This window comes from Helicoverpa zea, chromosome 26 (genome assembly GCF_022581195.2).
Source record: "Helicoverpa zea isolate HzStark_Cry1AcR chromosome 26, ilHelZeax1.1, whole genome shotgun sequence".
In the NCBI taxonomy this organism is placed as follows: Eukaryota; Metazoa; Arthropoda; class Insecta; order Lepidoptera; family Noctuidae; genus Helicoverpa; species Helicoverpa zea.
In genome coordinates, this window is record NC_061477.1 from 4,729,687 (window position 1) to 4,959,006 (window position 229,320).

The 229,320-nt window shown below is 36.2% G+C and overlaps 8 protein-coding genes and 1 long non-coding RNA gene across 12 annotated transcripts; 7 read left to right on the forward strand and 2 right to left on the reverse strand.

Annotated features, from left to right (window-relative positions):
* Positions 1–62,912: 62,912 nt before the first annotated feature.
* LOC124642988 lies at positions 62,913–68,307 on the forward strand. The gene is made up of 2 exons (XM_047181817.1): positions 62,913–64,478; positions 68,112–68,307. Exons 1-2 carry the CDS (start codon positions 63,704–63,706, stop codon positions 68,300–68,302), a joined length of 966 nt encoding a protein of 321 aa, XP_047037773.1. The 5' UTR covers positions 62,913–63,703; the 3' UTR covers positions 68,303–68,307.
* Positions 68,308–78,162: 9,855 nt separating this feature from the next.
* LOC124643000 lies at positions 78,163–89,427 on the forward strand. 2 transcript variants are annotated; one of them, XM_047181834.1, is made up of 3 exons: positions 78,163–78,418; positions 87,783–88,675; positions 89,310–89,427. In XM_047181834.1, the coding sequence occupies exons 2-3, from the start codon at positions 87,783–87,785 to the stop codon at positions 89,404–89,406; spliced, it is 990 nt and encodes a 329-aa protein (XP_047037790.1). In that variant the 5' UTR covers positions 78,163–78,418; the 3' UTR covers positions 89,407–89,427. The 2 variants fall into 2 exon arrangements, with proteins under 2 accessions (XP_047037790.1, XP_047037789.1); XM_047181833.1 differs by lacking the exon at positions 78,163–78,418 and adding an exon at positions 85,747–85,845.
* Positions 89,428–90,410: 983 nt separating this feature from the next.
* Positions 90,411–175,517, forward strand: LOC124643061 (E3 ubiquitin-protein ligase CBL). 3 transcript variants are annotated; one of them, XM_047181899.1, is made up of 13 exons: positions 90,411–91,178; positions 151,181–151,327; positions 152,233–152,376; positions 153,577–153,702; positions 154,352–154,485; positions 154,866–154,972; positions 155,451–155,560; positions 155,907–155,983; positions 156,312–156,403; positions 168,854–169,097; positions 169,576–169,694; positions 169,953–170,739; positions 171,090–175,517. In XM_047181899.1, the coding sequence occupies exons 1-13, from the start codon at positions 90,637–90,639 to the stop codon at positions 171,305–171,307; spliced, it is 2,847 nt and encodes a 948-aa protein (XP_047037855.1). In that variant the 5' UTR covers positions 90,411–90,636; the 3' UTR covers positions 171,308–175,517. The 3 variants fall into 3 exon arrangements, with proteins under 3 accessions (XP_047037855.1, XP_047037856.1, XP_047037857.1); XM_047181900.1 differs by having other exon boundaries at positions 90,412–91,178; positions 154,370–154,485; XM_047181901.1 differs by lacking the exons at positions 168,854–169,097; positions 169,576–169,694; positions 169,953–170,739; positions 171,090–175,517 and adding an exon at positions 157,747–158,613 and having other exon boundaries at positions 90,418–91,178; positions 154,370–154,485.
* On the forward strand, positions 160,588–162,262 carry LOC124643062. Its single transcript, XM_047181903.1, has one exon. The coding sequence runs from the start codon at positions 160,966–160,968 to the stop codon at positions 162,082–162,084; it is 1,119 nt and encodes a 372-aa protein (XP_047037859.1). The 5' UTR covers positions 160,588–160,965; the 3' UTR covers positions 162,085–162,262.
* A 2,001-nt stretch (positions 175,518–177,518) lies between the features above and the next one.
* On the reverse strand, positions 177,519–178,656 carry LOC124643155. Its single transcript, XM_047182028.1, has 2 exons — positions 178,578–178,656; positions 177,519–178,118 (listed from the first exon to the last, which is right to left on the reverse strand). The coding sequence occupies exons 1-2, from the start codon at positions 178,632–178,634 to the stop codon at positions 177,519–177,521; spliced, it is 657 nt and encodes a 218-aa protein (XP_047037984.1). The 5' UTR covers positions 178,635–178,656.
* A 7,270-nt stretch (positions 178,657–185,926) lies between these two features.
* On the reverse strand, positions 185,927–216,288 carry LOC124642881. Its single transcript, XM_047181631.1, has 28 exons — positions 216,085–216,288; positions 214,092–214,234; positions 213,596–213,757; positions 213,135–213,333; positions 210,255–212,435; positions 209,716–209,856; positions 208,648–208,788; positions 198,806–198,939; positions 198,343–198,413; positions 197,084–197,175; positions 196,689–196,949; positions 196,087–196,275; positions 195,656–195,780; positions 195,240–195,401; positions 195,012–195,098; positions 194,731–194,929; positions 194,462–194,587; positions 192,104–192,232; positions 191,647–191,856; positions 191,266–191,472; positions 190,466–190,556; positions 189,192–189,284; positions 188,522–188,670; positions 187,880–188,120; positions 187,401–187,568; positions 187,185–187,272; positions 186,335–186,440; positions 185,927–186,052 (listed from the first exon to the last, which is right to left on the reverse strand). Exons 1-28 carry the CDS (start codon positions 216,286–216,288, stop codon positions 185,927–185,929), a joined length of 6,225 nt encoding a protein of 2,074 aa, XP_047037587.1.
* On the forward strand, positions 207,304–207,624 carry LOC124643010. The gene is made up of 2 exons (XR_006985856.1): positions 207,304–207,368; positions 207,486–207,624. It is a non-coding gene; the product is annotated as an uncharacterized LOC124643010 (long non-coding RNA).
* Positions 216,289–222,015: 5,727 nt separating the features above from the next.
* LOC124642882 lies at positions 222,016–225,821 on the forward strand. Its single transcript, XM_047181632.1, has 3 exons — positions 222,016–222,225; positions 222,328–223,264; positions 223,494–225,821. Exon 3 carries the CDS (start codon positions 223,509–223,511, stop codon positions 225,819–225,821), a length of 2,313 nt encoding a protein of 770 aa, XP_047037588.1. The 5' UTR covers positions 222,016–222,225; positions 222,328–223,264; positions 223,494–223,508.
* Positions 225,822–227,081: 1,260 nt separating this feature from the next.
* Positions 227,082–228,935, forward strand: LOC124642971. Its single transcript, XM_047181796.1, has one exon. It carries the CDS (start codon positions 227,119–227,121, stop codon positions 228,643–228,645), a length of 1,527 nt encoding a protein of 508 aa, XP_047037752.1. The 5' UTR covers positions 227,082–227,118; the 3' UTR covers positions 228,646–228,935.
* The last annotated feature ends 385 nt before the right edge of the window (positions 228,936–229,320 follow it).

The window sequence follows — 229,320 nt, forward strand, 5'->3', positions numbered from 1 at the left end:
AACTATACAAGTTGGCAGCTATTAAGTTTTTTCCGTTAATGTTTTATTAATTTTACAACTTTATCCTCCAAAAAAAGCAACTCAGAATAATTTTTGTTTGCATTTTAAAGCAACGAATAAAAACGTTAACATTTTTCTTTCCATTAATAAAAGTTGATTTAAATAACATTTTTCTAAAAAATAAAACAAAATTCAAAAATATACTCCCACCTTCTCCTCTCCCCTGAAAATCGGTTCAGTCAAACATGACATAATCGTGCACATACATACACACAGTCCAAACTGAGAACCTCACTTTTCTGAAGTCGGTTGAAAAGGTTTTAATTCCCTGAACATTGTAACCATTTTGCCTCATCAACCCTACGGTCAGTTCACTACAATAACTACATAGACTACATACGTACAGCTACACAGGGCTATTCCACATACAAATCACGTGAACAAACACACAGACAGACAAATATCTGTAGCCTGAACAAATGTTTGGTTTCATTCATGGATTTCGTGTGCATGGCAGACAACGGTGACTGGGTGTGTAGTTGAATTTAAAGGGTTATATGGGTAGTCGTAGCGTGATAGAATTTTGGGATTTATTCTTGCCATGATATTATAAATGCAACTTACCTAATATTAATTATAAATGATACTAGGTACTAGTATTATAAAGTAACTAAGAATATAAAGTTTTATTTAAGTTATATTATAAAGTTTGTCTGTTTGCCGTGCTTTCACGTGAAAACTACAGAAAAGATTAAAATAAAATTTGGTTCACAGATAGTCCAAAGCTTGAAAAAGGATACTGGTCACTTTTTAACCTGTTGTGGGAATTTGGGTTTCTCAGAAAATAGACGAAAGTGACGGTAACAGCTTGTAGAGGTAATATTATAGGTATAAGAGGAGATTCTAGAGGTAGAGTCCAGAGAGTCTTTTTTGGCTTTCCCGTAGAAACTATGTACCGGTCTGATTTGTTTTTCTTAGTTTTAGGGAGGCTATTTATCGAGGAAGGCTATTGGTAACTTTTATCTGGATACGCAAAAAAGTCCCCAATATCAACAAACAGAAGCTAGTATTTGCATATTCTTGCAGCATAAATTAACTCGTAAAATAACTAGAACACCATAGTATGACCTTGGTGAACTATTAGCGGTATACAACTTCCATACCGCGGGTTTTCTCGCGATGCTATTGTTTTGTTTTATTCATCGCAATAACAAAGGTGATTCTCAGAGGTTTTTCTCATCGTTTTGAGAGCATAACACATTTATGTGACCCTTTTTTTTAGAGTTCAGTAAAGGCAGGCAGGCTTGTTAAATGATTGTGGTTTGAGTGAAGATATGGTTAAAATTATTTATAGTTGCGTAAAGACCTTATGCCATTTCTTGGTGTCCATTTAATAATAAATTATGTAAATACTTTTTAAACAAAAAAACATTCAAAAGGTACGTTTAAATGCTAGCTGCCAACTACAACTGCAAACCGCACACGCCTTTTCTAATTATTGTCCGCAGTTTCAGCCACGTCCCTAGGGAACATTCTTTTTGCATCCGGATAAAAGGAAGCTAAGATGTTATGATGTATATTATGGACATGTTTCATCAAAATCTGTTCTACAGTTTTAACGTGATACGTATCTAAATCTTGAAATGAAATGAAATCGTTTATTTTGCAAGTTGGACATTTTATCACTTTTACACGTCATTTTAAGAACGCTGGGGGTCGGCATTTAATGACCGACTGATCCCTGAGAAGAAACGCCGGAACAAACTCAAGCGTCATAGTCTCTTTTACATAACATACAAAGAAATGCATTATTTATTATTAGTTATAGATAGTAGATAAATAGATAGATTTTAGTATAAATAATTTATATGTAATTAAGGCGCATTTATCGCATTGGGGTAACCTGTAATGGTAAATGTATGTAGATAAATAAATAAATAAATAAGATAAAGCTACAAATAACATACCCACATAGATATCTAAACAGCTGTGTATTTAAAGTACCTAAATTCAGCATCAAAAACCTGAACTTTAAATTAAATCTTGACCTTTTATTACCACAAATGGAATAATATTACAGTATAGAAAATTAAATGGTTTTGCTCCCGGCCGTTACCTATTATTTCTCAAACAAATTAGCTGTCTCTATCTTATTAGAGTGACCTCATCATCCTCCGAGCCTTTTTCCCAATCATGTTGGGGTCGGCTTCCAGTCTAACCGGATTCAGCTGAGTACCAGTGCTTTACAAGAAGCGACTGCCTATCTGACCTCCTCAACCCAGTTACCCGGGCAACCCGATACCCCTTGGTTAGACTGGTGTCAGACTTACTGGCTTCTGACTACCCGTAACGACTGCCAAGGTTGTTCAATGACAGCCGGGACCTACAGACCATTAGAGATAGATTATTAGAGTGACCTAGTATTCTGATATTATTTATTATAAATTACATTTTGTTGGAACAACGACGATATATTATATTATACTACTAATTTTAGCCGGCGGCGTTGCTTGACTTTTATTTGACTATCGAGTTCGTTTCGAGGGGTAATATATTGTCAATAATAGCAAATACGCATTAAAAAGTAAAATATCTAAGTATTATGTTCATCTCAGCTCATAAAATAGTATGTTGAAATTTAGGACGAATTTGTATTATGTTTCATGTATATGAAAATATGCAACAATGTTTTGAAACTAGTAGTAAAATTTTCAATGAGTGTCTTAATTTTGCTGCTTTTTAAACAAAATTGTATAATATTTCGATTAACTTAATTTCTAAACTACTCAAATAACACGAACCTATTTTTTGTAATTAGATTCTCAATTAAAAAAAAAATAATGGATGATGAAAAAATACTAAGCTTTTTCAAATACCTACGGAACATCTTAAAATTATCAGAAGTTCCGTATTAAAACTATTTATATTAACGTTTCAGATATTGCTACTGCTATCGCCATCGCACAATCTCTATGGCTATCGAATGCCTATAAACTTTTATTGACTTCTTCCCGTTAATCTGATAAAGAGACATTATGTTCGTAAGTTTGTGTTCGAGTCGATCTCAGGAATTAATGCACCAATTCAGATGTTGTTTAAATGTCATGGTGTTTTGTGGTATTTGTGTTTTATATGCATGTTCTGAGATTGTATCTTCTTGTGGTTAACTGGAATTAGAGTGGACTTACGCTTAACTATCGTTTGTATGTTATGTGTAAAATGTGATACAACCTGTGAAATTGTGTACGTCAAAAACTTGATGGCCTTTTTACTATTTTACTTCGGCCCAAGTTAACCGATAACAGTCATGTTTCTCAAAACAACTGTTTACTTTAAATTATCAAGCCTTAAACAATAAAAAATAGGAAGGCGGATTTAGGTATATCAATCAGTATATGTATATGTATACATTAAATTAAATAGCTTTATATCTTCAACTACAATATAAGTACAAGTTAACCTAATAACCAGCCAGTCCCACAAATAAAAACGAGCACAATAATAAACTATTTAAGCACATGAAGTTACGAAGTAAATACATCAACTTGATTTAATTCTAATTAATCCGCTTTTAATGTAGTTTCTAGTAATTAATATGTTGTTTATCATTTTGTGCGGATTCCGACTAATCTTGAGAGTAAAGGCTTGGATAGACAATAGGAGGATGATTAAAAGTTATGTTCCTGTTACAGCCTTTTTATCGTCCCACTGCTGGGCACAGACCTCTCACACGGAGAAGGATTGAGCATTAATCACCACGCTTACTCAATGCGGGTTGGTGATTTCAGACTATATAGTCCAGGTTTCCTCAAGATGATTCCTTTTTATTGGCCATTGGTGTCCAAGATATACTTAGAAAGTACATACAAACTTAGAAAATTTGCATTGGTACTTGCCTGACCTGGAATCGAACACCCTCATACTCGAGAGGTTGGTTCTTTACCCACTAGGCCACCACGACTTTTTACGATGATTAAAAGTAATTGATACAAAGTAATTTATTCTTAAACATTATAAATAATATATTCTTAAATATTCGTATGAGAATAAACCTTTTAACAACATACTTTAAGTCTATCTTTTCCAAGAAATAATTATTATCTTTCTGATTGTACAGTGCAACAAGTTATTTGCTTTGAGGATATATCAAAAATTTGATGTGTGGATAACGTTAAAATTAATCTTCTAGCCATTTCTCTTTCTATCCGTTTCAGTATGAAATAACAATGATGTCTCGGGAACTCTATGGGTGGTTTAGCTAAAGCAGCTGTCAATTGTTTTTTGTCGCCAATATACTTTTGACGTCGCCCGTTAGAATCAAGCGGAAAATCCGCTAACATTGAAAATAATAAATTGAATTGATTAAAAACATATTTCAACATGTACGAATACTCAGCTCAGTTAATTAGTAGTAAAAAATAAAAATATTTTGTCACCAGTCCATTAAAGTTGTCTCAAAAAGGGCTTCGGCGTGTTGGCTTCGACCCCACTTTCGCTTCCGATAAATCCGGGACTCCTATAGCCCCGTGATCAGTTACAGACATATGTACATATATATATAGGTAATAATCATAGGAGTTAACTTAATCTAGACTAATACATACGAGAAAGACGTTCTAAGTCTGATATAGGGACCACCCGGACTAGGTTTATTTGAAACCAGTGAAAATGCTGCAAACCGCTAGAAAAATTATCAGCTAAGTACTTATAATTTTAGCACAAAAACGTACAACGACATCCGTACTTCTGAGCACGAACAAAAATTAATATTTCAACTGTTATAGCGGATTTGGGGCATCATCATCTGATGTGCCCATCTCCTAAGTTTACTATTTTATATTTCGGTGGAGCCTGAGCTCCAAACTATGGTTAATTACTTGTGTAATTAGAGTTCGTGCATACATCTTCACGCCACATCCATTATAGGGTAGGCAGGTAAAGTATTGCTTAATATCTTTTAAGGTGTTATAATGTACTTAGTTTTGATAATGTACTTGTGTATCTACTTCTACATAATTATCTTTAATAGCTAAAGTTTGTGAAACAGTAAGTTTATGAGAATCTAATTTCCTAAGTACTGAAATAATGCATACTAAATGTTTCTCCACGGTTTCACCCGCGTTCCGTGAGAACTTTTTCCGTACCCGAACAAAATATGCCTGTGTTACTCGGGGATACGTTCGCTTGCCAACTGTGAAAGAGTTTTTTAAATCGGTTCAGTTTCGGAGCCTTTAGGGAACAAACAAACAAATATGTTTTTTTTTTAATATATTAGTAGACTACAGAACATATATATACTCATGAGACAAATAAAGCTACATACTTGTATATCAGTCGACCGCAACAAAATAAATACAAAACATGTAGGATGAGATCGTTCACCTAACTTCAGCTATTCCTGTGTTTATTAAGACAGTTATTTTCAGGCAGACTCCCCGACTGGCTAGAATTCAGTCTGGATTGTATAGCTATAAATCTGTTAGTGTATTTGTGTAGGTTTTTTTGGAAATTATTTCTATAGTTGAGACTGTTGAGACGATAAACTCTAAATTGACTTAATATTGCAAAAAGGTAGGTCCCCAGTAGTAGGACAGTTTATTGCATACCAATTGTTTCCCTAGGAACTACTCCCTGCACCCGGTTAAAAAGCCGAGAAATACAAGCAAAGTCTTTTCTCAGGTTCTATACAGAGACTTTGTGTACAACATTTCATTGAAATCGATTCAGTAATGTCGATCTGGCTGGAAAGAACCTATGTTATTGTGATGACTTCAGATGGATAGATGTATAGAAGGATGGAAGATGAAGATATGTTTGGGCAACCAGAAATAAAAAGCAGTGGGCCAGTTAAATCACCTTTCTGTCTACGCCTTGAATAGCTCGAATCCTGAAAATGAACTCCCAAAAATATTTTCCCCCAGAAAACACGAAAAAGAGGAACGAGCAAGCACACGATAAAAAAACAAGCGCTCAACTTAGCTGGTCGTATTATAAAGGCAGGTATTTCTAGCCAGACTGTTTGGCTATAACTCAGCCTGCATCCAGAGTATTTTTGTCTGTAATGCCCATTTGTTATTCTCTGTTATCCTAGTCCTGTTTTACAGTACTGAAATAGGCAGCACTTTGTGATAGATTGCTTGTAAATTTGGAACTTATGTAGTGTTTGAATGATTGATAAATAGACCTAGAGCTTTGGACCCTACTAACACTACTCCCTGTCTGTCCGTCAATCAGTCATCATCAGCCTTTGTATCGTCCGAAGGGTTGTGCATTTATCACCACGCTTATTCAATGGTTATTGATTTCAGACCTGATGCAGGTTTCCTTGAGATGTTTTTCTTCACTTTTAATCAGCTATAGATGCCTAAAATATACATAAAAAGTACATACAAGCTTAGAAAACTGACTGAAAACATTGGTACCTACTTGCCTGACTTGGAATTGATCCCTCACACTCATACTTGAGAGGTTGTATTTTACCTACTAGGCCTCAGGTCACCAAGCTTTTTCTCATAAAGCGTATATATAAAATAGGTAAATATTTTAACTTCAGCTTTATCAAGTAGGTATGTGCCTTGCTTCTCATCTTGTACTAGTTTGAGTACCTATTAAATAATTCCACTAAACACTAGTTGCTTCCTAGAAATTTAACTCAGTTACGATGACATTGCAAATATACTTACTTCCCTTTCAATAAGTTCCTGCATAAGTGGAAACTCTTAAATCTTTACTCAGAATTTGTTTGTAAGGCTTGAGTTGAACTCATGAACTTTGATCCAATTTGTAACGTTACTCGGAATATTTTTAAAACAAAATCGGCTTTAGGTTCTCAGAATTTTAATCATGTTATGACAGATTATCGATTTCTTAGTAGTATCAACGTGATTAGGGATGCCGGTTGTGAATTATCTCTTTTTAAGTCGGTTAATCATCTGCCTAGCGTTTTCCTTCTGGTAGCGATTTCTAGTCTAAATTGATGCAGCTAGAGTATCCATGTCTTGCAGGGGGCGACAGCCTATCGTATAACATAACTCGACCTAGTCACCTGGGCCATCCTAAAATTGCTTTTGAGTACCCGTAACGACTGCCAAAAATATTCAAATGACTAATATTCGAATGAATTTTTGTTTTTTTTTAACGACGTCAAAAATCATCAAATGACCCCTTCCGCTGTGGGTTAGCAGCGGAGAGGGAGTGTCAGACTCTTACTGACTAAAAACCGTCGTGTTCCGTCATGGGCCTTTTATGTACCAGGGCCGCGGTATCTCTTTCGAACAACCCGCAGCCCCGGCAGGCCTTGGCCCTGCTGGGCCCCGCTGGGGATCGGAACCCATCAAGTAAACGTCCCACCCGAAACAGCGACCATTCAATGTATTGAGCATAAAAGATAAGTTACTGTACTTGAAAAAAATATAAAAGCGATCTTCAAAAAACCCATTCAATTTGCCCATTCATTCAAGCCCAACACATTAGTGTCAAACTTAACACAAAAGATCACTGGCTACCGTTTAACAACACCAAAAACGTAACACAATGGGCGATGAATCGCTCCAAAGATGCAACAACACAAAGTTGCAAGTAACCCTTTAAAATCGTTGCACCTTCGGAAGCCTTACAGTCTTTCTTATTATAACTGGATTATTAAATAAAACAAGCACGGTAGGGTTAGCTTGCCGTCTTATTCTCGCGCCACGCGACTGTGCAACTCTCTCTTTCTAACTACAGTAATACTCAATATGCTGTCCCGTTCACACGGCACGCTTATGTACCTGTCTCTTTTTCTCTGGGTGAATGCTCTATACATCCGTTGAAACTGGTCCAGACTGTGACAGGTGTAAAAACAAGCTGATGCGGAGACTGGGAGAATTCTTTGACCAGTCGAACGACAGATGGTCAGTAACTTACCTATATATAGGTAGATATTGTTCACGTTTTTTTGTGAAGACTATTTTTATTTGCATGCGTTTTTTGCGTGGTAGGTTTTGTGTCCATAAAGATCGGTTGGTGGACCTCTGTGGAATCTTTGTTTTTTAATAGTTACACATAAGATATACACTAACAAAAGTATTATGGTTCTTGTACAATTATGATTCTCAAGTTATAGAGAAAATGCACAAGCTGTATTTTTGAAATTGCTTTATAGAAGCAGGTTCTAAAAAGCAATTCCAGTAATGTGATTTTACGAGTATAATGAATAAAAAAATAGCTACATTATTTATTTGCATGAATGCATACCACAAGTAACAATACATCTTATAACCGTCGGATAATTTATTCAGTTAAAATATAAATACATAATAATAGTATATGTAGTTTGAGAAATAACATAATATTTTTTTTACATTCACGTTTTTAACCGACTTCCCAAAAGGGAGGAGGTTCTCAATTCATCGGGATCATTTCTTAAAATATTTTATAATACGCAAGAAACTCTTCAAAGCCCTCAAATGTCTTTAAATAATTACAAAATTGACAAGTACTTTAACACCACAAGTATCAAGATTAACAGTACATAAATAACTTACTACCTGGATATGACATTATGACATTATGACACCCTAGCGGAGAACGCAAGAACTAATTGAACTAAGAGGCCTCTTTAATTAAGTTAATTTATAAATTCATCTTTAGTTAAGTTACTAACAATAGTGTTTAAGTGAAAACTTGTTTTACTAACAATTTATGGATCTTTTAGTTGTCCGAAATAAATGATTATTATTATTATTTTGTATGTCTCTACCAGACCTCGGGACTATAGAGTCCCGGATTTTTGGGAGGCGAACGTGGGGCCGAAGCCAACACGCTGAAGCCCTTTTGAGACAACTTTAATGAAATTTATTATTATTATTATTAATTGCAGTATATTTACATTCTCTCCTTATTAAGAAGAACATCCTTAGTTACTAGAGTCGAATGATAAAAAACATAGCCCTATATGGCATTCAAGTTAACATAGGCATTTCACTCTTAGAATACCTGTAGTTTTTGCAGTTTCGTAAATAAGTGTGTATTATCAATAACTTATAAAATAAAGCTAAACAGATTTGCTAGAATTTTTCAATTCCCTAATTTCAGGATTTACTGGTCTGATTTGGAAAATTCTCACATTATTAGATAGGCTATTTTTCAAAGAAGGTTATGGGATACTTTTGCAGGCTATGGGTTACTATCTACATAAGTGCGCGAAGTAGTTCTCACGGCATACGGGTGAAACCGCTGGTGGAAGCTAGTTTCACATGTTTTACTACCTACTGCCATATATACTTGTACATACGTTGCACAAGCAGTCAGGTTACCTGAAATATTAACCCTAGTCTAGACTGGATGCCCCAAAACATGTCTCACAGTGAAAATATGTAAGTACTGCAAAAGATTCAGCTAGTTATAAAACAAAGAAAATACACTAGAAGATCAAACTGACAGACTTAGTTAAGAAAATAACAAACTACATTTAAGTACTACATTTATTTCGAAGTAACTTTTAATAATTGTCTGTAAGAAACAGAAGCACAAGTATTATTAAATTTTAATAGAAAATTCTTGACTTAACTGCCCTGAAGTTGGATGAAAATTAAAGTTTAACTTACATCCCTACTATCCCTACTAATATTATAAATGCGAAAATAACTCTGTCTGTCTGTCTGTTACGTTTTCACGTCTAAACCGCTGAACTGATTTTAATAAAATTTGTTACAGACATAGAGTTGACCTTGATAAAGAACATAGGATAGCTTTTATCCCGGACTTTTGAAGAATTCTCTTGGAAACGCGATATACCCGAACTCTACGCGGACGAAGCCGCGGGCGGAAGCTAGTACTAGATAAACTATAGTTAGTAGCACTTAACTTGATATCTGACTTGACAAGATTATATGATTTAAAGATGGTGTATATTTTTACCTTACTAGATGTTATTTCAAGGTTTCACACAGATTCCTTTAATCTTGAGAAAATGGCTTAATGTGCCAGGATTATTATGACATAATAAAGTCTCGAAGATTTAAGTATGGATCAAATAACCTTCATTTCATCATCTTTTCTTTATTATTTAGACGCTCTACCATTACTATAATCCCATTAATGTACTTTATTTATTTTACAACATATTTTTAATAATTAAATACAAAAATTTGAAAGACATCCCTTTGTTGTTATTAAATAAAATTTTCCGTCACAATTGTCTGTGTTTTTTGTTCGCGTTGAACACAAAAATTAAATGAAATAAAGAATTTCATGCTGTTTTCACTATTGCATAAAACTAATCAAAACGGAGGTTTTAGAACGTGAATATATCCCGGGCACCCAAGATGAGATCTGTCAGTAATACTACGATTATTGATTAGTCACTAGATCAATATATTGAGTTTCCAAGCGGATAAATGTAATAAATGGCAATGTTATCCATTATATGAACTTGCTATTAATATTATAACAAGATTTAAAGTTAAACATAAACTGAAGTGTCAAGGCTGGACTTTCAAGCATAAATTCAAGTCAAATTATGTAAATTCTTCTACTAGTGTTAATTATCACACATAAATGGACTAGATTGCCCATCCGATGTCACCTGAAATAACGGAGGAAGGAAAGATAGCGGAGATGCCAGAAGGAACGCAGGTCAGACGCCTTCTTGTAGGTCAAGTAACGTACGGCAGGCAGAATCAGTTACTAGAAATAATGAGACTTTCGGGGTCCTTGTCAAATGAAGAGATATCTGTCAAAAATTGGTGAATTCATTTGGAAAATAATGGGTCGGTTCCTCGTCTTCCAAACACCCGCATTTAGGCGCGCTACTTTCTTAGAAGATATTGCGTTATGACATCTCCGCTAGTCATTTTGTTCTCCATGCTCACATCAGATTACAAACCCAATGTCACTTTAAATCGATTAAAATCCCGATACACGACACTATCTCGATTAAACGTAAGCTATGATCGCACTTTCTAATCGATACTGTACTGATTTATTCGATACTGCCTCTCGACTCGATAAATGTCAGCAGACAGATGTATCAATTATCGCGAAGATTGCAAAGATAAACGTCATTCTATTTAAATCCTATTAGCAAGTTAATGTAATCCAATAAACGGTTTTGCATATATTTAACGGATATTAGAAATGAGTTTTATTAAGCATTTCTCATAAATCATAATGAAGTATCTTTCATTAAAATTATAACTGCGTTGTCTTCTATTACTTTACTAGCTTCCACAAGCGGTTTCACCCGCGTCTTTCAAGAACTGTTTCATGCATCCTATAAAAAACAGCCCATGGGCAATCTAAGACTGAAATAATTTTTCAAATTGGTCCAGTAGTTTCTGAGAAAACAAATGTTCTTGTAATACACAACAAACAAACGGACTCTTTATAAATATTACCTAATGTAGATTAGGATATGTTGTAGGATATCACCATATTCTGGAGAACGTATAATTAGGAAAAGTTTTGCAGTTTTTGAGGCAGGCGGCTTTTGGAACCAAATATTTGCCAGTAGACCAGTTTACGAGACTAGCAAATTAATATCAACCAATTTCCTATAAATTCTCATGATTTTTAGTCGCACTTATGTTCCGTTGTTGAAAAATAATAAATTACAATAATTAATGTGTAATACGATATTTTTGCTGTGACAAGTTGTCAGTCTTTCTGGCTTCTGAATGTTAATGTTAATTATCTTCAAATGACAGCCAGGACCACTTTTGTGACCCAAACTGGTTTCTGCAAGGAATCACACATCAAAAAGGTCACCATCCAAGGACCGTAAGTAGTATTGCTTAACTGCCATTGGAACTTTTATTGAAAAGAACTTAAAAAAATTAAGAAGTTTAAAAAAAAATATTCTTAAATAACTCAAGTCAATATAAAATAATAACTTTTTATACACGGTAGATTAGGAGGTAGTGGCTAAGCCACATCTGGGTCGGTTGATCACAAGGTAAATAAATGCCTGTCGGGTTTACCTGGGTAACTGGGTTGACTAGGTCAGATAGGCACTCGTGAGATTGGAAGCAGATCCCATTATAGTTAGGAAAAGAGTAGGCTAGATAATAGAAGAAGACCATAATGCTACATCAAAATATATTTTTGATCAACCTTATCAAGTATTGGGTGAAATATCGTGGGAAGAGAGTACACGCCAATATTACCCACATAGGAACGTATAGAAACCTCATCAAACCCATAACGTCCAATAAAAATACATGGTACCTTTATATAGCTACATAATACAAAAAAAAAATCTTCCCGAAAGGTAACGAGTAATTACGTCCCTTGTCCAACACAAACGCGTACTTCCCACGCCTGTGGTATACGTTCCTATGTTGTTTGTACTTAATATCTGCTTATTTGTGATGATCAGGTATCTATAGGTCCCACTGATTAATATTATGAAGGTGAAGAGTTTATTTGTTTGCGTACGCAATAATCTTATCTTATATCTTATATTTAAAAATCAGGTATGTAAGATTTGCGTATAAGGGTCTAGTTTAGTGTTCTGATTATCACAATCTACATATTTATATTGTACTTGAACTTTTCATAAGCCGACACACAATTTACCGAATAGCAATCACTTACAAACACACAAATGACTCGGAACTCTCCCACATTTGGAAATGAAACCCTGATACAAGTAATCATTAGTACCACCTAGCTCTTGAAGCTACTAGGGTAGTGAATCAATTAAAACCTCCACTATTTATACATCATACACCAACTATTCTAGTCCGATGTCACCACCAATTTGGACTCAGTTTAACGTCACTCAATATAACAGTTCATGAACTATGACAATAACTACCTTCTATACCAAAGGATGGCTCCCCAAACTTGGTTATAAATATATTTAAGCCGCCCCAGCGCTCGGCTTAGCTGAAATTATTATGGAGCCGGGGCACACCGAGCAATGTCGGTATACTTATATATAGCTGCTCTTACATAGCGGCTACGTATCGGAAACCGATTTTTTGTAGGAGAAAAATAGAACATACTGATAGCAAGGGCGCATCTTTGGCTAGTTGTTACGGGTAGTCAGAAGCCAGAACATCTGACAACCAGTCTTACCAAGGAGTTTACCAAGGAGGAAAGTTGCCCGGGTAACTGGGCTTAACAGTTCAGATAGGCTTCGCTCGTCGCTTCTTGTAAAATACTGATGCTCAGCTGCATTGGGTTAGTCTGGAAGCCGACCGAAACATAGTTGGGAAAAAGCTAGGCAGATGATGATGATGATGATGATAGCAATGGCGCAATCAGTCCGATTATCTGTCCAACAAAAAGTCCGAGGTGGGCGGGCAGCCTTAAACAATGAACGTGGAAATATTTTTCAAAAGGCTTATAAATATTGCAAGGGAAGAAGAATAAATAAGATGTGGAGTTGCGACTTTTACCTACCTTTATTTCTCGGATGCAAGATATAGCTTGCTTTTGCTGGTGGACTTTTGTAATGTCTTTGTAAAGTTTTTTTAGATGAAGTAACATGTAGTTCAAATAAGCAGCCTAAAGGCATAGTATTTATACACAGGATAGTTTTTGCTAGAAAGAATGCCACTTGTGAGATGACGTTAGACGGAAAATTATGGAAAAGAAAGACATGTTACACCGACTCCAAAAAATTAAGATAAGCACAGAAGGATGAAAATTGTAAAGTGTCCAATAAACACCATATTATTCAAAATTACGATTGCTGTTGTCCCAAGTTATTTTCAAACATCATTAATTCAAAATTAATTCAATTGCACCAAAATCCGGACATCATTATCCTCCTGCCCTTATCCCAATTTTATTTGGGGTCGGCGGACCATGTTTTCTTTTTCCATACTGATTTGTTGTTCTCAAATAATATTCTGTCAAACCATATCATTCTTCATTCTTTAATATAATCTTTCCATCCTTATTTTACCTAAATCCATGCATATTTAAATAGAACCAAAATGGCGTACATTTGAATCCCTCCTGTTACACCCAAAGCCCAACTATCGACCAGCTTACATCCACTAAATACGACATAACCAACAAATGTATGGAAATTATTCTGTACCGAAACCCATTCAGTTTGCATTTAATCCCAGATTATGAAGGGATTAAGCTAACCCTTGAAAGTTCTTACCTACGTCTTTACGTGGTTTGGTGCGTGTAGGATATACAGAACAAAATTACTAGCGGAGGTGCCATAACGGAAAATCGCCTAAGAAAGTAGCGCGCCAAAATGCGGGTGAACGGGGGACGAGGAACGTTACTGTTTTCGCTCTTATACGCCTTCTTTAAACCCAACCATTTTTGTAATACCAAAAATCGTTGACAGATGTCTCAAAGAACCCGAACGCCTCGTTAGTTCACTCGTAACTGATCGTTTTGGACGTGCATACAGTACGTAATTGACATAGTAGAAGGCGCCTGACCTACCGGCATTATGGCATCTCCGCTCATTTTTCTTTACTCCCTGGTGTAGGATAATTATTATTTTAATCCCGGTTTGTGTGGTGTGGGCCGTTTATTGTTAAGCTATTAGATAGTGCAAAATTGTTGTTTTGGACTTATTTGTAATGTTCAGTTTTTGTTTGTATGTTAAGCTATGGAAATATTAAGTGGGAGTTAAAAGGAAAGTACGTGTAGGTTCTGAAGCGATTCCGGGAAGGACCGAAAATCAGAATTTTACAATTTTCCGCTACTACATTTTGCTGAACACTAACTTTTCTCTTATTTAGATTTTGATAGACCTAATTAAATTCACTATTTATCAATAGCTGGATTATGATTATTACTGTTTTCCTTATATTATCTATTCATATTTAAAGGATTTATAGATAGACGAATTGCAGAGAAAAGAACCCAGACAGACATAAGTTTAGTTGTAAGAAATGAACAGTGAACACATACCTACTGTTTACACATAAAAATATTTCCATTGTTAAAAAAACGACCACACTAGTTGTCGACAAAAACCATAAATTGTACGCAATTACAGGCATATTATACAGTACATACATACGGTACTACAAACCGGATAAAAGTAATTTAGTTAACAGGCAAAGTCGGGCGATTGTAAGGATGCATCTACACGGTAGAATTAGCTTGGGCATATTGAGGCACTTGCGCAGGTTACATGCATTTTAAAAACGTGCGGCTCCCGCGGCTCGCGCATGTACCAAGGCGAAATACCCACCCGCGTGCTCTTGTCACTTGTCACTTGCGCATGTTAGCTTGCTCCAGCTACATGCACCGTGTCGACTCACCCTTACCGGCAAAGTCGGGTGATGGCAAAGTTTCTTCCAACGCCCATCGCTGTTGCGTGCGCTAATTACTACATGATGTGTATGGATTGCGAAGGCTTAGATAGCTTTGGTTTTCTTTTGTTTTATAAACCATACAAGCGTAGTAAAGGCAGGGCTTGGCTGATTTAAGAGAAATTTAGGTAGTAGGCAGATAGATAATACAAATATACGTAGGTCAGTTGGAAGAGATTTCATTAGAAATAAGCGGTACTTTTGTAATATTTTATGTCATTACTTCTTCTGTTATGGGTTTACTGTGTACATAAATGGTTATTAAATAAATGAAAAAAAAAGGAATCCTGAAGATGTTATAGGCTACCCTTAATTCGAATATGTGAAGTAGTATCCTTAAAATGTGTTCAAACTATGGAAACCAGCAAAATATGTTTTCTTTTGTCACATTTTTATTCTGACAGGATCTCTGTTTTTGCTCTCGGTCCCGTTCATGAATCGTATATTTTTTCCCATTCTCTTTTACTATTGTCTTTTGCATAATCTATGGCATATTTCAATTCCACAGTTTAAGTACTTAAAAGTCACTACTTAAGTAACAATTATCTATAAAAAAAATATTTGTTTTAATTATACAACAAGTACCTAATCTGATCAAAAACCTGTTAATTCAATAGAACCACATCTCTGTCTACCCACCTTATAAATCTCTGCCCGTAAAGTAGGATTATTTTTATCGATAAAACGTGGGATTATCGATAATTATTAGGAGGGTGGCGCTAAATTTAGATTTTAATGGAAACAGGAGTATCACAGGTATGTTTTTTTCTGACTGACATGAAAATGAGGCGAAGGAAATTGCTTTCGTCCTACATTGATGTGAATGGATTATAACTTTATGGTTTACTTCAAACTGAGCTTTAATTGAAGGCAATTAAAGTTGAAAGTTGAGTTATAATCGACGTTGTGGTATGATAAATAAATCGAGATAAATATATATCTTTACCTAGAGACATTAATATAAAAGAGCGTGGCCAACAGCCGCGTGGTCTTAAGGTTAAGCAAGACTTAGAGCGATCGGTTCATAGATGGGTGAACATCTTGTCATGACTCATTTCTCCATATTTTGGAAGGCATGTTCAAATTGGTGATTCAAGTGATAAGTCCTGGATGTCAATTAAACGTTTTCACTAGTCGTTACAGCCAGCCTGAAGCTTTAATGTTTGATAACCGAAAAAATAAAAGGGAAAAGGCTAAGCAGATGATGGCAGGTTTGATTTTAAGTAGATGATGCACTGTATTAGTTTTAAGTTGTATATATATATATATAAGTTTATTTTATTTTATTTTCAATTAATGTAAATATATTGTGAATAAATAAAAATTATTGAGTCAATAATTTCCACAGTAGATAATTATGCTTATGATTAGTGCCCGTGTCTCCCAGTATTGTTCCATATCACAACGATCGCTCATATCCTAATTATACCTTTCCATAACCACAGGCTCCAAAAACAAACTTGTTCAAACTAAAAAAGCTCTTACAAGTATTACAACTCACTCATCTTAAAACACTCACTTGCAAAAAAAAAAAGGAATCACAAATACTTTCCCAAGTTTCTCCAATATTCTTCTCCAGTGTTCATTTTCACCGCATAACCGTGTTTAAGTTCACACACGTACCGCCGGCGGCGAATCGTAAAATTTAACCGGCGCTCCTGTGATAACGCCCGATAAGTTAATTTGAATTTAAAAATGAATCCGGTGGGAGACACCTCCGCATGATTCTTTGTGGGGCCAGGAAAATGGAGAATTCGGGTATAATACTTTATCGATCAGCGTCCTTTGTTCTAGGAGTTCTTTTTCTTACCGATGGCAATCGATCTGAATAGAGTCCTAGTAGTTCGCCACGCACACGGCAGTATATGCGCTGTGCAAGTGCTGGCGCACATAAGGTTATGTGGATGTTTTTAAGTTCACATTAAACAGGCAATTGAAAATGTTTTCTTTCTGAGGAGGTTTTAAGAATGAACAGAGATAAAAACCTTTTATTTTACCACCAACATATTTATGTATATGCGGTACAGATGTTCTAACGGTTCATCAACATTAGGCAATCAATGAAAACATTTTAAAGGAAGCCTTTGGGATATCTTACTTCTAAGTCAACTTTTAATGTTACATCTTTTTTTGCAGAACGAAAGAACTTGCCAATTTTTGCAACTTTAGTCACTTACTCCATAGCCCCAATCTCAAGAATAACCATTTGAATTGATACGCGCGCCAGCACTTATTAGAGCAAGGAAAGTATTCTGAAGTGCAATCCTATTATGTGTTATATGTGGAATCTTACTCCAGATGCCTGTGAACATGTTAATTATGCTTATTAGCTTTTATAAGGACAAACATTATAATCATCGGTGGAAATTGTTGGTGAAATTTTACATGTTCTTTGTTCATAAAGACATTTAGGGTAAAAAGCCACAATTTATTTTATGGAATAAAATTAAATCTACATTGAGACTCACAGGCCCAGATAAGAACTAATGTTTCGTATGCAGCAACTGCCTAGTTTTTATTAATTTTCTTAAACTCACCAGCACGCATGCTCAGCGCCAGAAGTACGGTTGAGTAATGTAATGGGGATTTTAGGGGGTGACAGTAGTCCAACGGTCTGCGTCTTTCGGCTGTAATTACTACTGCCTAGAAGTTTATTACGACTCATAAACTACTGAGCTAATTTCAAGCGGTTTCCACCACTAGATAGAGTGATCTGCAATGTTTATGTGCCTATATAATTCTGTTATATACAGCGGAGATAGATCGATTTTTTAATAACAAAACATAACTACTAAAAAATAAAATACTTCCACAAGGGCATACAACATAGTTATTAAGACGTCGGCACATGAAAAATCGCGCTCACATCCGGAGGTGTAGCATCCAGGAAATTATGTTGACGTGAATCGGCAAGTTTGGGTAGCGCGCACATTTGCGACGCGACTGAAAGTGACGTGTTAAATTAATCTTTACTAATATACATTACGGGTTTACTTACATAGAAATTAGAAGTAAATATCCTAGTAAAAGTACTTTAGACGAACTAAAGTCACCGATATAGCCCACCGGATTAGCAAGTTGAAGTGGCAATGGGCTGGCCATATTGCTCGCAAAGCGGATGGCCGATGGGGCCGGAAAGTGCTGGAGTGGAGACCACGGACTAGCAAGCGCAGCGTAGGACATCCACAAACAAGGTGGACAGAAAGGTCGCAAGGTAAAGGTCGGTTTAAAGGTCACAGATACCTGTTGGAGATCTAAGGGGGAGGCTTATGTTCAGCAGTGGACGTCCTATGGCTGAGATGATGATGATCCTAGTAAAAAATGAAAACTAAAAAGCATTAAAAAATTCACACCCATCCGACATACTAATATGCTAATATCTATAACTGGCCATTTTACTCGCGTTCCGTTCGAACTAATGCCTGTATCAGGATAAAATATAGATTTTGTTACCCGGGGAAACTTCTTTGTACCCTGAAGGCTCCAAATTACTGAACTGATTTCAAAAATTCTTCCACTGTTGGGAAGCTACCGAGTGACAAAGTTTAGGTATATTTTATCCGGGTACGGGCAAAAGTTCCCCTGAGATGCGAGTGAAACCGTGGGAGAATAGCAAGTTTAATATATATTTTTATATCTTTGTACTTACTGGAAAATTTTATTGAATTTGGTATTTCCACAAGAGGTTTACTTTAGAGTTCTAAACAAAGCTTACATTTTCAAAAACTTTTCTCGACTTTGTGTAAACATTCACTAAGTAATATAATCAAGCAAGAGGAGTTTTACTCTTATCTAAGTATTTTCTAGTTGATATAAAAAACTAACTCGAATATTGGTACAGTAAGAAAACCCTAAAATGTTAATACCACCGTCAACTTCGACAAATCTTGCATTAACGACTGCGACTATTAATCGCAACTATACCATTATGACGCACCGTGAATATTCCAACCAACCATTGGAAGTTCTGTTTGCTAATTACTCAAACTTCGCTATTGTTGCCCATTCACTAGCTTACAGTTTCATCGATGGGGCAAATAATGGCCACCCACGGAGGGAGGAAAGATAACGGAGATGCCATAAGGAAGGTAGGTAGGTCAGGCGCCTTCTTGTAGGTCAAGCAACGTACGGGGGGCGTGATCAGTTAGTAGAAATAGCAATACGTTCGGGTTCCTTGTCAAATCAAAACGAATCTGTCAAGGATTGGTCTTGATTGCTTGGTGATTTTATTTTTAAAATAATTGGCCGGTTCCATAAAAGGTGTGTAAAGGTGGAGTTAGTAACGTTCCTCGTCCCCCGAACACCCGCAAGTTGTCGCGCTACGTTCTTAGGAGATTTTGCGTTATGACATCTCCGGTGGTCATTTGGTTCTCTATGTAGCTTCCATACTAGATTTAGACAGCTGACTTAATTAGAAGCTGGCTTTAGTGTACATTTTGACGGTGAATATCATCACGCTTGTTTTGTTTGAAGGGTAGGCAGAGTGTAAAGTACACTCGCGGTTTGGGAGAGATGATTAGGCATGTGTTTAAATTTTATGTAAAGCGGTGGGATAGTATTTTGAAAGGATTTATGAACCTACTATTAGTGTTGAACTTTTTAACATTCCTTATAATGTAATTGTCATTGAAATTACAGTACGTCCTATATCCTCCTGATTGGGTGATCTGTGAAAGCTACGTGCCGCGACGCGAAAATAGCAAACAGTTCATGAAGCGTCTAACAACACATTTCTCCCGGATGTAATAATATTAAATTTATATATGCATTAAAAGCATATTAGAATATGCGATCATCAAAACATTCTATCGTCAATTTCGTAAGCTCACCTGTACATTATAGATTGTGGTAGCTTAAGAACATACAAAAAGTTACAGCGATCCAAAGAAATTACAATTTTACATGCACACAAAAAGGATCATAACCTACTCTCATTTCTTTACGGACCTCTAAAAGTCCAGCACAAATAAAAAATACACAAACGCACTAAAGGAACATCGTTTATTTTTACTCCGTTCATAAAGAGACAAAATTACATGGCCTTCTTAAATAAAACTATAAAATGGGCATCAAATGTTACGGTCTTTTAGATAATCTAAAAATGCCTTAAACCATGATTATCTTTGCGATATGTATATGTTGCTGTAAAAACTCGAACTATGGTAAATCCTAAGATTTCCAGTAAAACCTAAGATTTACCGACATGAGTTGGTAAATATACTATACTAATACATCTATACTAATATTATAAAGAGGAAAACTTTGTTTGTTAGTTTGTTTGGTTGTAATGAATAGGCTCAAAAACTACTGGACAGTTTTTAAAAATTCTTTCACCATTCGAAAGCTACATTATCCACGAGTAACATAGGCTATATTTTATCCCGGTACGGGCAGTAGTTACCACCGGACGCGGGTGAAACCGCGGGAAAACGGCTATTAATTATAAAGTTACGATTTTTTCGGACTTCTACCATTTCAATTAAATACAAGCTAGGTTTTACCTCCACATCTGCATCCCTAATACTTTTATTAATACAACTTCGAAATAAAAATTACTTAAATAGTTAGAATTTTGCGTAAGTATTTAACTAATGGTTACTTAAAACAAATGACGATAAATTGATTTATCATTGTTTTATTCCTAAAACCAATATTTACCAGTCCACATTGGTAAAACCTAGCATGTACTGAATTCGAATAGTCCGAAAAAATCCTACCTTCATAATAAATACTTACATATACCAACTCATGTCGGTAAATCTTAGGTTTTACTGGAAAAACTTAGGATTTACCATAGTTCGGGTTTTTACAGTAACATATAAACCTTTGGGGGACCAAGCTCTGGGGATGTTCCCATTTTCCTCCAAAGATCGAACCTCCCAAACGTTCCCCTAAGGAAAATTGAATTTATACTTCATTCCCCCATAAAATGCCTATGCCAAATTTATTTAGACCATTAGCATATTAAAACGACTCTTACCTGTGTAGCGTTAGCAAAACAAGTTAGTAATTGAGTTCTTGTGTTATAAGTTGTTTTCTTTGAGTTTCGGTGTCTGAAAGTACCCTAATGCCCGTTTTCACCAACAACCTCTTACCGTTTCCCTATCTAAATGCTACTTTTAATAAGGACCCCTCCCAATTTGACACCTACCTAAATTCATTTTCACCACACTTGTACATGGATCCCTTAAGTAAGTGACAGATTACTAGTTCTACAAACGATAATGCAAAGTCGATATTTTATCGATAAAATGATTTTTCTGTACTTCTTAAGAAATAAACGTCTATCGAGTATATATTACTAAAGCCTGTGAGTTTTTTTTCTTGTGATGTTATTTTAATTTAACTTAAACTACATTACGCTATGTTTTATGCAATAAAACAATAAAGAGGTTTTCTATAGGTGAATTTTTACCTATGTCATTCGCGCGTTTGTCAAATTGACTGATGTGTATGTGTACATAGAGTGAGGTTAATTTTGGGTTTATTATTGTTGAATAGATATGTTTATTTTGGCAGAGAAGAGAAAACGAGGATAAACCTTTCTTACAGAAGAAAAAGACAAGCTAGGGAAATTGCTGACGTCTCATAGAGACACAATATTAAACAAAAAACGGATGGGACCACGAACGAAGCCAAAAACAAAGCTTGGATCCAGTCACAAATAGTTTTAATGCGACAGGAACCCTTTACAGGTAAATGTGAATAATATCTGTGTATAATAATATAGTGTATTAAGATATTGCCGTACAACTGTGTTCCTTGTTTTACTGTCGGCTTCATTGTATTTTTGTTCTCCATGAGTTGATGTATTTAAGTATGGGGTTAAAATTATATATTTATTTAGTTTCAGGTGGTGCGAGAAATTGGAAAGACGTGTAAAAACATGCTGCGCCCAGTCCACCTCAAATTGAATTGGTGCAGGAGGATGATGATAATGTTTGGTACATCATATGAGGACTAATATTAAAATATTTGTTTACTATCTTTGTTTTATTATGTTCAATGTTAGCCTACTTCTTACCTCCAGAGGGTATCCCCTATCACCTAGGAGATAGGCTCCTCCATATTCACCATTTTCGAATCATTGGTATCTACTGCAGTTTTGGTATTTAAGGCCTATTCAAACCTGAGCGATATTCGCTGCCGCTGTGGGTAGAGGTAGATACCGCGCCGGTTTCGCTCAGGTATTTAGTATCAAGTATAGTTACCGGCACGGATATTGAGCTCTCGGCGGAAGAGTGGGGATCGCTTTGCGCACTGTACACAAGGCAATAAACCAATAAATGGCTTCTGCGCAGGTGAAGGTCAGGGCTCAATATCCGTGCCGATAACTATACCGCGGCTAGAGCGACCTGAGCGCAATCCACTGCCACTGTGGGTAGAAGTACATACCGCGCGGCAGCAGCGGCATGCATCCCGGCCACCGCGAAACTACATCAGTGATTACCAGATTTGCATCTGTTATGGTCTGTATATTTATGGACATGCAGGACTTCCTATTTTTGAATAATTCAGCGACATCACGACCTAGCAAGTGCATTCATAGCAAGTGATAACCTATAATCTTATAAAAAAGTCATGATCATCGTACTTTTTTCTCAGACATCTGCTCTTTCACGTAAGATAGGTACGTGGTCTTCTAATGATTATTATTTTACATATCCACAACCTCCACAGCTTCTAAACTTTCTAAAAGTTTACGTTTCATTTTTTTTTTGCTTTTTAAACATGGTATTTTTGGTGTTACATAACATATAAAGGTACATTTCACTATCCATCGCCAGAAACGGTTCAAAATATGTTTGTATTCTGTAATGATAATGATAGGGGTTGTTTAAGCAGGAATCAATCGGGCTCCCAAGTTTAAGTGAAATTTTTAGGTTAAAATTGACACCTAGGCTTTGGTGAAAATGAAATTCTTATTAAGTGTTCCGTAAATGCTCCCTAAATTTAGGTATTCGTTGGTGAAAACGGGCATAAGTGTTTTATTCAAGTACTTAGGTATTTTAGCTTTTTTGCTGTAATAGGAGATTCTAGACTGTAAAAATGTCATTATACAGCATAGGTACAGTTTTTTATTGTTATTGAGATATACCTAATGTAAAATTACTATGTAAAATCTTATGAAGAAAATAAATATTCCGTTAAGTATATAAAAACCCCAACGGTCATCCTATGTTTTAACAAGAACACTTCTCAATCCCAAGGGAAAAAAATACAAAAAATGCGAAAAACTCACACTAACATACTTTCTCTGCCAACCCTACCAAGGAGGTACTTTAAATAATAAGATCAGTACTTTTATACGGGGAATAAAATCTAGATATGTGTGCTTAAAGATCGCAGTCGTCATGTCTCCCGTTCTGTAAGACTGATAGCCAATCGAAACTCTTTCTAGAAAGAAATTGTCTTTACAATGCTATTGGTTTGTGTGAATAAAATTAGGTTTTATATGGTTCCGATACGTGGAAATTGGGTCATCTGTCTAGCCCTTTCCCAAGTATGTTGGGGTCGGCTTCTAGTTTAACTGCATGCAGCTGAGTACCAGTGCTTTACTAGGAGCGACTGCCCTATCTGACCTCCTCAACACCGTTACCCGGGCAACGCAATACCCGTTGGTAAGACTGGTTGTCAGACTGTCTGGCTTTTGACAACCCATAACGACTGCCAAAGATGTTCAAAACTGCAAACCTTATTACCATTACCTGGTAACACACCTTGAACTTCCATAAAAAACAGTCATAAATAAAATCCATTGTAACTTTTACAATATAAACAACGACACGACGTTCAAGATATTTGTTTTAACGATATAAATTTATTTTTTATTTTTATTTTATTTTCTTCAGGAAACAAACAGTCACGTACAAAAAACTTACAAAAAAAAAAAAACAATAGATTCAAAAAGACTTTGAGTTCCATACAAATTTAAATAGTGTAGTAAAATGTAGTAAAGTAAAATAAGTACCTACCCACAATTTATTCTAAACATGCAGTCAAATATACATTACATTATTTTACGTGATATTTAAGAGTTGATTGCGCAATTTCATTTTATAAGATGCTAAACTGTGATTAAAAATATCAATTCCATTAAATTTATCATTATAAGTGTTTGTGCTACGTCTGAAGAAGTTATTACTGGTGTAAACTGTTTTATAAAAATGAACTGAAAATAATTTTTGTGAACGGGAACCAGGCCTGGGTACTTTTAAGGCAATTTCTTCCAAAATGTCAGGGGCGTTAATGAGATTATTCAATATTTTATAAAGAAACACTTGGTCAAACATCATGCGTCGGTCGGCAAGAGTAGTAAGAGAGTGACGTATGAGACATATTCATGATTTCCACGGTAATCTAATGATTTAATAAACTTCTTTTGCACTTTTTCAATGCGGTCAATATGACAAGCATAGTATGGACTCCAAACAGTACAAGCAAAATCTAGCAGTGATCGGACGAAGCTAAAATATAAAACTTTTAGAGTATGTGGATGTTTAAATGGTTTTGAGATCCTTAATATAAAGCCAAGTTGACGGAAGGCTCTGCTTACTATGTTGTCTATGTGTAAATTAAAAGATAATTTTGAATCCATAATTATACCTAAGTCGCGCACATCTGTTACCCTACTTATAGATTTATTATTGATCTTGTAATCAAAATTTAGAGGATTATGTTTACGGGTATAGGATATAACAGAACACTTGTCAAGGTTTAAATACAGTTGATTAGATGAGCAATATTCAGATATATAATCTAGGTCATGCTGCAGTTCCAAAAAATCGTCATAACATGTAACTGTCTTAAAAATTTTCGCATCATCCGCATACAACAGAATTTCTGAATAATTTATGACTTTGTCAATGTCGTTAATATATAAAATAAAAAATAATGGTCCTGCATTCTTGAGGAATTCCTGAAGGAATTTCTAGGAATCTAGACACATATCCCTCTATAGAAACTGCTTGAGATCGGTTCTTGATGTACGAGTTTATCCAGCGGAGTAGATCGCCATGTATACCGATACTCCATAGCTTTTCTATAAGCAAATCATGATTAATTTTATCAAATGCTTTGGAAAAATCTGTATACACAACGTCCACCTGTGACTTCCTGTCCATGGCGTTCATTAAATAATTTATAAAAATAAGCATGTTAGATTCAAAAGTCGTGGTGGCCTAGTGGGTAAAGGACCAACCTCTCAAGTATGAGGGCGCGGGTTCGATCCCAGGTCAGGCAAGTACCAATGCAACTTTTCTAAGTTTGTATGTACTTTCTAAGTATGTCTTAGACACCATTGACTGTGTTTCGGATGGCACGTTAAACTGTAGGTCCCGGTGTCATTGAACATCCTTGGCAGTCGTTACGGGTAGTCAGAAGCCAGTAAGTCTGACACCAGTCTAACCAAGGGGTATCGGGTTGCCCGGGTAACTGGGTTGAGGAGGTCAGATAGGCAGTCGCTTCTTGTAAAGCACTGGTACTCAGCTGAATCCGGTTAGACTGGAAGCCGACCCCAACATGATTGGGAAAAGGCTCAGAGGATGATGGAAGCATGTTAGATTCAACAGAGCGACCTCTGCAGAAACCATGCTGATTGCTAGAGATATGACACTTCAGTGAGCCTACAAGAGAGGAAGTAACAATTTTTTCAAAAATTTTACCAAATAAATTAGTTTTAGAAATAGGTCGATATTGAGATACGTCATTTCTTTTATCATTTTTAGGGATGGGGGTTATAAGGGCCTGTTTCCATACTGATGGAAATATTCCCACTTCCAAAGACTTAGTAAATATAAAATGCAAAGGTAATGTTAATTGATCCGCACAGTTACGAATAAATAAGGGATGTATTCCATCATGTCCGGGATTAATAAAGGAACGATGACGAAAGATCATCTGCCTAAGTCAAATCCAATACCCAGAATAGAAAGTTTCTTAATATGTTGAAAAATACCCATAATATTGAGATATTTATAGGTATAAAAGGCACAAAATTTTCCAGTCAAAGCTCAAGAAATCTTATAAGTAATCGGTTATTTACGAAATAAACAGAAAGTTAAATTATTTCTATGGGAAATATCTTAATGCCTTTCATGTTGAAGTTGAAACTCGTGTAAGTAAAAGATATTTATAATAGGTAAGTGTTTGAAATGTGATTTATTTTTGAAAATGACCTATCAGAATAAAAGATACAATCATAGCAGAAATTTCTATTGGAACATAACAAAAGCCATGATGTTCGCTTTGAAAATGAGTGTTTTTACTCACACATAGGTACACATATTCAGACTGGAACTTCTTTCGTCGATAGGAACAAAGATAAAGGTGTTGTAGATGCGATTTATTTTTATGTCAGAGTATTAAAAATCTAGCCGGTAAATATAAAATTATGTTTATTCGTATCGTCAGTACTGCGACTGTTTTGATGTTTGCTTGCCGTTAGTAAACTTATCACAAATCAGTAGGTGTGCACTCACCATATTTATCGATGCTACAATAATAAACATGCCAGTAATTAAAAAAATAGCGCCTTTATTTAAATCTGAAAAACATATTATTTCAATGAAATAGGTAAAAATGTAACGCAACTTTTGAACTCCCAAATCAAAATCGAATCTGCAAATAACATAATCTTTGTACTAAGCCCGGTTACTATTTTGCGCACAGTTTTAGTCTTGTTTGTGAACAGAAGTCTTTTGTGAAGCACAATCAAGTTAGCACGTCTAGTAAACAAAATGCATTTTACACTACGCTTCCATTTTTGTCCTGTCTGTTTCGTTAAATATTCTTTGGATTTTCACACTTTTTTGTATGTTGATTGTAAAATTTTATTATAAATTCAACTTATTATATTCTCTGTTCTTAAAATACATACATTATTATATATTTTTCAGATATTTCAAAATACAAAAAATGGAGAAGGTAATCTTTTTTTTAAATACGAACTTTTTATAACTAATTCATATTTATTTACATTCCAACAATAGGAGTTGAAAAAACATGTACTTAAAGCCAGGTACAATTATGGACCCAGGTAGCGCACATCAAAACAAGTCATTACGAAATTAATACAGCATATTATAATAACCACGAAACTCTTAGTCTATTATTCAATTTTCCCATAAAAATCCTTGATCAGATAAAAACGTAATCTTAATAGGGATCGCAAGCAATTGGTCGGGCGTCACATGAAACGCCCACTGTGCCATCAATTCTCTTAAACGCTGCGATTTAAATTTCAAATTTGTCCTCATTCAAATCGTGAGAGGAACAAATGCCAACTCCTGGGTTTCAGGATTCTATTTCAATGTTTTCTAGATAGAATTGTTCTTATAATGGCCACTTTAGGTAGGCTCGGTTCTGAGAAATTCACCTTAGAAAGGATTTTGGTAGAAATGGCGAGGCAGTGGTACACCTTTTGTTGGAGAAATGTGACGCTTCTCCCACTTGGGATTAGGTATTCTTTGAGTTATTTCAACGAAGTCCATCCCATCAGGAGGATAATTACATAATTAAGTTTCAAAATCACCAGAATCGTGCTTTTATATGCTCGTTAAACCAAAAAGTTTCAGTTCATACCTTCCGGCTTTATGATCAGATCAGTTTGACTGTACCATATTATTGTATTGTCATCTGGACTACATACAGCTGCCAATGTTCATAATGCTACGATGTCAAAGTCAAAAACGTTTATTGAAACCAGGCTAGTTTTTAGCACTTTTTCACGTCTTTACAAAAGGACAGCAGACACTTCCTAGTGTTATAGCTGCTTTAAGCAAGATGTTTTGCAAGATGGTTAAATTAAATTAGTTAGGTACCTTTTTTTTTTTTTTTTAGCGACGTAAAATCATCAAATGACCCCTCCCGCTGTGGGTTAGCAGCGGTGAGGGAGTGTCAGACTCTTACTGACTAAAATCGTCGTGTTCCGTCATAGGCCTTTTATGTACCAGGGCCGCGGTATCTCTTTCGAACAACCCGCAGCCCATTAGTTAGGTACCTTAGATTCCATTACTTATTACATACAGGTTGATTTAATAAAAGCGTGTTAAAATATAACTGAAAACATGAACACAATGACCGCTAAACTTCATTCAGAACTGAATAAAATCAATTACCAACAATAACCACATAAGAACTTCTAAATACACACAATTAACATAAAAAAAGCATTTTCCAATTACTCTCGAAAGTAAATCCGGCAAATAAAAGCCGGTATAGTAAGAAACCTTATAAGGAGCTTCGGTCCAATAGATTAATACCCCGTCGGACCCTTGCGAAGATTAAGTAGAAAAACTTTAGGGTTAAGTTCTCGGGTTACGGGTTAACTAGTGCCACCCGAAGTTAGGGTGTAAATTTTAAGCATCGTTAGCTTACATAAGTGCTGGGTTGTAGCCACGAAGGAGAAAAGACTAGCGGAGATGCCCTAACGCAGGTAGGTCACGCGCCTTCAGGTAGGTCAAATACGTCACGACTACGTCACGGCAGGCGTGGCTGGACACCGCCCATATATCGTCCTTTACATCAAACTGACATCTTGTCATGGTTGTATTTTTACCACAATTTCAACAGATTTTATTTGTTACTCGATTAAAACGATGAAATGCGCTATCATTAATTGTAGAAATTGCTCAGGATCCAAACTCAAACATACCATAGGATAACATTTCACGTGTAAGTAATATTTTAGCTTTAAAACATATTTTTTGCTAGAGACATCTGTCGTCGAATAGCTGCATTTCTTCACCTCTAAGTGAATTTGCATTATTTTCGTATCAATCTTGTATCAATGTATATTATTGGTACCAATTTTTGCCTTAAAAAGCAGCTTCATTTTCCCTTGCATCCTACAAGTTTTTTTATAGATTATTTACAAACCAAAACATATGATATATTATCATGAAAATTTAATATTATAAAAACACCATCTTTCGGTAAGTAGTCGACTTACGTATATTTGAAGTAAAATTGTGTTCATCAAGACAGAGAGACCCGTTACAAAATTAAGTGCTACCAGACATCGAAAATGCAATCACCCATTCTTAAAAAAGGTCTTATTTAAAAAAGCTGCAATTATCTTAAAATTAATCATAACTCTAACTATGTAGATTTATTTATATTCATCACTAGCCGTTTTCCCGCGGTTTCACCCGCGTACCGTGGGAGCTACTGCCCGCACCGGGATAAAATATAGCCTATGTTACTTGCAGATAATATAGCTTTCTAATGGTGAAAGAATATTTAAAATCGGTCTAGTAGTTTTTGAGTTTATCCATTACAACCAAACAAACAAAGTTTTCCTCTTTATAATATTAGAATAGATCAGCAATGTTTTACATAGGTATATCTCTCTTGCCGTACATACTTTTTGAATGTACCTTTACTCAGAGCAACATCGGACACACATAATGTCAGCCACTTAGTGGATGCGCCGTTATGATATAGTTGTGAAAACTCTAATTTGATAAACACTGTCCCTATAATTTTAATTCCCATTTTTCTTGGTGAATTTCGTAATGTGGCAACATCGAAAATAACAACAGTCATCGCAGCACGGTTTTAGACATGTTCTAGAACAAATAGAACGAATTTTCGTGCTTGTGATGCCATAGTGGCTAGTAGACGAACTAACACAATGCCATAAGTTGATACTTAAATTACACCATGGGGGTATTTTAGACCCGTGGTGAATAAAAATGATTTTTCATCGAGTCTCCGTTTAATGGTTCCTAGATACCTATTTCATTTCTGGAGGAGTAAATAAATTGTTGTGGGGCAAGTTCTCTGCACAAAATAATACTTATATAACAATTAATTTTCTAACTTTTTTATCTCTCTCTTTTTCTTCGTTCATTTCAAATGAATGCTTCTTTAAACTTTCTAATTGAATTACTATTTTAAAAGAATTATTAATTTTGAGTATTTACTTTACTTTTGAGTATGTCACTAGTGGTCGATGTTAGTTTAGGGTTAGATTTTAATCATCCTATTCCACGCTAGATGGATTTACAAAAAATGGGTGGCTTCCCATAAAAGGCGTATAAGGGTGGAGCACGGGTGGAGACAGTAACGTTCCTCGTCCCCCGCTCACCCGAATTTTGGCGCGCTGCTTTGTTAGGAGATTTTTCGTTAGGGCATCTCCGCTAGTCTTTTCTCCTCCGTGGTTGTAGCTGTGTGCGTGTCATTTTGGTGGGTTATAATTTAGGTATTTTAAGATTTGAATAATCGATAAAGTATTTAAACTGACAATAAATACATTACAATTCAATTATACTTTGGTGGAGCATTGATTTTCTTCAAGAAGATTTCAAAGAATTCAAGTAAATACTATGCTATTTACATAAACTTATTCATGTTTTTTTTGAAGAATGTAGGATGACACATATGCACTCATAACATGCTATGTTATATCGCACTGTACCTTTGTTTCAGCATCAATTCCTGAAAATCCAGCTCATCTTCAACTGAACCCAAAATATTAGGCTATTAGTTTAAAATCCTACATAGGAAAATATGGAATCTTTGGTGGACCCAAGAATCGGAGAAATCTGCTAAGCTTAGCAAAGACCTTGCAATTTCTTAAAAGCACTAAAATTACTACCTACTATTCTACTAAAACACATCAGAATTTAATTACACCGAAGTACTAAAATAGCAAACTAAAACGCAATTACCTAATTAGTAATGAAACCAGCAGCAATAATTAGCACCTGGGTAAGGAGAACTTAGATTTATAGTCCCTAGTGCGAATCCTGTTGCCCCACTAGAAATTGCACTGAGAACCAATTTATGCGCAACTTAAGATGCATTTACATTGTTAATTTTAAGTAAAGCGCATTTTCGAATAAATGGAAGAACAATGAATTTCTAGCAGATCCTCTTTGCGACAAAAAAATGTTTCAAATATTGAAAATACTGAAAATTCTTTAGTGAAGTTCAGTGCAAAGGGTAGGTATAAATATCTGATAAACTTATACTCGGCTGAAATAACTTAAATAAGGTACAGTTTAGAAAAGTGGTAACTCGCAATTGGTCAACTCTTAGTATCATCTTTCACACGTTTGATTCATATTCAAAATTTCCTTGTCTTTTAAATATTATTTTACACTCTAGCTATTCGCCGTGGTCCCAGGTCCCGTCCCGATTAAAAATGTCCTTCCTCAGGCTATGGACTATCTATGTATGTAAGTACCTTTTAATAAAAAATCGGTTCAATAGTTTTGGCGTGAACTTTCACCAAGACGTTACTTCGGCATTTATAATATTAAGTCTCTAGCCAAACATTGCAAGTGTTTAATCACCCTTAAATAGCAAGGCGCGTTGCACATAGCACGCTCAAGTTCTGCACTGCGACATAATAATGTTATACGACGATTTAGCGACGTACTGTGAAACAGCCGGACCTCGGAAATTAGAGAGTAAACAGATTTACAAGCCGTTTTGAGGGCTGAAACGGGAGTTATCGGCAAAATTACAGTTCCTCTAGTAGCTTCTTTGATAGGTTTGATTTTTTATCAAACAACATGGTTTCATTGAAACGCTGAAAAAGCTTTTTGTCACTAGATTCGCATTTTGTGATAAGCATTAAAAAATTCAACTGTATTTATTTACCATGAAAATATAACGTGAAAAAATACATGATCACAATTTATTTGTATGTAAATAACTTAAAGAATATTTTGCAAAAGATCAAAGTGGCATCCACTTGAAGTGATGTCATAAAGCTTTTCAAAGCTTTAATAACATCTAAGTAGTTCCTTGCATTGAGACCCTTTTAGAGTCTACATAGGTAGATAAGGCGTATGTAAGGCACAGTAAGCCTCATTCATACGCACTGAGTGAGTTAATTTGTTGATGCAACGCTTCGTATGCTAGAATTAACGTTTAATGATAACTCAGGACTATGCGTCTGGCCGTCTGGCTGTCGCCTAATAAGAAACTTAACTACAGTTGCATTTGCAACAAAATGTGTTCGAAAAATACTGAAAGGGTGCTTTACTATAATGGATATTCAAGATTTTTAAGAGTTCTGGAAAATATACAAAAGGATGGAAAAAAAATAATACAAATTGTGGTGATTAATCTTGTTTTATTTTATTGTTTTACTCATCAAGGAACGGCCAGTAATGACACAAAGACAATGTAGACACACAGGTATGGCTCACCCACTTTTGTGAGAATAAAACATCTATAATTTGTTACGTTTTGAAGGAAAACCACAATGAAGCATAGATTATATTTAGCCTATGAAGCCATTTTCATAAAACCTTATTATGGTATACCCTCAAAGCAGAAACTGACAATATCATCGCATCAAACCAGCGGCATCCTGGTTAACCAGGTCAAAGAGGTGTTTTCAACTAATAAAATATAATAATGTCGACAGGACTGCGTACCGGGGACAGAAGCCACACAAAACGCAAGTCGCGCCGACCAAACATTCATGTGTGAATGTATGATATTGTGGAATGAAGGAGGTAGATTGTCGACAGCAAAATCAAAATCAATTAATCAAACTAAGCTGAAAATCAGCACTTTGAATGTACGAAACACTCGATGACAGTCCCCAAAACTCACCCTTCACCACTTTCTATGTGTTATTACTAGGAAGGAACAGTGGCGCATCAAACTCCTCAGCTACACATGTCTGTCTGTTTGGTTTGCAGCACGTTAGTTGACTGGTTACAGTCTTGAACCAACGAGAGGTAGCAGTTGGATAAGCAGACGAGTATTTGTGAAAGTCTGAAAGGGCTAGTTGTTTGAGTATTGAACAGCTATTTCAATCAGTTGGCTGCGACATACACAATAACACACATTTAGAAGGCACACACATATTTCACAAGTAGGTATTGAATTATATCGTTCGCCTTTTATGCATAAGTCACGCCCTTGCCCAATATTCTATCTATCTGATATTTTATTATTATATTCTGCTTACAATTCTATCTCTAGTAATCAAATAAACAGATAGATAACTAATTGGAAGCGGCCCTAAAGGGCTTGCAAATATAAAGCTGCATATTCCATGAATCCCCACTGATAATGATGAGCTGTCATGATAGATTAGCTTATAGATCGGGGGATTTAGACAGCAAACTAATAACTCAAACATTATTATACGTTGACAAATCACCGGATTACAATTTATGAACAGCGTAATTGACCGTATAGCAGAATTGATTTGTGCAGTATAACTATACTGTCGATACAATATAGAGTACCCAGCTACTATGGTGGTAAAAAATTTGAATTGACAGTTCTCATACTTTCCAATCAAAGGCATGCATAGTGTTAATATGTAGATGCTCAAATGGGTTCCGGGCAGTTGCGAAATTACGAAAATGCGAAAATAAGTACTCAAAATTAGAAGTAAAACGGTATATTTTGGGTATTTCGTAGTCCTGGGCCGAATAACTGGCTGTTATGGACACCAACAACGGTGGATTGTACTTTATGTAGACAAAGTTTCAACTACATAAAAGACATAATTATGATAGGTACCCAATACAGAAAAAATAGTTCAACTTTCGCTTTTTGAGTCTGTGAAAGTTTTTTTTCTTGCTAACATATCGTTTTTAAATTCCAAAATTGCCTCCTCCAAATATCCTTTCCCCTACACGCTCCTCAACAAAATTTTCCATTAAAGCAAAAATATGAGAGGTATTTACACTGTATGGTAGCCTGAAGCCGGACAAATTAACCTCTGCAGCGTTGACCACCGGAATTTCATAGTTGCCCCGTACTCTCGGATTTAATAATAAAAATGGTGACACGCGATTCAGGAATCGGTCTTAGTGTTCCGTATGTCTGGGTAAAAATAAATATATTTTATTTGTATTTTATTGTAAAATGTCGTTGAATTTTTCTGAACTTTCTGTTAGAGAGATGATGATGATAAAAAACGTTGTAGAAAATAAAATATTTCTGTTTATATTTTTATTGTAAAACGCTGTAAAATTATTATATACTCTAAGTTTCAGTAATTTCTTTATAATGAGCAAGATTCTTTCAAAAAGTTGTGAAAAGTTTAATAGTTTCATAACAATAAGTCTTCAAGGTTAAATATAAGTGATTCCAATTAGTCGGTCGTTGAGTTTGACAGAAAATATTGGGAAAACTATTTTTTTTTTTTAATAAAGTAATTTCTCCGAATCATAAAACTTTAAGAGTCGAGCTTGTTATGTCTCTCCTTAGTAAAAGAATTTACCTGCCTATCCAAAATTGACGTCACACGAAAGTTATATACGTTGTATCTTCGTTGTACTTAGATTACAGAGAAAATAAGGAGACGAGTCCAATATTTTGAGATAATCTAAAACATTAAAAATGAGTTGGATCCAGGCTTCTTACAAAGTCACTCTAAACCCACAAATTATAGACATTTCACATTATCAAAGTATTAGCAGGACTTTAAAATAAAATATTTCATTATTCTCTTAGGGAACCCTAAAAATAATTGTAACTTACACCATGACATGAGACAAAGGCTTTGAAATTCACTATTATTTGTACTCGGTTTCATAATTTCGACATGGCCGACATATTTGTACTGAAAGTTAATTTGTTATGTAACCGTAATATGTATAACTGTATTTTCATTTGAATTGTGTGGTACTTTGTAAAAGGTACATAATTTTTGAATGTAATCAAATTTTTAAAGTTTAATTTTTTAATTTAAAATAAGTACTTTTTTGAAACTTGCTTGCTGTTGGTCAAATAGGCTCTTCTTAAACAGAGAACTCGCGTGGTGAACTAGTATTTACTTTATAAGGAACTTTATAAAGCCGAGGTTCCCCGCGATGTTTTCTGTACAGATCTTGTGTCCAACTAAATAGATTTCAACCCGCTTACTGATACAGATGCTGGGAGATACCATAGCAAAACATGATTTTGTTTGGTGACGATGACAATTTTTGACCTAATTTGATTTGATTCTGACCCCCGAAACTGCGGATCTCGAGCTCTTTCTGTTTATTACAAACCTCCTAAAACTAGTTCATACTTTACGCTTAAAATCCCCACTAATGCCAGTGATCGACACACAGAGCATCTCATTGCTAATGTATCAACCGCAAGCTTTGTTCTAGATACACGCGCGTGCAGAATTAATGACCACCTCTATTTATGTAGTTGAACCTTCGCTTCGTCATGGTTCAAAACTTAGTTTGATATGACATCAAAATAAGCTGACTTTTACCTATCTACTTCTAACTTTTAGCTTTCTGAGTTATTTACACCTACAAACAAATATAATATATGACCCACCTATTGCAATGTGTAAGTGGTCACTTAAAAATTAATAAGTAATTCGCAAATTATCTCCTCCACGTCTCTTGATTCAGTTAATATTAAGCAGAAAACGAATAGTGGTCAGTACAGATAATAATATTCAAACCTTATGTATACAGTACTATTAAAATTAAAGACCTCCCAACTGTCACATTTATTAAACAAAAAATTAAAACAATAAGCCACGTAAATGACCACATCGAAATTAACTCACCTTTTCACAAAAAGGCGAAAATGACCTCGAATTAATTTCGCCAAACAAGACCTCCGCGTATAATTGACACAAAGCAAATAACAATACGTCCCGAATTCGGGATATTCGGGGTAAATACCTCGAAAAGCAAACAAAATATCCCGAAACTGACCCCGAAAGTTTGACAAACTGTCCCAAAATGTTTTATTATTCAGCGATGGTGTAATAAATTATTGAGTTGGTTTTAGTTGTTTTATGGCTTAATCAGTTTATTAGGTTAGTCAGTTGTTAGTAAAGGGTTATTCGAGGTTAGTTAAGGCCACCTGATATGATAATGTTACTCTAGGTTTAGTGGTGGGGTTGAAGTCGATAAAAATGGTGTCGATACATATATTTTTTTCAGAGTACCTATAGTTCGGCCATTCAGAGAATGCGTTCCTGACACGTCGCGATTGAACTGACGACGTAATAACATTCATTGATTATTGATATAATAATGTTGTTTTAATGCTCCTCAATTGTTAAAACGGTAAACAACCAGCAAAAATATTTTTATCGTAACTGCAACGCCATTGCAAAGTTACGTCGTCAGTTCAATCGCGACGTGTCAGGAACGCATTCTCTGAATGGCCGAACTATAGTACCTATATCACAATTTTAAAACATGTGTATTCAATGTCTTGCACCAAGAGTTCCATTAAATTATTGTTAATTAGTTCACCAATTGTTCCGTTCTCCTTGAAGAAATCACAAACATTGAGAATTTAAAACATAACCACGTACGCAAGAATATAAATTATGAAAAATTCTGATTTTACAATAATAGCATTTCTCCCTTCTATATAACATAAACAGGTAACCTAACATCAAACAAAAACAACAAAATTATTAACTAAACTAAACCACACATTTTCCCATGCAACATTATAGTGGGCAATTAATTATGTCCGCCAGTGTACTGCAGTCAATTTGTCGAGATTAGTACCCGAGTACACTCGCTGTCAATAGAACATAGCATACTATAGTATGAAGTGACATCATTTGTAAGCACTGAGGAAGAAAGATGAGTAGATGTCATAAGGAAGGTAGGTCAGACGCCATCGTGTAGGTCAAGTAATGTACGGTAGTCATGATCAAAACGATCAGTTATTAGGCTGTGTTCAAACCAAACGGACAGAGGTCAAAGAATGTGAGAAGACATTACGCAGTTTATTGTATGTCCATGCACATTTACTTTTTAGTTCACATCTAACCGACGTTACGTTATGCGTAATGTGCATAAACGATGACATTCGGCGGCTAACAGGCAGTTTGGTTTGAACGCAGCAAGAGAACTAACGAGTTGTTAGACCAGTCTGTCAAAGATTCGTCTTCATTGATTGGTGATTTATTTTGAAAAGAAAAATGGGCCGGTACCAAAGAAGGTGTATAAAGGCGGAGCTAGTAACATTCCTCGTCCCCCGAACACCTGCATTTTGTCGCGCTACTTTCTTAGGAGATTTTGCGTTATGACATCTCCGCTAGTTATATTGCTCTCTGACATCATTTGTAACCGTTATGACGTCATAGCTAGCTATTAAAGTGATTGATACGGGTATTGCTAATTGATTAATGTAGGGTTGGTATGGAATTTGAATATTCATATAGTGTTTGGTTCTGAGCATAAGGTAATTGTTGCTAGGGCAATTGTTTTTCCAGTAGTTCCAGTAGAAAGACAAAAAAGAATTGCAAAAAAATACTGCCAAAAGTTAAATGTCTTTTGGGTAATATTAAAGGAGATTGAGGGTTATTTCGGTACTCGTCATGTATTACATATTTCGGTATTTTTTCCACTGCTAAAAGTCCCATTTTAATTTTTACATCACCTTTTCCAAATATTAATTCAAAAGTTACACCATGTAGCTTTTCTACAAAGAAAATACGCAAAATATCTAAGCCATCAAGTGGTTATTTTTTCTAAATCCCTCGTTTTCTACACCTCTGTATGTATGTACGTATGTAGATAAACTTAGTCCTAACAAGCTCGTGACGATCGCGCTTGGCCGCTTGACCCGGGTCGACTTAGTTTCGCAGTTCGATCTTAGATAATACAAAATGTGGATACGAAAAATTGCCGGAAATGGCTCGCAATATTTTTGTTTACCCCATTGGCTTGCGGGTTGATAGCCACGATAGCGTTTACGGTAAGATAAGCCGGTCGATCCTGCGCCTGATCTCTCTCCGGTCGTGTCGGATTGCCGTCCCATCGGGCTATGAGAGTGAAGGAATAGTGAGTGCACCTGTGTCTGCGCAAATGCTCTCAATGAATCTCCTTTTTACTGTATGAAGTTCTTTGCTATGAATTTTTGCTTTACCAAATAGATCTGCCATAATTATAGTAATGAAATAAGCTGTACTTGTTACTTTTACATTGTAATTCTTATCCAAGATTCCATGATCGTCGTAATGCGTTCATGAAAGTTGGTCCAACACTACATTCGCGTCGTTTGCCTGTCCACTAGTTACAAGTGTTGCAGTTTTCAGCTACACAACTACATATGTTCTGCATGTTAAGCAGATGGTTCTATATTCATGATATTATTGTTGTACGTGCATTTGAGGAGCTCGTGGCTAAGTATTAGCCACACGCGTTGAGCATAAGGTTTATAAGTGCTTGACAGGGTCGGTCCGTGGATGGCCATCATCATACTCCTGCCTTTATCCCAATTTTATTTGGGGTCGGCTCAGCAAGTTTTCTCCTTCCATACTCTTCTATCTATCTCCACCTTTCAAGTAACTTCTTTCGTGTCATATCCAATTTCTCACAATCTATCCATCGTTTCTTTGGACGTTGGATGACCATCTATGCTATAACATCTTTCATTCTCGACTGTTTTGTTTCATTATGAATTTTGATCATCGTGGGCCAGAAAAATAGGCTGGAAGTTGGAGATGCCTCAATATTTGGTTATAAAAAGGCTCAAATAAGTAGTGATAATCAATATGTTATCTTATGCATACACTGCATACTCATATTTAACAACCAGACCAAGCTGTAGCGGTTCAATTGTATTTTAATATTCTAGGTAGGTATAGTTGATTCACACACAGCAACACTGCTCTATGTACTCCCTTATGTACTGCCCCTATGTAGAAAGAAGAAAGAAAGAATTTTATTTCGCAAAGAAAGACGCATACACACATTTAAAATTAAACATATACAGAAATAATAATAGAAGGGGAAAATATGCCTCTTATAGCACGCAATACGGCCCTCGCTTAGCATAATGCTGCGGCCCGAAACAAGACAGAGTCCCTATAGGCATTGGCCTCTCCATCTATACGTTAAAACGTTCAGCAAATTAAACACAGCTACTAAAAACAGTGCGATCTAAGTGTTAGAGTGAACCGTCACAAAGTCACAGCTGAAACATTCACATTTACAATTCAAAGAGTTCTGAACTACAATGGAGTTGTCTGATATTTCTGTCTGAAATAAAACTCGCTGCATAGAGCCCTTGTGTGAATAGTTCAACGGCTTATAAAACCGCCTTTTCTGCTGAAAAACTATTTGCTTCTATCTAAACTCTAAGGTCTTTAAAGTCTAAAATATATAACTTTTTGTACATAACATATTCAACCGACTTCCCAAAAAGGAGTAGGTTTCCAAATCGGATGAATGTTGGAAAAATAAACATAGTCAACCAACCTACGCATTCTAAAGCCATGAGTAAAGTTTTTTCGTTGTGTTTTGTGAAGTCAGTTGAGGAGGTCAGACAGGCAGTGGCTCCTTGTAAAACACTGGTACTCAGCTGCATTCAGCGAGACTGGAAGCTGACCCCAACACAGTTGGGCAAAGGTTCGGGAGATAATGATGTTTTGTGAAGTCGGTTACAATTTTTTTGTAAGAAGTTTTGTTTACAGATTTAAACTGAATCTTTTATTAACCCGGGGCATATTTGCTAAGATAATAATGCAATTCAAACATCCATATCTAAAAATAACTAAACCGCAACAAGTCAATCAGGCATCAAGTGCAAAATAATTGAAAACTGTGACAGTGATTATCATTAACAATTTTATGAAGCACCGACAGCCGTAAATCAATTTAGATCGAACGCGGAATCTTAAAGAACTCTATTTCAAGGCAATAAGGGCTAAATTCCTTTGACAGCAGTCTAAGAATTTGATCTACGCACAATGTTACTTTGTTGTTGAAAATGTAGTTGTTTTGATAAAATAAGCTTTATTGTGTAAGCATTAAAGACTATACCCAATTTAGTGAACTCTTAAGTTTTTTTTTGTTAAATTGTTTAACTATAGAAGCATTGCTAATTAGAAAAGCAACGGTTAGAACTATTTAGTCAGCCTTTTGCAACGCGAAATTTTATACAAATTTTGTAAGTAAATAGTAGATTTAAACTGGTAGGCAGTCACTGAATCGGGTCGAGTTCGGCTTAAATAAGTGTAACTGTCTGTTACAATTAATCAATGAACCATTAGAAGAACTGCAAATGTTAATCACGAAATCTACTTTTCAAAATACCACCTATTCGTATATAAATAAAGTCCATTATTTAAATATCACATTTTCATCATTCATTTCTGCTGTTGGCTGTCATTGAACATCCTTGGCAGTCGTTACTTGTAATCAGAGGCCAGTAAGTCTGACACCAGTCTAACCAAGGGGTATTGGGTTGTCCGGGTGACTGGGTTGAGGAGGTCAGATAGGCAGTCGCTTCTTGTAAAGCACTGGTACTGAGCTGAATCCGGTTACACTGGAAGCCGACTCCAACATAGTTGGGAAAAGGCTCCTTTTTTTCTCCTAAGAATTCAATTTTGTCACCATCAGCTTCCTGGCCTTTTCTTTTTAACTACATAGGTATATTGGGGTCGGCTTCCAGTCAAGTCAGGCAGTCAATCCAGACGCAGCTGAGTACTAGTGCTTTACAAGGAGCGATTACCTACATGAGTTCCTCAACCCAGTTACTCAGCAACCCTATACCCCTTGGTGTGACTGGCAAAATGAACAAATGTTCAGGGGTCTACACACCAAAGCCGCTGACCCGGCGGCACAGCCCGGCGGCTTAGTGCCGGCGGGTTAACCCGGCGGCTTCAGAATGTCCAAGCCGAACGACTTTGCCGGCGGCAATGCCGGCGGCACGACTGCCGCGGCATGTAGTGTTCTAGTAATTGTCAAATACTCTATGAAAGCCGGCGGGCAACTGACTGAGTGAGTGGAGAGGGATGCCGTCGGCATCGGCATGCTGCCCCGCCGGCTTGCCCGCGCGGGCGCAAGCCGGCGGCATGATTGTACAAAATACGGCCGGCGGGTTGGGCCGCCGGGCTGTGCCGCCGGCGTCAGCGGCTTTGGTGTGTAGACACCTTTCAATTGTGTCATAAGCTAAAAACATCAGACAAAAGAAACCTACTGATATACCAACATGGACAATAGGCATGATGACAGTAATCAAAAATCATTAAAATAATATATTTATTAAATTAAACTTGAAGCTTGGAATATAAAACGCGCATTGTTTTCTTTATTAATAATGTGATTAATATGTATTTTTATAAAATAAAATTACGAAATAAGGCAATCCGCCATGATATCTTGAACACCAATCAGAGCTCGTGACGTCATTTCTCAAAACAACTCGCGCGAAAGCGCGCGAACGTCACATTTCGTTATTGTGAACTTCCACTGCGATCTTTGTTTTTAATTAATTAATTGTTTATAACACGAGTTATGGAGCCCGGATTTATCAAGGCAAACAGCGCTAATTTGCCTAGAATTGATATCATAATGCTGGGAAAGTTTTTGGCATCAAATAAAGATTTTTGTTCAGCTGAATTTAGAAATGTTAAAACTTCCATGTAAGTATACTAGTTTAATTAAAAAACAATGAGAGATGAAACCTAACCTCGAAATAGTTATTTACATTATAAACTATGCTAGAATCTAGAGAACTATGTAATAACTTACATCAAGGTGATCTTCACAAAAATAAAGTTGTACCCTGGGCAATATTGCTTTTGAATCTCGCCTTGCAAGTTTAAGCCACTTGTTTCGTATTTTTTTATTGTGAGGAACGTACACAAATAACTTATCCGGAGTTGTTTTGGATGTGTTCTTACACTGGGGGACCCCACAACACCTATGCCCTTTCGAATTCATATTTAATAACACAAAAAACTTAATTATTGCACGAGCGTTGTTTACTTGCGTCTTGTAATTTCAGTCGTGACGTCACAAGTGACGACATGACACTGACAAGCGTTTTCGCGCCGGATTCAAAGTGGACAGAGAAAAATGCAATTATTTGATAAAAAAACTTCGCATTTTCTTAAAATTAATAATTTTTCATATAAAATAGACGTATACCTACATCATACAAAGGAATTTAAAAATTTGTCATCATGCCTATTACGATTCTTTTATAAGTATCTTACAAAAAGTCAATATTTGTAGAAAGAAAACATGCTGCACTGACCTCAAATAAAATTGGGATAAGAGGAGAATGATGATAGTACAAAAACAAATGAAGCGTTGGTACTTGCTTAACACGTGTACCTACTTACTAAATAATTACCACAACTCCGCATTTGGTTCAAAACGAGCCTCGTTGCATGTATTTCCACTATGGAGAACAAAATGACTAGCGGAGATGTCATAACGGAAAATCTCCTAAAAAAGTAGCTCCAAAATGCGAGCATTCGGGGGGCGAGGAACGTTACTGGCTACGCCCTCATAGGTACTTCTTTGGTACCCCCGCCCCTTAATTGTAAAACCTAAAATCTTTTACAGATATGTTAAGGAACCCGATCGCCTCGTTTGTTTCCTCGTAACTGAGCACTGCTCTCACGCCCTTCTTAGGTACATATTTGACCGACAAGTGCCTTGAGCCTACCTGACTTACCTGCCTTATAGTATCTCTGCATATCTTTCCTTCCTCCCTGTTTTCCACGCACATATTCCGAACTCCATCTAACTCGGGCAAGCAAAACACATAATAAGCAAGTTCATACATATAAAATGAATGTTCCCGACTCGCGTTGCAATGTAGCATTTCTAAAATTCCCACTTGTTTCATTATGTACTAATTACTTTTTAACCAACTTCAAAAAAGAAGGTGTCAGTTTGACCTGTACGGTATGTACCTGTATGTGTATGTTTGTGAGCGATTATCTTAATTTCGGCTGAACCGATTGCATGCATTGATGTGGTTTTCAATGTCAGATTAAGGACAAAGTTTTAGGTAAATTATTGAAATGGGTTAATTTTTTTGTAAAAAATGTTTTTGATATGTACATAAATTGTGTACAACAATGGCCTAAGGTATAGCTGACACCAAAAAAAAAACAGTTGATATAGAATTAATTCTAAAGTTCATGTATGGTTAATGGTTATGGACACTGAGCAGCTACCTGATAGATAGTAATTGATAAGTTAAGCAATCTTGGAGATTAACCTAACGGCTTCTTTTAATTTATTCAAGTAAGAAGATTTGTGAAAGAATTTTTCTAATCGGGTCAGTGGTTCCTGAGATTAGCGCCTAGTCAAGCAAACTATTCAACTTTATGAGATCAGTATGGACTTCTACGATTTTTATCTACTGGCGGTTTTCCCGTGGTTTCTCCCGCGTCCCTTGGAAACTACTGCCTGAACCGGAATAAAATGTAACTTATATTACTCGGGAACAGTGTATCTTTTTAACAGTAAAAGAATTGTCTAAATCGGTAAAGTAGTTTTTGAGTTTATCCATTACAAACAAACAAAAATACCTATTTTTTAAATATTAAGTATACCTTTCATAAACATAGCTTATAGACTTTTATAGGTATTATCAACCAATCACATTTTTATTAAGAAACTAGCCGTTTTACCGCGGTTCCACACGCGTCCCGTGGGAGCTACTGCCCGCATCGGGATAAAATATAGCCTTTGTTACTCGCAGATAATATAGCTTTCTAATGGTGAAATAATATTTAAAATCGGTCCAGTAGTTTTTGAGTTTATCCATTACAACCAAACAAACAAAGTTTTCCTCTTTGTGATATTAGTATAGATTTTTCATCTACAATCAAATACGATTAAGCGACATTAGGTCTACATTATCTTGATAATTTCAAACAAATTTTTAGACAAACTAGATCATGTAGGTAATACATTGGTCGATAGCACTCTAACCAAAAGCTAAGTTGATATAGATATACTACGACGGTGGACTGGTCGTAGAGACGCGAGTGGTTTGCGGTATCCAGCTCTATGCTAAGTCTACATTCATTCCAAAATTACGTACATTTAAGGAGAACACTCGACGGGAATAGGAGATATGGGTGTGGCTGTTAAACTAGCGGGAATTCCTTTATGAATAGAAAAGCTTTTTTATGAAATGGCGATCCGATGGTACGACACTGTGACTCAGACAAATGTTTCTTCTGGGGCCCGATTCTCCTAAGTTAATAATGTCAAAAAAATTGAATAGAAATTGAATCGCAATAGCAGTTTTAACCATATCGGGCATTCTGCTACTAATATAAGACCAATCGTATTCCAACGACATTCGACTGGTTAGCGATTGGTCTGCCATTTTAGTGATTTTGGTCTATACAGTAGTTTGCTTTACAATCATATTACAGTCGTAAATCATTTTCAGACAAAATTATTCATTATTAAATTACAGAAAAGGATAAAAACGTTTATTTCAAAGAAAAAAATAGCGGAATGCCACATACGCTTCAATCGTAATTGAGTCGGGATTGGATTTCAGTCGAATGTGAATCGTATGGTGCTTAAGTAAAATTAGGAGAATCGGGCCCCTGGTCTACTCCCTTTAGCAAACAGTAACACATTGCATGTGAACATTTCTATATCATTATCGATATTTCTATCATCCCACTGCTGAGCACAGGCTTCCTCTCGTACATCAGAATGATCGACTTTTAATCACCATGCTTGCTCAATGGATCGGTGATTACAAACTTTATAGTCCAGGTATCCTCGATCTGTTTCCGTCATCCTCATCATCATCCTCCGAGCTTTTTCCCAATCATGTTGGGGTCGGCTTCCAGTCCAACCGGTTCAGCTGAGTACCAGTACCAGTGCTTACAAGAAGCGACTGCCTATCTGACCTCCTCAACCCAGTTACCCGGGCAACCCGATACCCCTTGATTAGACTGGTGTCAGACTTACTGGCTTCTGACTACACTACACTATCTACTCCTCTTATGTACTATCTTGTGTACTCTCTTATGTACTCCTCTTATATACTCTATTATTACTCTCTTATATACTATCTTATGTACTCCTCTTATGTACTTTCTTATGTACTCTCTTATATACCCTCTTATGTACTCTCTTATGTACTCCTCTTATGTACTCTCTTATGTACTCTCTTATGTACTCTCTTATGTACTCTCTTATGTACTCTCTTATGTACTCTCTTATGTACTCTCTTATGTACTCTCTTATGTGCTCTCTTATATAGTCTCTTATGTACTCTCTCTTATGTACTCTCTTATATACTCCTCTTATGTACTCTCTTATGTACTCTCTTATGTACTCTCTTATTACTCTCTTATATACTCTCTTATATACTCTCTTATGTACTCTCTTATATACTCCTCTTATGTACTCTCTTATATACTCTCTTATGTACTCCTCTTATGTACTATCTTGTGTACTCTCTTATTACTCTCTTATGTACTCTCTTATGTACTCCTCTTATGTACTATCTTGTGTACTCCTCTTATGTACTTTCTTATGTACTCTCTTATTACTCTCTTATGTACTCTCTTATGTACTCTCTTATCTCTCTTATTACTCTCTTATGTACTCTCTTGTATACTCCTCTTATGTACTCTCTTGTATACTCCTCTTATGTACTCTCTTATATACTCCTCTTATATACTCTCTTATGTACTCTCTTATATTCTCTCTTATATACTCTCTTATGTACTCTCTTATGTACTCTTTTATGTACTCCTCTTATATACTCTCTTATATACTCCTCTTATGTACTCTCTTATATACTCTCTTATATACTCTCTTATATACTCTCTTATGTACTCTTTTATGTACTCTCTCTTATGTACTTTCTTATGTACTCTCTTATTACTCTCTTATATACTCTCTTATGAACTCTCTTATGTACTCTCTCTTATGTACTCTCTTATATACTCCTCTTATGTACTCCTCTTATATACTCTCATATGTACTCCTCTTATGTACTCTCTTATTACTCTCTTATATACTCACTTATGTACTCTCTTATGTACTCCTCTTATGTACTATCTTGTGTACTCCTCTTATGTACTATCTTGTGTTCTCCTCTTATGTACTTTCTTATGTACTCTCTTATTACTCTCTTATATACTCTCTTATGTACTCTCTTATGTACTCCTCTTATGTACTATCTTGTGTACTCCTCTTATGTACTTTCTTATGTACTCTCTTATTACTCTCTTATATACTCTCTTATGTACTCTCTTATGTACTCCTCTTATGTACTCTCTTATGTACTCTCTTATGTACTCTCTTATGTGCTCTCTCATATACTCTCTTATATACTCTCTTATGTACTCTCTTATATACTCTCTTATATACTCCTCTTATGTACTCTCTTATATACTCTCTTATATACTCCTCTTATGTACTCTCTTATATACTCTCTTATATACTCCTCTTATGTACTCTCTTATATACTATCTTATGTGCTCTCTTATATAGTCTCTTATGTACTCTCTCTTATGTACTCTCTTATCTACTCCTCTTATGTACTCTCTTATGTACTCTCTTATGTACTCTCTTATTACTCTCTTATATACTCTCTTATATACTCTCTTATGTACTCTCTTATATACTCCTCTTATGTACTCTCTTATTACTCTCTTATATACTCTCTTATATACTCTCTTATGTACTCTCTTATATACTCCTCTTATGTACTCTCTTATATACTCTCTTATGTACTCCTCTTATGTACTATCTTGTGTACTCTCTTATTACTCTCTTATGTACTCTCTTATGTACTCCTCTTATGTACTATCTTGTGTACTCCTCTTATGTACTTTCTTATGTACTCTCTTATTACTCTCTTATGTACTCTCTTATGTACTCTCTTATCTCTCTTATTACTCTCTTATGTACTCTCTTGTATACTCCTCTTATGTACTCTCTTGTATACTCCTCTTATGTACTCTCTTATATACTCCTCTTATATACTCTCTTATGTACTCTCTTATATTCTCTCTTATATACTCTCTTATGTACTCTCTTATGTACTCTTTTATGTACTCCTCTTATATACTCTCTTATATACTCCTCTTATGTACTCTCTTATACAAGCTGTTGATTTGCATTTGTGCCATAGTTCAGGAGGAGGACATACAATACGTATATAATCGATTGGAATTACAGTAGATGGGAAATAGCTAATATGCACTGCTTTTTTTGTCATTGTAATGTCGTGGTATTTCAGAAGTAATCCAATTTTATGAATGAAATTTATGAGTGATCGTTGCGTATGCTTTGTGTTTGCGTTTGTGTGAGGGCGCAGCGCGGTTTTAAGGCCATTAACACACGCGCCAAGTTTAAATAAGGCTAGATGACATTTACGGAATTCCGAAAAAAAATTAAAGAAAAAAAATTACGTACCAATTTTTTTATTGATTTGGGTCGAGAATCATTAGCATAATTACCTCCTTGAATATGGCACGGATGCAAATCAACAGCTTGTATACTCTCTTATATACTCTCTTATATACTCTCTTATGTACTCTTTTATGTACTCTCTCTTATGTACTTTCTTATGTACTCTCTTATTACTCTCTTATATACTCTCTTATGAACTCTCTTATGTACTCTCTCTTATGTACTCTCTTATATACTCCTCTTATGTACTTCTCTTATATACTCTCATATGTACTCCTCTTATGTACTCTCTTATTACTCTCTTATATACTCACTTATGTACTCTCTTATGTACTCCTCTTATGTACTATCTTGTGTACTCCTCTTATGTACTATCTTGTGTTCTCCTCTTATGTACTTTCTTATGTACTCTCTTATTACTCTCTTATATACTCTCTTATGTACTCTCTTATGTACTCCTCTTATGTACTATCTTGTGTACTCCTCTTATGTACTTTCTTATGTACTCTCTTATTACTCTCTTATATACTCTCTTATGTACTCTCTTATGTACTCCTCTTATGTACTCTCTTATGTACTCTCTTATGTACTCTCTTATGTGCTCTCTCATATACTCTCTTATATACTCTCTTATGTACTCTCTTATGTACTCCTCTTATGTACTTTCTTATGTACTCTCTTATGTACTTTCTTATGTACTCTCTTATATACTCTCTTATGTTCTCCTCTTATATACTCTCTTATGTACTCTCTTATGTACTCCTCTTATGTACTCTCTTATGTACTCTCTTATATACTCCTCTTATGTACTTTCTTATGTACTCTCTTATGTACTCCTCTTATGTACTCTCTTATGTACTCCTCTTATGTACTCTCTTATATACTCCTCTTATGTACTCTCTTATGTACTCTCTTATGTACTCTCTTATTACTCTCTTATATTCTCTCTTATATACTCTCTTATGTACTCTCTTATGTACTCTCTTATGTACTCCTCTTATGTACTCTCTTATGTACTCTCTTATGTGCTCTCTTATATACTCTCTTATGTACTCTCTTATGTACTCTCTTATATACTCCTCTTATTTACTCTCTTATATACTCCTCTTATGTACTCTCTTATATACTCTCTTATGTACTCTCTTATATACTCCTCTTATATACTCTCTTATATACTCTCTTATGTACTCTCTTATATACTCCTCTTATATACTCTCTTATATACTCCTCTTATGTACTCCTCTTATATACTCTCATATGTACTCCTCTTATGTACTCTCTTATTACTCTCTTATATACTCACTTATGTACTCTCTTATGTACTCCTCTTATGTACTATCTTGTGTACTCCTCTTATGTACTATCTTGTGTTCTCCTCTTATGTACTTTCTTATGAACTCTCTTATTACTCTCTTATATACTCTCTTATGTACTCTCTTATGTACTCCTCTTATGTACTATCTTGTGTACTCCTCTTATGTACTTTCTTATGTACTCTCTTATTACTCTCTTATATACTCTCTTATGTACTCTCTTATGTACTCCTCTTATGTACTCTCTTATGTACTCTCTTATGTACTCTCTTATGTGCTCTCTCATATACTCTCTTATATACTCTCTTATGTACTCTCTTATGTACTCTCTTATTACTCTCTTATATACTCTCTTATGTACTCTCTTATGTACTCCTCTTATGTACTATCTTGTGTACTCCTCTTATGTACTTTCTTATGTACTCTCTTATTACTCTCTTATATACTCTCTTATGTGCTCTCTTATGTACTCCTCTTATGTACTCTCTTATGTACTACTCTTATGTACTCTCTTATGTACTCTCTTATATACTCTCTTATATACTCCTCTTATGTACTCTCTTATATACTCTCTTATATACTCCTCTTATGTACTCTCTTATATACTCTCTTATATACTCCTCTTATGTACTCTCTTATATACTATCTTATGTACTCCTCTTATGTACTTTCTTACTCTCTTATGTACTTTCTTATGTACTCTCTTATATACTCTCTTATGTACTCCTCTTATGTACTTTCTTATGTACTCTCTTATTACTCTCTTATATACTCTCTTATGTACTCTCTTATGTACTCCTCTTATGTACTCTCTTATGTACTCTCTTATGTACTCTCTTATGTACTCTCTTATTACTCTCTTATATACTCTCTTATGTACTCTCTTATATACTCTCTTATATACTCCTCTTATATACTCTCTTATATACTCTCTTATGTACTCTCTTATGTACTCTCTTATATACTCCTCTTATATACTCTCTTATATACTCCTCTTATGTACTCTCTTATAAACTCTCTTATGTACTCTCTTATGTACTCTCTTATGTACTCTCTTATGTACTCTCTTATATACTCTCTTACGTACTCTCTTACGTACTCTTTTATATACTCTCTTATGTACTCTCTTATGTACTCTCTCTTATGTACTCTCTTATATACTCCTCTTATGTACTCTCTTATGTACTCCTCTTATGTGCTCGTCTTATGTACTCCTCGTATGTTCTCTCATATGTACTCTCTTTTATACTCTCTTATGTACTCTCTTATGTACTCTCTCTTATGTACTCTCTTATATACTCCTCTTATGTACTCTCTTATGTACTCCTCTTATGTGCTCGTCTTATGTACTCCTCGTATGTTCTCTCATATGTACTCCCTTATGCACTCTCTTATGTACTCCCTTATGTACTCTCTTATGTACTCCATGGTCCATTATGGTATCTCACCATTTAGTGAGCCCCCATTATATCGTTGTTTTAGTGGCCACGCACAAAGTTTACTCAGTCACTATGTTAGTCTGATTACGTTATCGAAGTCGGTAGATTCACACTGGCAAATATTATTTGGACTAAATGTGTATGTTAGAAAGGATATTATTCACTGCTTTATTCTATTACTAGGTGTGTCACGTGGTTCCAACCGTGTCATGAAGGAACTATTACCTCACCCGGATAAAGAGCGGTTCAAAAGTCTTGGTATCAAAGTACATACAAACATACCTACTGCAGCTAATAAAATTGGGAACAGTGCAAAAACAAAGAAGAAGAATCCTAAATCTTGCACGACAGTCAAAAAAATTTTACCATTTAGTTTTTTTTTTCTTTTGTGTATTACGTTATTTAAAAATGATAATAAAATTTCCTAAAAGCTACTAAAGTATTGGACCTATCGGGGTGCTATATACAAGGTGTTGATTTGCATTTGTGCCATACGTCAGGAGGAGGACATAAAATACGTAAATAATCGATTGGAATTACAGTAGACGGGAAATAGCTAATATCCACTGCTTTTTTTGTCATTGTAATGTCGTAGTATTTCAGAAGTAATCCAATTTTATGAATGAAATTTATGAATAATCGTTGCGTATGCTTTGTGTTTGCGTTTGTGAGAGGGCGCAGCACGGTTTTAAGGCCAGTAACACACGCACCAAGTTTAAATACGGCTAGATGACATTGAAGAAATTCCGAAAAAATATTTAAAAAAAAATTACATGCCAATTTTTTTGTTGATTTAGGTCGAGAATCATTAGCATAATTACGTCCTTGACTATGGCACGGATGCAAATCAACAGCTTGTATACAATACACGAGGCAGTCGATTTTCCAAGAAATAATGGCAAAGACGAAATCCCGTTAAGATCTAATGATGAACGTAGTGAAAACTTTAAGACCCAGCCTGATGCTTCGACAAATTAAACTGCATAGTTAACATAAACTACAGACATTTACTACACTAGAAGTCGCCACAAACATGGCACGACCTAAAAACATAGATGGCGACACTTTCAACCAGTTAGACCGTTAAACTCAATTACAGCGTGGCTGAACACTTCAAAATTTGTGTCGGCTTTGTCTAATTTTATCACGCAGTTGTAAACTATGGAAAAGTAAGAACAGCGTTAAATATAACTTCATCACCTACGGATAAGTAGTGGTTAACTTATTTTGCAAATGTTTTTGTGCAAAGTATTTTGTAATTGAATTCGATCAATGTAGGTGAGGCCATGTCAGAAAAGTCTTCCTAAGTATTTATATATTGGTTTTCCTAAGTGATACGTAAATCACTGCCTTTTTAAGGTAGGAAATCACCAGACTATGATGCCACCCGCTCCCGCGGGAGTTTCAAGCTTTTACTGACTAAAACTCACCTTTATGCCTTCTGAAACCCTTTGTGTATCAGTAGGGGAGCAGTTTGTGCAGTTTGTGAATAACAAAACACATAAAATTAATGAATTCATTTTGATTTACTCAAGAAAATAATATTAAAAATGGTATACAATACTCGGTATATATGAAATCATATATTGAACAAAATAGTTCAAAATTCACGCGCCATTCTCTGTAAAGCTTAGCCTGTAACAGGGCATAAAGCTTAACACTGTAGATTTAAACTAAAACTTACTTAAACTTCGCTATAATACCAGGAATTGTATTGACTAACTGCTGATCTGAGTGAGTTTCCAGAATTTGAGTTCAAGCCCAACTTGTTCTACTGATTGATTGAAAGGCAGCTGACATATAGTGATTTAGTTAACTTGACTTGTTCTAGAAACTGGTTCTTAGTACTTGTAGTTGGGTTATCTGTGAGCTAGAATTTATTAAATTTAATAGTTAAGTTACTACTTCTGTGTGTTTTATTTGTCACAAGCTGTTTCCCTGCTGTTTCACCCGCGTAGTGGAACTTTATTTCCATACTGGGACAAAATATGGCCGATGTTACCAGCGGCTAGTGTAGCATCCTAACAGGAAAATATTTTTTCGAATTGGTTCTGTACTTTCGAAGTCTTTAGGGTACAAACAAGCAAACGAAAAAAGGTTTCCTCTTCATTATATTGCTATAATATAGTATAAACATATAGATTGATATATTTACTCTCAAAGGGATAACTTTTGATGCAGTCTATTGTGGAGCTCTACTTCTTTCTCAAGGACAACTAAGTTCTCGATACCCTTAAAAAAAACATATTTTTCATAGCGCAAATAAATATTTTGGTTCTGCTTTTCTATAATAATGAGTGATACAATAAAAACCAATGCTAGCACCTTCAAACTTGTTTGGTTAAGATGACAGATCAATAAGACCGAAGCTTGGTAGTGTGATAGTTAAATCAATTGAACGCATTACAGTAATGGCGTCGTATTCCGATGCTCGTAATACCCACCAGATTAGTACTTTAGATTTTGTGGAATAAGTGTTGAGCTGAAGCGAGAAACAGACAAGAGTATAATAGAGCAGCCCCATAGATTTAGGCAGAAGTAGATAGGCATTGAGCATAATATCTATGTAAGCCTGAATCAGACCGCTTATTTGGACCGCTATCGCTAGGCCAATTTTGACGGGACTTTCACTGGCAGATAGCTGATGGTTTAAGGGGTAACTTTGGCAGCTATTTAGCCGGGTCCAAGAAGTATGTAGTTCCTCCTGGGCACTTTTGGAAACACGGGGAACAGTTGGTCTTTCATAAAATGGGATCAACAAACTATGTGCTTTCGCAGAAAGTAGAAAAATAATGAAAACTTTGGGCATCAACAATACGTTGTTAAGTTAAGTATATGTTAAAAAAATGATGATATTGATCACAAATACACTGTACAAATATACTGTCCAAAGCGGCCTACCCAATACTTTAGAAAAAAAAGCTTCTTTTTCAGTCAAAAATAACTAAAAATCGCTTGTACCTCTAACTTGTACCACACAAACTCTGATTACCCGCCGCAGGTACAACTGACGCTAAATATTATCTATACCACTATACTATACATTGCTCTTCCCACATACCACTTTTCCATTACGACCCGTTGCTACAACGCAATGTAATACAAAATTATTATCGATCAATGTTTATAAGTCGTGCCTATATTTTCTTATTTTTTTGAAGGTAAAATTGTTAGTGTGTTGTGTTCGCATTTTTGCACGTTTCTGGGTAAATAAGGTGGAATTATTTTTATCTGGTTTTTGGTTTTTTGATTGGTTTTGTTTGTATGTTGTGAGGAGAACTGAGAGGGAATGATTAACCAATTAATTTCTTTGAGGTATCAGATTAAACTTACTGAAGTCCTAGGTTTTATGTTTGTTCTGCATACATGTAATGGTTGTTATGATTTTTATTATCTTTTATATGTTTCTAAAAGTAACATTAAAGTATTTCCTAACTAGCTATTCTCTGCAGTTTCACCCGCTTACCGAGGGAGCTACATTCCGTGCCAGGATAAAAAGTAGCCTGCCTACGTTCTTTTCTCTGGCTCTAGACTATTTTTTTATTATTATTTATTCTTTTATATCAGGCAACTAAGGCCCATAGAATTGTGTATTGTGTACCTACCAAACATTTGTAATTGTTAAGTAGTTTTGGTGGGAAAACGCGGCAGACAGACAAATATAGTAACTTTCTTCTTAAAATATGAATAAGGAAAATCTGTGAATAGAGGTAAATTAATATCAGACCTTCTCTAAGATAAAAACTAATTTTATTTTACAAGATCATTTCTTATTAGGTAGGTAATATTCTTTTTCTTTTTTATCATTTATTTTGAGAAATCGGAAATTACTATAGACATTGACATTTACAAGTTACATAAGATCAATTGATCTCATCCCGTTAGATATCCACTTCATTTTCTCGAGAGAGAAAAAATATACTTAATTTGAAATTTCAATCAAATCGGTTCATTGCTCCATGAGAAAATTGCTTTTACAAATATACCTTACTTATAATTATAGTGATTTCCTTTAAGATATACAAGTAGCCAGGCTGAGTAGCTAGGTATATTAAAAACTACCTGTTCCCCACGGTTTCACCTGCGATCTGAGGAAATTACTTCCAACACCAAGATAAAATGTAGCCTATGTTCTTTTTCAGGTGCTAGACTATCCGTGTTCTACGATTTCCGGTTCAGTAGCTTTGGTATGAAAGCGCTAGCGAAAATAAACACAGATTTCAGCGGATTAGCCACCGTGTCTTAATAAATAAATGAAAAAATACTGTTTCCCTCCCCGGCCGATAGATAATGACGAAAATGGGTAATCCTAGGCCCAGTTTTTACTTAGCACGAACTTTAGTGCAAATAATGTAAGTAAGTATAATTATACAGCAGGCTTGTCAGGCCAGCTAAACAATACCACTATGTAATAGTATGCCGGCTACAGCGAGACGAGACGCGGTGAAATGTACGAGATGCAGAAAAGTTTGGGACATGAATTAAAACTTATTCAAATCATTACTTAGGTACTTAGTTTAGTAAGGAGATTGTTGGTTTTGGTATAAAATTAGTTAGGTTTATGCAATAGTAATCTGAGAGCGGCAAGTAGTTACCACCAGAAGGAGAACCTTTCTTCATAAAAAGGTTATTTTAACTGAAAGACTTTTTAAATCAGACTAATAGTTTTCGTATTATCTTGACCTGAGAATAATTGGTATTTCTTTTATTTACTTCTAAACACAAAGGTACATCTGTCACAAAAATTCTAAACAATAAAAAGTACCTATGTGCTTCAAAAACTAATTGAAATATTGAATACAAAACAGCTTTGCTATCGTTACTTCTTACAGAATAAAAAAAACTAGTGCAAGGAAGAAAAGTTCCCGGTTTTTCTGTATTTTGTGCAAGAAGCCTGCGAGCTTAATCATGCACAAGATAAGCAGGTCGTTCCAGGGTTGTCGCTAGATATTTTCAAATAATGAGAACTTTAAAGAAACATATAGGATAATAGAACTGACTAAATAATAGTGCCTCATATGGCGTCCCGTTGTGCTATATAAGCAATAATATTGCTTTTAAGTTTATCAAATCAATTCAGTGGCTTTTGCTTAAAAGAATAACAAACTTACTTACACACTGCCCTATACATTTTCGTGTTTAGAATATTAGCACTATTTTTAGTCTTTGGCAATATTAAATAAACCATTTATGCGCAGTGTATGCCAATGCGCAGTGTAGGTACTCATCTTTATAATAATTTCATTTAAATTGAATAAATGAAGTGTAGTGACGCATTCAAGAAAATCTCTCGAATAGTTACCTAAGTTTCATTACATGTAGTATTTAAATGCTTATGTTTATAATCATTACAATCAAGTCTTTTTTCATTCAACATTTTACGCCTACAAAAAAACAGCCAACCCTACCGAAAAAATTTCGGACGCTACTTACGAAACCGGAGCGAACCTTTTGTGAGAACCAATTCAATTTAGTGATAAGGGGGCAGAAATACTTTCGATAAACACTAAGACAAATAAAGTGACTATCGATTGAAACAAGAGGTCAGGGCGTTAAGGAAAAATGGTGCTCGTGAGCCGAATAGAAAGTGCTTCATCTAATACTGAGAATTAATGACTGCTAGGCGTTTGGGATTGGGTAGATACAAATCTAGATAGTATTGATTAAGGTTGTGTAACCAATATTGAAAAGTACTGCTAGTTACCTATAAGCTAACTTTACTTATGACTAGCTCGTAGTCTTTCTATTAAAGTTTAAGCAATGCTTGGTGCGGTTGGTCCATGGATGGGTGAATAACGAGTTCTTCAGTTCTTTAGAAGTACCAGCTATCATTTGTTAATCTGTGGCATCCGAATTGAGTATTCGGAAGCTAGAAAGTTTGACAACCGGTGTTACTAGGGATATCATGTGACTGTGTTTAGAAGATTCGATAGACAGTCTCTCCATGTAAAGCACTGATACCCAGCTGCATTCTATTTAACTGAAAACCGATCCGAACATAGTAACACTGAAAGATTTGCAGACATAAAGGTTACAAACCAACAAACCCTTCTTACAGTTACAGCCTTTTATCGTCCCACTGCTGGGCTGTGGCCTCCTCTCAGAGACGGAGAAGGATTGCGCATTAATTACCCGACTGTTCAATGCGGGTTGGTGATTTCAGACTTTGCAGTCCAGGTTTCCTCAAGATGTTTTCCTTCACCTTTTTATCAGCCGTTGGTGTCTAAGATATACTTAGAAAGTAATACAAACTTAGAAAAGTTACATTGGTACTTGCCTGACCTGGAATCGAACCCACGCCCTCATACTTGAAAGGTTGGTTCTTTACCCACTAGGCCACCACGACTTTTTTTAAAAACAATATTAATATACGAGTTGCTACAGGGATTTCCAAAATCACACATAAATCTACACTTAGATGAAAAAATATTTGTTACACTAAACGAAAACACACGATTATACGAATGTACAACAAAGAAGAAAAATAAATAAAATACATTTCGATTGAAATAAAAGAAAGGTCAGTATTATATAACGGATCGTGCTTAGAATGGCAACACTGCTTATTAATGTTCCAGTGTTGCTATATCTTTGCGCATAACTTATTGGCTTTACGATTGTTCTTTTATCTTTACGCCTACCCTCTTTTTGGGTTCGCAGGATTCTCAAAGAAATTGTTATCCGTCCCATCGTGCAATATTTTGAGGAAAATTCAGTTATTTCTTGTCCTTGTAACACGGAGTAAGGAAATATGAGCGGAGATGCCTTAATATGATATGATATAAATATGATAATATGATGCGTATTGTACTTTCTATGGGCCCTAGTTGCCTGAGGTAAACAAATAAAAAAAAAAAAAAAAATAAAAAAAAAAAAAAATAAAAAAAAAAATTAATGCAGGTAGATCAGGCGCCTTCTTCTGGGTCAAATAAATATGGTGGGTTTTAGCACAACGAGCAGATATGAGTGAACTGGCGAGGCGTTTGGGTTCTTTGAGATATCTGTCAACGATTTTTGGTATTCTTATAAGAAACGGTCGGGCCCACAGAAGGCGTAGAAGGGCGAAGACAGCACAGCATCCTCAACCATCCCATTTTGGCGCGCTACTTTCTTGAGAGATTTTCCGTTATGATATCTTGGATGGTCATTTTGTTCTCTATGCCTTGTAACACCTCCACGTAGTACATTATATGGTCTGGGTCAAGAAGGCAGAAAATAATTTAAATCTTAAGAAATGCTACTAGGGCAATGCATTCGTTTAAATTATTATATGGCCAAATAGGTCTCGATAAACTCAGAATCAACACAACAAAATATCACATATCCTTAATTATTCACTGCAAAACTGCCGCTAATATTCAAATAAAATAATTGATGAATGTCATTATTTTATTACGTACAAAATAACCAACAAACAATAGAAATCAGTGACCAACATTTTGCGAAACTCATTAATTAAACAAAATTCGGATGCGACTAAACGTATCCGATTAAAATCGAGTTATCAGGACAAATGTGCGACAATCGAAATGATCGAATGACCCATTTGAATCGACTAAATACCGATTCGATATCATTGAATAGTATCGAGTTTAATACCGATTGTTTATCGTGAACATGGATCGGTATTGTAGGCCAGTCGTCGATGAATAATGGGATTCGAGTACAACTGATAGTCTAAAATCGAATTATGATATTATCGCGGTAATATGCGTGGTACGGGAAATGTGTTTGGTTACAAGTGCTATATTTGTTTTCGGATTTTTGAAGAGACGGCTTGATTGGATAACTTTTCAGTTGTATTTAAAGTATTTTTTTACTTCTTGTTCTATGGGTCAGAAAAACTTCTTTCAAATTGGCTTAAAATATACTTGTAATGTTTAAATTATAATCTTATTCAAACAAAGTTTATTTTTCAATTTCATTTATTCGCGTTAATGCAAGTAGGTAAAAGGCGTGTTAAAAAAAATACGATCAAGGAATTTTGATAATTAACTCATTTCATCATTGAGGGATTCAGATGTCTATAGGAATGTTGTGCATAAAAATCTACAATTAAAAAAGAAAGGCTAGTCTATTTTAACAACAGATCTTTCACCAAAAAACACACAGTCACAGAACAAAGTCGCGTTTCAAAACTAGTGTAAGTTATTTACGTCCGGGACAGACTTACGTTTTTTACCGTCTCGTAACTGATAGTTAAGATCCGTAGCCGCCGGATAATCGCCGGATGTTCGACCGAAAATCGCGTCGTTAGTGTGCGCCTGGTCTTAAGAAGGGATATGGTAGTGTGGAGAAGCATATAGGGTAATTTTGTCTACTTTTATATGACATAAAAAACATAGGGGGACATTTTTATTCAATAGGTAGCTAAAAAAATCATAACGAGCAACGTAATGCAACGTCAATAATGAACATAGCAATTAAAATTAATATTTAATTATTTATTTAAAATCTTGCAGCTGATATACCAACTTAATCAATTTATTTACCACTAGCTTTCGCCCGCGGTTTCACCCGCGTCCCGTAGCCGGATGGTGACAAAAACTCAAATCCTAAAACCTTCTCCCGGGTCTAAGTTACCCCCCCCTCTAATTTTCAGCCTAATCGGTCAAGCCGTTTTCATGTTATGTCGTGACAACGGAAAGCGGGTTTCATTTTTATTTATATGGATAAGAAGATTTGGCCACTTACAATCATATTATAGTTCAATAGTTTGCTTTTTACATTTTTATTTCGCCCATCACCAACTACTATTTGGAAGTATATTTTGATTTTTTTTTTTCGAATATATTACCTAATAATTTGATTTGGAATCTAAATCAACCGAAAAATTTAAATAATATTTAAACCTTTTCCATACAATAGAACCATAATTTACTTACACGAAGCTACCATACGCATCTAAAACAGTGATAGCACAAAAAAAAAAACGAAAAAAAGGTGACTACAATTTGTAATGAAAGCCCTCGTTTTTGATACACAGACGAACAAACGGACGTACGTAGTTACTAGACAATGTTCCACCAAATTTGAGGAGCGTGAGGGATCGAAAATTTTTGGACTACGTAATAAGTATATTTGTTTTCTTTTACTCTCAAATATCTAATTATGAATTGTTTCGTTTAATTGTGTTGTGTTAGTGTATGTAAAGTTTTGTGTTTTCCCACGGTACGTTCGTATTTTGTTTGCTGATGTAGTTAATCATCAAAAATTGATCCAAAGAGATCAGTCGTGGTGCAACGAACGGGAGTGTGAAAAGGAACAAAAAATTAAAAACAGAGCAAAAATCAAGTCTTTAGACCAAATCCAAAGCTGAACCTAAAAAATAATTTTAAATCATAATTATAAATATTGAAAACTTTTATGCTTGATATAAACTTAAAGAAAACTGCAAAATATTTTTCAGAAACAAGTTATCATTTTTTGGTTTACTATATCATAACTTTCTAGACAGTTTTTCTACTACGAAACTTTAAAAACAAAGAACCAAATAATGAATAACAAAATAGAATAAAAAATAATTGTACAGCAGTTTTGTAATGCTAACAAAGTATTGAGCTCGATTCTCTATTCGGTACAGTACACTGAACTCACCCCAAATGGAACACTTTTTAACCCCCGACGCAAAAACGACGGGGTGTTATAAGTTTGACGTGTCTGTGTGTGTGTGTGTGTGTGTATGTGGCATCGTAGCTCCCAAACGGATGATCCGATTGTAATGCGTTTTTTTTTTGTTTAAAAGGAGTGTCATTCGGGAGTGTTCTTAGCTATGTTTGGTGGAAATCGGTTCAGGTCTTCAAGGTCATCAGCTCGTTTGTTAGGTGTGAGAGGAATGTTACACGCTCAGTTTACTTGCAAGCATGTGTGGGATCTGAAATTTGAAACACTAATGTCTTCTGGAACCACTGAGCTGGTCTGCTGTTAGGGCACGAAGGTAGGAGACGTAACCCTGAACTGCCTTTTAGTAAACCCATCGAGTTTGGGCTCGTTGAATTTGTCTTGACTAGTTCTCTTCAATTGACGAGAACCTGATACTGGAAATGGGATGTGGCGGATGAAACCCTGGAATGCCGGAATGAAACGGATAAACCGATTTATATCTTCGCTGAAAATCTAGAATGACCAAAGGTTTATGTTTCTTCAATCTGTGCAATTCTCCCAGAGCCAGTATGTTATGAGGATTGTTAAACAGCATCCTTTGGCCGAGATCGCATAGAGCGACCCCATCTTAAAATAAAAGAAATTAACCGAAAGAAGGAAAAATTAAGGAGCTCCTTCAAAAAGCATGAAATAAAATTAAATTATAAATTTAAAAAAACCCCCGACCCAAAAAAAGTACGCAATTAGTATGACAAAAGGTTAAAAACGCTAAACCCTATAAAAAGCAAAAAATAACTTTTAACACTACGTAAGTACCAACTAAAGCATGTCAGACTAAACTAAATTTTGACGTGTCGGGGGACCGCTTTTTACCTTCAAAAATACTTACATAAATCAAATGATACCTACCTAATTACAACATTCGTATAAAACAAAATTAATACCAATCCTTATCCTGAAAAGTTATCTCTTGCACTTACGAGGTTTTCACTCTAAGGCGTCGATATACTTAATTACTTCTAACGTTAGGCTAATAAATTAGAGCGGTCCCCCGACACGTCAAAATTTAGTTTAGTCTGACATGCTTTAGTTGGTACTTACGTAGTGTTAAAAGTTATTTTTTGCTTTTTATAGGGTTTAGCGTTTTTAACCTTTTGTCATACTAATTGCGTACTTTTTTTGGGTCGGGGGTTTTTTAAAATTTATAATTTAATTTTATATTAGTTTTAATTTCATTGGGAAAACCTTTATTGGTTTGCATATTGATTTTAGAGTTAAATTTATACTTTTTGGAATTGTTGTTTTTATGTAGGTGGACTTTAACCTTACTCCGTTTTTTGCTAATGCTTATTTGCACACATCTTTTTAACCCCCGACGCAAAAACGACGGGGTGTTATAAGTTTGACGTGTCTGTGTGTGTGTGTGTGTGTGTATGTGGCATCGTAGCTCCCAAACGGATGATCCGATTGTAATGCGTTTTTTTTTGTTTAAAAGGAGTGTCATTCGGGAGTGTTCTTAGCTATGTTTGGTGGAAATCGGTTCAGGTCTTCAAGGTCATCAGCTCGTTTGTTAGGTGTGAGAGGAATGTTACACGCTCAGTTTACTTGCAAGCATGTGTGGGATCTAAAATTTGAAACACTAATGTCTTCTGGAACCACTGAGCTGGTCTGCTGTTAGGGCACGAAGGTAGGAGACGTAACCCTGAACTGCCTTTTAGTAAACCCATCGAGTTTGGGCTCGTTGAATTTGTCTTGACTAGTTCTCTTCAATTGACGAGAACCTGATACTGGAAATGGGATGTGGCGGATGAAACCCTGGAATGCCGGAATGAAACGGATAAACCGATTTATATCTTCGCTGAAAATCTAGAATGACCAAAGGTTTATGTTTCTTCAATCTGTGCAATTCTCCCAGAGCCAGTATGTTATGAGGATTGTTAAACAGCATCCTTTGGCCGAGATCGCATAGAGCGACCCCATCTTAAAATAAAAGAAATTAACCGAAAGAAGGAAAAATTAAGGAGCTCCTTCAAAAAGCATGAAATAAAATTAAATTATAAATTTAAAAAAACCCCCGACCCAAAAAAAGTACGCAATTAGTATGACAAAAGGTTAAAAACGCTAAACCCTATAAAAAGCAAAAAATAACTTTTAACACTACGTAAGTACCAACTAAAGCATGTCAGACTAAACTAAATTTTGACGTGTCGGGGGACCGCTTTTTACCTTCAAAAATACTTACATAAATCAAATGATACCTACCTAATTACAACATTCGTATAAAACAAAATTAATACCAATCCTTATCCTGAAAAGTTATCTCTTGCACTTACGAGGTTTTCACTCTAAGGCGTCGATATACTTAATTACTTCTAACGTTAGGCTAATAAATTAGAGCGGTCCCCCGACACGTCAAAATTTAGTTTAGTCTGACATGCTTTAGTTGGTACTTACGTAGTGTTAAAAGTTATTTTTTGCTTTTTATAGGGTTTAGCGTTTTTAACCTTTTGTCATACTAATTGCGTACTTTTTTTGGGTCGGGGGTTTTTTTAAATTTATAATTTAATTTTTGGGTTTTTGAGTTCCATCAAAGTAAGTAGTGGAATTCAGTGTCAAAATGTTCAACTTTAATCTGAATTATATTAATTATTGTACTAACAAACAATGGAAGTTTGATTACAAAACTTATTTAGACAATGCTTAGAACAGACGCCAAAGACATTGCATAAATTAAACATAGGCAAGCGATGAGTCTAGGGTAAAGAAAACAGAACCTTCATTTCTTTATTTACGTTAGCATTGAAATGGAATGGATAACGTTTTATGAAGCTTTTTGAATGAATGTTGATTTAGCATTTGGTGGTATTTTATAATAGGCAAAGATAAGCACTGTTTTAATTGTGTCAATGTCATTGTAAAACAGAGTTCAGTGTGTTATTTTTAGGTACACCAATGGAGTTTAAAAATCCCTTAATTTTAAAATACTCAGTTCAATTATAGGGTTCGGACTTTCGGAAATCAAGATTACATACTGTAGGTTTCCAGGTAGGTTTGTATTCTTGGTCAGGCTTTAACGTGAAGTATGTTATATGGAACAAAACCAGCAGCAATTAGGACCGATAAATTAAGTCTTCATCTTGATCCGTGATTTAATATTTTAGAAAAATAGTTATTTATTGATAATCGTGTTTAAAATCGTGTAATATAGTTAATAAGTGTATGTAACAGTGTTGTTAATATGTTATTGTCGCAAATATTGAAAATCCAAAGCAAATGTAATTGAGTGAACCAGCTGTCAAACGGACAATTTGAAATCTGGGGAGTATTTTGTTTTTCTTTTATAATATTATTGTATCTCTGTGTTTATACACTATACAAACCACTTAAGTACACTGCTCATTGTTATGAGCAACGTCCCTCCACACACATCGGCTCAGTTACTGTCTCCTTCTGCTTGACAATATTGTGGAAGCAGAATCGACGACGTTAACGTTCGCCGCAGACATTCAAACACTTCAATTATTTAATATATACACTCATACAACTACTAAGTATAACTATACTTTTCCATGATCAATCCTTCAATGTATTTCTATTAACTTCTGTTCTGTGTCAAACTTACAAACCAATTCCTTTGTTTGTACATAGTCAGTTTCACTTTTGTTTTTTCTAAATAAAGTCAAACTTTTGTGTTTAATGTAATCTTCCTTAACTGTAGTCACATAACTTGTTTAAAAAATATTTTTTAATATTTTAATATTAATTCACCCTACCCACTTTAATTTTTATTTTTAGTTAAATTTTCTTATGTGTTTTTTTTTCTTCTTTTTCTACTAGTTCTCATTCTGTTCACTATTGCTCTTCCCTGATTGTGTCCTAAGAAACATATTTTGCCTGCCACTAAGCTGTTTCCTGTCACATTTCAGATAACTGAACTCAAAGTTTACAAAATGACAACCAGGAGGGCCGCTATCAAAGACTTGGAGGACAAGCTAAGGGCCACTCTAAAGGATCTTGAGGCATCAAGAACACTGTGTAATCAGTTACTGCAGGAGAGGGAGGACAGCGAGGTGGAAGTGAAAAATGTTGTCGACAAAAACACAGTCCTAAAAAATGACCTGGCCGAGCTGCACATACAGCATATGGACCTTCTAGACCAACATAACCAACTTCAGGCATTTGTATCATCTTTTCAGGAATGTAGTGAAACACATGAACTTACTTTGAGACGTATAACTGATCTCGAGCTTGAACTAAGTGAGGCCTACAAGAAAATATCTTCATACGAGTCTGATTTAGCTAGGGATCAAACTTCTGACACCCTCAATCGTTTCACTAAGTTGGTAGGAAGTACCACAGCTGTGAGCAGCTCTGCTGCAATTATAGATCTGACCGGTGATGATACCATCACACAATGTCCTGTAGTATTAAGTAATAAAAAATTTAAGAAGTATATTAAGTATAACAAAATTATTAGGAAGTGCCGTTTAGCATTAAAAAAACAAAGCAGGGTAAAAAACTGTGTTAATCTTAGAAGAGATAGGGTAAAGCTAGTCCAACAATTAAAAACCTGTTCTCTTGAGCTAGAAAATTGCCAAGTTTCTCATGACTTAGACATAAAACAGTTGCATGAACAATTAATTGTGAAAGAAAATTTACTATCTGATATTTTCAGGAAATATGAGGAATCTCAACACGAACTGAGTATGCGCTTGTTGCAGGCTGGTAAGCTAGTGGATCTGGTGAAATACAGTGCAGAGAGATATGAGTCACTAACTACTAATCTTTCCTGTACCCGTGCTCACCCAATCCCAATCCCTGAACCCCGGCCTGTTACTACATTACTAGACCCCCCTCATACTGTTCCAAGCATTCACAACACTAAGCAACACAAGTCAGTCTTATTTACAGATAAATTTGGTAAAGGTTTTGGCTCATTTATTCAACACTCACTCCCACAAGAACATATTGTAACTAGTTACTGTTACCCAAACCTACACTTCAACAACATAATAAACAAGATAGTTAATACACAGTTTGATGCTAACACTACACTAGTTCTTTTGATAGGCAACAGTCTTGATGTAATTAAAAGTGACATTGCTAATGGTATCAACACCTTATTAAAATTAAATTTAAAAAGCATTATGATTTGTGCACTTCCATATTCTGATTGTTTTTCTGACACTCAAAATAGTTATGTTCATACTCTGAACAATTTTATATACACATTGACATGCTGTCATAGGGACAAACTATTATTCTTTGACACTAACAAATTTGTTAGTGAATTTCATTTGAGTAGGGAAAGTATGTTTTTCCCTAATAAATATAAAGATAATATAGCTACATTGATAGCATATAATATTAACATTGTCATAGCCAACAATATGACAAAATGTAGGATAAGCGACGAGCCAGTATTGACTAGTTATTCTAACAATACTGTGATTGATTGTTTAAACTAGATTCTCAGACAATAGAAAAGCGTAGCGACAACCTCATCCTATTTCATCAGAATGTAAACCGCTTTTCTGGCAAAATATTAGATATTGAACTTTTAACTGATAAGTTTTCTATAGATATACTATGTCTTTGCGAGACATGGCTCAAGCCTGAGAAAATGTTATTTAATATTAATAATTTCAAGGTTGCTAGTGTATTTAATAGGGTAACTGCAGAGGGTGGGGGTACATTGATATTGTGTAAAAATAATTTAAAATTTAAGGATAGAAGCGACATTACTTCGAGCTCTGTTGATCGCCTGTGCGAGGTAGCATGTGCAGAAATAGGAAGTCATTTATTCTTATGTGTATATAGACCACCAGCAAGTACCTTTTCATTATTTCTTACAAATATGGAGGAAATACTTAGGAAGATTTTTAAATCAAATAAACTAGTTTTCATTTGCGGTGACTTTAACATAGATATATCTTCTGAATCTTCTGATAAATATCAACTGTTATCTCTATTTCAATCTTTTAATTTAAAACATTTGTTTAATGAACCCACTAGAATTACACCATCTTCAAGTTCATATTTAGACAATATTTTTACAAATTGTGTGGTTCAGCATTCTTCCATTATTGCTGGTGTGAGATCGGATCACTTGGGGCAGCTTGTTAGCTTTCCTGCTAATAAAAACACTCCGTCAAGCATAGTAATAAAATACAGACAACTAACAGACAGAACCTTAGAAACGTTTAAAAATAATGTTGTCAATAAATTATGCAGTAGTTTTAAATCAGAGGACTCGAATACTAAATTTAATAAGTTATTTAACACACTTTGTCTAGAATTTAATAAATCATGTCCTATTAAGAAACTAAAAATCGACAATAAATTAAAATTCAACGAATGGTGTACAAAAGGGATTAGGATAAGCAGAGATGTATTGTATAACCTGTACCAAGAAAAATCAATGACATCTGATAAATCTTTTCATGATCATGTACGGAACTACTCTAAGGTATTCAAAAGTGTATGTATTCTTGCAAAGTCTAAATCAATTAGTGACAGAATAACTAAATCGGATAATAAAATAAAAACCGTTTGGAAAATAATAAATGCGGAAACGGGTCAAATTAAAGTCCGGGATACCGAACTATCGTTAACGATTAATGATGCAACTGTGTCGGATAATGTGCAGGTTGCTAACGCGTTTGATAATTTTTTCTCTAATGTACCAGTAGAGGTTACTAAATCACTTAACTCGTCCTCTACACTTGCAGAGTCATTACTAAAACAAAATTTTACTAAAGAAGTACCGGATTTCGGATTCCATTACATAACTTTTAATACAGTAAAAAAAGCTTTTAAAAACCTTAATTTAAAAAAAACGGAAGACTTATGGGGCATCTCTGTTAAAGCCCTGAGCTCCGTGATTGACAATATTGCACCAATACTCAGTCAAATCTTTAACTCATGTATAGATGAAGGCACCTTTCCTGATTTGATGAAACACAGTAAGGTCATTCCAATATTTAAGTCAGGTTGTAAGAAAAATCCGTCAAACTACAGACCCATTTCTATTCTCCCGGCTCTAAGTAAAATATTCGAAAGGATCATGCTTGATCAGATGTTAAACCATTTCAACTTAAACGATATACTGCACGACCGTCAATTCGGCTTTACAAAGGGTAGGTCCACTACGGACGCAAGTGCGCGGTTAGTCACTCAGATTTTGGAAGCCTGGGAGAGTTCGCAGGATGCCGTCGGTATTTTCTGTGATCTCTCCAAGGCGTTTGATTGTGTGGACCACGATACACTCATTTCTAAACTGAGACACTACGGCATTCGTGGAAAATCTCTTGAACTTGTCCGGTCTTAATTATCCAACAGACAGCAAAAAGTGGATGTCTGCGGCTCAACATCTTCGGGGACAGTTGTAAAAATGGGCGTGCCTCAAGGCTCTATACTGGGTCCATTTCTGTTCCTAGTTTATATAAATGACCTTCCATTTGTGTTGTCTGATATTTCGGATGTTATTTTGTTTGCGGATGACACTTCCCTTGTCTTTAAAGTTAAGCGTAAGAACCCCAATGTTAGTCACATTAATGAAAGCCTAGAAATTCTCTCCAAATGGTTCGCAGCCAACAATTTATTATTAAACGCTTCCAAGACTAAATGTCTTAAGTTCTGTTTGCCTAACGTCACTGCGGTTGAAACAAATATAATGCTCGATAAGAGCAAATTAGAGTTAATTAACAATACAGTATTTCTGGGCATTACCATTGACAGTAAATTGCAATGGGGTCCCCATATATCCTCCCTATCAGGGCGACTTGGTTCTGCTGCTTTTGCAGTCAGAAAAATCAGACAACTGACCGATGTAGCTACGGCCAGGCTTGTATACTTCGCCTACTTCCATTGCGTGATGTCATATGGCATTTTGCTATGGGGGGCAGCGGCTGATGTCCAATCAATTTTTGTTTTGCAAAAAAGGGCGATCCGAGCGATCTATGGCATGGGCTCTCGCGAATCTCTTAGAGAATTCTTTAAGGAAATTAATATACTTACTTTACCTTCCTTGTATATTTTTGAAAATATTATGTTTGTTCGCAAAAACATCCATAAATTCACAGTTAAAAGTGACATTCACCAGATAAATACACGTAACAAACATAAATTAGTGGTTCCCAAGTTTAGGCTAACAAAAACAAATAAGTCGTTCTTAGGGAATTGTGTACGTTTTTATAACAAGCTACCTAAATGTATCCTTGATCTCACTGATAAAAAGTTTAAGAATGTAGTTAAAAACATTTTGATTAAAAAGGCGTATTATAAAATTCAGGATTACATTAATGACAGTGATGCCTGGCGTTAAATTAATATTGTTTTTTCTTTTTCTCTGCACATGTGGCTTCCCCGGCGACTGGGACACGGGAGTGCCTCCGCCCAGACCAGCCAAGCCCAAGCCAGCAAGACCCCAAATTGCATTATATAATAACTTGGTTACCCAATATATTTTTACTTTGAATTGTATAAATTATTTTTCGAGTAACGATTGCACTAAAATTATTTTGTATAATTTATTAATACATTTTTAGCTCAATTTGGATTGTATAACATTCTCAGGACTAGATAGAAAACTGTATGTTTGTAATTATTTTTATTTTCTTTTAAAAAGAGTGTCCATGGAGTTTCTTGCCGGTTCTTCTCCATGAGACCAACTCTTTGGAACCGTGCACCTAACTTTGACGTTTCGAAAGAGCTTTCATAGGCCTATTTGAAATAAAAAAAAATTGAGTTTGAGTTTGAGTTTGATCTACGTATAGGCTTCAAAGTGTACCTAGTATGTAACGTGGAATAAAGCCAACAGCACAGAACAAAGTTAACACCGATAAATTAATTATTCTATGAATACTGCAAATGATAACAAACCAAAACCTTTTACTATAAACATAAATTAAGTAGCAAAAAGTTTTAACTACAACAACAGTAATGAGCGTTATCAAATTAACTTGTATGCTGATTAAATGAATACTCTTATCAATTCTGCTAGTTATTTTAAAAGTAGTCTAACTAATGTTTTTGTAATAACCGCACGCATTGATATTAACCAAAAACTGGCCAATGTCAGGTTTTATACAGTTAACGAAAATACAACAAACTATTAAAATGTAACCAATGTCAATTAACGTAAGTGAAAAATTTGATGTGAAAAGTTTCAGTGATTAACTAACTACTAATAAAAAGGATATTGTCAAAATGGTAGATTATACAACAGAAACATGGAACGATACAACAGAAACATGGAACGATACAACAGAACAAGAATATACTTTATACGAAGATGTGGTAAACACAACAATGATTGAAGAGGAATATGATTATCACGGAATGAATATAACACTTCCAGCTGAAGTTACTTTCATATATCCTTGGTGTTTCACAGCACTGTCCATTTGCATAGCTGCACTGTTCATATACACTGCTGTATTCTCAAAATTCCCAGAAGAATTGTTTCGAAAACTTTCATTACAACATATTGTATCAGGATACTACCACGTACTATGCCTTACTTTCGCCAACTCAGCTTTGACTCAAGACATACCATTTTTGAGCTCCGTTTTAGAAGAAACATACTCTTCTTTGGATCTGGTTATAACATTCACAACAGGCTGTTTATCCTGGATCGTATTTTTAAGAGTATTCTTATTCAGAAATGGTGAGAAATTGTACACTATGAAACAGATCATGTTATTTTCTACACTCTCTTTAACTGTCATTGAGATTTACGAATTTTTGATGGGAATTGTAAATGTATCAGGGAAATTACTTTCTGCTTTAAGATTGACTTCTATTTTGTTAATAATGAGTGTTCCTATCATAGTTGTGTTGTTGTTAGTAAAATCTTTAATGTCAAGTAATACTGAAGTGCCGAAGTTTCAGGCGTTGTTCTTTATAGGTTATCTCTCTCTGTTTATTTCGTGCGATATATTTTTACTAAGATTTAATTTGTATTGTGAATCGAGTTACGTTTTGCTCTGGAGTATATTTTTGTATGTCAGGTTGTTTGTTGAGACCATTTTCTATGTAATTTTCGATCGATGTCTGTCACATTTTTTTGTGCATTAGCTCTCAATTACATACGTGTGTATTTTCTTTGTTTTGGTTTTCATTATTTCCTTTTGTCAAAGACCTAGGTCTTTCACTGTTTATATATATTAAGATACTTCTAATTATATATCTAAATATATATAAACAGAATATACAGAACTTTACAGTTATATTGCACAAGTACCTGAATAATAATAATCTAACACTTTTGAATGTAAATTTTACCAACGTTATTTTCAATGTCATTTAAAACAAACACAACACTAGCAATAAACATATTCCATTATAAACCAAAGATTCTTCCGCTAAACTTAACAAACAAACGTACAGTCGTAAACGAAATACCTTTTACCCCATACATCAGAGAGCAAAGGCTCAAATGTTAACAGTTTACATACAACACAGACTAAGAATGTCGGGCTTGTAATTCTTCAGGGCACATTACATTAACGACCCGCTAAAAGTTCCGCCGCAACGCAAACTCTATGGTGAAAGTTTACAAGTCAAGTTCTTCGGGTGTCGGCCGAAACGATTTATCGATCCTGTTTAAAATCGGAGAGTTTAAGAGATTGTCGACGAATTTTATCGTTGAATCTCTTTAGGTGTTTAATTGTAAAATTTAGCTTTGATATCTGAAAAGTTGTCTTTCTTATTTGATTTATAATCAAATCCATGGTACATCTAAAGTTAGAGCTCCCGCACACTGTTGACCGATAGTTGGTTGATAGTTTATTTTGAAGGTAATCGTGAATCCAATTAAACTTTTTAGCCGCTCTTAGACCTGCCGCAAATCTGATCGTTGTAATGTGTGCATTCGATATAGTGAACGCTTAGTTTGTCATATTAGTACCGAATTAATTTCTGGAATGAAACAGTCCTAAGGGAGTACCAACAAAGGACAGTACATTAAGAAGTGCATAGGGGAGAACTTAAGGAAGTAAATAAGAAAGTATTAGTAAGTAAGGGCTAGTTCTGTCTAGTTCTATTAAACATAATTATGTTATTGTTTACGTATAGGAGCACCATGCTGCTCCCCTCATCGCTGCCAATGTGGTGAGGCTGTCACCAGCCTCGGACACCACGGCCTGTCGTGCAGCCGTAGTGCGGGCCGTATTGCGCGGCACGCAAATATCAACGACATTATTCGTCGGGCTCTTGTTGCCGTCGGGGTGCCAGCTGTACTGGAACCAAATGGCCTGGCACGCGACGACGGTAAGAGACTAGACGGCATGTCTTTATTCCCTTGGAAGATGGGTAGCATCTTCCAAGTTCTGCGTGCTGTGCCGCTGCTGCCGCTGTTCGCCGCGGAGAACCTCAAGCGGCGGAAATATAGTGGCCTTGTCGGCAACTATATTTTCGAACCGTTTGGGGTTGAAACCCCGGCATACCCTATTTAAAGACCTGTCTAGGCGGCTGGTTGACGCTTCTCGTGACCAAAAGGCTGGCTATTACCTCGGACAAAGGATCAGCATGGCCATCCAACGAGGTAATGCTGCCAGCCTCTTGGGTACGCTCCCAGTTGACAGCGATGGGGATGAATTTTTTGACGCCTTTTAGATATAGTGTATATATTTTAGTTTTTTTATTGTTCTACTAGGATAGTTTTCTTTTTGTGTTGTAAATATCTATTGATCAAGTTAATTAAAGAAATTTACTATTATGTCAACAAATGAATTGACCAACAAATCCTAAAGTCAGAAATAATGAAACTGTGAACTGCAGCTCAATATTAATCTGCTAGAACTGATATAGCTTAATAATCGTTCTGTCATTGTTAATGCCGTGGCTATCGTCAAATTTGTAGCTTTGCGTTCCCATTGATGGTAATTCGATTATTAATTTACTTGTTCCAGTAGAATTGCGTTACTGTTGACCGGTTTTATAATTTGGTATGGCTTTAGTTAATTTGTTGGTTTATTAGGGCGTAGTTGGTTTATAATAATAATAATAATATCCCCCCCATGGGGCCACCTTGACGTGGTGGGGGGGCTTAGAGGAGACATGAGCAATTAATATAGAGGTCGGAATAGCTAGACCCAACCCTGCAATAAAAGCAGGAGGTACAAACTTAAAAGTCACTAACACCTTGACGAACCCTTCCAACTAACGGTCCCAAACCAACCCCTCCAATATGGAAACTAGATCCAAGAAGAAACGTATAGGGCCGCGGCCCGGGGGCGATCGCCGGGGCACACCTGGAGCTGACGCTGGGTGTCTCAGCATGCGATCCGTCAGTGGTGAGGAGTTGAGCAGGCGGGCTCCCACCATTCAATATGCTACAGCCGATGAAGAAGTAGATAGGATAAATAGCCCAATAGAACCATTCAGTCCAAGCACCGCTTCTTATGTCCCTTCACTATCGTCTTCCCCTTCCACAATTAGTTCAAACGAAAAAACAGTCTTTCAACAACAGGTATCATCTGATACGCCTACGCCTGAGGATGTTGTGCAGGAGGCACTCGCCACTGAACCTGCACCCGCCCCAGGTACAAGTCGTGCGCGCAAACACGAAAAACGCGAAAGTGCGCGAAAAACAGTTTTACAGAACTTTATCATCGAACACACAACGCGTCACAAATAGAGACACACGAGAGACAACAGCACCAAGCGCGGATGAATTACATAGGTTTTGGTCAGCGATCTGGTCAGAGCCAGTAAGACAATACAGAAGCTGAATGGCTGCAGGCAGATACTGATATAATTGATTCAATAACACCAATGCAATTTGAATACATACCAGTTGATGTGTTTATAAGAGTGCTTAATAAAGCCCACAATTGGAAGGCACCTGGTAGTGATCAAATTCATAACTACTGGTACAAGAAACTGACAACAACACACCCTCTACTTCACAACCATATTAACAATTTCATACAGACACCAAACTCCATGCCACATTTCATTACACAAGGCCTTACATACATGATCCCGAAAGACGACAACGACTATCGTAACCCGGCAAAATATCGTCCAATAACCTGCTTGCAAACTATTTACAAAATACTTACAGGATGTATAGCTGAACTATTACACGACCACACCACTAAGAACAATAATATTCTAGCTGAGGAACAAAAGGGTTGCCGTAAAAGTAGCCAGGGCTGCAAAGAACAACTTATTATAGACTCCGTAGCAATGAAAGCAGCCATTAGCAATAAGAAAAACATTAATACTATGTACATCGATTATAGGAAAGCTTTTGATTCGGTTCCACACAGCTGGCTTTTAAATATTCTTCAAAGATACAAGGTACACCCACAAGTAATAGAATTTCTAGAAAAGTCGATGCAGCACTGGTCCACCATATTAAAAACAATAGGACACTCGAATACTGTAACATCCGAAATTCCAATACGAAGGGGCATCTTCCAAGGAGATGCTCTTAGCCCTCTATGGTTTTGCCTTGCGCTGAATCCACTCTCACATATTCTAAATAAATCACAACTCGGATACACCATCAAAACAGAGCACAAACACACAATCCTTACACACCTCATGTACATGGATGACATAAAACTACTCAGTGACACTACACAATCATTACATCGTCTGGCAGACATAACACAATCCTAACGATATCCATATGGAATTCGGAATAGACAAATGTAAGACCTTCTCTCTAAATAATGGCAAAATTACTCAGAACAGTTATACATTAGACTCAGGAAATGTAATTGAACCTCTAGAACCAAACGCCGCGTACAAATATTTAGGCTTCCAACAAGCGAAGCAAATCAATCAGAAGGAGACAAAAGAAAGTCTAAAGAAGAAATTTAAACACCGCCTTAATATTCTATTTCGATCTCAGTTAAATTCCCGCAACACCTCTAAAGCCATCAACAGTTATGCTATCCCCGTGCTTACTTATTCGTTTGGTATAATAAACTGGTCCCAAGGCGACCTGCTTAACCTACAACGCCTTATAAACACTACTCTCACAGCTCATCGTAAACATCACCCAAGATCCTGCGTACAACGAATGACTCTCTCTAGACGTGAAGGTGGACGAGGAATAATAGACGTAGTCAACCTGCATAATAAACAAATTACGAATTTAAGACAGTATTTTTACCAACATGCACAACACTCTACACTTCATGAACTCATAACACTAGCTGACAATCGCCTTACACCACTAAACCTAGCTGACCGGAACCTGCAAAAAAATGAAAAAATTGTTGATAACAAGGAAAAGATCGCCACGTGGAGGCAGAAGTCCCTGCATGGACGGCACTACCACGATCTGCAGCAACCACATGTCGACAAGAATGCGTCGAACGCCTGGCTGCAACGTGGAGAGCTGTTCCCAGAGACGGAGGCCTTCATGATGGCGATCCAAGACCAAGTTATTGACACCAGAAATTATCAAAAATACATTATACGCATCCCGAACCTTCCTACTGACACATGCCGACATTGCCACTCCAGCTCAGAAACAATACAACATATAACGTCTGCCTGCAGAGCTCTCGCGCAAACTGATTATAAGCATCGGCATGACCAGGTAGCGTCCATCGTACACCAACACCTTGCACATAAATTTAATTTTATACAAAAGAAAACCGCATACTATAAATACAAACCAGACACAATATTAGAAAACAACAGCCACCGCATTTATTGGGATAGAACCATTATCACCGACAAGACTATACATTTCAATAGACCAGACATTACACTATTTGATAAAACCAACAAAACCGCATATTTAATTGACATTGCCATCCCGAATACCCATAATATTCAATCCACAATAGCCGATAAATTAACCAAATATCAAGACTTAGCCATTGAACTTAAACGTCAGTGGCAAGCACAAACCATACACATAGTTCCAATAGTAATATCTTCAACAGGGATAATCCCCAAAAGCTTGCAACGCAGTCTTGAAATCCTGCAGATCCCGCTATACACATCACACATCATCCAGAAAGCTGTTATATTGAACACCTGCCGCATCACTAGAAAATTCTTGACAACAACATCTGTATCGTCTACATACTCCATTACATAACCCACCAATCACGCTTGGCTACGGCCCGTGTGGTTGGAGTTTGATTACCCCTCAAAGGGAGACAAAAAAGTATATACCTTAAATAATAATATAATAATAATAATAATTTTTAACCCCGCAGGGCATCTGAGGCGGATGACGGGGAGTAGCGACCCCGCGGGGCTATATATCCGAGTGCTCCAGGGAGAGTATACTGTCCCCCATCTCCGGCTTGCCGGAGTGAAGCATGACGGGGGATAGGTCTCCCGCCTCTTGGCTTGCCTTCATCGGCCGGTCAGAGTGGAGTCGCTAGAGCAAGGTTAGTCCTGCTCGGAGGGTAGGTGCCTCGTGGTAAGTGGCGAGTGGGCCGGTGATGCTGGACCCACAGGGAGCGCGTGATCTGCGTTTAAAGTCCGCCGAGGTATCCTCACCCTTCTCAGCCGCTCATGTCCCTGTTGCCCTCTTGTTGCTTTTCAGTGACTGATTCCCGGGGGCCCAGTAAGTGAGTTGGCGAGTCTCCACCTGCCATTTTAACATGTATTTAATACATTGTCATCGGCAGGTGCCATAGTTCCCGTAGTTTCCCCATTCCTAGTCCATTAGCATCCCATCACAATAGCCTAAGTAGTTTTCATCCATAGTTAGCAATAGTTTAGCACAGAACCGGGGATTGTCCTTGGGTACATTTCTATAGTGTATACAGGGATAATCGTCGGTTTTGTGTTACCATTTCATTAAAGTTGTCTCAAAAGGGCTTCAGCGTGTTGGCTTCGGCCCCACGTTCGCCTTCCAAAAATCCGGGACTCTGTAGTCCCGAGGTCAGAAAGAGACATACAAATAATAATTTATTTAATCAGATAACATAGATCCATAATGGTTAGTAACAATAGACTTATAAACTATGTTAGTAGGTACTTTAAACATGTCAATTTATTTTACTGTCCCAACTACTATTTTCACCCAGAGCGAGTGTATCGGACACTGATATTTACTTGCCACTATTTTCAAGATGTCGTTGCTACTACCGCGCACTCTGGCCAGCATCGATGCCACACGCTTGCGTCTTAATGCATAGAAATCATCTATGCGTGCTTCGGCAAACATCGAGGACGCACTACAGAACCGCGGCAATCTCAACAACATCCTGAGTACATTATTATATTGTACGCGCAGAGCGCTGTATGCCCTTTGAGTATAATTGACCCACAGGCTGCTGGTGTAAAACGATTGACAATAAGCTTTAAATAGCGCTAACTTGACTTGCACCGTACAACGAGCAAACCTGCGAGCCAACATGTTCCCCCGGACAGCCAGCGCCCTGCGCTCACGTTCGATATCTTCATTGTCCTTAAGGTCATCGGTGACAATATGCCCAAGATATTTAAATTTGTTCACTCGAGTAAGAGGAGAACCATTGAGACAAATAGGTGGAGGTTCATGCAAGGTTTTATCACCTAGGCCGAAAAATATACACTCACTCTTGGTCACATTGTACATGAGGCCATGACACTCGGCATACCGCTCACAGACTTTTAATAGGTTGCGGAGAGCCCCAATTGATGGGCTCAGCAGCACCATGTCATCGGCATAACTTATATTATTTACAGCCACACCATCAATGTGACAGCCCGCATGCATGCTGCTGAGCTCACCAATCAGGTCGTCCATGTAAATATTGAAAAGAGTGGGTGAGGAAATCCCCCCTTGCCTCACACCACACTCCAGTCTGTACTCTTCAGATAAGCAATTTGCCCATTTCACAGCATTTAATTGATTACCATACCAGAATTTTAATATCTCCACAAGTTCTGTAGGTACATTTTGTTCACGCAGTTTATCCCACAGGACCCCATAACAAACTAGATCAAACGCTTTGGACAAATCTAAAAAGCAAGCGTAAACTGGTGTCCTACGATCCAAATAATACCTAACCGTGTGCTTCAAGCAAAGAATGGCACTCTCAGTTGATAAGCCCGGTTGGAAGCCGAATTGCGCGTGATGTAGATTTATCGTCTTTCTTAAATGTATATTAATAATATTATCCAGTACTTTAGCTAGGATCGTAGCCAGAGAGATGGGACGATAATTACTCTTATCACCTATATCTGCGGTTTTACATTTAACTATAGGTACCACTATTGTTCTCATGAGGTCCCGTGGAAGATACCTGTGACTAACACATAGGGAGAAAAACATGGCTAAAACCCTTGGCAAATGGCATCCCGCATGCCGAAGATGTTCAACACTCAGGCTGTCATGCCCAGGCGATTTACCTCGAGTCATGTTGTCAATAATACTCTTAACATCTTTTGTTTTTACTTGCATAATGGTATCAGTATCTATATCTGGCTGATAGCGTTTTGTCAATTCCAGAGAGTCAGGAGACACACGAGAGCTTACCTTAAAGTGATCTTTAAATATATTAGCTATCTTATTAGGATCTCTTTCAGCGTTAACACATTCAGCGAGATTCTGTTTTAAATTCATTTTATTTGTACACTGCCAGAATTTTTTTTATAGGCGTTTGTAGGTATTTACAAGATGGCATGATGATCCGAACAATATTGGAAGCAAATGATGCGTTAATCTTAGGATTCAGTCATAAGTAAGGAGAGGTGTGTAGTTATGTAAATGAAATGGTAGGTATTGTACAGGCTGATCCTCATAGTATTTAAAGGACATTTTCAAGGGTTTGAAAATTCTCTAATTACTGAATATTTCCAAAAATAATTAAAAGCTTTTACAAAGGGTGGTCAACATTATAGATATATTGGCCGATGCAAGATGACACTCTAGATAACTTCAAAATTACAAAACAAAATATTCCAGAGGAAGATCATCGAAAAACATTAAACTTTTAAACATCATTAAACTTTTGAAGATAACTTATTTTGAATCGATTCAGCATGATTATGGAATACTTTAATTTATTATGACACATAAGCAAAACTGATCGACTGATTTCGGTTATCGGGGCTACCGTGATTAATCATAGGTTTTGTGCAATTATTCATGGTTTTCATTTGCTGATTATCGCTTATGTTATATTGTAGATTTAAATTAAGGCGCCCGATTCTACTAAGTTAATAATGTGAAAATTGAATAACAATTGAATCGCAATAGTAGTTTTAACTCTAGCGGGCATTCTGCTACTAATTTAAGACCAATCGTATTCCAATGACATTCGATTGGTTTGTCATTGTTCTGCCATTTGGTCTATAAGATAGTCTGCTCTATAATCATCGTGCAATCGTAAATCATTTGCAGATAATATGACTCATTATTGAATCACAGAAATTGATAAAAACATTTATTTAAAAGAAAAAACAGCGGAATGCTACATACGCTTCAGTCGTAATTGAGTCGTGATTGGATCTCAGTCGGATGTGAATCGTATGTCTCTTAAGTAAAATTAGTAGAATCAGTTCATCGCGCCCCAGTTTGTTAGTGGTCATTGAATTTATCAACTTTAATTGAATAACGTTATTGTGAAAAGAGGTCTGTTTTGTGGTACCTTAGCTCAATGTAATATAGTGCTGAGGTAGTTACACCTACTTATACCTACGTTTAATAAAATTGCCAAGAACGAGTGGATTCGATTCTAGGTCAGGTAAGTATCGATGTAACTTTTCTAAACTACCTTTCTATAGTACTTAACTCTAAGGGTGTTCACATCAATAACTGAGACAAAGTAAAAACTTCTTTCACTTTTACTTGATTTCTACAACTTAATCTATAATTAATATTTTATTTTACATTTTCGACACCTATTTAACGAGGTAGTTAAATTAAACAGTAAAGAACTAACAACTGAGAGTTGACCTCACAATAGTTCAAATATTAATATACCTATAACATAGTGTATATGTTGGCGCGACTCGTAACAAAGATTTGGCCTTATTTGGCGACACCTACGCAAATTCTACTAGATTTTTTGTTGGTTTCTCGTCTAGTTTAGTGTGGATATGCCGTGATTTTTTATTTTAAAACTCTTGTCTTGTTATTGTTGGGTTTTTAAAGTGGCTGTGGTAAATTTAGGAGTAATAAAAGTAATCCAGAATTTCCAAAAAAATAATAAGGTTTTTTATTTAAATTACAATACATTATTGTTAGATGGATTATTGGAGTAAGTATCTAATGAAATTATTCCAGGACAAATTCCAATGAAAAAAGGGATTCAAACGTGATCGACAAAATAAGGACAGTTCTAACGTTCTTAAGTCATACTAGGAATTCTGTTTGATTTTTCCTCATCTCTCCGATCTACTTATCTTTCTATAGAAAAATATAAGCATATCCTGAGTCTCGTCTATCCTTCTCCTGACAATCTATATTTTTTAATTTTCTATCTCAATATATTTAACCGCAATGTCCCATAAATTAAAAATCCTAAAATACCCAATTAGAAATAAGAAAAAAAAAAACAGATCAAAGTCAAAATATCTAATCCATATTAAAACGTTCGTATCCGCTTGCGCTCGCGCCGTTTGGCGCCAGAAAGTCGCGGCTACATCGCAAACACACCGTTACGAAGTTGCGGACACGAGGCATAAGAGGTAGCGGGAGCGGAAACGGTAATCGATTGCTTTAGATTCTATGTAGATATTGATATTAAGGTTAGGATGTGAAAGTCATGTTGGATGAGATGGATTAAATATGTCGAAGAAGAATGTGAGTGTAGCTTAACTTTGCAAGTAAAAAAACACATCGGACTTAAGAACTTCCTTCTCACGTAATAACAACATGACAACGTCTACAGAAAAGCAACAAACTAGAATTAAAAAAGATGCCAGTACTACTAGAAGTCACTTAAGTATTTTATCACTAATGAAAACCTCTAACACTCGGGCTATTACTAAACCTAATACCCTAAAAACCTTGGCACGTTAGTCTAATTAGCTAGAGCTTGGCAGATGATCATCTATCATAATCAGACCTGATTCAGAGTCAACATCTACGTAGGAAATAGTACATAAAACATTATTTGAACTGAAATTTAATTGACGAAAAACCAATTTTGCGCACCAGACTTTCGAAATACCTGTATTATGTTCATTATGTTTTAATAAACTCCACATTTGTTTACAACTAGCTGATCCCGCGAACTTCGTATCGTTCAAACCTTCCCTGGACCTCTACAATTATTTTAAAACCAAAATCAGCTGAATCGGCCCAGCCGTTCTCGAGTTTTAATCAGACTAACGAACAACAATTCATTTTTATTTATATAGATTACATACCAACCACCTTACCGTAGTCCTTTGTGACCTTAGTCCCTACAAAATAATCTAACAATACAGATCTTAAAATCTCTTACACTAACTTTACAAACTCCGTCATCTTCAAGATTCCTATCTCTATCAACGAAACAAAAGCTAAACTTATAAGAACTAAAAACTATTCTTTCTATCATCGTTCTAGTTCAAAAGTTCATAACTTGTTCCGTCCTCTATGGTCGATGATTTGTAGTATATTACCAACTTATGTTGTCTTATGCAAGAATTTTGGAATAATTGAATATACTTAAGATTGATTGAAAACGGTGTCAATAAGCTGAGGTGAAGTTTAGTCATGTAAATTTAATTTTGCTGTAGTAGAAGCCAATTAGTTAAGGATTCATAAATATTTAAGTACCTTATGTTATTCAATCAGTACTCTATCTATTATTATTGGTGTAAAAATGTCGGCGGGCTGGTTAACCGCAAAAGTTGATGTTGGTAGTTGTTGCTGTAATTGGTAAATGACATTCATATTTTTAATTTTTAGTACCAAGTGGTAGATAAGTTTGAATCGTGTTAGTAACCCAGTGACATAAGTCACGGACTAACTTACCATACAGCACTTGCACTAAGAAATTATATTGATCTTGCAAAAATGCCTCCCTAATGATGTACTTCATTAGGTTCTCACTATTATAATCAGTCAGTATAGTACATATATATGTTACAGTATTGCCTACTATTGTACAACTATTCCCTACTATTCAAACCTTAATTTCGACTAAATATGACTTTATAATTTAACAAAAACCAACCTATATTTACACCCAAAACAAATCAACTGACAACTTCCATCAATGCAGCCGCAAAAATAACTTCAACCCACTCTTTACAAAACTACCCCCATTTTGAAAAGTTGACGAATACATACAAATACATTTCCCCCTTTCCCCCATTCGAAACAAATCCGATGTACGTAGCAATTCCCCATTCCCGGGACAAATAAATAAAACTTATATTTTTCCATTCAAATCCTGCAATAATCTAAACTTGTGGAATATTCAAATAGTATTTTTCTATTTTGTTTCACTTTGTATGGAGGAAATCAAGTTTCTGATTTCGTCGGGGAATTATATTGAATGAGGTTTTCAATAAAGGGGAGATGAAGATTAACTTAATGTTGTGTTTTCTTAAGATTTTGAGGTTTTCGACAATCTCTACTCCAATTGACACAAAAAGAGGGGTGTTACGAGTTTGCTTTCATATATATTGTCTGTTTGCCTCTGGACCAGTTCTTGACTAATAAGATGCGGTATTTAGTTCACAACGACCTCGATGGCGCAATGGTCACCATGCCGGACTGCCGGACCTGAGGTCCCGGGTTCGATTCCCGGTTCGGTCGACATTTGTGTTATGAGCATGCTTGTTGGCCGTGGTCTGGGTGTTACAATATGTATTTATAAATATGTATATATGTAGCTATATGTAGTGTATCAGTTGTGTTAGCACCCATAACACAAGTTAATTAATAACTTACCATGGGGCTAACCGACCGTGTGTGAAAAGGTGTCCCGACATTATATTTAGTTGATAGCTTAAAATCGGCTCAACTTTTTGTTGTTAAGTATTAGCTGTTGTGTCGTGTTACTGTAAAGTACAAAGGACTTGATTTTAATCAGGATTTTTATCATATCGTTACCAACCTTTGAAATTTCGTGCTTAAAATATAGAATGTTAAGCTAAGTCTGTGGCTCCTACACTTACCCAAAGCAATCATGATATTTTGATCTAAAGCAAAAGTTTTTTAAACGGTCCCGCATTTATAATCAAATAGATCTCTTAATGATAGACTTACCTACGTTATATTGATTTCATGGCCGTTTAGTGTACCTACTCCTATTAATCTGGCGCCCGTTAACTTACTAATAATACCAAAAGTGACAGAATCAAGGAAATTCATGATATACGTACCGTGTCTCAAGACCATTGGGTGTACAGAGTATATTTAGATCGTAATACCAAGGTAATTATTGTAAGTTAAGACGCCCACGTGGGATCTAGTAACGTATTGTATATTGTTATCATTTCTCATTGTCAGAATTTCTGCTTATTGGGTGTTTGAAATGTTTGTAAAACGACGTGGTTCAGTTAAAGAACCTTTTTTCAAGAACATGGCTTTAATATCACTTTTCGAAGTTGAGTATATACTTTCGGAGTCAATCATTAATGATTGATTAATGATGAAGAAATGCTGGCTTTAAAAATCTGAATTCGCCAACTCAGTAAGATAAAAAAAGAGTTTTGATATGAAATAATCCTGTCTTTATGCAAGTACATATTAATAGAAATTATGGGAAAATGACAGTCCGATACAAAACAGATTTTATTGATCATCCCTGTCAGAGGTTGCCAGGCGCATTAGGTAAGTTAGGTTAATAAACCAGTCCGAATCGGTTTAACCCTTTTACCATGAGGTGCCTAACAAACAGATATGATTTTCAGTTACCAAGGTAACTGTAGATAGGTATTCTTTAGTATCTAAAAAAAGAACAGACTACATCTTGACACTTAAGCTCATAAATAAACTCAAGCACAAAACCTCAACATTTTTTTGTTTTCAAACTTACTTACCGCAGTCCCACATGTGTGTGCAGTTTCCTCGAAGTTTCTAGAACCCGACCAACACAATATTACTGTTTACACAAAAACAGGCCTCTGTCAAAGGCTTCTAACATTATTATGTAATCGCATTAGGTTTTTGTGTTCGCGTAAGGAATTTCAGATTAGAAGGAAAGTTCGTTAACATATTGTGGTGGAATGGAGTACAGTTTAGAATTCCTTGGTACGGTTTTTATTTTTATGTCTACGATGTAAAATTTTCTCTTCATTTTACCTAAAAATGGTGTCTTTAAAGTTCCTACGTTCCAACTTAGGTAAACACTTTTTGTCAAGCTAAAGGAAAATGTACATAAGAAACGAAGCATAGTAGTAGAAGAATACTTAAATATAACAAACAAGATGATATTTATATGTATAGATAAGTATATACGATATCCTGGAGGATATCTAGATTTAAATGCAGAATTGTTTAAATATTAAAAACGGGAACCTTTAAAAATAAAGTGGATGAGAAATGATGAGAAAAACAACTAACACATTGAGTCTAAGAAATTAATTATTGAACAGGTACCTTAAGTGAGAAACGTCTATTGACGAATATGGACCTGACTTTAGGAAAACATCTTTTGAACATAACACAATTTTCCGACCACCAATCTTGTTAGACCCGTCTGACCTTCAAGATGTTTTAAAAACTCAAAGTTGATCTACTACTATGGCAGGTCTAAGTATGCTAGACAACATAACGTTATAGAAATATGTAGGTGCTTTGCTACACAAAATTCACCCTTATGGCCTTAGTGGTAAGATTGATTTTATTTTTATAGGTTGCGTGGATTGAGATCCATTCATTAGGTACCTGACATAGCCTGATGAAAAATGATGTCCCCTAAACCTTACTTATATGATGAAAAGAACAGTTTATGCGAGATGTAACCATAAAATGAATGGGCCGACATTTTTCTAAAAAGACTGTTATAAGTTTTTGTCACACTGAAAATGTTGCCGATGGAAATTTTATTTTATTTGATGGGTTATTTTTCATTGTAGGAAGAAGGCTTTTAGTTAGTTATGATAAGGGATGAAGTAAGTTAAGTCCGGGATAATACTTTGTATCATATTGTACCTACCTATCTATGTATAATACTTAACTTTTCGCAGTGCCAGTAATAAGCATTTCTAAGTGTTTCTTGAACACCAAAAACTGAGTAAAGGTCAAGGAAAACCGGTACTTACTTTAAACTTTGGAATCACCAACCCGCTTTGAGCAAGAGGAGTGATTAACGCTCATTTCTTCTCTATATGAGAAGAAGCCTGTGCCCAGCAGTGGGACAAGGGAAAACAAGAAGACTGGTAATGATGGACGATAAACCCTTGTTATCTACCCTAGTCTCAATAAAACCAGAAATCATTATATCAAAGATTAAGAACACGTCTTAACAAACTCTCTTAAACTAGGTAACTACTCCGCAAATACTAAGTTATAATAAGTTACGTCAGTTTATGCTAAGTTACGGCAATTTATATGCCTACCTGCTAAACTACCCTATTGTTGGTAATTCTCGAAGTTAGGGGCTCCTTATTGATGAAACCTGGCCTCGCCTGACAAATACATGATTAAAGTTAGCTTGGCTTGGAAGGTAACATCCATTTATCATGAATTTGCGTCGATACTTAGATTATTATTGAAGGTTAATGTTAAATGGGTATGAAACGGAAAGGAAAAATGGGAGGGGTTGTAAGACTTATATTTTTAAAGAAGAAAGATAGAAATATTTATTTGCATAGAACATAGGTGGTACCAGTTCTTACAGAGGTTAAAAGTTCTAGTTATATTCTGCCCAACTTGGCGTGCCAATATTATTTTATTTGGTTTTATTTTTTGGTTTATGTTTCCAATGGCAGAAACTTACCTTGTTACTAAGATCCTTGTTACCGTTTATCCGTTTGTTACCAGGCGATCGTTTTGTACTCCTTGATAGTTAGACATTTGATTTTCACAAATGTTAAAGGTCCTAGCTTCTTCACCATTGATTACGATCGTCGAAATTTCTGAACGCCATCAACAATTGCTTAAAGAAAAATATTCACTTCTTGCTACTTGTATTAGAAGTAATCAAGAGGAGTTCAAAAAATACACATAAGAACAAAAAATTACCTACCTGAGTACTTAATAGAAACGTCATTACTTGTACCCAAATTACTTGTATTGTTACACACTTCCAGCACTCTTTCAGATAAGGAACCAACTAAAATGATTTCACCAAAAGATAGCTCACATAATAATTCAGCAAAACAATAAACAATATTAAGTAACTGTCAAAGTATTTCCTCTACAGATTGACTAATCACGAACATAATCGTTGAAATATGTTCTGTTACTGAGAGCATTGAACCAACTGGATCTTCCAGAAAATCGAAGAGCGCTGCTCATACTCGCATGATACTGCATATAAGCGACTAGTCGTTTTCCCGTAGTTTCTGCCCGTACCCGGATAATAATAATATATACATATAGCCTTTGTTATCTGAGGATAATCTAGCTTCCCAAAAGTGAAAGAATTTTTCATACCGGTCCAGTAGTTTCGGAAATAAACAATGAAAAAGTGCGTCAAGTTTATTTTTCTGTTAATAAATTTTCAGCCTTTTCATCGTCGCATTACTAGGCAAAGACCTCCCTCCTCACACAGAGAAGGATTGACTTAGGTACTTGACAGACTCAATACGGGTTGGTGATTTTAACGTTACAGTCTGGGTTACCTTGAGATGTTGTCCTTCACGATCAGTCATTGGTGTTCAAGATATACTTAGAAAGTACGTAGGTACAAACTTATAACAGTTGCATGTGCACTTGCCTGTTGATCTGCATACGAACCCACACACTCATACTTCTGAGGTTGGTCCTTTATCCACTAGGCCATCACGACTACGTACGACGGTAACGATATGGTAGAAAACCAATTGTGAGAGCTATCATTATTAATTTGTTGCAAATTCTCGTGGCGGCTCCAGCCAGTTAAATGCTCTGCGCTCTGTTATTGTTTTACTTAAACGTTTATACAATGTATGATAACAAAATAATTATTTAGTTATATATAAGGAGATATGGAACGTTCGCTGGTAGTTCACAGTGAAATGTGTGAGTGATACAGTTGTGAACTGAGTGTTTCAATAACGGGATTTTTGGCTGTAAACAAAGGTTGGTAATAGTTAATTCGGTGTAAATAATCTGGGTTCGGGAGGAAATCTTTTGATATGACAGTGTTTTTCAATTTGAAGATACCTTATTGTGTGTATGTGCCTAATAATTTAAAATGGAAAAGTAAATTAGAGTGAAAGTGAGTAAGTTGATTGAGACAGTTTAAAAATAAATGGGCACTGAATTTCGATAATATTGTGACGTAAATGAATTCATGAGTTTGGTAGGAATTCATACCCACCTGCAGCATTTAGGTTTTGTAAATACGCGTTTACATACTGAGTTTATGTAGGTACTTACTAGCAATCGCATTATTTTTATCAATTTCGATCGCGTATGTTCAAAGAAAATATTATAAACAATCTCTTCAGCTTATTGAAAACATACAAACGTTCCCTGTAGCCAAAATAGGTTCCTTTAAAAGAAAGTACATGCCTATTATTATTTAGGAAAATATCAATTTTAAGTATATTTTATGTATATGTACTTAAGCTTCTTGCCTCTTCGCAAAGATCACAAAAAAGGAATCTATTAAAATATAATTCAGTTCTTGTGCTTACGTAGGTAAAGGTGGCTTTACATTTGGCAAAGATCTTGGTCCAATGTAGGTACATATTGAGTACTTTATGAAACGCTTTGGACAACATGAAGATATTAATCTCATGAAGAAAGAGTCTCTACAAAAAATATGTAGTGGACAATATCAATGATTAAATCTATATTGAGGTAAAATAGAAAGCTCAGGTGTTTGTTCGACTTTGAATGCGCTCATATAAGGATCTACTAAGACGATTTAAAAAAATCTTCCAGGGTTATATAGCCCATTTATCAAGGAAGGCTATAGGTTGCTTTTATCTGGGTGCATAAATTACTTAAGCACTTCCCACTGCAACCGGGTGAAACCACTGGCGGTAGCTAGTCAAAGTATAGGTATTAGTGAACAATTCCAAAGACAATTTTTTTAATAAATGCTTATAATGCAAGTTACAAAAGAAATCTAGGGCCAAGATATAAGTGTAATGCCACCTTTAACTTAAGCGAAGGAAGAGAAAACATTATGAGTACAATTTTCCACGAGTAAGCCGCTCCTGGGTAAATTAACAACGTATATAATTGAAATTCTATTACTACATCTCTGTTTTAACGTTAGGAAATCATGGAGGATAGCTTTAGACTATTCAGGTCTCAGGTTTATTTCGTTCATGATACCACACTTACAAATTCTTGTTTATTTTTCAAAAGCACGTAATAAGAAGTTAAGTATTTACCACATCTATTTCACTAAGATTTTCGCTTACCATGTTCACAGAGCAATGTGTTGTAGAAAAAGTTTAAACTACACAAACATACATCATCTGACTATGCTAGAGATTTAAAATACATCAACAGTGACATAGTAAGGCCTATGTCCTATGTAAAACTTACAATGATTATGATGTTGAGGTGGGTCAAAATCACAGCTAAATAATCTAGTTTATAAGTATGTCTTCTTTCCATGACAACAAACGATAATCAAGGCAATTATCAGATAGAAATTGTAAGCAAATACAAATATACAATAATGTTACTAGGCATGTTTCTAAGAATCTAAATAATAATCATCGGAAACTGAATCTGTTAGTAAACAAGGTCGTATCCAATAAATAGTTCTTACAATATTATCACTCATGAAAATATCTTCACAATGTATGTAGGTATTGCCGAAACTTGACCTTGGGTGCTTTTAAAATAGAAAAGAAAACCTATACTACCAAGAAAATTAGCCAAACAACAATAAAACATTTAATAGTAAATGCTTTCTAACTAATTTGCAATTTACGAGTCATTACATTACCACTTACTACTATAATGCCTAATTGCATTAGTAAACGCGAAGGCAGCCGCTTCTACAGTTATAACTACTGAACAAAACATGACGATTCCATATTTCATTTCAGATGGAGAAAGTCCTGCTAGTCTTGCTGTCATTGGCGACAGCAATCAGCTCAAAGCCAGTAATGACGAGACTAAGTCTCCAACAGCAGAAAACAAGAGAACAATTCTGCGCCAACATACTAAATTTCAACCACTTCTACTACGGTTTAGAAGACCAAAAGAACGTGTCTGGCATACCAGCTGATATGAGCATCCATTGGAAGACGGGGAACATATATTTTACTCTGATAAGCGACGAAATGAAAATGAGTCTGCAAGTCCTACGCCCAAGTGGAGAATTTGACGTTATAAAAGTAGCTGGACTCGGTCAGTCTACTTGCGTCGATAACCTCAATGACATCGTGTATTTAGCCACTGATAACGGTGTCTATAAATACAAGGATGACGGTTCGATAGAACTGTATACAGCTTTAGGTGAAGATGTCATGTATATTGCTGTTAACAGTGATGGTAGTTCGATGTACATTGCTACGTGGCCGCAGAACAGAGTGCATAGGATTACCAATGATGGTCAGAAACAGGAGACGTTCACGGGTATTCCGAACGGTCATGGCTTAACTGTTGATACGAGGAATAATATTTACTTCGTGGCCACCAAGACTTCGTATATCCTCAAGAGTGGATACTCCATTCCAATCAAAATTAAAGGTTTGCCAAGCGATAAAATGACAGGGGTTTTCGTCTCCCGTTCAGATGAAGTCTTTGCAATGGATGAGAACAGTAATTTGTATGTTGTTGACCCTGAAAACTCCAGTGCAAGACATCTAGGCACGTTTAGTGTGACAGGAGTCAATTCTTTTGCCATGGATTCGGCTGATAATGTCATTATTGGAGTGAAGGGCGCCATTTTGAAATTCAACGCTTTCGAAAAGAGTCCTTGTCCGGAATTTGACAAGTAATTTACGTGTTTTGTGTCTAATTGAACTGTTGTTATTGTTTGTAAATAAAATATTTTTGTATTTAACTAACTCTCTTTCATAACTTACCTACATTCTTCAGTATTCTTTTGCGTAGATATATTTTATTATAACTGCAAACATTTAGGACTAAAGTTGGTTTGTTACATACCTAGTTATTAAGTTCTATTTTAACCCATGCCTAATATGCTAAATCCACTGATGTAGATACTTAGGTACTATTCTACCAACTCTGATCACATCATTCCTTAGTAACTACCTATAGACAGATATGCACCTTTATCTTGTAAGTGCCTATAATTTAAAATGGCAGAATTTAATTTAAAAATCTCTTGATAATAAAGATCATAATGCTATTAAGAGGAAATTGTTAAAATCGTCACTATCCTCCTGCCTCTTATCCCAATTTTATTACGAACTGTTATATAGCGGGTTATAAAACTTAGCCAAAAACATTACCAGAAAATAGCTAAAATAAATATGTAGGTAGGTATAGGAAATAAAAGTAAAAAAAAAACATTTTGAACAAAAAAAGACTTAGTTACTTAAATAACTAAATAAATGTGTCTGTTTTGAAAAAAACTATATAAAATATTTTTTATTGTCCTTCAGAACCACCAAGAAAGGCAAAAGGCACAGCCGCAAGCGGAAGACCAAGAAACGAACAACTACCACTACTGAGCCCTTCGAAGAAGAAGAGGAGGAATAAACTATTTTATACATAAATAACTATCTTTCTTTTAATTACCACGGTCTTCGTATTAATGGATTCTATGACTTTATTTTTCGCTACGAAAATAAACGTTCCTGTTCAAATCTTGTTTCAGTGCCATCTATGCATTGTTGAAAGAATTAATAACTCAGATGAGTTACTGCTAGCGCCATCTGCTAACATAATACAAAACTATTATATAAGTTCTAGGCAGTCGCTCACTAGATGGCATGACATGTTAAATTAGTTTAGTAGAATTTTATTGTCATGATGACATTCTATTATTGTATCTTTTTTTTCAATACAAGTAAAAGAAATCTATTAATAACATCCTATTGATAATCGAACTTTCAAAGATATCTATGAAACAAAACGCGATGCTACAAAGCAGTATCAAAACGCAATGGGTGTCAGTGTTACCATATTATTATTATCTTCAAAATATGGGTAAAAATAATGTCTGTGGGTAAAAGCTATAACTTTCCTAAGAAACTAAGGCACGGAACACGAAATTTTGATCGAAATCAATTTCAATAGAGAAACTGAATGGACATTACATTCAATTGTAATAATTAGTTAGCACACATAAACATCAAGAATCAAGCTGCATACATATTGCATTTTTTGTTTTATATCGCCAGAATATTTATTTTCTGCGACTCTTTTAATGATCAACTCTTTCATATAATCTGTCTATTTTTACCCGACTACATGAGTCAACTGGGCCTACGCCCTTCCTTACACCATGACAAACGCTAGATTTTTCAGTAAAATAATGCGAGTTCTCTCTAACGATATGATAAATGTCTACAAAGAATTAAATTTTCTTAACAGTGAATAAAATAATAATTCTATTATTAAATTGGTATTCAGTTCTTGCGGCTTATCAATTTACTAGTCATTTTGTTAAATTGAAGTCCAAAACAACAACTATGGGTAAAATAAGTTGGAAATGGCAACACAAGCTCGTCCTCCAAAACCAACCTATTTTCTTTTCTGTCACTCGGTTCATTCATTCATGTATTTGTCAAATTGTCATACGCGTCGCCGATGTGTCAGTGGTCGATCGTTGTATAGTGTGTTATTTGTGTCGTAAATGTGGTTCGATTATGTGATAATGAGAAGACACGCGCTTTACAACATTATTATTAAGTGATGCATGTGTTTTGAGTTTAGCATCGTGTTAAAAAACGTTGTTTTCATTTGTATGTCATTGGACTCTTCAATATGGCGGCCCCTCGTCACAAATCACAACAGAAAAATATATCTTCGTTAATTTCGAAGTTACACGGGGCGTTCTCGGATGCAGTATGCCCTACTAAACTTGCGACCGATAAAAGGACATTGGATAAGACTTGGAAGTTGATGGATAAAGTGGTGAAACTGTGTCAGCATCATAAGATGAATTTGAAAAACAGTCCGCCGTTTATCCTGGACATTCTGCCGGATACGTACCAACGTTTGCGTGTGATATACTCGAAGTACGAGGACAACATGCAGGCGTTGAATAGCAACGAACATTTTAATATATTTATAATTAATTTGATAAGGAAATGTAAGCAGGCTATAAAGTTGTTTAAAGAGGGAAAGGAGAAGATGTTTGACGAGAACTCTCACTACAGACGTAACTTGACGAAGCTGAGTTTGGTGTTCAGCCACATGCTGAGCGAGCTGAAGGCGATGTTCCCTAACGGGACGTTCGCCGGCGATCAGTTCCGCATCACCAAGAGCGACGCCGCCGACTTCTGGAGAACAAACTTTGGAAACAGGTAAGATCACTGATGTAATATACAAATTAAGTTACGCTAGTTTACATCTAAGACAGCCGGTGAAGGACAAACTTTGCATTAGTTTGAATATTTAATTATGTTAAATTGTAAGATGTAAAAAAAAAATGTTGTGAGTGTTTTTTACCATTAAATAAGCAATCATCTTATTTGGTACACTTGTTCTGTTTCGCATATTTATTTGGCAAAAAGTTTTTCAGATTATGTTTGTGACATTAAATTAAACAACAACTATAGCTAGTGCAATAAATTATCTCTACAACAAATAATGTGTTCCTAAATGTGTGATGAACACATAATTTCTATGCTCCACACAGCTTTTTATGTACATTATTCAAAAAGGTTGAAAATAATAATACAATCAAAATCATGAAAACAATTTTAATTCAACCCATTCCACAGTTTATCCTTAAAATAATTTATTTAAAAACATTGCCTATGTACATTAATCATTATTTATTTTTTATTTATTTTATTTTATTTTACAAATTTTTGTACACACACATAATAGAGAAAGATGACAGGAAAGAAAGAATTTACAAAGGTAATGCTTATTTCTTAAGAAATCTCTTCCAGCATACCTGCGAAAGGAAAAAGAGAATAAAAGAGATGTAGACAGTGTGTATAAAAAGCAAAGGAAACAGAAATTAAAATATAAAAAAATAATCATTATTTATAACTACAAATAAAGCTAATTCCATGAAAAGTCTAGTTATATATGTCATATTTTCCTATGGAAAATGTAAAAACCATGTTAATAGGGTTTAGATCATCAAATCTAAAGGTTTAACTCTGTTGGTATGGAGTTAATCATGTAAAAATAGCTGTATCCATATTATAGGATAATATATTTATTTTGTGTTCCTATCTATCTATGTAGAAAATCAACTCGCTAATCCACCTTCTTTCTTGGGAAATACTTGCAACAGCTAAAAGTACTGCTACTTATAATATGAGAACCATCATTGATTAACATAATGCAGTACATACCAACTAAACTTTTCAATTGCAATCAAGTATTTTGCATTATTCACATCTCCAACAAATAGTATTGTGCCAATAACATAGGTCAAATAAGTCAAATATAACGATTCTGAATACATACCTACTAACAACAAATACAAAACCACATGTGGTTTTCTCTATTATGTACTTAAACAGACTGCATTTCAATAACTGACAATAACAACAAACAAATTGCAACAAAAATTCATCTCTAATCATAAGCCTTATCCATAGGTGTGTAAATAAATTGTCTCATGATCATCGTGCTCCTGTCCTTATCCCAATTATTAAATATCTATTAGGGATCTGCAGCATATCTTTATATTCCATTATTCCCGGTCTGATGTCATCTTACTAGTGAAATTCTTTATTTTAATATTATCTTTCTCATAATCCCTACATTGTTTCATTGACCCCTTAGTACATATCCATTGACTATCATGCTTAAAACCATTCTTTGTTCTAGCTAGAATAAACCTGTTAACCAAAGCTAGCAATGGTCTTGTGGTCATAAAGTTGTATTGAAAATCTGAACTTCTAAAAAAATTACAAAATGTGGTCATAAACTGAGTAAGTGATTGATGAAATCATTTTAAAGTTATGTTGTTACAACAATAACTTGATGCAATATCAGGTCAAGATCTAAACTTTTCCTCATCTCTCATTTTCCTTGTAACTTGCAGTATGGGGAAGGAAATTATTAAAATTTGCACGAGTTTTTTTACACGAGTATTTTACAAATAATGTTTTTATAACTGAATTTATTAATAACAATGTAGTTTTTGATATGATTCTTATTATGTAATTTAAAGAATAAATACCTACCTAAAAATATTCATCCTTAACATATTAAATACTGTTACTATAGTACTTTCTAAGAGAATAAAATACTTATTGCATTCATTTTATTAAAACGTTATGCTCATAAAATATGTTTTCATTTAGGAAAGATTCTTTATACTATACTATGTTCTTTCTCAAGGTCAACTCTACCTCTGTACCAAATTTTATTAAAATCAGTTCAGTGGTTTAGACGTGAAAGCCTAACAGACAGACAGACAGAGTTACTTTCGCATTTATAATATTAGTAGGGGTTGACACAGAGAGATAAATGCGGTACCTACTTATTACTAACTAGCTTCCGCCAGCGGCTTCGCCCGCGTGGTGTGTTGATAAAAAGTAGCCTATGTGTTAATCCAGGGTATCACCTATCTACATACCGAATTTCAATCAAATCGGTCCAGCCGTTTTTGCGTGATTGAATAACAAACATACATCCATATATTCTCACAAACTTTCACATTTATAATATTATATATAAGTAAGATAATTGACACAACAGTCTCTCAAAACCCTACTAAAAAAGAAACATTAAAAAAAAAAACACTATGCTTTACTTCCTAGCTCATAAACAAGCGATCTAGTCATTTAGCTGTCTAAGCTACACCCTATTGTCTGGAGTCTAGAATCTCACTGACAATTAATACTAAGTGCGGAAGACAATAGAGGTTTTATTTCTCACATGTCATGCCATGCTTCCTTAATGAATGTCATAGCTTTCTCATGGGAAGACGTGGTTGTTTTTTATTTTTGCACATAACAGTTTGAAACTTGATGTGGTAGGAATAACATGTTAGGTTGCAGGATTGTTTGAAAGAACTGAGGCCATGGTTCTCAAAGGGCTTCAGAAGGAACAAATATGGGTTTTAGTCAGTGAAAGGAAATTTGGAAAATATATTATTATGTCCATTATAACTGTAACCAGTGTAGATACATAGATATTCATTCCATTCTTTTACTTTTGAAAAGTTTCCTGTTTTTTAAGTTGTCACCACACCAAAAATGTTTGAAGGGTTTTACCAAAAATGCTATTCAGACAGATGTTACACATTGAGTACATCAGTACTTTGAACTTATTAATGCGACTCGGATAGTGAGGATTATAGATAAAATCGTCAAAGATATCATATTGTAATTAACTATCTTTAACAGATAATTTACGTAATCAATTCCTGTTGTGTAAGTAGGTACATATTTCGTATTCATTCACGAATAAAACATCGGCGTATTTTTTATGAATGAGCCGAATTATCAGTTTTTTTTTATCAAGGAAACACTTTTTTATTGATACCGATAAAAATGTTATCAGAATACTTGGAAATTGTAAAACGCAAAGTCAGCTGTGAGTGGCATATTGCCTATTATGTGAAATTCTAAATCATTTCCTTTTGTTAACCTTATCAGTTTATCGGTTGTTAGGTAGGTACTCGGTTTTGTAGCAATCTGAATTGTTTTTATTTCACCGGATGTAGGTACTATTTATCTTTTGTCGAATTTTCGATAGGTGTTCTGATTAGGTGTAATAGCAGTAAATAGGTGGTGAAATATTATATTCAATTGCTTAACTCACGTTTCGCCGAATTTCCAGGTAAACTAGGTACAGTAATAGTGTTGCACTTAGCCTCTTTAACCCTTGTAGGTTTAATACTACGCCTCCACCCAAAGCTATTTGATCCAAAATATTTTATTTAAATTCGAAATTACTCATATCACCTCAAAACTTCCCCGAAATAAAACTAGGTAAATCCCCATTTACAGAAAGCCAACGCAAAAGCCAGGCAAACCGCATATTCTGCAGTTTTGAAGCTCATTTGACTGTCGTAGTTCTAGTTTATTTGTTTTATTTACCTACCCTAGTTCAGGTTGAAATTTCGGAATCGTTTGAACCAAGCTTTGGTTTGGCAGTTTTGTTTATCATTTTTCTTTTGGCATCCAGGTGTGCAAATGCATAATGTACAGTTGACTAACTATATTTTGTTGATTTTTATACACATTATGGATATTCGTAGTTTTTATCCTCATCTCACTGCATGCAGAGGATGGAAAAATGTGAGGAAAGTAGTCTCCAAAATAAATTAGGATAAGGAAAGAAGGATGAATTTGATTTTATCACTTACGACGCTACTGTGTGGATATATCAGGCAATACAAATCAGGTGTATATTCGGACCATAGGACCAAAATCATAAAAAAATATACAATCTCCAATCATTGTATAATCAGCTTCGAATGTTACATAGACGCAAAGCGGGTATCAAGACCCACACATCGACCCACTCAGTTTATAAATATACATAGAAATATTATTAAATGATACAAATACACACTTCATAAAACAGAAATGTATCGATAATGTTCCAGAAGGAAATGAAAAAGTTCACGAGTTTTCTTTGGATGAAGAATTAACCTAACTATACTTTACGTTAGGTACTCGGATGAAAGTCATTAATTAAAATCACTGGCGTTCCGACCGGAGAGATGCGGCCGCGATCGAACAAGAAACAAGATTAATCTACCTGACATTGAATGTTTCTGCTTGTATTTCGTTGTAGCTAAGGTAAAATGCTCTCAAGAATTATAGGATGACACGCAAATAATTGGTATGTTCGTTGCAAATCAGGTCCTAAGTAAGTCGTTATTTCCAGAAGTCGACTCGAAAATCTTCTAAGAATCCTTGCCAATGTCAGGATTTGCAATCGAATATCGTTTCTGAATCAAAAGGACCTAAATGTCTTTATGGACTTCTCGCAATGTCTTATCGTTCCACCTGCCCATTACGTATTCCACATTAAGTAACTTAACACAACATATCGGAAACCAGTTGATACATTACTGTTGTTCAAGCCCATCCAACCATGTCGTTTCCAATCCAGTGACATGACAACGCACGCGTTAATGTCTGTTCAAAACTATACTATAGTACTTCGAATGTACTTAATGGTCTGAACGTCTGATTAAGTATTCGTATCAATTTCTCGACACGAGAACCGAAATGGTCCCGATCGATGCTTGACGATAGTCACTTCAGATATGCCGAATTAATTTAGAATGTTCCAATTTCATGGAAAGACAAATAATTTACCTGTAAAAAAGCACAGACACAGTCTTCTAGTGAAAATCGATGATTCGTACGTCGTTGTCAGCTAAGGCGATTACTGGGTGTAATTCTCAGAAAACAGGGAAATTTTTCAGTCACGTTTCTTTATAAAATTAAAGGGGCACAAAAGTCAACATTCAACAGCTAATTTCGATTAAACGTGATGTCGGAAGCTGAGTGATCTGCTTGACTGTAGCGTGCAAGAGTGACGGCGTGCAGAACGAATTTACAAAAAGTAAATTTGCTCTCGGAGCCATATCGAAGCGTCCCAAAAAAGCTCTGATGTAATGCTGGAAATAAGAACTCATGCATGCTATTTTGCATTGGTATTTTTAAGTGCTGATTAAATACAAGGAATATTTTTATTAATTAATGATAAGATTGGAATATTACCCCCTTACTTATGAAAATCTCTAATCACCTTCTAAGCAACATTTTAACTAATCACTACTTAAAGCCTTAAGTAGTGATTAAATGTTAGTTAAGCAATGCTAAAGCAACGTTTATAAGTAAGAATTTTCTTAAACAGCCCTTAAGTATTACTTATTATTTACTTCACGTTTATAAGTAAGGCTGTTAATAAATATAACGTATTTTCCCTCTTCTCGATGAAATATTAATCCGACTATAATAAAATTCAGCATGGTTTTCCCGAATCGCCTCTCTCAGAAGGGTAGCCTTAGTTTCACCACGACCCGGATAACATAAGGTGTTACATGGAAACATAAAGTAATTCCCTCGAAATGTGTTATAAGCTCTGTAACATACTTTTTGTGTCAGAGCACTGAGGAGTGCAAATAATTTCCCTAACATGAAATTATGTCGGAAGCTTATAATTCCCTACATTTTCCTGACGTGTCACCTAAAAGCTTATTCTACGTGAAATTTAATTTACAAAGAGGTTTTGCGTTTGCTTTCGTATGTATTTCATTATTCTGTGTAACAAGTACAGTCAACCGAAAATTTCCTCTGCTAGCATGTAAATCCTTGTTAAACTCATTAGAACACACACTCCTATTCATTAGAACTGTTTTCTATCTAGAAGACGTATGACATTTTAACTTTTAAATAATGGAACAGTTCAATTTTCCGAGAGTATGAAAGAATTCGCACGTCATTCAGATTTCCGAGGAACAACTTTGAGCATGTTTCAAAGAACTCTAATTTATTCTATGAAATAATTACAGGGGCTTCTGAGCCTTATTCAATGAATCAGAAACCAGGTCAACGCCTTCGGAGGCCGGCGTATATACAACTGAGTCGTTTTATGACAGACGAAATGTATCAAAACTCAATTAAGCTGATTCGGAGGAATCGAAAAAAGTATGAAGTTATCACAATTTCTCGGCAGCTTGTACTTCATTTTTAAAATTGTAAGGTCATTAACCAGTGGCAACACCAAGCATGATGGCAATACCGTTAGTTTTTGCAAAAGTCATTAAGGAAGTCTTAAACAGGATGACAGGTGTACTTTGAACACCTTTGTAGTCATTAAGGGGAAAGTAAAGTGCCCCCACTGGAAAGTTTCTAAAGGGCTATTACGATGGCAACCAGTTCGCGAATAAATGAAAATTAAAAATATCACCGAGTTCATTATCTTTAAACTATAGGACTTTTAACTTATTCAAGACTTTGAAGGAATTAATGCGACTTTTTCATCGGTAGCACGTGATCTCCGTGGTAAGCAGTCAAATCAATTCTGGAAACTTTTTGTGCCGCTTTAAGGCCGCTACCTCGAATTTTGCGGGCAGCGGGGCGGCAGCGGCGGCGGCGCGGGAGCGGCAGGATCTTACGCGTATAATCAAATGGACCGGCCCTCGAATACAGCGGCGCGGGGAGCGGGCAACGAGCGGTGAGCTCCAGTCAAATGGTGACCGCCCGCGCCGCCGCCGCTGCCGCCCCGCTGCCCGCAAAATTCGAGGCAGCGGCCTAAGGGTGTCTTGGGACTGGATCGGAGTTAGTAGTCTAAAAATACCTTCGTGAACTTAAGAGTGGGTTAATAGAGAATTACTAAAGGTCTTACCTTTTTTAGAAATTGGAGCATTATTTAACAGTTCGAACGTAAAGATCACCTTCGTCTACAGATCATGCATTTTTTTGGAGTGTTATGTAGAAAATCGTATTACATTATATTTGATTCTCTCAACCTGTTTTATCATCATTGGTATCATCTTTCATAATCTCGCCAAGAATGGCCGGTAGCAAAAAGGTATGGCTATAAGCGGACGGATACGCAGACATTCCTTACATAGCTGCCGTTGATTCCATAATTCTCGAGATTTCCGTTTATTCTCTAAGAAATTATCATTGAATATCATTTCCTTTATCATTATTGTGGTCATTAGTAACTTCTTTTTTATTGTGTTGAGTAACGTAATCTGTTTCTTTTATGCAATGCTTTTTTTCTTGGCAATACGTCACCCCTTGTCCCTTAATTGTTTTAGTCATTTGGTATTCGAAATAATACAATTCATCTACTGTGGTAATTTTTTTTTTAATGTTATGTTGTTTTTTAATTGTTTGCTTTAATGAACCGCCCATTAATTACGATACCGTGGCAATTTTAGATCCAATAGAATATTTGCATAGTCTTATAACCGTCCCAGTCTACATATTGCTTTAAACTAGACACAACACAACATCCCTAAACACTTTATAATCAAAGACATCCTTTTCTGCAAAGAAAAGCGCAATTTCAGCTATCTGTAAACTGTCATTGTAAGTGACAACTGTCGTATTATCGGCCTGAAGGCGAGACAAGCAATTGATAGAACTCCCCGAGACGAGCTCAAACACTTTGCTTTTAGTACCACTTTGAGTGAACTTTGTGTAGTAAAGGGTTTCTGCATGTGTTCGATTTGTTTTTATCATGTAAATGCTTTGACTTTGACGCGCATGGCACTTTTCTGGTTTCTATAAGACCTTAAGAAAATTGAGATTTTTGTTAAGCAATTTGATAAGAACTGGTCTCCTTTTAAACGCAATACGTTATGGTAATTTTCGTTTAATTGACGTCAGACGTTAATGTGACCTTTGCTAAACTTAAAAGTCTATCAATAGATCAATTTTGCGACGATGCCGTGCAAAATATAATCTCTCATCTAGCGTGTTACTCGTTAAAATCATTAAAAAGCGGTTAACGAAGATAACTAAAAATAAACCTGCAAATAATGATATCGTAGTACAAGTAGTTAAACACGGCTAACTCCATCACGCGTGGACGGCGGATGGTATAATTAAAGGTCTGTTTATTGTCGTAAAAGGGTAAAAACAGGGTACACAGTCGTCCGACCAAACAATGTCACATTGCTATTTTTAGACGACATTTTTATTTTAATAAACAATGCGGCATCTCTATTTCTGAAGTTTATTTTTATTTTTCACGTTACGTTTTGCTTAATCATTGTAATGACATCGAAAATTTCGTTTTCGCACGCAAGGTTGCCGCCTACGCTTACATTAAATCTCGTAATACCATGTTATTTTTATTAGTTAAATTAAGGTAGGCCATTTATTTAAAATACTCCACATTTATCAATGTATTTTGCTGTTGCGGTAAATACACAATAAGTTGGTCCATTAGGCAACAATTTTTACAGATATTACACTTTAAGATATCCAAATATTCCACAACCTGGTTTTATACCTGAAATCTGTGTATAACATACAAAATCACTCGGTACTAGTCTAGTGTACAATTGCAGGGTCAAATCAGGATCCTGACGTCACACTAACAATCGCCAGTCTAAATGGGGTCGTTTAGTCTCCCGGATGCTTCGCACTCCATGTACGAAGCAAATACACAACGACTGAGTTTGGTCTCCCATAGCTGAAAGATATAAATGTCATGAGAATTTCCATCGTCTAATCCAAAGAACCTAGATATCTAAATTACTTCACCTTGAATAAATAATTCTAACGAGCTGCTATTGGTATCCTATGACCTTCTATTCTGAAAAGGATGAAGGAAGGAGTGATGGAGAAATTTCCGTAATTTGCCCCTGTGGAATTGCTCCCTTCCCTTGAAATTGCGTTGCGTTTAATGGAGATAAGAGAATTAGTATTAGGTATCCGAACTGTTTCTCCTCCATGGCCGGATGTTTTGAGCGGCTAACACCCGGACGGATTCCGTCAGGATGCCAGTTTTAGATGGAGTTTTATTTTCGGTGTTCCGCACCGGACCGGAATTGTGTAAACGGAACTTTTGTCGGCGTAAATGTCTGACTTTTATTAATGATTTTTTGGGCAACAAACATAGTCTGAAATTAGATGGAGAGATGATACGTGCCAAAATGTATTGTTTTGTTATCAGGTTCGTTGATGTTTTGGATAAAATGTGGCCGGGTAATTTTGATTATTAAGGATAACGAGAGATTTTCCGCCTAAATTCTATGCTCCGATAGCTTTAGAGGACGAAAGGTCAAAATGATAGCCATCTATTTGTGGCGTGAATATGAAACGTGATATAGATTGATGCTTCTCTTGGTAAACAGTGTCAGAATTTTTGGCGAAGACTCCATTGACGGTAAATTGCCTGTCTACTAAAGAATGTTTATTTTTCTTAATTAGATTGATGTTTACTTTGCCATTAATCATATTTTATTGACGAGAGATCGTCGTTCCGGCCAGAGTTAAGAGCTTTTTAACTTTGTTATGACTTTTTGTGCTTTTTTGTTGTACTTGTACTTTGATTGAAAAACACAAGACTGTAATTGGCATGTTTGCAAGTACTTTTAATTAATTCAAAATTATCGCATTCTGGCTGAAATTAGTATAAAATAAAATACGCAAAGTATTTAATAAATACTTGGACCTAATACTTGGACCTACACTTTATTCCACCATTATTCTAAGACCGTACCTAGATTGGAATCGGAATTACTACCTACCCAGATATAGCTATAATTTCTCACAATTTCCCGGCATCTAACGCAAATATTAGATTCTAGCGCAATCAGCTTCAGGAAATGAAACCCTTGAAAGTTATGATGTTATTTGCGCTTCATTGGCTTGGATTTCTTTCAGATCTGGATAAGGAAGAGTAAGTAAAGTACTATTCATGATTACAACTGGGAAATACTAAGGCCACCTTCCACGCAATGAGTTCTTTATTGAAGATGCCGCGAAAAAATGTGTACATTCGTCCAAATTTCATTTGTGCCAAAGCAGGATGAACAGTATTTATTTTGTTTGTAAATCGCCTTTTATAACTGAGGCTTAAAACTTAAAATCTTAAGCCAATGATTCACAGAATGCCTATCAAACAGTTTCCGCTTAATATTCGTGAACTTGTAAGTACGCACTCCTATAAACGACTTCATAATAGCGCGAGTGGGCGACCCTTACCGCTTCCCTTTATTCCAAGGCTTTGACGTAGCAAATATAACAAACGAAGTAATTTATCGTTAGGATATATCGTTATCTTGTTTGTTCAGCTATATTTTTATTAATACTGTACGCATAAGAAAAACGCTGTGTTTGCGTATCACCGTCTACCGTTGTGATGTTTTCGAGAAAATTGGCTGCGTGTTGCTCCGAAATGTTTCTGAATGAGACTGCTTTAAAAAGAAAATAGAAATACAAATAAACACAAAAGGGAGTTAATGGGACTATGGGACTAATCCTATCGACCACGAAGATTATAAATGTGCGAGTCGTTACTGATTTTAAGTCGTTTGCCCTATTGTCAAGAAGATTTATACTTTTAAAGGTTCTATATTTACTGGCTTGGCTGTATGTGTCAATCATGTTGGAGAATATCTTAATTAGAATACCTTTTCTTATTCTTGAAATCGAAACCATACCCTCACATGGTTACCTGATCTAAAAGAAGAGTTACAAACTAGAAGTTCTAAACAAAAACCACTATAAAATCAAATAAACCGTCATATCCAAACAAAATAAGCTTAAAATGAGCCAAGTTGTTTCCACTACGCGACCCAAAATCCCTGCGGCTGCTTCGCTTAGGTTACAGTACAAGTTGTCAAACTTTGACACTTGGCAACTTCAGACATGTTCAGAGCGCGATTACTTGACGCTTTTGATGCCAGAATTTATGACAGCGTTGCCTTAAATGCTGCATTATTAATTTGTGTGTTAATTATGGTTTCAGCCTTGTCATCTTTGGGTTTTTTGTTTGTTTAAAAGTTCTCTAAAAAGGTTTGGTTGTCATGTGTAAAGTTTTTTTTTTATTGTTTGGTGTTTCTTAAGTCTTGATTTTATTGATATTGTCTTGACCACTGTTGGCTCTTAAGCTTTGATTTTATCAAATATTGTCTGAATGGTCAAAAGAGGTTGTACACGTTGATGACATTCTGATTTGCGCTGTCACATCCTGTTGTAGCTGCAAGTATTCTGCAAGACTTTGTTATTGCCTTTGTGTAAAGGCACCTAGAATTCAATTACACTGTGTAGATTTAATAATATCTACTCTTTATGTACCTATCTAAATCAACTAAGTTACCTGATGATGATGGTGAAATAAAACTAGGTTCACATAGAAACAAATTCTATTACATTATTAGACACAGTATGTACGAAATATCCAATATTGATAAAAATACCATAAACTTTTATGATCCACATTTTATTGATCCTCAAACAGTTAAGTCATGAAACGGTTACTTGCACATCATAAGATATTATTGGAGCAATTTTATAACGCACTAAACGTTAGCGGCGCTCGTGATCGGGTAAATGTCAAGTTGTGTGCTGACATTTGAGATCGTCCACTCGCTTGGAAAATGTTGGTGTACATCGATATGCTTTAATGTGCTCAAGGCTTTGTCTGCTGAGGCTGGTGATGGTAATATTAAGTACTGTTTGCATAAATGTTCCATCTTTTATTGGGTTAGTTACGAATTTGCTTTTTCTTCTTGAAAAGAAGATGGATCAAAATTGCCCCACGTCCTATAACAATGTGACGTATCTCAAAAAAAAGATAAAAATGTGTAAAAAAATATGGCATACTCTCTAACTTATTTTTTTTACACCTTCATACGAAAAAACTGCTTTAAAAATTGTTCAGGCGCTGTTATGAAAACATCGTTAATAAGATTATTTATGGAATATTTTGTTTCATTATTTTTTTGTTTGATAGGGTATACCTCACAGGTGGTTCCATAATCATCAGGTCAGGATCTGATGATGGAAACCCTGAGAAATCCAGGGCAACTTTTGAAAGTTGTAGGCATGTGCAGGATAAAAACTTAACAATGATGATAAGTCTGATAACACTATGCAACAGTGAAGGTCTGGAGCAGACCTGATGATGGAGACGAAAGAAGGTCGAGGGAACTCGACAACTGAATATGGAAACGACCTCGTGTTTGGGCTTATATTATTTGTATTGAATAGACCTTTGCAATAGTGAAGGTTTGGAGCTGACCTGACGATGGAGACCAGAGAAAGTCGAGGGAACTCGACAACTGAATATGTAAACTACCTCGTATTTAGTCTTATATTAATCGTATTGATGAGAACTTTCCACTAATATAATATAGTGACAACTATGCTTGTAACAAAAAGGCAAAAATAAATCATCATTGTTAAGTTTTTATCCTGCACATGCCTACAACTTTCAAAAGTTGCCCTGAATTTCTCAGGGTTTCCGTTATCAGATCCTGACCTGATGATTATGGGACCACCTGTGAGGTATACCCTATCAAACAAAAAAATAATTTTAAAAAATGGTCCATAAATAATCTTACGAACGATGTTTTCATAACAGCGCCTGAACAATTTTTAATGCAATTTTTTCGTATGAAGGTGTAAAAAAAATAAGTTAGAGAGTATGCCATATTTTTTTTAACATTTTTGTCTTTTTTTTGAGATACGTCCTATTGTTATAGGACGTGGGGCAATTTTGTATGGATTGTGACCCGTCTTCTTTGAATGTTTGTCTTTGAATGTTTGTTTGCAAGGCTTTTCTTCATAGCGATAATGACCTTAAAGTTCGCCATAATCCCAAAGGGATGAATTAAAGCAAAATCAGTTTGAGTCGGATTACAATAGATTTTGCTTTTAAATATTGTCCGACCATAAATGATAACACCAGTCATTTGTTCCCAAAACAACTATCCAATACGAACAATCGTTGTGATGTTGCCTAAGATAACAAATAATATAGAGTATAGACTACTACCATTATACCTCCTTCGTGAAAGGTCCTTTCTCGACTGTGTACGAGATTGCCAACATAATCAGATTTGCTCTCAGATATGAATAGGTGGAAACACGACTATAATAATTACACGAAGGCGTACCGTATTCAGATATTTATGTTCGTAATTGAAAGGAAAGCAACATTGAATATGATATAATCTGATTGCTGTATTCTGTAAATTGAAATAAGTTTTTCTTGTATTTTCTTCTATTGTAGAGGATCTTTGAATTCCTCTTTCGTATAATTGTGTAAATACATTATTTTCATTATTATTTATTAGGTTTTTTGCATAACTGTACAAAACCCAGAATGTCATCCACATAGATTAAAACTTTTAAGTGTCAAAATTCTAAAGACTCAAAAAACCCATTGCTAATATTTAAATGAAGTCCTTGATATCGATACTGACATTCCACTGGACAAATTTAAACCGTTAGATAACTCTGTTATCCCATCAATTGATTTGGGATGAAAAACAATTTTACCTCTCTTATCGGATTTGGCGATAGCTTTTATTTTGTGACGTACGGATTTTGTATTTATTTTTTGGTTTGCAATTCATTGAAAGCTATCTGTATTTGAAATAATTCTTCTGAATTGAGTGGAATAGCGATTGGTTGGTTTTTAGTCAGTTTGTCATCAATGCTTTCGAATTTGGCTTTGTACCGTGTACCTTCATCATCATATTTATTTATCGTTTTAATGTTTGCAGTTTTGTTTTTCAATTTCCGGTGCAATTTCACATATTTTCAGAATTACTCGTTAACATTCGCTAATTAATTTTACATTATGTTGCGAGCATGTTAATAGCACTCGGCTCCTGCCTGTTTGTTATTAGCATTTTCGTTACCTACTCGTATTAAATTCGATCTTTTGAGCGCTTCAAATTAATTACTTCAGTTCCGTTTTTTTATTAATTGGGTGCCTCTGGATGATAATTGCTTTTCACTGTTTCAGAGGTGTTGTCAAATTGTATCCTCTTAAACTACATTGGGTTTGGATACATATGGGCAGCATCATAACGAACAGTTGTTTGTAGCTAAAGAATAAGGAATATTAAATGTTTTGTAATAAGCCTGTGAATGTTTTGTAAAGTCGTGGTGGCCTAGTGGGTAAAGAACCAACCTCTCGAGTATGAAGGCGTGGGTTCGATTCCAGGTCAGGCAAGTACCAATGCAACTTTTCTAAGTTTGTATGTACTTTCTAAGTATATCTTAGACACCAATGGCTGATATAAAGGTGAAGGAAAACATCTTGAGGAAACCTGGACTATAAAGTCTGTAATCACCAACCCGCATTGAGCAAGCGTGGTGATTAATGCTCAATCCTTCTCCATGTGAGAGGAGGCCTGTGCCCAGCAGTGGGACGATAAAAAGGCTGTAACAGTAATAAGCCTGTGAAATCCTTTTCTATTGTAACACCTAGTCCTTCCAATTTTGTTTTCATTCAAATCATTATGGCCTAATATTTGTTTTCTCAAGCAAATATTAGAATTGATATAAATGTAAATATCCTCCAGTGACGTTATCACTTACGTCATACGCTTTTACGACGCAGTAAATTCTTTTTTGCTCTAATGTTTAAAGATGTGGCAAAGTTAATAAAGTCATCCCTTCTTGTCCCCATGGGTATCGTATGTGAGACGACATAGGCTTCAGATAATACATTTGTTGCTGTTGTTTTACGTATATGGAATTTCCATTGTTCCATTTATTGAACAAGACGACATGTCTGAGGAAAACAGGATATAATCAAATTCATTGCCTGAAACTTCTTAGAAATCGTACCTCGTTACTACTAGTTATTATTAGCCTAAGCAACAGATAATGCCGAAAGTATCAATAATAGTATCATTTATTATGTCCTATCTGAAAATCAGTTTCTAAGGCTTTCTGTTGACTGATCGAGCATAGAAAAAATTTTGGACTATCCGAAAATTCGAGTTCAATCGTATCAAACCACTAGTCAATCTCTTGCCTGTACATCGATGGTCAGAAATATCAGCACTGACTCCCGCTAAGCAATAAAGCCATTGAGTTCGCCTGTATGAACTTGACCCCTCTTAAAATTGTAACGATACGTTCTGCTTGCAATTTTTAAACCATCTCGTTGTCAGTCGAATGTCGTCTTTGTCTCTAGAAGCTTAAGTTCGATTTTGTATCAAGATTATTTCGGGATTTCAGGCCAGTTTTCACGCCATGCCATTCCCAACTTTATTCCTTGTTAAATTTAGTACAGTTTCAGTCACGTCATGTTTGGCGTTCATTGATTCCTTTATTCTACCTTGTGTCTTGAATGGAATATTTTTGCTACCATTGTGGGTACTTCATGTGTCGTACTGGACTCGTGCCAAGGGATTTCCGTTATCGAATACAAACGCCACTTTTATATATTTTTTTAGTTTTCGTTATTTATATTTATTGTAGTCAGCTCGCAGATTTGAGTGTGCGAATAAATGTATATTCGGACACAGTGGATTGGTTTGGGTAAAGCCTTTGATCAATTCAATGAACGTTTGGATAAAAAAAAGCCATGGAAAAGCTATTATTTATTTTAGAATTCAGAACTTTATCAACGGTATCCACAATGCCGAAGAGGGGACTATAACATAATAATTTACACCCGATTTCAGTACCACTGAATAGATATGTACCTTAAACCGCCACAAATGCCCTTCCCTACAGGTTTATTGAGAATAACAGCTTTATGGATGATGCTCTAAGTGCAGAACCAGTCACTACTATTTATAGTTCATTAAACGGGGATTTAGTGAGAGCGGACGACAGGTGATACTTTATGCCTGGTCACTAAAAGTGATCTTTCTTAGCGAATTCGATTATTGTTAAATGTTATATCTGTCGTGAAAGATACAATATTGAGTTTATTGCAAGACAACTATCTCAAAAATAAGTTTTTATATATACTGTTAACTGCCAGTCTTTAAAGATTGTGAATGAAGTAGGAGACACCGAGGTGATGTTATTTCTGTCCAGGTTGATAAAACTGACCACACACACGTCATAATCCCTTACTCGCTTCACACCACACCCACGGAGAATCTTATTCTTAGCCGAAAGCCAAGATTTCCCTCAGAACTCTTATAATTCTCATCGAAATGATAAGCGCCGTCATGTTTTCATTCATTTCTTCAGCCAAAACACTCGAAGGAAACATTTATAACCTTGTTCCGAAGCAAGCAAACTCAAAATGATTTGAAGCAAATATCTACTCAGAATTCTAGTCTAAAAATACTCGTGTTATGTTGTGCTTATAGTAAATAGCTATCAATGTTTCACTCGTGCTTCACATCAGTAAATATGCTCCAATATAACGAGTTGTGACGTAATCACTACGTAAACAAAACAGAAAAATGCGCATAAAAGATAACGGTGATACAGGAAAATGAGATGTGTTAAGAATATTTCAGCTTGATCTATATGTATTAATAGTGGCAGGAAACGTACATGTCTATCGTAGGCGCCCTTGAATCGACTTTCGCGGTTTTGAACGCGCGCTCGCTCATGAATGGTACAGTTTCATTGATACGAGCGAAGGGGCGTGTCTTGTGTATTAATATCTTTATTCGACGCACCCATATCAATAATATTATAATTGTTTATCATTCATTCAGTTCCATTTCATTCATTAGTATGGTTGTTCTAAAGACATTCGCATTGAAAATAGGTCCGTCTTTTATGATAAACTTTGTTTGAAAAACAATATTTAGACATCAATTCCTGTTTGAAAAAAATTGGTTTATTCTGAATCGCAATCATGTTTGTTGCTTGTTTACGAGAAAATGTTATTTTGTCGTTTTCTGTGACACGGCATAAATCAATCACTGTTAATGTATGTCAAGCACTTTCCTTTAACTTCGTTGGACTCAACAATCACAAAAACATTATGAAAAGTTTTGTGCGCTCAGGTTCAGACCGAAAACTGTTTATCCATTTCGTATGAAAACTTCACTCTTTGTGGATTTGTGGCGGCTTGGCCATGGTCGTTTAGAATTAGCCTGAAATTAGTGGTTCACAGCTTTGCTATTATTTGGCTTCTCTAAAAGAGTTAATCCATTCTCTGCTCTTATTCTATTCTTTTCCTTAAACATGATTTTTGTTATAACTTCTAGCTTGTCCTATAGATTGGATATAGAATCGCAATAGCATACAAGTGCTTTCTGATAAAATGATAAGATTATACATTCAAGTGCCTGACTCACTTCCGTTTAGTCAACTTTCCAATTGACATTGACTGATATAATATCCTGTAGGTATATTCTTGCATGTACAAATTGTCACGTAGTTACCTAAAGCTTTAATATTATAACATAAACTACATTTCTAGGAATTATCTGTCACTAAATCTAAATTTGTGACTATGCCTTACCTAGGTCGACTTTAGAAAAATCTCAAAAATATTTTCAATATCTACGTGTCTATATGTTCATTTTTATTGGGTTTTGAAACTACACAATATCTCAAAGATTGTACTTTTTCTATAGGTATAATTGTGTATTACACGGAAATGATATAAAATGACCAAACTGTTGATACTATTTTTTCGTTTGTACCTCTATTCCGCAGTAACGATTCGCTTTGTTTACAGACTACACGGAAATGAAGTTAATCGCTGATGGATCGATAATTATTGTTTGCTATTATAATGTTGTTTTGTCAATATAATACGAGATTAGGTATGCCATGGGGGATTTATGTTAGATGCATCATTTGTACAATTCTCAGGAAGTATTGGTCCAATTCTTTGTTACATTTCAGTGTTAGATAGCCTTTCGACAAGGAAGAGTATGTACTTTATCCGGACTCAATTGACGCGAGTGAACCGCTGACGAAAGCTAGTATATTTTTCATAATAATATTCTTCATTCAAAACGATTACATATCGTTTCAGTATTAGGTATTTGTTATATAATTAAGTTAATGATAAAGCAGTTTTAATAATGCGATAATATTCAATTAAGAACACCCAAACTTCATATCAGAGATAAAGTAATCATAATTTCGATAATATTTCATTGACTTCCAAAAGTCCTCGAGCAAAATGTGCGTACTCTGAAACTTCGATCATAGAAATCTTGTTGACGTCTTCTCAGTAAACGCAGGAACTTTTCTTTTAATAGAACGTTGAAATAAGGTTGTTAGTGAAAGTGTTACGTGAGAGGAAGTGGACCGGAGCTAGTGTCTTGACCGTGACCTAATGAGGAGAAAAATATTGTTCCAACTATTTATGGGCTAAAATGGAGGCCAAGTTATGTGTCCATATGACATGCTGAGAAGATTTTGTTGGGCAGATAATACATGCAGTGGGAATATAAGATTTCTGAACCGAAATGAGGGCGGATTTTAGCATCTATTTGTATTGTAGTGATTGGCCTTTGAAGAAAAGATTCATATTTTATCACCACATTTGCCCACGCAGCTGACCCGTCATAACCTCGAAAACACCATTGTAAAACCGTAAACCAGCCACATACCCAGTGTTGTGGTATCAATAAAATTTCGGATGTTTGAAATCAACCCACACTCGATTATTACGATCCCAGGATGTTACTATTTGATAAAACGCAACTACTCGCGTGGGATATCGGTTGATTGTTTACGTCCTACCGGGGCGCCATCTTGGATTTTTGTGTTTTTATTTTCACGAGTGAGCGATTTGGATGAATGAACTAGTGAGTCATCCGTGGGAATTGTTTTAAGCCAATTGAAGCAATTGAGATGAATATTTTTTGCGCATGGACTGTTGCAATATGACGTTGTGTGACTGAAGATTCTCAGCAATATTTTTCATAAGGCAAATGTCTGCCGTAGCTTCGAGATCAATAGTCCAATTCATATTTATCCTCCGACATTCATTGAAAGAGAAAGCAAAATACATTATTTAAATACCCCTGGCTTTACTTGAGAAATGGCTTTATTAATAAAAAAAAAACGGTAACTGAAATACTCCGGGCTTTTCTCCTTCAGCGCGGGCTTAATAGAAAATGTTTGCATTTCAAGCTCGGTTCTAAATGAATAAGAAAAACAATGAATTCTTTTTTGTTTCCGAACCAGCAGAATTAATTTGGTCGCTCTGGTCTATTAAGCCACAATAGAAAATCGATATGGTATGTCGGGTCTTGTAGACGAGTTTTCTTTAAACCGCAAACCGCAAAAGGTTTTCTTGTTTATGTGTTTACAATGACTCGTTGAAAATACACACAAGAGTATCGTGCTATGGGTGACTTTTTTGCTTAAACTATTTCCTAACGACCATGTTCCTTGCTCCAATGAAGAAACGGTATAGTTGTGTATAATTGCGCAAAACAGCACAGTACTATAGGAAACAAATACAGAAGTACAGATAGACAAAGCAGAGGAAATCCGTCCAAATACGATCAGCACAACATTCGGAATGCTGATTGATTACAATGATCACATCAAAAAGCACGTGCTATCTAATAATATCTAGACATCTGAACTGTAGCAGTCTAGACTCGAATACCAACACCGCATGAATGGTCCTACACAACACATTCGCTGTTTTGTACGCACTCAACCTTGCACGAGAAACTTGCCAATCGGATGTTACTATTTTAGTTTAGTAGGTCATTAAACGAACGTGAAGCCAGCTCTGGCACGTTTTTGGGGTTGGTAAGTATTTTTATGACGTCGTCGGCTTTGTGTATGTAGTTCATGAATGAACAGTGTAAGTTGCAAAAATTATGCAATAGTTGGATTTTTGATGTTTGAAGCTATAGCATCTTTTTTTCCAAGATTTTGTTGAAAGCATTGAAGTTCATTGAAATTATTTGAAAGTGAAGTTTGAGCATTTCCTGATGTCATAATCAAAAATATATTAGGGTTATCTTTTGGTACCAGCATCGAAAAAATGACTTTTTTCTGTTAAAATGTCGTATTAATGTATTCGAACATTAACTGTCACAGAAATAGTCGATAAAATTACAATAGAAATAGCTCCAACACCTATATGCTAATTGGGAGTGCTAAAATAGATTACAAGTAGTCATGTTGTAGCAACATTTACGTCCGGCCCACCTATGTATATGTAATCAGGATAATTGAAACATGATTTTATGTTAATTACTTCGACCCTGACTTTCGCGTTCATGTTTGAAAGCAGTGACTAATGCCTCTTGTGTTTAACATGTGCTACTTGAAGTAATTAATGGTCATTGAGGCTTTAGAGCACAAATTATACGCTCTCACGAAAGTCCTTTTTATTTTTTTCCCAATCGGATCCTTCCTTTACAATTGTGAAGGGTATTCTGACTTTGGCACCTAAGAGCAGAGCTGACCGATTGAGCCAAATAAGTGTTTTCCTGTTGCAAAGTTTCGAAAAGGTCAACGAGACTCTTTGAAATTTCTCAAAGGTGAAACTCATACTCTTCAAGAAAGCAGTTGAAGATCCCTTTGATTTCTTTGCCTTTGTAATGTTCTAAAATAACAAAAATGTACGCTCGATTATATTAGTGCGAAGCAGGTACGAACGTAAAACACTGTACCACAAATTGGCAATAGATTTTTGGTTTGCCAAGCGAAATCAAGATCGATTGATTCCCACAATACAGTTCATTCAAACCCAGCGCTCTGCGGGAGTGTAAAAAGGATTGCAGCAATTTGTGTGTCGATGATAAACGCGACGTATTTAAAAACAAATAAAATGAACCGACGCCCTTGCATTTACTCTCACGCGGTGGTTGAATACGCAACGCTTTCCAATTGCAAACACCGTGTCGCCGTAGTAAAATTCTGACTCGTTGGCTATTCTGTTTGAACTGAAGAATACTGCTTGCTAGAGCTTTGAGCTAAGAAATTCAAAAAGTCTTCGAGTTGTCCAGTGATTTTAGATATGTATCTGTTTATAATTGTTTGTCAGACTCAGACAAGAGAAACATTCCGACTTGCTTACTTAATGATGATATTCATCATTGTGGCCATCACAGCTTGCTTATTTTGCACATTCTGCAGGTTATTTAAATAAAACCAGCTGAACATTTCATCGAATATTCATTCACAAGCTTCAACAGATAAAAAAAGAAATCAATGAGCTGCACTCGAAATAAACACAGTGCAACTCATCGTAACGCAAAGCTCACGCACTGTTCAACCTCCCGCCAAAAAAGCAAAAAGGCGCGACCGGTAATGGTCGCGTTCGCCGTCATCTGCTACGTCGACGCTCGCTGTTTCCGCCGACGCCATGTTGGATTTATGGTAGTAAACTAAAAGTGTTGGCATCCGTGTAGATCTTGTTATAATTCAATAAATTGAATTGTTTGTTATAAACGAGCACACGAAGGCTGACGTTAAAAACGATAGCAATCTCCGCTTCAAAAGAGCACAACATTTTATTCGTATAAATTAGTTTCCTTCTGCCATTAATTTGGTAGCAACGGCTATATCAGACGGTGGTAATTTAACGGTAGCACTTAATAACCCTGAATATAAAAATGAATGTTAACTCACAGAAAGATCAAACACACCTGTCAGTGTTCGTTGCAGTTATAATTAATGAGCTGTTTCGTGAAAAGTATCATCATCCTTTTTTATTGATGCTTTTGTGTAAAGAGTTAGTCATCGGTTAACTGGTGCTCAATGACCCAAAAATGAAAAAGGCACAGTTTCCCGCCAAAAGAACAAAAAGATGGCCGTTAATGGACGCGTTCAGCGTCATCTGTTCGGCGCTATGAATGCATACGTCCGGTTCCGCTGCAGCCATATTAAGTTTATGGTATGCTCATGACCGCTATCCTGTAGGTATCCTGTCATCAGATCTCAACGATGATCATTTTGCTGTGAGTTCGCAGGGTTATTTACTGGCTTTTTATAGCATCGTCATCAGCTCTGACGAAGTACTAGTTTCTACCTTGAATTTCTCGTTTGCATTATTTGTTTGCAATGCCATAAGCAATTACTTTACAAAGCATGCAACATAAAATTATAGTTACCATTGTAGAGAAGAAATAACCAGCTATTTTTATAGAAAACACTACAATTTTCTTGAAACAAAGCAGGAAGATATTGAAAGTAAACAATTCCTCGTAGAATTTTAAAATAAATCGATTTTAAAATCGATTTCGTTAACAATGTGAACTGGATCGCGTGTTGGATGTTCGCAAGACGATTCTTTGTTCGGATATTAAGTAGAGCTCTAATTAGAATCGTTTCGCCGACAATAGGTATGTTGCATGATTGTTCTCAGAATAACGGAGAGATGTTTATTTTTTATTCGCTGTACACATCTTTGTGTTTTTTGGTTTGTATGTGGTTGTAGACTTTGTTGTTAATGTATGCATACAAAGCAATTATATGTTTTATTTTTAACTCATTTTTATTCTGATCTTTGAAAAGGATAAATAAAAATACTGTTGCCAATTTTAAACCTTCTGCAGTATCTAGACACACGGCAGTGTGTCCGCCAAGTTCGAGCAAAAAAGCGACACACCGGCCGTGGGTTATATTACACGAACCATTTCGGGCCAAATTCGACCCCCCTGTAACTCAAAATCTATTTTATTTACGCATATCAAATTTCTAGTATCTGTTGAGACCCCCTCACTTATCTAAAATACAAAATTTCATTAATATACCTATTGTAGGTCTTGAGATATTGACGTCAGAAAATCGCTATTTTTACTATACACTTATTCACTTATTCACTGACTCACTCATCAAAAACCTAGACCACTTCCAATGGTCGTATTGACTTGAAATTTGGCATGGAGGTAGGTCTTTATGTCAAGTTAAAGGGAAAAATCTGAAAATGGCCAAGTGTGAGTCGGTTTCAAAATAATGAAGGTGTTTTATACCCGGTGTAAATTTATTCCCCTAAGGAACTAAAACGAACTAAATTTATCTATATTTATATAATATATCTTCGAATGGTACAAAGGTTTGTATTTAGTCAAAGTAAAGTAAAAATCTGAAAACGGCCAAGTGTGAATTACTTTCGAAAATAACGAATGTGTAACTTTGATCCACGAACATAATATATGATAACATGTCATGTCAGTCAGTTGGTAAATCTAGTCCATTTAGTTAATCTAGTTCATTTCTTTGTAAGAAACATAGTGCATATTAAAAAATCTAAAAAATAGTATAAATGAGACATTTCTTTAACTAACTTCATCATAAGAAAAAAATAAAATAAACAACCTTACAAAAATAAATGAAATCCCACCCAAAACAAAAATGTGAAAGACTGCCAAGTTCGATAATATGGGAATGCTTCGCCTATAAAAGAAGTGAGATCTGAATAAGTACCAAGTTCCATACACATACCTCAGTTAAAAATAGTTACTTTTTAATGATGATTACTTGGCAAGTTTTAATAGAAAATTAAATACTTGATTCATTGCGTTTAGTAGGTTTATAACAAGGTGTATGAAAACTTGCCAAGTAACATCATTAAAAAGTAACTATTTTTAACTGAGGTATGTGTATGGAACTTGGTACTTATTCAGATCTCACTTCTTTTATAGGCGAAGCATTCCCATATTATCGAACTTGGCAGTCTTTCACATTTTTGTTTTGGGTGGGATTGTATCTACTCTGCTGTATTAGCATTAGGGCTTAATGCTTTTGCGATGAAACAGCAGATTTCAAAGCATCATGACATTTAATTCGAGCTGCAATGTGCAGAACTCGCTAATTAAACGCTGACAAACGTTCTCTTACATGACTAATGGGTTCTTGTTAAAGTAATTCCCACCAGATGATACAACTGACCCACTTAGCATTGCATTCTCATTATCCAAATTCAATGACCTCTTCATTCGCAGTAATTAGTAATGTCACACTCTTTGTTTGTGTTGTAATATCTTTGATTGACAATGTCGTAAGTAAATAATGTGCCCTTTAAGTTAGTAATGTCCTCATTACTGACTAGCAACCTGAAGAAAGTGGGAGTTCCGATAGTCAGAGATGTGATGACAGGGATGATCAATCCCATAAGGTAGATACTTGAACAAATTGACGAAACGTGGGTTCGACCTTTGACATAAATTGGGAAGATCGCGTAGGTATACATAAAAGAGATTTAAGTGGTTTATGTTTATGCTCCTTGGGAGGCACAACATGATGGATTTGCATCTACAGAGGATGTTTAATAAAGTTTATTTTACTAATTAGGATGAAGTCTGACATCGGATGTAGTTTTGCTTTAATAAGCAGCACTCATCAATCTGATGTATATGCAACATGGCAACCGACCCAAGGTACAATCAGTCATTGTTACAAATGCAGTTGCATCAACACCACACAATGCCCTTGCGCAAGTGCTAACTGATACCGCCTAATTAAATGCATTTGCGCAACTTTCAGTAACATTCCTCAGACTGTAGCGTTTAACTTAATTTCTTCTCAGGAAATAAATAACTTAAAAATAAACCGTTTAAAAATAGAAAGATCCATAAAAGGACCTCAAAAACTCCAATCCAATTTACATCGTTTGTATTTATTTCTTTTCGCACAGGTTCATTTTCTATATGCTAGAAGTTAAGTGGCCACTTTAAAGATGCAATACGCAAAGTTCAAATAATTTCATTGTTTGCATTGAACAACAACAATAGCAACCTTATTAGTATTGTAATTACTATTCTAAATAAGTAAACGCATCTCAAAGCGGCATACAAGGTCTTTTAGTACCAACTACATAGTTGTAATTCTACTCGCACTCTATTGATTGATCATGCATCATTAAATTAGCAAATATTATCATGTTAATTAACTATTATTATATCTGCGTCGGTAAATGCATGAATGCGTGGAGGTTGCGTGTCCGTTGCGCTTGTTAGTCTCGATTCTGCAATACTTAGACATTATCTGCAATTTTGCTTTTATCCTCATCTTCGTCCAAATTCGCTAAACCATGTCTAACGACTCAAATCACTTCCATTGAAAAGTCTGAATCGTGTCCTTTGTTATATTTTTCCATGGCAATAGAGATTTTGAGAAAGACATTTAAGAGAAATTCTAAAGATTTCGAATTGTGCTCAAAATAAATAAAAGTCAGTAGACTTGAAAACGACAATGGTAAATGGAATCCCGCCATGCAATGGAAGTAATTCTAATTCACAATGACTTATTTGTCGTTTTGTAATGCAAGTCTAAGAACAAGAAGTGAAGATCTCTAATCTTAACTCGAAATTGGTTGTTTAAACAAAGATGATTTTCTAAACAAAGCTGAATAACGAATCAAAGGCTACTTGTTAATTAAACAGGCTCTTGGGGCGATGAGTATACGCCTGTTATCTTTGTTAATACTCTCGCCTGGATTTTATGAAATCTAAACTTTATCTGGTATGGCAACGAGTACCTTGATGAAAGTACGTTTTTGAGAATATTAGGCGAATTTTCTTTTCGCTCACTTTGTCGTGTAATCCTTATTGGCAAGAAACGGTTTATCTTTTAAAGGCTGAATTAACTATTTATGGACTATTGGCGGAAAATGCTTCGTACTTGTCAAATGTATATATTATTCAATTGTAACTGTACGGAAAATGTTAACTGAAAAAGTAAGGCGGGTGTCGAATCCCAAGTGAAAGCTTTCAACTCTTTGACGTTTGAATTTTTCTTCCAAACATTTTATTCAGACACATTTTGTGCTCGTGTATCTCTTCCCGCTACTTCATTATTATTTAAATATGAAATACTTTTTACCTTCTTTATACATTTATCAACCACTTTTACAGTAAACGGGAAATAACAAGGGACTCCTTTCTTTGCTACACAACTGTACCTGCTTCGACAATTCATTGCACGGTCCCTGATTCCCAAATTGAAAACAAAAGTCAATATTGTTCCTAGCGTGACGAAAGTGAATTGACTAACGCAGCTTAATAGTATTCTCGTTCAATTTATTCTGTTACCGTAAAAGTAATTTTTGTCCCCCCAGAGCGAACATATTCCGAATGATTTCTCCAGAGGATTCAAAAAGCCAGGGGCAAATGGCTGTGAAATTTATCTTGGTGAATTATTTAACGATTGTGTTCGATATTTCTGGCGCGTTTAACATAGTTGGACATTAAAAGGAATTCAATGTCGGTATCAAGATTTGCTTTAAGCTCGGATGAGTTTTGTGCGATTTTTTGAAGGTTGAAAAGAATTTACGTGATTATTTTTTCTTTCCTGGTTGGAGCTTCTTAGAAAGCCTCATATTTATGTTTTGCTTTATTTGTTTCAGGTATGCACTTGCTCAAGTTAAAATAATTCTGCGTTATGCCGAAATAAGGTTTGTGAGTGTTGAAATGCCGTACATACAAGCTATTTTCACAAACTTCTCCTTAGGGTCTTCCAAAAGTTAATGAGAAAGTTTAAAAATAGCATGTTCTCTTATATAAGAGAAATATCTAAATTGCCAAACTTTATCCGAGCCTTCACTGTCTTAATTGGGACGCTGATTTGCATACCATGACGTTGTACCGTCCTAATATAATTAAAACTCATGTTAAATAATACACTAGACATACTAGACATACACATGAATCAACTTCGTATAGCAAAATTTTATGTAGGGCATGAAGTACAACAAATTCATTATTGAGGTACTGACTTCTTAATTATCCAGAAGTCAATCTTTAGTGCCAGCGTGGTTTCAAACCACCTTTACGTCTTATGCACCCTCGCCAACAAGAAACTTGTGAACTTCTAACAGTAATCAGCTTAACTCTGATTCGAATATCTGCGCCTGAACACGAGCTTCAAAGTTTGTAATAAGCTGTGTAGAGCTGAGAAACTGTGTCATGTATCGCCGAACTCCTGGGTTGCACGTCAATGTGTTTTAGCCCTGCAAACTTTGTTAGAACATCTTGGAACATGGCGGACCAAGCCGAGTTGAAGTACCTAGAGTTTGATGTTTGGGAATATTTGATAATAGTTGATGTTATTACCTATTGATTATATACACTTCTGTCCGTTATTGATCTTTCAGGGAAATACAAGTTTTCTTTACAAGTCTTGTCCGTTATTCATCTCTCAGGAAAATCCACATTTTCTTTACGAGACATTTACAAGAGTGTCAGTAATTCCAAATATCCTCCTGAATTTTAGATGTAAAAGTTTCTGTCATTTTAAAGGACTCCAAATGATAATATAAGATACGCTCAGCCTGTGTAGAAATATGAGGTTGTCTCCATGAAGCTAGGTTGTATGAAATACTTTTATTAAGAGATGTCTATTCTACGCATCACAAACACCGCCCCTGCCAAACATAGTTTCCCTGTTCTCATAACATTGTTACTACATTATACTAGTGTTGTCGACGGCAACTTGACGTAAACTGATTTACGCCGTGCACTGCGGATTACCTCAACTTTGACGTCTATTGATAGCTAGTTAGGTGTGTAACTACTCTTATTTGTTACCGTCTTGGGAGTCTTAATTGAGTTCCTGTTTACGTAGATGACATTCTACGCGGTTTGTGTCCTAGGAGAAATTTTGCTTTAGGAGTAATGACTGTAATTACTAAACTGAGCTTAATTTTCCATTGTGCTTTATGTTCCTGAAATATAATTTCAGTGAAATTGCCATAGCGTTTTAAAACTTGTAATTTTCTTTCTCTTGCCATTTTCAGTGTTACCCTGATCCCATTTGTTAAATTAACTGTCTAACGACTTTAACCTCTCTTTAACCTATTTTCAAAGCCTTGTTTTTTCCTTTATCGCATTAAACTCTCGTTATTACGGCGAACCTTTTGTTTAACTGTGATGTTATTGGGTTCGTTATATATTTTCTTTTGTGCGTTGTTATATTTTCTGGGGGTTTGTTGGTGCCACAGATTATTGTGGTGGTTACAGAAGTCACAGTGTATCTTAAGTACCTATCAAGAAAAAAATAACCAGTAAAGAATGCATTTCGTCGTGTTTGTTAAAAAAATATATATAACCCACTATATGAATTCCAACTAATCTATATTAGTGATTATATTTGTTTGTTGAAGAATATTCCTGTTAGGAGATATTTTTGGCATTCAAACTGTATTTTAACCATTCACTTGCGGAAAACGTACACTTGTAACATCGCACAATGAATATTATTATATCGTAATAGATTTCGTATTATCATCGCTTGATTTAAGGTTTCTGTACCATTTTAGGGTTACAAGCATCCTGAAATGGCTTTGTGTCTGTACATAAAAACTTCCTACCTCCCTCACTAACTGATGACTTAGAAACGTTAACGGATGTACGTCTAATTATAAAGTATAATAAGTTATTTTAATTGAAATGTTAGTTTTATATTCTAATACTCTTTTGAATAATGCACGTGATGTTTAAAGTAGAAAAAGTACTATCAGAACACACCTGTTCTCTCTGATTCATTGAGTCACGTGCGGCGGCGTGCTTAATCGTTCATAGATTACTAGCTGGTCCCGCATATATCTAGGGAACTTGCAGCACTCGGTTCAAAAGCAGCTCGAGTCCTTTCTCAGACTCCACATCGATTGTTCCGAATTTCATCGGTTCAGTCGTTTTGTTATGAACGAATGATAGACAGATATTCGTCTGAGTTCTCCGTTAGTTGTTGGTTCTGTGGCTACGTTTCAGGTAGGTAATTGGTCAGATTTTCTAGCGAACGATTGGGGTTATTATTTTGTTTCGTTGTAATGTCTGCTTTTGACAAACATTTTGTTAGGTTTTAATTAATGTATGTTTTGTCCTTATTGTGAACATTGTTTGTTTAGTCTGTACTTTTTACCTGGTTTTATATACCATGTCTACCACTTCATGTGTCATACTTCATGTAAGTAAATATTTACCCTACTTGACTGTTATTGAGAATTAATTTTGCAAGTCTTTTCCTTTCGACACCAAAAAAGCTCTTGTGTGCGAATGCATAAGTGCTTTTTCGTACTTTGTCAAGTATAACTTCAGTACCTAACCAATAAACATACGACTTACATACAATCACGTATATACCAAACGTATCAGAAACCGCATTATCGCGACACAATCCTACCCAACATTCCCTTCGAACCTGACACTTATTTACTCTACAAGATAAGCTCTCGACACTCCGTTTTTCATTCCTCAGTAAGCACGGAAATTCGTGACTGTCGATTACCCCATAATAGTCCCATAGAGCTATTATGGTGACGTAATGTTGGTACTAGTTTGTCGGAGAATGTTGGTACCCTTGCTATGTCTTCATTAATGTCTGTTGGTACTACGAATTTAGGTGATTGATGGGTATTTTGATTTAGTGCTTCTTGCAAAATTCGTCTGGTGTTAGAAAGGGGTCAATTTTGTAGATATGGATTTACTTCGAGGGTAGAATGTCCTAAATTATGAACGAAAGGTTCTCTAAATGGTGTATTCAATTGTTCAAACACAGAGCTTTCGTGTTATTTTGCAAATGTTTATTGAAAATAGAAACTCGTGTTTTGACATAGGTAGTCGTGGAAGTCTAAAAATAGATTATCCTTTTTACGTGGGACGCCAGCAAAGGGATTTGGGTAGACTGACAGTTAACCTACATACTTCAGATTTTGTAGTCTGAATATTTTGTTTTAAAAAATATCAAGGTTCAGTAAATAGGGTACCATTACACTCCAAATAGACTTTATTTATAGTGTCATTTTAAAGGCGAAAGAAATTCAGACAAACAGACAACAAATAGCATTTGTATAGGTCAAGATTGGGTCCTTCAATTGACATAGGCTTTGCAAGAACATACCTTGGTGTTTTAATAATAAAGGTTAATCTTCCCTGATCAATGGACATAAAAGAAACTACGCCCCAATTCAATCACCAGAACAAACAAAAGAAAACTCATCTTAGTTCCCAACCTGACTGGATGTAGTGTTTACGACGCAATCAAAGCTTAAGTGGGTTAGACACTAGCGCACAATGGGCGGTCTTCCTCAGTTGTCAATCCTACCAAATTGCTCCGGGTAACGACTTTCACTTCCTTGATTATGGTCTGTTTTGTAACAAATAGCTGGAATGGTGTCGAAACTAATTTGTGACTTACGGTGTCTCTGCACTCCCATTGCCAGGTATTTTTGGCTTTCATTAAAAAGAGGATTGTTGCCCTGAACCTTAAATTGTGATCCTTGGCTGGCACTAACAAAGTTTTGGAAATATCCTCCAAATAATTCTGATCCTTAATACTTGAACTAAACCAGAACTAGCTCTTGCGAAGTGAATCCATAAAGTAAAAGTAATTCGATCAGTATTATTTTTCCTACAATATCATTAAAACTTATGGAATGTGCTTATTTATTTGAAGAACAACTTGAAACCTTACAACGAATACTTATCGTTAGTAAGAAAATACTCGCCTATTTTCTTGAATAAAACACTCATGGTATCTAAGTTGAGGAAGTTTTTTTTTTAATATTCTGACCTCCTTTTCTTCTGTTACTCGTGTTAAATAACTCCCAACTTCCCACAGATTTTTCCACTTAACGTTACTTGAATTCTCGGTACGAGAGGTTTTATCTATTTATATTATTTTACCTTTGGTTTTGTAACCATTGAAATATATTTATTTTTGTATTTTTTATGTTATTTGGACAGTCGGATTTGTTGAGATACTTTTAGATTTTTGTTTAACTCCATGAACAAAAGGTTGCTATTCAAAAAGGAAACAATATACAATACTTAGTATTTCTTATCTAGAAATAGGTGTTGACTGTACTTCTGAAGTACTCCGAATATTCAATATTATATTTTTTTAATGAAAAGCAAATCACGGTAAGTAACGTCTTCGTTAAAATGACGTAATTAAAATGAAAAGGAGTTTTTAATAAACCCTTTTCTTAATTTGATGACGGCATGTCAAGTTAACTAAAATTTATTGCTTGAAAGGGCTCATTAAGAAGTTATTGCCTCAGTAGTAAATTAAAACCCCGGAGAGGTGGAATCACTTGAGATTCTTACAGAATATCCAGTCTGTGTCGTCCGATATAATAATGGCTGAAACAATTAGATCATGATCATCATACCCCAGCCCCTTTTCCAATTTTTCTTTTGAGCTCGATGCAGCATGTTGAAAAAATAGCAATGGTAATAAAATTCTTGAAGTGGGATTCAAGTGTTTAAATAATTCTAAAATGATCCAATCCAATCCAATGCAATCGAAAGATAACCAATAGAGTCGCCACTTGTGGTGAATTTCTATAACCGACCGATCCGTTGACTTTGAGATTAGGGTTTGAATTTTGACATGAGCTACATACAAATCATGCCGAATCGCTAACTCTAAAACGATCGCAAAACAATCGATAGATCGTTTATGGAAATCAGCAGTCAGAAATTTTCTCAATCAATATGGCTGAAAAGAAAACACTCTCTACATTACTTGCCTTTTACACACACCCCTTCGTGGTGGACCATAATGAAATCTTATGTTGCCATTTAAAGAGTGTAATTGATTTCATAGTCGCCTAGAGTGACCGTAAAAGTGTCGTTTCGGTTTTTATTGTTGTGCATTCTGTGGTTTTATTAAAGTTTCGCTTTGTTTTGACGATTGCCTTTTATTTGTTGTTGTAAGTGGATCTTGGAGGATTTGGTTTCTTTGATGTGCGGGTGTTGTCTGTTCAGGTTGCTATCTTTGTGTATTGTTTTAGTTTACTTCTTTAAAACTAAAGCTTCTCCTGTCCATTTTATAAAGTGTAAATTATTGGGGCCTTGGTCTATTTATTTAAGCTGCAGATAGAACCTTAAAGTAGTGGGTTTTTTTCCAAACTTAATTCCCCTTTTATATTGTAACTAGCTTTTGCCCGCGACTTCGTTCGCGTGGAATAGTGACTTCCGGCAGATTTTTGGTTTTACCCACATAGTTCCCGATCTCGCGGGATTTTTGAGAAGTTCCCGCTCCCGCAGGATGAATTAAAACAATAACATGAACCGTACACGTGTAATGACACCATTGCGCGATTAACGCCATCTATCTACGGAGCATAGGAACAGCTCGACATTTGACCAATAGATGGCACTGTATGTCCGTAATAAATTTTATTTTTTATTTTTATTTTTTGTAATAAAAACTATCCTATGTCCTTTCTCAAGTTTCAAACTATTTCTGTACCAAATTTCACACAAATCGGTTCAGTAGTTTAGGGTGAAGAAAAGACAGACAGACAGACAGAGTTACTTTCGCATTTATAATATTAGTTTGGATATTCAAAAGTCTGAATTGTCTAAAATGCAATAGCTAGATAATATTTATGTCTCCTTCCTACTTAGCATAAATTATTAGCGATAAAGAATGCGTCTAATGCCAAAAAACCGGACACAAAGTCGCTGACACCAAAAAAATGTCAAAGTAAAAAACCTTTTAAACTTTAGGTATGCAGTCAAAAAAGCGGTCTTGTTTTTGACAAATATTTATTATCGATCTATCTGGGACTATTCTCGGTTATTAATAGGTAATTAAGATGTTTAAATGATAAGTATTTATTTGATTTTCGCATAAAACCGGGTTCTTCAGGACACCTGTGGTGTAAAAAATGTATTAAGATATCGTAATTATAATAACGTGATACATATTCGCAACTTGCTTTATTTTACCTCACAAAGAATAAAGTGGTCCCGGATGAGTAGAAAAGGTCAGTGACCAGGATTGGTTAATAGAGTTACCTCTCTGGTACACTAGAACTCCAAATAAAACTTGGGTGGGATATATTCCGTAAGAATCTGGCACTCCTTTCGGCTTTCAAAAACCAAAACGAATCAATATATAAACAAGTCCTCTTCAATGGCCACCAATCCTTATAACCACTTCAGCTTTCTAACTCAGGAAGCTCTACCATTGACTCTTTGCTTTTTCTGAGTAAAATCATTTCTGATCTTTCAAAGTGTCGAATTATAAATCATATATTTTACTTCCTCTTCGTACCTAACCGCAATTTTCGCCATGCCTGTTGAGCTTTCTAACATCACTTCTGATCTTTCCAGAAATCAAATTCCTCTTGGTACTTAACCACAATTTTCAACTAGATCATGTCCAAAACAACCACATCAAAAGCCATTACGAAACCGCAAAAGTACGAAGCAATTTCAAAATTTCTTACAATTATAATAACTTAATACAATGAACTAATAAACCTTGTTATGTGAACGGTGAACCGGCAATGTATTAGCCAATGGATATTACTGACATCCTCGTGACCGCAAACCGCGATATGGCCGTATAACTCTAATTAATTGTGATCAGCATGCTTGTGGAATCTAATTTTTTAGGTTATTGAATGCAGCATGAGCGTAATTGGTAGTGAAAACTTTGTGAATGAGCATCGAAATATTATGAGACTGTTGGAAAGTTGGAACTGCTGTTTGTAATAGGTTGATGTTTTCATTATTTAAAAAAAAAGAAGAAAATTATAGCACAGTAACACTTGCTGAAGCTCAAAGTACATCATCCAGTATATTTTGTACATTGGTCCATTTTACAAAGCTTATGTCATTTCAAATGTTTACAGACTAACGTACTGTGAAAGTACTAATAAATTCATGGAAAACTACAGTGGATGTCAATCCAAATGCAATGGCATTTGCGTGTGCGAAGGGTATGTGTGACTATTGCATGACTGCACCCTTAATTATGGTATTTCTGAGTAAACATACCGTGTTTACTATCATATGCATTGTTTGACATTCCTTCAAGTTATAAAAGTATTGTTTCCTCTTTGATGTATGACAAAAATGTTGTGGACCACGTAAAACATAATATTATGATACTCTGAAACTATGTGTTAAAAGGTGACTTGCGAAAGCTGCCGCTATTGGCAATATATCCTGACTGCGAAAATTGCGTGTTAATATTGAAATTGCTCATTTAAAACCAGTAGGATTCTCATCCATCATAACTTAGTCCTCATGACATTTCAAAAGGCAGCCAATTATCTTTAAATCGTGTACCATAACTGGTATCATCGAGTTGTTGACCGCTGTATCTATTCCTGTCGCCGTTGCATCGATTGCCAACCACCTATCAGACAGACCTTGCAATACCAGTTTCCTGCAAGTCTAACTGTGCCATCTTTACCGTTACTCCTCTCAAACCAATATGGCTTTTATTGCTCAAAATTTACGATAGCATTTTGCGTACGATCGTACCGGCTATAAAAATTCGCGGCCTATTCGAAAGTAATTGAGTTTATGTTTTATGGAAACGGGTTGCTTGTTTTTCCGATTTTTTTAATAAATTGTCACATCGCTGGTCCTCTGGGAGTCATCTTGTTTGTTTTCTAACTATCTTATTTGGCCAAAAATTGGAGGGTTTTTAACTAATTTCTTTCAAAATTATCTTCCACAAAAGTACACATTCCCAAAAATACATATATTTCCATTTCGATCTATCCATTTCGATCCTTTGGCAATGTATATAGAGACAACATACAGTATTGTACCTGTTGGCAGGTTTATGCCAGTTTCATTGCTGCCACGATTACATACGTTTTACGTCTACATAAGAGTTTTATTGTTTCTGTCCTGTAAAAGGGGTTTACTGCACAATCTCATTTTTATTTACCACCATTTCTCTTGCTACAAAAGGAAATACATTTTCTAAGGAAAAGCAATACTTTTTGCTGGTAATGTTTGCCATCAACTAGATGTGTTATCACTTCGGTGAACTGCTGAACGTTATAGGACAGTTATTGAAGTAGAGAAGCTAGTACTCTACTAGATTAATTCTGGGATACCTGATGTAGCTATTGGCTAATGGGACTCGCCCTCAATGAATGGGATTTGGATACAGATAAATAGCTATGGACTAGTCATTTAACAGGAATGAGTAGGTGCCTTCTAGGTTAGCGTAGGAACTCCATCTTCGACCACATCGTCGCTTACCATCAGGTAAGATAGATAGTGGTCTAAATAGGGCCCTAAAAAGGGGACTTAAACATAACTAAGTACATTTTATGTGTAAGATTATAACAGTTATGGTCGTTTGGCTAATTATTATCAGTCTGAAACTAAGCAACAACAATTATGTTATGGTGTAAGATACCCTACGTGGGATCTTGCGCTTTAAATGCTCAGCAATTTGGAGCCCTAACGATGCCGGATCTGTAATCTAACTTCTGTATCTCGGATTGAAGAACCACCTAACCCTTTTTAAGTACAAATCGAGAATAAATTAGCAATAATTCTTCTCGATACCGTCTTATTTGCATACCGTTAGTACATTATCATACGATTAGTTCGTCCGATGTTCGTTCCGTGTTTTGTGGTTATCACAGGGGCGTAGCTACCGCCGTATCTGCCGTATCAATTATACGGGGCCCCCGGACCACGGGGGCCCCAAAAGTGTGTAAGGACAAAAAATAAAAACTTCCTAATTTATTTTATTTTACAAATATCAAAATTCTGAAAAGCAATTCTTTTTTTTTCCGCCTTAAGCGTGCGTTCAAAAGTTAACAACACTACATCGTTATGGCGGGCTGCGGGACTTCCCCGTTTTACTTACTTCATCTTCAACTCAGCGGGGAATCCTTCATCGATATCGCGATTTACGTGTACGTTGTTGTACTTTACATTGGATATTAAACCACGGAGTTAGTAGCAGCATAAGGGGGGGGGAGAGGGCGGTCCACCACTGGTACCAAGTCTCGGGGGGTGCCATCTCGGTCGACACATAACTGCACGACCAGGATGGCACGGGCAGAAGGGACAAGTCACTGAGGGTGCCATTCTAATCTGCAAAGCCTAGGTTCACTACCAGTCACTGCATGCTATTCAAAGAAGACGGATCGCAATCCATACAAAATTGCCCCACGTCCTATTACAATGTGACGAATCTCAAAAAAAAGATAAAAATGTTAAAAATAATATGGCATACTCTCTAATTTCTTTTTTTCACACCTTCATATGAAAAAAATGCTTTAAAGATTGTTTAGGCGCTGTTACGAAAACATCGTTCATGGGACTATTTATGGAATATTTTATTAAATTATTTTTTTCTCAAAACTTAAAAATTTCACACTGATTTTTAGGGTATAGTTAGAGAGCTGATATTTTCACAGATGATGTATTTCTGTTGCCGCTATAACAACAAATACTGAAAACTAGAATTAAATAAATATTTTGGGGGGCTCCCATACAACAAGCATGATTTTTTTGTCCGTTTTATAAATAATGGTACCTACGGAACCCTTCATGCGCGAGTCCGACTCGCACTTGGCCGGTTTTTATAAAACATGTTTGGGTTTTTTATATCCCAAATTTCAAAAATAGCTCTTTATAAGTTTGCAATGACCCGTTTCCGGTTTCTTTACGTTAAATTAAACCTAGCAAAAACCGCCACGAATGATTTCTACACGATTTTTAAGTACTTTTATTTACAATTTTAATCCATGATTATTGGGTGCTCAATAGTTAGTCCGCCGCGGGTGCCACCCGATGCTACGCCGCCACCGCACGGAGTGCAGTGCACTGTTTATTTACGCGCTTTATATAAATGTGCATTAAATGAGTGAAAGGAAAATAGATTATCCCAGCGGCGCTGAGAAAAGAAAAAGTTAACAGAAAAGGGAAGAGGTTATAAAAAAAGAGCCATATAAGGGCCTCCAAACAATTTTTTATACGGGGCCCCGACAAGGCAAGCTACGCCACTGGGTTATCAATCGATTTCAATCACATTACCGGTCTTTTATTTTATGGGGTTTTAGTTACATAATTGAAGAGGTTTGTTTTGTTTAAAGTAATTGCCTTAATGTCTTTTTTTCTTGTTTTTCATGTGATGTTTAAGCAATTAGGAAATTACGTGAAAGACCAATAACTTTATCGTGACTTCGATAGTCACTATAATGGCCTAGTTACCAAGCCACGAGAAGATGCAATGCAATAGAGCTTGGTGATTTAGTTTTTAGAATATGCACAGATCATTCCCACCTCTTTTTCATCAGTCGAGCCAAGTCATCAACATAAAAAATAACGTATCAATACAAAAATCGACACTAAAAACGAGGCCAAGCAAAGATTCTCAAGCTCCCGTTAAAATTAACAGTTCAATTAAGCTGAGTCATACTCATAATTTCTCCGAGTTAATTTAGTGACAGTCCACTTTCAATGTCGTTTTATTTATTTGCTTCAAGAGAAGCTATAAAGATTAAGTGGGGTACTTCAATATTTTTCATTTAGCTGTTTTTCTGGTTTATTTAAAGTCTGCTGCCCACATTGCACCTTGTTTCAGCACGTGGGAGTCGCAAGATTTAACTGGATAGCTTTTCTTGGGAATATCCTTGAAAATTGTTTGTTGGGGAAAGGGTGGTACTATTAGCTTTAAAATATTTTTGATAAATTATTGTAAAATTGTCATCTGCATCACCTGGGCAGCCCGATACTTCTTGGTGAGACAAGCAATATTCTTAGATTCCATATATTTTTTCCCTAAATAGCATTCGCGGAATTGAGTTCCAATTAAGAATACATCCTTTAGCTAGCTTATTATTCTCACCAGATGTTTGAGTATTTCTCCTAAATTCTATCAGCAGTTTTGAGAAGTTCTAAAACATAGGATGATGCGATGTAAATAATAAGTTAAGAACATCTTGCTTGTTTTCCCAGAAGGGTTACCATAAATAGAATTCACCCACTATTTAGTGGGTGAATTCTATTCGGTATGCTGAGTAGGATACTACTGAGAAATTATTCATGAATAACCCAAAAACACTTTACCCGAGAACGGAACCCGGTCACTTGTACACCACTAAACGCAGTCTTAGTAAATAGCCACTCAAATTGATAGAGAGGGGGCTAAGTTTGTACTTCAAACATGAAATCCAATATCAAGCGCAGTTCGAAACTCCTGTTTGAAACTGAGATTTTCTTCTAGAAATATTAAATGAAACTGTACCAGTAGGGAGACTCTTATTAAATAAAGCTCTATTCATAATAAAATCTGCTGAAAAGTGCACCATAACAACACACTTTAAGTGCAAATCAGTTCATTAAATATTACGCCCTTTTAAGGGTGCGTCCACATCTGGCGCAGTCACTGCAATAGTTCGGTGCGCCTCTTTAGCGCAACTCACGCAAGGCTCGTATAGAGCGCGCGAGCGGCGCGCGATCTGCGCGCAATCAGTTCTCGCCCTTACAGTTCCGTATATTGGCTCAGTACTATCGAAGATGGCAGACGTCGCGCGCCGCCTGCGCGCCGCTCGCGTGCGGCGCTTAGGTCGCGCGCGAGCTGCGCGCGGGCGACGCAGAAGCGGCGCACGAACAAAAATGCACGCGCGTAGCTCGCGGACCGCTCGCGATCGGCTCGCGTGCTGCGCATTCGCCAGATGTGGACGCACCCTAAGAACTCAAACAACATATTGCATTATGTATCTTTTCTTGAAAATAATATCAAAAACAAGTTACGCCCCACGCAGTTCGTAGCTTATAGAGACGTTATAGGCAGAGATTTTGACGCGGAAACAGACATAGCTTACGCTACGCCAATTACGTGGGGCGTGACGGCGACCTCAACTAATGGATTACGTTCCTAATAAAATTATCTCTGTTTGTGTTTCACGGTGTTTAATTGTAGTCTGCAAGTAACTAAGTTGTTTTGTAGTTTTCAAAAATCTTTTTCTTCTGAGATGGTTCGTTATGAATATTATTATGAAGAAAACGTATCCCTGTGTTCTCCGAAAGGTACACCCACATTCTACCCACGTTGTGTTGGGTATATTTAAGTCGCTTGTAATAGTGAGGGCATTAGCTAACAATAAACAAACAATACATGTAGCTGACACCAGGATAAAGGAAAGTAATGACTACTTTTCGGATTGTCACATAACAAAGCACACGTGTAGCGTTTAAAATATAAATAAATGCTGATTTTATTACATCTGCCAATTTACCTGCTTAGGTACTTAAAAAATCTGACGTCATTAAAATGAATAAATTACCAAATTTATTGTAAAACACTAAAATAAAGCTCATTTCGACGACGCGGCTCTCATTCTGGTAAAGTTAGCTAGGTATACCGTTGTATACGACGCGAGATGCGCGCATAACGGTGCCTAACATTAATTGATACCAGTAAACGGTGCCGGGGAACGGAATCGCGCACTTTACTATAATGCGCCTGGTAATACTGTAATGTGCTGTATTGTTTTGCTGGGTAACGGGTACTAAGTTTGTATTGTGGAAGGTGCTTTGTCTAGACTCTAGGTGATGATAGGATTTTCTTGATAATGTAACTGGTAATGAAAGACATTTATGTTTCAATATTTAAAGACGTGTATAAGAGTAACAATATTGCAAAAAAATGTAAGTACACCTGCATTTTTTGCCAAAATCATCTACCTATCCGCAACCTAATACCAATCCAATTTGTTAACGTTCAGCATGCTATACTTAACTAAGTAAGTAATAAAAAAGTTTCAATTGCGTGCTGTCCAAAATTACCAAATATTTTTTAATCTTTTACTCGATTAAAATTTAACAACTATTATAAAACACTTTACGAGCTCATCAAGAGAATCACGAATTACTTACCTTTGTTAACCGATAATTAAGCTCTTAAACTTCAATGTATTTAAGCAGAGGAATACGGGTATCATTTGTCAGTTGAAACGTATATGATAATTATGGATGTCGTGTAAATGAATAGAGTGTAGACCATTTGCAAGCATCTTGTGGTCTATCAATCACAAATATGGCCATAGACAGCCTGCCATTTGAGGGTGTGTTTAAACCAGACGAGTGAATGCTCATTCTATCCCCACTTATTAAATTATGTTAGGGAGCACTAGAATGGATAAACTGAGAAATGAGTATAGCAAAGGAAGCCTGAAAGTGGCGCCAGTTACAGAAAAAAATAGATGTTTGTCGTGGTATGAGAATGTGATCGGAAGGTATGAAATACATGCTACTGAAAAAATGGAAACTATGGATTCCCATATTGCAACTACCCCAAATAACATAGGGATGGTCTGAAAGAAAAATAAGAACGAAAATATGCTCTGTGTTTTTGTAGGTACATACTGAAATGCCGCGAAAGTTGTGTTCTAATTTCCGAATCGATGCACCTTGAGACAAACGCATGACAAAGTGTATTTTTAACGCAAACTACAACCAAGATAACATTCAATTTGTAAACAATGACCCATAATCCCTTGAACCTTATACTACGAAGTCGATAATTATGCATGACTTAAGTAAGTTAAGTATTAGTGCTAGTAGCTCGACGGCTATGAACTTTCGCTTCGGCGGTCACTGGGGTATGATCTCATTGATACCGTCGCTGCAGTCATCTTTATTGGTGTTTGTTCGCGATTTTATGCAGTTTTGCTTAGGTGTGGCTCCGATATTGGAATTTTTTTATTAGAAATTGAAGTAGATATTATTTTTTGGTGAAGGTTGTATTTTAGAATGGATTTTGTAAACTCGTTTCGGTCTTCAAATTGTATGGATTCAGCATAAATACGATAAGAAGAAGAATGCTAATACAAGGATAAAAGTTGTATAAATCAGTCATCTTACAAGTAGGTGTGCAAAACCAAAGGTGGCCCTACTATGGTCGTAATTAGTATTAATATTGCTGAAGTAACTCTTAATTTGATAGAGGAGATCTATCATGCATGATAATGATAGATCTAGAATGTTCCCACATGATAAAACAAGATTCATTAACGCAGAAGTTATGGTGAGATTCCCTTTATTGACTAGCTGCAACCATTGCAGGCTAAATGGCACAAAAACTTGCCTTATGCGTGCTGTAATTAGAGAAGTAGGGTTCCGTGCATACATATTTGTTACAAGTTTAAAAGAAAATAAATATAAAAATACTGAAATATTTTTTTGTTTGTGATTAATGCTCAATTTGATCAACATTAGTGATTAATGCTCAATCCTTCTCCGTGTGAGAGGAGGTCTGTGCCCAGCAGTGGGACGATAAAAAGGCTATATAAAAACAATCCTTTTTATTCAAGGATTCTCACCAACGTGTGAGGTAGGTAAAGTACTAATATTCCTGATGGAATCCTACTACGGATGGAACCCTAATAAAATCACCAATGGTCTTCATTAGTTATACAATATTATGCGTTTACATAAAAAATGCGAAAACAACCAGTTTCACATGTCTCGTGTTTGCTGTGGGAAATCTAATATGAACGGTAGTTGAATATCTGAATATTGCATGTTCATAACAAATATGCATGACATTTTGTTTCTTAGTCGTTAGGCGTTTTGATGCTCTTAATCGACCATGGCAAGGTTAGTTCTGAGATGCTTAGATTTTTCTCAATCATAAGTTATAGATAACGTTAGTTAGCATTCTGATTGCATCTTCGGTAAACTTCTTGAGTTTATATCATTAACTTGGATAACTGCAATTATTGTGTACAAAAAAAAAATAATAATTCATTATTGGCAATCAGCAAGTCACTCTCTTATTTTATATGGCCGTCTTTTCACAATTCCGATATTGTAAAGAAACATTGTTTTGACAAAGGGACGAAGAAGCTAGAACATACAGATACTTGTAGAAAGGTGCACGAAAATCAGTTAAGCAATTTCACAGTAACAAATTGGAATACAGACGTTCCAATTTATAACAAGAGGTTGAGAATTATAGCGGCCATCAATTTTATTTATGCATTCTACCTAGTAAAACTTAGGTGTGGTTCTAATGCAAATACCAGGATGATATTTAGAGACCTGTTATTTATTGCATCTGTTATTCGAAAAGGAATTGGTGAATTTAACTGTGTTGTCAAACTACTAATAAATTGTAAAAGTATGTCAAAGCAGAAAGCTTTAGAGCATCCGATGAAATATTAATTGAGTAGTGACGATATTTGTATTGTGCCGAAAAAACCGCAGTCTATATAAACTTCTTTAACCTGAACATAAGGAAATCTAGATTTTTAGTACAGTAGACTGAACATGATCAGACCGTAAAACTGTGTTTGCCTCTAAGAAAAGCGTGCTAAATCTACCTCCATAATGCTTTAGCGACATTGCACTAAGATATCAGCCCTGTATAAACTGACACACATGAGATTACTAATATCTATCTTCTAATACAATGCACACTTTGAGTCAGCTGCAAGCACCACAGTAACCAGATAACATCTGCAATTGTACTAATCTATTCACATATAGGACAAGCTGGTTTGTTTGTCTCCATAATCCACACCTCTCTTCATGTAGCTCTATAGACCCATAGGTGCCTTTAATATTGTTGTCGTACCAACAAGGACCAATTGTTGGTTACGGCAGCTGTTCTCGAAGAATATTAATGTACAGGATATATAATGTAGAAGTGAAGTAGTCACAATGTGCACTCTCTATTTCCTCACTCTCATAGTCCGATGGGATGGCAATCCTACATGACCTAACAGAGACCAGACGCAGGTCGTTACAATGATACATAAGCTTCATCCTTATCTAGCCGTATATTATTTGCGGTCGGCGTAATATGTTTATCTTCTCGATTTTTACCTGAAGCTATGAAATTATTCGGTCCCTCATATCAAATTCAGAGCCCTTTTTGCTCATCTTATCTATCCATTCACATTTGTGTTCGCTTGCGGATTTACCTTTTATTATCCCTCCGCAGTACATCATCCATGTAATCACCATTTTTATGGGAGCCCCATAGTTGTAAGAAACAGTTAAGTGTAAGTAAAATATGCACCTCCGCTGCACCTTTACGAATATTATTCTTTAGCAAATCAAATATGAGTACGAATGACGCAGATACTGTGATTATATTTCCATACGATTTCGGGGTTTGCACAATAAATGGTAAGTCCTACTGTTACGGAAAATCCCTCTTGTGTACCAAAATGTATGTAACTTTCCTCATTTCCCCGCTCTATACAAATGTTTCATGATTACGTTTTTGTTTCAGGTAATTCATGAATTTCACATTCTGCCTAGCCGATATTGTTCGAGTCCCCGGTGAGTTCTTGTTTCGCCAACCCTTTGTTGTGTTTCAGGTATAATTTGTACAATATCACAGTATTATTATAACGTAATATTTTGTGATAATTCCTATGACAAAAAGATTTTTCCTTTGTTAAAAAACACAATTTTCAGGCATTTGTTAAATTTTCGTCAGCTCAGTTAAAATAGCTAGTATTGGAACTACGTGCTTCCGTAACCATTTGACGGATTAACGTGCCAGTTAATTGCTATTGCGACAATCAGTTAAAATTCAGGTCGCGTTAACTCGTACGTTAATGTTTTTCCCACCTTTTGTTTTGTTATCGTCACTGGTTCACCTTATATTGTATACCTCGTAAGACCAATGAATAGAAAAGGCAGTAAGACAGCTCCGAGAAAATGTCTTCACGGAGTCGCAACGATCGGAAACCATTAAAACATATTGTCAATGTTTTTGTTAATATCCATGAAAACATACTTTTCACAACACATGACCTTAAAGAATTTGTAACATTTCGTTGAGATCATTAAATAAAGAAACTTTCATCTAATGATATAACAAATATTTTTAAAATTAAATGTTAATTTCCTTATAAGTTCTCACTTCTTGACATTATCATAATTTGCATAATTATTATAAAGTAGGCAATCTGTAATTTTCTACACTATGTCTAAACCAAATCTGTGTGGGAGGTTTTACTATTATATTACGAGTGATGTGACGCTATCCGAAAAATTTATACGTGTCGTGAGTATCGATAATAATCAAGATTTTCTCATACATAGGTGGGATGAAACCTGTATGTACTGTCGCGAGTTTATTTAGCTAAACTTCCTGTATGTTGATTGTTGGCAATGTCTTGTTATTTGAACTCATTGTGCATTCATATCTACTGGTACATTAAACATATCATGTACCGGTTGTTTCAATGCTCAAACCTCAAGAAGTGTTGGTCCGATGCGAAAAAATATTTCATTGTTAGATAGCCCACTTATCGTGGATGGCTATAGGCTAATTTTTAGGCTGGTGCTCAGAGTAGTTTCCATGGACACTATTGAAACTGTTGGTAGATGCTAAGGTTTTTCATGTCTGTGATTGCCCAACCTTACATGGGTCTTATAAAGAAATCAATGGGGTTATGACAACCAGAAATGCTTCTGTTCTTTTTGTTTATATGTACGTTTATATTTACTTATGACGTTCAATGTTATTGTATCCTGTACAAGCGTTAATAATAAATATATTGCCGTGTAGTTCACCTCTTAATTTATTCATTGCAAGAGGCTTTGACCGATCGCCTGTATAAAATGAACTGGGCATGTTAAATGCATACTGTTTGTTTTTGCTTCGTCATTTCATTGTCATTTGTGTGCAAAGGATTTTGCAATATTTAAGTATGTACCTACATCCCTTTTTTAAGAGTCTTGAAAACTAACAGGTTTTAGGCAAAAAAATTCTTCAAAGCAAAAGCCTATGTGTAATAGGCGACCTGATTCTCAAAATAGAATTACATCCAGCAGAACCTTCCAGACGTTTTAATCCAGAGTATTGAAATTCCAAAAGCAGCCGTCTCAACTTTTCAAACAATCTCAGCGAAACCTTCAAAGGATTCTCTAAGTAAATAGGCATAGTTTCAGAATTATACAACACCCCTTGAACAACGTATGCCTTCATTGTCACATACATACATTTTCATACAGATGCTCTGAATGGATCGTTTAGTTAATTCGGCCGGAGTCCCCTAAAGTCCGGCTGCGATTATGCTAAATGAAACCTTTATGGAATATTATGACAGTTTCACGCTAGTTGGAAAGCTGAATACTGGAAGGATTGATGATCCTGTTTCTACAAATGTCCATATGTTACCAGACTCTTTCTAGGATCTAGAAGGATCATTTTCAGGGTCAAAAACATTTGCAAAATCATGTTAAAAGGACCTTCTGAAGAAGAAGCTTCTCGGAGCTAAAGTCTTTTACCTCAAGTATTTTTTCTAATTATAATTGCTAAAGTATAGGTAGCTAATTGTTTACTTTCATGGAAGATAAGCTTCAGACACTCCTACGCTATACCACCTACTGCCACTCAATATGGGGGTAGTCTTCATAATTTCGCAGAAACTTTACTTTTCATCTTATAAATAGTTTGAAGATCAAGTAGGCTTCATTTCCATATAAGCGCCTAATTTTTTCCACGTAATTGTAAACTTGAACGAGTCTAAATATGTAGGTATATTCAGATTTGCTTAAAATTCGCAGTAACTATTATTCAAAGTAGGTTGAGCATGATGAGGAATTTCATACATCATATGTTCCGAAAAACTAACAAAGACGTTTTCTAGAAACCAACGTATCAATTTATGTAGCCTAAAAACTAAAGTAAAGAGAAACTATGACAGGTTAAACCTAGCCTTTAAAATGGAATATCACACTTCATACTCAAGCGCAGGACCTAAAACTCCTTTTAAAATCATTTCGTATTCTAAGGCGCACTTCTAAAGCCATATAGGACCCAGAAATCCGGACAAGGTTTTATTGCAAAAATGCTTTTAAAAATGTAGCGCAACAAAGTGCACCAGATCGACTTTCAAGCATTTTTGTGTTTTATCCAACGTGCATAGATATGAAACTGCATTGCCTAAGTACCTACTTGTTGATATCGGCTTTCACGTGAATGGCGCCAAGCCAAACGGGGCATGTAAGCAACATTAACATTTTAATGTAGACTGATATTAAATACAGTTCAGTTTAGGCAGTGCTGTGAAACTGGCAAGCGAAATAAAGGCAGTTGATTAGCTTTATTAAATGCCTTCCTTTTGAGGACAAAAATACAACATAGGAACACGCTGGATACGCCTTTCGTCAGTTCTTTTTGTAAAGACTGGAAGGAAGCGACGATCGACAGCTTCTTTCTAAGCCTGTACCACTCTTACCTTCACCACCTTACAGTTAGTGAATTCTTCCGCCAAATAATAGATTTTTTTATTGGACACGACATCTAAATTCTTTACTTATTTTTCGGTTCGCCAATTCAAAACAATCTGCAAGCACTCCTTTCCTTTGAGACGGCAACTCGATACCTGTAATTACCATAATCAAACGATTAATTACGTAAAACAGTCCATAAAATCTAGGAGTGGCCCTACTTATTCATCCACGCCCTAAGCTAAGAAAGGTAAAACGATAAATTTTAATATATTTTCACTTGATTAGACAGCATCCTCCGAGCCTTTTCCCAATCATGTTGGGGTCGGCTTCCAGTCTAACCGGATTCAGCTGAGTACCAGTGCTTTATGAGAAGCGACTGCCTATCTGACCTCCTCAACCCAGTTACCCGGGCAACCCGATACCCCTTGGTTAGACTGGTGTCAGACTTACTGGCTTCTGACTACCCGTAACGACTGCCAAGGATGTTCAATGACAGCCGGGACCTACAGTTTAACGTGCCATCCGAAACACAGTCCATGGTGTCTAAGATATACTTAGAAAGTACATACAAACTTAGAAAAGTTGCATTGGTACTTGCCTGACCTGGGATCGAACTCGCGCCCTCATACTTGAGAGGTTGGTCCTTTACCCACTAGGCCACCACGACTTTTTAACTTGATTAGACAGCACAAGCATTTTAAGTACTAATTGTAGAATTTTACTTGCAGAGAAGCTACGCATCTTTGTTGTTGTCAATTTACTCCTTTCGTTGGTGTTTCAAAGGTTTTCTTAAGTATTTCTAAAACTGATCTAGGTATTCCCTAAAATTGTAAAAACAAAATTACACTTCCTCCCTTTTATTAACACTTTTTTCATAGTATGAAAACTCGAAAATATATAACGGAAATTACAACCACGAACTTCATTGAAATATAGTTTCTTGATCCAAAATTAAATCATGTTGGTTAAATATGGCGTTGTCTTCCGAAATACAAACATATACTTAGTCAACTTCCAAGATTTATGTATTGCTCAAAAGCTTCCTTAAATCCAAACTTCCATTTTAATTTCCCTGACGATATTATTTAGTTCCTGTCTTCCAAGAGTGCTACGCATGACAACATCCAGTTCGCTCCAGTAGAGTTTATGACTGATATTTTTAGTATACCAGTTTATTGCTTTATCGATGGAGTGACGAGAGCTTAGTAATAGAAGGTTATGTGCTCGTGCTGTGATTGTGTGGGCGGCACTTAGGAGAAACATGGGATACAAGCTAACAATAAGTCATAAAGCTGTTCTTATTAGAATGATCCGACGTTAAGTTGCTATTCTGGGTAGCCAGCAGTCCTTGCAAAAATCCTGGGTGCAACTTTGATATGCAAAGACCAAAGACATCCAAAAATTACAGAGTATATTGCTCTTTACAGAACCCCATCCTCGACAAATAGGCCTTCTACACTGTAACAACATTGCAATGCAAGACAGACCTATAGATCCTGAAATTAGCGCGTTCAAACAGACCAATTCTTCAGACCTTTAATTTTAGTAAAGATACGGAAAAAATGTGTTTTACTGGTGTATTATTCCGTGCTGTTTTAGAAACTGCTCAAACATATGACCCAATATTCTCGCACTCACGAGATAACCTACAAATTGTACACGCCATGGCTTGACAGTTCCTAAGGGACTAATACAAATCTGATCCGTTAAATCTCTTTGCAATCTATCTCCCGAGATTGTATCTGACAGTATCGATCCAAGCTGTAGCTGCTCCATCCAGTAGCTTGGTAATCCTTTCATAATTACGTACATTTATGTGTTTGTAGGGCAGTTTTTTTATCAGTATATTTTCATAATCCTATACTGTTGTGTTGCTGTTCACCGCGATCATCCGGTATTTTCTAGTGTTGTACTGTACATGCTTAGGGCATACGTTTCATTAGTGGGAAAATAAGTGATGTCTGTTGACACTGGGTTCTTAGTTCAAGATGGCTGCCTGAAAATAACTGCAATATCAACACTAGAAGTTCGTTTAGAGTTACCTCATCCATTACGAGTAGAGTTGTGAACTTTTCAAATATATCGATAAAGTTCTAAGAGGAAATGTTCAATTAATTACTTTAGTTGTTTTAAGTTCATACGGTTTCCTAGTTTTAATTAAGTTATTTACTTAAAAGGAATTGGATTGTATGGTACATATGTATGAAGTAATCAAGTAAAATCACGAGGATATATAGGAACGTCGATGAGCATTTTGTTTTCATACCATTAACGTAGCTATGTGCTGATCAGGAATAATTTACGATCACTTACTAATGTTACTTGAATAATATTGACTGCTGGGACAAACAATTAAATTAAGTGTCCATTCACCAATTGATTCTGATAACACTTGTCTTCTCAAGTCATAAAATCGTATGATACGGTCCTCGCATTTTGTTACCATTTTCTAATGTCTTTCATATTACATGTTGTACAAACCTGTCATCTAATTAGAATAAAGTGATAATTTTATTGTTAAAATCATTAACCTCATCTATATTTTGTTATCCTTTTAACTAGTTATTTGTGTCACGGCGTACATTATCCTCTTTCTGCCATGTAGAACTGTTATTGAAATTAATAATTCATTTACCATTTCCTCTTAAAAATGCAATTCTTTCTTTCTCTATTATCTATCCATACATGTTTGATACCTTCACAAAGGCACGCAATCCATAACTTACAATACCTCCGCGTGATGTATTGTGAAACGTGAACACACGACAATTGTCTTTGTCATTTATGTCTTGTAATAATCTTGTTTTATTCATGTGGAAAATCATGCAAAACACCAAGGCAAACGTGTGGAGATGCAATTTACTTAATAAATTCTATTTATCATCCGCGTAGCGCACATCATTTCGTATGAAAATCATGTGCAAATTGTATAAAACAAAGGATGTTCGCGAAATTAATGGAAAATTACGATCCATGTACTCGGCCGCCTTTGCTGCGAAGTTTTTGAATTTGCCGGAAGGTGGGAAAGTTTTTGCTAACTTAGCACTTACTGGTTTTAATCAACTTTTAATAGCTTTTTCTCAAATCCTTCATTGCATTAACATTAAAGAAAACTTAACAGACAAGGCTATATTTCTTAGAGACACCATATTCACCACAACATACCTTAATTTAAGTCAATAACGTTACCGAGCACTAACGAGCGAAATGAACATTTATCGACACGTCCCAGCCCTCAGACTGCTCGTGTCTGCTCACAAGACACCCGTACACAACATTATACCTTTTGACCCACTTCCAACCGTCTTCAACTACGATAGCGTTTTTGAAATGGATCCTGCTTCCTACCCCCTTTTTGTTCAGTTTCGTGTTTCCAAGATGCTTTCTAGACAAATGTAGTTGGGTCTTGTTTATCGACTACACAGAAAGACGGACTTCGTCATTTTTGCTGTTGTAGTTTTCGTTTGAACTTAATTCAGCGTTGGTTCCATTTTTGAATTAAGAGATGTAGAATGGCCTCTGATTGTTTCTGTAATTACTTCGTTGCTTTCGTCGTTTACCGATGTCTTCCTTTCAATCAAAGACATTTTTGACGAATCTTAACTATAACTGCACTTACAGAAAGTTACTTTACAACTTAATCGTTTTCAGAGTTCGCTCTTCCTTCTTGCCTTTCTTTACTACTCAACCATTCATCGAGCTTGTTGACTCTAAACTATTGCACTTTCTTATCGTTACCCCCCAACACTTGTTCGTGTCGGGTGGCTGCTAACTAAGCGACACCTCGCCTCGGATTAGTCTCGTTGACCCACTTCTCTTGCCATCAAGCCGACACTACAATTAATTAACCAGCCAATTTGCGTTTTGTTTATTCTTATTGTTTATAGCTGAGATTTTTCTTGTTGTACTAACAAGGTTTTCAAGTTGACATTGAAAATGCAAATAATGTGCTTTATTCAAATAGAGCAGATACCGTTTCTGAAAACAGCAAAAATCAAAAGTTATATTTGAATGTACATATTTCTAATGATTATCAAAATCCAATTGATATTAATCCAATGATCAAGAGCGTCCTACTTTCGCTTTTGCATGTATTTAAACAAATTGTTTCCTCTTATTTTCAATGAGTTGTTCGAATAATTCGGAGAATATACCAATTCGTGTTTTAATGAATATGTAATTTTTGTTTGTACCGTTTGTTTTATTTAACTTTTGTATGTTTTGTTTGAGAGAAAGTGTTCGGATATTCATGGAATTTTGTCTCGTTAAACTTCTGATTAAAATCCTTTATACGACAATGCAACTTTAGTAAATCCTCTTAGCAATCTAAATTCAAAGGTAGACCAACCCAATCCCGGCTTAAAAACTTTTCCAGTCTTATTCGCGCCCAAGGAAATCCCGGACGAACGGAACGTCTAAAAATTCATTCTAGAAATTCAAAAGGCTGGGAGAGTAGTCCGTCGATAGTTCGGAAAGTGGGTCAGACTACGTATTCTGGTGTTGGATTTACACTTTAAACCTTCGATGTGAAAGTTCTGGACACGTTATTAAGTTTTGTCTGTGTATCTTTTGGTTAGTTCAGACTTGAAAGGAAATTGAATCTTGACGTATTAGCTAGAGATAGGATATTGAAAATTTTGGTGTCACTTGTGCCCGTTTTCGTCTTTCATATGGATGTGTAAATAAGTAATTCTTAACTTGTCGACTACACTTCTTATCGCCTCGTATTGTATGTTAAGCAGTAGCCTTTGGATACCATAACATTTTCAATTCAGAACAACAAAAAATTGAGCTCCTCTTTTCATTTCCTAACACGACAAAATTCCATCCATGAGAAAATTGCCTTTCGTCGCAAAGCTAAAGGTTATCTCATAACATCCTCTTGCTCCAAATACAAGCCTGTCCTACATCTAGAATATGGCACACTGAAGAGCGTGCTATGCAATCCTTCACTGCACTTCATGTAGTATGCTAATGCTGAATACATTATCAGACTTGCGTAACTTCAGCTCTCGTAGTTTAATACCTACCAGTCTCGACGTGGCCTGATTAATCTGCATTTCAATTATATGTGTTGGATATGAACTAAGATTTCTGGAATTGAAACTTTGAGCTGTTTTGGTTGCACCGCTTTCTGTTTCGCATAGGATTATGTGGTTTGTGACGTTGGTTATCTTAAAGCAGTTTTACAGGGTTTTTTGACATGCAACTAAAAACGTAATGTGGTTGTCAAAATGTGTTTTTAAATGTCAAGCATCGTAACACTGATGAAAAACGTCTTGATCAGATAAGTTCCTCAATTCTCCAATTACTATAAAGAACTTCTTGAGAATGTAAAAAAATCACTTTTCAGTGCAATGATGAGAAAATCGACGTATTGAGTTTCAATTGTCTATATTGAACTGGTTCTCGTTATTCGAATGTCAAACTAAGAATGCTTTGTTTATCTGCAATGGAATCGAGAATATTCTGGCGAATTCCATTTGCGGTCCTGTCCTTAGACATCAATAAATAAAAAGTTATTGAGTGACGCTATGGCTTTGTAGATTCCAATTTTCCTGTAGTTTTCCTCGTGTTTGCTGTAATATTTTTTTATATTTTCTCGTCAATGCTTACAGTTTCTTTCATACTGTTGAATCTGGGTCAGAACACCCGGGAATATTGGTGTAAAAATATTGAAAGCATCCCCTAAGACAATAGCTGAAATATTTTTTCATCATTTGCTGGCATTTTTGTGTGATGATATTTTATACCAGCTGGCAGATTTTGCGTTTATCTTTTTAAAAGAAATGGCACGGATATCTTACTTATTTTTTTGACATCTAACCGTCCCTCGGGATAGCAAATTTTCCGGGTAATCACGAATAAAATTGGTCCTAATGGAAGATAAACAGTTTTTGATCATGAATCTGTATCTTTTCTGAGAGTTGAAAGATTTTAGTACTGTTATATTACTTTACCAGTGTTTAGTACGTACACGGAGATCATTCAATAACTAAAAAAAAATAAAAAGTTTATCATTTGTCGCAATCTTGTCGGGTCATTTTAAAGTTAGCTCACTTACGTAAGATAACTCCTTCAAGTTTTGCATAACGTGGTATTTTCGGTACGAGTTGGCGCCCTGCCAAGGCTGGTGAAAACTTGAGGGGTCACACTGTCAAAACATCCTCTTGCCAGCCCTTCAAACTTTGTTGGTCACGGTATCAGGGTTGTTATGAATGTTTTGAGGGCATCACGTATATCACGATCTCGAGAAAATGTTTAACTATGTACGTAGTGAAAATGTTACATAAGTAAATGGACGTGTCACAAATGTTTTACACGGTATAGCTAATTTGTAGCTAAAACTCTAAATTATAAACTAAGTAAGTGCCTAATTTCCTACCTACCTAGGTACTAAATAAAAAAGTTCATTGATTTCAGAATGGACTGCAAAAGAAGAGTTGTTAAATATTCCCGTTTCAGGATTTGTTTTTCAAACTAAAACAAACCAACCCTTCCATCCACTGACAGTAATAAAATACCAAGTATTTCTGCAGTTCTGCAATACCTAGAAAACATGGAAAACAAACGCGACACCAACATATTTGTGTATTGCAGATATTTGTATGTGCGCTGAACATTGTTTGGGAAACACTCCGCATTCCTGTAGTGGCGATGTATCGTCATTGTCAAGTGTTCGACAACTGTCCTTTGAGTTTGAGTATTTATGGAGTTATGTATTTCGTGTATTTACTTGTACAAAGGCGAAATGCTAAAATATTACCATTCTATATAGTCGATTCTTGCGGTTACACTCGCCCCCTGACGAAACTACTTCCTATAACCTGATAAAATATAGACTATAAGATATACCTTCAATTTGAATAAAATAAATGAAAAACGAGTTTAACCAATTTGATTGGGATATTCACACGATACGACGGAACTAATCGAATTATTTGCACGATTTGACGTAGTATGACACATCGGTCGCTGGGCCAATTCGTGCGTGACCAAGTGCGACGAAAAGGTATGCAGGTAATTCTGAGGACATTCATCTTTACACCTGCACGTATTGTAATAAGTACAAGTACCTTTACAAGTGTAAAAGATAAAAGATTAGTCGTACGATTCCAAAAAGACAGGAAATATCGTGTGAACATTTTAGTCAGTATTATAAAGTTCATATACAGGTTTCAACAACAATAATTCTTAAATCAAGAAAATTCTCATCTCTGCATTGTTCATTGTCCAGTAGACTTGCTATTTCCTCATAGTTATTTATTGTTAGTGTTAGAAAGATCGTAAAGCAATCATAAAGCACAAAACATTTCCTTGTATGATCTGCCTCTTCTAGACAATTACTAAGAAACTGTACACATGACCAATTCTATACCGTGTAGCAATAACACTTCAACGAAGCATGAGCGTAAAATCAACGAAGCATTGGCCTATAATACCCCGAAACAGGAATAACTGTGAATCAAAATCATACTTTTCCAAGTACAAAAAAATACCTTCACATTTCTTATCGTTTTCCCGAGTGGCGAAGACGATTAGTGGTCGTTACGCATTTTGCGACACGCTACGCTTCGGTGCTGGTCGCCATTAAGCTCTCAGCCTAACGTTCATTCACCTTCACACTTTATCGCCTTGTAAACTCTATGGATTAGCCTAATCTCGGTCAGTTGGTGTTATAAGTCCAGAAGTATAATCTTTAAACCTGACTATTATAATTGTGAAAGTAACGTCTGGCTTTCACGCCAAAACTAATATACTAATAGTGTATAGGTATACACTAAGATTTGTGATTCCTAAATGTAGTATTGTAAATCTTGAAGATCATAATCATATCTATGCAATGACCTAACTTAACAATTAACTCAACTATGCTATCGATATACAAAACTAAATTATAAACTAAAGCATATTGCACTTCCTTTGTCATAAGTACGCGCAGTGCTATTTCAATAACCTAATGTACTAATAAGTCGACCTTCTACCTTATCTGTGCCGCGATAAACACTTAATACAGCCATTCATCTTCACCTATCTATACTGATATATTATCTATGTAATCTCTGTTACGAGCAACACATCAGCTGTTTTATCTCCGCTTGTAAAAGTTATTGGGATCTTCCTATAGATATTGCTTTTGATAATCCACTTCCTTTCTGATAGTGTGATGTATCAATGAATTTTTTTGGTGTTCACTTTCTTTTGTTTTATCTGTATTGTTTTGTTTAGGGAACATGTTCTTGTACCTGGTGACCTTCAATCGAATCATCGAGGTATAGTGTGGCCTTTTCATCAAATGATTTTGCTTTTCTGAAGTTCGTTGTTTGTTATTAAGTGTTCCGTTCGTACATTTCGTGAATAGTAGCTAACTAAGGAGCGACATTATTTGACGAGAACTGTAATAAAGTCCCAAAAACAATTACTAAAGTTTTATGTATGTGTCGGTCTATATCATAACAACTAAACGGATGGACCGAATTTGATTACAGTGTTTTTAACACTACGTCCTCAATCAATGGTAATCAATGTAAGCATAATGTTGTTGATTATGATGTTAGCACCTCATTTATATTCCACGCGAAGTAATTTGTCTTGAAAACAAAGCCACTGTTAAGTGGATTTGCAAAAGGAAACATATCAATTTCCATCGTCTAACATGTTAGCTATAACTCATCATCATCTCCCGAACCTTTTCCCAACTATCTTGGGGTTGGCTTCCAGTCTAACCGGATTCGGCCGAGTACCAGAGTTTTACAAGGAGCGACTGCCTATCTGACCTCCTCAACCCAGTTACGTGGGCAACCCAATACCCCTTGGGTAAGACAGATGTCAGACTTACTGGCTTCTTATTATTTTATTTTTGCTGTAACTATTTAGAAAATAATCTAGAATGTTCGAGCCGTGAATAAAACTATTAACAAATATTAATTAGCTTGGAACATTTCACACTACATGAGTCACAGGCTTGCAATACGAATCTATGTCACGTTGTTTCTCTATAAGGTGCACGCCATTAGGAATTCATACCATACTCTGAGTTAACACAGAGTGGGTAGTAAATGGAGTGTTACGTCTATAAAAAAACTAGCTTCTGCCAGCGGTTTCACCAGCATCCCGTGGGAACTACTTACCGTACCGGGATAAAAAGTACCCTATAGCCTTCCTCGATAAATGGGCTATCTAACACTGAAAGAAATTTTCAAATCGGACCAGTAGTTCCTGAGATTAGCGCGTTCAAACAAACAAACTCTTCAGCTTTATAATATTAGTATAGATGTGTTAGCTTGTTTTGTAAAATTGACCGGGACTTACATGTCTTGTGTTTCATACATGGATGGAAAAGAGTCCATAATGCTATACCGAATCATATCTTACTGCTCCTTTTTATGGTCATTGTTATGTGAGCAAGAGGAGAGTCTTCACTCAGCATCGGTTTTGTAGTCTAGTTTTACTGAAAATGGACTTCGCTTTATGCAATCACAATAATCATGGTCAAAATTCAAAACAGAAAATCCTCATTCTCATTACTGCTACTGCAATCTCATTTCAATAACGGGAAACTCATATTTTGTGAACTTCTTGACTATTTCTGAAAATATTTGTGTGCGACATAGTTGGCCACTCTACATTGAAATCACACAACCTTCATATACCACTGCACTCCATTTAACATCTAATCCGTGTCTCCTACCGTATAAAGTCAGAGCGAGCAGCTTGTGCAACAATAGGCGTCGGATTAATATAACGTAGCCTCACAATGCGATATTATACATGCAAACTGATAAGCGTGTTCCTAATGTATGGTATTTCTATTCGTTTGGCGTGGTAACCACCTATATTTTGTTTGTATATAGCCTGACTAGCCTTTTTCGTAAATTCTCAGCGAGACGAGAATTGGTCCCAAAGTTACACCATTAGTATCAGAATTCATTCAATGGTATCCCTATTTACCAGTCTAATAAGTGCGAGTATTTGCGAAAGTTCTTGTGCACTTAAATTGTACCTAACGTCTTTGCATCAAAGGATCACAAAAGTTCCAGCAATCGATAGCTATCAGACGATAATATTATTGTATTGAAATAATACCGTACTGTCTACCAGGTATGTTCTGGAAACCGCATAAAGTTTGTGAACGAAACAATAACTTTATCCCAACTAACATTGCTCTGTGGTTCCATTGTTAAGCCAACGCTGGAAATGTACCTTTTGATTGAATCAATATTTGGCGATAGAAACAATTCATTCGGAGTGCCTAAGTTCAGAACAATAGGTGTGCTAAAACTTACATGACACATTCATAGTAGAAATTCGCACCCGAATATTAGTTACTTCATTTTGTGTGCCTTAAAAATGTTACCAGTCTCACAAAATCACGTACAGAAAGGAAATACTGAGTACGGTCTAACAATTTAAGTATATATGTAGCAACTGCAAACTTCAGTTGGAAATTAAATATTTACAGTTTCTGTACCAGTTCTTTATTCAGACACATAAATTATATTCCAAACCACGCTTTATTCCGTTTGCAAAATAGATCGATGATGAACATATATCTATGAACATCTAAAGGAGACGGACGCACCGAATGGGCTAAACGAATCGAAATCAAGGAGACCCGCGCACTTATCCGGACCGAACACCCGGAAATAGTTTCTATTTCCTTTAAACCGGTCATACACAGCTCTTAACCGCGTCGAATCTGATGACCTCATCTGAAAATGTCTCATTTCTGGGATTCTTCCAGATTTGGACGATTTGTCGTGCACAAACTTTCGCAAAATTATGAATAGGATACAAAAAATCGTCCCTTCGGCACGTTCGATTCCGGTAGTTTACTTACTGTGCAGTTCAGTATATAGCGTTATATTTAGCACAGTAAATAGGTAATAGTAAGTACCTTATGAATTCGTGTCTCAGGTCACAGCTATTCCAATAACAGAGTCCTCTAAATCGCGAAAACTCTCAAACCAAATTGAAAATATCCAAACCGAATTGAAAGTAAGGGAGTTTACACGTGTTGCAAAAATTTCAAGTGCATTCACATTTGATTCAGGCAATGTATAGGAATGCAAATGGGAGTGGGAGAGTCCCCTCGTTCAATGCGTCGAAGCCACGTCCGAAATATTTATGTGTATGCGTATGCGTCTATTCAGCGTATGTTTATGTGATGTTTCGCCCCGGGGGTCTATCTTTCGGGAACTGTGCATTTTCCGGAATCAACATCTATGATATTGATGTGGGCTGATCCAAAAACTATCCAAGCAATAAACTTAAACGTGGTGCTAAAAGTGTACCTACCGTCTTTAGTGCTAGGTTTAGACCATAATCTTGAAGAAACTGTTTAAACCTAGCACTAAAACCAGTTCTTTTTATGACACAATTTTATGATAAGGAAGAAGGACAAGTTTATTATTGAATGCTTAAATATTTTATATGTAAGTAGGTAACTGATTCAAATTAATTGCTCCTATCTCAGGGGCCGTTCGTGTTAATTGATGCGTCGTGAAAACTGCATATGCTTATGAAATGACGAAGATATATGACGATATTGAACGAACCGCTTTCCATTAACCTTTTCCATGCATCCGTAAAGTATCTTCATACAAATTGACGGTTATTAATGAGAAATTGAGTAAAGCATGATAAGTATACTTCAGAAAATTCCCTGTCAAAGAATATTGTACCTTACAGCCTATGAAGTAAGGTTGTAAGTTGAAAAGGAAGTATATCAAGTGCGCCATTGCCTCTAAAGAAAATATTGAGGTAGTCCTATGCGTAGGAATTTATCACATGTCGGAATATCGTATGTGAGTTGAATATGTTCGGGATTATCCTGCCTGGGATCAGTGAAATGTTTGCGATTGGCACATTTGCGTCTTCAGTGATGTTGACGGTAATACAAATTTTTTGCTGGATTATTTATATTAGTTTTCGCATAAAATATTTTTTTGGTAACTGACAGAATAGGTACGCCTCTTGATCTTCAAGTATTTTGTAGCGGTACCCTTAAAAGTATAGCAGGTGTATTTTCATGAATTATATCAGCCTAACGGAACTAATTACCTCACATGGATACTAAAACTAGTGCTGCTAAGTCTTATCAAAATCCATTCAGCGATTTTTGTGTGAAATAGTAAAAAACATACGTGCTTATAAACTTTCGCGGTTATAATAATAGGATTTGTTACAAACATTGTTTTATAAATAGGCTTGAAAAACAATGTTATGATCATATTACCTGCATTTATTGCAGGAAAACTGCGCTCGGCTATTATGTTTAATTACGAGGAAAATATATGTTGGTTTTTGTACTTAATACAGCTGATTTATGTATATTTGTATATTGTTTCAGCCTACGTTTTTGTATTAGCAAAAGAGAGCAAGAAATAAAATTGCCATAAAAGTACCAGGTATCCAACAGATATAAAAAAATATATAAAAAGAAAACTTACATACCGACTTCATTCTTAAATACACATAGAGCCGTCAGCCTAAAACATCAGTTCTAAATCAATACACCTCGATGCATATTCAAGGGAACAGCAACTACGCTCGCTAGTCCGTTTTGTCATTGAATATGCAAACTGAGCAAAAGTTGACGCTGCCGTGAAATATGCACGCTAGTGTAATGTACTACGCTGGCTTTGCGCTTTACGTAAATAAGTAAGCTTTTATGTATACATAATGCTGGTCTACTTACTTTAATATGCTCAGGCATTTTTCTTCTTCAGAGTTCTTTTTGGGTTAAATGTTTTATATAACGGCCCCTTCACTTAACAATATATCTAAAGCCATTCCATTCGGAATCAAGACACAATAATTGTCAGAAGTATTCTTCACATACAATATTGTCCTCCTACTATTTAAACAACACGACTCGACTCATAGAACGGGGCTATTCAATACCATTTCATCTCAGCTATGTAGGTACATAATATCCCCCTCGAATATACAGGGGGATGGCCAAATAATCGTTACGTCTGCCCACTGTCAATGCCAACCGGCCCCCTCAATTGAATATAGGAAATTAATTCAGCTAATTGGAAAACACGCACCGTCCCACTCCCATTAACATTTTGTATGGAAACCGTTACGTAGATGACTCCAGAAGGTTCATTAACTGCTGTAGAAATGAGATAGGTGGTGATATCCGTACAATCTTATAGTGCCACAATATACGATTACCGAATTTGCTTTTCGGGATAAAATAGGTGCGGCGTGAGGTCTCCTACTCTATGTACCTTCTGTTCTAACATGTTCCTTCTGGATCCCCTTGTGCGCCGCGGTCCTGCCGCTGTAACTCTTTCGAACAATCCCGCAGCCCATAGCTAAAATAAGGTTTCAGTAATTTATTTAGGCTATCGAAGATTCAGTATAATAAATTCAATATTTCTACCGATGCTTTCTTTACTTTTCGATCTGCGATTTTTATCAGGCTGCTGTAAAAAGTAATCCTTCTGCACTTAACTTTTATACAATAATATCGCCAGACGAGCGTGGTCACGTATCGACTTATCGATTGCCACTTGTTCTGACTTCGCATGTTTGACTTCGATATTGTCACTTTGAATGGATGCACTACCAAGTGTCAGTTCAGTAAATATTATTGTGACTATGGGGACATTTCTAAGCCTTTTGACAGCTTCATATATTCTATAGCAGCCGTGCACATCTCTTGCTTACCTCAGAAATGCACCTAAGACTGACGTTGATCTAAAAGTTGTCGAACATATTTTTTTTAGATCGGGTATTGCTAGTGCTGTTGGGTTTCGATGAAGTTTTACTTAATACAATAGTAGAAGTTGGCGTTCGACTGCGGATCCGATGTAATTTGACGCGATTTCAATAATCAGTAGTAGCTAAATTTCATCAGGACTACTTACACATAGAAAATAGTCTCGAGGATTTATCTGGCTTCCAAAATAAAGATATTATGGCGAGATTGTGGCACGTTGACAAACTTAAATTAATGTACCATCATCATCTGGTCTATTCGCTGTAGAAAGCAGTAACAAATTGCGTGTGAACATTTCCAAAATGTTCGCGACTTTGCGAACTTGTTTATTGGAAGGTCTAACTTTCATTTATTTCTATCCACAGTACACTGGTGCCATGGAAGATATTCCGCGAAGAGTTGAACAACGTGCATCCCATATCATCAGGGCTCGAGACGATGGCGCTCAAGACCACCATAGACCTCACGTGTAACGACTTCATATCCAATTTCGAGTTTGATGTTTTTACGAGGTAAGTTATCGTCTTCAAGAACTCGCATGAAATTAAAAGCTTTCAAAATAACTGCAACATCTTGCACGTCTTAACATAAACTGCCTGTCTTTAAAAAGAAAACGGCGTCAAAAATCATCAATTGACCCCTCCCGCAGTAGGTTAGCAGCGGTGAGGGAGTGTCAGACTCTTACTGACTAAAAACCGTCGTGTTCCGTCGTAGGCCTTTTATGTACCAGGGCCGCGGTAACTCTTTCGAACAATTCCGCAGCATAAACTGCCTGTTTGACCTCCTTAACTCAGTTACACAGGCAACCCTTGGTAAGACCAGACACCAAGTACCTATGTCCCAATGAAAGCCGGGTCCTACAAATTGAACATGTCTTCAGAAACACATAGGGGCTCGTTATAACATAATGTATGGTCATCCATTCACGGACCCTTTACCCTATGTCTATCGATCGACTGTCACGTAGCCTGCTCTTGGATAACCTCTGACAAGGAATAATTAATAAACTGAGATGTTCATGGTTCACCAATATTGCGGAGTATATCTCTATTAGATTATATAAATGAAGCTTCATCGAGCTTCAGCTTTGAGTAATAATTCAGTTATTGAAGACACACTTCATGGTTTGTTTAGAAGCAGACAAATTAAGCTTAACAAATTCACAAACGCTGCCAGTTTGAAATAGTGTATTGAACTTCTAGTTGGCAATGAATTTAGGCACCATCGACTTTCCAGTATTATTTTTTCTATCAAAATATACATTTACATGAACCTCATGTGCACGAATATTGCAAAGTCTACGGAGTTTCTTATCAGTTCTTCTACATAGAACCATTTTTTTGGGTCCGTGCAACTATCTGTGACGTTTTACCCCTCCATTATTTGTCCAAATAACTCTTGATTCCAACACTTCCAGGTTATTCCAACCGTGGAGTACACTGCTCCGCAACTGGCAACTCCTGGCGGTGACGCACCCAGGCTACGTGGCGTTCCTCACGTACGACGAGGTCAAGGCGAGGCTCCAGAAGTATATACATAAAGCTGGCAGTTATGTGTTTAGGTGAGTCAAGTTCTCAGGTCTTGAAGGGGCAGGTTACTCTAGTTTACAGCATTTTTATCTAAAGGGGAAACATTATTGTAAAGATTATTCTACACTGAATCGAAGTCAAGCAATTTTGCTCTAGTACTTTGAGCATTTTTTGATATTTACAAAAAAGTCATACATATATCATAAATATTGATAGTTGTCTTTAAAGAAGATTGAAAACTCCGAAATTAATGTTGGTTGGAAAGAAATAACATAGGTAGCACCAATGTACCTATTAGGTACATTATTAGGTTAAGAAGTTGCGTTATCAACTTAGCTACATAAGTTATCATTAAGGTCCAGTAAATATAATCGAAAATACATAAACTGTGACATAAACCATTAAATACACTTCAAACACAACATAATGAATTATAAAGACCATTGACAAACGTTTACACTCGCTTTCCTAACGTATGAATTATCTGCCCGTCATAATTTAGCAGCAACAAGAATATTAGTTTCCGAATACAGGCCATTCATGGCAAACCGTTATCTAAACTGACACCTATCATTATAAATGTATTATCAGTACAGGGCCTAAATCCCTCACTCTATTCATAGAATTTTAGAACTTATTTGCATAAGCTTAGAGTCTAAATTTGTTTGCTCTGCCTCGAAATATGAAAATGCACTGGCAATTTGTGTGCCTGAGTCGGTTTGACCTTTACTCTCATTTCAATGGATAATGTTATGTGACCGTCAATGTGGTTTAATTTTGTATTAATACACCTTTGAGCAAAACTCCCAGCCGCTCTGGTGTGAACTTTGGTGTGAACCAATTTGATATTGCAGTTTATCATTAGTGAATTATATTACCGTTTAAATGAAGATTATTTATAAAAAGTCAAAAATGGAAGTTACATAAAATACCCAACGCCAATAGCGACAAAAATTAAAAATTGGAGTCGCAATGTCACGTCGGGAGTACTCAGGTTATAAAAAAAAAACGTTATACGTTTGGGACACATTTGGGAACCCGACCCCAACATAGTTGAAAAAAGGCTCGGAAGATGATGATGACGTTTGGGACATATGAAGTTATACCAACATATTTTTCCAATAATAGAAGTACTAGAAACAGTTTTTGGAATTGTTTTGAATGAAATCTGTTTTGTAATAAATATTTTCAAAAAATGTTCCAATTCTTATTCACCAATGTTCTGTTTCCAGGTTATCGTGTACTCGGCTAGGCCAATGGGCGATAGGCTACGTGACGGTCGACGGTGAAATCTTGCAGACGATACCGCAGAACAAAAGCCTAGTGCAAGCGCTGTTAGACGGCTACAGAGAGGGATTGTAAGTGTTATGATTATTTATTTATTTATTTACATGCTATTAGTACATGATATACCCAAAGCAATAGCAACAATTTAAAAGTAACTGATTGTAGTAGAACTGGTCTTTGCCAGTGGTTTTACCCGCGTAACGAGGGAAATACTCTGCACACCCGTATAAAAAGTAGCCAATGTCTTTGTCAATAAATGTGCTTTCTATATCTGAAAGATTTTTTCAAATCGGACTATTAGCTTCTGAGATTAGAATTTTCAAACAAACTAAAATCTTCCGTAAATAACTGACTCATGTTCCATACTGCATATTTTGATATCTTTTTCATTGAGTGGTGATAAATTGACTTTCTCAAGAAATGTCTCAAACTCAAACTCCAAAACGTTTATTTAAAATTAGGCTGATAAATCAGCACTTTTCGAACGTCAAAATAAAAGACAGCCTTCAAAACGCCCACCCTTCACCACTTCCTATGTGTTTCTTTATTTGTATGTGTCTTTGACAACAGTTTGTATGCAACAATTTTTTATACCCTCGAGTTTTTGAACGCGGCCATATTTCTCTATAGAATTTTAATTTTATATGACTTGATTGTCAGACTATCAAAAATTCATCACATCGCTGCAAATAATAGAATAGTACGAATCAATAAGCAAAGCCGGTACCACGCTTTCAGCTACCTGTACCCTGACGGTCGCGATGTGAACCCGGACCTCAGCAGTGCCATCATATCGCCGGCCGAAGATCATATCACGGTCACTCAGGAGCAGTATGAGTTGTATTGTGAAATGGGTGAGTTGGAAATATTTTTTAAAAAATTACTTAGTTTTAATTTTACTTCTTTTAAATACAATAACAACATAGGTATAGTCTATTTTAAAAATAAAGATCAGTTTAGAATGGTCCGCTCTTCTTAATTGAAAGAAAAGAAATACAAACTTTTGTGTAAAAGTTAAAGTTGAATAACGCTTGAGTATTTCAAGATACACTATTTTTAGTTACGATGAATTATTCAAAGTACAAATATTTATCATTGCAATTACATAAGACAGTAGACTTATTTACCACTTACACACTTCATTTACCAGAAACTACCTTTTTAACAGAGTTCCAAGCACGGTTATAAGATTTTTAATTTATTTTACTAATGCACAATTTACTTAATATTCCAGGTAGCACGTTTCAATTATGTAAGATTTGCGCGGAAAACGACAAGGACATCAGGATAGAGCCCTGCGGACATCTACTATGTACGCCGTGTCTTACAGCCTGGCAAATTGTGAGTCTAACATCCTTGCATTATGTGCTTAGCCTTTTCATAGTTCCAAAAAATATATATTATCCAAGTATGTTACAATGTTGGGATTGACTTCTGGTCTAACCACATGCAGCTGAGTACCAGTGTTTTACAAGGAGCGACTGCCTATCTGACCTCCTCAACCCAGTTACCCGGGCAACCTAATACCTCTTGATTAGACTGGTGTTAGACTTACTCTGATTACCCGTAACGACTACCGAAGATGTTCACTGACAGCTGAGACTTATAGTTTAAGGTGCCATCCGAAGTCATTGGTGTCCAAGATATAGAAAAGTTTCATTGGTACTTGCTTGACCTGGAATCGAACCCACAACCTCATAATCTAGAGGTTGGTTCTATACTCACTAGGCCACAATATCTTATAATATTCAATAAGATGTACATCCTAATAGAGAGAAAGCTATAGAAATATTGTAAACAGAAGTGTGTGTGTGGTCAGGACTCGGAGGGTCAGGGCTGCCCCTTCTGCCGCGCGGAGATCAAGGGCACCGAGCAGGTCGTCGTCGACGCCTTCGTGCCGCCCAGGCCGCCTAATACTACACAAGATAAGTACGTACATTTTGTGTATTACATTTTTTTTTTATTCTTGATGTTGCTCGCACCTGCGATTTGGGGGGAATTCTTCCCGCACGCGGATAAAATAAAACAGTCTATATATGTCACCAAGGGAAATGTAACTTCTGAACAGTGAAAGAATTTTTCAAATCGGAATCATCGATGGGATTGTATCACCAAATGTTCATCAGAATTGGATTGTTTAGGAACATGTAGTTTTGCTTTGTTACTAATGAAATGTTTTATCAAGTAACAAAATCTGTGTAGGTAAATATTGAGACTGAGACTGTTTTTAGAAAAGTATTATTAAAATAAATTAACAATTAAATAATGATTTCAGGAACACAAAGACTGCAGTTAAACAGGTGTCATCAAATTCGTCCGGTTCATCCGGATCATCCGGGTGTAACGGATCCAGTAAGTGTGCTTTCTTTCGATATAATCTTTTATCGATATCTATATTTTTGTATAGGTACATCACTATCAACAAATATTTGTTTTTGCAAAAATAAAAATGTATACGAATTATCAAAATATGTAGATATTTGTTGATCATAATCCTGTAATTATTTACCGGTGATTTTATTTTATTTGGAGCCCCTTTTTTCTTTACCATATACTATGATTTTGTATGCAACAACTATGATAAAATAAATTGTGCAAGATAACATATACCTGAATATGTTTTATTCCACAGTTATTAAAGATCTCTTGCTTTTTTAAATATAGGGACGTTGGTTTCCAGGTGTAGAAACATCGATATCCGGCAACTCGAACGGCTGGGCGTCTAGGAACGCCACATTCAACGGACTTACCGACGATATTGACGATGCAGAGGTAAAAATCCTGTTATTTTCTATTAATTTTACCTCTAAAATAAAATTAAAAAAATACTGGCCAAATTGGACGTGTTTTTCAAGATATCGATATCAGGCAATTTTTTTGACAAATCCTTTTGTTTACAAAATAATTATTATCATTAGAAAGATATTTTATTAATTGGGTTAATCAATTTGATAAGAAATCGCAAGAAACGATAAAAGTGGGTATTGCATTATAATCTGATCGATGGATTTTATCGATAACGAATAGCCAATAGGATATGCGTTTTCGATATCATCATTATTTTGCAACTGCAATCCAAATCTAGACTTTAATCATCACGCCGGAAAAATATGATAATAAATATTATTTTAGCTTACTACGAGAATGGGGAATACCACGACCTTTGCACTAAAATAATTAAAAAAAAAACTGATATCTTGCCACACAAAGCTAAAAAAGGGGTCTGATTTTTTCGAAAGGGGCTCGAAAGGATTGTCACCGTATTAACTCGAAAACCTAAGAATGGTTTCACTCAGGACAAGGTCTATACAGTTTCGATCCGATTCCAAGTTGATGTATGTGAAAACCGACTGTTGTTGAAAGCCGAGTCAAGGCACTTCTTTCCAATAATATCGATAAGGCCAAAAAAAAAACTTAATTTTGAATCGCGCAATTTTATTACTCGAAAATTATTAGTGATTGAATTCGTCTTCAGAAAACAAAGAAGTTAGTAGTGAATTTTTCTATATTTGTATCACATCATCATGTTTTCTATACATATAAATGTAGCATGGTTTGCATTGTGTTTGGCCGACTGGCATGTTTGTGTCGTTACAGCTTGTATTTATACGTTTATTTATTTTTTTAAATAATAAAAACAAAAAACAAGGAATGTCCCATACATGATAAACTCGCTGATGGTTTTAATTTTGATTTTATATTATAGAAAATAGGACTCAAATTGATGTATTTGGGACTATCCTTGATTATTGTTTTAATGTTTATTTTATTTTTAATTCATTTTTTTTGAAAAGGTTCGGTGATTATTTGTGATTTTTTTCGTTTAAAAAATAATTAAAATTTAAAGTATAATGAGTTGTGCTTCAGTACCATTAGAATACAGTCTTATTTTAGAGCTATAGAATATATCTAGTTTGTATTGATTTTTTGTTTTTTTGCTTAACACACTCAATTATAAATATTTGCGAATAGTAATCGATTCCCAAATAAAAATATTATTCCGCATCGATATCTGACACAGTTAATTTCTCATAGTTGCTCATTTTGAAGTCACAAATATTCACTATCCCATGCATGCGTACACATAAGAACATAATATGTATATTTGTTTGCAGAGGCCGCGGCGGAAATCTCCGCTCGCTTAGCTTGTATGCGGACCCCTACGGAATACATTCCCTTGGCATTTTGTATTGTTTTTTGTGTATGAACTGTGGATGTCGGGTCTTTATGGGTTGATAATTGAACCGTGTAATATTGGCATAGTGATCGTTTAAAAGTTTTAGCGTATTAAATGCTTTAAAAAAAGTTTTGCATCGTAAAAAGTCTGAAATAAAATATGACTCAAAATCCCTTGACTGGTGACAGTGCCACTATCTGTTGCAACATACCTGTAATATGGGCAATCAAAAATATAGTACGGCTTTTTGAATTTCCTATTATTCAGATTCTTTAAATTTCGTTTTATCGTATTATTTGAACGCTTCTTTTGCACCATTTTTTCATGCCCCTCATCATCAAATGAATAAAAAAAGTACCTTAATACGACCAATATATTTGAATGTTACGCTTATTTGTCATAGCTCTTTACGACCATTTAGACCCATCCACTATGTGTCGTAAGCTTTAGTTCGTGAAGCATGATGTTATGTGAATGTTATCATTTGGGTGTACTATCTCTTCAGTTATTTGTGTTTGTCTTTGGGTAAGTTGTGATGGTGGGAAACATAATGATTATACGTTATATAATGATTTGCGTGTGAATATACATAAAGAAATTAAGTTTTTTAACAAAACGTTCCCCTCCTTTATTCTTTGAATGGCACGAATTTAAATAATTGCAAGATGTTTTTCTACCTGAACTTATTGATTGCTCAAGCGTAAAATTATAATAAATATACCCATAAATAAAAGATAATGTTGTTCTAAATTGTTAAAATAGTAGACAAAAGAGCTTTTTAAAATGTGGGAGAAGTCACCTGCGCTTAATTTTCTACCATCACAACTCCATCCTTGCTTGTGGTTGTAACATAGTTTCTTTGTATGTATATTATTTTAAGTATAGTTCGGCCATTCAGAGAATGCGTTCCTGACACGTCGCGATTGAACTGACGACGTAACTACATTCATTGATTATTGATATAATAATGTTGTTTTAATGCTCCTCAATTGTTAAAACGGTAAACAACCAGCAAAAATACATTATTATATCAATAATCAATGAATGTAGTTACGTCGTCAGTTCAATCGCGACGTGTCAGGAACGCATTCTCTGAATGGCCGAACTATAACTATAGAAATCATGTTACAACTTAGTCATGATTGTGTTTGTCCAATATTAAGTGACTTTTTGCGTCGAAAAAAATATATATCCAGTGTTATTAAGGGAAAAAATAAAGGGGTTTTAATATTATTGGGGATATAAGCGCAGACAAATTTCGCACAAAGTCGTATATAGACTTATGGTGCTCGGTCCATAGGTAGGGAAAATTTGTAACCTTTTAATTTATACGTTTTTCATATTAAAATGACGCTTAAAAGTCACTTATCGTATGTGGATGCAGTCATAATGAATTATTATTGGCATGCTTAAATGCAAGAGTGATATAATGTGCATGCTTAAAAATAACTAAGTTTCAATCTGCTTTAAAAAACTTAAAGAGTGATAAAAAAATACCTTTTTCTATTGATTACAAAGTTACATCACTTTTGCAGCCAATAACAGACAAATTATTATTTATTTTTATAATTTAAGTCACTTACATTATTTTGTCATGTTTTTTGTTTTTATGCTTTTCGTAAATAGAGCACAAGATGCAATAGTCTTAATTAATTTATGATCTATATTCGTGACTTTGTTGTTTTAGTTAAATTAAAATCGAAATGATTTGTATATAAAGTTCTAACGGCCTTTTGGCCGTTTTAAATGTAGTTAAGTTCTAAGAAAATTGTTTGTTTGTTTAATGATTTAAATATGAAATGCTTTTTAGGTCAGAGAGCATATGAATTACGTAAAAAAATGGTTTCTGTACGAAGTTTAAGGTTCTGTACTTATAATGGACTTAAATGTCCCATTTTTCTCTTTTCAAATGATTTTTTTTCTTGTTGTATTTTTAATGAGTCCTTTAATTAAAATATTTTGGGACAATTCGTTTTGTTTACGCTTAGCTCGTATTATTTGACATTAAGCAATAATTTAATTATTATTATTTTACGTAGTATTATGACGATACAATGATTTATTTATTTGTAAGTGTATTTTTTTATGTTGAAAATATACGCTTGGTGATATGTGCTTTGTGTTTTTGTTTTTTTGCCTGTTTGTATGTTTTTGGTTCTGTTTTCACATGCCTACATAATACTGAATGTATCATGCAAATGCAAGTTTGTGCATGCATATTTTTTGGTTTTACATTTCACTCATAGAATCATTGCATGCATTTAAAATATGGCCTGTTTCAAGTGTAGTTTTGTGGGTAGTTTTTCAAGGGGTATCGTACCAGTCTTATCAATAGGGGGCTGAGGTAGTCATATCTATAGGCAACCACTCTCAAGTTAAACTCTGGCACCCGGTTAAAATGTAAAGTAAACCCCAAAAGAGTAAAAAAGACAATTTACTTACTTATTTAATTAACAATAAAAACGGACAGTGGCCAGCTCTATATAAAAAAAAGGTTTCATTTCATTCGCTCGCTCTTCTCACAGTATATATTAAATAGTTGTTTTAAGAGAAACATCTATAAAAAATATATATATAATTTGACGGTTTAAATGGGCCTAACTTACTCAAAGGTACGTTCACATCTGTTGCGTAGTGTAACAGGGAACACTTTTTTCACCAAAGAGCATAGAAATACAGCAGCAGTTGACAACAGGAACGGAACCTTTAAAAGGTTGTGGGCACATCCTTCCAATGTTGCTAAACGTAGAGGGAAAAGCAGTACATGAACTGACAGTTGTGACGTCTATCGGTGTAGATCTGTGTCCATACTTTTAATTCTTAAAAAATAATAAACACTTGTTTCGGCTCAGTGACTTTATTTATAGTGAACACAGTGAAACATACAGTGACATATATTAAAGTGGTTAATAAAAACAGTGCTTAAGGTTCTAAACTATACAAAACAATACTTACAGTGACTTTGCGTAATTGAGTTCTACCCTCTATTTTTAATAAGTGTCGGATATTCTCGTCTCTCTCGATTTGACAGACCGACGGCATAGACAGAGGGCTGATATTCTCGTTATCTGTCAACGATCGACATCGAGTTAACAGCGCCATCTAGCGTGTGAACGGCGAATCACCTCAGACGCAAGTTACCTATTTGCCTACCATCATGCCTGGTGTCAATTGCCACGGTTGCGGTCGCTTTATGGTACCGGCAGAGGGCGCTAAATGTGGTAAATGCAAAATGGCGTACCACAGAGGGTGCGTAGGAGTTGTAGCAAAAGGCGTTGTCCCTGCAGGCTGGCGCTGCCCAGAGTGTAAGAAGAACCTGTTAAGGGACAATAGGGCGGATACTCCAGTCAGAGGTCTTGCGGAAAGCCCTCCCTGTTCTAGCACCAGCCCTGTAGAACATACAAGCGTGGTGCCGAGTTCACCCAACACCAGGACTGTTAGTTGTTCCAGCCCTTTACCTGAGACCGTCGGGCAACAATCTGCGAGTCTATCGTCTGTTCCTCCTGCGCCGCAAGCTGGCTCCGACTTGACTCTAGTGGAGGAGTTGAGGGCGATGCGTGCTGACCTTCTGGAGTTCCGCAGCAAGATGCTGGAGGAGATGATGGATCTTAAATTATCCATGCAGAGCTGCAATACCCGTATTGACGGCCTGGAGGCCAGAATTAATGCACTGGAACAGCGGCGGGAGACCTCCCCTTCCACACATTCATCCGTGGAGGGGATTGTGGAAGAATTAAGGAGGGAACTGAACGACAGGGATCAAGACCTTCTCAGTAATGACATCGAAATCTCAAATATTCCCGAGAGCACAGCTGACAACCCGGTTCACATTGCCAAGGTAATAGGCCTCAAGTTGGGGGTCACGCTGGAGGAACGAGACATCGTCAGTGCGGAGCGGGTGGGCGGTAGGCAGCTCAACGCCACAAGCTCTGCCGGTCCGGCGGTGCCGCGGCCGCGCGCCATAGTGGTACGCCTGGCGCGGCGCGATGTGCGCGACCAGCTGCTGGCGAGTGCGCGCGTGCGCCGGGGCGCGACGACTGCTGACCTGGACATGTCTGGCCCGCCGCAGCGTTTCTTCCTTAACGAGCGCCTCACTAAAACTAATCGCCGGTTGTTTCGGAAGGCGCGAGACGCTGCTAGCCTCTTCAGCTGGAGGTTTGTTTGGACGAAGCGAGGTCGCATACTGGCTAGGAAGGGCCCGGGTGACTCCACCCAAAGAATCCGCACCGACGAGGACATTGCTGCGATTATTGGATCTGTCAATGAAACAACTTGATTACTGTCTGTTTTTATTATTTTTGTCATTGTGTGTGTCTAGCATTCATGAGTGGGGGAATATGCGTCACACTCTTTTCTATCAGGGGGTTATCATATTTTGCTTATATGGTGAGTCAAAATTGTTTCAAATCTATATAACTATATTATATAAACACGTTAAATCTTACACTAACATTTCACAAAAATTATTATTATATACATTATATATAGAAGCTATACACATTATATATCAAAGCTATATACACAAACAATATCTACAAAAACTATATATATTTTATACAATAGCTATATACATTATACACAAAAAACTATATACAGTACAAACAAAATCTATATACATAATTAAATTTACAGTACATAACAAATGCAAATGACTCCAGCTAAATACATCAAGTTTGGTTTGTTAAACGCAGGTTCACTGGGGACTAATCAAGATCAATTTCTGATAGCCATGGGCAACTATTCCGTGGATATAATGGCTATCAACGAAACTTGGTTGCGCAAGGGTGAGGATGGCCGCGCGCCTAGTGTGCCTGGGTATAGACTTAAACACATACCGCGTCCCACGACTGTCCGTGGTGGGCGAGGCGGAGGGGTCGCATTTTACCTTAAAAATGGAATCACTGCGCGCATCAGACCTCATCCTGAGCACAGCAATGTGGAACAGCTCTGGCTGAACCTCAATGTCAATAAAAAAAAACTACTTATTGGCACTGCTTATCGTCCACCATGGCTAGAGTTACATACTTTTCTGGACGCCTTGACTGACAGCATTAGTGGGTTGGCACCTTATGATCATCTGATTCTGTTGGGAGACTTTAACGTTAATATGTTAGATGTTGATAGCACAAAAACGAAAGAACTTACGGAGTTTCTCAATCACTTGAATATTCAACAGCTAGTGCAAACACCCACACACTATGTGGGAGACAGTAGTTCGCTAATTGATGTTGTCTGCACAGATGCTCCTACTCGTAACGTCATTGTGAATCATATTAGTGAGCTTGGCCATCACTCGTTTATCACATGCGAGACAATTTTTAAAAAGCCTACGTTCAAACCCAGGTCGGTTGTATTTCGTCCGCTCAAAAACATACTGGAGGACTACTTCATAATGGATTTGGGGAATATACCATGGTCATCGGTTGGTGACATGAGTAATGTTAATGATATGGTGCAAACATTTAACTTCTTTTTGAATCAGCTTTTTGATCTCCATGCTCCTCTCAAAAGCATGACCTTTAAAACCCGTCCCACTCCGTGGATAACTGATAATGTTAGGCTAATATCGAAGATGAGAGATGAGGCAAGGGCACGGTTTCGCAAAACTAAGTTACCAGGACATAAGCAATATTATCTTCAACTCAAGCATCAAGCTATTACGGCCCTGGCTAGCGAGAAGAAATCATATTTCACAAAGAGCATCAATGACCATATTAAGGACCCTAAACTGTTATGGCGCAACCTAAAGTCTGATGTGCTGCCAGATCACACGCAAAGATTACTACCAGGACATTTCAACAACCCTGATGAAATTAATGCTGCGTTCCTGGATGTGCCGGGCAACTGTCATCTAAATGTGTCACAGCAGTCCTACTTTGAGACACATAGCTTTGGTGATGCCACATTCAGTCTTACAACGACCAACGCCGAGGCTGTTCTTAAGATAATTAAGAGCCTGGGATCTAATGCACAAGGTATCGACTGTATCAGCCTTGATATGATATCCCTTGCTTTGCCTAATGCCTTGCAAGCCATTACTGATATAATTAACTGCTCTATTACCACGAGTACATTCCCTGAACTATGGCGATGCGCTATCGTCCGACCTATATCCAAAAATAATAATCCAGTCAGTACAAAGGACTTGAGACCTATCAGTATTCTGCCTTGCCTCTCCAAGATTCTAGAACGGGTAGTCTACTCCCAAGTAGTAAATTTTCTGGAGGTAAATAAAATTCTTCCAGATCTGCAATCAGGGTTTAGACAGGGTAGGGGTACTGCAACGGCTTTGGCTGATGTTGTAGGGAATATTCTTGAAGCGCGCGATAGGGGGGAGGGTACAATCCTGGCATTGCTAGATTTTTCCCGCGCTTTTGACGCAATCAACACCACTCTATTGTTGTCCAAATTGGCTTTCTACGGCTTTGACCCTGATGCAGTTGAGTGGTTTAGAAGCTACCTCTCCGATCGATCTCAGTTAGTGGAATTGCACACAGAAGATGGGTCAAGGGTGTCATCCGCCCCCCTCCGCGTGTCGAGGGGCGTTCCTCAAGGCTCGATTTTGGGGCCCCTGTTGTACATACTGTACAGTGCAGATATCACAAAGTCATTCATTCACTGTAATTACCATATGTACGCCGATGATATACAATTGTACATCTCTTTCAAGGCTGATGAAACATCTGTGGCTGTGCAGAAAATCAACGAAGATTTGCAGAGAGTGGTTGAATGGTCTGAAGTGAACTCTCTGGTACTTAACCCCCTTAAATCGAAGTTTATAGTTCTGGGTTCTAGGAACCAAGTGCGTACAATCTTGACCACTAATCCTGCGTTGACAGTCATGGGCGAGAGCATTGAGAGAGTTGAGCTAGTATGCAATCTGGGTTTAACTATGGATCCCGAATTAAGGTTTGAGGCCCATATCAATAATGTTCTGCGTAACTGTTTTTATAGACTGAAGGTTCTGTATGGAATACGAAAGTACCTGTCCATCCCATTGCGCAAACAACTCGTTGACAGTCTTATTCTATCTAGGCTAAACTATTGTGATATAGTGTATGGACCATGCCTTCTATCTAGGACAGAACACGTTATACAGCGTATTCAAAATGCCTGTGTTCGGTTCTGCACAAACATTCCTCGAAGAAGCCACGTGACTCCGTACATAAATAATCTGGATATATTAAAGATGGCAGCCAGGAGGAGGCTGCACTTGGCCAATTTGCTTTTTGGAGTTATTGATTCAAAAAAACCAGAATACCTATATAGCAAGTTGACCTGGAAACCCATCCGTTCAGATCATGGTCTCCGGTCCGTGGTATGCCCTCTGGTGGTACCAATGCATCGTACCATAGCATTCCGAGGTTGTTTCAAGTTTGCAGCCACACGCTGTTGGAATGATATCCCTCCACCATTGCGACGCCTGAAATCAAAGTTACCATTCAAATACCTACTTAAAAAACATTTATTAAGGGAACAAACTGGCTGATACGCATGGTAACTGTTTGTATTGTCACTTACCTACGGGGTCATGGCGTACATGCGCTGGTGTAGGGATTTCCTGAGGCGTGGGATGCATTGGAGGCACACTTGTAGCAGAAGCGTGGCTCCTGATCGTTGAGCAATCTTGGAGGAGGGGCTGTGTCGGCTCATATTGCTCCAAATATCCTTCATCTGTGTTCTTTGTTATGTCCTCATATATTTTTATGTACCTGTGATATCAATTCATTACGATTTTAATGTTAATTCTAAATTTAATTAAATCATTATTATTCCTAACTTTTTATATTCCCTAATTTAACTAAAATGTTGTTTTTTAATTAAAGTTGAATGCTGCTTACTACGTACTATTCGCAATCCACGTGTAACTTCTACTCACCCACCGTCATGACAAAGCATATTTTATAACACCTCGCACGATCCCAAACTGGGATAAGATAAAACTTAGTCACTCGTTGCTCAAGATACTTATCTCGTATGATACATACACACTATACAATATTTTGTAAAGCATATTACCCTCTTATAATAAAGTACGAAAGCGTCGGTCGCCATTAAAAATACATTTTTATTTTCAGTACCTAGCTGAAATAGTTTTTGACAGATGTTTAAGTTACAGCACTGACCTCTATGGTTTACAGGCATAGATAATTAATGGCGCGACCACATGTATTTTGATCATATGGAGTAAACTAATTACATTCTATTATATTCTTCAAAGAAACACTATTTATTTAATATATATTTAAACACAATTTATTTAACACATATTCGCATAATCACCCGTTGGACGCCATAACGTTAGTTTCGGCTGTCGCTGAAAATCAGCGCTGGGACTTTGTCTCGCACGGGGTCGCAGCATCATGCTGAGCGAGGGCCGTATTGCGTGGTTGTGACGCATACTACCCCCTCATGTTTGTTTTCTTTCTATTTTAGCCCTTTTTTGTTTTATTTATTATATTGATTGTTTATGTAGGTATTTATGTATGCGTCCTCAATTACGTAATTAAATGTATTTTCTTTTCTTTCTTTTTTACATAGGGGAGAGTAGGTATACAGGGGGAGTAAATATGGGGTACATGGTGGAGTACCTGAAGTATAAGGAATACATAAGCACAATAAATAAATACATAAGTAGTATAAGGAAGTACATAATGGAGTATACAAAGGGATCAGAAGACAGCAGGTATATCAGAAGACTGCGTAAGGCCCTATGTATATAGGCCCCTCTATGACATAGGAGGAGTATATTTTGCAAATATGTGGTTCATCAACTTGTAACACTACATTTTTATTGGTTTAGTTTTGCTAGCGCTTCACTGTTTAACCTACTTATTTTTTAGGCATGTTCACCGATCAAACAAAGCCGGGGCCGATCAGCAAATATTTTTTTCGTAACCAAAACTTATTGTCGTGATGTCGTCTCTCTATTTTAGGGAACGTAGGTTTTCAAAAAGTTTTCGAGTTTAGTAAGATATACAGGGATAGTTCGATAATCGATAAGGTTCTAGTAAGTTAAATGTCTGGTCCTACATGATCTCAAACATTTCAGCAGGTACCAGTGGCGAGGCGTCCTTATAAGCCGATTCCCATCGGCTTCCCTTTCGAATTTCAAGAAAGAAGCATAGGTATAAGTTATAATATAGGTATAGGTATAATTAATATAATCATTTAAACCACACAATTTAAATATGTAGGTATAACAAAACGCCTACCACCGTAAAAAAAATTGTCTATAAATTACTTGAAACATTTTGCTCCTACTAAATAAGCCGCGGCTTCCTCCTCCATACAAAACTACGCTTGCGTGACGTCATCCACGCCGCGCCGCGCGATGTTCGCAAAATAAGGGCGAGCGGTAACCCGGCTCACGGAGCGGCTTCCACCAATCAAAACTCGCGAGTGAACGAGAAAGAACACGTCAAGAGTAGAGTAGCTATATCTGTCTACGCGCGAGTGACAGCGCTTTCTCAAATATGTAAACAAACAAATCAGACAAATTCACTCTCATTGTTCTTATTTTGTTTTAGATAATACCATTAACAATTTGTTCTTTGTATTACTTAATTGAATTTATTAGTGTGTGTATCATTTGGAAGTAACATAGTTCGTGTGTGTTTTAGTTACATTATGTCAACATAGATGGCGTTGTGCATTTTTATGCAAATCCTGAATCGCGGTGTTAAGATTCTCCGCGATTTAATGACCCTAGTTGGGAATTTATTTATTTTTATGAATTCAAAGAGTATATAATTTAGATAATTTTGATTAAATAGTTGGCAGTATCATTACTCCCTACCAATTCCCGCGATCGCACTGTGTGACCTGGTACTCAGTACAAGTACAGTACTACAGTGTGCGTACCTAGTGAAAATAGAGATATCTACGTTGAAATGATGTATTTTGATACGTAGACAGTTGGCATCAGGTTTCTTTTTAATGTACATATAGCATTTATCGCATTAGACTGTTTTCTGAACCGACAGATTGTTTACTTTAGGAAGGAACTTTTTTTTCAAGGTTAAGTTTTGAGAATAAAAACGTGTTATAAAACTCGGGCACGCCGCTTGGGTGAATTACCTACCAATATTACGTCTATATTAGAATTACTAACGTCCTGACGGATAAATACCTACGATAAATATCAATGGCTAACAGGCCGTTGTAAATTAAATACTTAAAATGTATTGTTTCTAGTGCCAAGTTTTCTCAGATTCTAGTACCTAGTTAATATACCTAACTAAAGATAATAAAGTTTTATAGATATTAATAATCTGCCGAATTCCTCGAGAAAACATGTTCAAACTATCAGTCTCTCAGTCAGTGCTAAAAGGTGGACTGAGAAATTACCTCCATTACCTCTCCCCCCCCCCCATCCCTGAGTACTCCCCCCCCCCCAAGTTTTTTTTTTTGCTGCGGCTTCCCTATTTCATTAAACCACCCTTCGCCACTGGCAGGTACCCAATATTCTCGTAGGTTACTGGAATTTTCAGAATCTTACCTGTGACAGTTTCTAGAAAATACAATATCAGACATCGAGAAAGAAAGTTACAAAAACTACGACTTTGTTCGACTATTTGCAATATATTATTTTGAGTTGCAGTACTACGTACCTAATATTAAGGTTACTGTTGCACTGGTAGCTGTTCCGAGCTCTTTGACTGGCCAATACCTACTATACGTTTAAATTGGCTTAGTTGATTTGTTGAAGTCAACTTTCAGTACCTATTACAACTAGTTGTTTAACAAGTGGTTTGTTCAACATTACAATTAATCAACTGGTACCTACAGTTATCGGCACGGATATTGAGCCCTGACCTTCACCTGCGCAGAAGCGATTTATTGGTTTATTGCCTTACGAGTACAGTGCGCAAAGCGATCTCCACTCTTCCGCCGAGAGCTCAATATCCGTGCCGATAACTATGTCTAACTCAGGATTGCAACCAGACTCGGCGACGGCCGGTTTATTTTCGTTAGGCTCTGATAAAAGTGCATCTCATCTAGCATCGTCAACTGTAGCCTAAAACTACTCATCACATTTCTAGGACTGGGCGGAATTCAACGCGGCAACATCGACAATAGACGCGTTACGGCCCTCAGTCCGCTCGCCCCTCGCGTCCCCGCGCCAGTCCCCGCGCAGCTCGCGGCGCGGGGCCACGCGGCCGGAGAACGCGTACGGCGAGCTGCGCGCGCCGCCGCTGCCGCCGCGCAAGAGCCTGTCGCCCGCCGAGCCCGCCATCCTCGCCGCCCTCAGCGTGCAGGATATAGCTGCTGCTAGTAGTGCGCACGGTGGGTCTATGTTACTGATACACTACTATAACTAAACAATAAGTACTGTGACATCATCGATAAAAAAAAACACATATCTTCTTATCAGTCGTACCTATGACTCTTTGCAGAAGTGGTCATGATACGATACCGACCTTCCACTCGTAATTTGTCTCTATTACCAAACGCTCTTGCATAATCAACCAATGATATTTGTGACCTACCTTTTTCTTAGACGCAATCAAATACAATCGGTTTAAAGAATTTTATTCTCATAAGAACAATAAGATCGATATTCGACATGCTCTGTAAAGGATAAATATATGTAGGTCTTGGATTTTTCGACAACGTGGGACAAATCGATAGTACATTCATGCAGGCGAGGTCCAATGTTATTTTCATCTGGTCGGTCCACCGAATTTGTGGCCTTCTGCTTTGAACCACGACACCGACTTTGGATTTTTTATTCAATATCATAATACCCATATGCATTTTCCAGTCCCGGAGCCCAGAAGACGTTCGTCTCTCGAACCGGAGCCGGACTCGCGGCATCGGCTGACTTCCATCATCACTGGCTCCACGGAAACTATCACCGGCGTCATTGACACCAGACACGAGGTACGAAGAGGAGAAAAAAAGTAGTTTGCTCAAAACTGTACTATCGGCATTCTTAAAACTTTTTGTTGGTCTATGTCTAGACATGCCATTTTCAAGGCTCGTGTGAAATAACAAGACGTCAAATGAATAGAAATTAGAGGCAGTGATATTAGTTTTTCAACTTATTTGCTAAATGATTTTTTTTAAGAAGAAAATTAGGAAAGCATCTCGAAAGATTGCTCCTTTTATCGAGATAACCTAAGAAAATTCTTGTTTCAGGTGCCACCCGACCCCAGAGCCTTCGAGAAGCCCCGTCGCGCGTGCACCCCACAGTCTAACAGCCGCCCCCTCCCCGCACCCCCGCCCGAACGTCCTTCCGACACACCCACCCCCACCGAACCCAAACCCGAAATCCGATACAACTCGGACCGACCAGAACCCCTGCCGAACAGACAAGAAAACCAGACCAGACAACTCCCAAACCCACCTGAAAACAGACAGCCACCTAATCCCCCCGAGAACAGACAACCCCCAGAAACCAGACAGCCACTCAACCCACCAGATAATAGACACCATGTGCCAGAAAATAGGCCAAACACACACATGCAAGAAAGACAAGAGAGGCACCTGCAAGACAATAGGCAAGAGAGGCCCGAACGTTGCGAGAGTCGGCAAGAACGCCACATCCCCACCCCAGACTTAAGACAAGAGAATAGACACGAAATACGCGTCATAGACAATCGTCAAGACCGACACGTGCCAGAGAATAGAGAAAAGTTAGAAAGACATCTTCCTTTGTCGGACAGTCGGCACACGGATTTCCGTCTACCCCCCGAAAGACCACCGGAAAAACCGGATAGGATAATAGAATCTAGGTGTAGTTTTGACCGGGAGACTAGGCTAGAAAATAGGGCTCCGCCTAGGCAAAGGTCTTTGCCGGCGACCACTAGTGGGAGTGTAGACCAGCCCACTAAGTCTACGACTATGCCTAAATTCCCTTCTGAGGACATAAAAGACCCACCGTACGAAAATGTGGCTGTGGAGAAGAACGAGTTGGCTGTTGCAGGTGAGTCCAAAATTGTATTACATAAATAAATTAGTTGACAGATGTGATGGATAGAATTCGATGTTAAAAAAACGTTTTAATTTACATTTTACAAAGTTCAACGAATATGCGTCCCCCTTGTACTCCAATTTTATTTTCATTTCTTTTAGAAGTTAATTTATTACTCTGAACAATTGATTAATAAGAATGTTTGATAGTTTCAACTGCTGATCTAGTTATTGAACGTATCATTTATAATTTGTAACTTACCAAAACTGCTATTTATAACTGCATTTTTAAATCCAAATACTTTTGGGCAGTAGGTTACACTTTTTTACTTTTTACTACAGCAGTTTTTTCTCTTGTTCCAGCAAAGAAAATCAACCCCCTAACTCACGACAAACACGGTAGGAAATACGGCGACAACGTATCGTACGAAAACATTAATTTAGACTACATTGCGCGTTTAGTAGGGGAAGGTTATCCCAAAGACATAGTTGTACGCGCATTGGGCATCACCAGGAACGATTTAGAAATGGCCTGCGATATATTGCACGAGTTTGGATCTAAAGTACCTAATAAGTGTTAATGGTAGGTAGTTTGTTCTTTGAATTGTGCGTTATGATGGTGTTAATGGTCGTTTTGGAGATTGACCGGTCAATGTGCAAAATTATTCATTTTATTTTAGATCGATGACTTGATAAGACAAACATCACATTTTAACCGACTTCCCAAAAAGGAGGAGGTTCTCAATTAGTCAGGATTAAAAAAAAACTGTTTGCAAAGACGGCCACTTACATCATCAAATCGTTACTAACAGGTTTAGAATTCGTACCTTATGAACTAAATATAAGTCTGATTTTAACTTGTACATATTTCAGTGTCATCGTTTGATAAAAGTCTTCATAGTAAACTGACCTTTATTGCTTATGAAATAACCACTATTTCACTTTGAACAATAGCAGCGAATATTCCTATAGTCAGTAATTTGCTACGGGTTTTATTTGAGCACAAAGATATACGCAAATTAATATATCATTTATTTTATCTGTATGCTAGCTGGCTCTATTAAAATGGCTGACATTAAGTGCATCTGTCAAGCACCAATGACATTTGTGTTACAGCTAATATGCGAAATGACTGGCAATACCTAAATTACAAACTTTTGATAATGAGTTTTTCACTTTTAAATCATACCTAGTAATATGTACTAGTAAGTATATCGCAAGATAAAGTAATTTTAAAAGTTTTTTATACATCGTATACAAGACCGGACTTAAAATTATTTCACAGCTTCTGCAAATATCAACTGTCTAGCGATTTTAAACAAGCTAAGACCTACGACAGAAGTTCAGTCGAAGTCTATTCTATGAATTCAAATTCAAAAGAAATATTCAACTTCGAATCCACCACTTTTTCACAATCACCTCCTATCCGCTTTGGTGGAGTATTTGCCTTAGTTGTAACATAGATGGCATGCGGTCAAACACTAAAATCAACCTTAAACACAGAAATAAAGCACAAATTCCAAGCACAAGCCATGACGAATCTTCCGAAATCCTGAATTTATACTGTATTGTTCTTAGGTGCGTATGAACATAGGATGGTAGTACAAAATTGACCTTACGCTCGTATACAGAAAATAACAGTAGAATTTTTGTATAGTAGAGGTGAGTTGTACCATGTATAAGATTAATCGATCTATAACCGGCCATCAAATTGGTATCAGTTAAGGCCCAAGTTCATCAACAACATCGTCAGTTTTTTCACGTGAAATTTTCAAAGTAAAGCACATCTTTGGGAAAATTGATGTCATATTATTGCTGAACCATTTTCAGCAATAATATGACATGAATTTCGACGATTGACGCCCAAATCGACGATTTGACGGCTGGTTATGGTTCGGTTATCAATATAATTAAACTGTGCAACGAACTCTAAAACTTCTTTTTTTATCAATGCATTTAATATTATGAAAACAAATCTTATACCGTTAGGTCAATTTTGTGCAAACCACGTGAAATAATATACTATTACTCTAGAATACGTTTACGATCATTAGTATAGCTAAAAATATCACTAAAGTTGAATTTGTTATAAACAAGCGTCATACTATTAACTTTAAGTAAAAACTAAACTTCAGTAACGGTAAGTAATTTTAATAGGTAATTATTTGGCGCAGTAGTGTTGTAACATCATGTCTAAAAATCGACGCAAAGTCAGCATTGTCCGGTCAAAGTAGACAATGCCTTTCACTCCCTGGCAATTACGAAGAATGGCTAAATAATGTTTAGCTGCTAATTGAGGGGAAATATTGATTGCTTAGCTGTGATTTTCAAGTCTGCATTGTCAGGCAAAGTAATTAATATAAACTTTTTGTGGCTCTCATGCACAAATGAAAAATGTATGCAAGAGTCAAAATGTGGCAGATTGGCGAACTGTCAATATATGTAGATGGTGTTCATAATTATGACCTTAATCGCCACAAAACAACATCCTGTCGTGTAAATCTAAAATCGTGATAGTATTACATAGATCAATATAATAAACTTATATTTAAGGCACATTTCATGTATTTATTTCGCATCATTTTAGTGACACTAAAACTTATTCCAGTGTTTTCTTTTATTTTATCAGTATTCATTTTAACTCAATATATTTTTCATTGATTTATTAAATAAAGCTTTGTAAATAGTTACTTGTACGAATAAATAATGCCTATATTTTCATATAAAATCGCTGTCTCATAATGTTTACTTAATAGTGGTTCATATAGAATATATTTTTTCATATTTATGTCATATTCCTGTATGAGATAATACAAATTTTGACACTTCGACTTATGACACTTGCAATATTTAATGTCTAGTTTAACACTTAAAATTGTTGATGTAAATAATAATTAATATTTATATTTTTTTGGATATAAAAATAAACTCGTACGTGTTGCATTGATCTTCCTTTTTGGTATAATATTAGGAAAAAAAAGATGTAGTTAGTTTGATAAGTTTTTACTAAAAACAAATTCTTTTTGAAATTCGAAGAGCTTACGACGGCACCAACGTTTCCTGATATTGTTCTTCGTATTTTTCTATACAAAAAAAAATATTTTGTAAAAGTGCAATTTTCATAATTGTTCGTCTTTTCTTTTTTATATTGCTTATACAACTTGTAAGAAAACTGCTTCAGATCTTATTAGTTTTACTTTTTCAAATATTACTTTTTGGTTTATTCCCAGTTGAATTACGAAACAATTTTGACGCAGTTTTCTCAAGACAATTAATGTGCTTAGTGAATGAATTGACTGAATTTTTAGGTTATAATCTATCTAGTCTTAATATTTCACTTTTTTGCTAATTTCATCTGTTCGTTTATAATAGTTAATTAAATGAGGATGCTAATAAATTGTAATTAATGCCAATAATTCTTAATATTACATCTTTGATGAATAGTTCGTAGTTTCCACTGACGTTTTAGGTACCTACCTATTAATTATGAGTGAATACATATCCACCACACTACTAGTCAAGTTTCACTTTTTTTAATAAAAATGTTTTGCATAGGTACTTTGCTTATACATTTTTATTTAAAAAGATGTAATGTTAGTATTTTGTGATTAACAGGTTGAGTGTACATTTGAGGATTTCAAGTATAAAATAAAACTTTTATACTAATGTCATTGTTATGCACACTACACAAGTCCATGATTAAAGCAGGGATATCTATTAAATAATAAGCAAAATTTATGTTTGAACATAAATCACTACAAACTTTATCTACCACAGAGCTTACCTCATTGTGAAATCCTGAAATGTACACCTACCCTTATTGTAATTCCCTTATAACTTAAATTTTCGAATACGCGAGCTGTAATAATCATAATTTCCTTTAAAAGCGCGTATTGCTTCTTATTAAATTAGTTTTACGACAAAATATTAGTAATTATTTATATTTAGTCAAATAATTGTTTATATTTATAATCTCACGAGCATCACAAAATATTATTGTTTCAATTTAATTAATTTAACGAAATATTATTTTTTTTCAACATAACCAGTGAATAAATGATTTCAATCAAAATACCGTAATGGCCTAAACATTTTACATAACATTGACTGGTCATTATCCGAAATGACCACTTTAAAAATGTTAGCTAAAATTGGTATTTGATTGTTACCATTCAAGAGTACAGTTATTTATTATGTTTTTTTTTTCCAAAGAGAGAGATTCAAAAACAAGTAGATATTCATATCATGGGACAATATTTTGCGGTTGCCATATACCTTGATGTACAATGCACTTTTACCAGTGTTAGTTGTTACTGGCTAATGTTATTAATATTATGAGGGTCCTGGAGAAACTGTGTAATGGCATTGTTAGATAATGACTAGAAGGAATTTTGCGATGAGTCTTAGAAAATCATTTTTTTTTTTATTCGGATATTTCAATGTATTGACATTTTTGGTGAGAATATGTAATCTTATAATTTTGACACATCTGATTCTTTAATGTTTTTTTTGTATGAAAATTATTACCTAATCGTATTGTTATTATTTTGTTTATTTGCGTTATAAATTGATGTTTCTTTTGGTGGATTGTATGAATTAAATAGGTTTGTAAAAATATTATTGCGATGATAATATCAGTTGTCTTATACATTGATGAGAAGGTAAAATATTATTTTTGAAAATAAAGCGCCATCTAACGGATGAATTGTCAACGGAATGTTTTGGGGAGGCTACGTTTTGTTTTACGCTTTAGTAAAAATACGTTGCTAAATATATTTAAGTAAAATTATATTTTGTTGTTTTATTACATTATTTAACCCTTCTTTAATTGAATTTTTGAAACAAATTCATCATCTCCCAACTATGTTGGGGTCGGCTTCCAGTCTAACCGGATTCAGCTGAGTACTAGTGTTTTACAAGGAGCAACTGCCTCTCTGACCTCCTCAATCCAGTTACCCACTCAACCCGATACCCCTTGGTTAAACTGCCGTCAGACTTATTGGCTTCTGACTACCCGTAACGACTTCTTCCAGAAATTATTGGAGGCTGTATTTTCTATTCTATATATTTTTAAATTATAATTACTATTGAACTCTAGCAGATATTAACAAATTGCGCGGGAACATTTCATAAATATTTTTAGTAACGCTGCTCGTGATCAAATTCTTGTCTTTTAATAGAGCGTTTTACCTGCACAAATCATAAAGTTTATTTGATTAAAACTCTTGTTGATTAAAATCATTTATTACTCTATGCGTCAAGTACTTTCTTAAATGGCATAACAATGAATTGATTTCCAGTTAATCAGTAGGTATTTTTTATCATGAACTTATGAAATCACTTAAAATGATTTTTGTTGTATTATGCATTTTTATTTTGGAGGTAAATATTCTTTTGTTTTGGTTAATAAAAACGAGATGTCACTCGATGAATTTCGAAAAGACATCTTTTGTCATCAGTCTCGGTACCTATAAACAAAAAAAAATTCTCATGATATTTTCATTTCCCAATTTCAGTTCGAAGGGTCAGTATCACAATTCCCCAGTCATATGGACTTACAAAAAGTTGGTGATGTGATATTTAACAACGAAAAATACAACATACTTAAGCCCACAGTACACGTAATCACAGACTATTTCAAGGATCATGTGTTAAGAACCGAGAATAAGGATCCTGGTGCCAGAATTTTCATTGACCACAATGGCTTCAGACATACTTGGACGGGTTTCGGTAAGAAAACAAAAAGTTTGAGAAAAACTGATCTAGATCACAAGGATGGAGTTGTTGAAGACACTGATGTGAAATCAAATGACGATGTTGAAATAACAACTGCTACTGTCAACTCAAGCGAAGATGGTAACCATAGCAACGAAACAAATGAACAACAAGGCAATAAAACTTCTGAGGAAAATAAAGAAGATAGTGCTAATGCTGGCGCCGAAAGTAAAAACACAACAGCAACCCTTAATATAATAACAGAGCATAAAAGCTCGAAGGTCCTAGGCCTAAAACACAAAATGAGGCAAGTCGGATCAACTAAAAGTGCTGTACGAAATGCACCTAAAAACGAGAAAACTGAAAATGACCCTAAAATTGAATCAAAGGCGGGTGGAGACAGAACTGTAGCAAAAACAACATTTTTCTGTCCCTTCCTAGGGGTTATCACCATGTCAGCATTTATTGATTGAAGTGATACGAATTCGGCAACTAAATAACATTTAAATAAAGATTTTAGTAAGAAAATGAAACTCCTTTGTAAAGTTTTTTTACTTTATTTACGCAGGCGTTCTGTGAACCAAAATATACCGCATACCTACCTACTTATTGTGAAATAATCAATCTGGCCCTTTTTCATCCTTTGTTCTTGACCACCACCTCCAAGACACCTGAGATCGCATGATAAATCGGAGAAGCCGCGGTGGGTGCAGCGTGATGGGAGTGTCAGACTTTTACTGACTAAACCCCACCTTTGTTATTTTTGCACTAGGACCGTGGTATATTTCAAACATCCCGACATCATCAACCTTAACTTATGAAAGCATCCCATTTTCCATACTTAGGGTTAGCCATGGTTTAGCAATATTTAGATTAATTACAGGCATAAATCATGATTTGCTTTGCTTGTCTACGTTGCTGATACAGCGTCATAATGCTCTTAGGTCGAACATAACTTTCGTACATGGCAATCATAAAATATAACCATCGATATAGCCATAAAAAAACCATCGACAGCAGTTATAGAACTAAGGATATAAAAAACAAATAAAAACGGTATAAAAATATAACGCTTTATTAAACGTCAGGATTTTCCGTTACCCTTCCTTTCTTCACATTATCATCATTCATGAATCTTCTATTAAACCGTCTTGTCATATATGGGTCGTAGTCTTCTTCAACTTTGTACTTGTCGAATGTACTTAAAAAACTGCTCATAGCTGTCTGAAAAGCTCTTCTGTAGCTGGTCACAGGCATTTTCTCTTTTAACATAACTACTGGCTCAAAAGGGATTACTAAGCCTGCCGCTGATGCAATAAGAGGCATGAAAGGAGCTGGTAGATAGTAGGAGAATAACTCCATAGCTCCGTTCACGACACAAGTTCCTATATTCCTTAATACTGCATTCACTTTGGGAGCTCTCACAGCTCTTATCAAAGGTTCTGCAACGAACTTATACACTTTGACAGTGAAGCTGACTTCTGGTGCCGCTATTTGTTTATATGTAACTTTTTCTTTAGTCATTTCAACTGGATTTTGAACTGTTTCATATGTTTCTGTAACATGCTCTTGGATCGACTGATTGTGTGGACTTGAATGGTTAGAAGGTGAAACAACGCCTGGATGTTCAGTTACTAAATCGGTTATTTGATATTGGTCGTTTTCTGGCTGTTGAGGCTAATGTAAATGGGAAAAAGGATTAGTGTGTTGCTAATAGTTCTATTCTATTCTATTTTTATTTATGGCAATCCATGTCGATGCAAACGTTGACGATTCTGCCAATGACAAGTGGGATGAGAAGCAAGTAGTGCTTGTGATTGACAAAAGGATAAAATTAAACTGATCTTGTAGGTAAACTTGTGTAGCTTAACGTGTTAAAAAGGAACCTGACATTGTTTATGACTGTTCTTATGTGGCAATCTATAACTGGACTTTTAGGTATGACAATCCCTTCTTATACCTCGAAATACCATATGTTAAGAATATCTACATATGCATATTTTGCAATTACGTTCAGTATGTGGAAGTCAATAACTAATATATATATAAATAATTACGATTCTGCTGTCGTCAGTATTGAGTTCACATAAATGGTGGATTTTCCCTAATTATTTCTACTGTTTACAATAAACTCACTGCAGATAATGTAGTTGAAAACAATGAAACGACAATGGCAGTAATAAGTACTCCCATTTTTAAGTTCGCAGTACTTGACACTCACATTACTTTTGTACGAAACATTACGTATGTTCTGTTTGTTCTAGAATCGAATAACTATAAATATGGCGACGATAAAAGTAATTTTATTGATATTTCCTTCGATATAAACGGATTCGTCGATTTGTTACGCACTGTGATTGATCAATCTACTTTGAATTGGAGGACTATCCCTGAAATTATGTTTAAGTATATTAATATTGTAATAGGAATAGGTATTGTAGGATTATGGAAAATCTATTTGAATTAGGTACCTTTACAAATAATGTACGATTCATCATATCTAGATTTAATACCTAATGCCAACGACCTTCGGATCTCAATTAATGAATGATTGAGCAAAATCCATAGAAAAGTACTTAATTAACGTTTTCAAGCTAAATTATGAGTCTAGATAGCATAATAATGTCTTCATAAAACTTCAATCACAATTCATGGGGAACGGGAGAAAACAAAGCCATAAAAGACGTTGAAATAAAAGATTTTTAAGTGCAATAAAATCGGCCAGTTTCGCTATAAAGCCTTGCGAGGTATTTTAATTAAAGTCTAGTGAAAAGGCAAACGTTCTCTGAAAATGGTACCGCTATATTTGTTTATAACTTGTGTTTTGTTGTTTAGCGCTGTGGAATCAGCACCACAGGTATGGTGTTTAACTTCTAGGTAGCACCTACTGTAAGTAGATACCTAAATAAAATCCTCCGTGTTTCAGAAGTCATTTAAAATTAGTGTTTCTCGGGTTAATAATTGAGTGGTCCTTTATTTTATCTTTGGTAAATAAATCATTAGGTTTGTCTGCCAGTTTTGTAATATGAGATTTGTTCGTTGAACCACCATTATCTGCCTTCCCGTACTATATTATGTGAGGATCGGCTTCCAGTCAAGCTGATGCAGCTCAGTACCAGGTTGTTGTACAAGATTTGAGCTTATCGGCTATCATCTTCGACGCAGTTACCTTGGCAAGACTGGTCAGAGTGGTATACAACTGACAATAGGCCGAATATATTGAGACCATATTTCTATTTTGTCGACCATGTTATAATGTGCCTGTATTCTAAATGTAACCAAATAAAATAAATTTCACTTAATATAAAGATATACAAGTGGCATAATTTAATGAAGGAACTTGTTACAACAGAAATGGTCATCAATACTCGGGCCTATCGCACCCAACGGAACATCGGTCGACACGAACAGTTTTGTACATTTCCACGTGCATTTTAAACATAGGCGCTGTAGATAATATATTGGATGTAATGGTTTCGATTTTGATCGTAAATGTTTTTTTATAGGAACTTAAATACATATAGTAAACTTTCCTAGGTCCCCTACGACTACATCCCCATAGGCCGGCGCGATGGCAACGCCGGTCACCCTCACGACGTAAACCTCAACTATGAGCGTCTCTTCCCGGCGCGGCGCAAGTACATCGACTCACCGGCCGCGCACATCGATCCAGGACTAGATTTCTTTAAGAAGTGATTAAATAGGTTTTTAATTAAATAAGATTCTTGTTTTTTCTTGGAAACGTAACTGTAAATTTGCAACATCAACATTTAGGTACCTAGCCTTTTCGAAACTATGTTGGGGTCGGCTTCCAGTCGGATACAGCTGAGTACCCAAGTAAAACACTTTTACTACTGTTTTACAGCCGATCTGACCTCCTCCTCAACTCAGTTATGGGAACAAATGCGGACTTGCAACATCTATGGCAAGTTTGAGACACGTGTGAGAACAGATCAATGTTTTGGAAATGTGATACCTGCATTGTGATGAAATCAAATAAAACAAAAAAGACGAGCGAACTTATACTATAATATACAAATACATACAGATTCAAAGCGGTCCACACTTTTGATCAATTAACACGATCATAAATTAAATAAACTAATCAATAATACAAAATTATGAATAATAATTCCAATTAAAATGTGGCATTAGTGGGCAATGCCAATGATATGACCACATTAGGGATAATTCTTTAAAGAATATTGAAATAAATGCGTTATTTTAAAACATGAATACAACTGGCAAACATTTTGAAAAGCGATTGGTATTACTTAAGAAATTGTGGTCGTAAACTCAAAAACTGTTTAAAGTTAATTTTATCAGGAACAAGTTGGTCGTTTTCAGGAGTTATGCTGGTCTACTGGTGCTGCTTAGTGGCGTCCAGCCGCTGCTAAGGAAGCCAGTAGGTCTTGAACATTGACGTGAGAGGGGACGGGAGACGCCAGCTCGGCATACCTGCTGGTGTAGTCAGTGCCACCTCCCCGTAACTCTTGGGACTGGTCGTCAGCCTGTGGAACAACTCTTTCTTTACACTTGCTACCTTAAAGAAGTAGTTGCAATAGGAATTGAAAGAGTAATGTGGAGTGTTACGAGAGTGGAATGAGTAGGTATAAGAGGAAGTTTGAAAGTAGCACCGGTAACAGAAAAGTTTCAATGAAATTTCAATATGTCCATTCACAATCATTCTCTGATATATTCAATTTATTCCCAACATTGAAGTGCAGAGAATGATTGTGAATGGACATATTGAAAGTAGACGATCAACGAAACGATGGATAGATACTGTGTGAAATATGATATGTCTGGAAATAATCTTACAAATGAGATGACGAATCAGAGAGAAGTATCTATGGTAAAGGAAGACATGCTGCGTCAGCCAAATAATGAGATATTGGGGTGATGTTCTGACTTCTGTTGAGGCTCTGTTGAGGCGTTTGTTCGATGATTTCTTCTTCATTGTTTTTCATTGGGGCCCAGTAAAATGATGCTGAAATTTCCCGAAGGAACCAAGCAAGGGAGACCTCAGAAGTTTTATTAACTTCTGTTTTACATATGCATCCCAGGATGCAGCAACATTTTTACCTCGACGACTTAATTTGCTCGACAAAGACTCCAAAACATATATACCTTACATACATACGTTACCAATATATTTTTGGATTACAAATCTTTACATTGATTAAAAACTGGATATATAAATCAACTTACCATAACTAGCATCACGCTGAGGATCAGACAAAGTAACGCTAGCCACTTCATGATGCTACCGAACAACCTGTTCAGCTATCACGGCTACCACTCCACTTATATACCTCACCACACAATTTCATTAACTCTTAATGTCCAAGGAAAACGAATCGATTCGCTACGAGATTTTGTTTATTGATTTTAATGCGTTATTTTTATTCGCTTTTCTACTTCGTGGTAGCCCGTAGGTAGTTGCTTTACTTACTTACCTACTGTTAAAATTACTTGCTTACACTTTTGTGGGCTAAAGTCACGGCACACATGAACAGGCACGTCGTAGGTATCTCATATCGAATATCGAAGAAACATTGTTCTAAGCGACATACATCGTCATTAGTGGTTACAAGCTTAGTGGGGCATCTTTGGGGTAGAAGGCGAACATAAAATACGATCCACATTTTCACAGTACTTAACACACGCTGTTTTATCACTTGACACCTAAGGGTCAGTGGATCGTCTTAGGGGGGAAAATGATTAATTACGACCGAGCAGCGGATTCAGGGATCCAATATCTCTTTGATTATTTTTTCTGCACTACACCATGCAGCAATAGGCATGATGACAGTAATCAAAAATCATTAAAATAATATATTTATTAAATTAAACTTGAAGCTTGGAATATAAAACGCGCATTGTTTTCTTTATTAATAATGTGATTAATATGTATTTTTATAAAATAAAATTACGAAATAAGGCAATCCGCCATGATATCTTGAACACCAATCAGAGCTCGTGACGTCATTTCTCAAAACAACTCGCGCGAAAGCGCGCGAACGTCACATTTCGTGATTGTGAACTTCCACTGCGATCTTTGTTTTTAATTAATTAATTGTTTATAACACGAGTTATGGAGCCCGGATTTATCAAGGCAAACAGCGCTAATTTGCCTAGAATTAATATCATAATGCTGGGAAAGTTTTTGGCATCATATAAAGATTTTTGTTCAGCTGAATTTAGAAATGTTAAAACTTCCATGTAAGTATACTAGTTTAATTAAAAAACAATGAGAGATGAAACCTAACCTCGAAATAGTTATTTACATTATAAACTATGCTAGAATCTAGAGAACTACGTTATAACTTACATCAAAGTGATCTTCACAAAAATAAAGTTGTACCCTGGGCAATATTGCTTTTGAATCTCGCCTTGCAAGTTTAAGCCACTTGTTTCGTATTTTTTTATTGTGAGGAACGTACACAAATAACTTATCAGGAGTTGTTTTGGATGTGTTCTTACTTGGTCCCCCAGTGACCCCACAACACCTATGCCCTTTCGAATTCATATTTAATAACACAAAAAACTTAATTATTGCACGAGCGTAGTTTACTTGCGTCTTGTAATTTCAGTCGTGACGTCACAAGTGACACCATGACACTGACAAGCGTTTTCGCGCCGGATTCAAAGTGGACAGAGAAAAATGCAATTATTTGATAAAAAATCTTCGCATTTTCTTAAAATTAATAATTTTTCATATAAAATAGACGTATATCTACATCATACAAAGGAATTTAAAAATTTGTCATCATGCCTATTCACCGGGATCCCTCGATCATGTTCCCGCTCAAAACAATGTCACACCAAGAACTGTCAAGAGTCATAGACAAGATGGCGCCTCGATCCCGCTCAGGCATATCCTCGGCTCTGATTGGTCATTAATTAACTCATTCGCAAGTTGACGTTATTATTTTACAAACGTTTATAATCATGGAAAGATTCAACAAATTCAAGTGTGCCATGACCTAATGGAGTTGATGGAGAAGCATTTTCACCTATACTTAGCTTTAGACTTTACTTTAGCTGAAGAGTTCGATTGAATTAAAATCTTCGAAAGGATAGGCTAGGCCCCGATTTGAAAAAAATATTCCAGTGTAGCAATGACGCTCTAAAATATATGTACTTGCGACGCCAAACGGAGCATATACGCGCGGCCAACTCCGCTTGTGTGAAAGTGCGCTAAGAATCAGCAGAACAGATCTGCCGATAGCGATATCGATGCATTACAATTTACAAACCAAATTATAGATATTTAGAAACACCGATAAATCCTTCGTAGATTCTATTGAATGGTGCGTAATATAATAAGCATATTTTCACGGATTTTACACGGTTTTAATTAAAAACTCACAGATAAGAACATGCGTCGTATACTAAGATATACCGTACGCGTTTTACAATGTAAACAGATACAATTGAGCTGTTTCAGATTATATATATTTTTAAGGTTTTCGGATTTGTGAGCAGTGGTATTTAGTTTAACAATACTTACCTATAATACTACTTATAATAGAAGTATGCCCATCCAATTGATTACTATATCTTTCGACTACAAAGTCAAATTAGGTATAAGTAAAATGAAATGTAGATATTAAAAATAAGTAGGTACTTGCCTATAGTGCGCTATGTTCTGTCTATGGTGAGTCGTAAAACTGAATGGGTTTAAAAAATAAAAACTTTGTTCAGTACATAAAATCATATAATATGATCTTTATAACGAGTTACAAACTAATAACAAATAACAATTTAAGTAAGTTTAAAGCTACTTACTAGTTTTACATTAATTATAAAATTTTAATACTAATTATACTAAAATGATTTACATTAAATATTAAACGTTGATCAATAAACATTTTGTAAGCACCATACCAATTGTTATCCACAACATTTTATGTCAATTTTATTCAATTTTTGACTCAAAAACTGTCAAAAATAATGGAAACATTCTAATAAATACTAAAACTAATTAAATTAAGTAAATGTTAAAGGTTAAAAAACTATTGTCGATTCATCTTGAGAATTATATAACAATATTATCATCGTAGGCGAAATATATGTATGTCAACCTGTTGCGGAGTCTCTAACTGTGCTGTTACTCTAAGAGGCATACAGAAATATATGTATGTCAACCTGTTGCGGAGTCTCTAACTGTGCTGTTACTCTAAGAGGCATACAGAAATATATGTATGTCAACCTGTTGCGGAGTCTCTAACTGTGCTGTTACTCTAAGAGGCATACAGAAATATATGTATGTCAACCTGTTGCGGAGTCTCTAACTGTGCTGTTACTCTAAGAGGCATACAGAAATATATGTATGTCAACCTGTTGCGGAGTCTCTAACTGTGCTGTTACTCTAAGAGGCATACAGAAATATATGTATGTCAACCTGTTGCGGAGTCTCTAACTGTGCTGTTACTCTAAGAGGCATACAGAAATATATGTATGTCAACCTGTTGCGGAGTCTCTAACTGTGCTGTTACTCTAAGAGACATACAGAAATATATGTATGTCAACCTGTTGCGGAGTCTCTAACTGTGCTGTTACTCTAAGAGGCATACAGAAATATATGTATGTCAACCTGTTGCGGAGTCTCTAACTGTGCTGTTACTCTAAGAGGCATACAGAAATATATGTATGTCAACCTGTTGCGGAGTCTCTAACTGTGCTGTTACTCTAAGAGGCATACAGAAATATATGTATGTCAACCTGTTGCGGAGTCTCTAACTGTGCTGTTACTCTAAGAGGCATACAGAAATATATGTATGTCAACCTGTTGCGGAGTCTCTAACTGTGCTGTTACTCTAAGAGGCATACAGAAATATATGTATGTCAACCTGTTGCGGAGTCTCTAACTGTGCTGTTACTCTAAGAGGCATACAGAAGAAATGCCTTTCCAAGCTCTGTCTCCATTTCTCATCTCCAGATTATTTAACAAAATATCCGTAAAACTGTAATCAGTAAACTATGGACGACGCCGCTGAACGCCCAGGGCTGAAATATAAACAGAATAAATATATTATTTATCTCGAAGCCAACTGCATGAAATGAAAAAGGCCTCAGAGGCCGATTTTGGCCACGCCGGCTGTTCTCATTTAAAAGAGTTCACCAGTTGCGCAGGACATGTGGACAAGCATTCGCGCAGACACAGTGCTTTCCATTTTCTTTCAATCTCATAGCCCGATGGGACACAATCCGACGCCACCGGAGAGAGGTCTGACTCAGTACTCTCTGATGCACGGGTGTATCAACCACCAACTTTCGGACTTCAGGCTGCTTTTTGAAAGTCCGTTAATCCCACAAAGCGTTTCGGCCAAACCTAGGAATCGAACCCGAAACGTGCAGACCACTCATGCTATGCGACTAGATGGATATAGCCGTTTAAACGAATGGCTAAGTAAGTAGTCCTTTGACTGACAAAAGCCATTCAATCACTCGTCTGATTTATCTAAGAACAAAAGGTCTTACTGGGTCTTGATGACATCACTCCTAAACGCTTTTGTGGACTCATAGAGCATCATCTTAACTTCTGGGTAGCATTCCAATAAGTCTGACCAATTGTCAAGGTGTAAATACACTAGGTCTACAACCTGTGGGAGATAGATAGATATATACTTTATAAGTTACCTACATTAATTTTACATTTGATCTAGTTAATGTAGGTGACATAATGGGCGGTCTTATCGGTAAGAGCGATCTCTTCCAGACAACCTTAGGATAGATTGAGACGAGAAACAAAAAAAAAATATGGTAGGCAGTCAGGCAAAGTGTACACTTGCTTCTGCAATTTACGCATAGATTATAATTTACGGACTTTTATTTCAACCATGTAATAATTTGCCTCAAAAACCATGCATCGATTAAATACTTACAGTTCGCGAGTAATAGGAGAAATAGAAACCCACGTTGACGAAGAGCCCAGAAACGCATCCAAAATATCCATTCGTGTACAACACAGATACCAATTTACTCTCACCACTGCAACAAGTATACGGACTTCATTATTATTCATAGTTCCCATCAGCCTTTTTTATTATTGAATTGGCATCATCATTATCAGACATTTTTGTCCAATTGCAGGGCGCAGGCCTTATCTCACACATGGATTAAGCATTAATAACCACGCTTGCACAAAGAGGGTTGGTGATTTCAGACTTTATGTAGGTACAGGTTTCCTCAAATTTTCTTTCAGCTTAAATCAGTCATTGGTGTCCAAGATACGAATACACTTGGAAAGTGTATACAAACTTAGAAAAGTTGCAAAGGCACTTTGCAAATGCCTTATCTCACACGGAGAAGGACTGAGCGTTAATACCCACGCTTGGTTTAGATGTGTATGGAGAGAAGCACCATTTAACTATAACGATTTTCACTTGTCAATTGACCAATCACCGATTTGACCAATGGGCGATAGTCTCACCTATGTATTTCCTTATGTACGCTCTATGAACTCCCCTATATATTTCCTTATGTACGCTCTATGAACTACCCTATATATTTCCTTATGTACGCTCTATGAATTCCCCTATATATTTTCTTATGTACACTCTACGACCTCCCCTTAGTATTTCCTTATGTACACCATATGAACTCCCATATGTATTTCCTTATGTACGCTCTGTAAACTCCCCTAAGTATTTCCTTATGTACACTATGAACTCCCTTATGTATTTCCTTAAGAACACTCTATGAACTCTATGTTCCCTATGTATAACTGCTCACTTTTTGTCAGTTTGATACTTCTCCACTTCACCTTCATGTATGAAATAAGTGACATTAAACGTGTCGCCTTCTCGCACAATGCACTTCCCTGAAACAAACGTAAAATAGTACTTTGTTCACCTATTATAAGTCGGCCGATAGTTTGTGGGGGCTCATGAATCAGTATGGAGATGGATGGCATCAGCAGTGTGTGGGTACTAAGCAAATGATTCTTACCGGGAAATACTGTCATTCGATTAAGTCTGGCCGCTAACTGGCGCTTGAAGAAATAAGGCAGTTGCCTGAACGTCGCCGGGGCTTCTAAATGATGTATGTACAACTCACTAAACAAATCATGCCTCAGACACGTTGGAGCTTTGTACGCTAAATCCGGTAGTCTCTCACCTAAAAAGAATTATTTTAATATCTTATGGTGCATTTCCATCAAACGACCGCGTGCTGTTTAACAAAAATCTCTCTCATTTAGAAGAAAACGGGTCCAAATTTCTTCTTCATCCTTTCTCATCATTTCACACATCATCATCATCATTGGTATAGTAGGTACATCACCATTGGTGTAGTCCAAATGCTCGTGCACAATAATATGTCCTGCGCAGCTGACTGATCTCCTGATATGAGAACAGCCGCCGTGGCCGAAATCGGCCGTGGACGCCATTATTATAGTACATAGTCATAAAAAGTATCAAAAACGAAACCTTTTTGCCTATCCCAAAGTTGATGCGTATACGCCAAAATACTATCCGATAAAGATTTGCACAGTCCACAATTACTCAAATATATAAGCATTTTCTTGACAGCTGCATCGTATAGGTATAGATCACGATATTTGGTGCGGGCAACGTTAAGCGCCATAGCCATTACATACATATCCACTAGTTGTAGCACAAAGGTCATGAACACCTTGTAATATACCTCATTTATAGTCAGTGGCATTACCTAAAACAAAACGTTAAAGGCTCGGTTAGAACACGTGTGTAAAAAGCTTATTATTTTCACAAGATTCAAATACGTTCATGTCGGTCCTGTGTCGGATTGCCGGTCCATTAGGCTATGTGAGTGAAGGTATGCGGACACCAGTGCCTTCGCAAATGTTTGTACTCTTGATATGTCCTGCCAAACTAGCTGATCTCCTTACATGCGAGCAGCCGCTACGGCCGACTATAACTGAGTATAACTTGGTTAGGACGCCATTTTAACAAGATGTTTTTCGTTTTTGTCCGCGCAAAACTCAAGCAAGTCAAATTACGACACCTTATATTTTCGTACTTATTCTGTTGTCTACTCCACATCAACACAACAGCTAACTCCAAGTATAAGAACAAGTAATTAGAACTTACCGTGTCTAAATTAGTTAGCGTTTGCGTCATCAAGATATAAGTGAATGCTAAAACGTAATCGTGGGCCCAATGCCTTGGAACCACAAATGTTGGCAAAAACACTTCCGGGTCATCTTTATCGGGAACATCTCTACTAACCCGAGCACAACCTGCATACATACGAAAATACACACTAAAACATTATAAATAAGGCAGAATTTACTGTACCTACTTATTCAGGCCATATTCAGGAAGAAGGTTCGTACCTACTTAGCCGACATTGATCTACCAGCGCTTATTGGCGCTGGTCCATTCTATGACAGTTGCTTTTGCTTCATTTTGCTGTTGTTATCTGCTTGCTTTATAGATATGTTGCCAGATGAACCAGCGGCGATAGCGGTGGTAGATCGGCGCAAGCCACCAGCTTTCTATCTCAGATATTATTTTCGAAGAAGCGGCTACTTCTTGCTTTAGGAGGCGGAATCAACACTTTTTGAATGCCAACGACAGCTCCAAAAATGCCCGTTCTTCACCACTTCCTATGTTTTTAACCAGGAAGAAGATATGATGGTACAAACTCCTCAGAAACACAATTCTGTCTGTATGGTTGAAGTTGAAGCACAAGTACTGGCTTCATAAATAATGATTTGCATTAGAGTGACTCTTTGTTCTGATGAAAATCAAATATTACCTTCGCCTCGATCATCAGGGTGCATCCACATGCTTAAGTCAATTATGTTTGAAAAATTGCGCACGTCTAAAAGGCGGACGGGGAATTTGCCCTCTGGAAAATAATTAGTTTGTTGAAAAAAATTTGCAGACTATCAGTCAGTATCACTAAAGGAGGATGCCAAGCCGCCATAGTTATTTAGGCCCTGAGTGCCCACAAGTAACATCGATTGTTTCTATTAGTATGCACCACAAATAATATATTGATAAAAGAAAAAATATTGAAAATAGTTCGAGTTTTCAAATTACAAGGTTTTTTAATGTACCCTCTATACAAGTATTAAAAAGTTATTGAAAACTTTCTCATTATCAGGAAGAGCGGAATCCATATTCAGGCCGTGGTCGTCAGGTATAGGAGAATCGCCAGAGACAGTATTCATGGTCAAAAACGTCGATTTTTATAGCAAAATACACGCAGCGAATCACTAGATGCAAATGCAAACAAAGTAATGCAATGACATTTCTATTATTGTCAATTGTCAACTGACAGAAATCTTTATTTTTTTCCGGATTTGAAATTGGCAAGCTAGCAAATGTCTGTTTATTTCGTTGTATCGTTTCAATATTTATTTTTTATAAAAAAACTAGCTTTTGCCCGCGACTTTGTTCGCGTGGAATAGTGACTTTCGGCAGATTTTAGGTTTGACCAATAGATGGCGCTGTACGTCCGGAATAAAATTTATTTTTCAATTTTTTTGGTAAAAACTATCCTATGTCCTTTCTCAAGTTCCAAACTATGTCTGTACCAAAATTCAAACAAATCAGTTCTGTAGTTTAGGCGTGAAGAAAGGACAGACAGACAGACAGACAGACAGTTACTTTCGTATTTATAATATTAGTTAGGATGTTACTGACATGTATCGCGTCGTGAATAGAAGAGTTAAATATGTAAAATTTAAATGTTTTTTTTTTACTAAATTAAATTTCTTGGGCATTGCAAGGCCTAAAATCGGCATTCCCCTTTCCCTACAAGCGTAGAATAATTAAACTATGTAAACCTCACAAGACTAGAGCGTAAAAGAGTTTGGTTTGTTTTTGCATAGGTACAAACTACGTAGTAGGTTAGTTGGCTTGGTGCGTGGATGGACCACCACGTCATGCTGAGTTAATCCGTATTTCGGGAGACACAAAGGAACGACGTGAGCGACGTGCGTTGAAACCACGTGGTGAGGTCTTATAGCTGTTCCCAATATTACTTTTAAAAAAAGCAATTATTAAAATGATGAAACTCACCACGTCTGCACGCGATGTACACCCATCCACAGGTAAAACTGTGCATTATCAGCAATATAATAGAAATTTTCAAAATGACAGGGGTTAGTTGTCTCTAAAATTATACAAATTATTATTTAAATTCAACTTAACGTAGGTAATTATAGGTAAGTGTTTGCGTAGGCCCTACCTAAGCAATTCCTAAGACTAAGCAATTCTTATCAAAGCCGACGATTTTGAACTCAAACTCAAAAACGTTTAATCAAATAAGGCTGATAAATCAGCGCTTATCGAACGCCAAAATAAAAATCTGCCCCAAAAACGCCCGCTAAATCCATGCGCAACTTTTTCAAAGGCCGCAATATAAAAAAAAATTGTTGCCATTATTGTATGCATGTGAGTGTGCACGAAATTTTACGAAACTTCTGATGATCTATGATCTTGAGGTATCCAGCATAGCTTAGTCCACGAACATCTCCAATAATTTTCCGATTCTGATGAGACTTTAGACTAGTCTTGCTTTGCTAGTTCTTTGAATTGTCAAGATTTGTCTTATCAAGATTCATAAGCACCTATCTCATAAACCGTGACATTATTTCAAATGAAATGTATATTTGTGTACCAGCTATTAAATATAAAAGGCCATCAAATTAAACAGTCCAATTAAAAAAACCCCCACTAGATGGACGATCTGGCCTTGGTCTTCTGGAAGCAGTGTATGCGGGTTGCTGAAGATCGAGCAAGATGGCGAAGCCAAGACGTCCAGCAGTGGACGTCTTTCAGCTGAAACGACGATACAAAACTCCAAAAATCAAGGGCCATACCTTAAAACTCTTACAGAAATGACGATGAAAGTCCCAGAAGGACTTCAATCTTAGTATTCTACCGTATTGAAATCTCCAATCATTGTGAATGATCGTACACAATGGTATGAGGAAAGTCAACAAATCTACGTACAACCCCCAGCGCTTGAATATTTTAAGGCCAACGCGTTGATGCGCGCACTTGTTTTTTAGGACAACAAGCTCAATCTGAAAATTGAAGTAAATAGTATTATATACCAGCAGATATCATTACATGTACTGTTCCATGTTAATGTAGTAGAGAAGAAAAATAATCAGTTAGTCTGTGATATTTAAGACTCCAGAACATTGAAATGCTACTAAAAAGGCAAAATCACTAAAAAACAAAAACTGAAATCTTACCTCGTAAAATTCACTAAGGAAGTTTATTAAATGTACCGCGTCGAATATAAATAGCAGCACATACATCCGCACCCAGAGATTGTGTCCAGTAGGCAGGACAAACAAAGTGTGCACTATCATGGCCGTGACTAGAGGGCCCACGAACCATGTCAGGTGCAAAAAATACACGTACCAGTTGGCACCTCGAGCTTCTGTTGGGTAACGGCTCCACTGAGAAAAAGAATATTCTCTGTATAAAAATCATTTATTCAAACTTGGCTGAAAAACAGCACTTAATGAACGTTAAAATTTGTAAAAGACAGCCCCGATGGGCGTGTCGGGCAGTCTTTAAAAGTTGTTTCTTTGTTGTCTTTACTAGTTGGGGAAAGGCTAGCCGATGATGCTGATGATTTAGGTAGAAATCTTATAATATATTTCCACGGTACCCTAACTTGCTCGTATGGAACAGTGTTCTTACCGGAAGCCTGATGGTTTTGCGTCCTCGAAGCAAATATTGTACCGTGTCGTAGGGGTTCTCAACGAAGATGTTCTTCGTAGCCATGAAGTCGCTCTTTTGTTGTGGATTACGCGTTATCGTTCGTCTCACCTAGAGCCAAAAAGTTTAGCTCCTAACCACGTGAAGACAAAACCATATCGAACTAAGTCATATGCGAATAAGTATGTTGTAAGCACATTATAGCGGCACCGCAACAGCACGGCTGCAGCACGGCGTCGCCTCGAATTAAGACTACGTCTAGCTGCCAGCGCGCTAACTACGCGTTGTCCGCAAGGTGCCAGCTCGCCGACCGCGCGCCGTCCGCGCGCCGGCCGCGAGGTGTAAGCTTGCTGTCACCGCAAACTCAATATTATTTTAAGACAGTTATGATTGAACATGACGTAATGACGTTTTTTCGCTGCCGGCTCGGAGTCGGCGCGTAATTAGCACGCCGCATAGTGGTCTGGATTTTCAAAAAGGTGGACATAGGATCGAAAATGCATATTTAACTCAACTAAAAATTGTTTCATATAGAAAATTTAACACTGATTAATACTTATTACTACAACTTTTCAAAAAAACAGCTCCTTCACCTAAAAAAAAAATTTCGAAAATAAAAATGTATGAGAGAAAATCTATTTTATTTTTTTTCTCCCTTCAGTATCAAAGTATAGCAACCAAATCTTATATTCTGGTAAGTACCTATTGTTTTTAATACGACAAAATATAAATTGCTTGCGTATCCCTGCGGCCTTGGCGCCTACGATGCTTCAAAGTTTACAATTTTAAAGTTCAATTATCTTAACATCATTAACGAGTTTTTCTGAGTTTTTCTATTGAAATTAATACAGAATAATATTTTTTAATAAAAAACGTCCCCCGCGCGCACCAACCGTGATTAAGGCTCGCCCCTACTACTTGGGACTTAAATATACTACTGGTGAAATGACAGTATACTTTTGTGTAGTATACAACTTTGCCGAACCCTTCGGGGAATACCTATAAAGCATGACTGCCCTAATTGACCTCCTCAACCCAGTTACCCGGGCAACACAATACCCCTTGGTAAGACTGGTATCAGACTTACTGGCTTCTGACTACCCGTAACGAAGTTCACAAAGGAGTGAAGATGTAGACTTCAGTGATTCATCGGTTTTCATGCCAAGTATACTACACAAAAGTATACTGTCATTTCACCAGTAGTATATTTAAGTCCCAAGTAGTAGGGGCGAGCCTAAAACACGGTTGGTGCGCGCGGGGGACGTTTTTTATTAAAAAATATTATTCTGTATTAATTTCAATAGAAAAACTCAGAAAAACTCGTTAATAATGTTAAGATAATTGAACTTTAAAATTGTTAACTTTGAAGCATCGTAGACGCCAAGGCCGCAGGGATACGCAAGCAATTTATATTTTGTCGTATTAAGAACAATAGGTACTTACCAGAATATAAGATTTGGTTGCTATACTTTGATACTGAAGGGAGAAAAAAAATAAAATAGATTTTCTCCCATACATTTTTCTTTTCGATATTTTTTTTTAGGTGAAGGAGCAGTTTTTTTGAAAAGTTGTAGTAATAAGTATTAATTAGTGTTAAATTTCCTATACGAAATAATTTTTAGTTGAGTTAAATATGCATTTTCGATCCTATGTCCACCTTTTTGAAAATCCGGACCACTGTGCGCCGTCGGCGCGCTGTTCGCATGAGGTCCGCTCGCTTGCAGCACGCGGGCGGCGAGTCGAGTTGTGTGGTAGCGGCAAGCGAGCTGACTGCTCGCCGTTGGCTTTTTCATATTGACATTACGAAATATATTTATAATATACATGATTTAATGCTCTAAATTGAATGACAACTTAAATGCTGGTGTGGAGCCGTGCTGTTGCGGTGCTGCTATACTGTGCCATGACTTATAAGCTGCTTTTGATCTGTTACGGTGAGTTGCACCGTTTGATTATAACGGTAACCCAAACATTTCCAAATCTATGATCTGACCAATGGACGGCAAGTAGAGGGCTTTTTTTTTTTTGTCAGGGGGGAAAATCCTCATGGACTGTACTCCACCTGGGGTAGGTGGAGGGGTGTGCCGGACTCTTACCGGCTAAAAACCCTACCTGGTGTTGCCTCCATTTACCTGTTGTCGAGGGCACGGGTATAACTGTATACCTGTAGGTAGTGACCAGTTAAAGGGTGCAACTGACACACTTAAACAGTATTACAAATTTCACAAGATCATAGAGTTTTAAGGGAGATTACTTTGTATCTTGAGGGGACTAGTTAAAGATTATGACTAGTTAATGTTATTTTGGTAGTAGGAAATAAAAAAACACCAAGTTATGTACCGGCTCTGTAATAGTACTCTGAAACGCTTTGAGGTCGATATATAGCACGTCAACAAAATCTTCAGCTGTAGCTGTAACGCGAACAGGTCGTACTTTAGTGCCCAGGAGCTGCCCAAATATGTCTCCCTAGAAGTAACACAAATAATTAATAATGTGCCAGTGCATTCATCACTGAAATCTTAAAATTGCTAGCTGTAACTTAATTAAAATTCGTCTCGTCTTCAACACGATCATTACACTTAGCACAAAATAATTTTAGGTGGACTCACTTTACTGAGAGTAATAAGCTTCTGACCATTTTTACTAAGCGCGACCCTTCCTCGATGGACAACACATAAGTAATTGATCATATTTTGTTCTCTAAATATGTCGTGGCCTGGCAGAAAGAAATGTATGATGCTGTTGCTCGCCAGCTGTCTTTGCATCTGTTCGCCTCCTTTAAGTATCGAGTCCAAAATGCTAAATGTTCTATAAGAAGAACATAATAATTTTAGCAATTACAACCACTTTACCGAATGGTTATAGCAATTCGCATTTATTTTTGACTTACTTTCTGTAGAAATAAGAATTGAGATCCTGTCTAAAAACAGTATTGATACTCTCGTTATTGAGCTGGGCCAATTCTACACCCATAGTTCTGTGGAGTACAAATTATTTAGTAGGCAATCCATTGTTTTGAAACTAAGAGTAAACTAAAGACACTTATTTGTAACATAATTGAAAAGGATCCACATATGTATGTACATTCATCACAATTTATATGAAATTATGAACCAACCTTTTCCAGGAGTATTTAAAATGAAGGACAGATCTCTCAATAATGGCCTTGTCAACTCTTTCGGATTTAAGAAAATGTTCGAGTTGATTGACAGAATGCTGGAACTCATAGTCTCCTCCGACATCCAACACCAAAAGCGTTAGAGAATAAGCTGAAATGAACCTACAAGACAAAATTATTTTAAGCTGTATGATCTTGTAAAAGCTACGAATATTTGATCCAAAATTCAGGTGGAATACTTATAAGGCCTAACTCATACTTTCAACTTTCAAGTTTTAGTTGAACAACTATGAAAAAAATACATAGTTTACGGTTAGTCATTTATTATTACTAGTCATTTTGTTCTCCTTGGCCCTAGGCTAGCCCTAGCTGAGCGTTTTTGACTTGAACGACAATATAAAACGAACTGTACATACCAATAAAGAAAGCCTATAAACATGAGACAAATTCCAACACCGACGTTCTCTCGGTCGATTATAAATCTACCAAAATGTAAACCCAACATGCCGTTTTCAGCAAGACTTAGGCTTTCAGCAAAGATCTGAAATGGTGAGGATGTTACGTCTACAAACTAACGAAATAAGGTCGAACTGCTGATTGCATTAACCTATCCCTCCGATTGGAGCTTGAATTTGGACATCAGCTTCATATAAATTATTATGTCAAAGGAGACTCAATGACTGTTTGAAGGTAAAAGAAAACATCTCGAGGAAACCTGTACTATAAAGTCTGAAATCACTAACCCGCTTTGTTCTCAGCGTTCTCAGTTTTGGTCTGTGTGAGAGGAGGCCTGTGCTCAACAGTGGGACAGTATAAAGGCTGATGATGATAGTAATCAATAAATTACCAAATGCAAGTCGTCCCAGCTCAAATCAATTGGCAACTCTATAACGTCAGGCATCCAACAAGTGTTTCGGAGCGTAACATCCAATAGTCGCATACTTTTTGATTCAAAGTCGAACTTCACACAGCTCACCATGAAATAGTGACTGGCTCCAAGTACAACTAAGCTGTTAACCAGTTGCCATTTAATGATCTGAAATAAAAGGTTCAATATCATCTGCCTAGCATTTTCCCAACTACATATGTACATTGGGGTCGGCTTTCAATCTAACTGGACGTAGCGGAGTACCGTTTTTTACATTGAGCGACTGCCTATCTAATCTCCTCACCACCACCGTCAGCTATCCACAGAACGACCGCGGCGAGCTTTGCTTAACCTTAATAACGATCGATCGACCTTCTCTGCTTTGACTTAACTCCAAGTTCTTCGACGAGTAAAGCGGAATGGAGAAGTCTTTAAATAACCAATGGAATTTCTCCGCTCATTACCTCTCGCAACAAATACCAATGAGCAGGCGGAGTTAAGATATGAATAATGTTTAATTCTATTGGTTGATTAAAATACCTTTGTTAAGCAGCTAGTATAATAAATAAAACGAAACTTACATTGATAAAAGTTCCGTTCACGGTTGGAATATCACTAATGTATTGAAAATAAGCAAATATAATATAAATATGCGCAAACTTGCACAACGTGTTCATTAGAAAGCTGGTATCATCGTCGATTTCTGATTCGAGAATAGATTTGATGACGTCGAACCATGGCACGGCACCGATTACGTCCAAAACAAATGCTTTTGATGCGTAATTGAGGAAGCATTTCTGCCTGTCAGTTATTAAAATACCGCGGTTGTCGTAATAAGGCATCTGAAAAGGCATCAACAAACGATTATCTCAAGCAGTGTGAACTATCTGCTTCTGAGCCAAGTTCAGTTTTCTTAACTTGGGCCGTATGCCCGTCATAACACTGTCACTTACATATATTACTAGTAGATACTCACACAAAGTTTCATTATAATATCAATCCAGGAAATGCAGTCACAGAATCCACTGATCATCGTAAACACCCATCGATTGACAGCTCCAACGCCACCTTAAACCGAAGCCATAACTTACGTCACTAAAAGATTCTATTATCCACGTCCTGACCAAAATGTCCAATATGAAGTATAATTGTCTAATTAAGAATATAATATCGGTCAATCCTGGCTGGTTTCAGCCGCAGCGACTTGGATTTGTGCTTATTACTGAGAGCTGCGCTGGTGTGCTCTCCAGTGACTGATAAAGCCAAGTTTTGCAACGAATGTATGATCACATTCACTGCAAATCAGCCCGCCTCTTATATAAGTGTATGGCATGGCCGCAGGTGGTCGGGCCTTCAGCTCGTCTCGTCTCTTCTGTGCGCCGTGTCTTGAACTAGCACCTTGTCCCTGACAGTCTGCCTCCATTGTGCCCTATCCGCTGCCATTGCCTGCCAGCGTGACGGATGTAAGTCACATCTCTTCATGTGGCGTTTAAGCACGTCTTTGTACCGCAGGCGCCACCCTGCTTACGTTTGCCATATTGCAGTTTTTGAGTTGAGGATGCGGTTTGCTACCCTTTTTCAGAAGACTGTGAGACATGCCCGGCCCATCGCAGCTGTCAACGCGTCAGATAAGCCTCAATACCGCTAACACTAGCTCGTCTGAGTACTTCCGTACTACAAACACGGTCCGACCACTGGATGTTCAAAATGTCGCGTAGGCATTCCAGGTGGAATCTATCAATTGTTCGAATATGTTTACGGTACAGGCACGGCATCTCCGAGGCAAGAAGATTTGATTCTGATTTGAGATTGCCATGTACATTTTTGTAGAGCTTTATGTCATACGGGCGGAGCTCATGCACCTTGGCTCACAGTCTACTGCTGCAGTAGCTGCTCGACTTTTATCTTATTTATCAAGGAGACACCTGGATGTCAGGCCCGCCCGAGTCACATCGAAATGGCAGCGGGCGGCAGCAACGAGGCGAGCACTTTCAGAGTTAAATAATTTTAAACTTCAACTACCTACATACTTACGTACGTTTCACCATAAATAGGAATTGTAAGGAAAGACACGATATTTATTAAACTATACTACTGTGGTTTTCGATTAAAATCATTATTTTAATGGAATCCTGCAATTTCTTTTAAGAGAGCTTTAAACCAGTTTGCAAGTTTTTTTCTCTCGGTACGGTGAAGTTCGGAAGCCAAATAGTCTTAATAACATTATTTTCGTACCCAACACAGCGGCGGAAGCAATGGATACGTAAACAATAATGCATCTAAACGTCAACCAGGATTGCATAAACCTGAAAAGAGGAATTTCAATCGATTATAGTTCGGCCATTCAGAGAATGCGTTCCTGACACGTCGCGATTGAACTGACGACGTAATAACATTCATTGATTATTGATATAATAATGTTGTTTTAATGCTCCTCAATTGTTAAAACGGTAAACAACCAGCAAAAATATTTTTATCGTAACTGCAACGCCATTGCAAAGTTACGTCGTCAGTTCAATCGCGACGTGTCAGGAACGCATTCTCTGAATGGCCGAACTATAGGACCAAATATCCAAAGTGGTCAGTTCCTACTGCTAAATTAATCTGAGACTCGTCCATCCAATTTTGTTATTTATGTGGAATTTCTTATGGAACTGCTATGCTTCGGTAAAATTATTTTGCACCAAGTTTAACTCACCTAGATTCCGGATCTCCCCAGAGTTCCCCTTCAAAGGGTAACGAACGCTGTTCTTGTATATCCGGCATTACTTTTGAAGTCGCCACCATAGACATCCTTGTGCTATAAATCCTGTCCCTAAGTTTATGTTGATACTAAAAAAGAATATGCCAATTAATATTTTGTATAAAAGGGTGAATTTCAACAGGTCCAATAAAATCTTCATTTCCGTGGATTTTTTATTCTTCAACTTTAGAACAAGAAAAAATTGTGTTTTCTCAAGTTTTTGATAAGATATGTATTCTTACTTAATATCTAGTAGATAGCTTAAAAAACTAACGAGATATACAAGATTAAAATTTTTATGCCACGGCGATGAAACTTGCATGCACGGCAATGAAACTTGCGTCCATGGCAATGAAAGAACTTTTCACGTGGTTTTTTTCCAGACAATCTTTTTCTTTCCTTTCTTTCCTCTTCCGATAGTTTCGGTTTAGGCATCTTGGCTTTCTAGAAAGAATCAATCCATTATTATGTTTATAATTAGACTGTATATGTGAGTGAGTGAGTGTGTGTCCGTGTGCATGTGTGAGATGGTGTGTGTGCGTGTTTGAATGTCTACCGTGTGATAGAGTGTCAAATGACAGAGAGAGTGGAGTGGTGTGTGTCTAAGTTTATCATTTTGTGAGGTGAACGTGGAAATATCTTTTTGTAGTTGACTGTATAGTACAAATTGTTTTTTTCTTAATCATGCCGTGGCGATGAAAACATAAGTCACGGTAATGAAACATGTGGCCACGGCAATGAAACGAAATTGTTTTACAAGGCATGGCAATGAAAATTTTTTCATTGCCGTGTATTTTTTTTTTTTTCATTTCCATAGCAAATTTTGACCACGGAAACCACGGGAATGAGAGCGCGGCGATGAATATCAAGGCAAAAACATCAAAAAACAAAAAATCTGTAAATAATTCACAGTAATTAACAGGTCACAAATAAACATAAGATAAATGGCATTGTACCGAATGATCAATTAAGAGGACAAACTTATTCAAACAGAAGTTAGACCTATCCACGGCGATGAAATAAAAAATGTCCAGTAATAAAAAAATTGAATACTTACATTTATGGCGCGAAAACGCAGGCACGTGCACACGTCATTCCACGTCGAACACTTGACATCCACTAATATGCAACATTTAGCGCACAGCGGGAGGGACGCAAACCGTTAGAAAAAGCAATATTCTCAAATATATTTAGGACATGGCGATGAATGGTAGTTCTGGGACAAACTATTTTTTATTTACCATTTGTTGTATTGTTTAAATATTTGAACATATGTATTCCGTAACAAGAACTATTCACGAATCAAATAAAAGTAGGTTTTAATATAAATAACTAAAGTCACCGCCAGATAAGAAAAAAATAAAGGTCATTGCTCCGACCTGTACCAAAAACTGCATAAAAATTACGCTAGACATCGCCCGTCATACAAAACTGTCGGTAATTTTGTTTCGATCGAGTTTCATAGTACCGGTTTACCAAAAACGTCTTTTCAAAAGGGGATAAGTAAGAAATACGTAAATTAGAGACATTATTTGTGGTATTATTTTTCACGTTCAAAAATACATGTAAAGTGAAATATTGTTATTGCTATTGTTTCAAAAATGATAAAATTTAAAATATTATAAATTACGTACGTTTCTAATCTATATTTCAATTAAAGATCATGCCATTATTGTATTTATGTATTATAATTTAATTTATATTCAAAGAAATTTACAATTAATTAAGATAACCGGATTTTAAAATTCTTACCACAAAAAACGTTTTTTTTTTTGGGTTATGCCCCTATACTCGGCCCTGAGTGTGACGTCAGAGTGGGTCAGGGGCGCGCTACCTGTCTGCCATTTTGTTTACTGTCATTCGTACGTAACATCGATATATATGTACTACGTACTAGATAGAACGTTCCGACCAAAAAGCTTGCCACACTGAAATGCACTGCAGACTTTGCATTGCCCAAAATGGCAAATCAGAGCGATTTTGACACCTGCGTCAGATGGATGTCAATGAAACGACAATTATAAAATAGAAAATACATATCAAGGTATAAACTTACACATATAAACTATTCGAGAGTCAAGTTAGTAAAATTACACGCTGTTCATGCTATTACAACGCTTGTATATCATACTTTTCATTTATTATTAAATTTTACAAATATGCATTAATTTGTTTCCCGCCATCTTAAAATTATGGATTAAGAAAATCGTGCAGAAACAGATGTGCCATAAAACTGGCAGTAGGTAAAATATCAATGAAAACAGACTTCACTTTGTCATGGTATGTTCTTACTTTCAAGAAAAAATAAAATGACCTCGTATGTATTTCGCTACTGTATAAACACTACAAGATATATCAGCGCATCATCAGGGACATTTTTATAATTATTTCACCATTAGAAAGCTACATTATCTGCGAGTCACATAGGCTATATTTTATCCCGGTGCGGGCTTCCCCACATTCTTAAAAACTCTACATATGTTTTTCTGAAATATAAGACATACCTCTCATAAACATCGATATAAATTCATTTCATCCAACAACAAACATGCATCACACTGGAAGTGCATTTCAAGTCTAAGATAAACAAAAAAATATCTCTAATCTAAATAATATCTTAAAAATAATATGTTAAGAAACATATTATTTTTAAGAAAAAAAACGTCGTAAATAATATTAAAAAATCCTAAAAATAAGTTCCTGGTTTTAATAAATATATTACATTATTTTGCATTCACTTAGATATAAATAAACTTTTTGATATATTACATGATTTTGAATTCACTTAGATATAACATTTTTGAGTAATGAAGAATGTAGGCAAAATACGAGCGAAAATATTATGTCACTTCTGCAATTAACATCAATGAGGATGACTACATGTCACAATACGTCAACAAGATGTCAACAGTCGACATAAGCCATCGAGCTTAGAATTATAAGGAGACGCCGTGTTGCTATAGACGTATCTATAGTTATATAAATATGAAACAAACTATGCAACATAGTTCTGTCTCACTCTTTCTAAGCAGATAAGTGTATTTGAAAACAGGGACAACAATATTTTCGTGATTACGTAAAATGGTGACATTTACTTTTGAAATCCTCCTGTTTGTAGGTGCGTGCCATATCTGGCCATATATGTCATGGTAGTTGTGCTGTCAAATAGGTGCTCTTCGTGACTTATTTTTGCTATTTTATAGAAAATCACTCGTGTTTACTTTTAAGACTTTACTATTTCAATAGTGAAATAATCAACGAATATGCCTATGTGTTGTATTGTGAAGTGTGGTGCTAGGAAGCACCAAAATCAAGCTGGATTGTCTTTACACAGGTTAGGAACCTATTTTTGCTAGAAACTACATAAAATAATTCACATTGGATAAAAAATATGTTACGGGAACATGAATTGATGGTGAAAGTACTTATATTTTGGTTTATTTCTGTATAAAAACCTATATTTAGAAATAAATGTTGTTTACAATAACATGTCATATTGGCATAGTGCTGTGCAGTTGTCATAATAGTATCGATATAATATCCACTTAATAAGTCTGCTTTTACAAATTTTAACATCAGAACTTACTGTCCCTAAGACACTGAGCCCTCAGAGTTGTGTATTATTTTCAATAAAACATCTTTATTTTGTTCTTTAGTTAAATACTAGCTTTTCCTCGCGGTTTTAGTTGCGTTCCGAATATATGTGTATATTTTTAGGGAATAGTTTATGTTTTTATATACAACATGTAACTTAATTAACGCACATCCTGAAACTAGTTTGTTCAGAATCGTTTACTGAATCGATTTATATCATTTTTAATATAGGTAATTTTTTATCCCAAAAATAATTAAAACTACGGAAATTATTGTCATATTAACCTTGTACAGTCAAAACAAATTCAAATAGACCGTAACTCAAAGTAATAAGACTTCGTGTATTGTCGGCTTTTTCCGTAGTTTCGTTATGTTGTGTCGAGTCGAGCGGCGCATGACCAAAAAGTTCTCCAAGAATTGGTATAACTAATTTAGTAAATAACAATACATGTTAAATTAAAAATTCAGTGTATGTGTTATGATTATAACATAATATTCTAATTGGGCTGTTTGAGGGTGTGCGTTAATTACGTTGCATGTTGTATATATCCTTCATTTTACAGATAAAAAGTTTTAAAATGCAGTTAAAAACATTTTGATTAAAAAGGCGTATTATGAAATTCAGGATTTTAAAGACATATTTCATTGAAAATAATATGTTTTGCCTTTTTATCTTCACATGATGCTTCTACGGCGACCACGGGCACGGCAGTGCTTCCGCACAGACGAGCAAATCGGAATGCAAGTTGCAATATTTGCTTCAGAACTTAGTTACCGAATATATGTTTCGAATTGTATAAATATTTTTTTCTTAGCACTAAAATTGTTTTGTACAATCGATTAATACATAATTAGCTCCATTTGCATATAATTTTCTCATGAATAGCTTGAAAACGATTTTAAAACTTGAGTATCTACTTATGGCGTTTCTTGCGGATTCTTCTTCATAAGACCGAATATTTGGCACCCTGCAACTAGTCTGTCGTGAAAGAACTTTCATAGGGCTATTTGAAATAATAAATAATTACTTTGCCTGTGTTTTTTTTTTAAAGGTATCACCCTACTGAAATGACTCCTCCCATTTGGTTGATGTTGTTGAGGTTATTAGTATCAGTGAAGTTAATGTGATAGTTAGTTCTATGACGAAGAAATTATTTATACTCCGTTATTTTTATGCACCCAGTAAGACTCGTACGTACTTCTAACTGGAATACAATATCGATATTTGTTGAATCCGGTAGCGGTACAACCCTAGTAATGGCAGCCATTTTAGTTGCTGCAGGTATGCACGTTTTTTTCATAGACATTTCCTGTCCCTATAGTTATATGTCAATGACATAAGCTGACATAAGCGGGTAAATTATTTGTATGGATGTTCTTGTCTATTGCTAGAATATAATTGTCAATGTACGTAATCTGGTTTGCGCGCGGGATTTGACTGAGCGTACTTCATACCTACTTGGAAAGTTTTCACACGTGTCATTATTTTGATAGTTACTGTTATTTGTTTTTTAAGTGTTTTAGTTTAATAGTATTCTTTTATTTTCATTATTATATTATTGTTATGAGTGAAGAAGTGAAAATGGATTCACCAACAACTCAAAAACGGCGACGACAGAGAATTGTTGAACCGCAAGCAGGTTAGTTAAATTCGTTTTAAATGTCATTAGTCTATTGTTTCATATATTATATAAGTTTGTATAATAGGTAAAATCAAAGATCTTGCCGGTCCCGAACATCAATTGTCGAGATCTTTGATTTTACCTAACACCTAATTGTCTATACATCAAGCTATTCTTAAGTACCTAGTCTTGTATTGAGTAGGAAGTCTTTACATCGGGGGACCATCTTATACTGGAATTGTATCTAGTTTGATATACATTCCCAGTAAAAGACGATCCACGTTAATTAGTAGTTATTTTATTGCACTGCCCGTTCCCCGTGGGTGGTTTCATTATTTTAAAGATGTATTCTGCTATTCGGGACGAGGACGAATCTAACGAACCAAAAACCATGAAAATTGGTCTACCCGATCTCGAGTTATAAGTGGTCTAACAAACCCGCCTTTTTTATATATACAGATGAATTGAAATGTAATGAAAAAAAAAAAAAAAATGTTTGTAGACTGTCGTCGTTATGCTGTACGGCATATAATTATACTGTCTATTATTCTATACCTACGTTATCATGTTGCTTACAAATTTTCAAACACTGTAGTTTACAGTTACACTGCATTATTATTTTATTTTTTTGTTTTTAGGTCCATCATCGTCGCGACCATTACATTCTCCAATTAAAAAGAGAAAAAGTACGATATTATCTGTTGGGGAGAAAACAATCGTACTAAATGTTTTTAAACACACCAAAAATACATGGCCTGAAAATGAATACCGCTCCAACATGGCAATGGTTAACAAAACTGCAGAGATGACCGGAGTTAGTAAAAGTTCTATTTACGGAATTTTGTGGGAATACAGAGATACCCATGAAATAAAACCCAAAGGGTGGTCCCTTTGGGTTTTTAAAATCAAAATAAATATTATCAAAAAATTGGATAGTTTCGACAAGAACGCTATAAGGCGAAAGGTACATGAATTTTATATGGATGGTGAGCTGCCTACAATAGATAAAATTCATCAGAAAATAAATGAAGATGACACTTTGCCCAACTTCAGCAAAACAACATTAAGGCGTGTTCATTTAAAATTCAAATTTCAAAAAAGAAACAGGAAAAGTGCCTTAATTGATCGTCCCGAAATAATTCTGTGGCGAACAAAATATAAAATCGTAATATCTATTACCTGGATGAAACTTGGGTTAATGCAGGTAAAAATCAATTGTCATACTATGAGTCACTAGTTTAGACAAATGGCACTTACAATTTGTTTCATTGTATTTTGGTTTATTTATTTATCCGTATTTGTTTTAGGTCATTCTGTTGCGAAAGCTTGGGGCGATACTACGGTTTCATTATCACGCCAAGCATTTCTGGAGGGACTATCGACTGGCGCCAAAAACCCAACAGGAAAGGGCAGCAGACTTATTGTCGTTCATATTGGCAATGAAAATGGTTTTTTGGACGATTGTCAATGGGTCTTTGTCTGTAAAAAGACTGGTGACTATCACGAAGCCATGGATGCCGTTCATTTTGAAGAATGGTTTACGAAAGTATTGAGTAAGCTGCAACCAAATGACGTTGTTGTTATGGATAACGCCAGCTATCATTCTAGGTACCTCCAACTTACCTATAGAACACAAACATATTTAGTGCTTTTTCCTTTTTTTCACCATTCTAAAATTTTTACATTGACTTTCAGACGATTGGAAAAAATACCTACGTCATCGTGGAGAAAAAACCAAATAATGGAATGGCTACAAGAAAAAGACATCGTCATCAACGAGCAGGACACAAAAACGCATTTGATGCAAAAAGTTAATTCAATGAAAAATGTACCTATATAAAAAATATGCAGTTGACGAAATGGCGAAAGATAAAGGAGTAACAATATTACGCTTACCACCCTATCATTGCGAGCTCAACCCCATTGAACTCATATGGGCGGACACGAAAGGTTACCTTGCTCGACACAATACTACATTCAAACTAAATGACGTCAAACAATTATTTGATGAAGCTTTAAACCAAATATCGCCTGAAAAATGGAAAAATTGTGTCGAGCACGTCAAAAAAGAAGAAATTAAAATGAATGGACTTGATCATCAAATAGATAAAACATACGACCGTTTTATCATAAATGTAACAGACACTTCAGAAAGTGAAAGTTTCTCGAGTAGTACCATCGAGCTTAGAATTATAAGGAGACGCCGTGTTGTTATTGACGTATCTATAGTTATATAAATATGGGCGAAATATGAAACAAACTATGCAACATAGTTCTCTCTCACTCTTTCTAAGCAGATAATTATATTTGAAAACAGGGACAACAATATTTTTGTGGTTGCGTGAAATGGTGACATTTATTTTTGATATCCTCCTGTTTGTAGGTGCGTGCCATATCTGGTACATATGTCATGGTAGTTGTGCTGTCAAATAGGTGCTCTTCGTGACTTATTTTTGCTATTTTATAGAAAATCACTCGTGTTTACTTTTAAGACTTTACTATTTCAATAGTGAATTTATCAACGAGTATGCCTACGTGTTGTATCGTGAAGTGTGGTGCAAGTAAGCACAAAAATCAAGCTGGATTGTCTTTACACAGGTTAGTAACCAGTTTTTGCTAGATTCTACATAAACTAATTCACATTGGATAAAAAATATGTTACGGAAACATGAATTGATGGTGAAAGTACTAATATTTAAGTTTATTTCTGTATAAAAAGCTATATTTAGAAATAAATGTTGTTTACAATAACATATCATATTGGCATAGTGCTGTACAGTTGTCATAACTGTATCGATATAATATCCACTTTTATAATTCAGCTTTTACTAATTTTAACAACAGAAGTTACTGTTCCTAAGACACTGAGCCCTCAGAGTTGTGTATTATGTTGAATAGAACATCTCTATTTTGTTATTTACTTAAGTACTATCTTTTCATCGCGGTATTACTCGCGTTCCGATGGATCTAATTCCGTACCCGAACAGTAATAGCCTATGCCCACCGGGTAAAGTGTAGCTTTCAAATCGGTCAACTTGTTTGGGAGCCTATTCAATCCAAACAAATAATCAAAGTATAGATAAGTTCAAGTTTTGATGTTCTTTAATTAAAAAAACATTTTTTGCAGGTTTCCTATACGAAATGATTTAAGGACAAAATGGTTAGAAGCTATTGGTGAGGAAAATATTAATCCCAGACATAAATATTGGTTTGTCTGTTCGCTTCACTTTGAAGATAGTTGTTTTAATAGAACACTGGATATCTTAAGATTACGTGACAACTCTGTTCCCACATTATTTTTGGTAAGTCTTAAGATAGTTTTTTTTTTTTTTTTTGTTAGACAAATCCTATGTAATTACATTATTAGTACAGTATATCTCTCCGTTCAATCGTTATTAAAGGAATATTTTTTTTTTCAGACACCCAAAGAAGGCCCCCAGGAGTCGTTGAATAGCTTGAAAACGATTGTAAATTATTGTATTTTTTTTAAGACAGTATCTACTTATGGCGTTTCTTGCGGATTCTTCTTCATAAGACCGAATCTTTGGCACCCTGCAACTAGTCTGACGTGAAAGAACTTTCATAGGGCTATTTGAAATAATAAATAATTACTTTGCCTGTGTTTTTTTTTTTTTTCAAAGGTGAAGAAATGACTCCTCCCATTTGGTTGATGTTGTTGAGGTTATTAGTATCAGTGAAGTTAATGTGATAGTTAGTTCTATGACGAAGAAATTATTTATACTAGGTTATTTTTATGCACCCAGTAAGACTCGTACGTACTTCTAACTAGAATACAATATCGATATTTGTTGAATCCGGTAGTGGTACAACCCTAGTAATGGCAGCCATTTTAGTTACTACTGCAGACTGTAGGTGTGCAGGTTTTTTTCGTGACATTTCCTGTCCCTATAGTTATATGTCAATGAGTAGTACGGACACTGATTCTGAATACTCCAATAAAAAAATATTTTTTAAAATTGTATTTTTTTTAAGTAGACTTTAGAATCAGTATGATAAAATAATCGTTTTGCTTGTAGTCTTGTACCTATTTAAAACAAATGATGAGAGTTTGATTTGAGTTTAATTGAGTACCTAATAACATTCCAAAATAAATACGGCTGAATAAAAGGTTTATGATTCCTGATACGAACACGCCCCTTTACCACGATATCCCGTAATTATCGTGTTAACGACACATTCCCTACATTTTTTCGTACTGATTTGAAATATTGGGATATCTTGGTAGACGGGTGTCAATGACCTTTATTTTATTCTTATCTGGCGGCGACTATAATACATTTTTATCAATAAGGTCTAGTACACATCAAGGTGACGTGTGCACAAACACGGCAATGAAAGATTTTGAGGATTAATTTTTTTTTTGGAGAACCAATTAATCCTATTAACAAAATATTTAGTGCTACACATAGATTACTATTTCACCTACTTAGAAAAAAATATAATAATATTATAACAATGATTTTTAGTACCGATTTCATCGATGCCACGCAATTTTTGGTCCCGGGAAATTCACCCTTTAGTAAAAAGCTTTTAATATGTGTAAACTGTGTGTATACTCACATCTCTATGTTTCAGTATACATTTTTTAAACATTTCATCGAACTGTCTTCCAAATTCCGTTGTACAAACTTGCAAGAATTCGTATTCAATTTTATAGCGCTTATAGATTTCAAAGAACCGGTGGATAGGTATGAATATGGCCTGAAGACAACATGATAAACCAAATTAAATTCTTATTTGGATAATTAAGCTACATTAGATTGTGACAATTATGTCAGTCTTTACGGGTAGTCTGAAGCGAAATTTACTGAATCATAATGTACATACTTTCTAAAGGTACATATTAGGCAGTTGTAGCAACCGCTAGCAGGAGGGTATTGCTTACAAGTACATATCTTGGTATTTTATTTTCATGTGAAAAAGATACAAAAATAATAATAAGATCCTAACAATCGCTGTTGCTAAATTACGGGACGAATAAGCAACCGATAACAAAACAATCAAGCAATCTCGATGCGCTAACTTCCGGGGTCTAAGAAATGAGCGATAATTTAATATCACACTTAATATATTTACAGTTTCGGATAGGTTCGTTATCAGACTATGCAAATATATGTATCATTTGTTGCGTTATTAGGGAGTTCAATTTTACTATTTATGTCCTTCTACGGTCCTAGCGAGAGCCGACACAAATTACCTGTTTTTATATGTCGCTCGACAGTTGTGTGTAAGTAAAGGTGAAAGAAAATCTTGAGGATACATGGATTTTCCTGTCCGAAATCGCGAGTCAACTCGTTCCTTTTCTTGATCAGACCACGCCTGCCCGAGCCCAGCAGGACAATAAAAGGACTGATGATGACAGTCTTACCAACGCACAAAAGGTATACCGTTTACATTTTGGTTTGCGAAAATCAAACTCAAAACTAATCTGCCAAAACTGTCAAAGATTGGTCTCTATTGATTGGTGATTTTATTTTGGAACTAATGGGCTCGCGGCTTCCCTAGAAAGCGTGTAAGGTCGGAGGTAGTAACGTTCCTCATCCCGCGAACACTAGCATTCTGGAGCACTACCTTCTTAGGAGATTTTGCGTTATGACATCTTCGTTGGTGATTTTGTTCTCCACATACCTCGCAATCAGTGTATGTACTATAGGTGCTTAGCGACACTCGGCCGAAGAACACTGAACTAATAGCCAGCATGTTGCCGGGACCATAATACGTAATCAGCAGTTCGCCAGTCTCATCATAATGCTCCGATTTTACATAACCCTGAAATTACAAAATTATTGCAACTTCAACATTACAGACGTCAATAGGTCAACCTACTCGAATCTGTCTTTTACCAATAAATTGATCATACTAGCAATTTCTTTCGTTTACCTGTGGTTTGCACAGTACAGTTTCAATGATACAATAAGAATAGTTAACAAGATACGAGCAACATAATAAAGAATGACAAAATACGTGGCACACACAATATAGCAATATTATAGCTCCTGCCAAATTTTTTGGCGCCACAAAACAACAAGGGAGTCGCTGTGCTGAACCTATTTTAGGGTATTACGGTGGTAGTGCAGAATGAGACACATGAGTCCTTGTACTCGGAACTAAGTTGCGAGCTGCATTGAGTTCGGGGAAAACCGTACGTAAAGAAAAATAATTCTCACCTGCACAATCCAAGTAACATTCTTACATGGAATTCCAAACATGACTAAGTTTGTGAGTTTCGGCAGCACCAAAAACTTAGCTTCGCAAGCTAACTCCCTGATGAGCGCGGGGTCAGCGTGCGTGAATGCACCCGACTCTCCGATCACTGTCTGAGCCACCTCGCCTTGCGCCTTCCAGTACACCTCCGTCGGTTCGTCTTTTAAAGAGTTCGAGTACATTACGTCCGCGCCCTGGTAGTACTTCCAATGACATATGAAATATCTGTCAAGTCTCTTCAACAAGTCTAAATGTATTTTATAATGTTCGTAATACTTCTTCAGATTTGAAACAAATATCTGATAGTGCTGAGCGCATCGATATTTTAAATACATGTATGATACAAAATTTCCTTTAGTGAAAATGAATAAAACATAATTCATAAAGGTGACAAACATTCCCACATACATATCTGGAAGATTTTCCGGAGAGAATTCACAGAACACCCATTCGAATTCCCATGCAACAAGGACTCCGACCACAGGGTGAATTGCGCGACAGTCAGATTTTACTGTCCTAATACACATTATTTCTCCGAAAAAATACTTCATATTTAACGTCATGTAGTTTGACATATCCAAAATTATGTGACTGCACACCATTTGAATAGTGAAATAGGTTAGTATAAGTTTTCGGCACAAAACCACGAACGGATTTTTAATTATTAAATCCCAATTCAAATAAACACCTCGAAATAGGACGTAACATTTTAGCAATCGGTTGAACTGAAGAGTATTGTACATTGCTTCAGATGTTCCAGCTATAGAGAATATATCTTCAAACCAAAGCGTTGAGATTACATCAAGCAGAAAGGTAAAAGTCTTGAATCGTTCAAACATTACTGTTGCAAAACCGTCTGTAGACATGTCTAGTTTATCTACGGCGGTGAAAAGAGACACCCCTATATCTAGAATATAAACGGTGTCTGAATAAAATGTGAAATAAACAAACCACACGGGCAACACAGGTTTAACTAGATTCGGTGGAAATGTACACAAGACTAATAGCACAGTGATTGCCACAATTCTATACCACGCGTGACCAAAATTAGAGATCGGATTTAATATCCACGGGAACGAGTATCTAGTGAACATGGATTGTGTCTGAAGCTCTGACGGGGCGCACAGCACCAGTTGTCCGATATATTTGGCGCAGTGGTATATAGATTCTTCTCGAGGCAAATCACATCTGACCTGCTCTTTAGTCTTCCCGCTTTGTCTGGACCACTTTTGAACCACATCGTGTATTTCCCACCAACGCCTTTTGATCCATGCAATACCTTCGTCTTCATTTCTATCGATGCCCCTTATCAGGGCTTTACAAGAATACAGCTTTTTTGCATGTTCAAGGCGAGCACGAGTTGCCCGCATGATAATATTTCGATCCGAAGGGTATCTATGTAGTGCTCTTATAAAAAGACTTCGTTTCACATAATATATTTCACAAAATGTTAAGCATCGTGTAATTACTTTTCTATTGTTATTAGGTGTATAGAAATTAGTGTCTCCGAATATTGTACCACTGGTTACAGACAGTATCGGGGTAGTTCCGTCATCTGTTGACAGGAGCTCAACTATGCCTGACTTTAAGTAATACAAAGTACCCGAAGAATCAGCACCTGTAAAAAATCTTTCCCCTGGCATCTTATATGATATGATTATAAAGTCACTCAGCCATCGCCGTATAGCTAAGGATGTCTTCCGTAAGGTAGGACTGTGGTAAAATATTGGCCAAAGTAAATCTTGTTTAATTTCTAGTCTTAAATGTCGTGGTATTTCTTCGTCATAAATACTAGGCATTTCATGAATTCCTTTTTGCTTTCTCCAAATCGTTACATAATATTCTTCCACTTTTTTATGAGCATTTTTCGATACATTTCTTCTCTTAGTGTCTTCAATAATTTTTTGTGTGATTGGATATCGGGTACAAATCCAACGAAGTCTCATCAAAGCTTCAGCAAAGAATTTTGGTGTTAATAGGAAATGGTTACATATATAACAAATGATGGCAAATAGGCAGCAAATATAAAATTCTGTCATTGTAGTAGGTACGATTTCATCGGAATAAAAGCTATTCTCAGTAAAAGAAAATACAAAACTAAATGCATATATGTAGGTACCATATCCCTCATCAGTTTCATTGAGCTGAAAAAAAAAACATTATTTAGAATTGAATTGAGGAGGCTTTTGCACAGCAGTGGGACATTATAGGCTAGTAATAAATAATAAACAAGCAAGCTCCTTAGGGACACTCCCATGGTGCACGAAGGGAGCGGGGCGTAATCAGCGAGGGTAGACGGGCACACGGGACGGTGACAGCTGACAGGACTGTCAAAGGTGGGTTATTACACTGTTACGTTTTCTTTAATTAAAAATAATTATCTGCCTGGCCTTTTCCCAACAACGTTGTGGTCCGCTTTCAGTCTAACCAGATGCAGCTGTGAGCTGAGTACCAGTGTTTTACAAGATGCTTATCTGGCCTATCTGACTTCCTCAACCCAGTTACCCAGGCAACCCAATACTCCTAGGTATGATTGGTCGTGAGACATATTGGCTTCTGACTACCCTTAACGACTGTCAAAGATGTTACCATCCGTGTTTCGGAAGAACTCGTTATATCACGATGGTCACCCATTAACGGACCGACCGCGACATAAGCTTCGCTTAACCTTATAATCGATTGATCCTTTAACTTAGCCAAGAGCTCTTCTTCTTATTCAAAATATTAATATTATTGCAATATTTCGGAAGTAGGACATTATTGACAGTCACGGATAACGAATCAAACATTTCATTGGCTAGGAATCGTAATTAATTTATAAAAATCCACATTAAAGTAAGTACCTTATGTTTGATAAAATCTCGCCAATCATAATACTTTCCTGGAATGTTGCAATTGTCACATAAACCTTCTGCAGTTAACAACAACCAAAAACAAGTTACACAGTTCAAAGTCATCAGCAAAACGATTGTGTAACCCGACAGGAGATTTTTATATGAATGTGTAGTAATCAAAGAGAAATAAAATCCAATCCTATAAATGCTGTAAAGAAGAAAGATTTTACTTAAACAGGTTTATGGTTTACCAATTTAATCTTGGCAAGACTGTGAACCAGTTTCTATCAGCGATCAATGTAATCTATTTTTCTTTTACCTACTAAAATCGGTGACTGCTTATCGGACGTGGACGGGCAGCTTAAATCTGCAGTTAGAGCATGAATGCACCAAGCCATGACCTAAAAGTCTGCTAATTGAACCGAGGTGTCGCATATCTGACCACATTATTCTATGAACATGGTACTTACACTAGATATTCATTGAATGCTAGTATATTTGGCCATAATCGAACAGGAGGACAACTTTCAGATGCCAGGTGAAACATCGGAATCAATGAGATTAAATCTATTAGCAGTAATCCGGCTGATTTGGGCAGATGTTGGCGCCGCATTGCTTTGTCCGTCACTTGTCTGGGAATGAAAAACGAAATAAATAAATCTTATAAAGTTCTGAAAGAATTGGTGGAAAAATAAACCTTGAATGTCGTTTCTTCGTTTGCAGGTAACGTAGTGTACATAGTAGTACGTACCTTCATACTATGTAGATGTTTTGTTTAATAAAACTTGAAATTAACAGAATAAAACTTTGTTTCCAGATGCAACACATTCGTTTATTTTATCCTAAACCATAACATATGGTCGTATAATAAGTATATATATACCTAACTAGCCGTTTTCCCTTGCGTATAAACAAACCAACAAACAAAAAATGTTTCTTTCATATTATATTAGTATAGATTATTACCTATGCACAATATGTAGAAACGTGTCGATACCATAAAGTGAATCACAAAAGTACAGATAAAAATATTTGATAAACGTCAAAAACGAATGTTTCTCCATGAGCTCACTACAGTACACTATTGGATATACCGCTTGTATTGGACCCTGCGAACAAAAATTATAAAATAATAGTTTAAAAAACACTAGAACAACATGCTTTTGTAGATGCACTCAAAAATCATAACTAGACTTTTCTAACAAGTCCCAACACAGCTATGATATGATGTTCCATCAAGAAGTTCCAGTTCATATATTCTGACTCCATTGCCTGATCCGTTCGACAGTGCCATAATATTGTATTGTCACCAGAACTACATATAGCTTTTTTGCATACAGCGGTAAATATAGTGTTGGGAGGCTATTTGAACCAATAAAGACTGTTTGAGTTACGTTTGCTGAAAAGAAACACGGGAATAACATGAACAGTTACATAGTTGGACAACAACTAAGAACTTTACAAACTAACTAAACCCTAAGTTGAAACAATATGGCGAGCCGTGTATTCAACTACGTGACGAGACTAGATCGAGGCGCACCCGACCCGACGCACAAAACACTCGCGTGGCACAAGCAGTACTGGGCCCCGATTCTCCTAATTTTACTTGAGCGTCATACGATTCACGTTCGACTCGATTCGACTGAGATCCGATCCCGACTCGATTACGATTGAAGCGTATGTGGCATTCCGCTATTTTTTCTTTGAAATAAACGTTTTTATCCTTTTCTGACATTCAATAATGAATCATTTTGTCTGCAAATGATTCACGATTGCAAAATGATTGTACAGCAAACTACCGTATGGACCAAAATCACTAAAATAGCAGACCAATCGCACACCAATCAAATGTCAATCGAATACGATTGCTCTTTTATTAGTAGCAGAATGCCCGATATGGTTAAAACTGCTATTGCGATCATATTGCGATTCGATTTCTACTCGATTTTGACATTATTAACTTAGGAGAATCGGGCCCCGGCTATTGCGATCATATTGCGATTCGATTTCTATTCGATTTTGACATTATTAACTTAGGAGAATCGGGCCCCTGGCGTGGCGGCGTGCGCGGCCGCGCGATGCCGCGTCCCTTAAGACTCCGCGCCCTCTTGCGGCGCTTCTGACAAACAAGATGACAAACTACATGCGCGGCATAGAGCCACACACTATAGCTGCAATTTTCATGATGCTACTATTGGAAGATGATAATTCCATAACGTAGTTACACATAGGTCGACCTAATAAAAGCGTGCTAAACAAAGCGAACAGGTTCTTAAGCCCCCAGTACACATTGGCCCAAGCGTAGCCAATACACGCCATCACCAATGGCGTGTATTGTACGGGGCATTGGTGCATGTTGGCGGACATTTGTCAAGGTTGGCGCATTCGGCGAGTTGTCGGTTTTTTGGGCACACATCAAAGGAATCATGGCCCAGCGTGGCCTGTGGTGTTTACACGTTCGGCCAATGTTTAGTTCGTCACCGGCCGCTGAGGATAGTATACACGTTTGTATTGCGTGTAAAAATAAATATAGTAGTGTAGTATAATATAAATATAGTAATATAGGTAAATATAGTAATGTAGTATACAAATAAATATCCGCAGCCTTAATTACTTCGACGTCCATCGCAAGTGGTTTGCCAGGCAGCAATGAGCCATGCGCCAATGTGTAAACACCATTTGATCGTGGCCTACATTTGTGCATTGCAAAGCTTGGCCCAACACAGGCCAATGTGTACTGGGGGCTTTAAACCATCAAACGCTACTACCTATTACAATACATGGTAGTTAGTGGATTATATAAGTTAAAAAGAAACTGTCTATGAACTTTAAGTTTTATAAAACCCCATATTTTATTTGTAACGCCTGAAAAGCCCGATTAGTACAGGTTGTACTTATATTGTTCATTAAACATATAGAACACCTCGACGAGCAATAAATATTTTTAATTTCAACTTACCAAGATGACTTTTATACAAACGCCGAACACGATGAACATCTCGAAAATTGGATGGAATGGCAGAAATATCAGGTTGCTCCATTGTATACCCGGCTCTTGCAGGGAGACAGACTTGGCTTCAGATATTTTCCCCGGAACTGGTAATTTCTCATGAGACTTCTGTTTCAAAGGGTCATCGTATGCCTCACTCCTTCTAATCGGCATTTTAAAATACAATATCAATAAATATTTATCTAAAATATTTATTTTGGAATAAAAAATAATTTCATGACAGATTTCTAAATAGAATCTGTCAATGTGTCTATTTTTTTGAGCACTTTTTCTTTTGTTTCTTTTTTTTTTATGGCAGTCTGCCGCAATAGTGGCCGCAATTTACGGCATCTTCTGCCAGACTCGCGTTGCTAACTTGATACCTACTTGAGAAAGAAACACTGAGATACTAACGCAGACTATATAGTTACAAAACAACAATAAAAAATTGGTTGTTTGTAAAGTAGGTTTACGATCGAGATGTTTACGTGATAACGTCTTATTGGTGATATAAGTTTTTGGGAAGTAAAGAATTAATGAAGATAACAATTTTTTCAAATTTTAAATTACATCTATCGTTTTATTCACACTTTTGATGATAAATTTCGGGTGTAAAATGACAAGTTTACTTATTCGACTATGATATACATTTTTCTTCATACATACATTCATACAAACATACTTTTATACATTTATCCGCACGAGAAAATCTTCATTCGTTTGTATGCCGCTAGAGTGAGAGAGACGGAAGATCGGTCCACTCACTCGAACGCTATGCCAGCCTCCGCTCGTGAGGATTCCGCGCATAGACATAATATTAGTAAACAGGACTGCGCATATAAACCCAAAAAACGAGCCGAGTGAAACAGTTAGTACGGAGGCTGTCTGTCCCTTTCTAATAGGGTGACTATGAGATTAAGCTATGTGAGACAAATCCGAATTTGCTAAGATTATTAAACACAGATTAGTATTGAAGTTTTAACTTACGCAGTTTGTGACCTTAAGATACTAATAAAGGCTTTTAATAATTAGCGGAAATTAGCAGTATAAAAGCAGGAAGATTCGAAGTGAAGACTGTTTTTTTTGTATTTCTACTTCATATATAGACTGCTGAGCCATTTATTTGACACACAAATGACGCAAGAAACAAACACACACAGATACAAATAAATAAATCAAGGGACAATACAAAAAGAAGAACAAAAAGAAAAGCGCTGCAGCTGCGTCATTCATGTGTGAAAAGGGGCAGCGCTCAGCATAAATGCTGTGTCTCGCACACGCAGGCACGAGACAACAGCGCTGGTTTTCAGCGCTGACCCAATGTGTATGTCGCCTTTCTTCATTTTTTGGGAAGCTATAACAATAGTACAACAGTTTTAAAATCCATCACCCATATTTTGACTCGTTACAAGAATTCATGGGCACCCTAGTTGTTTGGTTTACGAAAATGTTATTATTAGCTAACCTGTGGAACGATATATTGCAACCACCATAGGATTCACATTTGCAAGTAGAAACGCAACACTTTTCACCATTTTAATAGTTTAAATTGATTTAATACAAAAAAATATAAACAAAATTTTAAATGATGATTACGCGCCAAGAATGTTCAGGGTTACCGCTAGAAAATAAAAAAAAAGCAAAATAAAAATTTATGTTGTTTATGTTTTAATAATAAATACGAATAAATTAATGCGATTGTTATTAATTTGTTGACTTACAATTGTTAAAATAAGATAAAAATATAAGTGATTCAATTGTTTTTTGGGAAGACAAAACTTTTGATCACAACATTTTTTTATGCTGGCAAGGTGTTAGAAAGAGACAGACAGCCTCCGTTCGAACTATCCCTCTCGGCTCGGATTTGCCTCTGTGTATTATGCAATCAATTTAGTACCTTATTGCGTTAGAATAGAGTTCATTTTCGTAAATATATATTTTGAGCGTGCGCAATCTTGTTTAGTAATATTATATCTATGATTCCGCGTGACAAGTTTCACGGAATGACTGACAGCGCTCGAGATGAGACGGGAGATCGGTCCGTCTCTCTCTCGTTATACCTGCGATCGCGCTAGTGAGGTTTTGGTGTGACACAAGTTTCTGAACATGTCACCCATAGACATAATATAGTAAACAGGACTGCGTATATTTAACCAAAAAACGAGCCGAGTGAAACAGTTAGTACGGAGGCCGTCTGTCCCTTTCTAATAGGGTGACTATGAGATTAAGCTATGTGAGACCAATCCGAGTTTGCTAAGATTATTAAACACAGATTGGTATTGAAGTTTTAACTTACGCAGTTTGTGACCTTAAAATACTAATATAGGCTTTTAATAATTAGCGGGAATTAGCAGTAATAAAAACGGGAAGATTCGAAGTGCAGACTGATTTTTTTGTATTTTTGCTTCACATATAGACTGCTGAGCCATTTATATCGCCTTTCTACATTTTTTTGGGAAGCTATAACAATAGTACAACAGTTTTAAAATCCATCACCCATATTTTGACTCATTACAAGAATTCATGGACACCCTAGTTGTTTGATTTACGAAAATGTTATTATTAGCTTACCTGTGGAACATATCGTTCCACAGGTAAGCTAATCCGCCAAGGCTGAGCAAAATACATGTATTGCTTTAATGCCAGCGTGAACAATGCGACGACGTTTGCTTACGTACAGAAGTACTAAGAGAAACAATAAGCTGTGTGCAAACCAAACTGACTGTCAGCCGCCGAATGTGAGCGAACGTTACGCAGTTTATTGTATTTCCATACATCTCATATAGGTATTCACTTTTTCGTTCATACCTAACCGACGATACGTTATGTTAGCGTAATATGCATGACGCTGACATTCGGCGGCTGAGACTGAGGCATGATTAAAACCAAACTTATTGTCAGCCGCAGAATGTGAGGGAACATTACACAGTTTATTTTTTCCTTTTGAAATAAAATAAAGTAGGCATATAAAATACCGTTTTCAGCTATTATCAGCATCAAAATGCAAATACAAAATTATGTGTAGGTACACGTAGGTACCTTGTGTATATGTTACAGCCAAAGTAATAAGTCCGCATATTATACATATTATCTAGCTATTATTTATAATATCTACTCAATTTGGATAAAGTGATAATTGACACAGAATTAATCACATTAACTAGCAATTTTATAAAATATCTCCATAGACTTAGATAATGTAATAAAACAAGTAGGTAAAGATTATTATTTCATGTTAACTAACTAAAGTGCCTGGTAGCTGACCTTAATATAATTCGAAAAAGGCTAGTTAGCACAGTGCACCCCATAATAGTAGCGAAAAGTCCCCTCTTTGAAGTGTGTGTTAAAACGCTTACGTAATAAATTGTTTATTAGTTCCTAAATAGGATCATGATGAATAATTTGATCATACTTACACATATTATATCGCGATTTAGTGTAGTATATTGTATTTGCTGATAAGTTGGCAACATTATGATTCAAAAAATATTGTGATTTACAATTACCCACATGTTAGTTGATTTTTTTTAGTTAGTAGCTGAGGTTATAAATTGTGACAGTTTTTAGGATTATTATTCGTGCGCGCGCAAGTTAAGGTTGAATTATCCCTGTTGTGTAAATTGTATGGATTGTGTCTAATGTTATAAAACGTGGAATACAAATATTTGTGGACTTATTGTACCTGGAATCTAACAAATCCGAAGTGGGATCGCGGCGCGGCAATCTCGGCCAAGAAAGAGGTTAGAACCACGTGTTTGCTTGTTGTGCTGACTACTGGTGAGTGCTTAAATTTTATTAGTTACCAAATGGAACGAAATAAGTCTAAGGCATGCCGTCGACGACGTTCAGATAGTAACGGATCGACGTCATCAGTGGAAACACAAAAGAAAACTAATCGACATGGCAAAAGACACACCCAGGCGAGCAGGGAACGGCGTACACGTTCTGGGACACGCAAAGCACGTTCACGAACTCGAAGTAAGGGTAAATCGCGTAAACGTGCTTCGCGGGCAAGTCCAACCCGGAGTCGCTCGCCGCGGGTAACAAAAGCGACTAGACGACACAAACGTAAGAAAACTCATCGTTCGCGAGAAATAAGTATTGCATCTAAATCTGTCGACAAGGACTCATCTTCAACTAATGATTCGTTGGGTGTAGGAAATTTCTCAAGTGATAGACGTCACGAAATTACACAAGGTCAAAAATCTCACACGCCAACTGAACCAATAGGAATTTGCGGTTCTCAAAATAGTAATTTTCAAAATGTTAGTGTTGAATTTCTAGAGACGATGAACAAAACCTTACAAGCTATGGCCACCGTTAATCCCCAGTTAAAAAACAAATATACCTCCATGAATGTAGTTCCGGAGTTTGACCCTAAAGTTAAAAATCAAACGATTCTTACTTGGCTTAACAAAGTTAACGAATGTGCGGACATTTACGGTTGGGATAGCAAACAAACCGCTCATTATGCTCTACCTAAACTGGTTAATACTGCCAAACGTTGGTATGAAGGTCAGTCATCCGTTATGCACTCGTGGGAAGTATGGCAGGAAAAACTAAAGGCTGCTTTTCCTACTAATGAAAATTATGCTCACTTACTAACAGAAATGTTGAACCTGAAAGCGAAGTTTGGCGACGACTTAGAAGAATATTATTACGAAAAGCTAATAGCGCTCAATCGTTGTCGCATTTCGGGAAAGGATGCCATAGATTGTATAGTGTATGGTATAGAGGATCGGTCGGTTCGCTATGGTGCTGAGGCTGTAGGATTCGACAATGTTGACAAGCTGTTAGGGTTTTTAAGAAATGTTAAACATGAACGTGTTGGCCTACACACAAGTAAGAAAATAGTGAAACCCGTACCAGACCCATTACGACGTTTACCTAGACTGGATGCAAATAGGATCTTAAAATGTTATAATTGTCAAGAAGTAGGGCACATGGTTTCTAATTGCCCAAAACCAATAATAAAATGTAAGAAGTGCTTCAGAGTAGGTCATGATGATTCAAATTGTACAAAGGAAGTAAGAAAAGATCGAATTGAAGTTAAAACGTTATGACTAAATAATATTCAAGAACAAAATAACGACGAAAAATTTCAAAAATCGGTTTTGATTAAAGGCAAAACGTTAAATGGTTATATAGACTTTGGAAGTCAATGTTGTTTGATACGTGAGACAGTCGCACAGGCATTAGTAAATCGCATAGAATGGTCATACGAAGAGTTACCTATGTTACGCGGGTTTGGAAATTCATTCATAAAGCCAATAGGCTGTTGTAATCTACAACTTTCAGTCGATGGAGTTGTAATAACAGTTGATTTAGTTATGGTAGCAGACAGATACCTAAATTATGATGTTTTGTTAGGACAAACAGCTACGGAACAATCTCACATAGAAATTTTTAAATCAAATAAACAATTAATCATTAGGTGTAAAGACAACGGCAATGTAGACGAAAAATTTAATATTAAATGCTTGCTTAAGTACTATAGAATTATGTGGTAGCGGAACTATAAAGTGCTATACCCAAAATAACTTTACTGGACGATTAATAATAGAAAATGGTCATCGTAAGTTATACTGGGTCGAGGTAGGTGAATGCGGTTTTTCGAACGGTATAGGTTACGTTACGATAGTGAACATAATGAACCATTCCCTATCATTTAAAGCTGATGAAGTTGTTTCTCGTGGGTATATGCTTCATCAGAACAATCAGATTTATAAGAAATGTTACGAAATTTTAAAAATAGATAAATCGTTTATTAGCATTACTTTTGATGATCTCAATGTTGGCCCTATAAATGATAATCAGAAAGTCATATTAAAACAATTAATTGATGAATATAGGGACTGTTTTGCAATGAACTTGTCAGAGTTGGGGCATACTACTTGTTAACGCGCACACTGTGCAGGCGCGCCAAACCGATCCACCGTGCAGCACGAGAAGGGGATGCGGGACGCGCGGGAGGAGGGCCGCTGGCCGCGTCGCTTCGCCGGGGCCGCGCCGCACTTTTTCGCCATCGGCACCGGACGAGTGCACACGTCGTGATTAACCTAATATTTTTGTATAACGCCAATCGCCACACGTCGTAACTATGAAACCTATGTAACTAATTACTTTCTTAAGAATATAAGCAGTTTGTACCAGAGGCACGCGTCGTTTCATTCATTTGGCGACCGTGACAGGACAATATTTTCTAACTCGAAGAACCTACAATCTACGCCGAGCGGCGCGCAGCGGGCTAAGTGAGGACGGCGGCAACACGTGCAGCCAACGTGTCTCCGCGGACCACGCCGTACCACCACCACGAGTTCTACGAAGACGCAGACTACAACAGCAGGCGGCATCAGACGGCGGAGGTCTAACCCGAGGGAAGTTGCTCGTTTCCTATTATTTCCTATCCTTTTCCTAGTGTTTATTTGTGTGAATAGCCTAGCGGGCTTAGGTACTATTCGTTAATTAGCTTGCCTATATTCAAAATGGTACAAATTTTGCTTTTCTAGCCTACGACGCTATAGTGGGCGAGTCCATTATTTTTGTGCCGCGTTTTCTAACCTACGACGCTATAGTGGGCGAGTCCATTTTGTGCCGCGTGTGTGAAATTGCATAGCCTAAACTTAATTTCATTTAAATCGTGCATCCTAAACTACGTGTACGCCTAATTAATCTAAAAGCATCTATATTAATGCACCTAATAATTATTTATTGTACACACTAAAAGTGTACCTACGCCTAATGCACTATAAGCATATCTACCTAAGCATATTAATTTTGCAAATTGAGGTTTTGGTTCTAAGTATTTACCAAAATACATGCCTATTGCCTAATAAAAGTAAATTCCTAACTAGCGCAACAATTAATACAGTTATTATACCAAAGCTTGCCGACTATTTCAGTTGCGGTGAATGTGCATGTGCTTCGCTCAACCAACTGCTAGCTACCTGCAGCCTGTCTACTAATCGCAGCGCAGGTGCCTGGTGAGTGCTGCCTACTTCGTGCTGTCACAGCTTCAAAAGGTTACCGTGAGTTAGCGGCTTTGAGTTTCTATTGTAATCTGTGCCTACCCATTCATTGTTGCCTCTAAAGTGTTAGGTAGTTTATTCTTTTAACTAAATTTGTACCTAATTACAAAAAATATTGTGTTATAGTTCGGCCATTCAGAGAATGCGTTCCTGACACGTCGCGATTGAACTGACGACGTAACTTTGCAATGGCGTTGCAGTTACGATAAAAATATTTTTGCTGGTTGTTTACCGTTTTAACAATTGAGGAGCATTAAAACAACATTATTATATCAATAATCAATGAATGTAGTTACGTCGTCAGTTCAATCGCGACGTGTCAGGAACGCATTCTCTGAATGGCCGAACTATAGTGAGTTATTCAAAATGAGTGAAAGTGAAAAGTCAGAGATTCAAGTTCCTATTAGAAAACGTAGTGCCATCAAAGGCCAAGTTACAAAATTCTACAACTATTTACAAGAGATATCTAAAAATACTCCAATTAGTAGCTTGCAGTCTAAAGAAATTGTTTTAAAAATAGAGAAATTTCAAACTTTATTAAGTACATTTGATACCTTGCAAACTGAAATTGAATTGAATTGCTCAGATTTAGAGGAACAGTTAGCTGAGAGAGAATTAATTGAAGAAAATTTTCATAAGTGTATCGCATTGGCTCAAGAAATAAATGAATCAGCGAGTGTTTCAAAAACTGAACATCAAAAGCATGAGTCAGAATATGGTAGTGTAAATAATAGTCAATGTAGTCATAGGTTTAGTTCAGTAAAATTGCCCACAATAAAATTGCCATCTTTTGATGGAAATTACCTTAAATGGCTGGAATTTAGAGACACTTTTGACAGTTTAATTAATAGTAATGAAAATATTCCTAACATAAACAAGTTTCATTATTTAAGGTCATCCTTAGAAGGAGGAGCACTAGTAGTTATCAAATCAATAGAATTCACATCTAACAATTATAAAGTAGCATGGGATTTAGTTTGTCAAAGATATAATAATAAAAATTTACTTATAAATAATCATTTAAAAGCATTATTTAATATAGAAGCCTTAACAAGAGAATCTCACAAAGCTTTAAGATTCTTAATTGATTTAGTTTCAAAAAACTTAAGAGCACTAAATACTTTAGGGCAGCCAACAGATAAATGGGATGCTTTAATTATTTATATGGTGTCCACAAAGCTAGATAGCACCACTAGTAGAAAGTGGGAAGAATTAAAAAATGGGTTACCAGAATTACCTACTTTAGAGCAATTCAATGATTTCTTGCGTAACAGGGCAGATGTTTTAGAAACAACACAAGTTCAAAATATAAGTAGGAATGATAATTATAAATCACAAGGTCCTAGGGAGCAAAAGTATTCTAATTCTAAGTCTTTTGTTAGTTCAATGAGTAACAACAATTCTTACAAAAAGTCATGTGATATTTGTCATGAAAGTCATCATTTGCATGCATGTTCAAAGTTTAATGATATGTCAACTGAAGCTAGGTTAGATACAGCCTTAAAGTTGAAATTATGTCTCAACTGTTTGCGAAGTGGACATACTGCAAAACATTGCTTCCTAAAAGGTTCCTGTAAATATTGTAATAAGAAACATAACTCTTTGTTGCATAAAGATTCTACTGTAGGATGTAGTAGTAGTAGTTCAAATACAAATAATAATAACTTACCTCCAAATACTTTACCCACAACACTTTCAGCAGTCTCTGCAAGTCAGGTACTATTATGTACAGCTATAGTGGAAATTGTAAATCCTGAAAATAATATTTCTTACCGTGCTCGAGCTCTCCTTGACACAGGTAGTCAATCATCGTTTATTACAAATAAATTCAAAATAAAGCTAGGTCTACAGACACAATGTTCAAACCCAATACGTATCGCTGGCATTGGTAATGTGCAGTGTGACATTACAGAGAGGTGTAGTTTGAAATTATTTTCATGTATTGATAAATCATTTAACTTAGAAATGATGTGTTTAGTAGTACCACAAATAACTAGTAGTTTACCAACACTAAAAGTTGATGTTAAAAGTTTAGGGCTGCCGGCTAACATAATCCTTGCAGACCCTGAGTTCCATTGTCCCTCCGATATTGATATGTTATTGGGGGCAGACGTTTTTTGGGAAATAGTAGGTACCCAACAAATAGGATTGGGTAGACATCGGCCTATATTACAAAGCTCTAAGTTAGGCTGGCTAGTAACTGGCCCTATAGGAATAGGACAGTCTAATTTGTCACATGAAAATTCATATATTAATGTTTTAAATTGTAGTATTATAAAGGATGATATTCATGATTCATTACAAAGATTTTGGGAGGTAGAAGAATTGCCTTCAAATAAAATATCTTACACGCTTGAAGAACAAGCATGTGAAAACAGTTTTAAACAAAATACAAGTCGCTTGCCAAGTGGTAGGTTTTTAGTTAAAATGCCACTGAAAGAATCACCAGAGGAAGCATTAGGTGATTCATATAATATTGCCAAAAGGCGTTTTTTTAGTTTAGAAAACAAGTTAGATAAGAATCCTAATATTAAGAAACAATATGTAGATTTTATTAAAGAATATTTAGATTTAGGTCATTTGGAAGATACATCTCTACCACTTAAAGTTTTACAATTAAACACTGTAACATATGGTACAGCTTCAGCACCTTTCCTAAGTACTAGATGTCTATTGTAATTAGCTGAAGAATGTACAGATATGTCTATTGCTAATATAATTAAGAATGATTTTTATTATGATGACCTAAGTACTGGAGCATCTACAGAAGATGAACTATTGAAAATCTATAACTCTGTGACTGAAATATTAAGTTCAGCATCATTCCCATTACGCAAAACACGCACTAATTGTCCAAAAATATTTGAAAATGATGTAAATAATAATACATTAAATCTAACTATAGTTCGGCCATTCAGAGAATGCGTTCCTGACACGTCGCGATTGAACTGACGACGTAACTTTGCAATGGCGTTGCAGTTACGATAAAAATATTTTTGCTGGTTGTTTACCGTTTTAACAATTGAGGAGCATTAAAACAACATTATTATATCAATAATCAATGAATGTAGTTACGTCGTCAGTTCAATCGCGACGTGTCAGGAACGCATTCTCTGAATGGCCGAACTATAAACAGTCATGTGTACTAGGGTTGAATTGGTCACCTACAGTAGATTTGTTTACATTTCCTATAGACATAAATATAGATTCATTAAATATTACTAAGAGAACAATAATATCTACAACTTGTAAAATCTTTGACCCTTTAGGTGTCTTGTGTGCATGTATCATTACTGCCAAAATAATATTACAACAATTATGGAGCGCTAAGATAGACTGGGATGATTCAGTACCTGATGATATTAAGAATTCTTGGATTAAATTTACAAAAAACCTTTCAGATCTATCAAACATAAAATTGGAAAGAAATGTTATCTGTGACTTGCCAATATCAGTAGAGCTGCATTGTTTTGTAGATGCATCACAGAATGCATATAGTGCTTGTGTTTATTTAAGGACAACTAATAATAATAATCAAATTACAGTTAAGCTGTTATGTTCCAAGGCTCGAGTGGCTCCATTGAAGCCAACCACCATACCTCGCTTGGAGCTGTGTGGTGCCTTACTCGGAGCAAGGTTATGTGCAAAAGTTTTAGAGTCACTACGTTGTAATATTATCAGTAAAACTATTTGGACCGATTCAATGGTAGTACTTGGTTGGCTAAAGGTTCAATATAAGCATCTAAAACCTTTTGTTCGTAATAGAGTAAATGAGATCAATGAAATTACAGCAGACTATTCATGGCGACATGTGCCTACTGACTGTAACCCTGCTGACCTAGCCTCAAGAGGTGTAACTCCACAACAATTGCAGTCCTCATCCTTGTGGTGGGAGGGACCTTCATTTCTTAGAAGGGACTCAAGTGAGTGGCCTCAGCAAGGTGTACCAAATTTAGAATTACCAGAACTTAAAGTAATGGTTACTAGTATAGACACTAATTTCTTAGATTTTACTAGATATTCAAATTTTACTAAACTTAAAAGAATTATGGCCTATGTTCATAGATTTGTTAATAATTTTATTTGCAAATATAGTAAAAATAAAAACTTTAATAAGCTAACAGGTTGTCTTAGCACAGATGAACTTTGTAATTCCCTAAAAACATTAATTAGGTGTTGCCAAGTGCAATCATTTTCTTGCGAATTAAACACAATTAAAACGAAGAAAGAACTGCATCACAAATCCAAAATGCTACCACTAAAACCATTCATAGATGAAGATGGTATACTTAGAGTGGGTGGTCGTATACAAAATACAAATTACAATTTTGAAAAAAGACATCCAATTATACTTGATGCCAAACATAGTTTTACTAAATTACTTATGAGACATGAGCATTTAAGGTTATTTCATGCCGGACCACAACTACTTTTATCTTCTATAAGAGAAGAATATTGGCCTATAGGTGGTAGGAACTTAGCTCGTAGTATTTTAAGAAAATGTGTAGTATGTATACGATTTAAAGGTAAAACACTTCAACCTATAATGGGTAACCTTCCTAATGTAAGGACAAATCCTAGTTTTCCTTTTTATTCATGTGGAACAGATTTTGCAGGTCCGTTCATGATTTCAAGTAGAAAAGGTAGAGGTAGTCGAGTATCAAAATGTTACCTTTGTTTATTTGTTTGTCTTACAACTAAAGCTGTTCACTTGGAGCTCGTTAGTGACCTTACTACTCAAGGTTTTTTAATGTGCCTTAGGAGATTTGTTTCGAGAAGGGGAAAACCTTACGAAATTTATTCAGATAATGGAAAAACATTTGTAGGGGCTAACAATGAATTGGGTAGAGTGCTTAAGTCTAGTCGCGAGGCTGTGACAGAGTATGGCAGTACTGAAGGCATTAGATTTAAATTTAGCCCTGCATATTCACCTCATTTTGGGGGTATTTGGGAAGCTGGGGTTAAATCATCCAAACATCATCTTAAGAGAATAGCTGGCAACGCAGCCTTAACATTTGAGGAACTTGCAACGTTGTTCACACAAATAGAGGCTATCCTAAATTCCCGTCCCCTATCTCCTCTCTCATCCGACCCAACCGATCTCCTACCCTTAACCCCTGGGCACTTCCTAATCGGGCGGCCACTCAAGTCGGTGCCGTCCTTGCTAATTGAAAAGTCTAGAGCTAACAGATACGAGCGTATAGAGCAGCTGCGGCAACAGTTTTGGGAGCGATGGCGCCGAGAGTACCTCGCCGAACTCCAACAGAGGACCAAGTGGCGGAGACCAGACCGGGAACTCAAAGTAGGCGACTTGGTCATCCTCAAAGAAGACAACCTACCTCCATTATGCTGGCGACTAGGCCGCATAACCAAACTTTACCAAGGACCAGATGGCGTCAGCAGAGTCGCCGACGTCCTCACATCGAGAGGGACTGTCAAGAGGGCAGTCCACAAGTTTTGCATCATACCTGGAGATGACATCGACCCAAATTCAACTGCTTGATAGCTGTGCTATCAAGGCCCGGGAGGATGTTAACGCGCACACTGTGCAGGCGCGCCAAACCGATCCACCGTGCAGCACGAGAAGGGGATGCGGGACGCGCGGGAGGAGGGCCGCTGGCCGCGTCGCTTCGCCGGGGCCGCGCCGCACTCTTTCGCCATCGGCACCGGACGAGTGCACACGTCGTGATTAACCTAATATTTTTGTATAACGCCAATCGCCACACGTCGTAACTATGAAACCTATGTAACTAATTACTTTCTTAAGAATATAAGCAGTTTGTACCAGAGGCACGCGTCGTTTCATTCACTACTGTTACTTCTATGGATATACAGTTAAACGATAGCACTCCAGTAGTTTATCGCCCATATCGACTTAGCCACACAGAACGCGGTGAAGTAAGGCTCCTGGTAGAAGATTTACTTAAACATAATATTATTAGAGAATCAACTTCACCTTACGCATCACCTATAATAGTAGTTAAAAAGAAAACAGGTGATAAACGATTATGCGTAGACTATCGAGCATTAAATAGAAAAACTTCCAAACAACATTATCCTATACCTCGAATAGAAGACCAAATTGACAGGCTAGCGGGAAACAAATATTTTTGTGCGCTAGACATGGCCTCAGGCTATTATCAGATAAGTTTAACAGAAGAGTCAAAACCCAAGACGG

Bases quoted from the DNA above. Each gene is read 5' to 3' on its own strand.
- LOC124642881 (XM_047181631.1), bottom strand. From the start codon at position 216,288: ATGCCGATTAGAAGGAGTGAGGCATACGATGACCCTTTGAAACAGAAG. The intron at 196,276-196,688 runs GTAAGTTTCGTT...CTTTTATTTCAG, and splicing joins TGAACGGAACTTTTATCAAT to ATCATTAAATGGCAACTGGT. The intron at 187,273-187,400 runs GTAAGAATCATT...CGTTTGTTTCAG, and splicing joins TCGAATGACAGTATTTCCCG to GGAAGTGCATTGTGCGAGAA.
- LOC124642971 (XM_047181796.1), top strand. From the start codon at position 227,119: ATGGTTACTAGTATAGACACTAATTTCTTAGATTTTACTAGATATTCA.
- LOC124642882 (XM_047181632.1), top strand. From the start codon at position 223,509: ATGAGTGAAAGTGAAAAGTCAGAGATTCAAGTTCCTATTAGAAAACGT.
- LOC124643061 (XM_047181899.1), top strand. From the start codon at position 90,637: ATGGCGGCCCCTCGTCACAAATCACAACAGAAAAATATATCTTCGTTA. The intron at 156,404-168,853 runs GTAAAAATCCTG...TCACATTTCTAG, and splicing joins ACGATATTGACGATGCAGAG to GACTGGGCGGAATTCAACGC. The intron at 169,098-169,575 runs GTGGGTCTATGT...TGCATTTTCCAG, and splicing joins TGCTGCTAGTAGTGCGCACG to TCCCGGAGCCCAGAAGACGT.
- LOC124643155 (XM_047182028.1), bottom strand. From the start codon at position 178,634: ATGGGAGTACTTATTACTGCCATTGTCGTTTCATTGTTTTCAACTACA. The intron at 178,119-178,577 runs GTGAGTTTATTG...CATTTACATTAG, and splicing joins TTTCAACTACATTATCTGCA to CCTCAACAGCCAGAAAACGA.
- LOC124643000 (XM_047181834.1), top strand. From the start codon at position 87,783: ATGGAGAAAGTCCTGCTAGTCTTGCTGTCATTGGCGACAGCAATCAGC. The intron at 88,676-89,309 runs GTAATTTACGTG...ATTGTCCTTCAG, and splicing joins CCTTGTCCGGAATTTGACAA to AACCACCAAGAAAGGCAAAA.
- LOC124642988 (XM_047181817.1), top strand. From the start codon at position 63,704: ATGACAACCAGGAGGGCCGCTATCAAAGACTTGGAGGACAAGCTAAGG. The intron at 64,479-68,111 runs GTAAGCTAGTGG...TTCTCTGCACAT, and splicing joins TATGCGCTTGTTGCAGGCTG to GTGGCTTCCCCGGCGACTGG.
- LOC124643062 (XM_047181903.1), top strand. From the start codon at position 160,966: ATGCCTGGTGTCAATTGCCACGGTTGCGGTCGCTTTATGGTACCGGCA.